The sequence below is a fragment of the Larimichthys crocea genome, chromosome III, assembly GCF_000972845.2.
Source record: "Larimichthys crocea isolate SSNF chromosome III, L_crocea_2.0, whole genome shotgun sequence".
Classification (NCBI taxonomy): domain Eukaryota; kingdom Metazoa; phylum Chordata; class Actinopteri; family Sciaenidae; genus Larimichthys; species Larimichthys crocea.
In genome coordinates, this window is record NC_040013.1 from 3,465,614 (window position 1) to 3,735,783 (window position 270,170).

At 42.7% G+C, this 270,170-nt stretch overlaps 13 protein-coding genes and 2 long non-coding RNA genes across 35 annotated transcripts in view; 5 read left to right on the top strand and 10 right to left on the bottom strand.

The window, feature by feature from the left end:
* Positions 1-760: 760 nt before the first annotated feature.
* LOC104930645 (AP2-associated protein kinase 1) lies at positions 761-21,143 on the bottom strand. 10 transcript variants are annotated; one of them, XM_027277436.1, is made up of 21 exons: positions 20,389-21,143; positions 16,913-17,031; positions 16,167-16,275; positions 15,674-15,816; positions 15,448-15,569; positions 15,283-15,364; positions 15,038-15,170; positions 14,809-14,912; positions 14,296-14,375; positions 14,043-14,206; positions 13,602-13,789; positions 12,403-12,639; positions 11,688-11,875; positions 11,220-11,413; positions 11,058-11,126; positions 9,117-9,221; positions 8,806-8,907; positions 8,137-8,313; positions 7,676-7,765; positions 6,976-7,075; positions 3,326-3,450 (listed from the first exon to the last, which is right to left on the bottom strand). In XM_027277436.1, the coding sequence occupies exons 1-20, from the start codon at positions 20,573-20,575 to the stop codon at positions 6,981-6,983; spliced, it is 2,688 nt and encodes an 895-aa protein (XP_027133237.1). In that variant the 5' UTR covers positions 20,576-21,143; the 3' UTR covers positions 3,326-3,450; positions 6,976-6,980. The 10 variants fall into 10 exon arrangements, with proteins under 10 accessions (XP_027133229.1, XP_027133232.1, XP_027133230.1 ...); XM_027277428.1 differs by lacking the exon at positions 6,976-7,075 and having other exon boundaries at positions 761-3,450; positions 20,389-21,142; XM_027277437.1 differs by lacking the exon at positions 7,676-7,765.
* Positions 21,144-57,280: 36,137 nt separating this feature from the next.
* Positions 57,281-82,702, bottom strand: LOC113745695 (uncharacterized). The gene is made up of 3 exons (XR_003462330.1): positions 82,590-82,702; positions 75,173-75,316; positions 57,281-57,452 (listed from the first exon to the last, which is right to left on the bottom strand). It is a non-coding gene; the product is annotated as an uncharacterized LOC113745695 (long non-coding RNA).
* Positions 61,017-70,020, top strand: adrb3a (adrenoceptor beta 3a). 2 transcript variants are annotated; one of them, XM_027278391.1, is made up of 2 exons: positions 61,017-62,913; positions 68,966-70,020. In XM_027278391.1, coding segments are annotated over exons 1-2 (1,311 nt in total). In that variant the 5' UTR covers positions 61,017-61,603; the 3' UTR covers positions 68,967-70,020. The 2 variants fall into 2 exon arrangements, with proteins under 2 accessions (XP_027134192.1, XP_010743797.2); XM_010745495.3 differs by having other exon boundaries at positions 61,018-62,913; positions 69,050-70,020.
* Positions 73,119-79,307, top strand: got1l1 (glutamic-oxaloacetic transaminase 1 like 1). Of its 2 annotated transcripts, none has more exons than XM_019255387.2 (8): positions 73,119-73,368; positions 74,808-74,989; positions 75,201-75,324; positions 76,577-76,791; positions 76,880-77,030; positions 77,493-77,658; positions 77,862-78,004; positions 79,070-79,307. In XM_019255387.2, the coding sequence occupies exons 1-8, from the start codon at positions 73,194-73,196 to the stop codon at positions 79,207-79,209; spliced, it is 1,296 nt and encodes a 431-aa protein (XP_019110932.2). In that variant the 5' UTR covers positions 73,119-73,193; the 3' UTR covers positions 79,210-79,307. The 2 variants fall into 2 exon arrangements, with proteins under 2 accessions (XP_019110932.2, XP_027134193.1); XM_027278392.1 differs by lacking the exon at positions 79,070-79,307 and adding an exon at positions 78,334-78,607.
* A 3,819-nt stretch (positions 82,703-86,521) lies between the features above and the next one.
* prlhr2a (prolactin releasing hormone receptor 2a) lies at positions 86,522-92,673 on the top strand. 2 transcript variants are annotated; one of them, XM_019255386.2, is made up of 3 exons: positions 86,522-86,945; positions 88,541-89,021; positions 91,656-92,673. In XM_019255386.2, the coding sequence occupies exons 2-3, from the start codon at positions 88,561-88,563 to the stop codon at positions 92,290-92,292; spliced, it is 1,098 nt and encodes a 365-aa protein (XP_019110931.1). In that variant the 5' UTR covers positions 86,522-86,945; positions 88,541-88,560; the 3' UTR covers positions 92,293-92,673. The 2 variants fall into 2 exon arrangements, with proteins under 2 accessions (XP_019110931.1, XP_019119387.2); XM_019263842.2 differs by lacking the exon at positions 86,522-86,945 and having other exon boundaries at positions 88,213-89,021.
* Positions 92,674-93,641: 968 nt separating this feature from the next.
* rab11fip1a (RAB11 family interacting protein 1 (class I) a) lies at positions 93,642-107,538 on the bottom strand. 2 transcript variants are annotated; one of them, XM_019255411.2, is made up of 6 exons: positions 106,696-107,538; positions 99,622-100,058; positions 98,602-99,496; positions 95,890-97,617; positions 95,496-95,601; positions 93,642-95,162 (listed from the first exon to the last, which is right to left on the bottom strand). In XM_019255411.2, exons 1-6 carry the CDS (start codon positions 107,043-107,045, stop codon positions 94,962-94,964), a joined length of 3,717 nt encoding a protein of 1,238 aa, XP_019110956.2. In that variant the 5' UTR covers positions 107,046-107,538; the 3' UTR covers positions 93,642-94,961. The 2 variants fall into 2 exon arrangements, with proteins under 2 accessions (XP_019110956.2, XP_019110957.2); XM_019255412.2 differs by lacking the exon at positions 95,890-97,617 and having other exon boundaries at positions 106,696-107,519.
* Positions 107,539-109,614: 2,076 nt separating this feature from the next.
* Positions 109,615-148,788, bottom strand: adgra2 (adhesion G protein-coupled receptor A2). Its single transcript, XM_027278421.1, has 19 exons — positions 147,742-148,788; positions 129,732-129,803; positions 118,530-118,601; positions 117,384-117,455; positions 117,218-117,289; positions 116,517-116,680; positions 115,887-116,100; positions 115,569-115,733; positions 115,290-115,488; positions 115,052-115,201; positions 114,794-114,955; positions 114,410-114,610; positions 114,121-114,310; positions 113,411-113,619; positions 113,193-113,320; positions 112,965-113,088; positions 112,731-112,879; positions 111,936-112,025; positions 109,615-111,782 (listed from the first exon to the last, which is right to left on the bottom strand). The coding sequence occupies exons 1-19, from the start codon at positions 148,041-148,043 to the stop codon at positions 110,363-110,365; spliced, it is 4,155 nt and encodes a 1,384-aa protein (XP_027134222.1). The 5' UTR covers positions 148,044-148,788; the 3' UTR covers positions 109,615-110,362.
* A 4,143-nt stretch (positions 148,789-152,931) lies between these two features.
* pdlim2 (PDZ and LIM domain 2 (mystique)) lies at positions 152,932-186,726 on the bottom strand. Its single transcript, XM_019255368.2, has 10 exons — positions 186,367-186,726; positions 178,209-178,335; positions 176,183-176,334; positions 172,880-172,949; positions 172,274-172,425; positions 171,143-171,209; positions 159,621-159,739; positions 155,413-155,561; positions 154,497-154,611; positions 152,932-154,125 (listed from the first exon to the last, which is right to left on the bottom strand). The coding sequence occupies exons 2-10, from the start codon at positions 178,299-178,301 to the stop codon at positions 153,933-153,935; spliced, it is 1,110 nt and encodes a 369-aa protein (XP_019110913.1). The 5' UTR covers positions 178,302-178,335; positions 186,367-186,726; the 3' UTR covers positions 152,932-153,932.
* A 1,219-nt stretch (positions 186,727-187,945) lies between these two features.
* On the bottom strand, positions 187,946-209,923 carry sorbs3 (sorbin and SH3 domain containing 3). 7 transcript variants are annotated; one of them, XM_027277787.1, is made up of 22 exons: positions 209,769-209,902; positions 209,478-209,617; positions 201,335-201,401; positions 200,360-200,548; positions 200,105-200,177; positions 199,443-199,576; positions 199,245-199,308; positions 198,618-198,656; positions 198,443-198,530; positions 197,263-197,371; positions 195,734-195,787; positions 195,451-195,558; positions 194,760-194,815; positions 193,325-193,395; positions 192,735-192,796; positions 192,567-192,613; positions 192,259-192,373; positions 192,050-192,175; positions 191,561-191,662; positions 190,875-190,978; positions 190,686-190,792; positions 187,946-189,503 (listed from the first exon to the last, which is right to left on the bottom strand). In XM_027277787.1, the coding sequence occupies exons 3-22, from the start codon at positions 201,344-201,346 to the stop codon at positions 189,442-189,444; spliced, it is 1,722 nt and encodes a 573-aa protein (XP_027133588.1). In that variant the 5' UTR covers positions 201,347-201,401; positions 209,478-209,617; positions 209,769-209,902; the 3' UTR covers positions 187,946-189,441. The 7 variants fall into 7 exon arrangements, with proteins under 7 accessions (XP_027133588.1, XP_027133584.1, XP_027133585.1 ...); XM_027277783.1 differs by having other exon boundaries at positions 191,117-191,662; positions 192,735-192,793; positions 209,769-209,901; XM_027277784.1 differs by having other exon boundaries at positions 187,946-188,835; positions 191,117-191,662; positions 209,769-209,900.
* A 6,518-nt stretch (positions 209,924-216,441) lies between these two features.
* Positions 216,442-219,009, bottom strand: LOC104935316 (E3 ubiquitin-protein ligase NEURL3). The gene is made up of 4 exons (XM_010751136.3): positions 218,700-219,009; positions 217,296-217,808; positions 217,029-217,160; positions 216,442-216,936 (listed from the first exon to the last, which is right to left on the bottom strand). The coding sequence occupies exons 1-4, from the start codon at positions 218,731-218,733 to the stop codon at positions 216,773-216,775; spliced, it is 843 nt and encodes a 280-aa protein (XP_010749438.3). The 5' UTR covers positions 218,734-219,009; the 3' UTR covers positions 216,442-216,772.
* Positions 219,010-220,725: 1,716 nt separating this feature from the next.
* nkx6.3 (NK6 homeobox 3) lies at positions 220,726-223,258 on the top strand. The gene is made up of 3 exons (XM_027277686.1): positions 220,726-221,811; positions 222,286-222,455; positions 222,747-223,258. The coding sequence occupies exons 1-3, from the start codon at positions 221,397-221,399 to the stop codon at positions 222,975-222,977; spliced, it is 816 nt and encodes a 271-aa protein (XP_027133487.1). The 5' UTR covers positions 220,726-221,396; the 3' UTR covers positions 222,978-223,258.
* Positions 223,259-224,742: 1,484 nt separating this feature from the next.
* Positions 224,743-241,177, bottom strand: inpp5l (inositol polyphosphate-5-phosphatase L). Its single transcript, XM_027277685.1, has 16 exons — positions 240,575-241,177; positions 236,860-236,901; positions 236,121-236,221; positions 235,724-235,811; positions 232,177-232,240; positions 231,478-231,581; positions 231,172-231,224; positions 229,162-229,281; positions 228,854-228,938; positions 228,666-228,761; positions 228,500-228,574; positions 228,153-228,226; positions 227,947-228,058; positions 227,411-227,479; positions 227,267-227,326; positions 224,743-226,454 (listed from the first exon to the last, which is right to left on the bottom strand). The coding sequence occupies exons 1-15, from the start codon at positions 240,632-240,634 to the stop codon at positions 227,285-227,287; spliced, it is 1,185 nt and encodes a 394-aa protein (XP_027133486.1). The 5' UTR covers positions 240,635-241,177; the 3' UTR covers positions 224,743-226,454; positions 227,267-227,284.
* A 788-nt stretch (positions 241,178-241,965) lies between these two features.
* Positions 241,966-242,879, top strand: LOC113745620 (uncharacterized). The gene is made up of 3 exons (XR_003462256.1): positions 241,966-242,014; positions 242,096-242,194; positions 242,301-242,879. It is a non-coding gene; the product is annotated as an uncharacterized LOC113745620 (long non-coding RNA).
* A 628-nt stretch (positions 242,880-243,507) lies between these two features.
* Positions 243,508-256,160, bottom strand: LOC104935319 (glycerol-3-phosphate acyltransferase 4). Of its 2 annotated transcripts, XM_010751142.3 has the most exons (13): positions 255,958-256,160; positions 254,712-255,336; positions 252,461-252,530; positions 252,063-252,363; positions 249,894-249,968; positions 249,714-249,803; positions 247,428-247,521; positions 247,196-247,311; positions 246,553-246,608; positions 246,367-246,452; positions 246,118-246,246; positions 245,880-245,959; positions 244,821-244,929 (listed from the first exon to the last, which is right to left on the bottom strand). In XM_010751142.3, exons 2-13 carry the CDS (start codon positions 254,877-254,879, stop codon positions 244,821-244,823), a joined length of 1,374 nt encoding a protein of 457 aa, XP_010749444.1. In that variant the 5' UTR covers positions 254,880-255,336; positions 255,958-256,160. The 2 variants fall into 2 exon arrangements, with proteins under 2 accessions (XP_019110949.1, XP_010749444.1); XM_019255404.2 differs by lacking the exon at positions 255,958-256,160 and having other exon boundaries at positions 243,508-244,929; positions 254,712-254,879.
* Positions 256,161-257,800: 1,640 nt separating this feature from the next.
* The window catches only part of polr3d (polymerase (RNA) III (DNA directed) polypeptide D), a 30,206-nt gene continuing 17,836 nt past the window's right edge, over positions 257,801-270,170 (bottom strand). The window contains exons 2-9 of the mRNA XM_019255397.2: positions 260,197-260,367; positions 259,953-259,996; positions 259,711-259,865; positions 259,495-259,619; positions 259,259-259,418; positions 258,913-259,160; positions 258,364-258,516; positions 257,801-258,268 (exon numbers count right to left, since the gene is read on the bottom strand). Of these exons, the coding sequence (XP_019110942.1) occupies positions 258,152-258,268; positions 258,364-258,516; positions 258,913-259,160; positions 259,259-259,418; positions 259,495-259,619; positions 259,711-259,865; positions 259,953-259,996; positions 260,197-260,361 (1,167 nt within the window). The 5' untranslated portion in view covers positions 260,362-260,367 and the 3' untranslated portion in view covers positions 257,801-258,151. The remainder of the gene's footprint in view (positions 258,269-258,363; positions 258,517-258,912; positions 259,161-259,258; positions 259,419-259,494; positions 259,620-259,710; positions 259,866-259,952; positions 259,997-260,196; positions 260,368-270,170) is intronic.

The following is a 270,170-nucleotide window of genomic DNA, read 5'->3' on the forward strand; positions in this document are numbered from 1 at the left end:
ATGCATTAATGTTTATTCTTAGACAATTTTTATTAATATGAATTAATATTCATTTTTATTTTTAATTGAAACACAATAAAAGACTTACTTACTTATTAAACACTTTTAATTTAGAGAAAAAGGGTCGTTTATTATCCAAATAATACTTTTTTCGGTGATATTGATGCATTAATGTTTATTCTTAGACAATTTCTATACATATTAATTATTATTCATTTTTATTTTTAATTGAGGCACAATAAAAGCCACTTTTAAGTGAGAAAAAAGGTTGTTTGTTTATTATCCAAATAATACTTTTTTAAATGTTTATTCTTAGACTTAACCTGGCAGTAGCTCAGTACATTTTTTATTTTATTATGTTTAACCCGTTTCCTCACTGCAAGAGGACAAGATGTGTGAAGCACTTTGTGTTTCATATTATCTGTGCTATGCAAATAAAGTCAGACTGATTGATTGATACAGCAATTTTAGATTTAGTTATTCAACATGTTATGTTTGATTATAACACAAATAAATTCATAAACTACCGGAAATAATGTTTTTAATCACTACTTATTAATAAATAAATGAAAACACACAAGTATAATCAGCAAAATGCTGATGTTTATTATCCAAATAATACTTTTCTCTCAGTGATATCAATGCATTAATGTTTATTTTTAGACTTCAGCCTTGTTACATGGTGCACGCTCTACCAGCTGAGCTATGGTAAGGTGCATGAGAGTGTGATGATTAAATAACTGCAAAAAACAAAACAAAATTTGATTTACATTCATTTAATAGTATTTTAATGACTTACAACATACTTTTCAAAGGCAGGCTGTGCAGCATAACAAGTATTTCGAGTGCTTTTTTTTTTCTGTTTGTTTGTTTTGTCCAACATGTTGAATCCTCCAAAGACAAAATACTTTTTTTTTTCTTTTTTTTTTACAGCTGTGTTACAATCAAAACACATTCTTAGGGAACCCTGACTCTGTGTCAGTGACTATGTGCAACCTTCATGTATACAAGTTGGGTGAGAAAGGTGAGCATTTATAAAAAAAACAAAAACAAAAGATTGTACACTTCAAAAAGAAAACTGAGGATTTTACATTGCAACAGATGAATACATGAATTAAACTTTGGGTTGAAACAGATTGGATCCCCTTTTTCTTAAAAGTGCCATGGTGGGAACCAAAAAAATGATTTTACAAAGCACAAAGACAATAAAATATTCCCAAATGGTGATGGAAATAAATAAAAAAAGAAGGAATGTCATCAATCAGTCACCATTCAAAATCTCTCTCTTACAAGATATTACTTTTACAATCCCTGACTTGGAACTGCTGCATAAGTGCTGTAGACATCTGTGACTGCAGGAAAGCTTTTTTATTTTTAAGTTTGCAAAGTTTCTCACTTCAGCTGTTCATACAGTGCGAGTCACAGTTAACACACAGTAATAGTGATGTCTACGATAGAGATGCATTTAAAGAGTTGGACGAACGCCTTGGTGCTTTAGCGTACTGCGGACAGCAGGAGGAGGTTGTACATGATTGTTTTTTATTTGGTGGTGAATGCAAGTGCAATAAAATAAAAAAAAAAGATGAATGAATGCAGCAGGGCACAAAAGGCAAAAGTGATTCGTGCCGTCTGATGTGGTCGGAGGGATTCGTGTAAGGCTTCAGAGATATCTTGTAAAGTAAGGAGAAACTAAACGTCTACGTCTAAATAACATAGGAACTACTATAATGCATCTTCTATGCCTAACGTTTATTATACGCTTCGTAAGTTACATGGAACAAACACTGATATTCCATTTTCGTCAGACAGGACAGTGACCACAAACATAACACATGTGAGAAGAATGCAAACATCCTTGAAATGTCCATGAATCATTATCCAGCATCTGCTTTCACGACAAACTGTCGAGCGTAAAGGCCTCGAAACGGCTGACTTTGAGGGCTTCGACTGTAAGGCTGTTCAAAATCTTCTGTTTATTAATGTAACTGCAGACAGTCATGTCACGGAAAACGTCACAATAGTGTCGAGCGTCCGCGGATGCGTTTCACTCGATATACAGTGTCTTCTCCTCTCAAGCTCCTGTGAAGTCATGATCTTTTGATTCGAGCTGAATCTGTGCTTCCCGTGTGACTAATGCAATGGAGGTGGAGTGAGTGAGGCGTTGTCGGATCATAGTTTCACAGTACAGCTCAAATATACAGGAAATGAAACTGCCAAAAAAAGCTGCAGACGATCTACCAAACTCCCTCACCGCGTGGTATTATAGCGCTGACGCAGAAGGTAACTGAGGTAGGCAAGAAAACAATCAAATGCTTGACCAACCGTGTTGACTTTGTGTAGCTGTACGTACCAAAAGGATTTAAGGACTGTCCAGAGAGGTGAAAGGATGTAACGGAGGGAGGAAATAAAAAGGGAATGATGTCAGTTTTCTTACTCTAATGGAGCATTCAAGTGTAAAGATGACCTTAGCACTATCAGGACTAATTGGAGCCAGTTTAAGGATGAGATCCATGCAGGCCTGCAGTCCAGCTGCAGCGCTGGTGACAGCATGCAGTATGCCTGTTATAGTTTGCATAATTCAGTGGCGCCAACACCCGCCGCCCCCCTCCCTGACCTCCCCATGTGTGTCGGTTCAGGGCTTTTCTTGAGGGGCCTTGAGGTGAAAGGGTGCAGAGACGAAAGGGTCTACGGCGCTCACTTCTGAGGTCCATGAGTGAAGGGGTCCAACGGGAACTGACGCCACAGCGGCTTGCCTGCTCACGTTAGACACCACTCTGTGAGCTGCTACTGGCTGCTGGGGCACAGGTCCCTCAAAGTGGCGGGAGTATTTGGCCAGAGCTTGCGGGCGGAACGGCTGTTGGGCAACTTGTCCCAGCGCACCTTGATCGAGGGTTACACTTTGAACTGCAGCTGGATGAGGGTACGGTGTCTTGAGCGGAGTTCCCGTAGCCTCCTTTCTTTTTCCAAAGGGAGCCTGAGAGAACACGTCGAGCTGCTGCTGGGCCGAAAGCGGGGCGCGTGGAAACGGAGCATTGGCGAAGACGTCGCACGAGTCTTCCTGCCCGATCCGAAAGGGGGCTTTGGAGAAAACATCTACAGCGACCTCCGCCCCCTTTGCTGGCTCGTGTGCATGCTGGGAATGATTCTGAGCGAAGGTGCTCGGGGTAGCTTGGTGGAAGGTAGTAGACGGTTGTGTCGGTGCCGAGTGCAGGGCTAACTGAGGTTCTTCTTCATCCTCAGAGTCCATCAGCAGAGGCATGGAGCCGCTGCAGTCGTGGGCCGCTGCATCAATAGCTCCCTCCACCTTCTGATCTTCTTTATTGGCTTCTTTCTCCTCGTCTTCGTCGCTGGAGTGCACACATCCCTCGTTTGTTTGAGGTTCTTCTTGTGGAGGTTCAGTCTCTTGTCCCTCACCGAGCACAGAGTAGCCATTGCTCTCCTCTTGCACATCTGGATTAGAGAACAGAGAGAAAAACATATCAGGAGGTGAACAAAAAAAAATAAATCACAGTATGAATATTTTAACAATAACTTTAGCATCTGAGGTCCAGCTACCCATTTATCTACCAGACCATCGAACCTCAGTCGCACACATGACATACTCTGAGTGTTGGATCATGACCTAACAGTGAGAAACCGGCACAGGACTACAAAAATACAAGACACATTCTACTCTGAACAAGTCACGTAAAGACAGACGAGACTAGCCAACTCTACCATTACAACATCAAGTAACCTTGTTTCCAGCATGAGCATCCCTTGACCTCCAAAAGAACAGTGCTTCGTGTTAAGGGCAAAACGGTGACAGCAGCTTAGCTTTGAGTTAGAACTGAGTTTGTGTTGAGGTAGAGGGGAGTCAGTAGGTCTGTGGAAACAAAGCCTTCACAGGGAAAGTAGAGGTAGTTAGGGGACAGACAGGTTTGCACAGATGAGCACAGACAGATCAGTCTTACCTCAGCGGTGTCGACAGCAGCTGTTAACTGGCAGCTCTTGGGAAGATGTTAGTTGCAGCCATTAAAGGAAAAAAAAAAAAACACCCTGTTTTTGTTTTTAATTTTCTCTTAGCTCTCTCTCATTTGTTCTAAAACTGTCCACAGCTCGTTTCACATGCCGTACTCTTTTCTACATAATTTAAGCCAGAGTTCATCAAACTGAAAAACGATCTACGGGACGTCTCATCTGTCAGAGCTCACGACCAAAACAACAACAAACAGCGAGACTGCTCGTATAATCATGTGGCATGACGGCCAGACTCTGCAGTCCATCTATGGTCAATCTATAAACCGAAAAGGGGCTCAAAGCCCTTTGGACCTCTAGTTTCTGCTCTGAAATCACAATATAAGTCGACCAACAACTAGAGTAGGAACGAAAGCAGCAGGATAGTCCTTTAAAGCTTGAAAGACAGACAAATGATGCTCGTGCTTAGAGGCGCAAACATATCTCAGGCACTAATGATGAGCAGAAAAGGCTTTAGTGGACAGTTCGATTCGATTATCCACAATCTAATTTGCTTCCCAGAAGGAGAAACGATCCGTCTGCTGATTAAAAACAATGAAAATGGAAGAATGAATCTTCAGCCTGTCAATAAAATCAACCGAAGAAAAAAAAAAAAAATCAAATAATGTGACCCAAAGACTTCATTTACATTCACATTAATGAGTTTTATTCTGCGTCTCACTTTTTGAACCTTAATTCATAAAAATAGAAGTACACACACTCCAGAATGGTCCTGCGTTTGACATGTGGACAAATTAAAACATTTTTTTTTTTGGTATAAATCAAAAGTCATATATTTTTTTTTTATACCTGCCAACTATTTCAACCCAACCAGCACAACAAGTACATCGGTTCCACACACGGCAACACAAGTAAAACTCTACGGCCAAGGCGAGAAGAGAAAACTCTACAGGGTACAGCACTGTAGTGTCTGATAAGAACATGAAGCATTATTGTAGGATTGCATAGATTAGCCACAAAAAAAATGCAAATGACTTAACTGAACGACATCAGATGGAAAGAAAAGAAGCATAGTTTTATTTACCCATGCCAGTTCTTACAGTACTGTAACATTTACAATGTGTCATACTGGGAGAAGGAGGAGGCTGAACTTTGAAATGTTTTCTGTATGTACACATCTGAGGTGACCTCGAAAGGAGCCTATGAAATGGACCTTCCTTGGTTTGAGAGAAAGCCAGGATGAAAGGTAATACTTGGTGGGATCTTGACATTAAAAGGTGAAATGCAAAAATCAGTTGCAGTAGTGGATTGTGATACAACTGTTGCATAAGCCTTTCTTATGAAAGAGGGGAAAAAGGTGGAGAAGAGGAGGCGACAGAAATATCGGGAAATAAATTCCGTCATCGGCTCTGTGTTGCTGCCCGTCGGATAAAATCTACCCAGTGATATACGTTAACTTACAAGTAAGTGGTGTTTGTGTAAAGAACTGATAATACGCAGTCAGGTGAGTCATAAGCACTTTGTTTCATGTATCGATGACGACATCTAGCTGAATGCTTGACATGGATGGAGAGGAAAGACAAGAGGGACATTGGACAGAGGAGGACGGGGAGCGGGGGGCGTCAACGTCTTTGCACTCTTAAATACAGCTTCATACACAAATATTTGTTTTATCTATATATACTTAGAAATCTTACATATTTCATAATGGTACATTCATTCTAAAGCACTATCAATAATAGCCACATTTGTTCATGATAAGATGAGATGCTTTTAAATAATAACACACCCTAAAAACCAGATTTTATGTACATATAAAGGAGTTTTTCTGAGTTTCTCCTGTGGCTGAAATAAAATGTCACGTCGGCCTCGACATGTGTGGGTGGATGAGAGAGGGAGGTGTTGCTGTTGAGCACCTCCGTCTCCGTAACATCGCATAATAATGAAGTCTTTCCTTTCAAACTTTGGCATGGCTACGGGTCAAACTGAATTCCCTGTTTTTCTGTTTTTGTTTCTGCTGTGCTTATCTCGACGGCGGGTCAAAGATAGGATGAGTTGGTTTGGCCGACACATGAAAAGATGTTACAAAAATGCACACGTACCATTAACGGTCTTACAAAGTGTTGCTGTGGCAAAAAAATGAATCAGCCGTGTTAACACTGACTTCACCAGTTTACAGGCAGAGTTTTAGGAGAATAATATCCAGAAAGAGGTGACACTACACAGTTAAGCTAAAGCTGCAGCTCTTAATACACACACTATGTCAGCTTAGATAAATAGCGGTTTATACAGGCTACGTGGGAATAGCTGCAGACTGTATGTGTGCGCACCGTGATTGATTCTTTCTCCAGTAAACCACAAACTGTTCGAGAAATCTGCAAAGACCGCCCGAAGCTGTCACTGTTTTTCTTCACAAACTGGTTCAATCAGTGCAAGCGGCTCCCTCAGGGTGCATCTTTGTTTGATCGATAGTTTTCAAGCGTTCACTCTTTTTAAGTCAGACCCCTGACACAAATGAGCGTGGCCCCGAAGGTGGCTTTGTTTAAATAAAGCTTCGACCCTGAACAAGTGCACACAACAAAGTGAGAAAACACAAATGCAGCCGTGATCAAGCGCAGTGCACGCGGTGTGCAATACGATGACAGTCGATCACCGTGGCGGTGCACTCGATGTGGGATATTAATGCAAGTTATGGGGAAAGCATGAGGGAGACCATGGTGTAGCCAGAACAGAAGCAGACGATATGCTCAGGCGTTAATGAAAAGATTGTTTTTTTTACCAGCGTGGGAATGTCAACGGCCAGCAGAGATATATGAAACCAGCTTATCAGGCAACTAGAGATGGAGTTGAGGCCGGGAGGCACGTAAAAAGAAAAGGTTCCACTGAACCCGTCTATGCTGGCTCCTCTGTTTCACTTCATAAGGTGCTACATTAAGTGCCTCTGCTCCCCCCATCTCTATCCCCCACCCTCCCCTCCCTTTGTTTTGGATTGCACACTGCCCCTTCGACCTCTCCCACCCCCTCTAGAGGTCGATGAGCTGATCCACCAGCAGAAGGGAGCGGGCCAAGTTGGGGATGCTGGACTCTGAACTGCCACTGTTGCTGCGCGAGTGACCACCTGAAATGTGCCAGAAAGAGAGAGAGAGAGAAGGAGAGGGACAGAGACAGAGATGGACATGGAAGAGCCGAGAAGGATTGTGAAAAACAAGCATAAAGAATAAGTAATATTAACAGAGGTTGTATGGAGAAATCAAGAGCGAGGAGTTGATGAAGATGAAGGAGGAGGTGGTGATGGCAGAGCAGAGAGATGCATGAACGGGGGCAGAAAGAGAAAGAGAAACAGGCAGAGAGTGAGCTGGGATAATTCTTTATACAGCTGCATCATTACAGGGGGGGAGGAGTAAGGGAATGCCTTTCTAACATGAGGAGACTTTCAAGTGCAACTACAAAGAGCCAAACACCTGCAAGGCGGAGAACCACTGGCAGTGTAACATTAGAAACAAAAAGGGAGAAAGATGACTAATGTGAGAGCTTGATGGGATAAAAAAAAAAATGTGACAAGCACACCCATACAAGCTTTCCCACATCAGCAGTCACAGGAAACTGAATTAGGGGCTAAGTCATTCATCTCTGTGGCTCACTCTCTGGGCTTCAGCAGGTGTGAGTGCTCATCTCGGAGGGCGAGGGGGGGGGGGGGGGGTTCTTCTGTTAACCTTACCTTGATTTGAGTTTTTGGAGATGAGCACAGGAATAGGGTCAAACTCGTCGTCATTGCCCTTCTCCCCACACGACATGAGGAAAGCAGAGTCTGCGGTGGAGGAAGAGGAAGTGGAGGAATGATGGAAGGAGGAGAAGTTAACTCAGCCAAAGAAAAGAGCAAAAAAGAAAGGAGGATGCAAGTCGATTTAAAAATAGATGGAGCCAGGGCAGTCACAGTATTTAAAAAGCCATGCATTTTAGGTGGCTTTTGGCTCTTCTACAAATGAGTCAAGGGTCTGTGAAGCTGTCACTGAATTTCCATATGTGTCACTTGTTGTTTTCTCTGTCTGAACAGGCCCTCCTCTTTTTCTTTTTTTTTGGGAAGGATCTGTAGTCTGTGATGGTTTCACAGGCTGAAACACCCAGCACACATAAGGTTAGCTGAGGCGTGCTGCAAAAAGGGGGTGGGGGAGGTCTTACCAGAAGCTGTCTGACCGGGTGGCAGCTCCTCCAGACAGGATCCAGAGCCGGAGCCAGGAGGAGCAGAGGTGCAGGAGGAGGAGGAAGGGAGAGCAGAAACAGACTGGTTTCCGTGAGGAGAAGTATGAGATAACAGATCGCAACCCAGCAGAGAGTCCTCAGTCCCAGTGAGAGAGTCTGAGACAGGATGAAGCAAAGCCAGAGGGGACAAGGGGAGGGGGGTTACAGTAAAAATCAGATTGTTATCTTACAGCAGAGCAGAGGAAAATGCATTTTGTTAGTAAAGACAGTTCACTGATTCATCTCTGAGAGCATCTCAAAGGCGAGTCTTTGTGGAAATCCCGGAAAACGTGCTACGAAGCGTTTACCACCAATAATCACAGAGGAATGTTGACTATGGGTGGAAGATTACCATTGATGTTCTTATTGAATAGCCCGATTCACACGCTCATGCTCCACATAAGTCACTAAAGTTAGCTCGGATTTAGTTATTTTAGGAATGATGCGGTGATTATCGACGATAAATTAGTTTGTAAAAATCTCTCTCGGGTCGACATGATATAAACAAAAAGGGACCAGGGGGATCGTGACTGGAAACAATTATTCCTCGGTGAGAATGCTGCAGAGAATTACGTGAACATTTCCTAATCTGTGGTCCAGGATGCTAACCTGGCATGCTGGCAGGGACGAGCTCTGGCTGGCCTGAGTGTCGTTGGGCCTGGGGGGCTTCCAAACCAGGAATCAGTGAGTCCACACACACCGCTGTCTTTGCTACAAGGAGACAGCAAGTGGGGAAAAAAAATGTAATACAAGCACATTATTAGTAATTTAAAAGAATATACTTTAGTAGGGGTAAAACTGATGGAGGCCTTCTTTGCTCCTTCCTCCAGCGGCTCTTTTCCAACTCGGTGAAACGTGTGAGTGAAAGAGGAGAAGGCATGCAGAGCAGATGGGAGGGGGCACAAAAACAGAGCTACTACCATTGGTGGAGTTCTCAGCAGAACTATTGAAGGGGTCAGCCAGGGTTAAGAGGTCAGGGAGCAGCAGAGAAGTTTCAGGGGACTTCAGTCCCTCAATCAGCTTCTCTGTGAGCGAGCCGGAGAGAAAAGATGGAGAGAGAGAGAGAGAGAGAGAGAGAAAGGTTGGAGGCAACAGATGGCAAAGACAGAGAAAAGGGCGACGAGGGAGAACTTTGCATACAAATGAAAAAGAAGCAGAAGATCTAGAGAGAAAAGGAACTCAATACAATGTGGAAAGATATAATATCAGGTTACCAACATGTTTTTTAGGGAAAATATATTCAGGAGGATGTAGGAAAGAAAAGAAACGATATCACGTGATCATATTATATTCACATGACTCAAAAATGAGGCTGCTTGCAACGTTACTGAAACAATAACACAATGATAAATGACTGCACACTCCAAGACCGGTAAGCTGACTGAAATCTCATGCTTTCAACGTTAGCAGCAGATTTATGGTGCCAAACAATCACTGCAGAAGAAAACACCGAGAACTTTTCGTACACTCTTCAAGCGCAAAACACCCAAACATTTAATTATAGAAAACAAGCACACGGCACTCAGTGAGTTTCCTCACGGCGGTCATAAATCGCCCTGTTCAACCCTCTCAACTCATATCTGGAGCAGTGAAATGAGCCATTAGGTTAAGATGGAAAACATTGTTATTTTCTTCAAATTATGCAACAAAGAAATGATTTCATTAGGGTGAAATACAGTCCATGCATCAAATTACTGACTTTGCACTGCAGCTCATACTTACAGGAAACTGCTATGGGACAAAATAGGGTGGAGGGCGGAGGGTGGAGGGTGGAGGGGAGGTTGGGGGTCTTAGACAAGGAATGTGTTGGCTCAGAAAATGGCACAGCAGATGTGACCTTTTGCCCCCTTCACTATAGGAAAGAGGCCGACACTGATGAAAAGCTTTTTACGAATCCTCAAATGTCAAGAAGCAAAAATGTGTCTGCTAAAGTCAATAAGAAACATATGGAACATTATTTTTTACCCTCCTTATCCTAAATCTTTGCTTGTGTGCATCCTATTCGAGTGAGCAATGCAGAGAGAGTCAAAGAGACGAGCTTAGGCTGGGTGGAGATTAACCACATCCCGATTATGTAAGAGCCTCAACATTTCTATCCTCTCACTTCAGGCCTTAAAACAGCCTCGAACACAGAGGAGGTTACACAGCTAAAGAAGCATGCACCTCCAAAGAGGGCAAAAGGCTAAACTGAGGTGAACATAAACTGGCTGGGTCATCATTTTAACAAGTCAGCATGCTTAACTTGCTCTTGTTCTGGTAAGCAGGCTCCTCCAGCAGTGAGGCAATCCAATTAACAAAGGGGAATTTGTCCTTCGCGTTGCCGGGCAACAGCGAAAGCACAGCTCTGCAAATGAGATGCGATCTAGCTGTAGCTACAGACTCTATTCATGGAGGCTGACAAGGAGCCACTGTGAGGCTGCTCGCTGTATCAACAAGATGGGACCGTGTGTAAATCCAAAGCACTCATAAACAAACGTCTGGGAAGTGCGATATCCAAGGAAACTACTAAAAATTAATGAATGAAGAATATATTTAACGCCTGAGAGAATCAAAGGCACGGCTCGCTCTGTGTCATGCCGTGACAAGAAAATTACCTGTGGTGTCAGAGAGGGAATTAAAAGGGCCCGTGGACGTCAATGCCGCTGAACCTGCAGATTTTTCAGCTTAATATTTCACAGTGAATAAAGACGGAAGAGAAAGAAATGAAGGAAGGTGAGAGCATGAATACCAGAACAGAGGGAGAGAGTGGGTGGGACATGAGCTAGCTTTTATGTAGAGTCAAAGAGACCGCACCTCTCTCAATATGGAATAGTTGCATGTAGATATCGAGAGAGATGTCCACTTGACTCAAACGGACTTACCTGGAAAAGCATTGAGTCCTGGAATGAGATCTTCACTGGAGCCCATGGACTTCTCTCCTGGTGCAGCAGCTGTGCACGAAGAAGAAGAAGAAGCAAAGAAGTCATTATTTTTTTGAAATCGTACAACTATTTCGCATTGCTGCAGGTGTAAGATGAACTCACTCTCAGATAGCTTTGCAAAGTCTTTGTTAAGCAGCTCCTCTGCCGTTAGCTTGGAGAAGTTATCGTCCCCAAAGGGGTTCCAGCTGGGCTGAGTGCTTGGTGCGGTAAGTGCTGCTTGAGCATCAACTTCACCTGGATGATACACGCTCTGCTGGGACGAGCAGGGGGAGCCAGAAGGAGTAGTGCTGGCTGATCTGCAGAGGCGTAAACACAAATAAGGGTTAGAGTGCGCAGCGAAATTCGATCAAGGGCGTTCAAGCCTGTGGACACTGGCCTACTGATGTATGCAAATAAGAGCGAGTGAACAGAGTTATTTAAAGACTGAATCGAGTGATTCTTCCAAAAGGGATGTAACAAGGGTCGTTTATCCTCCTTTGGGGTTCTGTCATATGAATGGCCTGTCTATTGCCCCGCTCAAAGGACAGTTCATCCTCAGATCACTGAATGGGGGGGGTTAATTCTGCTCACTTGGACTTGTTGAGGCTGGCCTCAGCTGCGGCTGCCTGGAGTAGCTGTGTGGACTTGCTGACCGGCACCCCGAACACGGTGCTGTGAGTGACATCGCTCAGGATGCGTCTGTGGCCGCTCTTAGGGGCCGTCTTTGGCGACGAGGGGGGTGTCAACGAGCCGACTTTGTGAATCCCTCGACCGGTGGTCTATGAGGGGAACACGGAGGGGAAAATATGAGTGAGAATGTTCTGGATGCCAACAGAGAAAACTGTGCGTATAGAGGAAACAAACATCAGACAACCAAACAAGAAAAAAGAAGCAAGAAAGATCCACTGGAAAAAAAAAAGATTCTGGAAAAGAAGATGGGTTATAAATTCCTCAGAACCACAACGAAAAGAGAGAAACTATTATGTTAAGAGACTGCTAAGCCCAAATTTGTAGGAAAATGACATAGTAGGATCATCAAAGTATGAAAATAGAAGCAGGTCGGAGTGACACACTAAATGATTTGGTTACCACATGATTCATACAGTATCTAACGAATGAAGACAGGAAGCGTTTCTAAGCTACAGTGCCCTCACATAGTCAGATATTATGTGAGCATTCCTGTCTTCACTGTGCCCCAGAAGAGGAAAAATAAATCAGACATGATTGGTTAGAGACAAGCTGGTAATCAACTCCCTGTCCCCAAAAAGAGCAGCAGACGGCAGCAGGAGTAGGATGTTACCACAACCTCAGGGTCAGCTGCAGGACCAACGACTGCAGACTCAGGGATGGGGGTCAGATGAGAAACCGCGGTTTCATGGACAGCGACTACATGCTGCTGCTGCTGCTGGTGTTGCATTTGCAGGGCAACAACTGGAGTCTTAGCTTTGGACTGCAGCAGGGTAGCCGCCTGAGACGCTGTTAGCTGCTGCTGGTGTTGGTGTTGCTGGTGTTGGTGATGGTGGAGGCTCTGTACCAGTTGATGCTACACAGGAACACCACACAGCCACAAGCGTGAGGAAGGCCCAGTTTGTCATGATTTATAGCTTCTTTGACAAGTGCAGCAGCCTTTTATAGCAAACTTTTCAGGGTTTATTTTCTACCTTTCTGACAGCACACAATGGAAATCAAAAGAAAATATAGGGCAGAGGGAGGGAGGCTGACGTGGGAGGAGGGAGTGTGAGGAGAGGTTTATTCACAACACACAGTCTGTTGTGCCTGGGAGCCAAGATTCTTCTGTACACCTGCGATGAATAGTATTGTGCGTACGTTACATTTTAACGCACTGCTTTCACGACACTAATTTTAAACCAAGAAGAGGTCGGCTCCATTCATGGACGTTTAAATTAAAATGGACACATAACATAGTCAAAGAAACGTGCGAGCCCACAGCACGTGTTTGTATGTTTAAGATTACTCATTACCTGCTGCTTTGTGTGTTTTGGATCGCATGGATAATGATATTGTGAATTGAGCTGAACACAATGATAATGCAAAGAGCGTCTGCGCCGTGCTAAATTACATCTAATTGATATAAATACATTGGCAACCATGTGCCATGTGCTTTTGTAAATGGTCCATTACACCGATCAACATACAGGGCTGTTCAGCCATGAAGACTTTTCTGGGAACAGGAAGGACTCGTGTACTCTACCGATGAATAATATTAAACAATGACACATCAAGCCATTGCTTTTTATTCTCATCTAATCTGTAATCAGTCTAATGTTTAATGGAAAAACAAGCATGACTGTGCTAAAGAAAGTCTGAATATCCTGCGAATGAGGCGACATTTATTACCCAGCTTTGTTCCAAACGTTTTCCTCTGATACCTGATCCGTGAAAATGTGTCACCACATGCACGCAGCATTGTCACACACACATCTGTTACTGCCCCTGAGGGAGATTAAAACATATTTCACATTATTTTTCTGCCAGCACGCTTACCTGCTGGTTACTCTGTGGACTTAAGAAGGCCTGCTGCTGCTTCATGAGGAGCTGCTGATGCTGCGGTGTAGCCTGTGGCGGCTGCATGTTGGCGGGCTGAGCTGGCTGCGGTGCGGCCTGTGCAGCGGGAGCCTGCTGAGCAGGTTGGACGGCAGCTGCAGCCGGCGGTGGGACACTGATACCAACACCTGGAAGGGAGGAAAATGAGAAGAACGAGAAGAAGATGGATCATTTATCACATGAAAATTTGAATATTTTCAAAATGTAAACACTGAACAACAAAGCGACAGAGCGTCAGAGGCTTGTGGATATCAAAGGACTCGTGAAAACACAATTCTTGAGCAGTTCACTAATGTTGAAATCAATACAAGATGTCAATCCGAGTATAACGTTACCAGGATAACTGGATAGATACTACAGGTATCACAGAGATGCTTATACCTATAGCCTGGGGTGGTCCAGAAGCCACACTGGGTCTCTTGCGTGGGGTGAGGGCTGGCTGGATGGGAAGAATGCCTGATATCGGCTGCGGCTGAGCCTGGCCAGCCTTGGGTCGTTGCCGTGGTGCAATTGAGGTTTCCGTGGTAGGAATGGGGTCTGTGAGCCTGATGGAAAGAAAACAAAACAAAAAAACTTGACGAGGAATGTCGAAGTTCCTTACAATGATTACTCACATGCTTTGCTTTTCACTCACCTGGCTTTGGTTTGACTCTTTTTGGCCACCGCTTCGCTGGCTCTGATGGGCTCAGGAAGTTTTGCAGGAATAGGTGAATTCTAAAACAACAAAAGATAATCAAACCAAAGAGTTCACACTTTTTACATCTGTGAGGTATTATGAAAACATTACACCCTAGTATCGATCTGCAGTTTCCATGAATGCAGCATTATTACCCACTTCAATAATACTGAAGAGGTGAGGTCAGACTTTTGGCTCAATCAGAAGTGCTCAGCTACTTTGTGAATTAGAAAAAAGGGCATGATGAATGGAGGGCAGCCAACTGGCAAAAGCTAGAAAGCATAGCTCCCCTCCAATATAATTATATCCTAGATTACTTTCCCTCGAAAGCCGCAACACAACTCAAACCGCAGTATGTGAGATAAATAAAAACGCCTAAATTATTAGAAAAATAGATCCATCCAAGCTGTTAGTATTTAACACTGACTCTACAACATATTCCCATCGCAAATCCACGCCGTGGTGACTTACATGTACATTTGGGACCGGACACTCTCGTCGAGCAAGTTTAAAGGCGAAATAGGATATTTGGTAGATGTCTGGTCTCTTATCTGGGTCAGGTTCCAGCATGTATCCTGAGAAATCCAGCCAACAGAGGATGTTTAGTTAGAGTCAGACGTGTGAAAATGTACATTCAAACAGGATGTACATGGCGTATGTAGGGCAGCGTATATATATTCTGAGGAACAGGGTTACTCACTGATGAGACAGTGCATGTCCTGGGAGTAGCGGGAGTTGTCTGGGATGGTGAAACTTCCGTCGCAGATGGCCACTTGGCTCTCCCCGAAAGGGAGCGTGAAGTAGCACAGCTTATAGAGCAGACAACCCATGGCCTGTGCAGATGTGAGAATCAACACATTTCATACGTGTAGCAAATCAGTACTTACTAACACACACACGTGTCATTATCATTGTGAATTAATGATATTAAACAGTCCTTCTCACCCAAATGTCCGCCTTTGTTGTGATGATCTTCCCACCATAGAGGTTGACCATCTCTGGAGCACGGTATGACAAAGTAGTGTATCTGGTTTTGAGAGCAGAGCAATGAGCTTCTGGATCTCAATGAGAGAGAGGACAGAAGGCGTAAAGAAAGCTCAGTAAACTCACTTTTTGATTTCTTCCTCCACGACTGGCACCCCCTCTGTTTGAGGGTTTTGGAAATGGTTAGTCGCACTCCCGAAGTCACAGAGCACATAGTGTCCCCGGTCGTGCAGAAGAATATTTTCCACCTAGGTGAGAACAGATGAGTCAAAACAATAAATGACTTCTTATCTGCGTGGACATTAAGCAGCTAGCTTTATGCAACCAGTGGTATGAAATCGATCAGACTCGCCTTGAGATCTCGATGGACGATTGGACTCTTGCACTGGTGGAGACGAGCGACCGCTTCGCACGTGTCACAGAAGATCTGTAACACCTCGGCTTCGGTGAATCCTGTCTGCAACCGCTGGTTCATGAGGTTAACCACCTGCCCACCTACAGAAAACAAACAGGTCACCTAAGAGCCTACGAAATGTCAACACTTTTTTACAGTGCATGTTCATTTAAAATGAAGTCGATACAAAACTCCATTAAGTGCACCTCACAGAGGCTTTAACGGCTGAACATTAATGTTGTAAAATTTGAATCCTCTATAAATAACAGCACTCAGTTACGTATCGACTGAGACAGGAGCTCTATTGACCATGGCAGCTATCAGTTGGACATTTGCCTTCGAACAGAGCAGGATGCTGTGAGGAGCCGAGGGTAATGGAGCTTTGAATTCAACAGAGACAGAAAGGGACGGGAGCTGGTGGTGGGGAGGAGGGGGGTGTTGGCTGATTTACCTCGACAGAAGTCCATTAAGATTAGGACTTCCCACACATCGCCAGCTCCAACCGCAGTTATGCTGGAGTCCAGGAAACCAACTATGTTTTTGTTGCCCACTAGGTCCCTCTGTGTAAACAAACACAGACAAACAGCAGAGTCACATGCAGGTTTCATAGGTTTTTAAGCTCCTGAAACATTTGGCTCAGTAAATCAGAACTAAAATTATAAAAACACATCCAAGTTTGTCACTAAGAAGTCTATTTTTATCTGCAAACAGATGCTCGTTCTCTGCCAAAGGTCTGGAAGTAACGACGATAAGCATCCAGCGATAGTCATGCCACCCAGGGTGTGGCTGCAGCAACTGTTTAGTTTCACTTACAGTAAGGACTCCAGTTGTTGAGGTTTAATTACAACTCAACCACTGAGCTCCCTCCTGTTAACGTCGCTATTTCTGGGTAAAGAGTATTTTCAGGTAATTGCCAGCACTTGTACTTAAAGAATTCAGGGTTAGTCTTACTCAGACCACAAATTATGAAGTGTTTAGTAGTTTAGTCATTGATTCAGTTCAACTTAATTCTAGAAATCATAACAAATGTTATCTCAGTGCACTTTCCAAATAGGGCAGATCTAGACCGTAACCACCCACCTCAGACTAAAAAAAGGTTAACAGTAACACTTTTACAAGACCATCCCCCATCAAAAAAAAAATAAAAAAAAGGACTTTGCTGATCTCAGCAGTGAGTTACGGGACCGTCTTACTCACCATAATCTGTATCTCAAGTTTGCAGACTTGCAGATCATGTTCGTTGTTGACGTACATCCTTTTGAGTGCACAACGTAAGTTTTGATGAGTGCGCACCAAAAAAACGATGGCGAAACCTCCTGCGAACGAGTCGAGAGTTAGTCGAGAAGCAGAGCATCAGATGTGCAGTGATATTCAAAACTGTCCCTCCACAAGTGTAACCGAGAAAGACTCACAAACAAAGTATTGGGTGTCAACATGAGATACCATCGTTTATCTTTTCTGAGAGCCTCTTCAAGCCAAACGTCCCTCAGCTGTTCTCTGACCCTGACATCACACAGAGACGTCCTGGCAGCCAATAAAGGGCCTGATGGAATGGCTGCATGCAAACTATTTATACGTGCACGTATTTCGTGTTATCATAGTGATGAGGTAAGGAAACGGGCACTTAAAAATGGGGATTACTGTGTGATGAGTGCTTGGCTGGCTTGCCGGCACGTTTGGTAAGAGGAGCTTGAAACGGCGTTGCGTGAGTCAGCAGTTGTGCCGAGGGGGAAGGATGCGAGAAGTACATAACACTGACACAAGATACAGGAAGTGAGAGAATTCATCATCATCATCATCATCATCATCCCACCTATGGTCGCAGTGATGCTGACGCACGTGGAAAACCGCAGTATCCATCCATAGCAACCAACAACCACAGAGATGAATAAAATCATATTTCTTTCAATTGATATTTATAAATATACCTGAGTCAAGACACGGTGACGTGAAACTCACGAATCAAGCTGCTGTAAGGTGTTCGGCACTGAACTGTGAACTGCGGGACAGCAGCTTTTAAAGGTTTTGAATTTTGTCGTTACCGCAGCTCTTCCGTTTACAGCTTCTTTTTTTATTTCCTTCTTCCCTTCTCACAGCTTGTGTTAATGCCATGCACTAAGGGCTGACTCATCCAGCTGGCATCAGTAAGTCAAGGACAGCTTCATGTGACTGGCTGGGTGTCATTTGATGAAGCCCGCCTTGGGTAAAGTTACGTGAGCTGTCTCATCAAAGAAATGAATGGGCTGCAGAAAAGTAAAAAAAAAAAAAAAAAAAAAAGACGACAGGAGGTATGAAATGATGTTTTTCAGCGCTGCATCCTGTACGCAGCGGGGTGACGCTGGGTCACAGCGGATGACAATAAATTACAATTTCACTGATGTCGTCAGCTTAAAAAAAAAAATCACAACGAAGTGTGAAAATCTGCACCGAGAGACGTGGCGCTGGCAGAGCACTCGGCGGCATAATTAGATGTTATTAATACGGAGAGAGGCAATGAAAACAATATCAAACTAATTGAAACTCTATCTTGAATTAGAAAAAAAAGAGGACTGGGTGATGGATGTGAACGCCGTCATGCTGGAGTTCAGACAGTTGAACTCGCATGGTCTAATCTGAGATGCCCGTAAGAAATGAGAAGGATTAGCAGCCGTCTTTTAGCAGTGGTCTACAAATCTCAGCAGTCGGTGTGAACAAATAATTGTAAGTACAGCTACAAATAGCCGGCCGCTTGACGTAACTGACTGTCAGGATTATACCACTCCAGCTTATGCATACACGCTAAAGCGAATGCACAGAAAAACACACGTTTGCACGGTGTTTAGTCACAGTTTATCATCAGTATAATGGATATCCAGGTTTAGGATTGCTGCACATCCTCTTGTAAGGTGACATGACAGCAGCCTGAGTTACTGGTGACAAAATGTGTTTTTGCATTAACCAACTGGATGATTTTGATATGTAAATGAAGGGATGACTCATTGAAGCTCTGTGTTGTTGTGTAGGGACACATTTCTCTCCGTTACAATGCAACACGTTGGCTACTTGCATCTCCAGAACGGAGCTAATGTTACCCCGGCAGTAACTCTATATAGACGGAAGAAAACATGTGTTGTTGATAGTAAAGACAGAAAGCTGTGCCTCCAGGAGAAGAAGGGAAATCACAGACATCTGCCCGAAGCCTGAACATCTAAAATAAAAACTACAATAATGCGTGTAGCTTTGGGCTTGAAACTACAAAAGCCAGCCTGTCCCCTCTGACTGCTTTTGTCTGTATATTTCAGCTGAAGGCAACAGACTTCAACAATGACAACAAAGGGAGGAGACAGAGGGGAAAAAAACACCATTTTCAAATGAAGCAACCAGCTACGAGAAGCCCACAATTCAAGCGAAAACACTTAAAATATTGGATGAAATTATTAATTTTTACTGTGCAAAATCCTGTAAGAGAGGCCAGACAGACACTAATCTCAAGCGTCTCTGCATCAAGTCCAAAGTTTTCTTCAAGAACTGATAATATGTCGGACCAAATTCCACTGAAACTTTCCACTGACATTAAGTTAAGATACCTAACCCATTCATAAAGCTGGCCAAAGAGGGGGGGGCAGATATAGTACTGATGAATTAATCAGTCTCCTTTCATCTATTATTTAGTAACAGGCGCTCTTAGCTGACAGAGCATGCCAGACTCTCGTTGCAAAGACAAACGGGGGAACCTGTTTAACCGTGTGCTGCTGGTGAAGACTGTGTTTAATGTTAAGATGCATCTCGATAGAGAGGTCTGCACGTCTGCACCTTTAAACCAGTCTTTGAATCACCTACATTTGTGATTCGTCACTCCCTCTGTAAATATCAAGACAGATGACTCAGCATGGCACTGGACCTTTTTTACGACACCGGTAGAAAATCCAGTTGTACAAGCCTTGAAGGTAAAGAGAGTGTGCACAACTATAACACCATAAAAAAAACACATGACAAGTTTGATTGGGACAAGATTTCAAACATTATAGTGCATGACTGCAGCACGGTGCATTTCCTCATTTCATTGCAGTTAATATTATTTATATTATAATCACTACTCATGCAATAATATGTATTATTTGTATCACAGTCACTTTTTTTTTGCAATATTTCTCACACTATGGTCACTTTACATTACAATACTCTTTTTATATATCATGCCACTTTTATCCTCAGTACCTGGTTGATTGTTTTTCATGTTTATTGTTGCAGGTTATAGATATTTCTGTCTGTTTATTGCCTTTTCTGACTTTCCTCTGCTGCTGTAACATGTAAATACTCTGAATAATCTAATAAATAACAGTATTTTAAAGGCCAACAAACCCTTTAGGCCTTCTGATTAAACTGATATGCATCCTCATAATGATGTGCTGCAGTTTTATATATATTTGATATATAATTCACCTTCAGCCACTTTTATCCTCAGTACCTGGTTGATTGTTTTTCATGTTTATTGTGCAGGTTATAGATATTTCTGTCTGTTTATTGTGTTTTCTGACTTTCCTCTGCTGCTGTAACATGTAAATTCCCTGAATAATCTAATATAATCTAATAAATAACAGGCCAACAAACCCTTTAGGCCCTCTGATTAAACTGATATGCATCCTTATAATGATGTGCTGCAGTTTTATTTATATATTTGATATATAATTCACCTTCAGCCACTATTTCCTCCACGGTCACTTGATACCGTCCGATGCTGAAGACGCGTCCGATGAAGCTGCCTCCGCCGCCGGATCCGGAGCCTCCTCCTCCGCCGCCGCAGCCGCCGCCACCGCCGCCGACTCCAGAGCCAGGCCCGGAGCTCACCAGCTCCCGACGAGAATCAAAAAACTTCTTCATTTCTTCTTTTTCTCTTGGTTTTTTTCCAAATAAATGTTTCAGCTGTTTCTCAGTGTTTGAATGAAACACGGTCAGTTAGCTTCGAGCTAAAAAAAAAAAATTAGCTTCTCCACTTAGCCTCTTGTAAATATGACAAACACGGCGTTAAGAGGAGGATTTAACTCATCGTTTCAAACTGAAAACCGGCTGATATGTTGTTTAGAAAATAACAACACCGACAGCAGCACTTTGCTGGATTAATTAGCCGAGCTGTGACCCCGAAAACACACACACACACACACACTTGTTAGCCGCTAGCTCACCTAGCCCTAAATAAAATAATAGCTCAGGTGCGGTGACAGCTGTCAGCTGATGGACTGGCTGCCAGGTAGATCCTCAGTGTCCAGTGCAGCTTGTTACACATCTCCGCAGGTATATCTGTTAGTTGCTAAAATGACAAAGCCTCCTCCTTACTCCTTCCTCCTCCTCTGGTCGCCTCCTGCAGCCGGCTGTGAGACACAAGGCTGCACGACTAACTCACTGACAGAGGAGCTAACGGAGCTACAAACACAGAGGAGGCTAGTGTGTGTGTGTGTGTGTGTGTGTGTGTGTCTCCTGTTGTGATTGGTCAAATTATCAAAGACTACCTGTCAGTCTAAGTCTCTGAGGTCCTCAATACAAAAAAATAAATAAAAAATAAATGCAGTAATTGTAAGTGTGTGCTTCATGCAGCCTATTATTCATTATATAGAGAAGAAGAAGATATACTTTATTAATCCCTCAATGGGGAAATTATTTTTTTATTTTATTTTACATGCATTTGACAAATATCTTTATTGATTTTTCACTTAATTAGCAAACAGGCACATATGCACAAAAACAAAACAACAGGAACAAAAAGGCACATTAACAGACACAATCATCAGAGACAACAATAGATACAGAATCTCGGACATTAACATTGGTTAGTAAAATAAAAGAGTGACATGAACAAACAAAGGACAATAAGTTACACAGTGTCGGATAGACCTCCTCCTTTCACAAATCCCATAAACGCATCCCAGATCTTAACAAATCTGTTGTATTTCCCCTTGATCAAGTATGTCAATTTCTCCGGTCGGTGCCTTGCTCAGGGGCACCTCGGCAGTGCCCAGGAGGTGAACTGGCACCTCTCCAGCTACCAGTCCACCTTCCATATTTCAGTCCATGTGGGACTTGAGCCGGCCACCCTCCGCTTCCCAAGCCAAGTCCCTATGGAGCTACTGCCGCCCCCTATATATAGTATAAGAGATTAGATTTAGTTTATTACCTCTTCTTCTTCTCCTTTCGGCTTTTCCCTTCAGTTGCCTCCATCTAACCCTGTCTTCTGCATCCTCTTCTCTCACACCAACTACCTTCATGAGTAGCTCAGTCCATAGGGACTTGGGAACCAGGAGAGTGGCTGGTTCAAGTCCCACATGGACCAAAAATATGGAAGGTGGACTGGTAGCTGGAGAGGTGCCAGTTCACCTCCTTGAGCAAGGCACCGGCCCCCGAAACTGCTCACTGGGCGCTGGTCTGCGATCAGACCATCACTCCACCATCTCTCTCCACATTTGCATGTCCATGTGTGTGTCCGGGTTAAAATGCATGTAAGTGAAAAAAGAATTTCCCCATCGAAGGATTAATAAAGTATATCTTCATCTTCATGTACTCTTTCACTGCATCCATAAACCTCCTCTTCTACCAATATATTCACTATCTCTCCTCTGGACATGTCCGAACCATCTCAGTCTGGCCTCTCTCTGACTTTATCTCCAAAACCTTTAACATGTGCTGATGTAACTCATTCCTGATCCTATCCATCTTGGTCACTCCCAAAGAGAACCTCAGCATCTTCATCTCTGCTACCTCCAGCTCTGCCTAATAAAGAGGAGGGATTTGTGTATGAATGCAAAGCAAATCCAAATCAAATCAAATCAAATCAAATGTTATTTGTATAGCCCAAATTCACAAAGTACATTTGCCTCGGAGGGCTTTACAATCTGTGACACCCTCTGTCCTTAGACCCTCGGTTCAAGTGAGGAAAAACTTGCCCACAAAAAACCTTTAACAGGGAAAAACATGTGGAAGAAACCTCAGGAAGAGCCACAGAGGAGGGATCCCTCTCCCAGGGCGGACAGACGTGCAATAGATGTCACGTGTACAGGAACAAATAAACACAAACAGAGCACAGAAAGGCTTAGTGCTGTTCCTCTGTTTGTCCATTTTTAAGGCTTTTGTTCTGTGAATACAAATAATACAATGCAGCATATTTCTTTGTCATATTACACTGTCAAAAACTCAAACAAAGTGCAACAAATCTGAATGATTATAGTGTCATTAACTCACACTGTTCACCTTTTATTTAACATCCGCTGGACTTCTCTTGTTGTGATTGGTCAAATTAACAATGACTACCTGTCAGTCTAACTCTCTGAGGCTCTCTCTGGTCCTCAATACAAAAACAAATGCAGTAATTGTAAGTGTGTGCAGACCAAGACTGCTCAGGTTGATGCATCATGCAGCCTACTAGAGATTAGATTTAGGTTATTACCTCTAAAGTTGTTAATAATAATAAAGAGGGGGGGTTGTGCATGAATGCAGAGCATAAAAAGTCTTGCTCCTCCATTTGTCTTTGTCAAGTCAACTTTATTATCAATGCTGCAATATGTACAGGACATACAGAGAATTGAAATTGTGTTTCCCTCTTATCCCGGTGCAAACAGCAATAAACAATAATAAATATAAAATATAAGTAAAAGATGTTAAAAAATATATATAAAATAAAAATATATACAAGCTAAAAGACATACAAGAAAAGAAAAGAAAAGACGTCTGCGTTGTCACTGATCCATTTTGAGGCTTTTGTTCTGTGAATACAAATAATACAATGCAGCATATTTCTTCTTTGTCATATTACACTGTCAAAAACTCAAACAAAGTGCAACAAATCAGAATGATTTTAGTGGCATTAACTCACACTGTTCACCTTTTATTCAACATCCTCTGGACGACTATGTTTCGTATTCTGCATACTGTGAACATATCCTAAACATTATCCCTAAAACATATTGTACACATATTTATATTGTTTATATGTTTAATACTTTCTTATACTCTTACCTTAATGTATGTCATTCACCAGAAACACAGAGACAAATTCCTTATATGTGAAAACATATTGGCCTACGGCACTTGATTCTGATTCTGACAGGACGGGACGGGATAAGATAAACTTTAATGATCCGGCACTGGGGATATTTGCTTGTTACAGCAGCACATATACACAGGGTGGATAAGAAATGACTCATAAATAAGAAATGTATAAAAAAAAAAAAGAGTCAGCTTGACCTGTGGTAGCGCTCCTTCTTACATGGTGGTAGCAGCAGCGGCTGTGGCATGGTATGTACAGATACAAAGACTTTGACTCCAGCTGTAGGCTGCTCTGAATGTACATACACACAGATATATGCATAAATACAGCTAGGGATAGATAGATACTGCAGCACAAGACTAGGAGTTTTATAGGTCCTTATGTACAGACATCCATCTGAGAAGAAGAGTGAGATGGATGAAATCACGATGTGGCTGAGGTAAGGTTACCACTGAGGACAGTGAAGCCCTGAATGTGGCTGAGGTAAGGTTACCACTGAGGACAGTGAAGCCCTGAACACTGCAGTGTCAGAGACTGAAACTATACTGGAACAATAAATATTGACAGCTCAACCAGGTAATATGTCTTATCTGCAATGATCGCCACTCTTAATAAAACTGATCTAACTTTTAAACAGACACAAAATTCAGTCTCTTTTTCTTACTGTTATCACTGTTATAAGTATGTAGGGTTGGAAATTGTTAAACAAATTCTTCTTTTTCTTGCCTCTATCACATCAAACCTACTGATATCTACTGATTGCATGATTTGCAACCTTGCCGCAGCGTCAGTCTGTTAGGAATGTTCAACTTTATGTGCCACCTGAATGTGCCACAACAGTTTAATCAAACGAATCTCAGTATGAGATTGCCTTATCACGATAAACACACCATATATGAAAACTAAGTTGTGTTTTATTTATATAGCACAATGTCACGATCCCTACAGCATACAAGACACTGATAAAAACTCCTAGTAAAGAACTTGGAAGAAAAATGGAAGAAACTTCAGGAAGAGCAACACAGGACGGATCCCTTTCTCAGGACAGATAGTCATGCAAATGACAGTATGTTGAATGCTGTAGACGCTGTTGTGTACAGAATATATAAATAAAAATAACATTGCAATGGAAAAAATGCAGATATATAGATCGTCTATCATGCATGCACTTCTCCTCATGCTTTATCTACAAGTTTCTCCGTTCTCTCCCTGATCTGTATCAACACTGACTCTGTTGGTCTTTTTTTTTTTGTGGATAAAAATGTAGCAAACAAAATCAGATCATCACTCTTACAGATCTCCTGCCAGCCCACATGGACACGCATGAGATTCAAAGTTGTGAAACTCTGGGTTAAAATAAATGTTCGACCTCTGACATGAATTTGATGTTGCAACAATAATCAAACTTCCCCAAATTTCCACATTTCATTTGTTATATGTTACACAATTAATTATGTACACGATTATGTTATGACATTACACAATTTTTTGGTTTTCCAAATGATGGTTGTCTGCATCTTCAGGACAGTGTGAGAGTTTCTCCTGCAGGGGTCACTGTTTCATCACTAAATAAACGTGCAGATCTTGTTTTTTTTTTTCCTCCTCCACTTTCTACCAACTTTAAAAAGCTTGATTCAAAGATAATACTGCTGATATTCATTCATGATCTCAGTACGACAGTTGGCTGTGTGTGTGTGTATTAGAGGAGATATATAAAGCTCTGGACAAAGAATTTCATCTTTAATGAATCTTATTATTAATTGCTTGACTGCTTAAATACCACAGGAGCCACGTTCCTTACTCATTCCCAAATTCCTGACGACCGGTGCCACCTGAAGTGTTCGCAGCACAGATAATTAATCAAGCACGGAGAACAAGTGTTTGGCATTTCTGCACTGGTTTACATACCTAAAGCATAATGGAGCTATAAAATAAACACTGTTGATTCATATTACGCGCTCATATCTTTCTTTGACAATGTATGTATGCATGATTATTTGTTTGCAGAGTACAGGACATTCATTCCAGCACAGCTAATGCCTTGGAATTAATGTAGCCACACTTTTTAAACATGTGGTGACCATTTTGCTAAAATAATTGAGCCATTAAGCTATTTGAGCTGCAGAGTTGTTAGTGCTTTGGTGATAAATGACAATGCTTTGATGCATTCTTTCCCCAGCGTTCATCCACTATATGCAAGATCTTTGCTGACCCCAAAAGCTGGACATAAACATACTTTGTTCTCATTTTGTGTGGTCCCTTGAGAACCAAAACATCCTTACAATTTGGTGTCTGGGTTTAGATAATGTGAAAAGGTAGTATTACAGTATTACAATACAAAGTCTAATGGTGCCTATGAACTCAGCAGTTACGTCATTAAAGAAGCTGGACCTCTCTAACTTTGATATTAAACTGTTTTTGTGTGTCTTAGTGGATTTGTGCTCCTCCGCCTGACATATCCAAGATTTTAAAACATTAAAATTCTTCTAATCTTTTGAACACATATCCCGAAATGGTAAAACTCTCAGGAAAAAAAAGCTAGTGGAAGATTTTCTTCTTTTCTTTTTTTTTGTCAAAGTGGCAAAAAGTTTACACTCTTTTTCCTCATCAGCGGAGAGCAGTAGGCTGCTCAGACTCATCATCAAAACACCCATATGCACAGCAGGAACTTCTCAAACCTCTCATGAGTCATAATCCACTTGTCTTTTGTCCGCCCGTACACACCTATATACACTGCTCCCACTAGATTCACGCGATAGTGCGAGAAGCTCAGGTGGAGTATCCTTTTAACCGACTGCAGATTTTTCTTCACGCGTGAAATGATCCATTAAATACTTCACCACAAAAGCATCCTCTTAATTCTACCTGAGACGAAAAGGACATGGAAGTGATGTTCTGCTTCTTTGCCCAACTCTTTTCTGCAGTCATTTAGAAAGAAGCAGAAAGAAATGCTTCATTTTACGCTTTTAACTCAGCTTCTCATCAACGTATGCTGCAATGAATTGAAAGAATAATTTTGGTCCCCAAATGAAAGTTTGGGTTGAAACTACCTGAGAAACAGAAACCACTTAATGTTAATGACGCGGCCTGACCTTTATCTTTCCTCAATTCCAGGTCGCCGTTCTCATCAAGATGGCCTTTTTAGGTTGAAATGACCTTTTCATTATCTTACCATTGTTCTTAGGGTAATGTCATACAGTAATTGTCCATTGTCTAACTGTCACAACTGGGTGCTGTAGCCAACCGATGGGAGACTTCAGTAAATATAAACATTATTCACCACAATGGTGATGTGATCTTTTAATGTAAGGAAAATATGGCATGTCCATACTCACTGTGTATAATCAAAGGCACGCCAGCCAGCGTCCGAGTCAAGCCTCTCCTGAAAACAGAACAAAGCAGCGATGTACATCTGTGTATATTAAATCCCAATCAAAGCAGCTGGATTCCAGTCCCTGATCGATGGTAGTTTATTTTTGAAAAACAAATCTCACACGATTGTTAGAAGAGGGACTGTCAGATTCCTTCCTATCTCCTGGCTTGTTTTGGCATCCGCCACTATTTTAGAGTTACTGATTATTAGACTTCTTGGAGTGTGCAAGACATAATATACCCACATGTGCGAACTGGAGTGCCCTTTCACTCCAGTAGCAGACACGCCACACATCTGGATCTCATCCCTCTGTAAGAGGAGGCCAATCATCACATACCTGAGCAAACACTCTTGACTTTCTTGGGATTCAGCAATAGAGAGTTCCAAGCCTTAATTATTGCGTCCATTTGTCAGAAGTGTAAAGATTTTCATAGGTATGGTCCAAACGCTGACATTATATAGAGACTCTGGAAGCCAAGCAGGCACATTCTGAAAGAAATTTGGCTCCACAAAGACGACTGACACTGTGCAGCGAAGTGCATCTTGAGTATCAAAGGGAAAATTCTTAAGATGACGTGCTCGTCATGGTTCACATCACAGATTATTGCTTTTTTAACCTGAACATAATCATTCTCCCCACTTTTTCTTCTTCAGTCTTTCACCCTCTGACCTCCGTCCGAGCCACTCATTTGCCTCAGGTTTCCGCTGGTGCGAAGGCACAGGGTGGAGAACTCTCGGCCCGTTTTAGCATACGCCAGCGAGATCTATATTCTATCTCCCGAGGCATACAAAGCGAGAGCCACAAAGAAAGCCCAGTCCATCTTCGCTGACCCCTGTCACCCTTTCGTTCAGGTTTCCTCCATTTGTCTGCACATATTTGCCAAGATGTAGAACCAAACAGATTTATGAATTAATTTGTCTCTGTCGCTATCAGGCTTTTAAATAACATCATGTAATTCCATGTTTTTTTGGTGTGAATTGTGTTTGTGTTGAGTGGTGTGTGGTTGTATTTCTTCTGGCTGTACAACAAATTGCCCCTCAGGGATAAAAATATTACCTTGACCTTGATGTTCCCAGGCTTCTCTGCCTCCGGTCTCCTTTGTTCTCAAGCTCACCATCCTTCAACACCCTCTTGAGGAGACCTCACAGACCGTTTTATATTCTCAGCAATGGTGTTTTCATGTTAAAGGTTCACTGCATGTTCCCCTGGATCGATACGTGTTCACCAACCTACAGCTCATAGTCGACTGATGTTATGTCTTGAAAGCTGAAGGTTTTAGATATTGATATCTTCATGGTGGCTGAATGGATTTTTACCATTCAAACTGCTTTTGAATATAGCCAGCCTCTTAAAATGTTTCTCTGGGAACATTGGACCCTAGGAACATATGAATGAGCTCATCCCAGGATCATGGATCAAAGCTGGGCCCCCTTAGATGCTCCTCACTTGATTTTCCACTATTTTTCACTTGTGATGTATTGAATTCATTTTAGAAAAGGAAACATGGTTAGTATTATTAAAGTTTGCCTGTGATGCATATACACTTCTTGTGTTGCCTCATTGCCAGCAGACACAGGCTAACTCTTTTTTCATTCCCCTTGAAGTGCTAATTCAATAAATAGTATTTAAAAGCCCCTAAGGACACTTCTTTTCAGTTCTAAATAACAAAATATAAAAAGTACATATTGCCAAGGTCCAAACCAAATCCTTTGCAGTTGCAGGTGATCCGGTTAATACTTACTGCTAGCGGTGCATTCAGTGGTTTTTATCCACTTAGAATCTAATGTGGTTATGCTGGCATCAGGAGTCGTGGGGTTTTAGCCACCTGGGGGAGTTTATATTGTCCAAGTGAAAACATACACGTAAGAGGTATATGTTGAGGTTTATAAGTTGATGCTGGTATATTTTTTTGGACTCACTGTTTTTCAAATATGACAGGTTTCTTAAGCAACATCGTATGACGAGTGCATGCACGGGGTTAGAAAACAAACCAGACTGAGTGAGCACTTAGGACTAGCAGGAGGTCAACATGAGATGTTATTTTAGTGGAATCAGATCAACACGAGATGTTATTTTTGTGCTATAAACTGCATGGATTGCAAGTAATGTATGAAAATGTTTCAATGGGGAACCTACCAAGAAGGAAACATCTGTGTTAGCTCAGTGTGCATCTGCTCAGCGCTCTGAATTTTAACAGGATGGTGGATGGTTTTGCATGCATGAAACACATCTGGCATATATCTAATGCTTTATCTTGTGGTGTATTATATTGATGATTAACAGGGTGTTTATACATGCACCAGAATTGGTCTCTGTGCTCTCGATTTGTGCTGCAGGAATCTCATACATGCTAATGTTACTTTTTTTATGCAAACATATTATTTTTTCATGCTAAGAGTTTGTATTTTTAACCGCACTGCCTGTTGAAGGTCTGAAGCCCACTCAGTTTCCCACCACCTGCAAGAGCTAACTTTATTTTAGCTGCTACTAACACTCATGCCTCACAACGTGGGGCGTTTTTATGACTGGCACAAACACTGAAACATAATAATGGACAGAGAGAGCTGAACAAAGGGTCTGCCTACATATAGCTTCACATTTATCGGACCTATATGGTCTGTAAAAGGGTTTTTTGTGGGCAAGTTTTTCCTCACTCGAACTGAGGGTCTAAGGACAGAGGGTGTCACTCCCTGTACAGATTCTAAAGCTCCTCAGATTTGAATTGATTTGATATCTGAAAAGTTATTTTACTGATTTCCAATGAGTTTCTCTGTTTAGAACTAAAGATGTCGATACACTGTGAGCCAACATGTCCTTCTGGCAAAAGTTTTCTCACAGTATAAAGAATGGACGTCATATCCGTGACGTCAGCCACAGGTTTCTGAAGAGCTATTCTGAAGCTCAGTGTGGTGGCTCTGGCCTCAAATCTAAAAATTGTCAAAGACGTAGATCATTGACGGACCTGAGGTGGGCTGAATGACACCTGGGTGCTCAGACAAGCCGCCGGAAATGACACCATCTGTCGATCAAAGTGTCCACACTGTTAATTGTATATAACGTTAAGCCTTAATATAATGTGAACAGGTGAGTTGTATATAAATTCACCCTCAGTACAGTTGTCATGAACGGGGAAATTAGCTACAGAGACCAAAACTGTTTTTTGTACCAGGCTGTAAACATGTTTATTTCTGCTTTAACATGGGGGCTTATGGAGACTGACTCGTTCTGCAGCCAGCCTCAAGTGGACGTTTGAGGAACTGCAGTTTTTGACACTTCAAAATATACAAAAAATACAAATAAACTGTTGAGTTTGGTTTCTAATAAAAAAAAAGTAATGATCTCATGTTGTGTTCATGTCAGTTGTAAACTTGTACACCTGCCTGACATACAAGGGTCAGCAGGCAGGAAAACACAGCCTTAACAGCAAGACAGATATGTAATCACTGGTTTTCATCAATCCACCTGACATGCATGGATTTAGAGTACACTATGTTGTACCCCTGAGCCGCCGTGATGACGGCTGCACTCTCCAGAATTAAACCTGTGTATGTTTGTGTGTCAGCGACACATTCAACTGCTTTGCAGCGCAGCATTAAATGCTCTTTGAGGTACGTGCAGCTTCTCACAGGTCTGTGGTGACAGGCAGCTATTCTGTCAGACGCAGACAATGCAGCTTTCGGATTAGTCTTCTGATTGCAGTGGCAGCAGGTGTGCTGACTGGGAGTGGACGGTGTTGACGGCCCTGGTGACAAACAGCCGACCTGCCTGGAACAATCACACTATCTGATGGAACTTGTGGCAGCTGCTTTAACAGTATATTTTGAAGCTGGGGGGAAAAAAATCACATCAAATCTGGATGTGTGGAATAAATGTGAGCGTGTGTTCTGACCTAAAACTAGTGCGTGTTGTGCACAAAGACATTTCTATGTGTAATCTCTGATGATATAATATTTTTGTGTTTTAGCAATGTTGCTTATCTGCGTGTGACAAAGTTTCACACCACCAAATGTCAGAGGGTCGCCTCTCCTCATTAGCATCTCTTATCGGCCCACCCAGCCAACGGTAATCAGCGAAGATCAGCGGAGGCAGGAAGAGCGAGGGATGAAGGGAAGAGGCGGCGGGTAAACTTCCTGTGGAAAGGGTGGAGTGCTTCTTACAGACAGAAGAGGGGAGCATTTTACCCTATTTCTTTTTTCAAATGATTCGTGGTCACAATACATTAAGCAAGAATACTTCCCTGTGTTAGTAAACAGAGACTGTCATTTCAAGGAGATAAGGGTTTTTTTTTCCGGGAATGAGGAAATGACCTTGAGACAAAGCCTTGAGAGAGATCCAGGGTACATTTATCTCCTGAAAGGAGTCACCAGTTGGCCACCATGTCAGATGATTCATACGGTTTCAAATGGAGCAGTTCATCATGTATCTCAAATATTCTTGTGGTCAAAGGTTGCCGCCAAGCAGAGCAACAGATCAGTCATGATTAAAGCAAATCTACAATTGCATGTGCAATTAATTCTTGTGTTTCCAAGAAGTCAGAGGAGGATCTTTCTCTTCATTTTAGCGTGACATCCTTGCCATAGGAACTTATTACATAACTGGCATGTGACAGGATCAACTGCTTCAAGGTTGTCACCAAGTGAGTATCAACTAAAAACATAGCAACACGCAACAAAACAAGTTCACAGATAATCTGTCTACTGTAGATTTTAATTAATGATATTGGGCGTTATAATTAAAAGTAGCTTAATTCGAGTATGTATCATAAAAAATGGATGACACTGAAGAATGTAATCAAAAGTTATAACACAGAAATCAACATTATCTCTCTATCTATCTATCCACAAATTATAGATTGATTGAAAAAGTTCAATCGTGTCTGCATCTGTGACTTCAAAGATATCAAAGATATAATGTTTGTTTTGTTTTTGGATGTCTGATTAGGAAGAAACTGACCATCTCTATAGTATTAGATTGTGTCAGAGTTAATATACAGTAAATGACCCTGAGATCATCATCCCAATGGGGAAGCATGTCAAAGCATAGGTCATTTATCTCTATCTGTAGCTGTCACATATATTAAAACGTCAATTTAAGCCATTAAATCATATGAATATGGCTCAATACCACAGTTATTAATAACAGATGCGCGCATATGTGCTGTGGGAAACTGCAATATGTTACATTCAGTGGTTCGGCACCCGTCTTCGGCGGTTTAGGAAATAAAATTTGCACTTTGACAATTCAAATTGACACGGTTTTAATTCTGCTCATTCCTTTTACTTTTATCGTCAAATTATGCGGGTGAACACCATCGGTTCAAGTTAGCTCCAGTAATTCCTTACAGATGACACCAATGCTTTAATTATTTTATATGATGACCCTCCGACGCCCCCCCTAAAAAAAAACAGAAACAGAAAAGCAAGCAGCACTGAAAGCTCAGATGTGGTAAATTTCTCCCGTGGAATGTTCACACTGTATTTAGACACCACTTTCTGTAGATGAAAATAAAGTTGCTTGTTCCCCAGAGCGGAGTGGAACAGATATCCTTACCACTTTTATCCTACCTCTTGGCACAACAGGCTGCATTCATCAAGTGTACAACAAACCCCCTGGTGGATTGTAGCACCACACTAATGAGTAGTCAGTGGAGTCCTTGGGCCTGACCTCAAGTTCCCTGGAGGCAACAGATCAGCGGTAACAACAGCAAAATGGATGTGATGGCACTGCCACAACACATTGTTGCTTTCATTATTTCCATGTGTGACAGAGTTTGGAAAATCAGCTGCTGTAAAATCATCCCTCTGCACAAGACGGTATAATAAGATAAATATGGATATTCTGCATTTGATAATAATGATTCAGTTAATATTTAAACCAATTAAACAAAGCTATTTTACATTATAGTGCATTACTATAAAGCTTTTTATTCACAAAAAATGAGTTACTGTGACATGATTGATCATAGTTTTGAATCTCTTTGTACTGTTATTGTTATAATCGAACCCATTTAAAATTTAGCCATATGTTTTTGTTTTTTTTAATCTCTGTTCGTTCTCTAAATAAATGAATTATTCTGGTTTCTATCAGCGGAAGAAGAAAATTCCTCTGGCACTAAAGAAAAGTGATCTGTGTAAAGTTTCTTTTTCCCTGCAGGAACAACAAGGGACAAAAAAAATCTGATGATAAACAACGTGGCAATTTTCATCAAGAGAAAGTCCAATGAAACATTTTGTAATCATCCACAGAGAGGCAACAGCGCTATAAAAGGAAGGAAACCGTCTCTGATCCAAAATTAGATGATGAAACGCTCTGTGAGATGAGAGAGGACGAGCAAGTCTGTTCTGAGCGACAGGAGACAGGCAGCAATTTTGTTCTGATTTTCATTTTTTATTTATTTATGTAACTGCAGTGCCATAATTATTGTAGGAATTCACTCTCATTTTTATGGATCATTATTATTGAACACTTGCAAACATCAGCTGTAAAAGTAACGTAGTATTAATATGATTGTTAGACCAGAAGTGCAGGACAAAAAAACACCTCAATGACTGCGTTTAATAGATTAATTATTGTTATGATTTGTGCAAAACGAAATGGACATTCTGGAAACACGCTAACATTTGCAGAAGGGGTCATATTGAATACAAATTTCTGCTTTCCCGTCAATACCAGTTAAGAAAAACAGTGACACTTATAAATAGGCGCAAAGGAAGAAAGACTGTGGCATTTTAAAAGAATAAACAAATAAATTATATTTATTTTTACTGTATTACTTTATATTCATTTATGTTTTATTCATTTTGTTGACAGTAAAATAACAACCATTACCTAGTGTACCCTTAGCTCATAGTTATGTTGGTGTTATAGCTGTGAATAAGTTAATCATGTTAAATGTTCTAGAGAATCACTGTTAACTTTTTATTTTCCAGCTCCAGTTTATTTCTCATTTCTTAAAACTTCTTCAGTTGTTACTTCCGTGTTCCCCAAAGTCTTTTTTACTTAAATGAAAATTTTTCATTAAATGAAATCACACTGTAAATTGCAGTCTGTTTAAAATGTTACCAAAAAAGCTCAGAAACAGGTCAGAGATCTATATTTGGTACGCTGTGTTGGACAAGTCGCTTGAAAAATGTAATCAAGCGCTCATCACACATTTAAAAAGTAATACATTACAATAGAAAGCGCAGCATAAAGCAGCCAGTCGACTTTTCTGAGGTTCGTACGTAGTCTTCATGACATCGCCTACAGGTTTCTGAAGAGTCGCTGTAGAGCTCAGAGTGTGATGGCTCTGGCTGCTGCGATCTTTGCAGTCTGAGGCAAGTTGAATGACGCCTGATGGCACCTACCTGTCAATCTAAGAAGCTACCCTGTAAATTATGCATAACTTTGAGCCTGAATGTAATTTGAAGAGGTGAGTTACATAAAAATTCAGCTTCATTGTGTTTATGTGGGCTTATAGATATGAGGAAAGGAAAATGAAATGTTGCATCTTTGCAATAACTGCCACAATAAGCCACACACAAAGCATGATGCATGACAGTACGAAGCTATACCTCAGTGATCAGTGAACATTTGAAGCTCCAGCCTGCATGATAAGAAAAACAACTTGTTCTTGGTGCTGAAGACATCTCTCATTTCAATAAAAACCCAGACATAAAAACAACTTTTTGAGCTTGCTGTCTTTGAAAAAAAACCAACATCTCTGCTTCAGCATTCTTTAAATCCAGACCAGTGTTGGAATAGATCACCATGGGCGAATCATTTCACATATCTAAAATGAAGAAAGAAAGACAAGACAGCTGACAGCTGCTGTACAGACTACTGCAGCTCATACTGCTGCTACCACTTTATGCTACTACTAGGGTGGGCTGCAGCTCCAGCAGCCCATTATTTCCATGCCAATGGCTCCGAATGATGTGTGTTCAACAGATCAAAATATGATCACTAAGGTGTGGATAGGAACGCTTCATAGACTCAAAGGAAACGTGCAAAAATCACCTGAAAACTCCAATGTAGTCTCTTTTAAACAAATTAAAATGTTTTTATTGTCGTCACAAAGTCCAAAAGTTGTTTAAAAGAGAGTGCCTTGGAGATTTTTTGTGATATTAATGACGTTTCACGTGTATTAAATAATTACATCTTAAAGCATTAAGAGTATTAAGAGTTTTTAAGGTCACAGGATGGATGCAAGCCCATCGCCGAACCTTTATTGCGTACGTGCAGATTGGAGTTCCCCAAGAGGAGGTTCAGTCAAAGCCTACTTAATGCTTGGCTGATGAAAAAAGGTTGACAAACATAAGACAAATGATCAGTCACTGTAAAATGAGATGGATGGTGTGAATTGAAGCAGGCATTAAAAGGGTTGTCATACGCATCAGCAATGTTTCCTGTGCCTGACATCTCATCTCTGGTCTCCAAAATAACTTGCAGGTTTCTGGCAGGCGATGCCCTCCAGATTGAAATAACAAACTGAGCCGCGGTAGAAGGATAATGCTTTCTCCTGCTTAGAGCCTGATTTCAGAAACCCTTATATGCCGCTGCACACTTTCACAGCAGATTACCGTAAAGTTGGAAAATAACGTGCATGATTAAACTTTAAATATCCCCAATTGTTACATTTAAGCTGACTACTGTTATACGGAAAAATCACAACTTTTACTCACTGACCATTGCGGAGATCTGGTAATGCAATCTGATCACGGCACTGCTTGTTTTGCTTACCCCGCTCCGTCTGGACTTCATTCGAGCCCCTGGGTTCTCTTCATACATCCCTCTGAGTCCCCAGGTATCAACAATCAGTAAAATTTGGAAAGTAAAATGTTTTCATAACCAAAAGGAATGATGAGCATATAAGTATGAACCCAGACTTGAGCTGAATAAATGAAATAGTTTCAATGCAGCTGTTGTTTTTTGCTGAATAGGATGTATGAGACTGATTTGGAAATGTAAATATTCATACCGATGTAAAACATAACCGATGATATAAAACTGGCACGGTCGTTGGTGCTGCTAACTCGTAGAAGTGCTATACAATTGGCCTGAAAGCCCCCAATAGTCAGAAAAATGCCCACTTGGATTGAAAACCCACTTGTATTTTTGTAAAAATTTGCCTTTGGAGCAGTGAGCTGTTGTTTTATTTGATAACGGGCCATCAGACAAATGAGCTTTCAGTCCAACATTTTTCAGACTGTTGGTGTTTCTGAATAATGGCCCATCAGAAACAGAGAGCGTCCCCCCTCACTGCAACATTTTCTTTTTATATTGATGAAATTTAGTTTTTTAATCTTTCTAAATCTGCAAATCAGATAACTATAGATAACTTTCTACTATGGCTTTTGCAATAGTAGAAAGATAATAGAGTTTTTGATATGCTCGCCTCAAACTATATGCCAGAAAATTGTTTAAAGCAGGATTCTGGAAAATGGATCATATTTGCGTGCATCATTTTCTCTGTAACGAGCTCTGGGAACAGAACGACATTGCAAACATGATTGAATACGTTTTAAACAGAAGTTCAGGTTAGCTTAAAATTATTTACAAGTCAAAGTCCACATAGTTTATACCATGACTCCGTTGTAAATCTTGGCCCTGCCACACTCGGCCTAACAATCACAGTTTTCCTGTGAAGTGGTGGAGCTTAAATAACCTTTGAATAACAGCGTTCAGATGATGTAACGTGTTTGTTTCGAAGCTTTCTCATCAGCTGAAGGTACAATGTCTAACTTTGTTATAATGATGTCGCCGTGACTACTTTGCTTACCATAACTGGTAAAAAAAAACGGTCGCCAACAGCAGCAAGCTTTTTATAATAAACTGAATTTATGCCCCGTAATTGAGAGACAAACAGTAAGTGCCCATTTACAAAGTCCTTTGACCTTGATCACTGTGTCTGAACACAAGCAATTGACTGTGTTCAAAGAATAATAACTTGGTGTATGTTATTGTGGGTAATGTGGGAAACTGATTACCTCAACGTTTGGCTCCGCTGTGTGAACCTGAGTCTCTGGAAGTCAGTGTTTGTCTCCATGTTTTAAAACCATTTTCATCAGCAATACAGATAAGCTGGATCCAGAGGAAATATGGAAGAATACTCATTGGCTTTTATAAAAAGGAGTTGGAAATAACCGTCGGGATTTTGTTTCTGTCTCTGTTAACCCAATTCAATAAATCATTGTCTCCCACCATTAACTACTATTTGATGGAGGGGATGTGTTTGTTTCCTTTAGAAGTCAATAGGCTTCATCAAACTGCATCGAACTGAACCACGCAGAAGCAATTTCCCTGTTTTTTTCCCTGTCTGTGGTGGGTTATAAATCACAGTACCAGATGGGTGGATAAAGTGATGACAATTTGAAGTAGCCTCTCTTCCAATAGATCATTGGTTGTAGGCAGCGTTGGGTTGGGAAAGGATTAATGAAGTATGAGATTGGGCTGAGTGTCCTGAGCCCACAGAAGTGGAAGCAGCAGAAAGTTCACCTCACCTCAAAAGACGCGGCTAATTTCATCCCGCTGTATCTGCTGGCCTCTGACCCGAGAGATCAACACAACACATCATCACATCATTAATGTTACTTACCCGGCTTAAAGCGAAAATTGGCCGCGTTTAGTTTGCGGACAGCACGAAGTGCGCGGTCAGCGTTAGTTTTTCCAGAGCTACACATGCAGCCTTGTACAGGAGCATTTCGGCACCCACAGAACGCAATTTCCCAATCTAATCAGAAACGTCTAATGTGTCCTGTTATCATCCCAGTTATCATGAGGGAAGAGATTGGGACTGTGGCAGCGCGCCAGTATGACACTGCCGATAACAGCTCTGTGGTGAATTCACATCCATTACATGATGTGATTTAAGAGAGAGCCCTCCAGAGATCTGATCATACTTGAATAACCTACCATTAACACGTGTAATGCACACTTTAAATAGCTCTCATGTGAAAAACAGGATAATGTGTGGGGAGAAGTGAAGATGTGAATAATGATGAAATGAGGACTAGATAGATAGATAGATAGATAGATAGATAGATAGATAGATAGCAGTGGAGTACAGTCGAGTGGTGTAAGCTGAGAGATGTCAAAAGCTGACGCCTCAGCTGAAGTCTTACAGCAGTCTGTAATGGTTTAATAGTCAAAACTGATTGCGGAGCAAAGATGATCTGTCACAGCACAGCTGCTCGCACAGGCCGTCATTAATTCTTATATTATGGCACAAGCTGAAAGTACAAAAACACTTTTTTCCTGTTACCCCCCCCCCTCCTAAATGTCTTTCTAATTACCATGAAGTAATGCATTCCTCGTAAGAACTCACTATAAACCGAGGGTAATAAGGAAGATCCTGTTTCTGAGTTGATCAGGAAGGATTCGTTAAGAAATTTCGAGAGAAATAATCACAAAATCAGTTAATTAACTTTGTGTCCAGCAGTCTAAGAAAGTAACAACACCGTTGATTATTTAGTCGCAGCAGTAATTACTAGCTTTTGTCACATCTGTGCTGCAGCTTTAAAGGTCCAGTGTTCACAGGGTTTAGTGGCACCTAGCAGTGAAGTGGCAGACTGCAACCAAACTCTTTCCTTCCAAGCATGGAAACTCCAGCTGGGAAATTCACATGAAAAGCAAAAGGTCGTACGTAGTTCAGAGTTTGGTTTGTCTTTTCTGGGCTACCGGAGACAAATGGTGGTTCAACTCCGTGGAAGAGGACCCGACTCAATCTCACCGCTCGTTTTAAGGCGAGAACGCAACAATTCTTTCAATGAAAACATACTAATTATTATTAGATACTCCTAAATCTTACACACTGGACCTTCAAGCAAAGAAAAACCGTGTTTTAACTTAAAATATGAAAGAGCTTTCGGCATAATCAGAGAGTCTTAGTGGTCTTGGTTGTCATGGAATCAGTCAATGTGCAAGCTCGGGTCTTAAGCTCATGTTTGATTTCTTCAAGAAGGAACAATGCACATCAACATGAGTAGTTGGGTTCATTATATAAATCTTCCAGATTTCCATCTGCAGTTCCGGCAGGTTGATGCCATATAACAAAGGAAACATACAGCAGCACATAAGTACAGACAAATCATAAAACTAATGACATAACCACTAGCCCGGATTGTGACGTTTGATTGTCCAGTAACAACTGTTTTATAGATTTCAGATGTGACGTGCCTTTGTGTTCCAATCCCCTTTGGGATAACTCGCCCGGCAACAGGCAAGAGTGGCAGCGCGATTTCAGATGATTTCATGCGTAGCATTTTAAGGATGTTTTGGAAAAAGCTTAGCAGTGCTAAAACTATTTAATAGCATACTATTTAATTTTCCACAGCAGACTTTTTGACTTGTCATAGTAGGAGAAGCACGAGTGATACTAATAACAGCGAGGATGACACTTGAACGGAACATCCATTAGTCTCAGGAGTCACAGTGTGTCAGCGAGTCAGCATGATTTTATTAGTTATATCTGTACTTTTTCTACCGTGACATGTCAAAATGTCTTTACTTGTTCCAAACACTTTGTTAATATATCATTATAATAAAGACAATCTTGCTCAGCATTGGGCAAATTATTAGAAAACTGAATTAATTACTCAAGAAAATGTGATTACATATCTTTACATCCACCCACATCACACATTCTATATTTAATTAATGTTTAACTAAAAAAAAAAGAGTCATTATGGTTTAACAAGCTGCCACCATATGTGTTGGAGGTGTTTACTGACCATCATTAGCTAACTTGTGACTGCTGCACTTGTCTCCGTGAAGCTGTTGCGGTTCACACCATCGGTGTATTATTAGAACTGGTCACGGCAGCCACAGATGGCACCGATTCAGCCCGGCGAGAATTGAACTGAATGTTGGCTTACCAGTGACTAACTTTGGCACAACTTTAGAGTTACAGGCGGTCGTCTTTCTCTCCTCTTTTGGTGAAGCCAAACTGCTTCGATCCACGACAACTCAAGCCAACATGTCACAGTTCAGCCTGTCCAAGCAAACTGATATCAAGCATCAGTCGGAGACTTAAGACAGCAAACAAGTCAGGCAGCAAATTGTTGAAGTAATGGAGCGTAACTGGGATTAATAACTATAATCTAATTATTGGATTAATCATTACTGTAATGCAAGACTAAGTAATCAAGTTAATAAATAACAGACTGTAATGCAAGACTAAGTAATCAAGTTAATAAATAACAGGCTAATCAAAAAAATAGGGAAAGACATGGAGCGTGGGCGGAGGCTGAATGAAGCCTGGGTGCTCAAACTAGCCACCCGTGATAGCACCAACCTGCCAATCAAAGCATCCAACTCTTTAATTCTGCATAACTTTAAGCCTCAATATATATTGAACAGGTGAGTTCTATAAGAATTCACCCTCAGTACAGTTGTCATGGACAAAATTAGCCAATAATATTTTTTGTACCAGGCTGTGAACATGTTTATTTCTGCTGTGAAGGACATTTCAACATGGGGACTAATGGAGACTGACTTATTTTGCAGCCAGCCTCCAGTGGACGTTCGAATAACCGCAGTTTTGGCACTTCTATGTTGCCTTCTCCTCACAATTGATACTTGACACATGAAAATCAAATTTAATGTAGAAAAAAATTCCCGTTTAGTTTAGACTTTTTGTCTTATTTAGCAACCGTCTCTGAGTCCACACTGCTGGCGTAGCGAGTGAGAAAACTTGAACCGGTTTCAGCTGTTGATGCACTGTGACAGGGACCCACCATGGGATCCCTCTTGACGACCATGTGGAGACCAGTGTGAGGGCCTGAGAACAAGACTGGAATGTCAATGTACCATTTCAAAAGCAACTGTAAACTGCACTGCTGGGCTGAAGACAAACCCCAGAGGCACTATAAATAAATAAATATATATATCCATGTATGCAGCTATCTCTTGTTTTCCTGTTTGGAACATATACCTTGTGGTTCAAAGGAGCTCCTCTTTGAAGAACATAATTGTACAAAGGACTCCCATTGGACTGAGCAAAGTTCCCACAAACTCCCATAGGCCACGTGTCTCTTTGGGCATATATGTGTGTGTGTGTGTGTGTGTGAGATTAACCATGCTGGCGTGAAGAAACCCAGACATTTCCAAGTTCACAATGGTCTCATGTACCCCCACCCTTCACTCCCACAATCCCACTCCAAGTCCTCATTTCCCATTGTCTCCTCCAGTAAAAACAGCCCGTGTTATCTCCTGGATTGCTGATAGTGCTAGTTTCACAAATGCAACACTGTTTGTTCAGCCATTATGGACTAAATTCACCAGAAAAAGCCTCTGTACTTTACAGCCACTATCAGAGTGAAACTTATTACACAGGTCTAAAAACAGATCTGTTCTCCCAGAAAGTCCATCAGTGCCAGCTGTGGAGAGGCTACTGCCACCAGAGTTTCTTAATCACATACATCAGAGTTTCCTCATATTTCTTGAGTTGCATAATTCAAGTATGCAGCGCTGTGGTATGTCATGATGTCCAATCAGCTCGCAGTTTCACTTCCGTCCCTCAAGATAGAAAACAAACAAGGCTGCACGTGGATGTGAGGTTCAGGGCAGAAGGTGAGAGGTGAAGTTCAGGTCTATCTTATCTGGAATGAAAGCCCAAAAGGAATCTGATCATCTGATGTAATGTGTCTGGATTTACAAACGGCGCCTGACTGAAGCGGCATACCATCCCACAGACCCAGGTCACTCCCTAAAGCCCGGGGGAGACAACACACACACAAGGCAACACACAATACAGTGTTTGGAGAGAGAGAGGGAAGAGATGCTTGTTCTCAGACCACACACCAACAACTACAGCTGTTTTTTTTAGTACAGCAGATCAAAGAGTTGCTATTTCTACTCCCTCATACAAGGAGGATCCTTTTACTGCAGCTAGAGTTCGTATGTTATTAGGCAGGCTGACATCATCCAAGAAAGTTGTGCAAAGCACATCAGGCCTTGAGTCACTTCCATCTTTCTAATGTATATGTTACGATGTCCTGTCAAAGCCTTAAGAGTAGCCTGAGGATGGGATTCCCAGGCTGAACAGATTGCCAGCCTCATCACTCATCTACTCTCTCACCAGGACGGCCATGAAAAGTGATACAAGAGCAATGCGGAACAAGTCAAACTCTTTCCCCTCTTAATGCGTCTTTCATGCCGGGGTTGTGATGCTGGTGGTTGGCAGGCTTTAGGGTCAGAGCGTGGTCATTTGCAATCTTGCCATCTGGGCTCTACCTGCTTTAGGAACCACAGATGGAGGTCAAGTTTACACAGCACACACACACACACACACGGCAACAGCATTCATTCAACACGCAGCACTGGAAATTTCCTTTGTACCAGGGTTTAAAAAAAGCTCAGCGGGGGGAAACTTGATTCACAGCGGTTCTGGAAATTGTCAGTGACAAGCCTGAGAGTGTGCACCTGTTATGAATTAACACATAGATTGATACACTGAATGTTCACGCCGTAGTGTTATGTCAACTGTTATGTAGCAGCAAATCACCAAATCACACATTTAACTGTAACGCCATGTCATTTTTCGATGCACCTGCAGAGCAGCTGTTTTCCTACATTGGTGACTGATATGGACAGAGCGTATACTCAGAGGGATAAAATATATCCCTCACCTGTTTAAGGATTTCTTTCTGCTCAAGGTAAAGTCTGAGTAATGATCACCTTTGGCCTGACTCTAATATATTTACCTGGTGGTATAACACTAAGGTCGAGAACAACAATTAAACTTCTTTTACCTAAAAAACACTAACAGGATGTTGTTGGCCCCCGCTGAACTCTCAGTAACACTCCTACACCTCTAAACTTTAGAGTCTAAAGCATCTAACTGCCTTTGGCCTAAGCCTAGACCTGCCCTCCTGGCATCAGGGATCCATCATGGTGGGGGAGGAATAGGGGAATGTTGGAGACAACCAAACAGGCAGCAATCCAGGAAACTCTAACTCGAGAAGGAAGCATGATTTCCCTCTCAGATAAAAGAGGAATTCAATTAGAAGACAGTGTGAGGCATCAGAAAAGAGTGAAAAAGCAGCAGAGTGAGTCAAGAAAGGACAAGAAATTAAATGCTGATGTGCAAAACTGTAACTTTGACGTTGCGGCTATAGATTACCAGTTAACGTGCAGACTCAACAGTGGACGATACCAAAATAGACTGAGGTAACACTAATCCAATCCAATTCAGAGACTCTGCCTCATGAAAGAAAAACTCTGTCGGTTTCCCATGGCTCGATGTAGATGCTGGTATTAACTCTCTCCACACAAGAAGAAAAGCGGGGGTTTGAAAAAAATGCATGGGAAATCACGGCATCATCCAGCGCGCTCTCACAAAAACATTAGTGCACAGGCTTTATCATCCATCCTATTAAGGCTAAGTGGGTCATGACAATAGACGGGCTAATCAGATAACTTTATTTGATTTAAATTACAGACCTGGCAGTACGTGCACCTCTCTGTTCGGTGGGAAGGTCCTCTCTGCAAAATCACACAATTTCAAGATTAGTTACTGAGCTTGACCTCCACCCCCGTGTGTGTGTGTGTCCACATTTCTGGATCCTCGATTGGAAAAGCGGCAAATCATTTCAACACAGCACGGAAAAATGGTCCACAAACAAATATTTCACTTCTTTAGCGTCCTTCATTTAACAGACATGTCTCACTTGGCACAATGTGGGGAAACCATTATTACAAAAATGGTTTGTGCAGTTGGCTTTTTGCACATCAGACACATACGCATACAAAGCCCTGCGAGAATTTGTACAAACACACTCGCGTGCAGAGTGCATAAAATAATGGACAAAACTTCTGTGCATGGATGCGCATGGGATCACGGTCTGCCGCTCAGCTTAATCTTTGACCAGAGGGTACTGCAGAGTGGTGAACGAAGCTGCACGCTCAAGACAAACAACAAGCCTATATTTTTCCTGTTATAATCGCATTTATTCATTACTGTACTTATATTAGTCAAAAAGAAAGTTAATGATATAGCAGTGGGAAAGCTCTGGGTCTGCCCTCTGAAGGCCATTTTACGACCAAAACAAGTTTCTAATGGCATGCAACAAAAAAAACCTCAACAGTAGATCAACAGGAAAACAGGACAAGGTTCAAATCACAGGGGAAAAAAACAGTAATTATTTCTTTCTTGTGTAGCAGGAGAGCAATAGATCACCTAAATATGATGTCCACAGAGACGATAAGCATAAGATACATATAAGGAGTCACAACGAGAGAAGGCAATTGCTTCCATATCACAGCAAACAACTTCCCCTTGGCCATTAAGTGCCCATTTAGCTTGGCTCTGCTATTTAGTGCCATTAAAATAAGATTATAAAGGGGACAATTCTTTGGTTGACTCCAGGTCAAATCTGCCGACATTAGGCTGCAGCGGGTAAAGTGTAGATTTCTGCAGAAGACCCGGTGAAAGACAGAGAAACGCATTTACGAAGGATTAAAGAATAAGGTGAAAGTTGTTGGTTTGGTGGAAACTCTGCATCCAAGTCAAGTTGTGGCTCACGGAGAACTGCTTTTTAATAAAGCCTATAGATATCAAGAGCAGCCAATAAGTTCTAAGTCTCCATAAGCAAATTACAAGTCACAAAGCCAAGTCTTTAGAGCTGTTATTATATGTATATATATGTATATATTCATAATAACAATGGATCAAATGACTGTGAATGTGAAAAGGGTCTCAGATAGTGAACAAACCAGAAACACCCTCAGCTCTACAGAACCTTTTAGCTTCTTTAAGCTTATTATTTTTTGGATTATGAAACTTTATCGCGTACTTACTTCTCTGCAGCGTCATTTCCAAACACAGCTGACGCTCAGTGTTTAAAACAAAACCCACCCTGGTGAACATAGTGGCGCACTTTGCAGCTAAGGAGCCAGATATTTCCCTCTGGAGTTGGTGGAGAAACAGAGGGTGAATAATGGACTAGTCGGTCATAAACACGACTCCAAATAACTATTAATGTTTCTCTGTATCTGCTGGTTGCATAATTAAGTTCACTATAACACCTTAAAAGGTGATAATAATGATCAGCGTGGTGTTTTGCTGCCCCTAAGTGGCTATAAAGTAGTTAGAGCTGAGTTTTTAACGTCGCAAAACTAGCAGTAAAGTCCAAATAAAGCCTGAACTGAAATGTTATTCAAGTCCAGAGCTCTGGGCACATTTATCAAAAGTTCATCTTATCCGAAGAACAAAGCCGCTGCCGCTCGATGTAGATTTTAAAAGATCAGATTTCCATCTCACCCGGTGTCAAACATTAATATCTGATCTGTTTCTCAACGGAGAAACACACAGAGGGGGCACCGAGGTCGCCCTGCCCAGCTGACCACACTGTCATTAGCCTGTTGCTGATAAACTGGTAATTACAGGAGCAATCAAAGTCTCAATGACATGTAATTCCATTAGAAATCTGTCCTACTGTCCTAAACTGTAATCAACACTGCCTTATCTTGGTTTCATTTCCCACTTCACTGCCCTTTGGCTGACCTTGATGACACTGCTCACATGAAAACCAGCTTGACTACCTGGAAATAGGCTGGCAAGAAGAAAAACACACACACACACTATGACTTGCAAATCTATGCTACGAAGAGAAAGGTGGCGAAAATGTACAATCCGCCTGTCACCGTACAAAATCCCAAGGTGTCTAATGGCAGCGCAGGAAGCAAATGTTCTGTATCTTCTGCCAGATTTCCTAAAAAAACGGCATTTAATGCATTCTGGCTCCACGGCATGGCGGTATCTCTAATGACTTTGGGATAACAAGGCATGTTTCTCTAGGCCATGTTGTTTTTTCCCCCCCTACATAATGAGGATTGGTTTCCCCTGAGCGAGGAGATGTCCTGTTTGCATTTTTCGGTTGGTACTCAACTGGCCCTGCCGCAAAGGAAGAACCAAACTCAGGGACCGGCTGTTCTATTTTAGAAGTCAGGGGGAACAGGTCTAAGCTCGTCGACTGCCTACATATACCATTAGCAATGCCAGCAATGTTCCAAAGAGAAAGGAAGCCGGCTGAAGAGATGGTATCACAGGGCGCGCTCTCATGTTTTCATGCCATTCCTGTCCTGTTCAGCCTAAAACCTCTCCTACCTCTCTCCTCCCTTAAGCTTATACCTCTTCCACCCACGTTTTCCGTCAATGCGTCTGCCCGCTCTATCGCTCTCTGTCTCCCCAGCGCAATTCAAGCATAAACCGGCCAGTCAAGATTCTTGCGAAAACATACAGGCCGTGTTGTACTAGAAAGCTGCGTGGAGGTGTGCCTTTCTAATCTTAGTCTGACCAGCATTGAGGAGGTGAGCATGTCAGGGGACTTGCGTGCAGCAAAGGAATTTACGAACAAAGGAAGGCAGATGCCGCCTTCCCCCCACTGGGCTCTTGTCCCTCTATCTCTAAAGCCCCTTAGGATCACCAACAGAGCAATTAGAGATACTGTCATAAAGTTTTCCCAAAGTGATAACACAGACCATAACTGTATTTCAAAAAAAGAATAATTCAGAAAAATATAGTCATATATATATAAATATATGTATATATATATAGCATGTTGTTCTTCTCAATGAGGGATCATTCAGTAGTAGATTACACAACCCAGTTCCCCTTCCTCTACATTTCCTTCTCACAGCTTTATCTTCAATCAGCATGTTAAGCCTTATTACAATATGCTTTACATGGCGCCAGGGGCTGGACCCTCTAACAAAATCTTAAAGGTGCAGTCACACTCGGCACCAAATGGAAATTTGCTTCACTTTCATTCAAAATCAAGTGTGACTTCTTTCAGTTCCCAAAATACTTTTATTCCATTGAACAAAAGCAGAGTTCAGTTTGAATTTGAACAGCCAGGCAGATGGGCAAGTCGACCGTTCAAAGACAAAGTTGCACGGCTCTGAATTTTACATGATCAGGTTCTGGATAACACAACACAGAAATGATTAATGAGCAATAAAAAAACAAAAAATGAAGCAATGGCTTGAAGTGCTGCAAAAACAAATCCAAACATCATAAATTTAAAGATTCTTCTTGCGTGATCAGCAGACACTCAGGTGCTGCACATCAACAGGACCACACAGCAGGAAAAATCAAACGAGCATTGCAGATTCGTTGGCCAGTTAAGAAGTCTGTGCATGTTAAACCTGCAAAAACGGATTATTCAGAAACTTGGAGGAGGCTACACACACTGCAACACTGAAATATAATCTTTTAAGTTGATATAGCAAACAGGTTACACATCCAATATTCATTTGCAGACGTTTTTGACCATCTTGTGAATTTAAATCCAATATCCAGGCTTCTTTTAGCTCTGTTTTGGTCCCTGCCAAGGTGAAATTTCTTGTTCTTTAGCTGTTAAATGCTCCACTATGTCCTCTAACTTGTGTCTGTGTGCAGTTTGGTGTTTCACAGCACCTTTCTCATGCTTTTTTGGCTGAAATCTGCTGCCTGCTGCATCTGAAAATGATGCTGATGAGAGAACCAAAACAGTTCAAGTTGTGGGCCGGAAATATGAAGCGAACTGCAGAGTCAGGTGAAAACTCTAAGTGCGTGCATCCGCGAGCACCTTCATCACCTACATGTAGTCGTGTGTGCCAGTGTTGATATACAAAATATTGATTATAGCTGCTTTAACACTTCTCAGTGTTTAACATAAACGGTAAGTCATGAGCTCAAGGTTTCCAGGTGTTTCTCTACCCAAACAAACAATCTCTTCTCCTGCAACTGACAACAGAGAAAGAACAGAAACAGCTGCAATGTGTCAAACGGAGAAGCCAAAATCTGGACAAAAAAACTTCTTTTCCACATTTAAAATGGAAAAAAGGACAGTGGCTTAATTGAGCGGTAACCTGATAGCAGAAAACCTCACAGCAACAGTGTTGGCTGGTCGGAGCTAGTCAGTTAAACAAACTTTTCGAGGTGAAGCTTTGTGACAAACCTTTCAGTCAACATCCGTCGACACGATGCAGCATTCAAAGGAGACACGTGCAAACGATAAGCATTATCTGAGAGACATCACTCACATTTCATGCAAACGGTACATAACAAGCAAACGAGAAATGGATTCTCTTGTTGAAGAATAATGCGCAACATGGGGAAAATAGGACACTGGTGAGGAAAGAAGAGGTAGACGACCTCCCTCTTTGAAGCTTTGAAAAGGAAAAAATAAACTCGGCTCCGAAACAACCAAATAATGCACAAAATTGGATCCGTGTCAATAGGTTGTCAGCATTGCTGATAATAATAGGGCTCTGTCGTAAGCTTGTGTTGCTTGATGAGACAGAGGGTAAGAGCAAACAGAGTTGAAAAGAATGCCTTAAAAGCATGTGTCGAGGACCTGAAATTAAAGAAGCGAACACACATGATTCAAAATGATTTTTGTATTTTTTTTGTATTATTCTATGTGTGTGTACTGTATGTGTGTGTATGTGAGCTTTGCATGCTCAGCTTTCACTCGATGTCATGACGCACAGAGCTCAGTCTGTCTTTTATCATGACCAGCACAGAAATGTAAATGTTGAAGTTGCAGTCTTGGTAATTAGTCAATATGTGCTGCGAGATAAGGGCCCCTACTACAGCCCCTCCAGTCACTCCTATAGGGGGCTTAGCACAAGAATATGCTTACCAATTTTAGCCAGAGCATAAATATAAAAGTCACACTGATGCTGAGGAACCGATGATGACATTCGGACCAAACAAAAGATAGAATAACAGACAGAGACCGTGGGGAAGAGAGAGGCTCCAAACCCAAATTAAATGTAGATCTGGTGTTAGGTTTTATGCTAAACTGTGTATTCATTTGCATTCATGAAAAGTTGCGACGATGTGTGACGAATGCAATGATTTCATGATCCAATGTTTTGGCATCAGGGGATGTATGATCATTTAAAAGAATAGTAAAATATGATAGTCACCCAAACAACCAATTAATATGTTTTTAAAACTGAACAAAAACCAAAGATGATCCATATTCGTTTCAAACCGTGGCACGCATCCCCGACATTATTTGAACTTGAGCTTAGCTGCAGATCCTCCACGTCTAAACCACAGACTCCAGCAGATTAGTTCTGTGGGGTTATGATATTAAAGAAGGTTGACAGAGACGACCGAGCAAATGGCAGCGAATTGCAGTCTCTCTCTCCACAAACTTGCATCGATTTGTCCGCGTTCAAACCACTCATCAAAGGTCACCTTTTCAGAAGCGCGTGATTAATGCTTCACGGTCATTTAAAGTCACGTAAAGTTCCTGAAAAGCACTCTGTAAATAAAATACATAGTTATTATTATGTTAACTTCCACTCTGCTCAAATTCATGCTCTCATACTGGAAGTAAATTTATCCATCTCTAACAGAATCTGGAAACTTACATAACACTCTGTATGAAAATTATATTGGCAGTCATGGGTGGTGCTGAATATTTATTTATTTATATATTATTATATTAAAAAGAAAAAAAAGGTCCCTCCTATCATTATTGGCATTTACTTTGGCACTTCTCCTCATAACTTGAGGAAATATACTCATGACGAACATAAATGATTGTCTCGAATACAGAGCTGATAAATAAACTGTTACTGAAGATGCCAAATGACTGAACGACTATTTTTCTATCCAATAATTCTTACAAATAAAGCCTGAAATAAGATGAGAATAAAAATCTGCCTGTTATCCCTTTTAACCAAAAGAAAAGATGTTACGGGAATTTTAAATAACAACCCTTAAATAAGGAGGATCGGATTCAAAGCATCAAAGTTTAAGTTGAATTTATTGTTCTTGTACAAGAGGAGCGTTTCACAGTGCAACCCCCTAAAGGGGTTACAGAGAAAAAGGCTCCCAGAGGAGCGTTAACAGTTGGTTTTTATACATTTTCCTGAAGATGGGCTGTCTCAACCCCTGTAAATTGTTAACAGTCAATTTGCATATAATGCCTTTAAACAGCTTATCTCCTAAAGAGTAGTCAGGATGTCCCCAATCTTGATGTCATCTCCCTGACTCATTCTGTTCTCAAATTCCTCTATTTATACGTTAACCTGGACTTTACCTTACCCTGCCAGTCTGAGTAAAACATCAATAAAGGGAAGTGCCCTAAGATAAGTATAAGTTTATACTTATAAGTTTATAAGTTTATACTGTATAAGTTTAAAACATCCAACTAGCTGTGTAACCCTAATTTTTATAACAAAAAGCACATAAACCTCCGGCTAATTCTCTTATTACTTTCATACAGTCCCTCAGGATACATGACCCAGGAGGTCTTTTTACTAGTGGATAGATTTCTTGCAGTGTTAGGCAATCAGACTCTCTGTCACCTCACCCAGAAGTTATATCTCCACAACAGAGACCGCTTCCAAGTAGTTACACTTAATAATTAATAAGAGATACTTTATTAATCCCTCAACGGGGAAATTCTTTTTTTACTCAGTTTTTATTTACATGCACTTTTAACCCAGAACAAACACACACATGCAGTACAAGTACAAAGGCTCATAGACATGCAATGTGGAGAGAGATGGTGGCGTGATGGGCAGCGAGCCAGAGCAGCGCCCTGCGAGCAGTTGGGTTCGGTGCCTTGCTCAAGGGCACCTCGCCACCCTCGGGTTCCCAAGCCAAGTCCCTATGAACTGAGCTACTGCCAACCATGTAACCAAACTACTGCATGATACATGTCACAACATCAGCTATGAAACCCAGATGCATTGATGCATTTGTTATTGCTTGACAGCTCTTATTTTTGTTTGGGTTTATTGTTCTGGAAGTCTGTCTTTGCTTTCTCTAATGTTGGAGCCTGATAGCATTTGACCCAAGTCACTTGGCACGTATCTTATCTCTGTGGTAGCTATATTTTCAAAACAAACAGCATGGCACAGCCCTGCATGGATGCCAAAACCACTTCTACTGGCTTTAAATTGTTTATCGTAATATTAAATCCATGTTCTTGTGTCAACACAACCGATCATATTGTCAGTAAGCAGAAAGACAAGGCAGCCAGTGTGCTCTGGATGAGATTTAATTTGGCACGTTCTTCACTGGCAAAGCGGCGAGTTGGCAGCAGTTACGTGCACGCCGCTCAGCTGAACTTGTCAAAATCTTTGCACAGACTTGTTCATTATTCCCCGGTAGACTGTCACCTGCAACTTGTCAAAAATGTGCTGTGATGAGTTGCAGGCCGCATACTGTTGGTTTACTTCCATTGATTTACCCATTAAATGAACACATCTGGGGCTCTACTCACAAAACATCCCTAAGACTGAAAGCAGCTCCTACCTGGCACCGGAGGAAACCCAGAGAAGAAGACGTGTGTCAGTCCTGAGTCATAGCACTCCTAAGATTTTGGCCTAAAAGTAATTTATGAAGCATTTTTAGCGCTCTGAAGTCTGATAAACGTTAAAAGCAGGACTGCAAAGTCACTAAGACCTGCTTAGAATCAGTCAAAGCTGCAGGTAATATATATTATGACTGGAAAAATACAACAATTAATGGATAAGAGTGCAATCAGATCAACAACAAATCCAAATAATCCAATAACATGACAGTTTGCACAATTCTCCACCCAGGAAAAAAACTGTCTGCTGCCTGAAATATCTCTCAGCTGACTGCGAGAATGTGCCGTCTACTTTTTGACAGTTCGTTAAAGGACCAGTGCGTATAGGATTCACTGTCATCTAGCACCGTAGCTGCTGATTGCAACCTCCTTTCCTACGTGAAGGAGGAACGAGAAAAACTCAAAAGGACACATCGAGACTGTCTGTCCTGGGCTACTGGAGAGACATGATGGTTCAACATGATGCATGGCGTCTGAAGATATAAACAAAAACATAACTATTCCCACTGTCAGCTGATCAGACACTAATAAAAACATAGTTATGAATATTCTTTAAATAGAGCATAGAATATAAACACACTTGACTTTTAAGTGAACTCGTTTAATACTTCTTAAATAAAATACATTAATTAATAAAGTTGATTTCATTAATGGATATCTAGAATAAATGCTTTTGTAATTTGTATTTAACCCAAATTTTGCCTTTAATTTTTTAATTAATTTGATCCAACTAATTTAATTTTATCAGATTAAATTCATTAAGTCATAATGAAAACACATTAAATGTCATTTTCTAAGACTGATTTAACTTAATTCAATTCATTTATTTCGATTAACTTGATTGGATTTTGACAAACAGAAGCATAAATCGAATTACTGTGTGTGCATTCTTTCAACTTGGTAAATGTTTAGTATATTTCTGACAAACATGACACACGTACTGACGGATAGTTTAAAAAATACATTTTGCCACAGGCCTACAAGTCTTGTCAATGTGCGCAGGTTAGTTTGTTCTCCGCCCACGCACCTGAGATATCTGCCACTACTCCATCGACTGTTTTATGATTCTGTTTCCATGGAGGTTTCTCCCTATGTTCCCAGTCACAAAGCATCTACGGGTTTTCCCCTGTGACGGTAATGTATGATGAATATTATCAGAAGAATGTAGTACGTAAGGGTTAGTATAAATATTAAGGTTAGGAGATGAGGGTTCAGGCTCAGGTTAGGAGTTAAGGGATGAAGAGAAGTCACTGTAATGGCCAAACAATTTTCAACAGAACAAGGATGTATGTGTCCTGGAGGGAGTGAGTTCAGCCAGATCCGTGGGCGTGTGCTTGTTTCATGTGTTTTATCGGGTGAATCTCCACATATTAATTGTTCGGGAGAAAGTCTCCGTCAAATGATCTGTGGCCTAACCAGAATTATTCAGAGAGCTTTTTCTTTCTGACCCTTTAAAATACAATAAATGACTTACTGGTCTGTAATGAGGCCACTTAGTATGGGTGGTGTGGCGCAAAACAAAGATACAATGACGTGCCTTGAGACACCGTGGCTGGAGCAGTGTGTACATGACAGGTCGGTGGAAACATTTGGTTACTGCAGTGCGACCGCTAAGGATGCAGAGCAGTCAAAAGGAGCTCTGTGAGCTGAAATAAGGACTGTTTATATCCCTATTACAAAAAAAAACAACATCTTAGGGTTGATTGACGGGCTTCTCATGTCTTAACTATTATACACTGGACTTCATGCAGCCAGAAAATGGGTACACCTTGTTTATTAAGCAAAAGTCCAAACTTCTCACACTGGGCTGGGCTTTGACATTAGTCTGGAAAATGAGCGTATATATCTCCCTCTTTCAGTGTGACTGCACACACTGTGTATTTGGAGCACGTCACTCCAGGTAATGTCTGCACCGTGTCTCATTCCTCACTAATGTTTCAAATATTAGAGCGGAGGCAGTGAGATACAAAAGCATTAGCTCGGAATAATGTAAACGCTTGCCGAGTATACAAATGTGGTATAAATAGACTAAGCTTTTGGTTTTAATTTCACAGGCTGCCACGACATGCAGTCACTTGTATCTCCAGTTTGTGATCATTTGGAGGATAAGGATGACCAGCAAACACGATGACTAGCCGTATCTTACCATCTAGAACATTTTCATAACGTCTGATCTGTCCAAACCTGTCACAGTTTCACAAACAATCGCTCTGTGCTGAGCCGATCATTCAACAACTAACAATATACCAAGTTACAAAACCAGAAGGGGGTGTCCTGAAGTCTCATGGAGCACATTTTAAGGAGCGTGCAAACTGTGGTGTTTCATTCCGGGGCCTAATTTTGTGTCATGAGTCTTTTTTTGTCCCTGTTTTTCAATGTTAACGCATAAAAACGTCTGGTTTTAGAAAATGTACAGATGTTCTGATTATTAGGGAGCACGGTGGCTCGGCGTGCCGCTCCACCTGCAGCTCCTGCAGTTTAAAGACATGCATATCAGGTGATTTGGAAACCTCAAATTGCCGTGTGAGCGGTGTCTGTTTTTTAAAAATTTTCATCAGTGCTGTGATAGACAGGGTGTACCCTGATGGATGGATTTTGACAGTGTGTATTTTGAAATACAAAACAGGAATATGGGAGCCTGGGAGTTTATGATCATTACCTGTATTGTATCTCATATTCGGCACACTGCAAAGTGTGGAGAAAGATAGCACTGTGGCAATTACAGAGAGGGAAAGAACAATGCAGCTTTGCACAATGTAGTAAATGCATTTAGCATATTTTAAAAGTAATATATGCAGACTGAAACTAACTTAATGTACCACAAAACTTTTTTTCAGTAGTCAAAATCTGTCTCCATTATTAAAATGCAGATTTGCAGCATGTCTGACATGCAGCACTATCATAAAAATGTATATATTCATTCTGACATGCTGCAGATGACTGTTTTCGTCTCGCCCACTCTTCAGCCTGCCCTGTTCTTTTCTTGTGTCCCTGTCTCACCTTTCACGCTAAATTAACCGCCTGTTATTTTGTTTCACATCACTCTTTTGTACTCGCAAGACTGTCATCGCCACGGCCATCAAGATATCCCCATGTGGCTAATCTTCATCTGGCGTGTTTTTGCCTGCCACAGGATTTCACCTACCGGTGGATCTCACCTGGACTACCATCAATAATTGAGTGAGATCACAGGTGACGATGAGTGATTATAGTGATTAATGTCAACTAAGCAGAGGGCCAACATGCTGCTGACACTAGCTGTGGTCACTGATCCCGACAGGACCCAGATGAGAGCTGAACCAGAACCTCTCTCTCTGTCTGTGTGTCTCCGTCTCTGGCGCCAGCCACCCTGTGCTCCGGCCTTCCTCGCTCTGACACTGATGCAGAGGATGATCAGAAGCAAAGCCGCTTCTTTTATAAAGATATAAAGCCACTGTCAGCCCCCGACTGAAATTTATTGTTCGGCTTACTAACAGTAATGGCAGACCTTGTGGCTGTATGGATTTTTAATAGCATGTTGTAATGGCTATCGCCAAACAGTCTCACAGATTTACAACCTCCAAACGACCTGCTGCCACCAACCACAGGTTTGTGATGTGGATATCACCAGCAGCGGGACAAAGCAGGTTTATTTTTGCTTCAGTGTTTACCAAACAGAAACACCAGCATGGTTATAATTCATAATGTGTCCCGACGGCTCTTTTCTCTCAAAACTAGCCAAACAAGATACTCCATTTAACTGTCCCGACGCCTGTAAGCATGTTTTCCTGTTTTGAACTAAAGGTAACTCCTGGTCCTGTACGGGTACTCTTAAAGAAAACACAAAGCTGCACGTTGAAGAGTGGACATTCAAATAATAGGTCGCCTATAGGCATGAGGAAATTTCACAGGGAACAGCAACTGGAACTAAATAAAGAAAATAAACCACACAGTCAGAATGATTCCTCTATGGACCAGAACAGGAAAAAGTAGATTTGAAAAATGAACAGATGGATGCACTTCATGGAGCCTGGAGCAGCATTACAGGCTTTTGTTTAATTAATTATGATTTAATTTAAAAAATGAGCCCCATAAGTCCCATAATGTGAGGTCAGGACTGCAGGTAGGTCAGATGACACGCTGTTGTAACATGTGCACGTTGTGGTTTGACGTCGTCTCGCTGGAATAAGCAGGAACGTCCCCGAATGAATGAACTCTGTGCTCTGCTAACAAGATGGTCGTTCTCCTCTTTAGCCCCGCAGGACATGACGTCCATCTGAAACGTGGACTCGTCAGACTTTCAGTCAGTCAGTCCATCTTGCATGAGCTCTGGTCCAGAGGAGTCAGATCACCAACAGGCTCACTCTCTTTGCATGGCAGAGTCTTTACTTGCATTTGTAGATGCAGCAACACACTGTGTATACTGACAGCAGGTTCCTAAGCCCGTGTTGTAAGATACTTTGTACAGTCATGTGTGTTTTTAATGCAGCCTGAGGGACAGAAGGTCTTCGGCCTTGCATGTACAGATCAGAGTTTTTATGTCGTATTGTAGGCGGTGAAATAAAGTCCTTGCGACTGTGCATTGAAAAATGTTTTTCTCAAACTTTTGAGTGTCACACAACTTTCCCAGTGCTTTGTTGCCACTAACCCGATAACATCAGAACATATTGCTGCAATCAAATTCAGAATGAGTGTATGTATAAAACATTTTAAAAAGCCAGCTGAGGTCTGTTTTTTTTTTACCTTTTGTGTCTGTCTAAATCAATAATTAATATTTTATGGGATGATTGTCATAATAGTAAAACACAAAGGTGAACAGTACAATTCTAGCGTATTCATTAAAAATGAATATTATAAAAACATAAAGGATCTATTAAGAATAATGGATACTATGAACAATATTTTATTTTTAGATATTCAATGCTGCCATGATGTTATCCAAACATTATTTATTATTATTACTTTTTACTTCCATTAATAATGTATAGTAGGAGCTAACAAACATATTTCACTGTAACTCTTCTTTTATAAATAATAGAGAGGAAGGAGAAGAAATACAAGTTATTAACTAGTAAAAAATATCACTTAATGGGACTTTAGTGTTTAGACTTTTAACATAAAATAAATGTCCTTCTTCTAAAAAGGATTTTAAATAATTTAGACGGCACATTTCAGGCTCCACAAATACTTGTGTCCGACGTCTAAATGATAAAAACAAAGAAAATGATTATTAAAGGAAAACATTCAGGAAAAACACGCTCATTCGCTTCCTGGCAGAGAGGTAGATGGAGAGTGGTAACAATCTTCCTCATTCCTTACAACCAGACGATAATAATATCTTTATTTTAAAGTGGGTGCACATTTTCCAATCAAATCTAATCACAGAGGCAAATATAAAGAGAAGCAGGAGACGTCTGGGTTATGCAGGAGGCGCTGTCACTGCTGCTATGATAACATTTTATTTCTATTTATTGTATGAACATTAACTTGAGAGCTGAAAGCATCTGCATGTGTTCAGGATGGTTTTCAGAATAAAATTCGAATGGCCCTAAAAATAGCCGGGCTGTTTTCTTGGACATCTCTCCCCGGAGCGTGTGGAGGGACATCGCTGCCATAAACCCTTCAGCATTCCCTGTATGTGGCCCCCAGAAGGGACTCCACAAAATCCCTGCATGTGGTTCCACTCAGAGCATAATGAGTGCGATTTACCCACGACATGATAGTTGCGGAAGGCTGAACAGCTCGGTCTTTAAAGCACCCTGCTCTCACCTCCACACATGGCCTCATACTGTATGCTGGCTGAGGAGCTGGCTTTTGGTTTCCAAACCCCACAGGATGCAAACATAAGGAACAAATATTCTCAGGCCAAATGTCATTTCCGTGATTTATTTTCTTCACATGGTTCCTGTATGTTACAATACGATTTATGCATATTATTCTGTCATACATACAAGACATGGGCAGAGCCGTCATTAGTGTTCTGTGGTTTTTTTGTTTTGCACTTGCAGCCACTCCTTCCTCCTCCTTCCAGTCATGATTAGCTTCTCCAGCTAATGTAGAGTTTCCTGTGCAGAAGGAAAGAAAAAAAAAAAGCTACCAAACAAACTCACAGGAGGCATCTGTAAACATCTGACGTACAGAAAACAATCCAAATTGCGGCAAAGGTGTGGCGTGAAAGAACCGAACTTACGTCCTGATTTAAATCTGGATCGCAGTCCTCAAACATAAAACAGACTGATTAGGAGTGGAGCCTTCTCTAAATCTCTTTTGTGTGGTGTGTTTACGCTCATACCGCCGGCTCCTGTTCTGCTTTTGTTTGACAGGATGAAGACATTAACTGTCTCTCTTGTCTCCTCCTGGAAAAAGCGATTGTCAGCAGATCCAAACAAACATCTTGAGGAGCAAATGGCCTCCGATCAGTCCTGCAGAATATGAGCAAACTCTGATGTCGGCAGGATTTGCACCCTCTGGCATTCTCCGTTGGCAATGAGAGGGAGAGTGACTGCATGGACTTTTCCAAGCATGGGAGTGCTGGCACTGACCAGATGGATTGAAATGTAAGCTTGTGAAGTCCAGATGCCTGCCAAGGCTCGGGCCTTCGCTATATGCTCTTAGTCTTAACAGAGAAATACCAGAAGTTTTTTTTTTTTAAATGCAAGCTGATCTTTAAGGTTTCCATGGAGAGGAGGGAAACATTCCCAGGGTACAGTACATGCAGGGAGTCAGCAGTTAATAAAAAGCCTTTCTAGAGCTTTATGACTGTTCCGATGATTTACAGCCTGTCATCGTGAACTGAGCAAATCCACGACTGTTCTGCACGCTGTAAATCTAAATTTCTTTCGAGGAAGTATGCAGTTGCTGTCACATATATCTCCAGTTACAACTCATCTCACACAAAGCCGAGAACAGCTCAGGGTGTCTTAAACATTTCAGTGACATGCTGCTGAGGTCAAGTGCATCAGAGGACTATGCTAATCTGAAGGATTTGCACATGATTAAACACATGGATGTTGCTGATTTACAGATCAAATATCGTACATTTGGGCAGGGGAATTACATCACGTGCAAGAGATCTACTGTACTATACTATCGCTGTCAGTTGTGCAAAGTTAATCTAAAGTTATTCTAGCAAATGACTTATTATGCCACAGCATAAATCACAGCATGCATGCGCAGTATACCGATATTAACACAGCAGCTTCTTCTGTCATGTGAGAAAGCTATCACGGCTGAATCCCCTATCAACAACTGAGCCTGTGCCAGCTGCCATGCTTGGTTAGACCAGGACCAGGTCCAGATCCACCAATGGCACCTTCTCACGCAAAGACAAATGAGCAGCTGTCAAGTAGTTAGCTAAGCGGGTGACCTTCGCCCACAGAAATGCCGTCAGTTTGGGGCCTCTTGGTCATCAAGTTGAAAAAAGGCGGCGGTGTTTTGCTTTTTTTTCCTTTCGGGAATGCACTCACATCTCCACGACTTCCTCTCGGATGAGTGACAAAGTGAGAAAGAAAGAAAATCCATCTCGACCTAAATGGGGCAAAAGGGAAGGGAGGCATTGTGTTTGTGATGGCAGGGAAAAGTATGCTGCAACGCAATTTGATTAAACATCTATTAGATTCTCTCTTAAGACCGTTTGTTTTAGGACTGACTTTTATTGGCAACAAACAAGTACAGATGCAGACAGCTTTCTATACTGTGGAGATAAAGAACTCAACGAAATGAAGCAAGAATCTCTGGAGTGGAGTCTGTGAAATGTCCAGCGTGTCTGTCAGGATACATTAATGGAAATATGAGGCTATATTTAAAGCACAAATCACTTTAGAAAAACCCTTAGAGGAATAGTTTGACATTTTGGGAAGTGTGCTTGTTCGCTTGTGAGTTAGATGAGGAAACTGAAACAACACTCTGGTGTTCAATAGGAAGCCGGTTGGCTTGGGTTGGCATCGAGAGTGGAAACTGAGAAAGAGCTAGCCTGGCTCCGTCCTTATAGGTAACAAAATCCACCTACGGGCACCTGTAAAGGTAAATCTAGTTTCTTTAGTCTGTACGAAAACAAAGAATATTTGCCAGAATGTAGCTGCTTTGAAAACCCAAAATGCTACATACAAACACGTCTTCTTTTATTTTAACTTAGTGTTGCTTGTAAGACGTCAAAGACACGTTAAACCGGATTTTTTTTGGCCACAAGGGGGCACCGGAAACAAGTTTTTAACATAACATTACCAAACAGTTGCTACAAAGCAACGTAATCATTCATTTTGGACTTGTGTTTCCGGCCACCTGTTAAATGCAAGTCTCTTTTAGCTCCTTTGTGGACTCCTGAGGGAAGTATCCAACTCTTCGACTGCTAAATGTTCACCAGCTAGTCCCTAACTGCATCTGTCAGCTCGGCACAATATACAACGGCCTTTTTTTTGATGGAAACATCTGAAAACGAAGCTCGAGAGCTGCAAGAGTGAACCAAAACAGTTGAGTTGTTGGCCGGACAGGCAGCTAAACAACGAGCTGGGGCTTGCAGCAGATTTGGGTGATTTTCTGCCAATCACTAAGAGCAACATTTTTTTTACTTGATCACATTGTCATCATGTTTTCATCGTGTCAGCTGATACATTTACTGATATCGATTGCAGTGAGTTTTAAAGAAGAAATGGGCAGAAAATCATTTTAAAAGGCCAACAAGTGTGTAAATTATTTTGCGAACTCATGTTTATCTCCTCATTAAGCAGTAAAAGTCAACTGTAAGGTGGGAATAAATGCAGAGCAGTCACAGCTGCACTTGTAGAGCTGATCGAACCAAAGAAGGAACTGCTCGGTGACAGGAGAGCTTGGCTCTGCAGCCGAGCTCTGGATATCTGAAGTGAATCGCATAGAAGGTATTTGCCTGATTGTTCTTTTAGGTGCACCGGCTTGGGTAACAGCGAGATAGCCATCTATTATTTTGTTTTACTGCTTTGAGTCAACGGGAGGGCACTTATTTCCTGCTCTCTGCAGTTGAGGGTGCCTCGTGTCTTGCGGTCTCCAACGTTGACCACAAACTGTCTTACAAATAAACCTTTAGAGTTGTAGTTTTAGAGTCGAGATAGTGAAATATAACCACAGTTAAACAGCTAAAATCGTGCAGTATTTTTATGTTTGCTGCAAATGAAATGACCAGAAAATGTCGTTGAGTGTGTGTTTGACACAATCCAGCATCATTTGACAATGAGAGCAGAAGCCAGCAGTGGAAAAGCCTGTCACATTGTTGACACAGTCAGGTGACAGATACACTTAATGGGTTAAGAAGCTTAGTGCGGCTGCTACATTCAACACAGCATCATTAAAGAATAAAGAGCTGATGGCCATCACATACTTTAAAAACTCGAAAGTGTGTCTCACGTAGATAATGTTGCAGTTTTCTTGCGTTAAACACGTTTTTCACGCTTGTAAATGCAGGATTAGTCATTATGTGTGTCCGCATGTGTGTGTGGCTCTATTAGGGTACTGATCCCTGTATGGCTTTCGGCACACAAGACACACTTTTTCAACTCCTCCCCTCTGCCTTCAGCCAGCGTGTGATTAGAGCCAATACAATCTTGGGCAACCTGCGCTGAGGGAAAGAGAGAGAGAGAGAGAGAGAGAGAGAGAGAGAGAGAGAGAGAGCAAAAGAAAGAGTGGACAGCCACTCTGGTGCACTCTGGTGGTTCCTGCAACAGCGTCACTGTTGCTTGATCTCCAACCGTCCAACTGTGGCATTGTGGCTCCTAGACGATTCAGCGAAAAACACTGAAAACTCCTCCAATCCCAGTGGACGGATTTAAATGGACAAGGCTTGTTTTTGTGTGTGTGTGCATGTGTTTCTTTCAGCTCAGAAAACTTTTTTTCCCACTTAATGTTTCTCTGGATCCATGAAAGAGCTGCAACTCTGTGAACTGATATTGTTTCGGCTTTGTGGACAGTTTGGATACATCTTTTTTTTTTTTTTTTTGAGAACATGTTGCCGTTGCCTACACCAGAAGAACTTCCACAAACAGTCACGTCTTGGGAAACATGGAGAGCCTGATGAAAACAAGGTGTGGAATGTAAGCAGTGAAGACTGACTTTTATGTAGTGTGGATTTCTTTTTCACTTTGAGCAGATTTATGATGCTTGTAAGAAGTGCAGATTCTTTTGTTTTGCTGACTTTGACGTGAAAAACACATCTTCAACTTCCTGTTGTCCCGAGTTGATCCGCTGAATAATGGATGCCAACCTGAGCACTTCACTATCCAACGTGACCAACAGTACAGGACCCTTCTACGATGCGGCGGGACCCTGGAGCCTCATCATACTGGTCATCATCATACTGACCATAGTGGTGGGAAACCTGCTGGTCATCATCGCTGTGGCTCATACATCGCAGCTACAGACGACGACAAACATTTTCATAATGTCCCTGGGGTGTGCAGACCTCATCATGGGGGTCCTTGTGGTGCCTCTTGGGGCTACTATTGTAGTGACGGGTAAATGGCAGCTCAGTGACAGATTCTGTGACTTCTGGACTTCTGTGGACGTCCTGTGCGTGACAGCGAGCATCGAGACGCTCTGCGTTATAGCAGTGGATCGGTATATAGCCATCACGAGGCCGCTGAGGCACAAGGTTCTACTCAATAAGTGGCGTGCCAGGGTAATAGTTTGTTTAGTGTGGGTTGTGTCCTCCCTAATTTCCTTTGTGCCAATTATGCAAGGGCTTTGGCGTGATGACGACCCCACAGCAAAAAAGTGCTACGAAGATCCAGCATGCTGTGACTTTGTGACCAACAGGGCCTTTGCTATAATATCTTCTATAGTCTCTTTTTACATTCCACTGCTCATAATGATATTTGTGTATGCAAAAGTCTTTCTAATAGCCACACGGCAGGTCCAGCTCATAGATAAGCATCGAATGCGTTTCCAGAATGAGGGCCTGGCGTCGCAAATGCAAGTTGGCCCCCACGTCAACAATGTCATGCCAGTGGGGTGTACGGGCTCCAGCAGCTGCAGCAACAACGCTGTGCGGAGAAAGAGCGTCAAGCGGAGGCCGTCCCGGCTGATGCTCGTCAAAGAGCACAAGGCCCTCAAGACTCTGGGCATCATCATGGGGACCTTCACCGTGTGCTGGTTGCCATTCTTCGTCGCCAACATCATCAACGCATTCTACAGAGGCGTTCCCTCAGAGAGGATCTTCCGACTGTTGAATTGGTTGGGTTACATCAACTCCGGCCTCAATCCAATCATCTACTGCAGGAGTCCAGAGTTTCGTACAGCGTTCAAGAACCTGCTGGGCTGCCCGTGGTTGTCCACCTTGCAGCTCAATACTTTCTATAAAGAGCTGCGGACACGCTGCTCTTGCTTTCTGTGGCAGGCTGAGTCGGGCACAGCCGGTAATTTACAAAAGTCTTCAACCAGTAAGACTGAGGGCAGTCTAGCCAGTACACAGGAAAGCAGCAAAAGTGAGGAGGCTTCCCCTGGTACTCTGCAGTCCAACGGCAGCACACAGTTCAGTGACTTATCAGAACCAGAAACCCAATAGTAAGTCTTATCTTTTTTACCCACACAGTCTTTTTTTTTTATGTGATAAATGTTTTAAAAACATCTGAAATCCCTCCATCTCCTCAAACTATGAAACCTTAAAGACAATTAAGTGTGACTAACCACAATGGCAAGATCATCAATTAATTTAAGATAATTAAATAAAACATTTATTATACTACACTATGACATGCAAGCTGATCATTTACACTGTGGAGCAGAAGGCTTACACAGTGAAGAATCAGTGTCAGGGAGAATCAAACAATTTACACGACTAAACACTTTTAGAGATCCGGTTGCAGATGAACAAAGTGTTGCACAATGATGACGGTAAAAAAACACGCCTACGCCTGTGCCAGTTTCAGTTTGATGCATAAAAATAGAATTTAAAAAGTTTAAAGTTCAACAGTTTAAAGTTTCTATTTTACCTTCAGAAATTATAATAAAGTTTGAGTCTATTTACCTCCGCATCCTCTTGTTATTGTTCATACTGTATAAAACTTTAGATTTATAATATGTATAATTAAGTATAAAGACATTAACTAGGCATCCTAGACACTTTTAAACATGTCAGCAACAGTCCAAAGACTGCAAATAAAATGTCTCAGATTCTGAATTCGATAAAAATCTTGTTTTTTTTTACGACCCACTGTGCATTTCCTTAAAGTAGAAACCCATATTTGGACATGTCCTAATACGTCGGTGTGCTGCTGACCAGGAGTGAAATAGATTCTGCAGAAAAATAAATCATTTCTGAAGCTTTGGCTCCGGTTGGGGTGATACAATATTACAAACCTAAATGCGAAACTTAATATTTGGATTTTTATGCATGATTCAATAAACGTTTGAGGACTGTACCTGTATCGGTTACTGCACTGTGTTACCTATAATCAATCTTTGAATCCAGCTTGTACCAATGTGAGGATGTCCTCAGTTTGGCATGGGTAGTATGTTTTTGGCTTGTGTTAATAATTTAATTAATTTTGTGTTTTATAGAAACCTCCATACTGTAAATGCACATTTTCGGGGGGGTTCATTTCATTATCTGGTATCTATACATGCTCCACTAATGATAAAGACGACGACTGCCTCTGTGTGTTGTGTAAAAGGCTGGTTCGGAGAACTGAGGACATTTCTAAATAATTGTGTGGCTCTCTGCCTGTCAGTGGGCCTCAGTGGGCCCAGCCCAACACCCCCTGCAGCAGATAAATCTTTATCACTTCTGCACAAGACTTCCCCCACAACTAGAGAGGCTGTTTACAAGACTGGCAGCCAATGAGGACACCCTCGTTAACACATGTTAACTGCGGTTGGACGGCTCAGTATTTGATTCATCATTATTCAAATGCACCACTACATGTCGACAGCACAGAATACAGAGAAGATGCATGTTACATAATTATGAGTTATGGCATCAGTGGTAGATTCTGGAAGGTTTTGAATCCAGGTTTTTGAATTTAACTCACAATATTTGCCCTTTTAAATTAAGTTAAAATATTTAGTTCCTAGAAAGCTGTTTGTTTGTTGCAGCATCAGTTCCTCGTCACAGCAGGTCGGGCGAGTTTAAAAGGCTGAACAATGACACAAAGGACAAACATTACTTGATAAAAATGATTGTTAGTAATATTAAATCATTATGCCTCCAACATGTGTCATAATTGAAGGTTTAGAGTTGCCGTTTGTGTCTTTAAAACTCCAAAATTCAGATTAAAATTTGATTCCAGTCATGTCCAAAGTGCTTTAACCTCAAAACATAAACTTTAAACTCACAACTCATAATTCAGTTTCATTTCACAAGTGGCAAAGCTCCTACATACACCGCAGGCCTTGCCTCGCTACGTGAATTCCCAGGTTTTTACGACTGAGGGCTGTTTCGTTTAAAATATTTACTCTGCACGCAATATATCATTTTTCCCCTTACTCTTTGCCTCTCAGTGGAATTTTATGGTCATAATCAATAGGCCTGTAAAATGGGAGACATTTAGGAGCATATAAAAGTCTTCCTTAAAAGGAGCCTGGTGTGTTCTGTAGTAAATTACCCCAAGGGGAAGGCTCAGCAGACTCACCCTGCGCTTTGAGCAGGATTACAAATGTAAGTGAGACCAGCCGCTCGAGAATGACTCTGGTGCTCGAAGACAGGTTTCCAGGTAGAGTCCGGACTGTTGAAGTGGTTTGTTACCGCTGATAATGCCACGCTAGACCATCTGCCAGAGACTTTCTATATCTATTCAACTAACAGCACAAAAGAGTGCGCTTCCTTTAAACCCTGGGACAACATGCAACAGCAGGTTTAGTTAAGTTGATGCATCACAGGGCTGATAAAAAAGCACAGGCATGAATGGTTACTAGGGAAAAAGAAGTGGCTTCGCTGCACTGCACAGAACGGCCATTATCAATAGTTACTTTGTTTTCATAGAAATACATGCAGGCATATCACTGCTGCCCTTATCAACATCCACAGCAGCCTTCAGCTTCTGTCACGTATGCGCCTTGTGATATGACAAGCGCAAAGTGCCACGGATTCCCTGCACGACAGCGTTTCTAATTCATCCTTCATGATCAGAGATGTTGAAGCAAATGTGCCGAGCTGTGCAGTCCACATGACTTTTGTTTCCCCCCACCTACAGCAGAGTAGCTGTGTCTTCTTTTTGCTTTTTTGTGTTTGTCGGTCATGTTGCTCTTAAGCTGTGGTGTGGGCCCCACTTGAGTCGCTGCAGGTGTGGCATGAGTGATACTAAATTGAAAGATGTTTTTAGACTTTTATTTCACTAAAATAGAACTTGGATCCTTTTTTTATTTTTATTTTTAGAATGATTGATTCAAAAAAAATGAGTGATATGTGGAAAATTGTTCAGCTTTTGAAGTGCGTGCCAGAAAAAGTTTAAGACAGGCTGCTACTCCATTATTCTTAATATGTGTATTGGAGGTGTTTAAGACAAACCCTTTGTTTTTGAAGGGTATCGCTGTGTGTTATGAGCACAGGCAGTTTGTTAGCACAGTTTATCCATGATTGAACACTAAAATTAAACTAACACAGAGCGGAACATTTGATTTCACAGGGCAGCAGCCAGCTAGGTTGTGCACTAAATTACACTGTGAAAGTAGAGCAAGAGTCTCCATCTGATAGACAACCAGAGCTCTCCTCTTAAGCAATATTTATAATAATACTCCTGCAGAGTTTACAGTCCAGGAGCCACACAGGCACAAAATAATATCACTATTATAGAGCTGACACTCTACAGGAAACGTGTTATGTGCTACAGCTGTGCAGCTGCATCATAATTAAAGTATCAGGAGACACACACGAGGAAACGACTTGTCAACATGTAGCACAGCAGCTCCAACACGAGAAGAGAAAAAAAGAAAGATCAAAAGCAGGCTAAAATATTTTCCGTCATAGATTTAGCTCAAAAATAACCTCGGATGGGTCAGAAGGGCAGCAGACTGTACACACTGCTAGTTTCTCATGACATAAAAAATAAACAAATGTGGAATATGTTTGTTCATATATTTTCAGCTTGAGAAACTCTGAAAACTGCGGCGAGAGCTAAAAAACACAGAAAATAAGCAGACATTACGCAAAGCACCGAGAGTGTATAAATACTGACTCACTCGAGTCACTACAAGTGGCTCATTACTCCAAATGATGGTGTAAATATTACATGATATATTAGTTCACAACTCATAAGGACAAATCTAAAAGGACACTGTGTTTATACCGCTGGCATCTCAGGTTTACAAGTGACTGTGTGTTACTGGAAATAAAAAATAACATTATACTTAAATATGTAAATATAATTGCAATTATTTCTCACACATGCATACTGTATCCTCCCAGAGTTTGTTATTGCAGAGTTGAAAAATAGCGTGCAGTAAATATGGAATATAATTCAAGACCTGCGCAAACAGTTATTTCTAATGTTTCGTGCACTGTGCAGGGGAAGTCATGCATTTAATGGGAATATTAATTGATGACACAGCATGTTGACTCACAAGCTTGAGCTGCTAATGTGTGGCAGGTTACAGCTCCATGTGATTTCAAAGCGACCTGCATGCTCGTGTAATAGTCAGCATATCATTAGGCACACATTAGGGGCGACCTGATGTTTTGATGGCGTTTTCAGGAGGGGCCGGAGAGCACTAATGTGTTTTGTTCCTGTGCACCCTGAACCCTGTAATTCAGAGCTTTTACTTCGCTGCACACTCCCAACTACCACAATATGCATTTGGTTAGGTCAGAGTGAGATCAGGCCCAAGAGAGCATGACACAGCGAGCAGTGTGAAACAAAACATGGTGGTGGTGAACTATGGGAAACCTCTGACGCACTCTCTCAAGTCTGGCTGATATCAGAACCAATCACCCTGCGTCACGCTCTTTAAATGGAGGCATCCGGGAGCTGAGCAAACACTCGGACTAAGTGTTAAAGTTTGCACAGATTAAAAAAAAGCAATAAATTATAACTGGATATTCTTTGTGCCAACAGCTATTGCACGACTGAACCTTTCACCATCAGACTGTGTGTTACACTAATTAATGGACTGTAATAATTTACATACAAATGTTCGTGTTTGATTTCAGAGGTTTGGGCATTGAAGGCATTTGTCTTTTCAAAGCATTGATTCCCTGAATGACACAGTAAGAGTTAACTTCTATAAAGAGGATTTAGACTTTGAAATTCGGTTTATGTTTGCCAGTATGACCAGTTACTCTGGACGTTGGGTATCCGTTCTCAGTATCATTACCAGGGTCCTTGATTTATTGAAAACTTCATTGAGGTTTCAACAATATTGGTTAATAAAATAAATTACTTTATATACTTTTGTTTTTTTGAGGAAAATCGTAAAACCTTGTCGCTGATTCTACTGTCGGTAAAACTTAGGACATTTTAATGACTTAATATTCATTTTAGAGGCTGTAGTCTGAGGTTCTGTTAAGCTGCATTGCATTAGATAGATGTTCCTATCATTTATTCGACTTGAGTGTGTGCACAAATGTTGTGACAAGTTCATTCAACACCTCAGTCACCAACCATGAAGGATTTATTGCAAGACTGACAGACTGTATTAGTTTAAGTCATGTGTACATAATAAAGTGGTAACTGAGTGTATAATCAGATTATGCTACAAACATTTACACACACATAAAAAAGTCAACTTTAATTAACTGTGTGATTACTAATTGAGTCCCTGTTTTGCAGACGGATTCAAAGACAGAAAATACACATGTCACAGATGATGGATTGATTTTCCTCAACTTTGATGAGCTTAGTTCCTTTAACGTGAATGGAGAACACAAAATATGTGCAAGCTGTGCCTGTGGTCGGTGATTTAAAATAATCCAACAACTCGTGCGTGAATGTGAGATTGGGCAGAATGTGTAACATGATATTATTCTGGACTATTTTTCCATTAAATCATCCAAACGTGTCCACCGCTACCAATAAGAAAATCTGGATTTGAATGGAGATGAGAGTTCACCTCGTGAATTGTTTCCTGCATATTTTTTCCCCCGTACGCATTCACATTCTGTGAAGCTTACGGTTCCAGGTAATTTATGTCTTCCTGTGGAGACATGTACAGCGGCGGTGATAGCATCAGAATTCCTGTCTTGTTGGGGTTAAAAAAAAAAGTTTCACAAGAGGTTTCACAAAGGATAAAAAAAGGACGAGGTCAATAGCTGCAGTAACTTTCTGTAATCAGAAAGAAGGACTAAACTAAAACCAACAGGTGCAGCAATGATAGAGGCTGCTTTCCTACATGAAAACAACAACGTGCATTTAAATATCCTGCAAGACAACAAACTGTTGTCGTCTTCCAGCTTTCTTATCTGAAAGAAAGATAGTACAGGGTGTGACCAATGCAGGCCAACAAGTCCTACAGTAAAAAAACAAAACACAAAACACACGTTCGTAGGGTCACATCTCAATGAGACAGTGAGCTGGCCTCTGTGTCTGGTACTTTTCAGCTATACAAGACCAACGAGGTTGAAAAAATTAGACCATGTTGGGTCCTGCCATTGTGGGTAATTTCTACCTTTTATCTTGACTTTCAGAGAGCAAACGTCCCGATCACAAAACACAGCTTCACCCTGATTACAATGACACACTTGACTGCTAATGTGTCCATCTCTTCTCAGCTTCACGTTGCAGGAAAAGGACGGGTGAACTGTAAGATGTGGAACTACTAAAACAAACTGTTCTCCATCTGATAATGTGACTCCCACGAAAAGGCTGAGTCCAAAAGAAGAGGACCAAACCGGCTGGATTGACAGAAGAGAAACTGCTGATTTGGTCTGGACAGGAACTCCAATGGCTGGATGGACGGACTGCTGCAGCTCAGCACTTCACAGACGTTAGGTGACACCAGAGTTGAGCCTCTAATTGTCATCGGAATAATGTTTGCAAAAAAAAAAGACAGACAATACTTAACTGCGAGTTTTGAATGCATTCCAGTAAACCTTTGGACACGATGAATGTGGCCTGTGGTTTCAGAAATGACAGCATAAACTGTGTACAGTATAAAACATATGGTAAGTTATCTATTTATGATACACCGAATCTGTAGCAAAATACAAAAGTTGTCTAACTTAATACTTCTGGCAAAGCCGTCATCACTGCCCAGGTTAAGGAACAGTTGTTGTCGTTGCACAAACTCCTCAGTGTAATATCAGCTGCAAATATTCAATTCTGGTGTCTGTTAACTTCTACATGTTTCCATCCTGGACTCTGCATACGCACAATAGTTATTTTTGCTTAAATCGCATCTACGGAAAATGTTCGTCTCTGATTGGCTGGCTGTTAAAATCCAACATCAGGACAACTCAAAGGTAATTCCTGTCAACAGTTAACCACCAGTGTAAATCAATGTGCAAGGTACAGTATTATAAACTGCAGGTAACCATAGCGAAACACTTCTGCTGCGTGCTATGTTGTCGGTAAACTCTCTACCTATTCTTCTTTGATAAGCGAACATGGCTCGCACTCTGAAATGTCCAAATATGATAAAATAACGTATTTATGTCCGTTATTTTGATATATCGGGACTCTGTGTTGTGCGTTACATAAAATCATCTGTTGCATTGACAAATAAAATATTATAAAACTGTGAGACATTGGTCATGTGTGCTCTGTGCCAAACTCACCACTATGGAAGTAAAGAAAGGCCATAATGACGTCAACAATAAAAACAACTGAACGCATAATGTTGACATGTAAACACCACTCAGTTTATAGCACTGAAATTAGGGCTGTCATATAAGATTTCCACTGCATGAATCATGCTAATGATATAGTCAAAATTATCTTTTAAGGATCACACTCGACTGTAACACTGACAACCAGCGTTAAGGTGCATCAACGCCACCTACTGTGCAAACCACAAAATGAGAGCGGACAGAAACAGAAATGATTTAAGAAGTGCTGGATTACTTATATAATCATACATGTATTATTTATACAATATCAATGTTTTGATATCCCAAATATTGGTATATCGCAACACCCCTAATTGAAACTCATCTATCTGGATTAAAAAAGTGTCAAAAACATCAAAGTGAAAAATTTAAATTCAACATTCAAATTTGATCATTTGGGCCACACTGAATAAGTAATGAAGCCTGAATAGGATCAATAAGACTAATCAGGTTTCGTTCTGTCAGGCAAACATATCTAAAAACAGCGGTTTTCAAAATTTGCATCATCTACCTGTGACCTCTCGTCACAGGTTATGACTTCAGTGTCGAGGTGAGTTGTGATCACCTTGATTAAAGCAGATAGTTCCATCATAGATGTTATTTTTAGAGGCCTACATATGTAGGAAGCATCCAGTATTTTATTTGAATCAGGCTTCTCTTTGCTCAGATTAATCTCAGGAGTCCATGAAGGGTCCTAACCTCCATGTTGGAGAGAGACAGTTCTCATTTAACGTAATCCCACTAAAAACCATCACGTCTGGATCTGCAGGCATCCTGTTATGTCATGAGAGGAATTTACAAGATTTGGGACTTTAGAAAATAAACAAAGATGAACACGTGACATCTGAAAACAAACGACCAACGACCGGCGATAGCTCTGCCGGGCCGGGGATGGAAAAAACACAAAAAAAAAGCCACAACAACTGGGAGTGGAACCATTTATCCCGTCTGAGAGTTAAGCCACATTCTTATCAGCTGATTCCTGTTACAACGTTTTCCACGAGCGGGATTAGATCGAAATCGAATCTAAATATTTGTTGTTTTTTTAGGGAGAAGAAAAGAAAAGCCATCGCTCCAACTGGGACTATTTGATCAGATAAATTAGATTCAGCACAATAAGAAAAAACACGTGTTTCTACTCAGACCACCACATTTAAAGCAGAACATCCAGTGTGATCAAGATTTACAAGGCTCTGTTTACAGAAGATGGCAGATATGGAATATAATATGCATAACTATGTTTTCATTAGTGTATAATCAGCTAAAAAAATAATCATTGTGTTTTTGCTACCTCAGAATGAGCCTTTATCTACAGATGTTGCAAATCCACTACCACACGCAATCCACATCTGATGCTGCTACGTCCTACACACTGGTCCTTTAAAATCTACATAGAAAAACTCAAAGCACCCGGATTGATTACACATTTTTAATCGCAGATCTACTACTCTGAGTGTGCAGTACTTTTTTCCCCCCTCTATCTTGTCTTGATTGCACATGGAAACACTTGATTTTAAATGTGTGTGTGTGTCTGTGCCAGCAAGTTGTCCTGAATCAGTGTTATGGCACGGTTTCCTTCAGGACAGACAAAAATAAAGTCCTTCGACACCAAATTTAGACTTCAGAGCTCACAGTTCGAAGCCTTCAAATCCAATTAAGCGAACAGCACCTTAATTAGATAAAGACGCGGATTCACCCTGGTAACACGGTAGTATGTCTTGTGTTTCTATTGAAAGCCTCAAATAAAAATCCAGAACTGTCTTTCTCTCTGCTAACTATAAGCCTGGAGACAAAGAATCAGCATGTGGCCTCATGAGAGAAATCTGAGCCGTCACTGAGCCTGTTTTACTCTCACACTTTGATTTTTCTCCCTCCCATGGACAACTGGGCAAACACTGATAACATCCCACAGATATTTCTCAACCGCAGCCACAAATTGACTTGATGGTAGGAAAACAAGGCGACAATGTTTTTTCTCTGTCAGTGCCTCCTCCGAATGAAATGAAAGCGACCTTTTATTTCCCACGGCATGACATATAAACAGCCGCACAAGGACGGATCCATCACAGAGATGGCAAAAAATACAAATGTATCTGCAGACAGCTGCCTCGATGTCCCGAGGACACAGGTTACAGAAACCACTGTTAAACACGATAAGCCTGTTTCTTATTCTCTGCTAGCTTCCAACGAGGACTCAACATTAAAATCTGCAGGCCGAGCAGGAGTGTACGTCCTCAATTACCTCCTGGTTTGGTTAATTGATGAGACTAACTGCCATCTACTGCCATCTAGTGCAGTTATTTGTGATTACTGCACTTTGCTAAACTAAACTTTGCTCTCAGATTTTCTCTCCCTTACAAGATGTTTGCTTTGTGTCCGCTCCTTCTTCCACCCACATGAAATGATTCAATTTTCTGTCCAAGAGGAGGAAAAAAGAAAAAAAAACTCAATTTCTAAGATGCCTGATGCACAAGCACTAACCTGAAGAGCATTACACTGTGTGGAAAATGAGTGTCTCCAACCACACGCTGAGTGTTAACTCGGAAGAAAAGCTGGGTCACAAAAGGAAATGTAAGTCTACAATCTAGAGGAAGTTTGAGCTGTCGAAAGAAAAGACGTCGTCTATGGTTTGCTGAAACCAAAAAGAAGAAAGACAAACATCATGTTGCTTTTACATACACTAAGGTGCCTCTTGACTTTCCTACTTAGACATTGTGCCTTAATTGATTTAATGAGGCGACAGGCCTTTTGATGAACCACCAAAACAAATCCTAATGAGCAGCACAGGGATCCCCTTTGAACTGATTTATTGTCAGTGTTGTACATTTGGGTCTCCTCTTCATCAAAACTAAAAAAATAAAAATAAAATAAATGATGCCTTTATTCCCCCGGCTAGCCTATTTGATGATAGCTCACTGCAATGGCGAAAGTAAACTCAGCAGAGCCACAAATTAGCCTGTGACAAACTCATCCATCACCGTTGCCTTGGTGACAGTATCCAAATACGTGCCGTTACCTGGCAACGGTGGCTAAACAAAAAAAAAAAAGGCTCGCTGCGTGCGAGCTGATTTGCCTGGCTGGGTTCAAGATGAGCGAACCCGGCAGCAGCCCTGATGAAAGAGGGGTCAACCAAAATGGAGACCCGGGAGGGAAGCTCTCTGTGTCTGGCAGCACTCACACGCCGGCCGAGAGTCCCGAAACGAGGCTGCTGTCCGCCTTCAAGACAGACGGCCACGCCAGGAAAGTTTACCTGGCGGGGAGAGGTGAGTCCGCTCCACTGCGCTCATTTATCAACCAGGAGACAAGTGCACAGGAAAGGACAGGGCGGCTGTCCTGCAGCGATTTGCATTATGAGTTTAATTTAATTATGACAAATACGTCATCTGTTAGACTTCAACGCACCCAGAGTCTCTCTGCAGGCCTGCAGCATCTATAACCCAGAGCATTCATTGCATTAAATTATTAGATTTAATTACAGACTAATGGACATTTTGCATATAATGACATTTAATGGAGAGCCCACGGTGAAGCAGAAAAACAAAATGCATGGAGCAGCTGCAGGATTTGTGTCCATGTATAATGGAAAATGTCATTTTCAAGTTTTTTTTTTTTTAAAAGGCCGCGTTCAGAAACAATGACTGTTCCTGAAAAAACCTGCAAGGAAACTCAATCCTAAAAATAAAAATAAAAATCACTTTAAACTTAATTATCTTCTCAGGGGTGCAATCATTTTCAAAATCTCAATTCAATAAAGTATCCACAGAGCTGTGTGCCCTTTAAAGGATGTCTGTCACATTTAGTGCGTCTAGTTGTAGAAATGTGGCAGTATTGGAAGATAGATTCATATAGATTTGTCAAAATGAGACCTTTATATCTACAGATGCTGCAGCTCCATGTTGCACTGCCATGTTTCCACGGCAGCCCACAAGGACAAACTACCCACTACGCTCTGGATGCAGCCGTTCGTGTTTTTTGTTCGGCTCATGTTGCTTTTACATTAGCTGCTTCTGACAGTGCCTAAAGCTCGGCTTAAGCTCAGAGAGGATCGAGCTGCACGTTCGACAGGCCTCCTCTCTGTCTCATTTTAAAACCCACCTCATCTCTTTGGCTTTTAACACCATGTAGATGGTTGATTTTATGTGTATACATGCATATTGTTATTTACATATTTATTTTTGTGTTTTATTTATTTTATCGTGTGCGGGTAGTGCTTTTTTATTCATTTTATTTTTATTTTTATTGTTTTCTATCTTTCTATTATCTACTTCATGTGTTTCTATTGTGCTATTTATTGTGTTCTATCTTGTTGTGCAGCACTTTGGAAACCCTGTGTTTGCTAAAATCGTGCTATATAAATAAAGTGGATTGGATTGGATTTTGTTTTAGCCTCGTAGCCACCACAGTTTCTCCTTCACGATGGGGAAACAGAGGGCGAGACGAGGAGGTTTCCATCAGCAACTACACTGCAAGATGCCACTAAAACCACAGTGGCTTAAACTTTTGACCAGATTGTTTCATATTGTTTTTAAATGACATAATAAAAATCACACCTTAAAATGGAAATTCTCATATTTAAAATAGTTTTCTCCCGTTGCGACCTCTCTTTTCCTTTTTCACTTTGATATCTTCAATGATTTTTTTTTGCAGCTTGGTGTAATGTTTTGTTTTATTGGATAAAAACGGCAGTAACTGTCTTTCGCAGAGTATTACAGCGAGGAGGGGAAGACCTTTGAGCTGCGTCTTGTTGGAAAAATTAAACAGCAGCTGAGCTCTGATCCCACTCTTCGTCCGGAGTATCCACCGTCTCTCGGTTTGACAGAATTCACCCGGCGAGCCACCGAGGCTGCTCTGGGGAGGAGCTCTCACGCTGTAATGGAGAACCGGGTAATCTGTACATAAACACTGTGATGCACCTTGTACCACGTCCCTGTTACCCGGCTCCTTATCCAATCAGTCAGCTGCAGCTGTGTCATTACCTCGTGACATTGTGCAGAGTAATCTGTGATTATGCATCCAGCTTCGACACAAATCAATAGACTTAAATGTTCTATCACAGTTGAACTCAACCCTCTGTGTCTCCTGACTTCTGTTGCAGGTATTCGGCGTGCAGACTCCCGGTTTCACGGCTGCCGTGCGTCTTGGAGCTGAACTTTTGAAACACTGCTTTGATGACAGTGCCACTTGGTGTGGGCCGGTCTACCTCTCTTCCCCCTGTGATGGTAAAAAAAATAAAACCTCACTTCAAAGATACAATAACAAGTGTGCTGGCTCCAGAACGCTGGTGCTCTTGAAACATACATAACACACCGTAGCTGTACTACAGCTAATGATCCCAGTGTGGTAATTATGCACTGTACACATCTTACTGTGCATCATATTATCAACAAGAGGGTGACTCATATATACACCACAAACAACCAGTGTTGCATATTACAGTAATATGACTTTCACCGTTAACAAGCAGCGTATCAAAGACATGAAAGTCACTTATTACAGTATTACCTTTGTCACCCACCTACTGATTTGAAATCCAAAAATCTGATCACCTCCCGGGGTTCATTTTTATTTTGTGTGCACGTCACACTTGAAATATTCCCATGACTCTGTTTTGGTCCGGAGGAAAGATGATTCATTGTCGAATATGAATTGTGGTAATGTTACTAATGTGACTCTTTCCACTGCAAAAGCCAAAACAACTTAAAGCTAGCGGACATGCGCTCCAGAGATGACGTCTGCAGCCGTAACCCTGCAAGCGCTGAACAAGACCGGACTTTAAATGTGAACAGGTTACAAGTAACTAAGAATGAAGCTTGTTGCTGACATGACTGACTCACCGTCTTTCAGACAGATTCCTGTGAGAATAACTGACAAAAGTTGTCTGAAAGATTGTGTTTCATCATCGGTTTGAGTTAAGGTGTGCTTTTCATCTGGCCTTCAACTTTTATGAATTCATCCCCTGCAGAAAAAGAACTCATCCAGAGGCAGAGGCACACATGCCAAAGCTGAACTTTGAGGAGAAAGGACACAGTTTATATTGTGAGGTTAAAGGCACCTCAGACAAACAAACATGCACAGCCAACGTGTCAAACATTCACTGAGAGAGGTTTACACCTTCCAGATTCAGTGTGTTCACTCAGTCTTTGCAGATTATGATGATTCAGTGGAGATTTGCAGAAAGAAAAAGTGCCATGCTTCGCTTAATTGTTTCATTCTGCACAGGTGAGAGGTCTGTGAAATGTGTGCATTGCTGTAATTGTCTTTGTACGGTTGAGATGTTGATGTGCATGGTGTGTGTGGATATACAGTATGTGACAGAGACAACTGTAATACTTCAGGTTGTATATATAAAGAAGAAAACACTTCTCTCACAGCGGTGGATCCATTCTGTAATGACATCCCGGGGTTTAAAGAAGCTCCATTGATTCTGAGGAGTTTGTACTGTAATGTTTTTTTTCTTGATCCTCCCTGCAGACTCACTGGCTGGTATCTTTCAGGCAGCTGGGATCCAAGATATCCGTAAGTATTATTACTGGGATGACAGGCGGCGGGGCGTTTGTTTGGAGAAGCTTCTGCAGGATTTGGAGAGGGCTCCGGAGCAAAGTGTTGTTCTGTCAGCGTCTGGCCATTACCCAACCGGAGCGGACCTCTCTCAGCGTCAGTGGTCCGTGATCACACAGCTCATCACGGTAGCTAACGTGTACTTTCATGCCCCTTTTAACACAGGTTCAAATTCTTTTTGACCTACTTATAACCATCATCTCTCTGTTTCGACAGCGGCGCAGGCTTTTCCCTTTCCTTCTGCTGCCTGCTCAGGCGCTTTGCTATGGAGATTTAGAGCGGGATGGCTGGCCTGTACAGTACTGTGCATCCCAGGGGATGGAGCTCCTCTGTGCTCAGTCCTTCTCCCACTGCTTTGGACTATATGGTGAGAGAGTGGGATTAAGAAAATTTCTCCCTTCGAGGATTTCTGTGTCTCTTCTGTGGCCAAAAGAGACGCACAAGTGTGAAAATAAGCTCGTACCACAAATTAAAACACGGTCACAGAATGCAGCCCAGAGCAAAATAAGCAAGTCAATTTCAATTTGAACTCAATTTTCTTTTCTTTTTGTTGCAGTCAGATGTTGTTAGCGCCACATACAACAGAGCAGTCACGCTTTCTATCGCCTTCCAATTTTACTCTCTCTTGAGAGAGAGTGCTTTGTATTAGCATCAGGTAACTCATTGCGAGGCAGATCAGCCAGGTTTCTGCATGGCCTGGTGAATATTCATTGAGTTTTATTTCCCTCTTCAACTTTGAGTTCACTGCCACAAACGTAAGAACGCAGCATCACATCACTAAAGCTGGAACACGACGTGTCTTTACATCTTGTTCTTCCCCCGTCTCCAGGTGAGGCCGTCGGACACCTCCTGTGTGTCTCCAAGCAGAGCTCGCTTCGGTTATCTGTGCAGTCTCAAGCTGACAAAACAGTCAGATCGCTGTGGGCCGAGCCGTCTGCACAGGGAGCGCATGTTGTCGCCACAGTGCTCTGCAACCCGGCCCATCTGGTCGAATGGTGAGTCAAGCTCCACACCTGGTATTTGAAGAATGTGGCTCGTACAGCCATTGTTACCGTATCAGTAGATGTGCATAGAGATGACGAGGCATGCGATGCTTCAGACTGTTCTTTGGTTACACAATGCACCTTTTGCACCCTGGATGTGTCACGCTCTGCAGATATTTATTTCTTCCAAATGTTGTCATGCATGTGTTTGCCAGGGAGGGAGACGTGAAGCACATTGTGGAGAGATGCATGCTGATCAGATTCATCCTGAAAGAAAGGCTGAGGCTTTTGGGAACTCCAGGGTGCTGGGACCACCTGACGCAGCAGCGTGGACTTTACTGTTGTACGGGCTTGAATGGTGAGTAACAGACAGCGATGTTTCTGCCATGTCGGACTTTTATAGGGCTGATATTCACAATTCATTTTCTCTTGCTTCTTTGTAAAACTCTTTAAAACAGATAAATGGGATGGGAAGACTTTATAGTGATGAAATACATTTGCCTTTCTATGTCTGTAAAACTGCAGGCCTTAATCTCAATCAGTGTTCATTTAAAAGCAATTAATATTCATGATTTCGGAGCCATCATAAAGGACTCTCAGGGAATATTTTTCATGAAACTTTGTCTGTGGGATTGTTTAACAATGGAGATGATTGTAAATGATATTAATTCATGTGTCCCCCGGCAGTCCAAGCCTGTAGCAGCATAACTAAAGGGATGGCTCAGGAGTGATCGAGCTCTAACAATAAGCTTAAGCCCACTCTTTAAAAATGTGGAGAGGGTGCCTGCCTCCTGAACCCAAAACCTGGAGCTGGTCCCACGGGGAGGGGAGCTTAATAGTTGAAGTGTCTGGCTCTCATTCTACTTTTTGAGACCTCGATTAACCCTGCAGTCTGGCGGCACAGCGTTCTGTCGGTGGTAATAGGGCACTATGAGCTCTTTAAAAGATAAAGAGCTTCGTAGGTAAGAGGAGAAGGATTTTCGTTTTTGTTATTCTGGATTTCACAGGGAGCCGGAGCAGAGAAGTCTGGATCATCTTCAGAATCTTAAGGGACTTACTGGAGCAGTCTGATAAGGAACTGCAATAATCCAGAGTAGAAACAGTTTTTCTGCATCTGTTTGAGATCAGGCCTGGTTGTTGTGATGTTACATAGGTCAAAAAAATCAGTTTGCAGTCAATACAATACATTGAGATTTAAGTTAAAGGACCTGTGCTGATCAAAGGTAACTCAGATTCCTTATGATGCTGCTGGAGGCCAGGGTGATCCCATCTAGAGTAACTGTATCTTTAGATAATGTGTTTCAGAAGTGCAGCCAGAATGCTTTTCCAGATTAATATTTAGTTTGAATGCTATTAATATTCTACAAGAAATCAAAGCCCATGTTACCGTCATGATCGCTGATGTGTTTTCATGTCTTTTTAGGTCAACAGGTAGAATTTCTGTCAACATGGAGACACATTTATCTGCTCCCCGGCGGCTGTCTAAACATCAGTGCAATCAACGGTCGTAACTTGGACTATATCACCGAGTCCATGCATCTGGCTCTGACCACTTCTCTCTGACCATGTGGCTTTTGATCAAGCTCTGAAATCAGAGTCGGGCTCTTCAGTCTGATTGAACCTTTCATATATTTCACGTCACATTAAATGTCTGATTTGCAGGTCCAGCTTTTGCAAAGTAAACACTGTTAAACATACAGAAAGAATGTAGAGGAAAAACATGATTGCTTTTTGGACTACCGCTGACTTTTTGATGATAGAGGTCCAATTATTACTGACAGGCTGTGATGGCCCTTCAGGTGGGAAGACATGAGTATGGGATGGGTTCTTGTGTCCTGCATTTGCTAGCAGCCATATTCAGTGGTGAAATAAGTTTTTACTTAAAGGACCAGTGTGTAGGATTCAGAGGCATCTAGCAGCATAGCTGAGGATTGTAACCAACTCCAACCGTTCCAAGCGTGAAGGAGAAAGTGCAGAAAACATAGTTATGAATATTATATTGCCATACTCTGTAGATAAAGTCACCAAAATCCGACGTACTGGATCTTAAAAAGGTAAAAAGGCAATAACACAGAACAAGACTTGATTACTTTATGGGCTATAGCTGGGTGGTCCTTCAACATCCCACTGGGGATCCATAGTTTCAACTGTACTGTATGTATCCTACATCCTCATTGTAATTTGATTATATTTTTTAATATTCATCCTCATCTGCAAAGTATAAAAAGTTATAAATGTAGAGCACAAAGTATAATATCTGCATATTGAGGAAGTATAAAGCAGCAGAAAATGGAAATATTCAAGTACCTCAAAGTTTAGAACTTTATTTTAGGAGTTTTTAGAACATAGTCCCATATTGGTACCTCACAGTTGTATTTAAGTACAGAAATGTACTTTATAACTTTCCACCACTGGCTATATTAGGTGCACTGATATGACAGTACTGTTCAGGAGCTTTTGTTCAAGTTTTGTGTAGAGTAAACCACTGCCAGTCATCCATTTATATTTATATATATTTATACTTTTTATATTGTTTAGTAGTCTGCCAAAGTGTGGGGAAAATCTCAAAGTCAAAGGCTAAAGCTAATGTGACTTTTGTTTTGTTTCATTTGTACAGAAAGAAGTGTAAAGATTGATCAGTTTGTAGTTTTACGATGGGTTATGTGTGGGACTATTTCTTGGCCTGTTAATTCAGCTTTAGGGGTGTTGGTAGGCAGATTTTGTTTTGGACAGAGCCAGGCTAGATGCTTCCCCACCTTTGTCTTTGTTTGGTTTAATGGTTGAGCGTTTTACTGTGTCATCAGACAGGAAACTAAAGTATTTATATCCGTACTCTCCTCAAAGCGACCCGCCTCTGTAATTTTCACAGTACCAGGTGAGTCACGTAAAGGTCAAAGTAAAAGACGCTTTCTTGCTTCAAGAATTGCTTTCAGTTGCCTTGAACATCAATCAGAAAAATAAATCCCCGTATTGAACGCACGCTTTGTTCACAGCAGATCTCGACCGCATCCATAATTCAGCTTGTTTTTTCGGAATAAACCTCGACTTCGAAAATGGATTCAAACGTCTGTGCTTCTTTTATGCGAGCCTGATGCTTTCTTGTGTATACCGAACGACATAATAGACATCATTTTACAGGTTATCGTGACAAATCTCATTAAGGTTCATGTCTCACTGCAGAACTGTGCGTTCCATAACTAAAATTAAGTCTGAAGGACTAAGAAACCAAAAGATTTTTATTTAAATCATGTTTCAAAATGTATTATTTCTGCTGCAGGTTTAAGAGGCCGGGTGCTTCCCAACCTTTCTTCAGAAAAGAGTTGTATTTGTGTTATTTTTCTTGTCACGTGGTCCAAATGTTTATTAGCAGTGTTTCTGTTCCAAAGAACTGAAAGTGAATGTGTTATACAGCAAATAATTGTTCAGGAAACATCAGTGAGTCATCCATTTGCATCTCTCTGTGATGGGAAATACAAAAATGTGCATTATTTCCTTATTTTGTTAGAGAAAAACACAGAGCTTTTATCTAACTTCGTATCCTCTGGAAAGCTCTCTTCATTTGTGATGTGCCATTATTGTCGCTGGATGCTGTTCAGTTCAGAGAAACAGGTTGCGACAAGGTATTTAATGGAGACAGCATGCACACTCTTTTCATTTCAGTGACCTCCGGTGAACGATGAGAATAATCAACATCCACCATCACACAAGGTCTGAGCCATTAGCCGCTGTCTGGAGCCCTTTGATTTGCATCTGAGCATGTTTACATGGACAGTGTTGCAGGTACTCCTTCAGCTCACAGGTTTAAAAGTTGTTTACATGCATCTTAATATTCCATGTGCAGTCATCCCAGCATATATGAATAAAAAAGAGCTTTCTTAAAAACAAATATTACCATGGAAACTGAATTTAGAAAGCCTGCAAAGAGTTGATAAAGGTTTCCTTCCAGTGAATATCATTTCACTGAAATCATATTCAGATTTCTAACAAACAAGACTGGACTGAATTTAATACTCTAAGTTGTAAATTAATATAAATATGAATCATGGACGGAGTGTTCCAAATATCAAAAATTCAAACACTACAGACATCACTGTGACGACCAAACTATGGACCCAAAATGCACAACTCTCAGACAAAATATCACTCGACAGAGGAAAAACTCTACACTAATCTAAGAAATTAAAACTCACTCGACAAAAGTTAGACTAAGAAAGAACATACAAACAAAGAGAAAATCACTCTTATGCAAACAAAGTAACAAAACCACAAGACCGGACAACGGCAAGGATAAAGCGCTGGACAAAGGGAGACACAGGCTATATATATATATATATATATAACAATAATAATGGAAACAATCAGGGCGGAGACAGGTAATCCCAAGAGCGGGAAAACAGACAAAAGGGAGAAAGTAAAACAGGTGACAATAGACACAGACGGGAAGTGGAGCCAAAATAAATCACAAGGTGACATAGACATGAGACAAAGCTGAATTAAATAACTTAAAGTTTCCTGGACATGACAATCAACCAAGACATTTGCAGGTACCATTTTCTAATAGGCCTAGATTATAAATGATAAGTAAATTGTCTTGGAAATGTTTTATAGATCAGCCATTATTATGAAAACATTTGGGGTAAAATACACTTACAATTCAATTCAAACTAATAAAAAAAAGTTTCTTCATAAACTAGTGAAAGCCATTCTGGTCGATCATATCTAGTCTATGAAACATAACATAACATAACGGATATCAAGGCCAAGACTCCCTCTGCAGTCCGCTTAAGACACATTGTTCTCCACATACACACACAACACAAAGCAACTCAAACACAGTTAGTCGATACTATTTGGACTACAAATAGAAACCAGGACTCGAGGAAAGGCCCAAGTGCAGACACAGTGCGTGGGTACAAAAACAATAATAATAACACAAAACTTACAGGGCGGTGATGAAGGCAAAGGTCCCAAAGCAGAAGGACTGAACAGGGCTGAACACTTGACACTGAAACCAGGATTCACACAGGTGACAGGTAAGACTAATCAGAGTATTTTCCCTCCAAAACTCCAGAACTGGAGGGAAACAAAGGCAGGAAGTAAAGTGAGGGAAGAATTACAAAATAAAACAGGAAACACGTAAACCAAAACCATGACAGGTGCCTACGGTCTCAAAATCTTGATACCTTGCCTCTAGATATCTACATTCATATGCAGATATCTGTTTATAGAGATTAATAATAATGAGTTACAACTAGTAAACTTTCAACAGAGAGCAAAGCCTCATGTGTTCAGATCAGACCATTTATTTTAGACACATTTTTGGGCATTTGGATATTAATCAGTCCAATAATTTGGTTTTCATTATGCAAAACTGATAACGTGCCCATCAATCTCAGCTGTACCTTTTGTTTGGTGATAATTAGCTTTGAAATTGAGTTGGCGAACAGGGTAAACTTGCTAAATATCAGCATGATATTGCCTCCTTGCCTGTTGGTCTCTGGTAATCCAAGCACACAGTGATGACCCAGATGTTCATTGAACAAATTAAGGGGATGCAGAGTACGGAAGCCCTAAAAGGCCATACATACTACATATTTTATTCCACCCGTTTTCCCGTGATAACGAGATAATTAATTTGAGATCTCCAGAAAACAAAACGATAGTCTAGTGTATTAAATGAAGTGCGCCCGTATTACAGAATGTATGGCAAATGCATGTAGTCCATGATACGGAGCGAGAAAACCTATTACTCCACTGTAAAATCCCTTTGAACCATAATTTCTGACAAAGGTTGATACATTTGATCTCAGGACTGGAGTGAGGATTAGCCAAAGTGTATCAACCTTTGTCAGAAATTATAGATCAAACTGATTTTACAGTAGAGTAAATATTGCACATAATGCCCTTTTCAATTCAAAATAATGAACTTTGAGGCTAAAATGCTCAAAAATGATACAGTAAGTATGCTTTATACCGAGTGAGTGAAAAGTCAGGGTGGTCCTGAGATCAAATGTATCAACCTTTGTCAGAAATTATGGATCAAAGGGATTTTACAGTGGAGTAATAGGTTTGCTCGCTCTGTATCATGGACTACATGCATTTGCCATACATTCTGTAATACGGGCGCACTTGATTTAATATATTAGACTATCGTTTTGTTTTCTCCAGAATTAATTATCTCGTTATCACGGGAAAACGGGTGGAATAAAATGTATGTATGTATGGCTTTTTAGGGCTTCCGTAGCAGAGCATCCTTTCATTACAGTAAATTATTTCAGGTGTTCATCTGCTGGCCTCGTCCCCTATGGAGTGCTATCGACGTCAAATAAAACAAGCCTATAATATACCATCTAAATGACACTTCGTACAAAAATGAATCCCCGAAAAACATAATAATTAATTTCAAGTGGTGTAAGAATAACACTGGAATCGTCTGAATCGTGTCATTCTCTGCCATAATAGTCGGCTAATTATGGTGCTTCACTGGCGCTTTGGACTAAACTATGGAAATGACAGGGCATGCTTTACAAAAGAGCCTCTTCTCATTCAGGGATATGATGTCTTGAATCTTTAATGAAGAAACATTAAGACTGAGCCTCCAGTTCTAATTTGAAATATCTTTGTTCTCAATTCTATTTATCGAGCGTCGTCGTCATATCAACATACCCAAACTTCTCCTGTAAAAAACTACCCCCCCCCATCAGTAGTTCCCAGCTGTCCACAGGCTTTGCAGGTTGATTTATTAACCCACAATGATGACTCAGCAGATGTTCTTCTTTATTATTGCTCAGCGTTTGACGTTTCGTCCCTCTGACTGCGTGTTTAGCCTTGAAAAACAAAACAAGCTCTCTCAGTGCTGTCACTGAGTAGCATATGGTAGAAAGCCAAGCGTTAATAGGAGGAATTATAGTTTGTGTGATTCACCTGTGTCGGCTCTTTTTGAAATTGTTCATAACCTCGTTTAAAGTTTAATACTTTGCTCGTCAGGCAAAGTAGCACGGACAAAGAGGGAATCAGCATCAACCTCAGCAAGTGACAGAAAATCTGCATAAAGCTGCAAAACCAATCTGAGGAGCTGGAAGTCTTGAAGTCTTGAAGAACGAGTAAAAGATTTCTCTGTGTTTTCTTCCCTTTGTACAAAACTATTGCTTGTACTGTAAATCCTACTTTGATGAATGTATAGGGAAAAACATGTGGTGAGTGCGTTTACCAATAAAGAAAATAAGGGTATAATGTCAAACCAGATGACTACAGCTGTACATGACGTGCAATCCAAAGCCTGAAATCCGTAAACACTTCACACAGAGGAACAAGAGCAATTATTTGCTGTACATTGTAAGACCTTTTTCTCACATAAACCATATTACCAGTGATCCTTGTTTCTACAGCGAATCTTTGGTTGTGTTGAGCCCAAAGGCTCGATCGCTGTAAAACACAGTAAACCCTCCAAGTCTAAGAAATGTCAGACAAATGTCAGGACCAGCAGCAATAAAAGAGCAACCTGTTTTGAAATGCTACCCTCAGATTTCGTCTCACGGCTTTAAGTGTCTGCCTGTCGACTTAACAAGAGGAGAAAATCCAGCTCGCCTCTGGTCTTTGCAACAATTAGAACGTAGAGGGGAGCAGAGTCTCCATAATTGCAGAAGGAGGAGAAAGGAGAAAGAAATTCCTCTTTTTAATTTGGTATTTAGTCTTAAATTGGTTATTTCTAAAACCCCCTTTATACTTCAAAATATTTGACAACTTCCACAGTGAGTGTAAGATCTTATATCTGAATAAAAATACTTTAAACAAACTGAAATAATAACAAAACCAGCGTGTAGGATCAAAATAAAACTAAACATGGGTAATATAGAAGTTTATCTTACCTTTACATGTGCATTTATTATTTATCAAAACATAAATAGCATTTCCTATATATGTATAGTCTTACAAGCTCTGATTATTCAGTCATCTTCATCTTTTTGTAAAAGATTTGCTCTGAATATTTTTCATTTATAATTTTCATCTCATCTTTTTCACTGTATTCTCAGGATTCTCAGCACCTCAGCATAGGTTAGATGGGGTAGAGTGGCAAAAACCTTTTCTGTCTGGATAATATGATTCTCACAAAGTTTCGAAAAGACGTCCTTGGTTTGGAGGAACAAGAGATCAACTCCATAGTCTCCAGTTGCCAGTTCTCTTGAAAGACATTTGACTTTAATGCTGCTTCTTTTTAAACTGTTTTGTTGTTCTGCACTTCTTCCAAAAAAAAAAACCTCAAGGATAACTTCAGGCTTTCTTCTACCCCCTGCCTGCTGACAGGGGACTGAGCTGTGATTGACTGCATGCAGGAAGGAGAGTGCGGAGAGTTAACTTCTATTGATCGCAATCAAAGTCTTGTAGCTTTAAATGAATGCTCTGAAGCCAGAGTCACACTAAGTACAACTTCTGCTGTGATCATCACACCGGGGTCTCTTACATCAAGCGTGATTTTCGTATTGATCCACTAATGCCAGCGTACACCCATGATTGTTTTGTCTCTGCCCTGGCTTGTTTAGGGAGAAACTAGCAGTCAGTTTGCACAATTACAGCCAGTGTGGCCACAGAGCTCCATCTCTGGCTGTCTTCCTCACAAACACTCAGACATTACCTCAGCTCCTTATCAGCCTGGCCCTGGGTCCCTTTTACAAATATTTGCGACCAGTGAAGGATGACAATTCAAACATTGGAGACACTGTGTCAGTGACCTCCGCTGCATTAATCCAGACAGCAGTTTGACCTTTTGGGCATGCATGAAAAGGTGCTTATCTCCCCATAACTGATACTCCAAATAATGAGCAGCTTATAGGAGATAACTAATGCAGAAATAGACCAAACTTTAGCTCCTCTTTATCATAAAGAAATCATCTTTTTTGTTGTTGTAACTGCCCTGCAGGAGTGTCATGTCTTATTTTTCCTTGAGGCAATGCATACTGAACTCTCTTCCACTGAGACAACAGACTTGTCTTGTCTTTCTGTCATCACAGCTGTCACTCAAGTTTAAAGGCAGATATAAAGGGCGAGTCATCTCCCTCCCTGCACCTGTTGATCGCCCAGCAACCCACTCCTAAACGCTAACATACGAAATTAGTATGCAAAGCAGTGCTGCCACCTGAGGTGCGTATGCTCAGAGACGCACATATGCGCGCATCTGTGTGAGAAGAGTGCGCATCTGTGTGAGAAGAGTGCGCGTCTCTCTCTCCAGAGGCGCACTGGAGGCTCCGCGCTGCATCTCTCTGTCCTGCACTCGTATTCCGTATCTCAGACGTCCACACACGGTGAGTGCGATACTTTTTCTTCCAATTTGCTGCGAGATCGGCGTATTGTGTTTAAATGTAGGTTAGGTTTAGGTTAGTTAAGCGTTGAAAAGATGCACATCTGGATCACTGCGATTCAAAAAGGATTTTCTCTGTAAATAAATCGTTAAAGTTATTTATTTTAAAAAGTGTTCATGATGTGTGTGTGTTTGTTCCATTCATATTTCTATATGTGCACAGTTTCCTTTATTGCATCGCAGTATTCCGAGGCTGCATGTCTTCTTAGAGACAGATAGAAGAAAGAAATATCTCTCATATCCGAATGTTTCTGCCACTATTTCACCATGCCATTATTCATGCAGCAGTGTCAAACCTAATTTTACAAAAACTGGCAGGAGAAGATGAGTTTGGATCCAAAACAAATCAAATATTTTCCGTCTTCAAATATTCTGTTTACTTACAAATAAAGACAGTGTGTGGATCAAATGTTACAGTTCCATCTGTCGGACTATGCTCATTGGATTATTCATATTATATTGATCAATTATTAATTATTGTTATATCATAATATTGTTATAGTTGCGTCAGTTCTGCTGCTGACCATCCTGCAGAGGTTTGACATGCTGCTGTCTGAGAGAACTGAATGATACAGAATACAGAGATAATAGTTTGAAGATGAATTGACTGTAATTAAGTCATGACTTTATTTTTACAGGCCAATATTTGCTTCAAGGGGTTTTACAATCTGTCCACCATAAGAACACACCCTTAAATTGTGGCTATACTGTAAGAATTTAAGTATTGATAATGGATTTAGTGATATTTTTCTTTGAGAGACTTTATTCCAGTGTTTCCTCTGGCAGCTAAAAAGGTTTTGATCAGCTGCCATTTGGAAAATTACGGATGTTTTGGGGCAATTTGGGCAAATCCGAGGCAGAAACCCTCCCTCTGTTTTTCTAGAACATGAATGTGTTTGTTGTTTGTTTTGTCCCTGATTTCTGTATCTAATTCACACTTGCCACAGAGATAAATATTTCCAGTCAATTCATATTTCCTACAAGAACTCCAGCCAGGAGCAAATCTAAAGTAAGTGAAGTTAGTGCTTACCATCTGTGTCAGTGTAACTGTCACAACACGTCCTTCACATGTCCACATTTGGTCTAAATATAGTTGGATATTGGCAGCACGTGCATGTAGATAACAGCTTGAGTCACGCAGCAGCATTTTGTTTTTCAGCGTTTCTATTGAAAATGTGATGAATTGAACGATTCACAAACAAATCAAGAGGAATACATCTCTGAAATAGTTTTGATTAGTCACGAGAAACTTTTATGCTTTGACAAAAAAAGGAAACTGGCTGGAAACGTGCTCTCACAAGAGCAGTCATTATAATTGGACAGAGGAACCTGCTTATTAAATATCTGCTGCACGAGTTTACACAGGGTTATAATAAAAGAGAACATTTCCACTGAATGCAAATTAATGCCACAAACTGTAAAAATATGCCAACACTTGTGGGGAATTCATATCCATTAGTCAATCAGCATATTTGCAGCTTGGCAGTATTTAATATGCATGCTGTTAAATGCATATTAATCATAATTTCACGTCCCCAGGTTCATATCAACCTCTTGGGATGGAGACCACAGACAGTGGCTGGGCGGCTGAGCTCACCCCACCATGTGTGCTGCACGAGGTGAACGAGAGTGACACGGGTCAGGTCTTTGAGGTGGCCCTGCAGAACGGCTCCTCCAAACGCAGCCCTCAGTTTGTGGGCGTAGAGCTGCTGCAGTCATTCAAGCTTCTCATCATTCCCTGCTACACTCTGGTGGCCCTGGTGGGCGTCTTCGGCAATTACCTGCTCCTCTATGTCATCTGCCGCACGCGCAAGATGCACAACGTCACCAACTTCTTCATCGGAAATCTGGCCTTCTCTGACATGCTCATGTGTGCCACGTGTGTCCCCTTCACGCTGGCCTACGCCTTCAACCCACACGGCTGGGTGTTTGGCCGCTTCATGTGCTACCTGGTGTATCTCATCCAGCCAGTGACGGTGTATGTGTCAGTCTTCACTCTCACTGCCATTGGCGTGGACAGGTAAGTTACACAGAGACACAGGTCTGCAGACAGACTATAAATAAACCTCTAATGGAATTCTCATTCACATGCATCCTCCATTTCACTAATATGTCCAACAATACAATGTGTCATTAGCTGAGTGAAGCGAGGCAACAAAGTGGCTGTCACTTACAGCTGCTTAGTCATCCTGTAAATACAAGTTAATATAAAAATAATATGTCGCGTCTGTGCGGTGTAATTTATCACAATCAATGTCACAATTTCTTGAAGGAAATTGCACAAAATTGCAGTTGCACATGGAAATGTAAAAACCTGGACGTGGTGAATTTTCCACGCCAGCATAACTAAAAAAATAACTAAGCTGAGTGTCTAGGAAGTGAACAAATTCAAGCATATATTACAATAACTCAGAGGCCAAGTCTTCATTGAATGATCGAATACAAGGACAGTTTTCAAGTTTAATTCATCTTCAAGGGCTTTTCTCGCTCTGCACCACGAAACGTTTAACACAGGCCATTCAAAAGGTTAGAATTCTTGGCTTTGTAAAAGAGGATTCAAAAAAATAAAACAGTATTTCATAAATAGCTGCTCACATACATACTGCACTAAATATCTTCTATATAGGCTAGTGACCAACTGTCAAAAAGGGCTTTAGTTTTGGAGACACCCTTACCGGAGGTGAAAGAGACATAGCATGACATGTCTAAACATGTGTATGAAAATACAGAATCTGAAGGATCTGTATGTTATTTTTCCTATTTACTAGTTTCTTGAATTATGGAGAATGTCTTACAGACTTTGGATATTTGTATCATCTGTGGGAAACATTTGGAAAAAGGCAAGAAAAAACTTACCCCTGATGATGATGTCCATAATACCCTGGCTCCATACACAGATAACATACTTTCCTCCAAAATAATAGTATCATGTATCATGTAGAGCAAACTACTGCCTTAAGACAAAAGTCAGTGAGCAGGAGAGTGAGACTGAGTAGGGCTGACACAACAACATTTAACATACGGAGAGATTGTTTCATTTGTCGGAAGGCCAGTACTAGACCAGAACCTCTGATAGCTATTACGACTGGTACAGGTGCGAGCACCAGAGATAAGGTCCTTCATGCAGCTTCTGAAAGGCCTGATGAAGAGGTACATCTTCATACCCTGATCTCTTTGCATATGATGCCTTATATCATAGAAGCTGCCTTGGACACTACATCTCTGAACGGAATATATAACAGACCGATGTCTATGATAAAGCCTTTTTTAAGCTCACTGATAAAACAGTATTGTCTAGGACTCTAAACTCTTTGACTGATAGTTATAATGACATACTGAAGACCCTTTCTGAGGAAGAAGACGACACAGTGATCCAACACAAGAAATATACATCCTGGAAACTAAAGGAGAAGCTTACAAATTTTTTCCATGTCCTGGAAAGTCAGATCTGGTGTGCTCTGAGAAAAGGACCCGGTGTGCAGACATCAGCTGGAGTTCACGTGGTTCACGTGGACTCAGATCTGCTCTTTTGAAGGTTACGTGCCGTCTCCAAACAAAGAGAGGTGTCCATGGAGACTGTGATGTCTCAGGAACTCGCCGCTGTCCTGCCCTTTTTCTTTTATGATGATGAAAGCATGAGGAAGACGACAAAAGCTGACCTTGCTAAGAATCTGGAGTCTGTCTTTGAACGGACACAGCAGCTGCCCAGTGTTAAAGAACCATCAGCATATCTCGCTGATGGCATGGCTCTTCTGCAGAGTCTCCATGATTCAGGCTTTCAGACATTCAATGACCTGGGTGAGTGTATCTGGAATAAGATCACAATGTTAATGGAAAAGGAAGGCATCAGCTGTGTTGTTTGTCAGATATGACCATCAACACTCAGTCAAAGACCATGAAAGGCAAAGAAGAGGCACCATCCAAACCAGCAGCCATCATATGTGTTTCTGACAATCCCTGGCCAAGCAACTAAAACGTAAATGAGAACATTCTGCATAGATATTCTTTTTTTTGCATGTCTGTTTATTTTAGGCAAGTGTTTATAGGTCTCTATATCAAGATATTGACATCCAGTTTTTTTAATAGGTAAAGACACTTCCTGACCACAATTATGTCAAGTTTCAAAGCTGTCAGAGCGTGTGTTATTAATCTACATGAGTTTATGTCTTGACTCCCATACAGCCAGGCTATATTTTTGTTCTTTTTAACAATATGTATCAATTTAACAATGTTTAAGAATCCATTTCATATATGGGAGATGATGGGAGATGAGGAAAACCACTGTTAGATTTTGTTCTACCCCTGGTAAGTGTATCTCAAATTTTTGGGGGGCATTGTCACTAGTCTATATAGTTACAAGCAGATATTGCTGTCCTTTGGACAGGAAAGGACTTATCAGACTGTAATGCTGTTCCTCATTACTCACAACTCAGAGGTTTTGTGCTTCTTACATCAAGCTGTGTGCCAGAAGCTTTGTGTGCAGACCTTGGATACAGTGCAGTGATGAATTGACTAGATTTGTGAAAACAGGATTTTTCATTTGGTTGTTGTTGTTGATGGAAATGGTCGCTTCTGCATTGGCTGCATCTTGAGGTATAGTAGATGGCTCAAATCCAATCTAATTAAAGCCGAGGCTATCTCTGCTTCTTCACAGATACTACGCCACAGTTCATCCACTGAAGAAGCGGATCTCAGTCTTGGCGTGCACCTACCTTCTGTCCGGGATTTGGCTGCTGTCTTGTGGTCTAGTGGCTCCAGCAGTGGCTCACACCTACCACGTGGAGTTTAAGAACGAGGGCTTCACCATCTGCGAGGAGTTCTGGATGGGCCAGGAGGGGGAGCGTCTGGCTTATGCTTACAGCACTCTGTTCATCACCTACGTCCTGCCTCTGTCGGCTCTCTGCATCTCCTACCTGTGCATCTCCGTCAAATTGCGGAACTGTGTCGTACCCGGCCACCACACCCAGAGCCAGGCAGAGGCTCAGCGGATGCGCAAACGCAAGACCTTCCGGCTGGTGAGCCTGGTGGTGGCGGCCTTCGGCGTCTGCTGGATGCCCATCAGTGTGTTCAACGTGCTGCGCGACATTGACATTGACCTCATCGACAAGCGCTACTTTCTGCTCATCCAGCTGCTCTGTCACCTGTGCGCGATGAGCTCATCCTGCTGCAACCCCTTCCTCTACGCCTGGCTGCATGACCGCTTCCGCGCCGAGCTCCGCAAAATGTTCACGTGCCGCCGTCGCATCGGCATCTCGGCCAACAACTGCGCCACGGCTAGTGTGGTTTTGTGAAGCGCCTTGTGTTTTAGGCTACTGTTTGCTTCTCTGGACAGTAGAGGGTGCTCATCTCATTCTGGTGGTGCAGAATTACACAGGTGTAAATAGTCTGTACGGTGATCCAGCTTTGTTTACCAATTCAGCATTACATGCCTATGACGTTGGCTCATGATGGACTGTTTCAACCCACAATTCATCTTGACTGCCAGCAGTTCAGCCGGAGGTTTAGGTGTGGTAGTGTGTTAGTGGGAGGGGCTAATGTAGGAGTGAGGAGTGGCTAAAGACTCCACGCCCCCAGATTTCAAATTCAGCCTCAACCGAAGTGACATCACTCGAGGCAGCTTGTCAGATTTAGGTCGCTCTAGAGGTTTTATAGCTTGCCACTTTAAGTCCCCCTTTAAGCCCTGACGAAGGAAGATAGACTATCAGCCTGCCTTTTTATTAATTATAAGATTTAACTTTTAACTCTCTATTTTTGCAAATAAGGCATTTATTGGCTTCTTGTATGAACTATTTTGGTGTGTGGACCATGAAACAACACTGACTTAGATATTGATAGGCTCATAAAATTCTCTATTTTTATTTTTGTCGACAGTTCTCATGGAAAAACTTGAACCAGCAGCATGTTGTTGCATCAACTCGTGTCTAATTAAGGTATGAAACTTTAAAAATGGCTCCTAAATACACCTACTACTAACAATTTTAAAAGAAAAAAGACTAGATCATTTTAAAAAAACAGCTGGGGATTGTTCAGCAAACACTCAGCTGGGAGTAAACAGTGGTTCACTAGTATTCACGGCAGCAGGATGTTGTGCGATTGACTGAAAATAAGCTACAGTGTGCATTACGTTACTCAGTGCGAGGCTCATTGATGTGTTTTTTAATAGTTTTGGGGCCTTCATGGCACAGAGGAGTAATCTGTATCATATATTTTGTGCATTCACCAATCACAAATGTACATTATTATAACATTACTGCATTTGTATTTCAAGTTTTTTTTTCTTCGAGAGGTTGGCCTCAGTATTGACTGAATATTTGTACATTTTACAAAGAGGATCTACAAATGTAACACCAGTCTAATAAAACTGTTAGAAAATACAAAGCGCACTTTGCCTTGGCCTGAATGCTCCATGCTACTGTGTATGATAAAACATGCTGTATGTATGTTTCCATGGCAACATCCATTTCACACTCTTGTTGGACATTATTTATAGTATATACAATACTAGACACTAAATTATTTACTTAACTGGAGTTAAGGATGCGACATGTTTACCGTACACTTACACATGGAGGTTATGTTTGTTTTAAAATGTACATAAATTATAATATATTAATAATAAGAAGAAAAAGACAAAACAAAATCTGGTGAAATATCTAGTGTCTTTATTTCAAATAAAACCACATTTTCGCCCAGCGTTACTTCTTCTCTCGGAAGTTTTACACGGACTGTAGTATCATCATGTCAAACACTTGATGCATCAGGCTGCACAGAGAGGTCATGAAAAAGGTTTTGAAGGCACGAGTCTGTACATTCTGAAGAGTAATATTGCTATCGTATCTGCCAAGACATAAAATAATATTTTGTCATATAAAGGTGCAGATGCAGGTTTCATTCATTAGTGTAGTTCAAATACAAAGACAAGGCTGGTTGGTTATTACTGATAGAGTCTATTACTGCTCCTCCCATAATTGCTTTACTGATTATCATTATTTATAAATACAAACACAGTTTGATTGATTGTGTACGGTTACTTGCATAATATTTCAAACTATGTGCACAGGCGTAATTACATCCACATTAAAGAAAAACAGCTACAACTACCGAGTCATTCAAACTATACGTACGGTTCATAATAGCTGCTTGCTTTTAATTATTGCTGGTTTTTCTAAATAACACCTCTTTGAAGCAAAAATAGGCACAGTATCTTTTTTTTTTTTAAGGCCTGGATGATCAGCTGACATTCAACTGTGGTGAGTAAAACAAAAGGAGGAATGTTGCGAGATGTACGGTTCATCATTAGGACCAACAAAGAAAAAAAGAAAGAAGAAATAAGACGTGCAGAGGAGGGAAAAAAAAGTCGTTACATAAACAATCTGAACCTTTCATTCGACTTGTGAAGACACGATCTGCTGAAATGCAGTGAATGAATTATTGCAAATATATTTAAATGAGATAAACATTACAGTTTTACCTCATCAGGATGAAGGTGATTATTCATCACGGAGCAATAAGCTACGCCCAGTGGAAAGAGTAAAAAAAAAAAAGGCCAGATAATAGTTTTAAAAAATCAATTATTATTAGTATATTAAATAAAGCTCAAGCCAAATCTCATCAAGTATGGTAATATTAATTATTTTTTTTGCAACATGGTTTTTAAAGCAAACTCCAGTACCTTAGTGTCAAAACAAATACATTCAGGATTTTTTTTCTTTGCTCGTTATTAAAATAATCGAAAAAATGTTTATTACTTCAGAGACGATTTTCCAGCATTCTCAAACAAAGCTGACTCTGAAACTTAAAAAAAGTGCATATGCTCCAAGACCTTCGTAGAGATCGTGTTTCTGAGTACACAGTGACGCCAGTACACGCACACACACATGCGCGCGCACACACACACAAACACAAACACACACCACACACACACACACACACACACACACACACACACACACACGACGCCTCACACCGGCTTGGAGTTGAGAGAATGCAGGATGGTGGGTTTCTCCTCTATGACCCGGACCAGCAGATTGTCGATGTACTCCTCGAGCTCGACGATCTTAGCGTCCTTCCTCGACAGGTCGGTTTGCTGTTTCACCACAAGCGTGATCAGCTCCTCTTGTGTCAGCTGAGTGTAGGGTCCACTTCCCACCGAGTCTGGCACCTGAGAGGGGTGAGGGGAGTGAGGAATACAGTATTAAAACTCCATCTTGTGGTGTGGTGTGGAGTGGAAAAACAAAGTGAGTGTTTTTTTTAGTGTTATTTTCCATGTCAAACATGAACCTTCAAGCTTAATATTTTACAATGTTTACAGGGGCGGCTGCCAGAAGATATGAAAAATCATTCACGTTGTAGCTGCCAGTCGTAATAGACATTGTTTTTCATGAAGCCAATAATTCAGCTCCAGGAATGTCTTAAGATTAACTCAGACTGGAGATTATTTTAAATTCCTCCTGCAGGACAATCTCATCAACAACGCGCATCAACATGACAGTACCTGAAACTTCCCCGGTGTGCTGTCACGGACCTTCATCTCTTTCACAGCAGGAGTGCTGATGGGATGCTGGTTCTCAACTGAGCTCATTGGCTTCACGGGATGAGGCCTGGAAAGGAAGTGCATATCTTATTATTAGAAAGCTGTGACAAACCTCACAAGTGAATACAACAATGTTTTAAAAACTATTTTACAATGGAGAAAAAGATGAAACAAGTCAATCAAGTGTTCTGCAAATGCTCAAGATCTTTCCACTGTGATCAAATATCCAAAAATAAACTCAAAAGGAGGGAAAGGTGCCAAGAAATCAGTCTTTCCAAGCAGTCACACCCAAAGGTTAAACAACAACAGCTGGCAGACGCCGTATGCAGAAATCAAACTGCCTGTTCAATCTCACCTGCGTGCAGTTAAGGCTAGCCCACCTCCACTGCTATTCTGAGCACTGACAGGCTGAACCTCAGATGGTGACACCCAGGCCCTCAAAGGCGTCTTTCCACCAGACAAAGCTCCCGCCTGAGGCTCTGGTTCCTCCAAAACTACCTGCAGAGGCTCCGAGGACAAGGAGGACGTTGCAGTGAACGGTTCTGCTCCGAACGGATCCTTTCTCTCTCCGTACAAACGGCTCTGTGTTTTCACATCAGCTTCAAGCTTTGGTGTGACAGACTCATTTGTGACACCCCATGCAGAGAAGCCTTGATCAGATTTGGGGATGGTTGTTTCTTCCTCATGTCGAGGCTTATTATCTGAGTGAGTTGCGGATGGTAGACTCTGGTTCCGTTTCTGCGAGTTCCTTCTTTGGAAAGTGGGACTGGCTTGCTTCGAAATGTCATCTTTGTCCTTGTGCTCGCTGTGTTTGTTTGAAATGCTGCCATTAAAACTAGCAAATGGATCTATTGTTCTCTCTTGACCAAAAATGTTATCGAGATCGTCTGGTGTCATTCCCAGGTCTTCGAACTTCACTGCTTCCTTCTGCTTCACCTGTGCCCATGGGTCTTTGGGAAGAAGATCACTGGTGGGGAATGGATCAAACTCTACAAAGTTATCTTTTATCTGCCTGCCTTTTCGGTCCACGCTGCTCATATTTGGACTAGATGTGTGAATGTTACTATTCAGAGAGGTAACTGGTGTCACAGCAGAATCTTGCTGCACTGGCTCTTTGCCGCTAACTCTCTGCCTGGGTTTGGCTGTGGGTACCTCTTTGTTCACGTGGACTGGTGTTTTTCTTTGATCATCTGTGGGTGCAGTGTCCCTCTCCATTGGGCTACTTGGTCTGGGTTGAGCTGGCGGTTGCAACGCCTTCCTTGCTCCATCCCTGGACCTCGTTGAGAGACTTTCTCTGCTTGGAATATCAGTGTTTATAGGTCCTGGGACTGGAGATGGATTAGGTTTCATGAGAGGTTGGCGGGCAATATTCGGACTCGGACTTTGACTGGAATTTGCTACTGGTTGACTGTGCAGAGCGGAGACATATTTAGGGGGAGCTGGGGCTGGTGCTTTTTTTGATGACACGGGTTTGGGCTCCTGTGGTTGTGTCTGATGATGCTTCGCGGCAGGACTCTCCTGTGGGAGTGAAGACCTAAGACTGTGTCTGTGCTGGTCCACTGGGCCATCCACACTCATCTCTGGACCCAGATGTTCAGGTTCAGTGTCCCTCTTTCTCTGAGTGACCTCAGCGATTATGTGGTCCCATCGAGTCTGCCCTTGCACTCCATGTCTCTTTTGAGGAAACAGTGTTTCATAATCAGGAAGTGGTATAGACATTCTTTTGCCTTGCTGCGATCCATCCACCTCTATGTACGCAGGATTATTAATCTCTCTGACAGGTGCAAGACTTCCTCCAGTTTGCGTTCCTTGTACTGGGTGCGGTGGCAGTAGGGCTCTTTTCTTCCAATCCGCCATGGTGGGTGAAGACCCCACAGAGGACAAATTCTCTACGCTGCCACGAGGGGAACCAAGCGGGCTCTGACTTAAGTTTGGTGGAGCCAGGGATAAGTGGAGGTCGGAGAAAGTTTCAGGGGACTCGGACGGGACGCTAGACAGGGTAGACTCAGAGATGGTTGGGGAAGAACACAGCTGACTGGGGGTCTGGCAGTCAGCAGGTTCAGACTCCAGAGATTGAGTAAATCTGCCAAGAAGTGAAAACAAAGGCCTACAGGTCAGTGTGACCATCACATCACCGAAAGTCATTTCCACCAATGTACAACCCGTCACCAAACACTAGTATCTCACATGTCAACACGTCTTTCAACAAAAAATATGAAATTCCCATCTACAACCTCTCATAATTTAGCCCTTAAGATAGTTGAATGTTTACTCTATCTATCACTAGACAAGGCTTACATCAGTTGTTGTTGGTGCAATCTGAACGTCTTGCAGTTTCTATTTTTAGCTGCGACATGCTCGTGTTGAGGAACGACTGTCCGACAGTAAAAAAAACTACAATGTGACATTTAAAGTTCAAGATTATCTCGCTGAGATTATCCTAAATTATCCAATAAGTCATCAAAATGTAACAAAATGTCAAATCTAAAACATACCAACAACTTTAAAATCTAGAAAACAAAACCGCTGTAACAACAGTCGAGAAAACACAAGCCTCTTACCATGGTGGTTCCAAATCAATCCAGTCAAACAAACTACAACAAAAATCTAAAAACACAATAAAACCATCCAAAGATCTCCTGAAAAGAAGATAACACTGTGGCTCCGTCACTCTTTATGAGCTTTGTTCAGGTCCACTACCTGTTCCACAACGTCCTCATCAACACAAGCCACACCCATAGACTTATCTGCACAGAGACCAAACTGGTCAAACAGGCCCATCAGCCGCTGCGAGGAATTCTTAGTTTTGGTAATTCAAGACAAAGGTAAATCAACATGAGCAGAGACAGGAGAGAAAGTTGGGAAATTCCCTGGTTTCAGTATTGACGGTCAGGGAGGGCGAAACTTCAGAATGAGAAAGTTTTTTGGTCACTTTTTCTATGTTTTACAAAACACAAAAAGGGCAACAGCATGTGCACTCTCACCTGTCAGCCTATTGATGGCAGTAACACTCACATAACAGTAACATTGTTACATAACACTGGTGCAGACTGAGAAGAAGGCATACCTGGGTTTGACTGCAGACACTTTAGCGGTGCGGTTGAGGAAGTGCATGACGGAGATGGGTTCAGGGTTGCGGCTGGATTTCTGATGATCAGCTGGGCTTTCGTTGCTGCTGACTGGAAGATCTGAGCTGAGCGGGATCTCCTCAAACGGGTTGGTGGAGATCGGTTGATCGGGTTCTCTGGAGTCCCTGCGAGGAGCCGGTGTGGGCGCCTCTTCTTTCTTCTCCTCCTTCTTTCTGATCATTCCGAACAGAGACGTCAGCCTGTCGCTCATGGACGCCTCCTCCTGTCGTTTCTGCTCCTCTGCTTTGCGACGCTCCTCCTCAAGCCTTTGGTTTTCTGCCGCTTCCAGCATCCTGCGTTCTTCCTCTTGCTTCCTCCGCTCCTCCTCCTCCTCCCTCTGTTTCTTCCTCTTTGCTTCGTCCTCGAGGTAGCGTCTCTTCCTCTCCTGCTCCTCTTGGTGTCTGCGCTCCTCTTCCTCCTGCAGTCTTTTGGCCTCTGCCCTGTATTTCTCCTCTTCCTCCAGCCTCTTGGCCTCTGCCCTGCGTCTTTCTTCGGCCTGCCTTCTCTCCTCCTCCTCTTGATGGCGCTGTTGCTCCAGTATTTCTTTGTTGGACTCTATCTGTATGGAAGGGACAGGCACACTTATGAAGGAATCTGCATCAGAGGTGTGTTTGCGGACATCCTCCACAGATCCTTGGCCCGAGCTGTTCAGGCTGAGAGTAGATCCACTCTTGGACTCCTCTTCTGCGTACACGTGGCTGCCGTTGATGCACAGGTTGTTCAGGTCGCTGTTGCTTTGCTTGGAGCGACCCAGGAGGGAGAAAGGACCTTGGGACACCTTGCTGTCAGAGCTGCCGGTTCGCTTGTGTCCCAGGAATTTGAATTTCTTTTTAACTGCGGGAGGAGAGAGAGAGCAAAACATGACGTCATTGTTGACATGCAAAACACCATTATTTACTTTGCACTGTGGAGCAGAGAGGAGTCAGAACACTGTGTACAGACTGAGTATGTAAGAATACCTTCAGGAGAGTCTACATTGAGGCCAGATGAGCGGCTGCCACTGAGAGATGAATTCTTCTCGGGAAGAGTTCCCAGTGTGGACATGGACTGTGAGATGTTACGCTGCAAGTTTGATTTAGGAGCAAAGAGTGTTTTGAGCTTCGTTTTCTTCTTCACTCCTGGAGTCTGGTTGAGCGACTGTGCATCGGCCTCGGCCTCGCTGTCTGTGAGGACCTGGCTGACGGAGGGCACGATAGCTGAGGCAGAGTCGGAGAAGCCGTCCTTTTTCTTCCCGCGGACTTTGTCCTTCAGCTTAGAGATGCGGGAGCGAGGTTTGTCCTGCATGGAAAGGTCAAACATGCTAGCCGACATGTTGTTCCTCATGAACTGGATATCGAGCAGCACCTCCCCTCGCGGCTTGTCCTCTTTGTTGCTCTTGTCCACCAGCTTGAACCAACTGCAAACAACAGACACAATTCATTAGATGTTTTTTGCAAGATCAGAGGAATTTCCTGAGGATAAATGACTGTAATAAACACTGTAATAAACCCATATACACTGAGCGAAAATATAAACGGAACACTTTTGTTTCATGAGATGAACTCAAAGATATAAAACATTTTCTATATACACAAAATAACCATTTCTCTCAAATATTGTGAGCACTTCTCCTTTGCCGAGATAATCCATCCCACCTCACAGGTGTGGCATATCAAGATGCTGATTAGACAGCATGAATATTGCACAGGTGTGCCTTAGGCTGGCCACAATAAGCAAGAGTGGCCTTTTATTGTGGCCAGCCTAAAGCACACCTGTGCAATATTCATGCTGTACATGACTCTAAAACTGTACCTGTGACAAGATCATCTGTACAGGAACTAGCTGAAATAATTACTGATATTTCTTCAGATTTTTGTTGTGCTGACATTTTTAGAGTAAGTGACTAATCTTTGCATGCATGTAAAACAATCGCCTGCAATCGTTTCATTCCAAACAAGTTAATCAATTAATTAGGTGTGTAACTGGAGAACATGGAGAAACTGGTTAGAAAGTAATAGACTAAATAAGCCTGCCTCCTTGTGCTTCAATTCTTCAATAGAGGTGAGACAATTAATAGATAATGGAAGGATCACAGATAATAAAGAAAGTTAAGCAGCAACAATTCTGATAATTGAAGTCACTTAAATGGGAAATTGAGAATGCTTTGTACTAGTAGATGCTTGCAATCGAAAAACTCCATTATTAATCAGACAAAGGAGCAAAAGTCTCTTTATAAACTCAACAATTAGACAAAACATTCACAGTTTAATCATCCATCGAAATAATCATTAGTTGCTGACCTACACAGCAAGTGTTCGTCCCTATAAATGTTCAACTGTGTTATTAGTGTTAAAACACACCCAGGGTGCCGTGCCTTCAAAAATCTTCCTCCTTTATGCTGTCATTTCATTTTGAATTGACCCTGAGAAACAAACAGCATATAGACTCATTTAAAGTGGGATTAAATGAGCTTTAAATGCAACACCCTTAAAATAAAATCGCCAACATAAACGCCCTGGGTTTCCTAATATCTCTGACCTTAAATGCTTCAATTCTGTCCGCGTTAGTCCGGCCGGGTCTTGTTAGACCTGAGATTGATAAGTGTCATTAACTAGCGTACAGCTTGTTCCAGTTCCTGTTGGGAGCACCATGCCAACCACAGATAAAGCCTACAGCCGACAATTACCGCTTTGTTCGGGACTCCCCTCCCTCCCTCATGCCCGCTCTGTTGTACAGGATCAGCTCTTATTGTCTAAAAGGGAAAGGTAGGAGTGTTCTGGAGAGCCCTTTCTAACCCCGTGCCCAAACAGGCAATTAGTGCCATTAGATACCGACATGTTGTATAATTACGGCTTGGCTATTATTAGATGCATCAACACTGTAGCAGAAGTGCCCATTATGGCACACCTTTCCCCTTTTGACCTCTTTTGTTCCACACCCGAGGCCTCGAACACATTTCTCTACGCCCAGTTCACTTTTTTTTTTCCCCTAACACCGTTCAGACACTTCTCTTTTTCTATATACGTGCAGCTCTCGTATTCAAAATGCACTCGAACGAAACCCAAACACTTCATTCACACACACACACACAGCTCAGGTTCAACTCTCGCACCAAAACACTGACAACTGCTGTTTCAACATTTGTCTCGTTACACGATAAAACAAGTAGGAATGGGTAGAATTACAAAGTATCATGTATTTTTTTTAATATATTCATCATAAAGCGAGATTCCTTTACAACAAAAAGGAGGACTGTGCTACTTTACAGTCACGGGATCAATCAGAAATGCTGCAAACAAACAAAGCTCGACTAGGCACACACACTTTCCTAAACTAAAGTACTTCCAGTAATGCAATTCGAAAACTACAGTATCGTTTTCATCGATGTCACACCTCACGCTCTTGCAGAACACCTGGGAAAAAAAAGTCTGATCCATCCCAGACATCCAGCGTTCATTGCATCCAGGAGGGACACCTGATCATGTGGTTGGTGGTCATAAACTTTCCACCTCTGTGAGGAATATAATCCCTCTGTGGAGCCGAGGCACGCAGAGTAAAGTGGAGTGAGTAAGTGACACCACCCTGGGATGAGCTGTACACCACCCCTGTGCCTGGAGGACGCCACACTGACTCACACACAAACATAAAACTTTCATTAGGAGGTAACCAAGGAATGAAAATAGACACAATTAGGCCTTTTTATTTTGTTCTAGATGCAGCCTAATTTACAGTCATTTTGTGGTTTTAGGCACAAAAGGTCACAGTTGGGTTACAGGATGGTCTGTAAATAAACAGCTCTGGTCGCGTTTGAGTGAGAACAGTTCCTGAATTTTGTGTCAAAGCGATGACATCTGCAGTGTAGTCCACGTTGATCTCTATAAACACATATCTACATATGAATGCAGCATCTGTGGGCAAGGAACTGAAATCCTGGCACCGGAAAGCTGGTTTTGAGTTTTGCAAATCACGTTTAAAGCAGCAGTCTACGTGGAGGACATAAACAAGCTTTTTGTCAGCAAGTTATCTGCATTCATACGCAAATATGGGTGGCTGGGTCCTGAGATTATTTCTGCTGTGCTGACTGTGTTTGAAAAAAAATGACCAACTATTTAAAAGATAAAAGCTGTGAAAGGTCACGGTATGATTTCCTCAATGAGACCTATTAAAGTTCAAGAGAGAGATAAACTGCAGTGCAGTGAAGATCTGAAGCATGATGTGGAGTTAACCAGACAAGTTATCTGTCAGATCATGGGGAGCATTCATTACAGTGTCACCTACTGAACTGTAGCAGACACCCAGATAGGCTCCTCTGATGATAGCAGCCAGGAAACAAGTATGGGAGTGAACCAACATTCCTCAAACACTCTCCGACATGCAGGGAAAACCCTGTGCGGTACGTGTTGTAATGAAAGTTACACTAAGCCCAATTCAAACATCCCTTATTTCCCACCCTAAGCCGAGCACGCCAAGACAAACAATCTCTAACTCAGAGCGAGGACAGGGAGCGAGACCATGTTTTTCAAGAAAGTGCTGGGTGTTCTGGTCTGTGGATTACAGCAGAGAATGTGCTGTGATTGTGCAGAAACAATGCATTGTTGTGGTTGTTTACAGGCTGACAAGGGTGTACATGTTCTGTTCTGCTGACACTGAACTGAAGAACCGTGCCCGATGCACGCACGCACTCGCCCGCCCTGCTGGGCAGGTTCCCTCGGTTAACTTAACCGTCAAGGGCACTTCTCATGTCTTGGGTTTAATGATTAACTGTCTGAGTCGAAACCAGGATGAAGTCAGCCACTAAAATAAAAGGCTATCAATACTAGAACATATAGATAAGATTCATGCAAACATATTGGTTCACTGACTGTAATAAACCCATAAAAAGTTAACCAGGTAATAACATCTCTTTAAAAAGAAGCTTCTTGAATCCACTGCAGGAAAGTTCACGAGATCAGACTTTGTTTGAATCCTCTGGCGGTGATTCTCACGTTTTGGCTGAATAAAAATAAACTGTACGTCAGAAAGGCAGATATTTTTAGTTTCCATGTTTGCAGAATAAACTCTGAACGGCGGCTAGGGCGTCAGAACAAATGGCGCTGACTCCAGAGAACCGGCTCTGCAACAACCGGGATTATTCCCGGTCCAGTGTAATTCAATAGCTACTCTGTTAATGGATTTATTGTTTGTTTTTCAAGAAAGGACAGTAGAAGGGGTTCTCACATATTTCCATGGACAAAATCAGTCTGGCAGTCTGAGAGAAAACAGAGCTGAATGTAATATCAGTGTATTATGAATGCATTTAATCCTAAACCAATTTCTTGATGCAAATCTGCAAAAAAAACCTGCAGGATGTTATTTTAAAAACACTTGAAGCTAAGATGCACTTGTAACACTCGAGACGAAGTCTTTTCAAACATCAGGACAAGCTGAACTCGTTCTATCAGTGTATTGTCAATCCATTTGATCATAAAAACAAACAAAAAAAAATGCATGGATTGGATAGGCGATCTCTCACTGCCTCTTTCATCCCTCATGTCGCTCATTTTCTTGTTCAGTTTGTCATCGGATAGTCGTGAAGTTTTAAAATGTACGCACGCCTGACATCATTCAAACATCAGACTCAAACTCATCATGACAATAAACACAACACTGTAACACATCAGTGCATGTTACAGCCACAGAAAAGAAATCTGCTGATATGTTACGTAACATGATGTGGAAAGCTGACCACAGAAAGATTGCTGTAACAAAACTCTGAAGGATTTCACTAACTCAACTACTCCAGGCCTTGAAAACAACAAACCCTGTGCTGTTTCCAGGTTTTCCATGACCGTGGGAACCCTGCTGATAACTGAATATCTCTGATGTAACACTGTCACCTTGGTCTTGAGGATATTGTGACTGGAACAAATGTCATTTTGTACAATTTTCAGCCGTTTTTCAGACTGAATAAAATAATCCTACACTGGCAAGACTTCAAAGAATCTCATGTTTGTAAAATATGAGCTTTAAATCCTTCATAAAAACTGTAACATTTTATTATTATTACTAATTCAAATAGTAACCAAGTTGTTTATCTGTGTCTGATGATTTGTGACGGTTATTGGCCGTCATGCAGGCTCAGATATATGGCCCTATAACCTCATTTCATTGAATACACTCTATTGTATGAGAGGCGACGGCAGAGTTTCCTTTCAGCAGCACAACAAAGTCCTCAATGTCACAGCACGTATCAGCACCGCGGAGAAGCAGGTCAGTAATCGAACACCACACGCTTCAAGGCGAAAACACCAACATCCAATACCCGGGGCCTGCACACAGAGAGAGACTTAAAGGAGACGGAGGGAGGAAGCCGGGACGAGGAGAGCGAAGGAGTTCAGACGAGGAGTGAACTTTGCTGTTAAAGACGCAAACACAAGATAACATTTCAGATACGAGGGTACAATAATCGACTGAGTGATGTCATACTGGCTTCGTATCACGGCTGCCCTTGATGGGGTGATTACGAAGAGTTTGGACTTTTCCAAAAAGGTCATTTTTAAAAAATGAAAAGGCCACATATGGAAAGGTTGACGAGTCTCACAGAGTCTATATTAAAACTTCTTTATTTTTAAAGTTCCTCTTACATAAGAGGGAGTGTGTGTGTGTGTCCATTCAACACGAACGCAGTGTTTTATTTGTGACTCCCGTCACACCCACGGTGCGTCAAACCCACAGAAGTCATCCCTGACTCATGTAACAGATCAGGGCGTGAGCAGACGCACTGAATGTGAGAATGTGATGGATTATCGGGCAGCAATGTGAGAAAATCATTTCCAGTTAGACTTGCATCGCGAAGCTCGGCTTCACGCCAGCTGCATGAATTCAAAACGTCAGCCAAACATTCGTGGAGGCAGGAGACGGTCTCTGCTTCTCCTCAAACCCTGATAAGAAAGCAAAGAATCCATCAGCATGTTTGTGTCCTCTAAGACGGATAGCCAACTGTTAAACATGTGTACACACACAAACACACACGTCACAGAAAGACTGAATCATTTATTTGTGTTTCCACTTGTCCATGACGGTGACATAACCCGACTGGATGTACAAACCTGCTAACTCAAAGATCGATTGATGATTTACAGCTTAAGCTTCATAGAGGAAGGTGTGATGATGTTTGTGTTAAAGAAATAAATAAAAATCATGACCTCCATGTGAAATTAAAGCTACAACAGCTTTGTTAACGCTTCAGGTAACTCGTAATGTTAGATCGTATCCAAGTATTAAAGGAAAAGCATAAATTAAATACATAAATAAAGAAGTGTGGAAGAAATATTGGTCAGTAAGTTGATTATTTTTCCAGCTTTGAGTCACTTTTTTATTCATGCTCGTGAATATTTTCTGGCTTCGATGACAGTAAACTGAATATCTTTGGGTTGAGGACATCGCCACAGACTTTAGGAAACATTTGATGGACCAAACAACTGAAAAAATCAACGAGAGATAAATAATAATAATACACATCCGTGACTGTACTGACCTGCCCACCTTCAAATCTCTAACAAAAACACACCTTTTTAAAATTGCTTTTAATGTTTAATGTCTAATGTGTTTTTAGTGGTACTATCTTATTGTTTTGATGATTTAATGTTCTTCTCTGTAAAGTGTCTTTGAGTACCCTGAAAAGCGCTTCCAAATAAAATGTATTATTATTATTATTATTATTATTATTATTATTATTATTATTAATAAAAATAATACCTATAAAACTCATGAAGGAGGAGGCCATGTGACATTTGTTTACCCTAACAGCTAAAAAGTCAGAATTTACAATCAGTTACTATTGCTATTTTGATATTTTATTATGTATAGTTTGTTCTTTATATTTTTATTCTTATGTTGGCACTGTAATGTCCCATCTATCTTATTTATTACAGCTATTATATTATTATTTAAGTTGATTAAAGTGCTTTAAATCATGGATTATAGTCAGAATTATTGCAGTGATCCCTCTGTAAAGTCTGCAGAGACTTCCACAGGTGATGCTTCACCTGTAAACACCATGAGCTGTCACTCACTCTGTCTTCTTGCGGGTGTTGTTGTCGTGGAGGTCCAGCAGGTTCACCACAGCCTGACCCAGGAACTTGTCGAGCCCGACCTGAGCCCGGTGCATCACGACGACATACAGCGTGCAGCGCTCGGCGTTGCCCGGGTGGAAGAGCGGCAGGTCGAAGGACGCCTCCTCCTTCCACACCGGGGCGACGCTCCTCTCGGCCACCGAGGTGGAGAACTTGTCCTTGGCCACCTGGATGATGGCGTAGGAGTCGTTGGTGCCGTTCTTGCCCTTCACCCGCAGGCTCCGAGCCTGGTGCACCGTTACCTGCACGCTCGTAGGGAACCATTGCTGGCTCTGCTCGGCCAGAGACATCGCCAGCAGAAGTTAATCCGGAGTTCTGGTTCTGGTCGACCTGCTCCTGGACTAATTCACCTTCTGCGTCCTCTGCTCAGCTTTAGCTTCACTCCAGGAAGCTTCAGTGTGATGTCGTAATACTCTTCCTAACGTTATATCTCAACACTCCAGCTGAGTTAACACCCGGTTAACGAACCTAAAGCTCGGCCTGGCCTGTGTAACCGAACCGAGCCATCCCTGCGGAGCCACCAACACCTTAAAGACGCTTTCATGAAAACAAACAACTCACTTCCCTGATGTTACCACCGTGCCCACCCATACTCTACACAGCGCCGCCCGGATTGGCTGACATTCCTGTCAGTTTTTTAAATCCCGCGCGTTGATTGGACAGGCTTGAGGAAGGAGGCGGGCGTGTTCGCACACAAGTGGACCGTTAAGTAAGCGTCGTCAAACTGATCAGGGGTCAGTTTAGCCTCGCTTAAAGTCACAGAGGAGCTTAATGAGACAACAATTAACGCTGAACTGAGTCCAGTGATGTTAATTTAGCACCTAGAAGACCAATTCTGGCTTTATTCAAATCTATTTTTTTTAAAATTTGAGTTATGAGTGAGGTTTCTTGACAAAATATATTACTGAAGTAAAGAGAGATTTCAGAAATATTAATATACAGAAATATAAATATACATATACTCATAATTTCTCCTTTCTTACTTTGCACTAAATCAACACTGCCAAACTGCTGTATATACTTTTGTACAATATATTTTTATTTACTATTTCTATTTTGATATTTTATTATGTATAGTTTGTTGTTGTTGTTTTTTTAAGTTTATGTTCTACCTTAGTACTTTTTGTAAATCTGCACATTCTTAAATCTGCACATTCTACTTTAGTACTTTTTGTAAATATGTACACTTGTGTTTTCCCTCCTTGATTCTATTTTTCGCTGCTGTAAACAAGTGAATTTCCCCGTTGTGGGATAAATAAAGTATTATCTAATCTAATCTAATCTAATCTAATCTAATCTAATCTAATCTAATCTAATCTAATCTAATCTTGTTTATATTTTTATTCTTATGTTGCCTATCGTACTGTAATTTCCTAGCTTGGGATAAATAAAGTATATCTATCTATCTATCTATCTATCTATCTATCTATCTATCTATCTATCTATCTATCTATCTATCTATCTATCTATCTATCTAGCAGCTATATATGGATGATTTACTGCTTAAGTTTTTATAGTGTAAGCAGACATGCGAATAGAGGAATGCTCTTGGAGGTCTGATGATGTTTGTGTTAAAGAAATTGATTACTATGTCAATAAAAATCAAGCCTCGCTTAAAGTCACAGAGGAGCTTAATGAGACAACAATTAACGCTGAACCAAGTAATTAATTTAGCAGCCAGAAAGATCAATTCTGGCTTTATTTTTGGATCTAAAATTTTAAAAAAAACTTGAGTTATGAGTGAGGTTTCTTGACAAAATATATTACTAAAGTAAAGAGAGATTTCATAAAAATTCATATAGACACTTATAATATACAAATAAGCTATATATCTCCCTTATTCTTATTAAGAGGGACGCTTTGGCACAGCATCACTGATAAGATGTCATGATCTGACTGACAAAACTGTAAAATGTGAGTTGTTTAAATGCAAATTTAAACATCACTTTAATTCCCCTTTAGTTGTTGATCACTACTCACCCTACCACATTTCCATCGGGGTTTTTGAAAGCTTGTGTAATATGCAAAATAGAGTACACGCCACAGACTAAACCGCAGTGAGGGAAGAAGGCTGAAAAAAGAAAGCTGGTGCTCAATTCTTCAGCAAATAGCAGGCATGGTGATTATTATTTATGATAAGTTACTGATACAGAGGCAAATAGAGTCAAGATTATAAAAGTCAGCTGTGGCCATGAAAGAAGGTGTTTAGAGATAACAGTATTTATGCCAGATGCCTTAACGCGATGGCATTGAAGTGAACCATGAACACCATGAGTCTATCGTCATGTTTATATTTGTCTTCCATGAGAGGTTCAGTATTAGTCATGATGAGTCATGAAGCTTTACATCCTGCTTTGAGCTGATCCAAAAACCCCATACTGCACACAGCATATACAATAGTGTGAACGACAGCACCTAAACAGCAAAATACAATATGTGACACTCTGGATTTCACGAAGACTTCCTCCTAAGAACAATAGGGGAAAAAGAAGTGACAATGAGCTGCGTAGTAGAAACACTATTTCCTGATAATGTCATTTCCTGTATTGCAAATGTATCAAATTGTGTAAAAACAGAAGGCCTTTGTGTGTGAAGGCGGCACTCTGATTGAATTCATTTAAAGAAAAGCTCATGATGATCTGCATGCAGTGATGTTTCCTGCTCCCTGATACGTGAAAAGTATTTTGTAGATACCAACTTTGAGAAATGTTTCAGTTATATCACACAAACCTGCCCGACTTGAACACGTTTCTAATCCCTGACAATGACTGAGAAGTTTCTCTCCCCAGCCAGGAGGGGGCGGTCATTCATGTACTAGAGCAGAAAAAGTGACTGGGTAAGAGAAAGCCAATTATTTCCTCCCTTTTCTTTCAGGATTTATTAGATAAGGAGGAAATGTGTCAGTGCTGATGGGAGTACATGGAGATAAAAAAAAAGGAAACATCTTCATCATATATTCAAAAGTCTCGCATAGCTTTTTTTTTTAATTCACTCTGAGATTCTGTACAGCCACATTCATGCGATTACTCTCCTATTGTATGTGCATACACACATGCACACACACACACACATACATATACACATTTGCACACACACACACACTCACGCAGGACACATTCGAAAGCATACATGAGCACACACAAACAATTACTTGAAGCAAACATGTCTCGAGGGTGAAAAGTTGTCCACAGATTAAATGCATATTGGAAATGGATCATCGTCTGCGTTCCATTTCATGCTATAGTTGATATGCATAGAAAAATCACAACTAAAAACATTAAAGCTTTCATTAGACATCCAAAATCAACATCACATGTCAATATCAGAGATATTTTATACATTTTTTTTGTGAAATGAATAAAATAAGTGAGTATCTTATGTTTGAAAATGACAATTAAAAAACAAACCTGCCTTATTATTTTTTACCATTTCACAGCAAACTCTTACAATGCTACCGAGGCAAAAGTACCAGTTTAGGGTCCTTCATGCCTTCATGATTTTATATCTTAAATTATATAATTATTATAATCAAGAGACCATTAAAACATAACCCAACCATTTAAGAGTCCATTAAGGTCATGCATAGAAGTTCACATATAAGTATAGGTTACACTGTGGTTTCGCTTTTCCACAAACCACTCTTCATTCCGACGGAGCTCTGGGAATGATCTGTGCCACTCATGTCCTGCTCCAGCTCGAACACTGAGTTTTTGAGGGTGCCATTTGGGGCAGCGGCCCCAGGCACTGTGGTGGTGACACTGTTCAAAGGGTAGGAGCAGCGCTTAGTATCTCGCTCTGCAGCAGCTGCCAGTTTTAAATTGTCCCTACTGGCACATCGTCTCTGAGCGCCGTGCATGGCCGCTCTGCTGGCCATGGAAGGCAGCAAGGGGAAGGGTTTGCGGCTCCCGCTGCTGCCTCCGTCGCTTCCCTCTGAGGGGCTGGTTGCCACTGACTCTCCAACACGCTTCCCATTGGTAAGCGGGCTGGCTTGGTTCTCTGAAAGGCTGTGGTGGATGCTGCCATTCTCACTCGTGGCCTGTTTGTAAACTGCATGTGAAGCACTGAGGTGCTCTAAACCACTGGGACCTAAAGCTCCCAGGCTGCCACCACCTGCAGCAGTCCTTAGAGCTTTGAGACGATAGTGTCCTCTGCCCTCACCTCGATGGTGATACTGGCTGCTCCCTTGTTTAGTTCTGCTACTCACTTTCCTTCTCTGGGGATGCACTGGGGCTGCAGAGTTAATGGTTGGCAGAACATTGTTTGCTGGCTTGGTGATGTTGTCAGTACTGGTGCTGGTGTTGTTGCCTGCAGGGGCCCGTGAAGTGTTATTTGGATTGTCTTGAGCCACCTGCAACAGATTGGTGAGCTTGCAGGGCCCGGGGCCCATGCTGCTAATTCCACTCGGCGTGGATGACGATCGAGCTGATGAGGAGTTGTGAGAGTCACCAGGTGGATGGCAGTTGATGAATAGTTGTGATCCCTGCTCAGAGGTCTGCACTCCACTCCCTGTAGTGCAGGTGTGCGTGTAAGTAGACATGGGATGGGAACGCCGATAGCCAGGGCAACACGCCAGCCATGAGGCCTGCACATCCAGACGTTGGAAGCAGTGGTGCACTACCAGAAACACCCCCAAGACTATGGCAGCCATCCCATAAAGACAGCTAAACAACAAGCTAGTGTGCCCCGTCAGCCACATTGCCATGGCTCCACAACACCACAGAACCACAAACAGGAAGTGGGTTGCCACCAGCACCAAGAACTGTGTCTTCAGTGAATACTGGTCCTCAGGCGCCACAACAGGGTTTATAGGTCCCACCACTGAGTCTGTGGAGAGGAGGCTGGTGCTTCCTGCCAGTGCAGGCTGGCTCTCAGTCACGGGAGAGGACAGGGTGGTTCCGGTGCATTCTTTGGCCTCACGATGCCTCAGGCGAAACACAGTGCACAGGAAATAGATCCAGGTCACCAACACCACTAGGCCAGCGGGGACAAAGAAAGACCCCAGGCTGGGGCGCCACACCAGCCAGCAGCTGCAAGAGGCAGAAAAGATGTCAGGAGGGTCAGTACAAAACAAGGGCATGTCTGTGTGTGCAACATATCACAGAATTATGGTCTTCAGCACCAAACAAAATAACACAAAGTCAAGGGTCACATAGCTGAGGGATAAAAAGAGAACTACTTACTAAGGGCTGTTGTCTCCATAGTTATTGACATTGACAGCTGCAGTGATCCCACAAATGATAAGAGGAACTCCACCAGCTATCAAATAGAACCTTGAATAATAGAGGAAAACATATCAAACACAAAGTTCACAGCTGCAGTTTAAGATATAAAGAGCAGGTCTTGTTTGTGCCACAGGATGCTGTCCGACCTCTGGCTACTACAATGTTTTTAAAGTGTGCATGTCAGTGTCATTTTCATTTTTGTGTTTTTAATCTCTCCGGCTGTCTTTAATCTGAATAGAGCTGTGTGATCCTTCACTCTCCTTAGTGGGCAGACTGTTACAGGGGTCAGTACAGGCTCCAGAAGTCTGTGATTTATTGTGGCATGATCCCATGTGGCCGAGTGGGCAACAAAGAGGTGGTGGGGGGGAGCAGTAGGGTCAGTGTATGATCGCAGCTTCGGGATCACAGTGGCAAGGGGAGGAGTGATAGAAAGGAATATTTGGAAAGACAGTGCACCCCCTTCCTCTGATTTATGATGACCCCCTCTGCTTCTGTTGTGTTGGTTTCATACATTTCCTCCCTCCCCCTCTCTGAGTTCAGAGTGTCTTACAGCGATACTCTGTTATGTCCCTCCAAGGTTTCCTTACAAACAGAGGGACTTTGCTTGGTTGAGCACAATGACCCACTTTTATGGTGCACGGTCTGGGTGGCCATGCACCAGAACTCCTGCGTTTGTCTAAAACATAAACCGTACTGACAGCAAACAACAATCTCATGGTACAAGCAGTGGGTGAAGGCGGCTTGCTCGCTGACCTGAGCATAGGTCGCTGAGTAGGTGGGGTAGGAGACTCTCCCTCGGGCTGCCGCGGCATTCTCCACACCGCTTCTTTGTAGATGACTCTGGCGCTGACTCCGATCCACAGCAGGGTCGACAGCGAGGAGTAGTGCAGGGTGATGCCCACCTGTAACAGATTACAGCCAGGTAAAACATAAAGCTTACATGCCACTAGCTCAAAATGAGGAGAGTGCGTTAAATTCAGGACTTACCGCTTGACAAACCACTGGGTAGCTGGTCAAGCTTATGCCCCCTGCGTAGACGGCTGTTGTCATGGCAATGTGGAAGCAGGTATTCAATAATGTGTGCCAGCTTTTTCTTGATATGTGAATAGAGCTGTAAGGGCGCAGAGTATAATGATGAGGAGATGGAGCAATTAACAAATAGCAGTGAAAAGCCAGTTTATGCACACACACAAACACACACACACACATGCATACCTGTGGTGTAGTATGTGTGTGATGATGATGGTAAAGAGGCAAAGGAGGAGCACTGCAGTGCAGGCGTAGACCACAGGGTGGAGCACCCTTACAGAGATAGGTGTGGAGTTGGGGAAGTCAGGCACCTCCTGGAAAGAGATCACACACAACTGAAGGCTCAGTTCAACCTCAGGACGCTGGATGATGGGCGATGAACTGAACGCTCGAGGCTATCTTACCTGCAGCACGGCGTAGTTGCTAAGCAGGGAGCAACGCATCGTGGAGGTGCTGCTGTCACTGTGGACCAGCTGACAGCCTTCCTGACTCCAGCTTCCATGTTTCTCCAGCGCTTTCAGGCTCCACTGGGCTGCCACAGCATCAGTACCAGGGGACAAGTGGCGCAGCGAAACCCAGATGGGCTCTGAGTGGTTCCACATGCTGCAGCCATCTGTCAGAGAAAAAAAGGGGAAAATTACCAATACAAAACTGTGCTGTAATGACTGAACCCTTTATTGGGTATTGAACCGAAAAATCTGGCATTTATACTTTTATTAGACAAGTCAGTTTGTAATGCCTATTCTACATTCCCTCAGTCTTTGTCATTTCCTACTACTGGCAGGTTGACGCTAAATGTCTCCCAGAGCTTGGGACTAACGTTGCACTTTATATGGAGGCTGGAAAGAGCTGAAATAATAACAAAGCCGTGCAAAGCACTACTCTCGACAAAAAGTGAGAGTAGTGCTGTGGTTTATCAGGCCTTGTAGCTCAGATACAGATTATTCCATCACGACAGAGCTGCAAAAATGCAATCAAAGCTAATGTTGCAAAAGATTTTCTTGTTAATGTTAAAGAAAGTCCAGAAATGCTATGTGTCTATCAGTGTTTTAGGATTCACCGTTCCTTTGAATGTGAGAAAACAAAAGTGGTTTAGGTTGACAAGGTTCCTCACCGAGGCCAACAAAGATGACAGGGGTGTTGACGCTACGTCGGCGAGAGTGCTCCCCACTGCCGCTTGAGTTCCCAGACAGCGGGAAAAACCTGCCAGTTCTGAAAGCTACAAATTGAAGCTTACAGTCTGCAGGAGCATCAGGAGGAAACAGAGTAGCTGGGAGTGTCACAGACGCCAGGGCTACTGAATTCTGAAAATAAAACACATAAGACACGTGTAAATATTACATTTAATGTTAAAATCACTGCAGACACAGATGCACACAGATGTTTGGGTGCTCGTGCCTCACCTTCCGGGCAGAATTGTTGAGGGAGGTGTTATGGGAGCCAGTGCTGCAGTGAAAACGAAGCTGCTGCTCGTGAGCGGACTCTGCCATTTCCATTCCCACGCTGCCCGTCGAGACCTCAGGGCGCTGATACACAGTGCAGGTTATACCAGTGAAGTGGGCTGGTCGAATTAAGTGGGCCTCCATCACGATGTTCCTGGACGCCTGTAGGGATCAAAGAATAAAAATGGTAAAGATTGTTTCTATATAATATCATTTATTTATCAGCCATCCAAATAAGTATAAGATAAATCAGCACCTACACATTGCAGCTGCAAATTTCATAAACTACACATTGCTTGTCATCATCAACTATAAACCCCAAGAAAATAAGTCCATAGTTCCTACCATGGAGAAGTCCTGAGCATGGCTGTGCAGCTGAGGCCAGGCCAACGTCTCAAGAGAGTAGACTATGGAGCTGCAGGCTCTCTTCTCTCTCTGTGCGAGAGCGAGGATCTGATCATCCACCTGCATCAGGTTGCTCCCCATCTCGACCAACACCTCTGACAACTGGAACAAACACAGACAGAAACTTTAAAGTAAAAGGGGCAAATATATATCAGAAGAAAACGTAAAACACACAAACACGCATTGTTTCTTTCTCACCTCTCGCAGCTGTCTGACATATTCCATAAACTTCTCCATCATCTGCGCCACGTACAACACGTCCACGGAGTCGGTGAAGCCTGCAGCCTCCAGGGTGTATGTGCGCACCTGATGTGCCAAAGTGACGGCATTGGAGGCGTTGATGGGTCTCTGTAAAACCAGAGCAAAGATAGAACAAGGCGTTATCTCATGAAAATAAATCTCCATAGTAAACTTTGCTCCTAAAAGCACTACTGACCAGGATGAAGGTATGCAGGACACGGGTGATGCCGTTGGTGTAGTGACAATCTGAATAGTCACCCTCCTGCCACTTTCCAGTACGGTCACAGTATCGAGAGGCTTTTTTCTGCTCGATGCCTCCTTCCACAGACAGGGAGGGGTAACGCAGCTGCAGGCAGTACTGATGAGAGGTGATCCCTGCCAGAGTTCTGGGCCACCTGGAGGGATTAAAACCATAGAAGAATGAGAACACTGACTCTTAAGTTACGTAATAATAATCATTGTAACTGTAACTAACCTGAACTCTCCACGGTTGTTGATAACTTTATCCTCTGGACAGAAGGAGGCACTGTTCTCCAGCACCACTATTTCAACACTGCGAGAGGTATTGCCCCGCCCAGTAGAAACCACACACTCCCACTCTCCCCTGGCCTCCACATGTACGTTGAACAGAATAAGCTCACTGGATAAAAAGAGCAGAGACAGCTCATTATAACACATTACATCCTGCAGACTTTAATCTGTGTCCAAACTAGTTAAACATTAAAGTTTATTCATTCACTCAAGCACAAGAAAAAATGTTTTGAATACAGACAGCATCTTCAGACTTAAGTACCTGGTGATGAAGGTGCAGTCATGCAGCACACTGTTTTCAAGCTGGACACCCATCTCTGGGTCAGAGGTCACCAGCTGACCATTGTGTCGCCAGTGCAAGGTGGTGATCTTATCCACCAAGGCGGCAGTGCAGTGGAACGGCAGCCGGTCACCTTTGAAGACCACCTGACGTTGGGACGGCAGCAGGGACAGGGTGTGCAGCTCCAGAGGACCATCTGAGCAAAAAAAAAAAAAAAAAAAAAAAAAAAAAGGGTGGGAAAAGAGGACAGTTGTAACCGTTACACATCGCTCCGAATTATTTCTGCTGGTCTCTCATTACTAAACCTCAGCTAAATGTTTCCACAGAAGCTATTATGAGTCTGCTGTTATACAGTAGATTGGATGCAGGCAGCAGCAATTCGTAAATGCAACCCACAGGATTAGTTGTCAACACAGCTCACTGATACTTTTAGAAATATGTCTCCGCTGAGTTGCTGGGATAGATCTCTTTCCACCCTTTTGGTCTGTTAATTCTTAGAAATACTGGGACGATCTCATGTGTGCACTGTCATTGTCATCCACAAGCCAATGTTCTCTTCAACAAAGCGGTGAACCACCTCATTCATATGCCTCGTTCTAGCCAGGCTCTCACCACAGCTCAGCTGGCTTTCCCTTAGTCCACGCAGGGGCTTTCCCTTCAGGCTTCTGGGGTAGGCACACAGGGTTTCGTCCCCCAAACGGGCTGAACTGCCGCGAAAGAAGCCCGGCACCCAACGCAACCCGCAGTCACAGGACAGGTAGTCTGAGTTGAAGTTGCTGGTAAGAGAGAAAACGATGATCATTTATCACGGGAGAGTTTTCACTTTTTACTCCATCTGGCTCAGACACGGCGTTATCGTAATCATTAGCATACCTGTACATGACAGAAAAATGCTTGGATGTGCTTGATGCATATTTGTTGATTTATAGCCACCGTGTCTGTTGTATATTAAAGATTTATTATCGTCACTCTTAAATCAGTTGACTGTTTTATGCAAGAGCTGGCAGTGCTGCACAGAAAGAGCAAGCAAATGTTTGTTCAGATTTGAAATAGATGGGAGACAGGCTTATCATCTGATTTATGGACGTTCAAATATGTTTTTTTTTTATTAGCTCCAAATAATAAACGGATAAAAATATCCAAATTAAAATATTTGCACGTCAAACGGTCATTGCGTATTTGAGTTTCTCCACAGTCACTGTAAAACACAGTTAGAAAACCCTCGAAAAATAAATCACATCAACTGAAATAATAAATGTTATCGTACTCAGATATGATGGTATGCTGTGAGAGCGAACGTGTTGAATACTCACACTTGCTTAAGGGACGGCAGCTCCTGAAACACTCCTGGATCCATGGTTGATATGATGTTTCCAGAGAGGTTCCTATCATAGCAGTCACGTATGAACAAGTTAACTTGATAGCCTATCCCACCACAAAGTATAATGTTTTTACAGAATCAATTTATACGTCTCTTACAGTTTAGTGAGGTTGGCCAATCCCTGGAACATGTCTGCAGTCAGGCAGCCAATACGGTTGTTGGATAGGTCGCTAGAAGTGCGGTAAAAAAAACAACAACAAAGGAATGTGATGAATCTTTGAATCGAGAGGACTCGTCTCAGTCACTCAGTCAGAGATTGCGATATCTCGACTCTTTCAATACCCCGTGTTGTTTTACTGATATCACATCAAACGCTACATACTGAGCATACAAGTAAAAACAGTGCACCTCCTTCCAGGTCTCATGTATAATAAAATAAATAGTGATGAAGGATTTTCTTTGCCTCTCTTATTTCCCACAACTAGAAGACTTAGAAAGTTCAACATCTTTATAAGCATGCTCACATTCCCTGCCACTTTCCCTTATCTCTACTCCATGGGACCCCAAGCAGAGGTTTATCAGTAATGGGGTAAAAGCAGGGCCCCTGTGCTACGGTCCACCTCTGAGTGTGATGTATAGCCACAGCCAGAGAGGGATCTGCTCTGTTGCACCTCTGACACTACCCAGCAGAGAGCTGTCCAGAGCATGTGTTTATCTCCCCCTGTTTGTTTTGAGAAGCCCCAGACCTTGCAGGGAAAACACAAGTAGGGGGAGGAGGGAAGGGGAGTCACACGGTGCAGCACAGGCAACCAGCTCCGAGCCCGCGCCGCAACCAGATTCTCTCGGTGTCCAAAAACACAATGAGCGAGCAGCAAGTGGCTGCAAACAGCCGCCTTGTCACATCCAATGACGTGTGAGAAGGGCCCTGAGGTTTCCACAGCGGTGGAGTCGGGCACCAGAGATGACATCGCAGGGCCCCCACTAGGATCGACAGAAACACTTGATGAAGGAGGCCATTATTGTCGCACTAACACCAGGAGCTCAATGTAACCCGTCTGCCATGAGCTGCCAAAACAGAACCCACTCATGATGGATGTGAAGGAATATGTGGGCCCCTCTTTCCACAACTACTATGTAGTTGGCAAACAATGCTGCTTATGTCATTAAAAACAACCCTGACTCCTTCATTTGTCTCATACCAAACAATTGAATTCAACATTTCCATGCCTGCATTTATGATTTCTGTTAATGTGTTTTCTGCCCTGAAGCCGAAAGGAATGTGAATCATGTTAATGTCTACTTACAGTTTCCGAAGCTCAGACAGGCCTTGGAAGGCTCCCGGCATGATGGTGCTGATTAAGTTGTGCTTGAGGTCCCTGGGGAAAGAGAACATATTGGGTCAATGAGAAAATGCATGCAGGGGTGATGTTGACAAAATGAATAGTTCTACATTTAGAGAAATATGCTAGTTTGCTTCCTCTGAGAATTAGATGAGAATACCACTCTCATGTCTGTACGGTAATTTGTAGCTGGAGCCAGCAGCTTAGCTTTACATAAAGACTGGAAACAGGGAAGGAAACTCGCCTGGTTCTGTTCCTAAAACACATCTAAAGCTCACCGATGAAGATGTTGTATTTCGTTTATTTAATCTGTACAAAAAAATGAAGAGTAATGATGACAGCTGCAGTGTTACGACGGGTAATTGCCAGACTATTTCTTGGTTTGGAGACTCCAAAAAAGTTCCCACTCAGAGCCAAGAAGTAGTCCGGTGCATAACTCCCCTGTAAAATGGTGAATCAATGTTTTTACACTTTGGTTTTTATACGGATTAAACATACAAGATAAAAATGTGTGCTGGCTGGCAGATAGTGTTATCTTCATGCAGAGCCAGACTACCGTGTTTTCACTCTCTATGCTAAGCTGCTGGCTGTAGCGCCACACTTAACGGACAGACATGGGAGTGGTACAAAAGTTTGAACTATTTTAACTTCCAAGGGAAAGCTTCTTTAAGTTTAAAATGAAGGGGAGTGGAGACACATTTCCTAAACCTGGCCGTTCCAGCAGGACACAGCAGGGTATTTCTGCACACGGATAGGAAATCTTATCCCATCTGCCACCTGGGTTTGAGGATAGCAAGATGCAGATACTCAACCAAATAAAATATTAGTGAAATCTAAAACTGCTAGCAAGGGGTTCTGTCATTCTTCTGCTTGTTTCAAAATGACTCTTCCCATGATAAACTTGGCCATTGCGGACTATAAATATTAATCCCTTTAACTGCCTTTGAGGATCTAATTTCATATTATCCGCTGCACTTTCCTCCACCCTCTTCCCATTCCGTACCCACACCCAATGCGTTCAACTATTCAGCCAGATGCCTCTCTCCATCATCTCAACCTGCATTAGTTCAATCTATTGGCCAGGCGGGAATAGCGAGGTCAGAGCGGGTCAGGAGATGGATGGTTATCGGCAGGACACGGCCGATGTGCGTTGGAATGTGATCCATGTTCCTACAGCATGGAAAAACGCTTTCCCCCGTCAAAGGAGGATTTCCTTACAGGAGCTCAAAAGCATCACCGCTGCATGGCTGCATTTTTGTCTATTCCACTTCGACCCAAGATGCCACTGCGGTAGGCAAGACCTCAGGGGACTTTCTGGTCCCTTTTTTTTTTTCTATCCACAGAGATTATCTGTCATCACCGTTCTCGACCGCACTGCCTCACACCATGTACAACCTCAGGCATCTCTTAACCATTGTGTTGTCCGCTTTCCAAGAGATGAGTTATTTTGATCAAACTAGGGCAGGAAAATTGTTTCAGAAAATGGCTTCCCATAAAGAATTAGAACGTGCGGTATGGCTGGGATAGAGTCAGAGATCAGGAGTTTTGCTGCTGGTCCAAGCTCTCGCTGAGCCATCGCTCATATCTGGATTATAGATGGGAGACAGGTTATAATGATGGAGCAAAAGCCTCCTGGCCTCAGACCAAAAAGCTGAGGTCTGTTGTGTTTGTCTCATAGCAGACAGCCTTGGACAGCTCAGCCCAGCTCTTTGAGTGCGTGCCAGCTTGTCAAACAGAACACTTTGCAAAAATCTTCACAAGTTTATGAAAAAAAAAAAAAAAATGGAGACATTTCCACCTCTGAGATTCAAGAAGTTACAAAAAAAATCTGCTCGGTTTTATATAAATGTTACTCATCAAATCAAAGAGGATTGAATGTTTGACAAGAATACACTCCAGTATGGCTGTGTGTGTGTGTGTGTGTGGCCTGGTGGGCCTGTTACATTGTATGTGGTAATCTGTATGTGCCTATGTGACCCGCTCTGAATGTACATGTGTTCCTGTGTGTCAGTAGCTGTGTAGGATTTGTTGATCAGGGCAGGGGGGAGAACAATACTGCTGTTTCTAGTCTGTGTGTCCTGGGGCTCATTAGTGCAGCGATGAAAGACGAGGCACTGCCCACTATTTCCTCTCTCTTCCATCTCTCCCCGTCTGTCCTTTTCACTCTCGCGCACACACTGTGTAACACTGACCCGCATGTATACGCACTCAAACATTTGCAATGTGATGCAGACAACCCCACAAGTGCACGAGAACTGGGTTACTGGAAAGCCTGATGTCTCCGAAAATAAAGATTAAAATGTGATTCTTGGAATAAAGCATGTTTCTCTTGTCATGTTGTATATAGAGATATCCATATATAGTGCTTAGGTGCATTAAGCACTCCTCATCTCGCTCTAAAAAAGCTGCACTTTATTTCAGGAGATAAAGATCCTCATTAATAACTAGAAGATTAAGTATTATCCTTTTATTTTAAAACTTTTCCTGGACCAGAAATTGGATCTTCAACCAGATCTCAAGAAGAATAAGTTGTATAATCTTCTCTGTGGCTTCAGATGGAGCTGTGCAAAGCCTCATAAATTACCTCAAGTGTTGAATCTGCGTTATTTGGAGCTGAAAACTACAAATTTAAAAATAAAAGAGTCTGGGTGATTGATGTCAGAAAGACGTGAGGTTACCAGATCTCTGTAGTCTGTTCCTCATCTCTGCTTGAGGCTAGCAGCTCGAGGTTTCATCAACCACTACCAGTCGAACATGTCCAAATCTGCAGTGGATCTGTTGGCGGATGTGTTGCGTTATGGGTAACGTAGGCAAGATGCCGGAAGGAGAGTGGAATAAAACAATTCTCCGAGACCACCACGGTGGCTGAAATTTAAGCGTTTAATGATGGAAGTATGTAGAGATTTCTGTGATGCTGTTCCTGTCGGTATGTCTTATAACTCAAAGGAAAAAAAAAATGATGCTGCAACACATCTGTAAAATACAAAATGTATTGTTCAGACAATAAATAATAATGTAATATAGTCACACAATGCATCAATGAATGCATGGATACTTGATACGGGACTAACTGCGAACATATGCTTTGTGTCTGCACAAACAGACGTGGAGTAAATGTAGGCTTAGCACACAGGCAAACACACAGACATTGCAATTTTGCTATTCTTAGAATCTCCTGCATTGGGTTACGATCTTTGCCTGGAGACTTACAGTAACTTAAAGCATACACGCATGACCCTAACTGATCCACACAGATTTAAAATGAAAACAGTCACTGAGAGACACACATTGGTGCATGACACTAATAGTGTGCATTGCATCAGCACCTCAAGCTTCCTGAAGAACAACCTTTTGCCCGCTGCGATAAAAGCGGCTATCATCCACTGGAAATAGAAAAAAACAAGTATCACACATCAGACACCTGAATTTCCTCCGGTCTCTACTCTTTTACACCCAGCTTCAGAGGGCACGGTGTTGAGTGTGCGTTGAGTATCAGCAGTCCACTACTTCTGATACACTCTCTTATCACCAGGCTGGGGAATGTGGAGGAGCTCACCAGAGTCAACAGGACTCGAAAGCAGTAGCCAAGCGCTGTAGCCTGAATGTCAGCTCTTGTTCACCATCATAATCCAGGGTAAATCTCTGCTGTAGCCCCTCGCCACTCGCCCACACATGCTCCTATTTCCAACTTTAGCTCAAACCTGCAGCACAGCACAAAGTGCAGCTCCGGCAGGCCTCATACTCAGGCGATGACTTGTCTGCGTGCCCCTTCTGTAGTAGACAGCGTCCTCCCTGACAACAGCTTCACAGCTCAGTGGCCTTGACACTGATGACAACAGCTGTCACCAAGCAAGAGGATCACAGCGGAGACACGAAATACTTCAAAGCCTCGTGCCTGCCGAGCATGAAAATATAGTTAAGAAGGTTAGGAGTTGCAACTTGTAGCTATTACTTTTTCATTATCTTCAGTAGCAGCATGTGCTTTCTCAAAAAGCTACATGATTGGTGGTGACACGTTATTGTTATGACTATGGTCTTCCTCTTTGAGTTATGCTTTATAACCTTGGGAGTGCAGTGCTTTATCCCCTTCACCACATGTGGCCTGTGTGATTGGGGCTGTGACAGACTCAAGCTCACTCCCAGCCCAGAAGGGGCCATTGTCTGCTGCCGCTGGGCCTAACACCAGCGGCTGCCATTAAGAATGTCCCCCCCCCTCCTTACAAACTCCTCCTGATCAATGGTGCTGGTGCTCTGCCATTCTGAAGAGTCATTTCTCTGTGGGTATATGGGATGAGCACCTGGGCCCCCATGCAGGCTGGAGGGGAGCGACGTGCTTGTAGGGCAGCGAGAGGGTAATAATGAAGACATGGTCTGTAAAGCGCTCCAGACGTTGGAGTGCTCCATTATCAGGAGCACAGCGGCAGGGACTGGAGTGCTCCACTGACATTGTTTAGGCCCTGGCCCCGGAGGGAGCTAGGAAAATGACTAAAGCCAGGGAATGGCCACTCATTATCGCCAGACTGGAATCAAGAATTTCCTGTTCCTGGAATTTTTTTAAGGGAAAGACATGGCATTACAGGGCCAATTTCTACACTCTGATTGTATTTATCTCCTGATGCACGGCAATACAAGCAACCGCCTGGAGACAGAAATAAATATACTGTACGTCTACGGACGGATTAAAGATATGCTGGAAAAAAAGGGGGGGGGGGGATACCGGGCACCTTGGTTCCTGACAGAGGTCAGTGGAGACCATTTTTGTGCCGCGTGTCATTTCCTGTCTGGTTGGCGTGTCTAGCAGAGGCCCTTGCTCGTTTATTTTTACAGTTTCCTTTTTCTCCTTTTTTTTTTTTTTACTAGCTAGCTTTCCCCTGTAGGGAGGGGCAGGTGGGTTAGGGGATTCAGTACAGAGCAAAATCGTCCCTGTGTATGGCCCCGCAGACCCCACCTCCCTACTCCTCAACACACTTGCTCACAATGGGGGCTCTGTAACACAGGCCCCAAACGTACTCCTGCCTTCCCCCCAAAACAGGAAACCGGGATCTGCCGAGCTCTTGTTTTTCTACTAATTTCCTGCTTTGCTGCCCCTTCCCCAGATTATTTTCTTTATTTTTTTCTGGTTCCTTTCAGATTGGATATACCTAATCAACGTTTTGTCAGTGCTCACTGATTGCTTTGGTGTAGCCACGAAGCTAAAGGAGCAAAGATAGACCTTTTCTATTATACTTAAACTAAATCTGCTGTCATCACCATGGGAGACATACTTGATGTATTTACAATACTACAACAATGAAATCACCATCTGACCATCCACTGTATAGCCCTGAGCTCAGCTCATGATTGACAGTAACGTAAACCGTGGATCCAAGTGCAGGACGTACAGAAATAGCAATATACACTTTTTATTTGAAGTGTAAAATTTCCTAACTTGATTATATGTTTCTATAGTCTGCAGCGAGAGGAGCTGGAGATTATTCTGCCAAGGAAAACTCTGGAACCACGGGCTGTTATTGACTTCAGTTCTGGCTTTTAAAGCGGCCCGGGAGAAGGGGGCGATGCCTGTTTTGGCAGCTCTGTTAATTTTCATGAGATCGACCAGCATGCACAGCAGTCAGAAACAATGAAAGCCAGTTTATGGTTTCATTGGGACATACAGTCGATCATAATATTTGTCTGTCAGATTAATGATCTGCTTCTCGGGGTCACTGTTGACAGTTTTCTGACGAGAGAAACGGCAGTGAAATGCTATTGTTCATCTGTTTTTTTTCCCCAGTGGATCATAATAGTATTTATGAAGCGATTATCACTTTGTTATTTTGTCATTCATTCTGAAAGTCCACATCTTTACCAATAAGTTAATAGACACAGAGCTGAAACAATGCACTCTTAACAGCTTGGAAGGAAACAGGAACAAACGCCTTTCATTCAAATTATCAATGAAACAAGAGATTCATGTTTTGCGAGTGAATTTTCAGCCAGTAGGTGGACTACAGCATGTAGAGAGTGGGAAGGGGGAGGAACACGAGAGACCCAGTGAGCTGGGAGAGGGGAGATGCAAAAATAAAGCAGAAAAGGAACATAAACGGAAGTGGGGGGAAGTAAGTCCAGAGAAAGCTCAAGTTCCTCTGGAGGAAAATGCCATTGAAACCATATCAAGTTTGCCGAATGTGTGTGTGAGAGAGAGTTACTGGCATATAAAGCGTACAATTTGGTAATGGGCTTATGAAGGGGGCTCGCTCGCTGTTTCAATAAACCCCCAGAGCCATGACTGAGCTAGGCTTGCAATACAAACACACCCCGTTCCTTCAGTTTATCTGAAAGACACATCTGGAGTCTATCAACTCCAGCAGCACCCCCCTTTCTGTTTCCACTCTCCAGCACGCTTAACCCCTTCCTCACCCGCTCCACCCCTCAATGTCATGCACTCTCATTAGGTGACCGTTGTCTAACCGGGGGCCACTCGATGGCGTGTGTGGGTGAACACACCAACGCAAATGTTCATTTTTCCTGTGAGGAAGGAATGAGGCTCCCATGTGCAGCAGCAGCCTCCACAGCTGGACTTAGCTCTAATTCAGAGTGGTGGGCTGGTACAATCTGAACCTTGTCTTACCCAGACTGGTCTAGACAGAAGGGCTCCTTGCCATGTCCGCACATTCTCCACTGTTTTTACATGCTATACTGCTGCCCACCTCTGCTTTGTTCCCACTCATTAAGGTAATTTGCTTAGCCTGTGTGGAAATAATGTTAATCTCCCACGAAGAAAAACAACCTCAGCTTTATATAAGACAAACTGCAGGAGTGTGCTTTCCTTCATTCCCTCCCTCCGGCTTCCTCCCTTTCCCTCTCTCTCTCTCTCTCTCTCTCTCTCTCAAGCCACCATACCATCTTTAGCCATCTCGGCTCCACTTCCCCTGTGTCAGATGGTAAAGTTGTTTAAGTTGGACTACTTCCTAACCCCAGCTGCTCAGAATGGCAGAGGCGATTTCAAGGTCGGTTTCAGAGAGGCTCAGGCAAAGACCGAGTGGCCCGTCTCCCCTTTTTATAAAACAGATACTATCGACTCTAAAAGTAATGAATTGGCCTGAGCATTCATAACCGTAATGTGATAATAGTGTATACGTTTTCTATCATGCAGACATTTTCCTAAACATAGCCAGCATCTGCACATTCTCATGCACTGTGTGACTTATTGGTCACAGGTTTCAGTGCAAACTTCCCTTAATTCTTGTTGCTCTGCAAGCATAAATCACAAGCAGCTCCTTATTTCCTGCTCTTGAACGAAGTTATTATAAGTTAACAGGAAGTTTTTTAATAATCTTGCATGATATTTCCTGTGCAAACTCTTGTACGCGGTGCAACAAAAAGTAAAAGTAAAGTCTTGTCAGGTACTGCAGGGATAATCACAGGCTCTCTTGTTGAAAAAGTCGATCATGCTGCCAACACCTTGAGCCTCTAACCAGTCCTAACCACAAGCCTCACTCCAGCCTTGCAGACCTGTCCACTGCGAGCGCCCTGCTGCTCCCTCATCAATCATCATCGCTGCCCTCTGCTCTCCCTCTCTGCTCCCTGCTCCCGCTCTCCCTGTTGGGTGAACAGACCTGGTAATGAGGGCCCCTTGTGCCTTGCCTGCCTGTCCTGTGTCCCATGGTGCAGTGGGGCCCAGTTGGACAAGAGCCAGACTGCCTCGGCCCTCTTTGCTCATTATTCTCATTACCTCGCCTCAAATCAGTGCCGCTGGGATCTGTCCGCAACTCATAAAGGTCCTGCCTCGTTAGTGGAGCTGCCAGCATCAGCTCCTATCAGAGAGGTGGAGGTACTCAAATAGGTACACAAGTACAGTATCAAAGGCCTGACAGTGTCCATGAATGTGACTTATTTTGCACATAGCAAGCACCGCCACTGAAGCCAGGTATGATTCAACTGGTGTCCCAAAAAGCTGGAAAAAAACGAGGGATTCCAAGATCCAAATGTAGCTGTTGGATGGCAAGCCTATTTAAAAGAGCTACAAAAACACAGTAGTCCAGTAAGAGGGCAAAAACAAACAAGGCTAAATTGCTCCTCTGCACTTGGGTGGTTTGGCAGGTTATGAAGGCAATAGTGGCTTTGAGGAGGTTTGTCCCAATGAAAGGGCTAACTGTGTAGATTGCTGCACTGTCTGGCCCAGGCCTGGAGGAGGGTGGCCTGCCCTGGAGCTGTATTCTCCAGCTAACAACAGCAGATCAGACTGCATTCAACTCTGAATAAAAGTCTGGTGTGAGTGTGTGGGCGTGAGTGTGCGTCTGCTGAGAGAGTTACCAGACCCATCTGAAATGACTGGATAAGAAGTGACGGTGCCCATACTTGGAAACACACTCAGAATTACAGTACACACTCTGGAGTCAGGACAACAGAGATGGGCCGAGAGTGAGAGTGTGTGTGTGTGTGTGTGTGTGTGTGTGTGTGTGTGTGTGTGTGTGTGTGTGTGTGTGTGTGCAGTCAGGGAGCAGACTGTGTTTATCCTTGTCACGTAGGGGAAGAGATGCAGTGTAATTCCCTGATGTGTGTTTACTCAGCCCTAGTGGGCTGGCCTTTGATTACAGCACTGACCACATAATATGAGTAACTGTTCACTACTGCTCTAAATGACAAGCACATGTAGACGACATACTGGAAACAATGAGGAGACCTGAAGAGCGATGGCGGGCTGAAGAGACAAAACAGAAACTGAAATCTCAGAGTAGGAACGCGCAGCGAACGGAGACAAAACACTCCAAACTCCAAACCCTTCCACCACGCAACGGCGAAATTTTCAATATGGCATTTTTCACATCAGACAGCAATTTTACCATGAGCTCAGATGTAATTATAAGCTGTGCAGGGCTCAATTAAAGGTTGAAGACGTCAGAGTGAGTGAGCAGACCTCCACCGCTGTGTGTCAGAGAGCCAGCGGAGGTTGAGGCAGAGGAGTGAAATGAGGCCTGCATGATTTACGTTATGTCCTCTCCTTACACCAAACGCCCACATCTTTCTAAGTATGTGTGTGTGTGTGTGTGTTAGTTTGTCTGCCTGCTCTGTGTCTTTCTCCCAGATCTTTGGTTATGAGCCTCCAGGAACGCTCCACCCTGCTGCCCCCTGCTAGTTTTATCACCGCTCCAGCTACAAGGGCCAGTTAGTGGGGGAGCTCAGGTTACCCGACCCACCGACCCCACGGCGCTTCAGGGATCCTTGTCCGCATTTACAAAAACAAGCAACATCGGCTCATTTTACGTTAAACACTTTAAGCTACAGATCTACCTTGGCTTCACTTTACTATTAATTATTCTCCCAAGTAGTATTAGTCTCAGGATCTTGGTTTACTGTGTTCCTGTCAACAGCTTTATCAGTGTTGTTGGCACAAGACAATTGAGGTGAAAGCTGAGAACTTGGCCTTGGAACCATTCACCGTTGGTGTTCACATGCCAGACATAAAAACAGCAATTCAGCAAAACCGGCTTTTGTTCTCGACTGGCACGTCTGGTGTGAGCTCCAGCAGGTAGGCACTAACAAGGTAACAACTGCAGCAAATTACCATATTTTTCTTTCTTTAGACATTTCTGAGAAGCCTGTGAGCTTCATGGGTGGCAGCTCGCAGTAGCATGTGGAACTAATATCCCTTCAACATACCCATCCCCACCACCTAAGCCAGACTACAGTATCCAGACTGATGTTGTCGCTCCATGTGTTTTGTTAGCTACCAGGGCGCTGTAAAGATTTACTGGGATGCTCTGTAAAACAGCACACCTTCTGGTGGGAAAGACATACTATAGGTGTGATTCATATGAGAGTGTCCACCTCGACTGGGATGAACAAAATACACTGCCAGCTGTCTCCTATTGTTTGAATCTAACATGTCAAATGTCACTAAGATACTGTCGCCTCTGAGCAACTTCCTTTGTTTCTCACCTGTAACATTGGCACGCAAACAATGACAACATACACAGTTTGTCCAGGATTGTCCAAGTTTCAAGCTGGGTCTCCAGCGTAGTGGAAAACACTTAAAATGTCCCGATTATCAACATTCACTACTAAATAGTGTCAGTTTCCACCAAAATTATACTTGTTTTCAGCACTTACATGCATGTTTTTCATGGGTTAGGGTCCCACTCATTATTACCTAACTCAATATGAAAACATAAACAAAGCAGTAGCACCACACGTCTGAATTCAACACTAATTTGTCTGTATGTGTGTTAGATATTCAGTGTGTTGTTGTCAAGGCTGTTGCTAGACTCTGAGTCATAGGCAGGTGGCAGGCTTCATAGACTATGACACTTCCAACTCCCTGTACACTAACAAATCTAGTCATAAACTAAAGAAATGGACAAATCATACTAAACCGTATCCTGCGGCGTGTGCTAGATCCAAAAGTTAGTCATCCTCTGGGAACCATGAATATCCGAACCAAACTCCAAGACAATCCATCTAATAGTTGTTGAGACACTTCACTGAAAACCCAAAATGTCAACCTCAAAGTGGCGCTGAAGAAAAAAGTTAAGGGATCACCGAAGTCATTGGGATTCATCATCTGGGGATCATGGATGTCTGTGCAAGAATTCATGGCAATCCGTCCAATAGTTGCTGAGATATTACAGTTTCAACCAGCCAACCACCCACGCCCCCAGGAGCTACTTGCACCAGTTCTGGCTAGTTGAATGGAATGGTTCCTTTTCTGTTTGGCACCAGGGTTGTCATTAATTTATATTTCCCAAGAATTATCCTGTCTATCAGCTGTCTCACACCCCATTCAGGGAGATTAGATGCTACTAAGGAGGGCTAGACTGCTGCCAGCACGCACCTCCTCCCAGAGATCTCCCTTATCTTGTCCTGTGCGAGTGGGACTTACCTGATAATGAAGGACTGAAGTGTAATTATGTGAACTTTTCATCATAACTAAACTCTGTGATAGCCGGTCTGAGTGTATCATCCTCCCTGTTGGACAGAAGCCCATAATTGGATAGAGAGAGAGAGCTCGACAGAGTTCCTCAGATCTCACTGATACTCCGTCTGTAATTCTCTACAAAGGCCCGGAGGCAAACTGAAATAACAGCTCACACATGATGTATACGCCATATCTCATGTAAACAGTAAACATGACACTGTAGCGGCTGCAGAAGTGAAATATTCATAGATAAACAGTAGGCTACTCACAGTTTCTCCAAAGCATAAAATCCAAAGAAGGATCCATTTCTCAGAACTCGGATTTTGTTGTGGCTCAGTATCCTGTAAAAAAAAAAAAAAGAAAGAAAGAAACATTTATTGTTAGAAATATTCCACCGAGAATAAAAATGATTTAGCATTATTATGCTAAGATGCTAAATTATTATCTTGGACATCAAGCTTCGCAGCTAAGGGAGAGTTCAGGTTTAACCAAACACACAGTCAACGGGTCACAGGAGAAGGACGAGAGCCAACACACACGAGATTAGCCTGACTAGAGACATGAGCTTAAGATGTTTCCAATTAATGCTAAAGACGGAATAGAACATCAAGATTAGGAGGGAAGCTGTAATCTTGATAATCATTTCGCATACATTTTTACATCAAAAGGATGTCTCTCCACATCAAACGAACGGTGGCACAGGCTTTGTTAATTAGCTCTTTCCCTACTGGCGAAACACTCGGCTTATCGGACCAGAGGGCACAGGTCCACGGGACACACTGGAAGTGAGTTTGGGATTGTTTTCTCCAACAGGGAATGATGGGAAATGGATATTTACTGTAATGCAAAAGCCAATTAGGATATACCTTTGCATGAAGGCATAGTTTGACTTTGTTGCTCAGCACGAAGACTGAAAGTAGCAGTGCAACTCAAACTGATATATTAAAGAGTAACTCAACACTCTGGTCTTTGCTGACTCTTCTCACCTTGCCGCAGTGATGTAGAAGTGTACTCAAGGTCTCTGTGACATCACTGCTAGGTGTGGTCAGAGGTGAAACTCTCAGAGAGAGAGAGAGGGTAGTAAAACTCCACCTTTGAGGCTGGTGTTACGTTACTCTTTAACAATCTCTGCTCTGCCTTTTCACGGCTACCCAAGCCTCACCGGTAAGAAAAATAGCATCCATCCCCGGCGTTATGTTTGAATCCAATCTGCCATAAAACCTATTTATACTGTATCTGATTTGCTTTGCCAAAATACCTCGATTATGTTCATTGGCAACGTTTTTTTTCAAGCTCAGGAAGTGTGACACTTTATAGTGCACAGAGGTTCTAAAAGAGCGGGTTGCTAAGCACAAAACTTTGGCACCATAAACTAAGGTTTGCATTGTATATCACATGTGTTGTCAATTTTAGGCCGCTAAAGCACTCGGGAAAGGTGCGGGGAATACTGTGGTTTCGCTTACATATTAAAAAAAGCCAATGCATCCTGTCTCAAGCTTCAAGTCAGTGTTGACTTTTTCAATATTCAACCAAGATCTGTTTTTTTTTCACTATTGCTACTGCCCGCGTCCCCTCAGCAGGAGCTCAGCTCAGGGTACAGCAGGGGCCCCGGCTCTGGCGACAGCCCGCCATCATTAACACACCCTTCAGTTTCACATCATCTTCGCCCCTGCCACATGGTGCTTAACGGGCTGTTTGCGACATTAAGTGTGTTCTTAATCGAGAGAGTGGAGCTGTGTGAGCGCCTTTAAAAGTGGGAGCGGACTGCGAACAGTCTGCGAGATTTACAGATTCAGCAGCAGCAGCAGCAGTCGCCCCTCCAAACCCCCCCCCCTCTGTTTCCTGCCACATCAATAAAAACACTGCCTTCAGCTCTACACCTTCCAACTCAGTTAATGGCCAGATTTAATCATCCGGCGTTGGTGTACAGGGAGAGACCGGCATGACTCACTTCTCCACTTGGGTAATTTTACTAACAGCCAAAATACCAGGACGATTTGAAGGCAGAAAATATATCACTCCGAAGAGCGCACAAAAGGAGAGAGAGCCAGCACGGAAAAGTCATCTCCTGCTCCAGTTATCCCGGTCACCTCACTCAATATCTTCCTACAATTATCGACCAAAAAGAGAACCGGAGACGTGTATTTTTAAAACTGAGCTGCAATCAAGAGACGAGAGCTGCTCCACTGATAATGACTATAATACTGAAACCGAGGCCTCGCTCACTGTTTTTCTTTGCATTCAAGCCAAAATTATCTTTGTTTTAGGTTTTGCTGTGAAAATGTGCCACATCAGTCGAGTTATTATCACGAAATCCACGTTCATTTTCAAAGCTAGAGCCTCAGAAACCGACATCACCCCAAATTAGAACTCAGCGTCAACTCGTGTTCACAAATCCACACTCCATCGTTGAAATAAATCACAATTATTAAGTCAAGATTTCTTTTTCTTTCTTTCTTTTTTTTTTTTAGCATGGATGTTAGACGAGAGCAGAGGCGGTCCTCTTGTGGCGTAGCCTGCATTTGAACCTATGACTCCTGAACCTTTAAGGTCTCTCGCTTGACTTTGGGCACAGTATCTCTCCTATAACTGGATGCAGGCCTGAGATGAAAGCTACAGAAGATCCGGAACTGCCTGAATAATTCAATACAGATAGGAGAGGAGAAAGTCACATCTGGCAAAGAAGCAAGCCATTTAATTCAACACAGACAGTTTAGATGCAGATAGTTCCTTTTTGACTAAGTTTATTATGCGGAAAAAAACTACTAGTCAGAGGGCAGGGTATATATTTGGATTTTAGCGTGCTGATATCAGTGGATCTATGAGGACGAAATTATGATCTGATTTGCAACGTTTCCTTCTCAAAGATCTCTGCACAGATGTGTTTATTTCTCTGCTGCGTCCGTGCATGTTTGGAAAAAGATGAATTTCACATGTGGCATCCTATCACAATAACCCTCATTTGTCTCCACTTAGGACGTTTCAACACACAATATTCCAATCAACTTGCTACTCTGTGCACCAGGACTTGAAAGCTGACTTTCACAAATAAACAAAGGGCTCAAAATGATCTAAATGAAACCCTCCCACAGACAACAAAAGACTTCCAGGAACGCAGGGGAGATGCAAAAGGCTGGTCACTACTGTATAACCCCCACCCCCACCCCCTTAAATCCTGATGTTTGGAGCGCAGTTGTAGAGGAGGACATTGTTCTTTCATAAACAATACAGAGAGTACAACTCTGAGAAAGAGAGAGAGGCAGAACTCTGTAAACAGACAGAAATAGTCAGCATTCCCATCAGGCTAAACAGGAAACCCAGCCAATTAGCTGTTTATTCAGAACCCGGTTTCAGAGGGTCAGGGGTTGTGGAGAGAGCACTTCCTGGACAGCCAACAGACAGATGGAGCAGTGTCCGGAGGCAGGTGACAGTTGAGGCTTATGCGAGTGCATCGCGTCCATCACCGGAGTACACAAAGGTTAACAGAGCTTTACAAGCAAAGAAGATGAGTAGCTTCTTAATCATACGAGTCCGCGCTCCTCGCAGGCCGAACGTCTGCTCAGCTACTGAGGCCTCCACTGTGCTTCCCTCGGCGTAAAGCGACAGATCAGATGGCAGATTGAGTTAATCTGCTTTCAAGAGCAATAAGCTGTATGGTACATGGTACGACAGTGTGATAACTCAGTCCAGACTACGGATGGTATCTCTCATTCACTTAACCCTTTCAGACCACAAAGGCCTCTGAGAAATCAGACAGGCTAATTGAATCCATCTAATCTGCGTACAGGAAAAAAGAAAGGGCCACATGTCGGGGGCTCCAGGATCCCATTCACCCATTTCATCTAATTCATTTACTTTGGAGATGAAAAGGCAGGAGGTCGTATGAAAAGAGCCAGGTCAAACAGAAGCACAGACATCAGAACTGCTCGCGTGTGGTGTGGTGTACTCACAGCGGAGGGGTTAAACAGGGTCAGTCGACACAGCACCACCTCTTTTAATGTTCTGATATGTTTTCTATTACCTGCAGGTCTTAAATGAAGACATGTGAATTTCACATAACCGAGGTTAAAAACAAAAGGCTGCTGAGGGGAGTGATGAGAAACGTGATGCTGGAAGTCTGTCAGAGTTTGTCTATTTAATATACACAACATGCCAAAACAACAACACACTGCATATAAAAGCAGCCACAGCACTAACACTGAAATAATGCATGAAACTATAACATATCATATAAGACACCTGTCACTGTTTCCAGCTATAGATGGAGAATCAAGGCCAGCAGAGTACAGGTGCAAGCTCTATTTACTGGATATATTTAAATACATAGATCTACAACCCAATCAACCATACATCCTGTTACACTAATAACCTATATACACGACATATATGTCACTGTACATGCAGTTACCTGATGAACTCTAGCTGTCATGTGTCCTGACGTCTTTGATTCAGTGACACTCTAAACTCCCTAAAATCACTTCAATGTGCTCACAGGTGACAGATCCAACCTGTTTTGCCTTAATTGGGGTTGGAAATAAGGTTGTTATAGTATTATAGACATATTGTCAATAAACAAAAAATAAAAGGAAGTCAAACGTCTACCACAAATACTAGTGCAGAACGCATATACATTAAATCCCAGTAAAAAAAGACAACATACATTTAATAGATTTAATCAGAGGTTGCTGTAAAATCGACATCTTGTGGTTGAAAGTCATTCTGAGCTCTAAGAAACTTGTGCTGTGTCTTTGCAGGGTGCTGGATGGAGAAGACCACTGTCCATTTTAGGTTTCTGGTTTATATTTTTGCACAAACAACTTCATAACTTAGTTAGCTGGCCCCAAACAAGCAGCTGGCCCCAAATATTTCAAAAGCTTGATTGTACTAATTATGGCCCACACATAATTAGTTGACATTCAGTTAATTGCCTCGAGCCCTGCAGGACATTTCGGAATAAATTCTGGTCTCTGTAGAAAAAAAAAACTGATCAGGAGAGCCATGGAAAAGATTTAAAAACTTTAAAAACCCTCAGTCAATCAGGTCAGCTGTAACCGTCAGATGACTGCAGGTAATCCGGTACAGTGATGAGGTCAGGACAGGAAAATCTTTGGAAATTTTGAGGTAGAATTGCAACCACAAAAAAAAAAAACTTCCCCGGATCACCTTAACCCAGATGTTGGCAGAGATCTATCCAAACAAACGCACTGTTGTCAAAGCAAACTTTAAGTAAGCCCGTCTGAATTTATAGAAACATATTGTAATGTTTCTCTGTGGTCACTTTCAATTCATTATTTACAAAATAAAAAGTATGAGTGCTACCACGAGGGGTGCGCTGTGATGTTTTAGTCGCGAGTGCCACGGCTCAGTGTTAGCTCAGGCTCGACCGAGTGTGAAAAAGCGAAAGCCGTACAAAGAGTCTTGTCTAGTAAACCACAGCAGCTCCTCCCTGCACCGTGCCACTCACTTTGTTGGTTTGCTCAATTTGCTTCTTAAAGCCACAAAGCCTTTGAGGGCCACACAGGGGCATGACAGCACGTCGAAAATCCTATTTGCTCACTGATTTACTTCCGCTCTCCCGCTTGACTCCTGACTGGAAGGCAGTCTCTGTGTGACACACTGCCTCAGGTCTGTGGAGGGAAAGCCTGATGTGTGTGTGTGTGTACCTGTGTGTACTGTAAACTGTAACTGTCTGTCAAAGGCAGCATGCTTCTTACAGCTGCTTTTGGTTTTTTGGGTCACTGTCAACCAATCATTTCACTGAGGAATCATCTCTGTGGTGGAGCTTGGGAAAGCTTGCTGTGTGGTGTGCGGCACCGACACAGGGAGCAGCTGAACAGAGCTCTTTCAGGCTTTCCACATCGCAACCTGGTGCAGAGGGACAGCGAGGGAAAACACATCCTTCTATCTCCTGTCCTAACCACAGCTTGAATGCTACAAAACCCAAAACTCAACAGGAAGTCCTGTTTGCAGGCAGTTACCACCGAAGGTTTGGTGTCAATATCTTTCCATCCTTCATGCTGTCTCCCCACTAGAAACACTTAAAAACTTGTGTTTCGAGGCAGGAAATGCTCCATCCTGGTTTGGCATTTAGTCCCGGACATGAATGAGATGCATTTGAGTAAAAAGCGCTGATTCCAGCTGGCCCCTGTTGCCCTCTAAATATTTAAACATGCTGGATTCAGCGAGCACAGTGAGCTCTATGTAGCTGCAGGCCTCTGTAGCAAACCACAAACACAATAAGAGTCTTAAGTGGGGATTTATGTTTAATGAGAATTTATCTGCAGGCTAAGCCGCCTGCACTCATTAACTCTGTATTATTCCATACAGCCTCTGAATGTCGTGTCACTGAGCACAGAGCACTTCTGCATCGTCGCCGGCGAAACACCTGGAGCTGCTGCAGTGCGTGACTCGCCGATGAGACGGCAACGTTCTGATCAGACGCCTCCCATCCCACCCCGAGTGTTCATTTAGCACTCCGAGGCCAACGGAGACAAAGAGACGAAGCTTCAACGCCAATAAAAGGGAGTCAAAACAACCCAACGGGGGCCACTGTGTAAACATCATTTAACTTTGGATAGGTCTCTTACCCTCGAGGACCACACGCGAGGTGAAAGACAAGAACCCTTGAAAGAGATTGGTAACGTGCCATAAATCCAGTTCTAATTCAGAGACCAATGGGAGCCAGATAATGAGAGTGATTTTCAGCGAGAGTCTCAGAGCGTCATTATTGAATTAAGCCCAGTTTAATTAGCATGCTGACTTGATAATACACACACTGGCCTGGGTCACAGCAGTACTTAAGTTCATATAAATAAAATAATAATAATAATTTAGCCTTGAGGGAATTTTCCTTGGAGGTAATTAAATTCTGCCGAACCACTTTTACACTAACAGCACGGCATTGTGTGTGAGCTCTTTAACTGTGTATGTTACAGCTGTGAACATTCTATACAAAACCATCAGTGGTTTTTTAACTGCATTTTCCCTCTTTGCTTTCCATTCGAGGGGCTTCTCTGCTTGCCAGAGTTGCATTTCAAGTATATTGGCAGTTCACGGAGGGGAACTAAGTGGACATGGCAGCATTTCTCTTTATATACACATCACACACGTTGCGCTCAGAGTAATGAGGACAGACGTAGTGGATCAACAAAATATTGTGGTTGAACCAAAATATGGATTAAAAACATGTATTACTTAATTTGGCTGTTACAAGGTTTTCCGAGGCGGCTCGCTCCGTCCAAATGCCAGGTCCAATAGATCAAACGCCGTCACAAACGTTACGCTGAAGTTTTTAAGCTCGTGGGCGAAGAGCCGGAGTCTCATTTCAGACTCAGCTATGACATCAGCGAGTAGAGATAATATGATTATACCTGTGTTACATGACGACCTGTTTTATTTGAATTAAGGGAATAGTTTCATTCCTTTCGCATCAGAGTTATCGGGCCCTTAAATCTGAGAGTGCAGCCAGCAGCTGGGTCGTGTAGTTTAAACAGTCTCACACATGAACCCTCATAAAAAACACATAATGTTTTTACAGTTTTTGCACAAACAAATGAGATACAACATGTTAATTAATGAGCTGTAGAGGTGCTGGTGGGTTTTCCTGGACACAGTCAGACTTGCAGTTTCCCTGTTTCTGGTCTTTATGCTAAGCTAAACTAACCTGCTGCTGGCTGCAGCTTTGTATTTATATTGGACAGACAAGAGAGTGGTATCAGTCTTCTTCTCCGAGTCTCAGCAAGGAGGCAAGTAAACATACTTGCAGTACTAATGCTTTAACAACCAGGATTTTCTGCATTAAGGCAACTCAGGTAAATATTCAGTCTGCCAGGAGAATTATTTAAAATTATATTAGGTTTTTCTTTTTTCACAGTCTTGATTAGGTTGAGTTGTTCAGCTGGAAAAAGTCAGAGTTGGTTCAAGTGAACTGATTTTTGATTATTATGAGTATTCATGCTTTTTCTCCTTTTCGGGCATTAATCTTTTATTTTTGCGTATTAAAAAAACAGTTGTGCTTAATCTTATTTTGTCTTTATTTCGTTCATATGTGATGCATTCGACATATTTTGAAGTCTCGAAGTAAAAACAGTTTCCAAATTAGAGAACTAATTAGTGTATCCTGCCTTATAAAAACTCCTTTGAAGGTTTCAATGATACACAGCAGTCTAACACTTACACACACACACATGCAACCCCTCGCTGAGTTGGGGATCCTGTGGCGACAAACCTGCAGCAATAATTGGTGTGGACCTTCATTAGTGGCTGAAAATTCTGGGTCATGGCATGTCACAGGAAGTGTGTGTGTGTGTGTCACTGGTACTACAGTATTAAGCCTTTTTGACTCATCATAGTAGTTAAATGTGTTACTGATAATATTAACAATGGCTCAGTTATAGTTTCTCAGTAAGTCATGACAGCATTACAATGAGGCAATATGAAACGTACCAGGACCTTGAAACTGGAGGTAATTCAGCTGTCATTGATTTTATTGTTTACACCTGTACTTTCCCTTTCCCTTCTATGTCAAAACATTTTCTGAAAAATCTCCGAGAAGCCAAAAAGACGTAATGCAAACTCGTGTTTTCATACGGAAAGCATCCTGTTTTGGACTACTTGAAGAACTGTGTTGGTGGTCTGTGTAAACACCAGGCACAACGGTGGAAATAAGTCCAAGACTTTATGGTTCAATACCCTGACAAACTCTCATATGTCGTCGTTGTTGTTGTATTGTTGTCAATGAGCCAAAACCACTCAGTCACTTTCACACTTACAGAAGGATATAATCATGGCAAGTTGTTTCTGAGATTGTCAAATCTGAAGAAATGATGTTTCTGCTCTGAAATTGCCTGTGTCCTGATTCATGACAGACATTTTTCATTTATTTCAGTGGTGTTTCTGTATTTGGCAGCTTGTGCACGTCGTCCACAGGCAAGAAGTAATCTGCAGTTTAATTTAGATGGAAGATAACATGTTTTGAATAAAGTGTTTAATTTAGTCTCCAATGTCTGAGGTTTGGCTGGACTAAGTGTGGCTTCTTCTTCTTCTTTTTTTTTGGTGTGTTTATAGTTTTGGGGAAAGTAAATTGTCATTTCAGGAAATGTGAGTAAGTGTGGAAAAAAATAAAACTGTAAAAAATTTCATATTGACCCAAGTGTGTGTCACCCAAACCCATAAAAAGAACAGGGTGCAGACGGTTTGATTGTATATTAAAGATTTGTTACCATGCTGGCGTGTGTGCATGATGTGATAAACTAGAATTACTATGATCCATTTTATGGCATGAAAATGATCCAGAACAATCAGACATTTACGGCGACTGGTCACACATGCAGCCCTTGAAAAACCTGCATCAGTCCTCGTCTCTCAGCCTCTCTGTCTCTCTCTCTTGCTAATGGACACTTTTGCAGAGACAAGAACAGAAAGGTTGGAGGAGGAATGAAAGACAACATAAGCAGAGAGATCTCTTAGACTGGGAGGTGGCTGTGTCATCTTTGTTACAAGAAGTACTTTATAAGAGGCCTCCAGACTCTGCTGACTATTCAGCACTTGGATCCGTCCAAATAGCTTAACCCTTTAGTCTAAGCCAGCGGTTCTGCGGAGCCCCCTCGCAGCCTTTAGCCCATCTTCTGAGAGTCACGCCACTGAATGTAACAGAGAGACTAAATGCCCTCGAGCACAACAGGCACTTTTAGCAGCAAATGCATGTCAAGATGTGAATGTGGCCATTGTGCCATGACCCACCAGAGGGGCTTGTAGCAGCCACAAAGGGCACGGTGCCAAGCTACAAGCCGTGTTTTACTGCCTGTCATGAAAAAGAGCATCCGTGTAATTGCATGCAAAATATTTTTTGTGAAATCCTTTTTAGCGAGGCCCTGATTGAGTAATTCAGTCATCAAACAGGGGGGAGAGAGGAGGGCGAGAGAAGCCACATTATGGGGTGGAACAGATTCCTCTCAGACATGTTCGAGTGAGAAATAAACGAGTTGGATGATCTGTAGTATGTAGAGAATCTTACGTGACTTATCTTCATATCATACTTTCCTTCCTTGAGGGGAGTGAGCTCCTGCATTTGATATGTGCAACCACTTATTATAGAGTACACTGCATTGTGCTTGGGTTACCAGGCTGAACCAGGGAGTAAGGCTTTGTGGCTTGTGGCTGTGTGTGTGTGTGTGTGTGCAGATTTAGATGCACAAGTGTGTGACCTATCAGATTTATTTATATGGAAAGTGTGTATGTTTAACTCAATGTGTGTATGTGTGTGTGTGTGTGTGTGTGTGTATGTGTGTGTGTGCATAAGTGGTCCAAAAGCTACTAGTCTAAAATTAAAATCTGGGTTTTTGAAATGTCTCTAATTAGAGAGGGGAGGACGAAGCCTATTTTGAGAGCTGTGGCCATGCACGCCCTTCCCATATGTGTGTGCACTGGCATACAGACTCAACGCACACACACACACACTCACACACACACACAATACCCACTTTGGAGAGGAAGGTCCCCCACTTGGAGCTCGTCTTATTAGACAATTCATCGAGTTTCGCTAACAGGAACCGTCCACTGAGCGTGTTTCTTGTGTCGTCTGTACACAGTTTACTGAAGCTTGACAACCAGCGAACTTTAAAGACGTAAACAAGTAGCTGTTATGAATATTAACAGCCAGAGAACACGAGTTGAAATGCCGCCGCCTTACTGTAAGGCTGCAATAAATTACTGCAATATTTAGAGTCAAAGACAAGTCAAGACAAACCAAACTGCAAAAGTTTATGGCTGCAGAGCAGGAACACAATAGTCAGTTTAATCACTGTCTAAAGTGTTTTTACACTTTTAATGAGGCAATTTAGTGAATTTAGCCTTTTCAGAGCGAGTGGAATGCGCTGTATGCCTGGTTAACATTGTCTCATTGTTCTGTCTCATAACCAGCCTCTGTTTTCTGCTCCTGAGCAAAGACTGCTGGGAAATCAGGGCTGCTTTTACAAAAAAAAGGGTCCGCTAAAATCTTTCTGCCCCAGTTACTCTCACGGTGTCTTTAGAGGCATCTGTGAGATCGTCGTGTATGTGTTTCTGTTTTTTTCCTGTGTGACTGCAGAGAATCACGCCACGCTAATCCTAATTACAGCACATCAACCAGTTTGAACCGAGCAAGAATTTATTAAATAATAGGACTATCTATCATGAAAAAATATGGTCGACCAACACGATTTCCAAACAATGATTTCAGCTCGAGGGATACGCATTCCATCAGTTTACTCCATCAACAACCATTTTAATAAAGCTTATTACTGTTTCACAACCGGCTCTGTCCTCTTTGATTCGGGCTGTAAACACACTCATATTCACAGCAGGAACGATGGATTGAAGACGTCGAGTGACAGATTTTTAATATCTTGTGGTTCCATGTTACAGTAAGAGCATACTCAACATTAAAATGTTGGTCGGAATGATGATAGAGAAGTTATGAAGATGAGTTGTTGTTGGTCTGTTTACATGTGATCAGATTTTTTAGACTTATTAACTCAAACTGGACATGTGAGGACTTTTAAGTTATTATATTATGAGTCATATAACATTTCTTGTCTGTATCTAAAGATCTGTGTCATTGACTTTTTCGTCGTTCCTTTTTCATCCATTGACGGCTTTAGAGAAAGTTGTTAATATCGTTATCCCTGCTATACTCAATTGTAATTCACTATACTCCTACGTAGTCCCTCATTTTGGGAAATTCCCTGTCTTTCCAAGAGATAGATGAGCGATAGATGAAGTCTCTCCAAGTATAAAACTAGAACCAGCAGACGATAAGCTTAGCATGCAGACTGGAAACAGTCAAGGGAGGGAAACAACTAGCCTGGATCTGTCCAAAGATAAAAATACATCTCCCATCACCTCTTTTTTCCCCCCCCTTAGTAACATGTTGTGAATCCTTTGCACACAAACCAAAATGTCATGGTTTCATGTGGATTTACCATTGGATAGGGCTGTTTCCAGTCTTTAAGCTAAGCTAACTGCTCACATTTGGCTTTTATTGGAGTGGAATTGATGTTCCAACTCTTGAAAATAAAACATATTTCCCGAAATATCAATATCCTAAAAAAGAGCCAGAGTGAAACCGAATCGTCCAGGTTCTGTCCTAGAAATAGAAAACCTCATTCAAAAAACATTTTCTTTTGTAATAAAATAACTATAACAATAACAACCCAACCTTGGTAGAGAGGTTCACTCCGTATGTTAAAGAAAAAGCAATCTAAACACCATTACCCATAAGCCAACCAGCTTGGGTTGAACTTCATTGCACTGCTAGCGCAGACATGTCTATAAAAACAGCGGGACAGGACAGTGTAGACGTATTCAGACAGCCGAGATTTCAGCTAAGAAATTCCTTAACAATGACGTTAATGCCTAATTGCTACGCTGGTGAATTTCATGGGAGTTGTAGTTTTTTTGTACGGTGATAAATCCATTCTGGTTCAACTAAATCTTGAAGGTTTAAAAGTTTAAAAGCATGTGCTAACTAGTCTTAAAATATGGATACCAAACTCCAGAAACACACGTCATTTATGCAGAAAGACCAATAAAAGAAATCTGTCATGACTTTAGCTCTAAATTTCTGTACCAACACCCAAACTGACCCAAACTGACCCAAACTGACGACCAGGCATTTGTCTTCAGAGTTTCAAAACTCTCAACAGTTCGGTTACAGCTCATTTAAATGTCTTTTTTAAAGATTTATTCTTATAAAAAAAAAAAAAAGACCGTTTATCAGCATTATTATACTTGGAGTACATCTGTTTTAAATCAAGAGTAATCAAAAAGTAATTAACCGTACTTAGATTACATTATTTAGTTCTTTGACTGCACTATTGTCACGGATTAATTCTCAAGAGAAATCATATCAGGAGACTAACACACACACACACACTGCAGCCACAGGCATTCCCACTATAGACACCCATTATCTCCGTCATGTGCTGTCGACCCAGAGCAGGAACTTTGGGGGCTGCTGTGGTCGGACACAGGGAGAGGGAAGTTAGCGCTGGCAAAGAAAAGTCAAAGTCAGGCATTTTTTGGAGTAAGATAAGAAGAGAGCGGCGTGAAAGGAAAAACTAAAATAACAAAAAGCCACTCGGGAGTACGAGATTACTATGACAACACATCGCTCTGTTTTTGCCAGTTTTGGAAATATCTCGGCCTTTTAATCAACAAACAAAACAAGGTGATAAGTGAAATACACATTCATCATCCAAACAGGCGGGCAGATACAGCTCGGCACAGTAGGTGTGCGGAGATGTCCCGCCGCAGTCGTGTTACCTTGACCCGTGAGGGCACAATAAAACCCGGAGGCTTGTGTGGCATTGGCAGGTGCTGCAGCTGAGTGTAAAGCTCAGAGTATCCAGTGTCATGCCTTTGTTTGCTTTTTTGATTTATGGCTGACCACTGCCCCACCTCACATGTGCAGAGGAGAGCCCGCTCCCCCTCCTCTCAACACCTTTCCTCATATAAATAAACCCTATCGCTGCAGGAATGCCTCTCCCTGTTATTGGAATTCTCCCCGCTGATAAGATGACTGTTTAGGATGCCTCATCGACATACTCCCGTCTCAACACATACTGACACACAGACCCAACATAAACCACCAACACATCTGCTGGCCCTTTGGTTTCCGTCCACACATGGGCCACAAGTAAGAGGCCGACGATGTGACTCAGAAGAGAAAATGGTGATTAAAGGGACGCGGCTTTTATACTATAGCCAATCGATGATACTGTTGAGGTGAGCTGACTTTGAGTGAATAGAGACAGACGACTCATCAAATGCAGTAAACGATAACAGATTGTGTGACGGTCGGTTAAATGGAACCAAAATTGAAGACAGAGAAACCAGACAAGTGCGGGTTAAGTGTAAAAACAAGGCCGTCCTCTCCATGCAAAGCTTCTGTTGGGATGCTTTAAATATGCACACTGAACCTCCAAATCTTTCCAGGTGCAGATCGGAAAAACTTTGGTGCGTGGTTTATTTCATTGGTTTAATCTGTGCAAAAAAAAAAAAAAAAACGGCACAAAGGGTCGGGAGCAGTCTGTAGCTGAAGCGGTGGCAAGTATTTCACAAAATGTCGAGTGATTGTTTTAATTAAGTAACCCAGCTTCACCCTGTGGAAAAGAAAACCTTAATAAAATAATTAACAGCGAATGATTCTGTGCAGAAAAGCGTTGTTGCGCTGCTGAGTTATTGAATTGTGGTCTAACCATCACAACAACCATTTAAATCTGCAGTGGGCAATATAACAGGGGTTGTTGGGGCTTTTAAACTGCCTCTCACATAACATCAATTCTTAGCTGCCCAAGTCGACACTGAAAGCTCTAAAAAGGGCACGTTTGAGCTCGGATCATTTGCCTTCACAGTTTTTCTTTTTTAATTTTTTTAAGTTCAAGCTTTCAAGATCAGGACAGGGTTACGGGGATAGTTTGAAATTTTACGAAATAATCCTCTTCCTTGCTAAGAGTTCAGAGGTCCTGGCTGAAATAATAAGAATAATATTATACTTGCACTGCTCTTACAGAGACATTTATCATTTTCTTTTCCGCTCATTATGGCCTAACCCAACATACAAATCATGCACAATAATGCACGACACATCTGAATCCAAAACTGATCAATCAAGTCTGAGGCTGTTGTTTGCATATGTGACCGTGGCTCTTTCTGATTTGAACACTTAGTTTCAGTCTGTCTTCTCCGAAGAGCTCCAGGAGAATTACTCCATCCTCTGCAAAAGTACCTGGCAACTAAAACGCTGCACTCGTGGTGTCCGTGATGTTGAGAAGTGTGCTAAGCTCTGAAATAAAACGCCTATGTGGCTGCATAAGTGTACCACAGGCATTTTATCATGCATTTTTTCAGCATGTTGTACACTGAAGCTGCAGGTACAGGTAGCTGCTTCCTGTTGTTTCCAGTTTTAATGCTGAGCTAATCTAACTGGCTGCTAGTTGTTGGTTTGTACCAGGTGTAGACATGAGAATGGTGCCAATCTGGTGTCGTCTGACCGCAGACATGAAAGCAAATAGGCCCTATTAACAGAGCTAAAAAGGTCATGACATTGTTCAGCAACAACCTCCTCCTCCTCTCACAACTGTGACCCCCCAGCTGATAAAAATATTACTGCCCTGGTTAGAATATTTTTATCCTAAGCCCCTGACATACTGGACTCAAGTGCAACCACGCAAGGAGCAACTGTCTCGCAGCTGTCTTGGGTGAGGGGGGCATCGGGCCAAGGGCAGGGCATGCTTGACCCCCCCCCTACCCCCAACCCCAACCCCGAGCATCTGTGCCCACTCATTTCAGGCTGGCACCCGCAGAGCCCGAGAAGCCATCAGTCACCGACAACGATGACAACAAAATACGCCAAGGGAGGAGTCGGGTTTTGACTTGGGTAAAAACCGCAAGCTGCGAGACACCAGCGCGTTCACACACAGACTGCCACTGTACGTTCCCTTCATTTGTCTGTTATCCATTAAAACATTAAAACAAACACAGCTGCCAACGCGCAGAGCTGAAAAAGGAGTTATTGCTCCGCATGTTTTCGGGGCCATATAGGCTGAATGTGAGCGATATGTAACCATCGGCAGACACAGATTGTTTTTTTTTTTATTGCTGAAATAACAAAAGTTCCTCTTTCACACAGAAAAGACTGATAATAATAGAGACATGGAGCAATTCTTTGTGAAATAAAGCTATGCTGTTGCACTGATTAGCCCTGCCTCCTCCTCCTCCTCCTCCTCCTCCTCCTCCTCCTCCTCCCTCTCACCCCAGTGTCGAAGATCTGTTAAGTCAGGGGCTGGGGAGTTTTCAGTCTCCAGGGGCACATCCCTCTGAACCGCCTGCCAAGCTTCTCCTCTCCCTCCTCCATCCTCTCTCTTGCTCTGCTCTCTTTCTTTGTTCCCCTTCTTGGTTCTCTCTTCCCACTTCTTCAACTCCTCATGTTCAACTCTCTCCTCGACACTTCAGCCTCTTTTCTAACTTCCGTCATTTACTCCCCGCTATCCCCTCCCCAAAAGAAAACGGCACTTTTTTTCCGCTTTCACACTCTTATCTGTTTTCCCCCTTTCTCTACCCTTCCGCTCCTCTTCCTCTCCCAGTGATCCGGCTCCTTTGCAGCCGTACATAATTAGGCCTAAACACAAGCCTGCGCAGGCTCACATCTGGAAGGAGTTTAGACATGGCAGTTTCCTACCAGGACGACTAAATATTTAGGTTGAGAGTTACTGCGTGTGGATGAACTCATGATAGAGGGGGTGGGAAGGGAAGAGAAATGGGGAGCTGGAGATAAAGCAAAAGAGGGAAAGTGGGGCAGGAGAGTGGAGCTCATGGTGGACGGCTGAGGATAGCGTGATGCATCATTAAACTGGTGATAAGTGTGAGTTTATAGAAATGGTGCAGTATATAATCTGCAATCAAAGTGCAGCACTCAGCATTGACGATGCAGAGGAGGAGGTGATGAAATTGGGGCGACTGGTTGCTCCTTTATAGCTGGCAGGAACAACAAACAGCCAACTAATAGTTTTAATAAACAAATCCCCGTTGGGATTTCCCATGAGGCTGAGGGGCCTCAGCTGGAATGTTCACAGGGGCCAGCTGTTGTGCATTAGACGTAGCAGCCGGCCCCGGAAGCCCTGTGCCTGGTGTCCTCCAGCCCCTTGCCTAGCTCAGCATGGAGGAGAGCATTCCTCCAGGCTGCCCCAGGAGAAGAGGGGCTGGCTGTCAGGCCATCCCATGTGGGGAGGGACCCGAGGTGGCGTAGGGCACGGGGAAAGCTCCCCTGCTGCACCTGGGATACAGTCTGCAGTCTCTGAGCTGGGCTGAGGAATGTCAGGAATAACACGAATATCAACACAACTTCTCACATTCCACATCTGGAGCTAATGTCATGAGCAACGATGGAAGCATGGACGCTTCAGGAACTCACTGGAAGTTCGGGGGGGAAAATTAACTTTCCAGACATCCAGAGTTCCCGGCGGGAAAAAAAAGGTAAAGGTAAAATGGCGGGGCGACGTGGAATCGTTTGCTCCTCCGTACGCAGCCTTTGTAAAAATGTCACCAAATGCTAGACATCTGTACGAAAACAACTCGACCAAAATTAGTAGACGCCGGGGTGGAAGATTATCTTCAATCACCTCAACCACTGCCACCCAAGCCTCTTTTTTTTTTTTTCCTCTGGTTTCCAGCAATGTGTTCCCCAGATGTTTATTCTGCCTTTATTAAGCAAGAAACATAAGGCCCTATAAATGGACTGCTGGCTGGCTTTAGTTCTCCTGGGGCATAAATCCCCCTTACTTTACCTCATATGCTCGCTGCAGTGGGGCAGTTGAACATGTTTTTTTTTTTTACTTTGCCCATGTGCAGCTAGCATTTCTCCCACTGGGTCAAAGTACGCAGACAGTAACATACTGTGGGAACGAGCAGTGTCTCGGCAGCTGTGAAGAAAGTGCTGTTTTTACAACACCACCCAAAAAAATGTGTCACTGACTTATTGGTAGTCCATCCATCATGGGAGATAGTGTGTTTTGGCCCATGATGCGTCCCTTTCAAGTTCTGTCCAAATAAACCAAACGAATAATTGCTTCATAATTAAAAAATATATCAAACTAAGCCCAGAATCATTGCTGTCCAGTTCTCACCAAATTTTTCATATGCATATATATAAAATACTCAATGTGTTTCTATTTATCTTAGTTTTGCAAGGCCAAGCCCGCTGGACCATGTGCACATGCTGGTGGTTGGAGAGAAAGCTGAACTCAGATCTGCCTGGCTGGGTCAGAGTCAGATTTAAAGTGACAGAGTTGTGTCAAAGAGGCAGGGCCAGATGATGGCTACAGTCAGCCTGCCCTCTCACTGATCTTCTTAATGTTTTACAGAGAGGCGACTCACCGCCCTGCGCTCCAGAGCTAAACTAGATCAAGATGTAAACTTCTGACCTAATAAGCCTTATTACTGCAACAAGTCCTCAATACAGTTAAATCTCAGGTCATGGGTTCAGAGTCATGGGTGTGTGGGCCTGATGGGAACACTGTACCCTCGCCTTGTCTGTCCATATGCATGGATTTCATGTAAACCCTATAACAGGACATGGAAACAGTGTCCACAATTATTGTGGCCGAAGCTTGAAATGAAGTTTTTCTTACAAAAAGATCAGCGTGTGATCTCACCACCCAGCCTGCAGCACAGGCCACAGCAGGGTGGCCATATAATACATCATTAGTTCACAGTAAACTTGTCAGACTGTTCCACACTCACAGAGTAACGGTCCTGTTGGGCAGCAGGCTGGCGTCCGGAGGTTCACTCAGCTCCTCCTTGCTGCAGCTGACCCTTCTGCCCACAGTCTGGACGCCGTGCGCTTTGGACCTCTCGTCCGTGCAGCTGCATCCGCTGGTGGAGGCGAGTAACCCGGGACAAGCCTGGGAGAACCTCGGCTCCGAGGCGGACAGCAGGAGCAGCATCAGTACCAGACGCCCCGGCAGCAGAGGGATGCCAACGCCGGGCGCAAACATTGTCCTTCGGCTGGATCTCACCTCAGCTGCACCCCCGCCTCCAGTCATCCCATATCTCCACCATGAAGCTCTCAAGGGGTGTTAAAGAGTTTGAGAGGAAGCGAAATGAATCTTTCAAGTCTTGAATGAATGGTAAAAGTTGCAGAGCTCAACAGTGAACACTCATCATCCGGTCATTTCACAAATATTCAGCACTGGTTTTCCAAGAGTGTGCCGTTATGTCATGGCAGCCAGGGCGCACAACTCCGCTTTGGTCCAAATGGTTAATAAATTGAAGGGATGTGTGAGTCCATCCAAACGTGTCCAACACTGAAAAACAGCCGCAGTAATCTGTCTTTAAAAAAAGATGTCTGTCTTATTAATTACTTTAAGAGATTTACATCATATTTAGGAGACTTGGGAGTGTCCGCTTTACCGTTATCTCCCTCTCTAAAAGTTAATCCAGAGGTTGATGAGATTCCCGGCTGAGCAGCCGCCGTCATCTGTGTGAAGAAGTCAAGAAAAAAGTATATTCTCAAAGTTTTGTCAGTTGTTTCGCTGCTCCTAAAAGTTTTCCTCCGTCTTTTTTTCCTCCGATCCTGGATCCTGCGCGCAGACTTCCCCACTTCCCCAACTTAAAAAAAAAAGAATTTAAAACACAGAGAGGAAAAAAAAAAAATATTTCGCAGAAAGAAATGAGCTGCTCTTGATCGGCTCCTGTGTAATTCCCCCAAAATCTAGCGGTTTTTGCCTGCTTGCCTCTGTCACACTCAAACTCACTTAGTTACTACCCCAAGTGCGCCCGTTCTGTCTCTGCGTCTGCGCTCTGGTCCCCGCGGTCCTAGCGCATCCAGCCAAGCCAAGCCAAGCCAAGCCAAGACAAACCAAGCCAAGACAGAGAGAGAGAGAGACATGAGAGGACATGTGACCACCTGAGCTCACTTCACACACCTTCACCAGACTTCATGACACACTTCAGAAGGCTACTTTATGCAAAACCATGCAAAATCTCAGTGTTCAAACATGTTATTTTTTATTATTGGGGCTTCAATTTTACATTTAAATATTAATAGGAATCATCATCATGTATCCCTATAAGGTCTTCTAAGAGAAAGGCTTGCAATATAGCATACTCGTTTGTTTATTATATATGTTTTTGTTGACAATAATCAATTCTTGGTCAGGTTGTATTGCAGGTGGCATGACCTTAAACACCCAAACTCTATACTGTCATAAACTGAACACATTATGGTGCAAAGAAGAAGATTATGGAGCTGTTTGATGCAGTTTATGGCATGGTAAATGCCACATTTCTGTTGTTGTGCTGCTTTACGAGCGTGTTGTAGAAGACAGGAAGGTCTCGATTGCAAACTAAAGTTATGAATGAGCGCTGCAGGTCTGTTGTGTATTGTGTGTTTTTAGCAGATCAAAGGCTTTTCATTCAATCAGCGGGAAGGAGGAGGAAGTTAAGACTTTTATAGATACACTTCAGTGAATTCTATAGCAGAAAGAGCGATGGCAGCACGGAACAATTTGATCTTGAAAATAAAAAAGGAGTCTGAGCTGTTATATTGTAGATGTTAACTTTATGATAGGAGCCAGTGCCATGTTTCTCTGTTCCAGAAACAATTATTTTCATGTCCAACTTGGAGGCCATTGGCAAGAGCGAGATACCCATAAAACAGTGCAATAGATAGGTTTTTATGTGGGGATGGCCACAGTCGGATGGGGGTGGAACTGAATGCAAACCAACCTGCTGAATGTGACACCCAAGCTGTTCTGTGCATGTCATGTGACGTTCTTGCATGTTCATACATCTTAGATTCAGAGATAAACAAATATTCCAAAAACTCAAAACTTCTGTTTGAAGAATGTTTTTAAAAAAGAGAGAGAGAAAGAAGCACACTGAATCCAAAAACTACAGAGATTCATAAACTTCCTCAAAGTCTCCTTTTCACTTAATTTTTTTTGCCTGTGTGTATGGAAAGTTCCCAAAATACAGCCCGGGACTCCATGGATTTCTGTTTTAAAAATACTTTTTGATATACGAGAGGCCCTTGAGACCGTAGCGATTCAAATCTGGAGAACATTTCAAAATATGAGAAGGTGAACGGGGAAAGCTTTTGAAAAGGGACTTAATGCAATTGGGCTTGACATGTATTCACTGACATATCCAAACTGCAGGCACCTCAGTCGTGCAAGCATGCCCAGCAGTATAATGGTGCACTGTGCTCTGACCCGCACAGTGGACCCCGGGTTTGTTATTCCTGTATATGATACTGTACACTGGAGCAGGCTCAGAAAGCCAGCATGATTATTGAAAGAGTGGATGGGCGACTGCTCAGCAACGAAACAGAGGGCTGTTTATCCAAGCTGTTAAATAAGGCTTCAAGTACAACACCCCCCTCCAACTCCACAAGGCCCAAATCTCTCTCATCTGGAGAGCACAGTTTCCATTTAAAATGTCACGTCCCGAACTGCACATTACATCAAATTGTACTTAATGGCATCCAGACAAACTTTAATGTCGTTCCAACATTTTCTCTCTATGCACCCACAGCCCCCCTTGCTCCTTATAGCCAAGCAAGCAATCTCTCCTTCTCCCTGCTCCACATCTGGACTCCATTCCAGGTGGGGTATTGAGAAAGGGGAGAAAGTCGGGGAAGGAAAGGTGGAACGCAGAGAAGCTTGGAGGCTTTAGAAAAGTAGAAGTGAGATAATGTCTTGGGGAAGGTTTTTGGTGGAAGTTACGCAAGCTTTTGGGATGTCAGACAGACGATACGTGAGATTTGCAGTTGATTTCTCTTGGGCACGTTCCCGTTGTCCAAATCGCACGTTAGGGCAGAAATATCTTTAAACAATGAGGTTTTAAGCACAATGAGAGATGTGAACCAGACCAAGTGACTGCTGAGATCGAGGCATAGCTCGGCCGAGTGTTTCTGCCAAAGGATAAACAAAAGAAAACTTCCAGCAGGGAAGCAAACGTCAAGCCCTCTGCAAGGCCTTGGGGCTGTTGCTGAGTCTTTCCTGATGAGGCCATGACATCTAGTGGTGTGATCAGCAGCACACACAGAGCGCCCACCCCTCTCCTCTGAGCTGCTCTGCCAGTCAGTCCTGCAGTCATGAGCATTTCCTGGACGGATGGTTTTAATTAAGGATTTATGGAGACATTAAACCCACCGCTCCCGCAATTTACAGGGTTATCAAATCATAATGTGGTGCCATATTTTGCAGCACTGAATACCTTTGTCGACCGCTGGAAATAAATGTTAGCAGCAGCAGTGGTCACCCTGATGTCAGTAGCATTTAATCCAGTATAGTATATTTATAGATTATCAAATCATACTGTGGTGCTATATTTTGAAGCATCTTTAACAATGAATATTAACAGCAGTTGCATACAAATTGTATTATTATGAAGATATGTTTGAATATTCCTGTTTAAGCGCGTAAACTATGGAATATTTTGTAAATCATACAAACTCTCAGTGCTGCAACAACTGAGTAAATCCATCTATGCATACACAGATAAATGCATGCTTAGCTGTATGTTTACATAAACCAGCTCTAATTCTTATTATCACCTTTCTGCACAGATGATTAAATCAGCCTTTTATGTAAACATTAATTGTATTTGTCCATAAAATACTCAGTAATGCTGCAGGAGAGTTAGTGATACATATGAGCTACAGTTGGTTCACACAAACTGTAGTAATGTTGCCCTCTGCTGGTTATCAGAGTGAATTATATCAATATTGATTGAAAGGATTTTTGCACATTATGATTCAAGTTAAAGGCAAAGAAAAGCAGGTAAACAGAGTCACGTCCATCCCTTTTTCAAAGACTGGTGGAACACCCGGAGATTTCTGTTTGTTACCTTCAGTTCAAGTTTGAACTCACTCTGCAAACACGCTGCATAACTTGAGGCCTCTCCTGTCAGATGTGGGTGACACCCTACTTGTCAAACCTGTCCTTTTAGAACAAGGATGTGGCTGATTTTTTATTTTGCACGACTCCATCCAGCATGTCATTCACATGGTTCAGACTGAGCCTGAACAACAGTCCCACAGTCCTCGTACTTAATAGAATGTATAAATGTGTGGTGAAACTGAGGTCATCGGTGTTCCTTTACACTGGTGTTGCCAAAACACACACGAGGACAGTGTCAACAGAACAACTTCTTTTCATGGTGTTTGTTATGTAATCTGTCTATGAAACTATGATTGATTTGCATGTGTATTTTTATCCCAAGTGGAGATATAAAGTCTGATATGAAGTCATGTTTAATATCTATTTTCAGATTTAAACAGATGACGTAAGAGAGAAGGTTAATGATTTATTGTAACAAGGCCATTTTCACAGCAGACATGTTGACATAGATAACTGTTTATTTGGATAGTCCTCGGACAGAAATTTTGGTAACTGTTTGCCAAATAAAAGGTTTGGTTTGGTTTCTTGGTGGTGAAACAGTCGAAATTTAAGAAAAATACACCACAGGTCTGTAGGGGGAATATCTAAATGAAGTGTTACCTAAAAAAGAAAAGCACAGATGTAACTAATAAGGTGAATAATGGCTCTTGTTGTGCACGCTGGCTTACTGAAACATCCAACAAAGCAGTCATTAATGTAATTACTTACACGTGTGTTTTACTGCCAAGACAGGACAAAGTGTCAGCTGTGAAAGACAAAACCTCTCATTAGATAAAGCATCATCACACATTATTTTGTTTATTTATCCATCACGTGTGCCTTTAATTAGGAGTTGAATATTTCTCATACCTCTGTGGCAAAGAGACAAAAACTTCCTTGACCTTGAGCTGCTGATGAACGCGTACTCGTGTCATGTGAAAGTCTTAAAGACGGGGCAGATGTCATCAGAAAGTGATTAAAACATTAATAATGGAGGAAGACGTTTAACCTCCTCTTACTCCAACACAGTCATGACCACTGAAGAAGCTTCGGGTTGTGTGATTTTATTAAGTGCCACATGAAATGCGAACATTATAGTGTATCTCTGAGTACTGCTGTTAAGTGTATCATCATCATCAATTCTTTCCACACTAAATGTCCTGTGCATACGTTATGCATTTAAATGGTCTATATCATAGAATACAGTTCAATCACAAAAACATCAAAATATTTGTATATTGAATTAATCTATAGTCCCTCATAAGCAACAAAACAGCAAAACAAGTCAGCATATATGTATTTTTGTCATTTTTTTTCTACTCGGATACAAAAGAAATAGAAAAACTCAAAGGCTTTCGGCCCGACTTTAGCACAAAATTCACATACTCTCTCTATCTGTAACAACTTTGACCTCCTTTCTCTTCACTTGTGTCATGCACACGCACACACACAGTCACACTCACTCTTACACACACACACAGATGTAGGAAAGGCATGCAGAAGCCACCACACTTCTACATGTGAAAGCATGCACTCATACACACCCACATAGCACTGTCTGTGTGCAGTGCATGGTTATAATGGCATGCAGTGTAGGTGAGATTTTGGTCCCTTTGTGGCAGCAGGAGATTCAAATGATCAATCCGGATCGTCAGAGTCAGAGAGCCAGTCCTGTTGAGTTTGTCTAAAGCGTTGGTTTTATGTAAGTCTGGCCTTAGTACAATGTGATGTGGCTTGAGTCCACAGCAGCTGTGCATCATTCGAGCTAAGAATAACCTAAAAAGAATGTGAAGGCAGAGCCATATGAAAAACAAAGACCTGGTTCTCATACAATTATAAGAAAGGCAAAAAAAAAAGTGAATCATAATATTGCAAATATGGTTAAATGTGATCAGAAAAGAACATCCTGTGCCATGTCGTTGACCAGCGTCCACCTCCACGCCCCGTCCCAAGGTCTATAACTGAGTCCGATGAGGTGGAGCTTCGGGCAGCGGGGCAGCACTCCACGTCCAGAGCAGGTGGGGGGGGGGCAGGTGTGAGGCGGCGTACTCAGTGGCGAGGCGACACGGTGGCGTGAGGGTTGCTACTTAGGCCTTGGTGCCTCTCTTTGGCGTGCTTCTCACAGTACATCACGTCTCCGACCCAAAAGTGACCTCTCATCTTGAGGTTAAGGCCGCAATCTGTGCAGGTGTAGCACTCCGAGTGGCGGTAGTGGTCGTCCGTGATGCGCACAGCCACTGTGCTGTGGGGAGAGATGAATGCAGTCAGACACCTGATGACTGAATCATTTACCTCATTTCCAATGCAAACAACTTGAGAGCGGCAAACTTGACGTAGATAAACATCACTTCATTTGGATCTTAAAGAAAAAGTGACACCAGTGACAGAGATTAGACTACAAATATCAAGATTATCACCTAAATAAAGGAAACTAATTTGATCTGCAGTGAAAGGAAAATCTGTTTTAACTTGATTCAGCTGAAATGATCAGTAATCAGATCTGACCGTCAGCCTAATAACTGGTTGTTTCTTCGGACACATTCTGAAAGTTTAATTATTCACACAGCGTCGGTGTTCCAGTGAACATGCAGCTGCAGGTGAGAGCACACTTACAAAATGCTGGTGCCACACTTCTCACAGGTGTGGGTTTTTTTGACTCCTCCTACTGATGATGTCATTGGTTTGGGGACGTTGGGCGAGAGCTTCCCTGGGAACCTCAGGGCCGCCTCTGGAAGACACACACGAAAACACACGGATGAACACAGCTGCTGATACGGATGTTCAGACAAGCACTAGTCTCTCGCTTCATCACGTCAACGCTCTGTTTGCCTTCACTGGCCTCTGTCAGTGCAGCTTGTTTTTGCGTTTCCCCGCTCGTCATCACCAGCTCAGCACCCACGGGACGCGCTTCGTGAAATAGGTTTCCACACATTGGTCATTATCACGTCATGAAAGAATGTTATTGCTATCTGGATTTATTTGCGCCGCCATTCATCAAAGCAGGAGGGGTGAGGGAGGACAGATGCATTCCGTGATGTGCTGTTCACAATATAAACTGCACACAGGAGAGCTCTTCTCCACATCCTCCGCAGGTGATGGCCATATGGAAGTCCAAGAAACACAAACTGGCTTGTTCTGCGTGATGGGCTTTTAACAAATGTAGGAGATGATATAAATTATGTTGCATTTGACATAATAGCTGAATCCTGACGCTATGAAGGAGTTATTGAGATACACCGTCAGTCCAAATCTAAAAAAAAAGGATGCTCCTATGTGCAAAAACACGTGTTCCAGGGGTAGCTCCTCTGATAGTAACTCCATGTACCGAGGCTGACTCGGGTTTGATTCTAACACACGGCCCTGTGCTGCATGTCATCCTCACTCCCCTGTTTCCTGCATCTTAAGCTGTCACCATCTAATAAAAAGCTAAATTTTCTATACTTGCTCATCTTGTTCAGGGTCAAAGGAGCACAACATCATTTCCACATATTTCTCATGAATGAACAAATGAACACAGAGTGCTTCTAACCTTTCTCGTCGGCCTCCAGGACCTCCTGCAGCATTTTAAAGGTGTTCGATTGACGGGGCGCCGTGCGTGACTCCTTATTCTCCTGGATCATCTTGTACACCTCCGACTCCTTGTCGAACCTCTGCATGGCAAAGTCGGAGCTCGTGCTGCTGTAAGAGAGAGACACAGAAATGTATCGCCGGTCACAGGTTATCACTTTCACTTAAATCACATGTTGAGCTCTCGGTGATGTGTTCGGGAGAAAATGTACGTTCATGAAAGACTTGTGAGTCATGTTTAACCGAATCCAGAGGAAATGAAGGAAGAGGCAGCAGCTGGATTTGAGACTTTCTAGCATGAAGTCTAGATTGCAGACATTTGGCGGGAGGCCGAGCTCATACACGCAACAGGACCCCGTCATATCCCGTTACCAGAGGCGCTGTTTCTAACCCTGAACACAGCCTCAAGGCAAAAGACTGACAGTGGAAGCTACAGCAACAGTGTGCATGAATTAGAAAGTCTAAGAAAATAACAGACATGAGGTGTGTACCTCGTACTAAAACCAAGAAACAACATAAACTACTCTTAACTTTGCTCTGAGGGCGTTTCCAGCTGCAGGAGGATGCAGGCGAGGAGAGCGAGCTTTCACCTTCTGCTAGTTTACGCTGTCGAGTCATTAGGAAATTAGACGAGAGAACAGTGGCTCACTTTACGAGCAAATTCTTAACCCCTGCTGCGGTGGGGTTTTTTTTTACTGCTCCTTCCACACTTAGTGTGTGCTTGAATACCAATCCCTCCTTACCCCTGCTAAAGAAACACATGCACTGAACTCTCAGGTGACGTATTAGCGAGTGAAAGGAAACACAGAGACGCAAAGTGAGTTCTCGTGTCAGTCGGATTTGGAGGGAGGCTGCTGAGTGTTAGCTGTCAGCAGGAACTGGTTGGCCGGGTACGCGAGTCAGGCCAGGTGTGGTTTGATTCCTTCCACCTGCAGCCAACTTGTCATTGTTGGTTCACTTAACTTGACTGACGGTCCCATCTGTCGTCGCATACAACAAATCTGCCAAAACATTTTCTCATTGACTTGACACCTGTGTTGTGAAGAATCTGCTCGGAGACATTCATCGAAAAATTCAACCGTGCCTTGTATTCAGCTGTGCACGGGCAAAATGACAGTCCATAAGTAGTTGGACAGTGACAGATGAACTGTAGCTGCGTTTGCTCTGTACTCCTGCACACTGGATTTGAAATAAAACAATGATTATGAGGTTATAATGCCAAGTCGGAGCTTTAGTTTGAGGTGTTTGCTGTTTTTAGGCAAACCTCCAATTTACAGGAATTAGTATGAGACCCTTTGTAGTCAGACATCAGCAAATACTTGACATCTTCCCCGGTGATGCTTCGCCAGGTCTGTACTCAGCAATCTTCACTTCTTGCCTTCAGCGTGAGAAACACATGCTCAGTTGGACTGAGTTAAGGTCATGGACTTTTTTGGCCAGATAAAAATAAAAAATAAAAATCCCTGGTTACTTCGGTTTAGGTCCAGAAATCTCGGAACTGAAACTCAAAAGAAAGCTTTTAAAAACATAGCGGACTCCATGAAAGTGGACCTGTGGCATCTGTAGACATAGGCTCATTTTAAGGTAACAAAAACACAATGATTCTTATTTTCGGGTGATTATACACCAATAAAAACGTAGTTATGCATATTATATTTCATTTCTGCCATATTCTGTAAACAGAGCCCCTGAAAGTCTGCACTTTAATTCAGCATGAGCATGATTTCATTTTAATTCCAATATGCAAAAACCTTGTTGCATATAAAACTACATCTCATATAGGGGTTTTATACACATAAATTTTGTTCCTACCTGGATTTGAGCTTTAGGATTCCCGCTAAATGAACATAGCTCAAACAGGGTTGACAGAAATGTGCGGGCAAAGGTAATGCTCAGACCCTTTCCTCGGCATCACCAAGCGTGTTTCAAATTGAAAACAGACCTCTAAAGAACAACCTCCAAGTTCTCCACATGCTCAGCTCCACCCTCAGTCCGTTTCCCCCTTTTCGTTTCCCCTCACCATCCCTTCTGAAATTGCAATCTCAAAACAACTGGAAAGTTTAGGTCAAACGGGAGGAAAACAAGAAGTGAGAGGCATGTGGACATGAAGCCGAGTGTGCGCAGATTTGCAGTGGAAGCAGATTTTTTTTGCTAAAGTACCAGACAGCTTTATATTAGTTTGTCATCTGGGAATTGTGGTTTCAAATGTTCTCACATCAATACAATGTCTGCATCTGAGAGGAATGTGTTGCTGGTTTCCAAACTCAGCCTTGGAGCAGACCAACAATGATAACGATCTAGTCATAGCACATGTATGTAGCCACAACATATTCTAACCACATTACTCAAGCTGTTCAGTACAACGCTTAGAAACAAAGTCGGTACATCCTGACAAACGAAATCCAAATGACAAAACTCAAAATGACAAAACTCACCTCAGAAAGAAAAGAGAGAAAGAAAGAGGGAACAAAGAAGAGCTCAGGGATTCTTCCTTCTTTCTCTGTATTTCTAACACTTCTGCAGCAAGTCAGAGCACACGAGAGTAAAAACAATAGCACACGCACACAGATGCCGAAACACACACACCTCTATCTAAACCAGACGAGACAGAAAAACAAGAGTCTGACTGAAAGGTGTGCCTCTGGCCTGAAACTCATTGGTCATGCGACATGAAGGGGTGGGTAAATGGGTGTCACTGAGCCTGCGATTGGCTGTGGAGGAGCAGGGAGAGGCTTGGTGTGCAGGCTGGGGGCTCCAAACTGGGGGCCAATCAGGGGGGGAGAAGTACAATCAGATTTCTTTTGGAAATGTGGGGTGTTTGGATATAACTGCAGTTGCTGACACGTCATATCACTAGCCATGGTTACCCAAGAGGGAAGCAGGGCCAAAGTCAACCATCCTGCACTGTGAAAACACACACAGCAGTCTCTCCAGCTGAGAGAGTGGGCACAAAGGATTACATGACACACTCAAAGACCATTTTCATTTCTGCAGGGACAAAAAAACAAACCGGTGAGTCTAAGTGAATCCAAACAAAATGTTCAGAGGGCAGCACCTGCATGCTATGAGTCAAATTGCAGCTACATCACTTCATTAGAGTGGGCGAAGAAGGAAGAAGCAAACTGCAGTGCAGGTGTTGGTCACAGTGTAGTGTTTCCCAAACAGCTGAAAATTCATTTGTAGCTGTCGACTCGGAGCGCAGCTGCAAGCGGCTCTCAGCGCCAAGAGTCAGCTGCAAACAGCAGTGAATTCACAAGCTGCCTAACAGTGAACGAATGCACCGACAGACTTTGCTCTTTCGAATGCCTTAATAACAAAAAATATACAAAGGAATGCTTCAGGCACAAACCGGCTGCCCACATAAATACTGCATTATCATGAATCTGTGGGTGTGTAAGTGCTGCCGGCCTATAGATGGCGCTGACTGCCTGCACATGACACACACACTTGTCAGAAATCTTCCATCTAACTTTAATATGTGGACATTTGAAGATGAGCTGTAAGCTTCAGTCTCTGAAGAAGAACTTAGACTAATATAGAAATGTCATTTTTATAGTGTTAGTCGGGGGGTTCGTGTTGTAAATCTATCGAAATGAGATTCTGATTTTTAAATATCAAAATGAAAAGCAGGATTAACGCTTCAGTGTTGTACCCTTCTGCCATCTAGTGACTCTTCTTTTTGTTTTGTTTTGTGTTTAACAGTTTGTTCTCCATAGTTTGTTGTTATTTGAATAAATTGCATTATATACGCACATATGGCCAGGTATATAACGGGTAGCTTATCTTATTAAATAAGGATTAGAAGTTTCACAGTTGTTTGGGGAATAAAACTAATGAACTTTGGATCTTTACCAATCAAGACTCGATAGTTTAACAATGGTGAAGACGACTTTGACGGAAAAAGTTTAAATTGAATCTTGAATTTGATCAATCGTAACACCCCTATTCATTTTAGTAGAGTATAAAATAGGGAGCTTTGACTCTCACATTACATTGGCGTAAACTTTATTGGCAGCAAACCTCCGACTGTTCATATTCAAATGTTTAAATAAAGTACAGTGCGTCTTTTTTCCACTTTTCAAACAGATATGAAAGATATGATTGCTGGTTTGCAGTGAACTATGATGTTTTAACATCATTTATTGATCTGTGATGTGCGTTGTCTTTTACCTGCGACGAGGGGACATGGGTACGTCCCGATCAATGGGGCTGTGGGGTGAGTAGCATGCTGGCGGGGTCGGGGTTCTGCTGGACACAGAGTTATTTCTGTAGTCTGAAGGGGAGAACTCCTGTGGAGGAAGAGAGAAACGACAAACGAAAGCAAGAAAGAGTGAGTAAGCATGAAAGTCAAACTTCCTGCAGCAAACCAACTTGAGCTGAGAGTTGAGGAATCTTTTGAGAGTGCTTAGACCATGATGCAATGTTACTGTAAAAGAGCTATGTTCAGTGTGGAGGCTGGAATTCAGCAGCAGTATTTAAGGATTTCTGCCTCACCAAGCTCTGAACAAATGTAGTGTCCTTGTTTCAGGAAGCTCTAAATCTGAGCAGACTGTACTGTATGACAACGTGGAATAAAACAAAGTCCAACACACCATCATGTGGGATATATCCAGTCAGGATCAACACAGGAAAGATTTATCTGTAGATCAAATGAGACCCACATGAAGAAACACCACACGCAGAACACTAGAGATCGTTCTTTCTTCTTCATCGTGACTGAAACCTGACGTCCTTTGGTTTCGGGTACAGAATAAACAGCACGCCAAACACACACACTTTGCCATTGTTTGATTGTATTTAGTGCCCTGTGCGCACAAATAAAAGTCTCTACGGCATGAGTCACGCCCCAACATTCCTCCACCGCGGGCCGATCAGTCTCGACGATCACAGCAGCCCACATCAACATTTTTTAATCTTGATTACCATTTCTATCAGAGCCCCTCAGCTGATAGATGATAGATTGTGTGGCAACAGATGTTTGGCACAACTCCACCGCTGGTCTGATGGGAAAGACAGAGCCAGCGTGTACTTCAATAGGTTCCAGATGCAGGGGCGAATTATTCATGGTACTTATAAACAGTGTCCTTCGTCATGGAAGGAGAGAAGACATTCCACGTGGTGAGAATCTCATTTGTTTACTGTACAAACAACAGTGTTATTCAAGGAAGAAACTGGCAGCAAAGTTTGAGTTATGTGAACTTTTGACAGAAGAGGGCGCTACACGTCCGCTGAACACATGTAGCAGTTCTTAGTTCCAGCAGCACACAGTTACAACATTATGGCAAAGGTTGATTTATGCAAGTTTAATTATGTCACGATTAGCCGCTAGTGAAACTGACCTCAGGCACATGTTCCCATTAAACACTCTGCACACCTGGACCGAGTCTGCACAGGACATAACTCAAGTCAGACACTTTTACTGTCAGGAATCCCAACAAACTAATTGTTTCTAACCACAACACTGTCTGGAAACTCACCACCTGTGATACTGACCACTTACTGATACAGGAAGCACACTCATGCACTGCTGTGTTACGCAAAACTAACAGAATGACTTTGTTTAAAACAAGAAAAGAAAAAAAAGGCGTCCAAACTGTTTCACAACTTTCAGTTTACCGGGGAAACAAAGCTATTACTTTATTTCAAGTCTGTGCACGGTCCAGGAAAACTTTGACTGCGACTCAAACAGCCCACAGAGAACTCAAGAGTACAGCTTTTACAACAAAGCTCACCAAGTTTTTCTCCCTCAGCCATCATCAGCTGGCATCAGCGTCACACAGACTCGGTCCAAAAGGGGAGAAATGTCTCCACCCGGCTCTTTGAACCGGTACACGTCTGGTCTGAGACTCAAGTTGAAGCTGATGCTCAGTGCTGGGTGCTCACACAGTGGCACTGATGGAGTCGTAGATTTGTGCGTTCAATGCCAGCACCCGCTTCCAATTCAGCAACTCTTTGAACAATGTCTCTGTTCTCAATTGAGTCCAATTTTCCTCTTCTTTTTCCGTAGCGAGTGGGCAGATTAGTGGTGCGTGCCAGGAAGCCTTTACCAGAAATGATCATTGGGACGTCTCCCTGCAATTCCTCCCAGGATAAACCCAGTATAATAACGGCGGGCTCATAAGATCACATATTCCATATAATCAGAGTACAAGAATAGAGACATCCATGTCCCCTCCTGCTGTGAAACAATCTCATAGGCATATACCTATATAGACATACATGCTTTAGGGACTGTCTCCGGAAGACCTAGTGAAGCCGGGCACTATGTGCACACTAATGCAAAGCAAGCCTATGTTATATAAGTGTCTGGCTACTGAATGTAGATCTTCATGCTCTCCAAGAGCAGAAGAATTACGGATAAAATCGCAGCTCTGATCTATAAGACTCAAGAGGAATGCAATGAAGTAAAGAAAAACAAAAGGAAGAGGGAGAGAGAGAAAAAACAAGCGCTCCACTGTGACAGGGAGTCTGCAGCTGTGATTGAGCTTGACCTTGGAAAGTAAAAAAAAACAAAACTTTGTCTGCACCACCAGAGCAGTTCTCCAATCACAAACATCCATTCTGCCGTCTCCGATGCCAGCCTTTTATAGCAGTAACCATGGCATTGCTGGCAGCGGCCTTAAACTGGGCTCCCTGAAACATCTTTGTTCCCAAATCACACCATTACACACGGCTGATCTCAGAGCTACAATGCAATCGGTAAAACCTCAGCGTGGCGGTGCCAACAATGTTGGTGTCTCATGCACCAACAAACTTAGGGAGGGGCACAGACGAGCTGAGGAAAGCCTATTATTTTGTCTTGGATGGGAGAGTGGTTCATAGATGGGAGAGACCACTGGAGAAAAATCAGCCAATTCTTCCTGGTTCCTGCGGCTGGTGAGAGGAGGAAGCTCTGATTAAATCTGCACTGAACTGTAATCAGGAGCTCACAGTCCACATACCCGAGATCATTAGGGCAAGTCACTGGTATGCTGCGCTGGTCTTGAGCTGCATATATAATAACATATCTAAACTAGGAGTCTTCCACTAGTTCGTGTGAGAAAATGTGAGTTTAACACCAAAGCACAATCTCAGAGCTCAATCTTTACTTATGAAATCAGAGTTTATTTCGACCAAAGCAGAGTTGGTGAGTGTTGGAACAGTGAAAGACAGTAAAAGATACTGTAGGGATCTTTTCCAAAAGGTTGTCAGACACTTACAAGAACAATATGAGTCTGTCAGCGACAAAAACAAGCAGACATGCAACAGTCAAGCAATACTTTGCAGGGCTAATTTGTCCCCGACAGCTACACGACTTGACAAGACTTGTAATAAACTACCGTTTGTTGGAATCATGAAAAAACTAACCTGTCCAGTTCGAAGTGTGTCTAACGATTATCTCGGAGGTAAAACTACTGGTTTTGTCAATGGAGCACCCAGTTGTTTTTGGTCTGCAATGCTGTGATCTATAACCTTTAAAAAAGGCCCAGAAAACCTATTTTCTCAATTAGTTTCACTATTTGCTGCCAACGTTGGTTAGAAAAAGCTCATGTGAACCATTCACTGATCGAAGCTGTACAACATTAAATCAAGTTTTAATGTTGAATTCTTTCATTTTCTGCAGAACATAACCCTCTGCAGTGGCACGACATCTGCAGCCAAGATGGCAGACTAGTTATGGAAGATTGTGTTGAAGCTGTTTATTTGAATCATCCATCCACCCATCCATTTTCTCTACCCGCTTTATCCCTGGCAGGGGAAAAGGGGGCTGGAGCGTATCTCAGCATGCATTGGGAGAAAGAGAGCGAGAGAGAATGTCAGCAGAAATTTGACATTAATGGGATTCAGCTTGATCTCAACATGTAAAAATCCAAACATGAAATGTGGCTTGCCATATTCCGAACGCACTTTGTGACCTGACAAGCCACATTTCTCAAAGCAGAAAATCAACCATATTAATTGTGTCAATTCATGCATTTAAAAATCACTCTACAGCGTTAAATGGTAACGTATTGATTCAAGACTACTGGGGAAACGTTTTTGGATTCACTTAAATGTTATGATCTCACCAAATGAATGAATGTGGATTGGCTTATGGTCAAAGAAAAGGCTGAGTACTGGAGGCAGATAAACTGTCAGAAATGTGAGCGAATCGCTCTGAAACGAAAACAAGCCTCTGGTCTGCGATTGGCCACTTCAAGACACAAACAAACAGGATATGGTGAACTGAAGTGAGGGCAGCTGTTTCAGATCAAGGCCCATGGGAGAAGTTGGGGACAGTGCCAGTGGAGGAGCCTTCAGTCTGGCTCCAAGCAAGCCACTCTGCATCATCATCATTACCACCCTGCAGCTTCAATTACAGGGCATGGGCCAGCAGCACACAGGAGCGATGCCTAGGGGAGGGCTTTTATTTTGGGAAGCTTGGTGCTGCTGTAAGAAAGTGCTATAACTGCTCATTCACTGTCTCCACCACAGACATGACTGCTGTACTACAATGAGGCGGGGGACACCAGACATCCTGGGCTGGGTAATAATCAGAGCTCTGTACAGTGTTTCCTATCCAACAGCGTTGCATTGGTGGAGGTCCTGAGCAAAGACCTGAGGCTGACGGTAACCTACTCGTTATCCACTGTCACTGATGGACCCTGCCTTGTAATTATGTCTGAGCGATGGTGCGTTACACATTCTGTAACAAATAAAACACGGGACATCATTTTATATCAAAATTCATTAACATTCTTGGACCTTCTTTACTGCCTGATATGTTGTTTTATGGAAGGTATAGAACTGATTAGAATAATAATATGGCTCGACCAGTGGGCTGATAAAAGCTGTAGCCAGGTTGCGCCCATGTGATGAGCCCATTTCCTCCCATGTAATATAAACAAGCTGTACACAGAGGATCTAGGTTTCTTGCCTCAGGCCATGCTTATTTAAACTTTTTTTCAAAGCAGGGATGTGAAACTCGTCATATTCAGTCCCCAGTCCATAAAGCAGTACATGGACTGAGCTTTTAAAGTCAACCTCAATCTTCTCAATCCTCTACATAAAATTCCTTGGCCCGGGCTTACACTGTGCAGCGTTCAATAACATGGAATAAAGTGACAGATCTTCGTGATGCCAGTGCTAATACCTCCCCCTCTCTCCATTCGTTCTACGTGGCCACACACCATCAGACTGCTGCAGATATAAACCATATGTACAAGATTAGAGGCCAAATGAACAGCAGAGAGATGAAGACAACAGGATGACAGTGAGTGTACTGTGCAGTAATTCTCTCCGGGCACCGTCGCCACTGTCGAGCCAAATCGAGCTGCGCTTCGTTCAACTTTCTGCCAAGGAGACTGTAGTTTCCTTTTATTAATCTCAACTCAAACGTTGGCGCAGAAAGACGCACTGATGACGCAGTTCACAAGTGGAAACGACATCATTAAAAGATTTTCTGCGCTGTAGCGTTCAGGATTCATGACGCTCACGTGGACGAACCTGATCGTGAACGGTAATGGCACAGTAAATGCTTGGGAGACCTTTGAGACAAGCCAAAGCCATCTCATGTGATCGAAGTGTAGGTGGTCTGAGAGAGGCACTCACCCACACTGCCACCAGAGAGTCAGAGACACAATGAGGAATGAACACAATTCTGAGGGTTTATTTATCCACGAAGGGTGCTACAACCAACACATTTTTCATCCCTATTAAATTCCCCACAAGGCTCCGACTGAAGCAGCATATCAAGCCCATTAGACATCTGGAGTTCATTATGGTTGGACTAAAAATCGCTGGACTTCATGATGCTTTTAATTTATGGTCGCTCGGATGCCTCTTTTCATATGCATCAGAAAAAACACAATAACAAATCGAAAGACGCTGAATTTAAACTGAAGTGCTGATTAAAACGGTCGTAACGAGCTGGAAGGTCTCGAGATAGCGCCACTTTTAAACAGCTCATCAGTGGAAATCCCTCCGTAAATGTAATCTTTAAATGCTTAATGATGACTGCGGTAATTGGACGGAAAACATCTGGTGGGTCTTCTACTCTTGTTTCACGCAGAGGTACAGTAACTCTCCTATATAACACAGGAGTATGACTTCTAATGCAATACAACATGATGGAGTACAGCCTTTGCACACTCATATTTCGACAGGAATTTCCGTGAATGGCTAAAACATAAATCTAAAGATGTCAGCAGGACATGCATTTGTGGTGCCTCAGTGCAGCAGAGTTATTCTACAGCGTTAACTGCAGTGGCCATTTTACCAGCTCAACAATTATGATTTATGACCAACATATGCAGCCATGGCAACCGTTAGCCTTAAACGTAGGTGTTGTCCGGTGTTAAACTAGTGGAATATATGCTGACAGTTCTGTTTTTGCTGGCACGAATACACTGAGGGGCAGTTATACACGTCGTTCCCTTGACAACAACTTTTGGAATGTTGACACACCGCTCAACCGCCTTCGTAAACAACACCAACTAGTAAAAAAAAGGCACATCTCTCCCGGCCAACGTTCCCCCGTAAAACTCGCAGGGCCCAGTGTCCCCACGAGTGCGCCAGGGGGCCTCGAAAGCACGGGGAATCAAAAGTGCCCCAGTTTGCTTTTCCACTCCGGGGGAAAGAAAAACAGGCACGCTGATCAATCAGTGGGGATGAGGAGAGGCATGCCGCCCGTGCAGCGGCCACAATGGACCCCGGGGCTTAACGGCTACGGGTCCACGTGAAAAGACCTCACACTGTCCAGTCACAGAGCTCACTGTGCGGAGGAGAAGAAGAAGAAAACATCCCTTTGCCGTGGCCGCAGCCAGCGCCGCTCCCTCGACACTAGCTTGGCTTAGCACAGCACCGACCTGCCAAACCAAACAACAGCCCCACTCATGTCAGACCTGAAATAGTGCATAATTCCAAACCATCGTCGTCAAGTAAAAGATATGCACGTCTGTATTTAGAGGGGAAGCCACTGCAGGTGAGGTGCATTTACCTCTCACACAAGTCTTGAAGATAAAGACTTCTACATATTGACTCCACTTAAAAAACAAACTGCGTTCTATTCCTGCACGCCAAGTCACCATTTCTGGTCCAAAGCGAGAACCACAGCTTTGCACTCCATTCCACCACAACCTCCAGAATGCAGCAGGACAAAGCCAGTCGCTGGCGTGCAGGCTGGGCTGCTATGAAGAGAATGATGGACAGAGCAATGTATAGGATGGAGGAAGTATGGATGGATACTTTCCTTGCCGTCTCCGGATAAAGAGCTTAGTGACACATGTCATACAGCCAAGGCCACTCTACCCAATTTAGCATAAAGAGGGAAAAATTGGTCTGCACAGGGCCCAAACTGAGTGTCACCCTGCAGGATCTGGCTATCCTACACTAGAGAGTTATATTTATAAAGCAACCACCCTATCCCAGCACAGGATTCTGCAGCCCACTAAGGGAACCCTCAGGAACCTCAAAGTGCAGCAACTACAAACCCAGACATGGAGCCTGGTCCTAATGGCCCAGTGACGGGTCAAAGCAGTTGGGTTTTGGCACTGCGCATCGCAACAGAGATCCTGTTGTGGTCATTTCTTGATGATATAAACAGATGCTCTGATTCATGACAGTGGCCGACCAGTTACAGATACAATCTCATGCCCAGCTTCAAGGGAGCTGGGATGCCTTTGCTCTCTTTGTCATGGTGGTGAGCCAGAAGATATTAAAGTCCACGAACACCGCCGCTCATATCAAGGCATGACAAAACAAAAAATACAGGGTACAAAGGCAACACCTAAAAAAGAATTCATAAATGCCAACGATACATTGGTTTAAAACATACATTTATAGCAATGCATCTTGAATTTCTACAGTTGTCTTTGCATTTTATCCTCTAGTGAAGATCAAAGGTCACCGTGAGCCGGTAGCTACTTGGGACTTCAGGACGCTTCGGCAGGATGAATGCTTCCTGCAAAGAAAAGGACCACACCTTCTCATTAAAAGGTCATTTAAGTAGCTCCTTCAACACACTACCCTTTTACAACTTGATCCGAATGTCCTGGATAGATTTCCTGCAAAACAAGGCAATGCAGACATTCTTGGCCCAAGGGAACATTGTTTTACAGTCAAGTTTAAAAGGAAACAAAGTATAGAAGCACTGACCACAAATGTAAAATCAAAATGAATCACATATATACACACTACAAAAAAATGTGCATAAGATTCATCAATGAGGAGGAAGTGCATTCAAGTTAAGAGCTTTTGTAAGTGTAAGTAAAGAACTGCATTGTCCATCTTTCATTGTGCAGCCAATCTTTGCTCATTATCATACATGTGTTCTGTGTTTTGCTGCAGGCAGTTTGCACTAAAGCACAAAGGACTTTGCTGTGTTAGAGCGGCCTCTGGGCTGAGCAGAGTGGTGTGATGGCTTAAGTACAGTTTGGGAATGTCAGCAGGCTCCCTGGTGTCCACCCCGACCCCCATCTCTTCCAGCTCCCATCACACAACGACGGGCCTTGTGACGCGAGGGGAAAAAGCAGCACCAGCCTTCCACTGCCTCTGCCATCACAGCCACTATTGTACACAGGCTTTTTCTCAGGATATCCAACACCCTGGAAAATGGGGGATCCTGTTGCGCATCCCACTCTCCTCACTCAGGGAGCCAAAACAGGGGTGGAAAAGCCTTTTAGGGGCTTTTCAGAGAGGCTGATCACCTGATACAGCAGCACTCTGCACCTCTAAAGCAGGACAGAGGCCCCTGTCATGGACGCTCCACATCTTAGTGCTCACTGGGCTGCTGTGTTCCTGCCAGCCCGAGCAGCATAATACACAGTGTGCCTATGGCAGGCCTCTTCCCAGCCATTTCCCCACCGAGCGCTCTGAAAGAACTCCACTCACTAATCACAGCGCTGCGGCGGGAGGCTCGTCACCACTTTAAAACCAGGGTAGACGTCCCTTGGAGGAAGGGGTCAGCCAAAACCCCAAACTCTCATCCAATAGGCTCGATGATGGTAAACACTGAGGCTGTCAGGCATAGATGGCAGAGCATGCAATCCAAATCAATTTTAAAGACCAGAAAAAGGTAGAAGTGGCGGACATAGCGATGACTAAAACACCTCAAATTGCAGCCTTCTGAAAACATGTAGCTTGATATTAATTCGAAAAAGACACTGAATGAACAGTTAATAAAAAAAAAGCCAAAAAAGGCCAAGTTGATATTGGAAAAGCAGGAGATTGGAGGAATGTAATGTCTCCCAGAGGATACAAGACGATGGAGATTCCAACATGGGAAAAAATGCAAGAAAAAAGGTTGAATTTAAAAATGGTAAGGAGAACGGGTGAACGGACGACTCCATAAATACCACAAACATGCGATGGCGTCCCTGATGGACAGCTATGACAGGAGCACGTTCATTCCTAAAGAGCTCGCTGATGGAGCTCTCCACCACAACACAGCTCCTAATGTGTTTCTTGGTAGGCCAATACGGAAGTTTGCTCCGCCATGGTTTTGCTGGCCGCAGCCTCGCTATGACTCCACAGTGGGTTGTTGAATGCGGTTTTTGGATTGATGCGGAAAACATCAACATCTGTATTTAACAGAGGCTTACAATGCCTTCTGTGAGAACTAATACAATGATAAAATGGAATATCAACATGTTAAACTGAACACAAGTGCTTCGACTACGTAGAGCGGATGTGAGAAACCCACTGCAGCATAAACTAAAGAATTTTTAAGACCCGTTTTAAAAGCTATATTTAAAGTAGCACTGCAGCAATTTAACACTGTATCACTGGGCGAGACAGGTTTTTATTTTTAGTTTTATAGGCTGAAATATTCTGGCTTTGAATTCTTTCTCTGAGACGAGCTCCAAAAACATTGAATCCTGCATTGCTCTTTCCTCTCTGTCCGATAAATCCTCATATCAAAACATGAACCCCAAGTTTGGAATTTGAAATGGTTAATCTGTAATTACTTTTTAGTCAAGGGGATCAGTAGCACAGAAAGGTTAATTCACTTCCAAGCGTGAAGGACTAGACGACTTCATCATCTCCCGGCCAGCCTGCTGTCTGCCCGAGGCGTCAGTCGTCCAAACGAGCATCACATATCACGCTCGTGTCAGTTGAATCTGCCCGAAAAACGAGGCCGTCAGTGAGCTGATTCATGTCTGCACACACAGACAGACACCCTACACACCCCTCCCTGCCCTAAAACAACTTGGAAGGAGACAACATGCCGTGCGGCTTTGCAGTCGCATCACATTAGTTATTAAGAGTGACTCTGCTCATGCATTCCTAAAAGGCTATATTTTTGCTAGGACTAGATTTAATGATGTTCATTTTATTTCGATAAAGACTGGGCAAAAAAAAAGCAATGACAGCATCCTCAAAAAGAGCCACTTGGACCGCAGTTACATCACGGCTAGACCGGTTCATCTTCCTCCCAGTGCGAAGAGAGATGAAAACTGCATTGACGTAAGCCTGATGTCTCACAGACGGGACACCGCTGTGAGTGACAGTACATCTGAATCCCATTTGACGTGTAAACAACACAAAGAATCCCAAACTCGAGGGGAAGTTTTTAAAAAAAGCTCCTTCCCAGTCAGAGGTCTCGTAGAAGGAACGCATGAATGTTTTCAAGTTCAACCCTCTGCATATTTATCTAACTTTATGTAATGTCCAGAGTTCTGAAACATGGCTGGAATTCCTCGTGCCATTACAAAAGGTCTCGCATGTTTTTTCCTGTTCTGTCATCTCACATGTGATATCTTCAGTGGGACCCATGCCTGAGACTGAGCATGTAGGCATAGCTGAAATAGCTCGTGATGAACTTTCCCACAACATTTTCTCTCTTTAACTCACTGAAGTCTCTCCAGACGCCCGAGTCCCCCCTCTTGGTTTTGTTGTTGGAATGGTACAGAAGCACAGCAGAGTTTTTGCTGCAGCCTTATGATAACCTCAAGTCTGTATCTTACTCACTTCCCATATTTTACCTCTCACAGGGACTAATGAGTCTGCATTCAGGCAACTAAAGGTTAAGGCCATTGTTTTGACGGTAAGTAATAATTTTTTTCCCTCCTTGGAGCGGGATCGCTCTGAATGAAACAGCTCCAGACTTTTTGTTCAGCTTAATGTCAGGTATTTCTGAAAGGCTGACCTTTGAAGTTTACACCCTCCCTGATATAAAAATGTCAAACCCTCTCTGCATCCTGCCTTTACTGTACAATCCACAGACAGTGCACAAACCTTTTGTAGGGCATCTTCTGTGGAATCAGAAGGTAACAATTCAGGAGGAAATGCTAAGAATTCAAACATGTTATTCTTAGAGCCTGGGATAGTGAAAACAAATATAGTCACACAGACGAAAGGATAAAATCATCCAGCTGTTCTGACTGAGAGAGCTGCAGCTATGGCTGAATTAAAGTTGGACAAATCTAAAAAACCTGCATGCATTTGTCCCGTATATTGTGCTATTCCTAGATCCCAAACCTGTCAATCTGCCACAACACCCATGAAAATCAAAAAGTGAAGTGGCGAGCGCAGACAGCACAGAGACAGGACTACAAACTCCTCCCTCGTTTCTGGTTGGTGGAGACTGTAATTTCACGCTTACTAAGAACCAATTGTCCTCATCTAATTAAAGACATTTTGTAGTTGGAATTCAGCTGCTTTTTCTCTTAGCACAGCGGACAGTTATTGAAATGGAGGATTAGGCAGGTTTACAGAAAGGACAGAAAACCAACCTGTGACAGCGGTCTGGACAGTCTGTGGACGCTCTTCTCCTCTGGAGACCATGGACGCAGCTGGACACTGTGACAAAGACAAGAGAGGGTCAGGGATACATATGTATGTGGGTTGTTTATGTGGTACAATAATAATTTATTTCTCTGAATATATACTGGGTTATTGTGGATGTCTGTTTATTTAATCTACTAACTGACTTTCCAAATGTAGCATATTCATGAGATACTGCACATTAAAGATGACGGTGTTATAAAAATGACCAAAATATCTCATGATACAGGATTTTATTGCCATGTTCAGGCATTTTTGTGGGTTCTCCATGGGAATATGCACAGATGTAACCGTAAACTTGTTTATTTTGAAGATCCGCTGTAGTTTCAAAATGAAATTAAACCACAATTGGGAAGCTTCTTCAGTCCAGATGGGAGAACGCTGTTTACACTGTGGCCTATTAAGAGCTGTCCAGTCAACTAACGGCCACGCTCGCAGAGCTCGTGGGGAACGTTCCACATTCTGCCTTTTGTTAACGTGAATGCAAACGCTGGAATGTGATATCCTGTGCATATCCTTTGTTACTACAGTACAATCCCATGGCTTCCCTTTCTGTCTGTTATTACCATACCTATTGACTCTGGGCCTGTTGTGGAGTCAAGAGAGCACTTGTTGTAAAGCCTGTTTAAGCAGTGAATGGACAGGTCTCTGAAATGTTGAGCTCTAAAATGTCCAAGACTTTATCTCAGACCCTCTTCATGCTGAAAGAATTTCTTCTTTAATCTAATCTTTCAGGCTGATTGTTCGACTGTAATTTACAAGTAACCAAATCGCATGTGTGTGTGACTTCAGACGCTTTAATCCTTTGCTTTAGTTACAGCATCGGTAAGAACAATGCAGGAGTGGGCACGCTGGCTGAGGCTTCAGTATCTGTCCAACAACTACAAATGCTGCACGGCAAGTTATTATTAAAGTTCCACCAAAGCTTTATTTGTAGTAATTCTTTAATGTGTGGCTGGAGGTTCACATTAAAGGCCGAGGGAGGCATAAGAAACCTTCTGGTAATAAAGCCCATATTTGATCTGCATGCTTGAACACTGCAGCACTAATTTCCCCATACAGCAGATCAAGTGAGCTACCTCTTGTTGGTGGTCGGTGTCAGCCTCTCCCTCTTCCCGTCGGGGCTGGCAGGAGGATCTGGTGAATAAGGTCCAGGGGACAGAGACGCGGGGCTGGAGATGGTGTACTCTCTGTAATTCTGATTCTCATCTCGACTCACGATTACCGCCTCCTACGAAAAACATGTTGTTGTATTAGTATCTGCTGAGCGTAACGCGATTGCTACGAGTGCATTTTTGTCATAGTTGAAGGCTTAATTGAGAAACACAATGGACACCTGTGGGAATGTCACAACACACACAAGTAAATAATGTATCCTCAGGACTGCAGATCGTATTCGATATCACCATGTGTTGTAGGTGGTGCTTTGGGATCTCAATAAAACACAGGAACAAGCACTAAATCACTACAAGGTCTTGTATTGCTTCCATCTCGAGGATTGGGAAATAAGCAGATATGCAATAAACAGATGTATGATACAAGCATAACACGATATGAGGCAGCATGCCTTATGTAGTTAAAGCAACACATTACTACACACACTTATGAGCAATGCCTTGAACCAAAGAGATATTAAGAACACAGCTCTGAGCTGCAGACAGCTCCTGTGGAGCTGCAGCACTGACCTGGAAACGTCCGGTGAGCTGCTCAGGGGTGGTGATGCCGTTCGTCTGTCCGGGACTGGGAGGTTCAGGTCTTGAAAGGGAGAAAACTTCAAATCAATCGACTTGTCAACACTCATAATGTCTCTGTCTTAGAATACGGAATAAAGTCTGAGCGCAAAGCAGTGAGGAAGTTCATGTTAAATAAACAAGCGTGCTACGCGTCTAAGTAATAGATTCAAGAACTTGCAAATGTCGAGTGAAGGAAAATAATTGACTTCCTAAAAAAAAGGTCCATAAATCTGAGTTTACTGTTTTGAACACTTCTGGACATCCTTTTGCTAATGTGCTGGCGAACATCTATCAGTATGTTCCCATCAATCTTAGAGATTACTGCCGAAGACGAGTACAGCAGGCTCTGTCCTTCATTTGAAAATATTCTCCCACCGGACATCGCCGTTCCAACTAGTCACTTTTGTTTTACTTTCTCAAATAGAAAACACACTCTGTAAGCAGTTCCATCATTGAATTTGGAAGGGGGTGGGAATATGGGCAGTATATGCGCCAATGCAAACACACAGTGCCCCCCTGGCTACAGGGCCAGAGGCTGACTGGCTTTTGGTTTGAGCCCGGGGTAATGAGGGACACAGGAAGGCCTGAATGCCTGTGGTAAATCGCCCAGAAACACACCTCTCGTGGCCTGGGCTCCGAATACTGTTTACAAGAAAGATGGCAAGAAGACGAAAACTGATACAGCAGCCTTAAGACATTTCTTCCCGTAGGAGAGATATTAATGCGGCAGGCCTGAAAAACTCATTGCTTTGAACTGGGAACATGCTCACCTTGAGCTTAAACTTTCCACCATGTACATGAGAACACAAAGGAAGTTTTCGTCTGCAGACAATGAGACGTATTTTAGGTCAGCGATCGGTGTCTAGTCTAGTCTGCGACCTCTGGTTACAGTTCTCCTTTACAGGAGAAGAATTTGCTCCTGGTAAAAATGCTGACTTTATACCACAGGGACGCAAAAAAACTGGCATAAATCAACATCTGAAACCCTTTGCTGATACTTGCTGTTCACAGCTGTCACAGAGGAGACCTGGAGTTAACATGCCTGAGGCAGATTCTTCTTTAAATGTGTGCATTGTAAGAATACCTCTCCACTCTGACAACTCAAATATTAAAAACACTGACCAGAGTTCAAGAAGATTCAAATCCATAAAAAGCAAGAAAAGGTTTCAGTAACGTGAGACTTTTTTTTCCCCAATAATCTCTATTATGAATTTTTCTACAAATTTCTTTGTTCATTTGACAAAATAATCCAAAACTTTCTCATGTGTTCACTGATATCCAAACACACGCGGAAACACAAGAAGTCTGCCTAATTGAAACTGTCAAAATGTTGATATCAGGAATTTTTATGATCAAAGAATGTTTTTAAAAATCTATAAACCCAGAAACTCGATACAAACGTTTGCTGCTACAACACGTTTTTGTGATTTTTGGCAATATAAATAAAACTCACCTTACCTGACTGTCCCTTTGAGGTTTGCTCCCATGCCCTGATGCTGTACTGTATACTTTAAGATAATGATTTTCACTAGCTGCAACATGCACATCACAGCTTCTCAGTAAGTGTGTTGTAGCGTAACAAGCATAGCCGTCGGAATAACTCACGGGTATGGCTGAATCATTAGAGAGAGAATAACAAACGTGACATCATCTGCAAGGCATCAATGAACAATGATGTCCAAACGAGAAGCTGCAGACAAAGACTAAACGCTCTGAGGGTCAATGACAAGACAGCGATGGTGTGGTTGCTTCGTCGTGTACAAATAAACACAGTAAGCAGAGCCGGGGGGTGAACATGATGTTGGATTCACCAACAATAAAACCACCGCTGCCTCCGGATTCAGCAGACACGCCTAAAAGAAAACAACTCGTCCGCTCGGATTGGCTGGTGCCAGCTTCTTCCAGTGGGCAACACCATCTGTGTGATGATGGCCAGTGCCCACATCACTGCTCTGCTGACTGGAGGAGAATAAACTGCCAGATGTTGAGCTGGAAAAAAGGGAGTGCTCTCATCTAGGCGCAGAATAAATGAAACATTACAGAGTTGTGCTACTCAATTACAAACCTCTTATGGGCTTTGTTTGAATGAAATTCAAACAGGTAATGAGTTGGTTGATGAGTGGCATTGAGACAGGAGCCTGTGAGGCACATAAGAGTCAGTTAACAGAGTGAGATTAAAGACATGGCAGGACTACACAGTGGCATTGTCCTGGGGAGGCAAGGAGTAATGGTGTTGATTCTGGCTCGGTGGGAGACATGAGGTCAGTGGGGAAAAATTCACTCACATGGACGTAGGACATCCAGAGAGGAGGTGTGTGAAAGCGCACGTGCATGAGTGTGTGTGTGTGTTTTGGAGGGCAATAAGACTAAGAAAGAGTGTGACGAGGGGCAACAGTGACAAGAAATGAGAAGTGAGGCTGGACCTTTAATCAAAACGCCGGCCAAAAACAGTCCTGACTCGGGAGGAAAACCTTTTAAGTAGCCAGCTCCCTGTCATCCAAACACGGTCTTGGCAAATCTCAAAACAGAGTTTATTAAGAAGGACCAGGGAAGGGAACGGCGTGGCTCTCATACACGGCTGGCATTTCCCCTGATTACAATCACTTGTTTTGTTTGTACAGCGCTCGCATGATAAAGTTAAAAACAGTGTAAAAAGGAAGATGAAGCTGGGGTGATGCTGGTCTTGGCACAAACACAGAAAATTAGGGACATTAGGGAGCGCTGCATGGCACCGCGTTTCGTGTTTAGAAATTCCAACGTATAAACTCAGCAAATAGAAACGCAACACTTTTGTTTTTGCTCCCATTTGTCATGAGAAGTTGAAGCAGAACACCATCAGGCATGTTTGGGGAAGCTCTGGATCCGGCGTGCTCCGATGTCCTGCCAATATCCAGAAACTTCGTGCAGCCATTGAAGAGGAGCGGGCCAACATTTCACAAAGCCACAATAAACAACCTCATCAGCTCTATGTAAAGGAGATGTGTCGCCATGCATAAGGCAAAATGTGGTCACGACAGAGACGGGCTGTTATTTTGTCGGACTGTACTTTTTTTCTTCAACATCTTGATACACCACACCCGTCAGGTGCATGGATTGTCTTGGCCTCACTAAATGGATTTTAACAAACTTTGTGCACAGAAGAAGTCTGTTGCTTCAACTCTGCTTCAAAACTAGACCATTGTAATTATATATATGCACAACATATAGTAGATTGTGAATATTTGTTCCTATAAGTAGATCTGTATGCCGACATACCTCTGCACCACCAGCTGCAGCTGGGTCTTGGAGTTCTTGATCTTGTTCTGGGCCTCCACGTTCAGCATGTCGCCCGTGTTTTCCCCGTTGATCTCCAAGATAATGTCACCGGGTTGCAGGTCTGCTTGATCTGCCTTGCTGCCCCCGTTGACCTGTTCAAAACACAGAAGAATGAGCTCCAGTTCGAACTCCTACTTGCCCCAGGTACTGCTCTGTACATAACACTTTATGGATGCTGTCCATCTGGCAAGCATAGACAGCGCTGAATCCTATGGCAGTGTGGACAATTAATCAGAGGCTGACATTTAGCCGACGACAAATGAGTAAATGAGAAGAGGTGTTGACGAGTTGCTCCACACTTTTGCCACACTCTTAATAACCGTCTCGCTCTGCAACTCACAACCCTCACAGTAAATACCAACAGACGCCACAGCGTTCCGCACACATGGAATGAGGCAGTGCCGGTCAACAGCCGACAGATTCATGACACCCTCGGGGAGAAGTCATTAGTGTGACACTACTTGATGGTTTGACTGGGCCTGACCTTTGCAACCGGCCTCACCGCATGTCAAAGCCAATGTTATACCACTACATCAGAGGGAATTCCACACTGATGGGCCGAAACACAACATCATGGCCAACACTTTCAGCTTGGTCCTGCACACCCGGACACACGCAGGCAAAACATGTCGGTGGATGCTGCAACTGCTTGAAGTATGACATGGAGAGGCCAATAAAACAAACGATGTCAGCCAAAATAAACAGAGAACCAATCGCAGAGGATCAAAAATAGATGCAAAGAGAGCGCCAGTCAACAGGCTGTTTGTCAGTTTAGCTGAGCACGAGGGCAGAGGTGCCATGTCTGTGGGCCCACTCCAGAGGCAATTAAGCGTTGCTGTGGTGACCCACAATGGTGCGTGCCTTTTCCGATCAGGACACGCCTGGTTTCACAAAAACTAAGAGCAGTCGGGGGTTCTTGTCCAGAGTCTGTGCCCGAGTGAATCGGGGGTAAGCTATCTTTCAGGCAAAACAAGAAAAAGAGGGCATCCATGTTGTTTTTTCTGTGCCAAGCGCCAAACACTTCAGATGGTCCAACCCTCCAACTGCTGGAAGGGTGGGGGCGAGACAAGCCGCTTCTCAAACGGGGCTTTGCAGACTCATTTCAGCGATGAAGCTTCTCCCTCAGCAGGAATTCCTGTCACTTCAAGCACCCGTTTGATATCTGAGACGAACAAACATGCTGGTGTTGTTTATTAGATGGCAGTGAAAAAAAATAAGACTTAAAGCCCATTATTCATCCACTCTGTTTTTCTAGCCCGAGTTGTCAAGAAGTGCAAACAATAAATGCTTTTGAAGTCAAGAGTCTGTGTGAAGCGCTGGTTCCCTGCCATGGTTTTGCCATAATTTATCCTTTATAGTCTGAGGAGCTACTGGGGGAAGTCTCGCTGGAAAAATCCAGCCTGAGGTGATGTAACATCAGGATGTGCAGTGGGCAGAACTGGGTCTGTGGCATGCAGAGGTTTGTCTGAGTCGGAGTTTCCTGGTCGTGTTTACTGTGCGCTGTCTGCTTACGGCAGTAAAGGTTTCCGCTTGTTCTCTTCCATCTTCCCTTTTTTAAAAACAGTGACTGGTAAGACATGCTCAGTAAAAACACGTGCTTTAGTACAAATGCACAGACACACGTGGTCATGCACGCACGGTATAGGACAGAAACATAAACTCACATTGCACCCTGGGATCAGGAACCCCTCACCTCCACCCTCCCACCTCAGCTTCCACTGTAACTGTAATCAGTGGTTTCCTTCTAATGTAATCTACTTCCATTCCATTCTAACGGGCTCAGCAGTCAAGGAAATAGGTACGAAACAGCCCCAGCGAACACAAACAAAGACAAGAAAAGAGTCGTAGCGAGGAGGAAGTTGACTTTGCATGACATGCCATTACAGGCTGTGCTTTGACAAAAACAGAGGATATGGTTAGATAAGGTGTGACGAGGTTCAGCAACATGGCGGCTGTTGACACGTACCTTCGAGACGGTTATGGCCTTCTTGAAGTCTCTCCCTCCGTATATTCTGAAGCCCCATGGTGAGGGGCCAATGAGGTTCACTGTCAGCGCCATTTAGCGATCAGGTCAGCACACACTCGTCGAAACCCTGAAGAAAAAAAAAATAAAGGGCCACAGTGAACATGAGATTGAGTGTGTGACAAACTGAATGTTTTCATCAGAAACACGTGTTTCTGCTAGCCAGGCTTAATATCAGACCACCAGGTGAAGACATTAAACATTTGCATAAGCCGACTTTCATCTCAAGCGACTCCTCGCTTTCAACTGGCCCTAAGTCCCCTTGACACGAATTGTGTAACCACATCAAATAGGTATGGGAAGAATCTGAAACCAAAGACACATGACTAACATTGCTAAAGTGCCTGCGAAGCAAAAGAGTTTCATTAAATCCAAATGCTCTTTTGAGACAAGCGGGAAAAAAAAAAAAAGAAAAATGTCGTGCAAGCACAGGGTACAAGGAGCTAGACGCTTCGCTGTGTTGGCCATTGTGTTTAATGTATGTGTCTATAGTATACAGTGGTGTAGCATGATATATGGCTACAGTATAGAAGCCCTTTAAGAAGTGTTTATGAGAATGGGCTCCATAAATAAACGTGTCTCACGGTTGTTTTGTAAATCTGTAGTTTCATAGTGGATATTTAAAATTTGCATGGTTAGCGTTTGCACGGAAATGTACAGATTCGACTTTCCACAAAGTCTGTTGTGAATAGAAAACTGTAAATCAATTCATTGGGGACGCCAAGATATAGTGAAACCATGTGAGGAGGTTTGATTGTTCTTTTCTCTGACAGAACTTTTCCTGGAATAATGAAACATTAAGAAAACATCATCTACAGGAATGTTAGCTTCCTAATATGGGACAGATCACTTCATCTGAATAACACTTTGGAGTTGTCAGGCACGTACTGAGGCTCAAGATTATGTCTTTGTTAATTATTTTTTTACCCCGTCACAAAGCTACACAGCTACATGACAGTACAGACAAGGAACAGATGTAGATCTTTAATTACTGGTGACGGGTGAGCTTTCAAAATATTGCACGTTGCAGAATTATAATTGCCGATGACAGTGTGGTGTGCGCTACTGTCTGTGGCATGTTGATTTTCTCCGCAGCCTCTGAAACCTCCTGCATGAGCTCATCTGTGCAGGAGTCCAAAGAAAGGAGAAGTTATCTCTGTTGACCTGCCAATGATTAAAGGCTTCATGTCGCTCCTTGTTGGGCATTCCAACGAGTCAGTGTCAACAGTGACCACGCCGATAACTCGAGAAGAATTTGATACCAACAGCATGATAATGATGATACTGTGTGTATCAGTGAGGTGCTAAAAAGTGAACTAACTCTGTGCAAACCTTTTAAATAAACCTTGAAATGCTTATGAAGGGGTGACCCAGATAATACACTTTTTAAAGTCATTCAAATGATGCTGATGTTCTTCTCAACTTGAGGAGAACTTGTGACTGAACTGCCATGTGGAGACGGAGCTCTGCAGTGTACAGTGATGACGGGATGAGCACTCACAGGTTCATAAACACATCAACACATGCACAATGCAAACACACACACACACACATGAAATCATCCTCACACTTGGAAGGAAGATTCCTATTCAGGAATTTAGAAACTGGAAGTCGACTTTGGATCCATGCAGGCATCCTGGATTATGTAATCGCAAAACATTACACTGAAGCAAATCACGGCTCGCTCTCTTCATTTAAATCCTGTGCGCTTCAGATGTTCTGAAGAAACTGGCCCAGAGGGAAATGTTTTGGCTATGCATGCTCAACACTGTGACACCAGATGGACTTCAGTTTGAAACTTTTTTTTTTTTTTTGGGTTAGGGGCTGTTTGTAATTTTCTGAAACCCACAAACTATGAATGCGACCACTGATCCGCTTATAGATGTAGGATCATCCTCAGCATTATCCTATTATGGAAAATGAACAGGGCCTTTATTGTCATCTCCAAGATGCATTAGTTTAGTAAATAGTGAAGCAATGATGGATGGGAACAGTGTTTTATCTATAACCAGAGAATAAATAATATGCTGTTTATCGTCTCTGTGCTGAAATGCAGAAAAGTGTTTTTAGTTGCCATATCTGTGACTGAAAAGGTGCATTCATTTTAACTGAACTCATTAGTGCAACAGGTAATACATGGGTGCACACTTAGACAATGACTTAAGCCATTTTAAGTATACACTGCTTCTCAGCCATCGTCTGTTGCTTCACTCACAGCACAAACAAAGAGCGCTCTTGCATCAACGTTTGAAAGTAAATGCAGAACTTACACCTAGCAATCGACTGCTCTTATCCGCAGAGACACAATACCATGCTGGATTTGTTTTCCAGATGATCAAGAATAAAGGTTGGAGTATGGCCATAATCATCGCTTTGTTCAGATGTTTATTTAACCGAAAAGTAAAGTCCTACAGAAGCATGTAAACGTTTAGCAGATCACATGGTGTGTAAAGACGCTGTCTGACCTGCTAAACACACACACAAAAAAAAACACTGTTTGTGTTGTGAGATAAGTAACAGATGATGTAAGTCTTAGCCCAATTTCAACATCTCCCTGTGCAAGATGCAAGACGAATCTGAGCCCAAAATATAGAGCTGTCGTTAAAGCAGACATAACCTACTGCTAAACAAACGCTCGGCCGCTCGGCAGGACAGAGGGACTCCCTGTAGCTGGTCATTTTTGTGATGCCTGGCCCGACACTGGATTGTCAAACTGTCCCTGACTCGTCCTAAAATAAGTCTTGAACTGACCATCATCCATGCAAAGCTCCCGAACCAGGACTCTGGGTTATACTTAGGTTATATTACTCTGGCAGGACTCAGCCAGACATTTCTCAGAGTATATTTAACCATAGTACAAGAATGTGGTGACAAAATGCATTTTGCAGTTTCACATTGACAGTGTTTCCCCCACACAGACTTCATATTATGAACAGCCGCCATTGTATACACAGTCTACTGAGAATCGTACACGCTCTGCAGAAAACACAAAGAGAGTAGACACAGGCACGGAGGATACTTTACAAGAGCGGACGAGGTGAAGCACACCTGGCTGGTGCTGATGTCATTCAGTATCACAATGGTTTAGATTGTTTCAGCAGGCAACAAGCCTCCTCCACGAACGGACAGAAAACGAAGCTGAGCAGACTAACACTGTCGAGAATTAAGAACTAAAACGGTGAAATAAGAAATAGATGACTAAAAAATGAATTGAAACTGAATACCTTTCCAAGAAACGAGTAACTAAATAGTTGAGTCTTTGGATCGAGGCCTAATGACTCAATAACATATCACACTTCAAAGTTCAGGTATCTCCAAAGCATATCAAACAGTGCAGACAGACTTATGTACTATGGCCAACAGTGGAATGATAATTACAGTCTTAAACAATGTCCATAAATATAGCAATAAAAGCCTGTCAATGATCACAGACATTGCCTAATACAGATCAAGGTTTCATAAAATATGAGGAGTAAAGCGGGAAGCTCACAGTGAAGTGGATCTAGGACGTGAGCCACGCTGCTCCCCTAAAATCTGGCCTAAATTGCACATTCCACAAGTGTTTGGGACACACAGTGCAGACTCAGTTAGTTATTACCAGCCTGGGCCAATTAGCAGGGTTACTGGGCTCACCATCATTAGGGTCTCTTAATTGCTGTGGCCTCCAGAAAATCAGCGCAGTTGTGATAATGACAGGGAGCAGCCGGCTCAAAGTTTCCCAGCCTTTGGGGGTTTCAATTAGTTCCATGAGCTTCTGCAGCATCTCCTTATAAAGCGCCCATTATCGAGCAAGCACCCTGCTAATTCTCTGCGTAAACATTCACTCTCAGCGTCATAAAAAAAAAAAAAGCGTGAGTGGTGGATAATGCCAAAGTGAAAGGATGGTGAAAGAATGCAGCAGAGCGGACAAACAACAAATAGTGGTTGCGGGGATAAGTGGCACGCTTAATTGGCCGCTGATGAGGTTTTACGACTGTGCTGCTGCTGACATAAAGCAAACCTGATGAAGCCTCGCCATCACACAAAACAAGCTGCTGCTGGGCAGCTGCCAACACACATAAAAGGTGAATTCTGTTCTGGTGACATCTCGCCGTGTTTGCTGCCACGCCAGTTTAGCATCACAGTTCAACACAATGAGAGGAATTCTAGTCATGAAGTCATTTCTATGGCTTGCAGCTGAGAACGAGTCACACGGCGGGGGGTCAGCATGAGGAGAATGGAAACTGGTACAGTAAGTGTAGTGAAATACTCTCGCTTCCGACGAACACAATGTAGGTTTATGTCCTACCTGCATTCCTGCATACCGACAAACAGCGAGGTGTTGAGTTTGACAGACGTCCAGAGGTGGAATGCGAATTTTATAGACAGGTTTATCCGTCGGTACCAAAGGCACGCCTAAGCTAAAACGAATGTGATCTAACACAGCAGCACTGCAATAAATCCGACACCCTGTGATCAGTTTTGGTTACAGATGTCAACTTTACAGTAAACTTCAGAGACTCTAGAAGACACCACCAAGTTTGCTGTCGGTATATTTCAACACCCTTCCAAATGTGAAGGAGGAACTAGGTGCTGAAAAACATAGGCTGACTCCAGAACCCGACCCTGAGTGCTGCCACTCTGCATATGAAACACCTTTTTCCGGCAGGATTGATGAGATGTTCAAAACATAAACAACGCTGTAAGGAGCTCTGGCATCAGACCGCATTTCAGTTAGTCATCGGGATATTTTTCACTCTCTGGGTGAAGTTTAAGCCTGTCATGTACGTACTCTATAAGCTGAAAGGCCTTTTTTTAAAAGGCGTTTGTCACATGTATGAGAGGTTGTCCCTACAGGCAAAAGAGATAAGAGGTTATGAAGGTGAAGAACAGGATTTTTCCGAATGTTGGATTCGAGACTCGTTGCTCCAACATGCAATCAGCCTCGAGGCCTTCATTTCCAATAACACATTTGGTGCTCAAGGTGAAAACTAAAGGATCAATTAAAAAGGGCAGAGAAATATACTGACTGACTTTCTCTCAGCTTTGGTGAACAAAAAACAGCAGCAGAACTTCTTCTGTTACGCATAAATACACATGTAGCGTAGGTATTTTTGTCTTTGACTAGAAATGAGAAATCACGTGACGCACGCCTCAGTATAACTCCTTGGTGGTCAAGGGCAGTGAGCCTAAGTATCATTTAGGCTGAGGCTCGTAGACACACAATAACACCTAACTTGACGTGCAATCTTCAATTTGGCGTGTTTACGGTAACATGGAGTTATGGGTAGTTTGAGCCGATTGAGTGAAACCTGCGAAAACAAGTCTGAAAGCGTGTGTGTGTAATTTAGTGTAGCAAAGAAAAAGAAAATTATGATGACTCACTCACTGATGAGTCATTAACTTTAATCAGCGTGTCACCACAACACAGCTATGGGAACCGGCAGTCAGGTTGACCCTGGTTATATTAATATTGAATATTGAAAAAGAAATGCATTAGGGAGTCAAACTGGCGACCAATAAATACGTGCACCGCAGGAAACCATTATGTTTAACAAAGCTAATCCTACGAATTAACACCTCATTTATCCCAAGGAATTAAACGTTTGGAAAATCAAGTTGTTTCCATATGTACTGGGGCAATCATACATTCATGAAAACAGAATAGCAGTATATTAACAAGGCAGATAGCTCGATAATAAAACGTCTGGCCACCTACATCAACTTTTCACCTCCGCACTGAATCACTGGAGTTTTTAAACTGAGGCTGTTTTCCTTCTCCTTGAAGTCTGGGCCAAGATACACTGGATGGAAACGAACAAGCACTGGCACTCCAGCAAGCTAATACCGAAAGAATGGCTGATGAACATAGCAGACACAATGTCTTCAACTTGAGAGCTTTGGCTGAGTTTTGATGCGCCTTCTCTCGTTCTCTTGCTTAGATGAACCACTGTGGCTTCGGGGGAATGTTCCTGGCATGAATCACACTTGTCAAAGCTCTCGCTGGTGGCCGTACACCAGTGTGAACTTTCCACAGCCCTCGTCAGCGACGCGGTGTACTGTTGACTTTGCCCTGTGTGTCATGCAGTACCCTGGCAGGTCGTCACTACCTGGACAACACACCCGCCCGCTGAATAAAAAACAGAATAATGCAATAGCAAGACTCTCCCTGGGACTGAGTGAAATAACATTCTAGGCATCCTAAGAAAATCACACCCATTCAGATATAGCTGCAGTCACTAGGGAGATGAGAAAATATCAAACAATAACAAATGATGTCGGAAAAAAAGGGTGTTGGTTGATGAGTTTTTGTATCGTTATATATAACGTTAATTGTGCATGTGTCATCAGAAGAATTACAGATGGAGTCATACCTGTCATTTTTGTGGGTTACTCCCTTTTCGCTAAGAGAACATTTAAGGGTGCACGTTCCCGTGCTGTAACGTAATCTTCATTTTATCTGCTGCGGTGCACAATCACCCCTTCACCACTTTTGTGCAGCGCTGCTACAGAGGACTGGATTGTGTCCACTGTGATGTATAGTTCACGAAGAGACAAGGACACTGTGATACTGGCTCCACTTATCTGGCGCTGCATCATCATCTGGTGATCACGTTACGGCTGTTCACACTGAACGCGCTTCCACACTCTGCTGCTCAGCAATCAGTTCAGTTCACCACATCCTCTGCACGCACCATTAGGTCCTGCTTACGAAATGACAAACCAAACCACCCCTTTGTTCCCATGCACGCTCTTAAAAATAAATACACCTCAGCTCATTCAGATGCATGTTCGATGCTTTGGTAGTTGGAGACATCCTGTGCCTCAGAAACTTTTCTAAAGTGTGGTGCAGTGTGAAAGAAGGAACCATCCTGCTAAAAGCAGCCGCCAAAAAAACACTTTCATTATTCTAGACTAGACTACCAACTTCCTGCATACCAGTGCACATGTTCATCACACAGAAAAGCTTTTTTTAATCTAGCTCAAGGCCTGAACTAAATAAAAAACACAACACACACGACACAGCACTATTTGGCAAAACTAGCAGACAAAAATGTTCTTCTGCTTCAGTGAAAACCTCAAAGCAAACTGTAAAACAAACAAAAAAATATCTTCCCTTGAATTAGAAGGTAACGAGTTGGCTTTTGCCCTGTTTTCTTGAAAAGCCACCGCTTCGCTCTGTCCAAAATTACAGTGGTCTGTTTTTGGTTCTTTGATGGCTTCAGCCCTGTCCTATCTGAGCAACAGCTCTCTCTCTCTCTCTGTCTGAAAAAGCAAAGCCATCAGGAAACAAACACAATATAAAGTGAGAGGAGGGTAAGGTACACATGAAAGGCACAATCACAATGTGGGGAAAGGTACACAAACAGCAGGCGGAGGTAGGTGGTGTGGGGGTTTCGGGAATATGAGGTTTCACCGGGACTGTTCTGGATTACACATGAACACGCCGAGAAACACCTTCAAGTGTTTTCCCACCTGCTGGGCTCAGATGTTCATCACTCAACGTGTGCTTAAGTGGACAGGAGGAACAGGACACCTTTGGAAAAGGGAAGAGGACGGAAAGGGGGGATTACACAGTGGAGCTCCTAATTCAGAGTTATCACCCTCAACAGGCCACTTTAGGAGGAGGAGGAGATAGATAACAGTTTCACCAAGTGAACTAATGTGACATAAGTACAGACTTTAAAGTGTCCTGAGGTTGCACCTGGTCCAGCCCCTCCACAAATCACACTGACACAGCGTTGCTCTCCTGGATGGAAGCTCTCCAGGACTAACCAGCTCTCTGTGTGGGCTCGGCTTGTTCTGCTCATTTAGACTGACTTGCAATTTCCACTTCTATCATGCACCATTAAGCCAAAAGAGCTTCTATGTGGGCACCGAGCACATAACTTGGCATCAGTCAGAATTCAGCAATGCTTCACTGTGTTCTCTGGAGGTTCCCACATCAGGAGCAGATTCGAGTCTTTCAGGTTTAATTACTATCAATAAAAGCATAATAAAAATAAAAACAACAGCACAACATGAGCATGAGCCCAGCAGAGCAGAGGCAAGGGAAGGTTTGTTTTTTAAATATTTTTTGGGATGTTTCATGGACGTTCAAACACTTTAAATGTTTACTCACCAAAGGTAAGTGCAGCGGGACTTCAGGTGCAGTCTCCACCTGTGAAACCTCTGCGTACCGGTCAAACCAGCTGCGTCCAAAACGCAAAACCGAACCGAGCTTAAAGAGTTCCAGTCAGTGATGAAGCGCTGGTAGTCCGCCTGTCTCTGTGTCTCTGTGTCTCTGTGTGTTTCAGATGTGAAGGTGGCACGCATGAACACCACCTGTGGCTGCGCGCGCAGTGTTATCACTGGGGACGAGCTGCGCGCGGTGCCATGTGCTTACCAAAATAAAAGCTTTGACACAGGAGGCAGCCAGGGGCGTGTCGAGGAGGAGAGGAGGAGAGGAGAGGAGGAGAGGGAGGAGAGGAGGAGAGGGAGGCTGCTGCGGTGATAATTGAGTCATTTATCCGAAAAAAAAAAAAAAACACACCGTGGCTGCGTTTGGTGTTCGCGCGCCACCTGCTGACGACAAGCAGCAGAGCAGCACGCGCTCCAATTAACCAATGAGCTGCCTGTCCTCACGGTTTGTTAATTAAAGGTAACGCTTTCAGCTGGTGGCACAGGTGTGAGCTGACTTCTATTAATTAAATGTGCTGAATACTGTAATGCAGCGAAGCGCAACACCGCTACTAATTAAAACGTTAATTATTATTTCCTTTAAATCTCATTTGCCTTGGGTTATTTATTACATGTGTAAGTGGAAGGGAGCTGCTCAATCTTTAAAATCAACATAGAATTAATTAAAAAATGACATTTACTCAACTTTATAGCTACACCAATGAGATTATTAACAATTACTCCCCTTTAATTAAAATTTCTGATTATTTTCCACTGCAGCATGAAGCAAACTGCAGCCAAGCTTGTGTGTTATATAATATGTTGACACAGCAGTGTTTATTGCTGAATTAGTGTCACCTTTATGAGGTAAACCTGTACCATCTGATGAAATACAAACTATCCTGCCATAAAGGCTACTTTTATGATTTGGATAGAGGTGTCACTGAGTTCATAGTTTAGAGTGGTGTTAGATATTTTCTGCTCCACTCATGTATGTAAACTGGAAGCTCTACAATAGACCTTTTTTTCACAGCAGCCACTTTCTGACATTAAACTGGGTCAGCACAGACGTTTCCAACCACACTAATTAAGGTTCAGTTCCATTTATTGCAGCAGAGACTTTCCAGTGACCCAGCATGCAGCACAGCAGCACCCTGACTCTCTGTAATAATTAGTAGGACTTAATTAGTGTGATTGCAAACACCTGCGTTTACCTCAGAACGGCTACTGTGGAAAAAGGTGATCAATAACAGCTGTCGCAGGGTTTTTCTATTGGACTGCGTTAGATTGGGCATGATTCAGACAAGTATGATCAATAATGTCTCTCCAGGTAAAGAAACAGTTAATGCAGAGGGTTTTATAAGAAGGAAAAACACTGTCAGACTGTTTAATATATTTAATATTTGCAAGATTTAGTACAAATGCCTGTATGCTGAAAATATGAAGGTTAAATATCCTTGATCCCGGCCAATCAGCTCCATACTTACCTGTTGATTTGACAGAAAAGCACTGAACGAAATGATCACATGAACACGAGCTGCTGTCAGTATCACTCTGTAATGTTTAATTGCTTTTAAAAAATTGCGTACCATACACATGAGATACATTGTTTTATAGGCAAATATATATTATACTTTCAATCTGATAAAAGGTTACAGTCTGTACAATCATTTTCTGTGGCTACTAAATATGATTCATCTTTTTTATTTGTTTTTTTTTTTTTTAATTACAGTAAAATCATGAATATATCATATAAAATTGCAAAATGACTTCATGATAAGGATTTTCTAATTAGGCTTAGAAAGGCCACATTTGTCACAGGTTGCAATGATACGGACATACAGTGAGTGTTTCTTTTTGAAATACTGTCAGAGTGAGAGCGTTAACCCCGTACGCAGAGAAAACATTACAGAAGCAGAGCTGGGATTGTTCAGTGGTTTGAATTCATTTAAAAGGGAAATGTGACGGTTAGATTTGGCACATACAGCATTACTTCAAATACTTTTAAAAGATCATTCAGAACTTGTTTGCCGTGGAGCAATTGTCGACGTTTAACTTATTTAGCTGATCTTATACAACTTGCAGATGTATGAATTTCTAATTTCAGAGCAAAGCAGCTTCTTTTACAGCACAGAACAGAACATGATCTATCTTTTTACTGTCACCTTTGGCATCCCACTCCATGGCTTAAGAGGAACAAACATCATCCTTAAAAAATAAAAAAAAGCCAAATATTCTCTAATGATCAACTTACTCAAAATACCAGTACATGCATCACTTATATTTGCTCTTCTGCATAGCCTAGTGAAGGGCTGTAAACTTATCTTGACATATCCGAGCCCCTACTTCTCTTTACTTTAGTCACACTACAGACGTTCACGTTGCCTCCTCAAATTTCTCGGGGAGTATTTTCAGAGATCGAGAGCAAAATCTGAGGAAGATATTTGAAAGAAACATTAATCCATTGAAATGCCAGAAGACGAGTAAAAAAAAAAAAAAAAAAAAAATGTGCCACCCTTATTCAAAATTCTCTGCAGTGGTTTGTGATGGCACTGTGGTGACAAGAAGCTGAATGCGGCATCATACTGTATCAGGATCCCAGAAGGAACAGTGTTGTTCAGTGGGAAGGAATGCAAATTTCCTGCAGCTGCAAATAGTTGTGGAACAAAAAAGTCCTTTCTTTGCATCTGAAACAGTATCATCAGCATTCATTCTTTCCTCTCAAGTGGTGTGTGTGAAAACACTGCCGGTGTCTCAGTGGAACACACACACACACACACACACACACACACAGACATGCACTCATGCAGGGAGGTGAGGTGAGAAACCACTCAATGTCCCTGCCTTCACCTCTGTTCTGGGAAACTGAAGGGGAACATGCAGGTCTGACTAAGCCAGATGTAGGAGTGTGGTGAGTAAATGTGATGGAGAAACGCTGGGGTGTCAAAGCGGGATCTGTTGGAGTGACTTTTAAGTGATCGCTTGGGCTCTTATGAGTCCTGCTTGGATGGATGTGGGCAAGCAAGAGGTGGGGAGGTCAAACCGGTGCCACGTAATTCCCAGGAAAAGTCCCAAAAGCACGAGTCCGTTCTGACGTACCTACAAAGAAAAGAGCGTACGCTGTGATAGATACAGATACATTTCTGAATATATTCTCAAACTAAAGCAATGTGCAGATGAAGTTAATTATATCTGCAATGTTTCATAATGTCCACAAGAGGGCGAGCCGACACTGCTGAATGTTTTTAGTGGTTAGTCGCCTCAAATAGTTGCATGTTATTTATTTATTCATATTTTGAATTTTTTTTAGGCTGCAGAGATGCAATGAAAGACGATGCCACTTCTTCACTTCACAATCTAGCCCCACAACAACACGCAGACCTGGGTCCAGATTAACAAGAGCTTTCTCTAGAGGGGACTGTTATGTTAAAATTTCACTTTTGGACAGAACTGTCACCGTCAGTTAAGGCGGCAGGGATTAGTATCAGAGGGTGCAGTACTTTTAAACATTTAAAATTTCAGTTGAAAACACGGTTGAAGGACAATCAGTTGTTTGTTAATTTCTTGTACTGATGAGCTGTCTGTTTTTAATGGTATGAGGCTGGAATTGTTCTCCTGCTGTTTGTTTCAGGCTGGTTGGTTTTGTTTCTTAGTTTGCATATGATGCCGAACGCTGAAAGAGTCTATCAGACTAGAGTGTAAGGTTTGATATATGACTACTCATCATTTATCTCTGTAACATGCACATCACTGGTGGCCTGTGTGCAGGGACAATACATGTTTTATCTTTAATGAATCCCTGATGAGGTATCAGTAGATGCTCCATCAGAGATCACAGGTTGTTTTTACTACTATTTCTATTACTATTTGTTGTACTACTTTTATTATAATTACTATTTGCTTCTATAGAAGAGACAAACTCAAGGAAATTCCTGCAAAGCAACAATGCAAATGCTTCATACAGGACTCGAGAAGTCACAAAATGTTTTGATGACTGTATAAAATATGTGAATCTTAGCCCTGAAAGTCACCTGATCCTAATACAAACACCATTATATATATATATTTGTTGGTCTAACTTGGGAATATCTTTTAGAAGATCTGTCCCTTCACTGGAGGCATTGAATCTGTTTGTGAGGCTTGTGGCCTACAAACCAACCATGTTGTTGTTGTTTTATCTGGTTTGTCACCATCTTTACGTACATCTTTCCTGCTTCACTATAATGTTTCCACAGGAAATCTATAGAGGGGGTCACATGCAGTGAAAATGACATTCCTTACCTACAAACCAGCCATCGTCACATTTCTCCATCACTTGTACAATGTCTCCTTCTCTGAGCTCCAACTCATCTGAATTCTGTGGCTTGTAGTTGTAAACAGCTTTGTATCTAAAATAGAAAAACAGACAGACACTGTAACACTTTGCCCTCCACTGCAGCAATGTGAACAAATACAAATCCGGAGACGTACGGTTGGCGTTGTCCCACAGTCGAACCGGGGATGTTTGGCACTTGTGTGTGCGGCAGGGAGTTCACATGTGGATTAGACGGCGCAGCTTGGTTTGGTATTGCAGCCTGAAAGAAGTAACAAAAAACAAAAAAAACATGTCATGCATAACTAAAGAATGACTAACAACATTCTTGTCAACACAAAAAGTAACACCACGGGTGTGGACATGCAGTGGCTTTCTCAGGGAGGCAGTGAGAGCGGACCTGTACGGGGTCAGTGTATCTGGGAGTGCTCGCTGTGGTTGCTCCTGCTCTGTTGTGCACAGACGCTGATGACTGAGCGGACGGTGAAACAGCTCTAGTCATGGGGCTCTGGTTAGCTGAGTGTGTCCCAACCCAGTGGCTGTTCTGGTTGGTGGGTGAGGCAGTTTTGGAGGTGCTGTGGGGCCACCGATTGGTCATTTCTTTGGATACGGGTGTCTGGGCGGGGGAGCGTGACTGTGAAGCTGGGCTGCTGTAAGGCACAGGTGAGGACGGCTGCAGGGGGGAGTGCTCAGGTTTGGGGCTGAGGGAAGTGGGGGTGAATGGGGACCGCGGGCAGGGTGAGTGGAGTGGACGTCCTGGACTCTGGGGTCCAGAGGAGACGGGAGACATGGGGCCAGGTGAGTAGTCGTCCGTGGAGAATTTGGTGCGGGGCATCTTGTTGACCTGGACATAATTGGCTGGGAAGATGCCGCTCCGGCTGGTCCCTGAGATCCTCCCCTCTAACCACTTATCGTCGACACGTCGAGTTATATCGATCACCTCGCCCTGAGGAAGAGAGAGTTAAAGAATTTTGGAGAAAAATAAAACATCCTGTGAGAATTGAATACAAATGTTTCTTTAACATTTTGGCCGCATCATTATCTTCTCATGCAGATGTTTTTTTTAAAGCTGAACTAAGGAGCGCTTCACTTCGGCTGCCAGAGAAAGCGATGATGGAAAACATTTTGACAGATCGAAGGACTTCATTACTCAGATTTCAGATGATGAATGACTGTTCCACTGCTGTAGATGGACGCAAGACAACCACAACAAGTCATTTTTATACTTAAGTTTGCACAGATTAAACAAACAACATATATCAAGTTAACTGGAGAAGTTTGTTAAAGAGCCAGGCTGTCTCCAGTATTTCTTCCTCTCGACTGTTATACTCACTTTACGAAAAGAAAGTTCAACAGGTAGGTCAGCGTTGAAGTTAAACAGAGCTATAGCTTCCCCGTAGTCCAACACCTGTAAAGTTGGAGACCTTATAGGCGTTGGCTTCTCTGAAGGGGCCAAAATCTGTGAAGGACAGAAGAAAGAGATTTGAGAGCGTAGCGCAGGGTCATAGATAATCAGCACAGAGATCAAATGAAGAAGTTTACCTCCACATAAGATGTGGGGAAAATACCAGCTCTGCCATGATGTTCTCCTTCAAACCAGTTGGCATCAACCTGCCTGTGGATGTAAACAATGTCGCCTTTTTGCAGCATGAGCTCCCTGAAGAAAAGGAATAATGATGATGAGACACGCGACAGGAAAACCCACAAGACTGCAGTTTACGGATCGAAATGTTTGTTTCAAATGTACAATATGAAGAGAATTCAGACTGCAGATCTGATCCAGATCTTTACATCTGATTTTGCTATAACATAATGGCATATTTATTATATCAGCTCACACTGGGACTCACTTGGGTGACTGAGCCTGGAAATTGAACTTGGCTCGCGCTGCTTTCATCTGGAAGAACAAGAGTGTTTAGGTAAGATCTGTACAGATGCAGTTATTATGTAACTGCATTTAACATTTGTTAAGATGTTTCCAGCCTTTAACGTAACAAGAAAGTCATAAAGAAACATACCTTTTTTTCCTCTTTCTTAGGTGGCAGCGCCATGATTTCATTCGCGGGGGAAAGACGTTCTACTGTGGAACAAAGTCAAGGCAAAACGGTGTGAGTGGAGTCCGAAACGTGCACTCACGCATTGTTCGGGAAATGTTGTTTTTGGAAGGTGTTGTTATGTAAAAGCAGTTGTAGCTTTAAAAGGATCCTAACACATATTCAGGCTGGCTCCCTCTCCGCAAAAAACAATTGGATAAAGCTAATCTTTAATCAGGTCTTCCGAGTTCCACTTCCTATGTTTGTGGGCTTCCTCCCCACCCATCTACAGTACCTTTTGAATCCATAGGAGAAAAAAAAAAGCTGCACAAGCTTTCCATGCTCATACCAGCTTAATCTAAAATACTAGAGCAGAAAACATGGCAATGGAAGAGAATCATGGGACCCTCAGACTGTATTAGATTACTAAAAGCTTTCATCAAATATATGCAGTCTGATTAAATGAGAGGTCTGCTCACCAGGAGTACACATGTCTCTTGGTGAGTCAGTGGGTTTAAGGAACAGGAAGGATGGACATTACTGTGAGCACAGACTGGAAGAAAATCTGTGTTTACCATATGTGGGAGCGGAGGTCGCCGGTGTGCCAAAAGAGCGATGGACGGGCTGCTTCAGCGGTGGTGAATTGCTGAAAAAGTGAATAAAATATATGAGCTTTTTTTATGTTTACATTAGTGTCACTGCATCTCCCAATCTGGGGGGAGGGTTTCTAATGACATCAACGCACAGTCAAACACACACACACTCATTTTGCTGGGAGGCGGTGTGTGTGTGTTCCTGCAGATTTACTGTACAACACATCTGGTCGCAGCCGCTGGTTTTCGTACAGCAGCCAGGGATGAGACAAACAATCAGACCGGCTAAAGAGGTCATGCAGATGATGGCGTGTGAGTCATATTGTTCATCCTTGAAGTGAAAATCTGGTTCAGATGAAGTTCAGAGCTTTAATTATCTTTACCGCCCTGAAACTACACTCACGATCAGAACCACTAATCTGGTTGTTTCTGGGTTAAGGATTAATCCAAATCTTCCTCTCCGGCTTCCACTAAACTCATTTGCATATTTCCACTGAGTGCTGTTTTGTATTCCAGTATTTGCAGCTGTTTGCACACAACAACGTCTCTGACTAACAGGAAACTGTAAAAAAAACTGACACATTCTCGCTGCTGTATGGTCGACTTTCACACGTCCTTAGCAACAGGCTCTTTTTTTTTGAAAAGCAGCCCCCTCATCCTTCTAAGCCAGAAAAGGTCAAACCCTATGAACTCAACTTAGCAAACAACAGCGAGAATCCTCCCAGAGTGCATTACACACATGGTGAGAAATGTGGAATGCTGCCTGCTGTTTGAAGTAACAAGCACTGTACTTGAAGTTGTTAAAGTTCAACAGCTTTTCTTAGCTGAATCCAGCACAGAGTCACCTGATCAACAGGACAGGTACCCCCGCAGAGTATTAATGTTTACGCCGTCCAATCACGGCGCTGGGTTTCTTAAAACAGCAGGTACCAATGGGAGGTTACTCCCACTCGATGAAGCAATATCAAAGTGGATTAAGAGCTCAGGAGGTCTGCTGTGTGGAGACTGACCCAGGAATCTTCATTAACCTGCCTCTAGAATACAGTCCACACAATGAAACTAACATCAGTTTAAGACCTGCTAAACATCACCGTCAGCCTGATATATATGTCTATCTATGGACTGTACAAGTTGCATCACTACAGGAGAAAACAGGTTTGTACATAATGATTAAAAAGCAAAGAAAAAGTGCCAAGACGCACATTATTCATAGCCTGTACAAAAAGCCTTGAATCCACCTTGTCGTGCAATGCAACATAAGTATAAATGACACTATAATGCTGAAAAAAACACTTAAAGTTACTCTTTTGGTGTAATCTGTTGCAGAAAATACTAAAAATGTGGTTAAAAGTTTGGTAAAAATGTCTTCTAAGCTGCTAAATATCATGCACAGCGTATCAGTGATGTTGTCACTGACCTGTAGTTTGTAGTCGCAGTCTTTGGAGCAGGTCCTGGATCTTTGCCCCTGGCCTCCTGAAAGCAGAGTGAGCGTTAAACACAGTTTGTTCCCTGCAGCTTACTGTATCTCACAGCTCAGAGGAAATCTCAGCAACAACTCAGACAAAGTAGAGGTGCTGACCACTCCCAAAGGAGCAAGAAATCCCCTGGGTCCTATCCTCCTCGGACTAAAAAAGAAAAACATCACCACTCATGATCTGTCTGAGCTGTCTGTGATTTCAGATCAAATCACAGCCCATGAAGATGTTAAATTTAATCACACAGGAATCAGGAGCGGTATGAGAATCAACAACATTTTTTGGCACGGTCACATCCAAGTCGCTGTCTACAACAAGCACTGTGGGATCGCAGAAGTAAGCTCTAAAAGATGCTATCAAAATAAAAATAAAAGTGATTTAAGGGATATTGATTTCTTCATTTTTGGCAGCCAGATTTGCATTTGGGTGGAGGGGGTGGGGACTTGCAGGCAGGTGATTAACATAGCAGATCAATCCAAGTGCAAGGCAGGCAGGTGATTCCAGGGCTGAAAGCAAGGAGGAGAGGGGGGTTTCTCTGAGACACATGGCCTTCATTTAGAGAGAGGGAGAGCAAAAGGTGAGGGGTGGAGGAGGGATGCTTCAGCAGAGAGAGTCAGGAGGGGGGCTCAGTACCTCACCCCGGCCTCGACGCTGCTTCTTCTGGGAAAGTCTCCTCTCCAGGCCCTGGATCTCCGAGTCCAGCTCAGCCTCAAATCGACTCAGCTCAGAGACCAGACTGGCCTGAGCCCCGAGAGCCGTGATGGGAGTAGTTGGGAAGGGTAACAAATTAAAACACTAACACAGTGTACTAAAACAGTGGGGACTTTTCGGAGCTTACGGCGTCCCCTTTTGAATGATTTATAAGGTGAAACCTTAGAGTGAAGGTTGCAGGGGAAAGGAAAGGCCGTCAGCTCACCTCAATAGAAGGGGACTTCGGTTTCTCAGGCTGCTTCTTCGGAGATAAACGAGCCTAAAGAAAAAGAAACAAGGAAACATTGACACGAAACCAACTGATCTTGTTCTTGGCCACATATCAAGTGTTTGTATTTAACCTGTTAACTTTAGTTTCAGGACCTCAATTAGTTACGTTTATGACGTGCATCTTTCTAAATAAAACAGCATGTTTAGGAATTAAGAGTGATTTAGGACCCGCGACACAAAGATTTTGACCAGCATGTCATCATATTTAGAGGGTTTGGACAGGTTTCAGTTGAATATGAGATAGATATTTTTGAGAAACTGGATCTGCTAGTCAAATACTTCAATATTTTCAAAATGGAGGGAAGTCAACACACTAATTAGAGCTTGTCAAACCACATTTGGTATGAGAAAAGGAAAGAGAAGTTGATTTAACGGGTTAGCCAAGCGCCTCTTTCTTTACAGACTCAACACCAAGAGAGCGGCTCATTCTATCAGGCATTACTTTAAAAGGCTCTGCTGGCGAGAACCACAGACCCCCTGCTCCATTTTCAGGTTGTTTTTTTTCTATAAAACTTTGGCTGAATGTGTCTGTTCGAACGCCAAGACCTTCCCCCCTCAGCTGGGAGCCATCCTCGCTACGATCACAGACTGTAATGTCACTGCGAGGCAGCACAACACCTGATATGGTCTGTGCGCTCCTTTTCTAAACGCCGTCCGGGGGATAGAACATAGGCCCGCTGTCATAAAAAGGAAATGAAATAAGTCTCCATGCTGTGAGCTATTATACACCACAAGAGGTTAACACCATAATACGGATCACAAGACACCTCAGCTCCCGTGGGGGAGTGGAAACAAAGATTCCTTTTCTTTACCAGCGCAGACACAAGGCACAATATGCACCAGATCTGGGACATTGTTGCGGGAGCCATTCAAGAGGAAAACTTTAGAGACACCGCTCTATAACTCACCGGGGATTTTTAAACACAGAGACACATACAAACGGCTGCACACTCATTTGTAACAGCTCCTGGACAGCGCACATTACACAAGGCAATAAATTACAACCCCAGAGGCAATTAAACATAAGTGCCACTGACTTTCAGTGCAGTACCTGATAGAGACACAGCGTACACACTGGAATCATGTCTTATCTTGTCTGAAAAGGCTTAATGAATGGAAGCTAGAGCCCTATTGGGTCCTCTAAATAAAAGTGCACATCTGGTGGCGAGCATCAGGCACACTGTGGAATGACCACACTCAAGCCACACAAGTTACCTCGCGTGAGAAGATGAAATATGAGGACTTAGACTGTAATCCTTAAAGAAAAGGAGCCCATCCTCAAACCTGTTCCTGAGCCCCACACTGGGAAAACAGTGCTACACAAAGAATTCCTGTGATTAGAGCCAACAACAATGCTGGATACATCTAGAGGTTAAAGAACCGCATAAGAAACATCATTTTCAGCTGGGATCCAGAGTGATATCACGGCCTAATTTTAAACTATGACTGCATGTGAGGTCGTACCTGGCTGTGGCTTTCTGAGGCGGCGCTCTTTCCAGGCTCAAAGTCGAAAATGCTCCTCGGTTGAGGGTGCTGCTTTCCCGGGTCTGACAGCTTATCTACATCCTCACTCCTGAAACATAACACCACAACACACACACACACACACACACACACCATGGACAGCAACTTAATCATGGCTTCATTGTGAGCGCCTGTAGCAACAAATCCAAACTTGTCTGTCTCCTACGCTTTTCCCTCCACTGCTCTAAGGCCCGAGCTCTGGTTGGTATTCACATAAGACGTCACCTGCAGTGTTTATCTGATGGGAGGAATAAACTCATGTTGGGGCAGTTGAGAAAAGAAAGGACGTAGGTAAACACTAGTATGCACATTCATTTAGTTTCCTGCAGCTTAAAGTAGTAGTAGTTCAATATTTTGGGAATGCTTATTCGCTTTCTTGGCAAGAGTTGAATGAAAAAACTGAATCGCTGTCTCCTGAAGACTGAAGACTAGGAGAAACTTGACAAAAACCACCTACAAGAACCTCTAAAGCTCACAAATTAACACTTTATATCCTGCTTATTTAATGATTTTTGTCACCATGAGGTTGCAATATGCAAAGCCAGAGGTGAGAATGTGTCTCTGTATCCGTCTTGGCTCATTATTCCCAAAACAAAAGCAACTTCTCCTAAGAAATACACACTTTCCCTTAATATCTTTGAGTATTTAGGTGTGGAGGAAAGGACAAAGTCACGTGACCTCCATTGTCATAGTAACAATATAAAATCTGGTTAATGACGTTGTGAAATGGTTGCAGTTAGGTTAGAGTTGGGCATCTAAAATACTCGTTTAAGTACATTAGTTAAGTCAGTATAAGCTGGTGCTACCATAGTTTGTGTTTTTGAGAACAACAGGAAAAATGTTGGAACTATTCCTTTAAGTTTGATTCCCGCCTCTGGGCCTTCCTGTGTTCATGTTCTGGCTGTGGACCCCTGACTTTAATTTTCCTAAGACATGCAGCTCAGGTTGTCTCAAGACTTTATTAAATTGCCCAGAGGTGTGAAGGTGAATGATCGTCAGGCTGTCTGTATGTGTCATGTGATGGACTGGCTGCTTGCCTACTGTTTTCTTGCTGTGTGTGATACATTTAACCCACTCTTTGACCCCGAAGCGTTTATATACCAAACCGGGATAAACTCACCAATCTGGGAGAGCTCCGTAAGGTGTTAGTCTGAAGAGATTCTTGTCTGCTTCATCGCTTTTTTCTGTGTTGGCAGACAACTGGAGCCCTGCAGATCAGCGCAGATCAGTCTTAAGTAAAAAGTGATTACGTAACTGGACGGGACAACAATGTGGACTTTAGTGGGTTCACTTACGTTCGGCTGACCACCGCTCTGAATCCTCCAGCTCAGGTTCTGGTAAACAAGTAACAACAAAGATACTCTCTTTACACCTAAAAACACTGCAGTACTTAGAGATAAATCCTTTACAACAAGCAGCATAAAAGTGTCACCATGATTTATGAGCTGATCATTCTAAAGAACTTTCTCTCGGGGAGGGGTAGAAATCATCAGGAGCACCTTATTGAGTTGCACTGAGGCAGTGCTCCTCCAGTTTTGTTTAAGAAGATAATTCACTTGCAGAGCAATCCAGAAAATCCACCTCAGTGCTGCGACGGTGCCGCTAACTCCACAAATAACAGGGAATGTGTTTCTATTACGCAACACGTAATAGTGTAGACAAATGAACGGCTGGATCGAGGAAGGGCGAGAGATAAAAAGCTGGATTGTTGTCAGAGCTAATAAGCAGGAGGAATGACATCAGACTTTAGGGCTCTTTCATCGTGTCTTATTTCGCCTCTGCAATAATCTGTTTGCTGGATTGCCTCTGTAATGCCTGACACTGACAGAGAGGAATTCTGTCTGGCGTTGTGTGTGAAGGAAGAGGCGGAGGAGGAGGTGGAGGAGGAGGTGGAGGAGGAGGTGGAGGAGGAGCACCCTTACCCTCTGGCTTTCTGTGAATCTGTCTGAACATGCTCTTGTACCAGTCTCTGGGCTTGTTCACACTCTGGTGTAAGAAAGGAAGGGAGGGTGCAGAAGGTAAACAAATCCGGCAAATTAGACTTTGAGTAATAAGAAGAACATTAAAAAACACACCGCTCCAATGATTATCAAACAGTACATTCTGTGTCTTGGTCTTACTGATCTTGAGGCAATGGGCATCCCGGTTTCATCCACTGGACCGATTCCTGAGAACTTGATAAGCCTCTCCTCCCTGGTGGGAGTCCAGCTGCGCGGTAAAGTGGCAGCGCTCTGGACGCCATTGGACAGTCCGCCTGGGTTACAGTGACGACAATGAGATCTCGCCGATTCATTTCATTCATTCATTTCAGGTGAACAGCACCTCTTCTCTACAGATGACACAGGTTACACTTCAACTGATATTTCTTACTTTTTGACTAACGTTTGGGTTCGACTGACACTTCAAATCCTCTCATTTCTCAGGTCCTCACCTCCTTCTAACTCCCACAAGCCTCCACTGTTCATACATGGTTTTACCAAAAGTGCCTTAAGTGCTTAGACGTCAGCTGACACCTTCAGTTTATACACTTGAACTGACACTGACCTCTTTCAGGACACTTTCACAATTCATCAAACACGGATCAGAAGATTGACATTTCGACTCCTCTCAGCGCTGATGTTACAATTTATAAGCCCCTTACACTTAAATTAACACTTTAGTTTCATTCAACTACAACTTTCACATGCAACGTTACGCCCTGATGATCCGTCTGAATTCATATTTATTCCCTGAGAACTTATTTTGACGTGCACAGACAAAAAAAAAAAAAACATAACCTTACCGTGTGTTTGTGAGGGGCCATAGTAAGATCCAAAGCTGAGAGTTGTTGGTCCACTTCCATTCACTTCTGACACCTTGAGGAGGCCAGAATAATACATGTACATCAGTAATACAAGCAGTTAGATACAATCATGTCCAGTGTCTGAATGTATAGGCTGTGATGCATCATTTTTCCACAGGGAGGAGCACTTGTTTGCTGAATTATTGGACTCAGCATTGTTATTAGCCTCACCCTCTTGGACGTTACTGTGCATACCTTAACCTCTCCAGATGGAAGCCTTGCGGAGCGAAAAGGGCTCAGAGGAGGTGTGGGGAGTCCGGGGGAGATGACCACCTCGTGGGTCAGCTCTGGGGAAGTGAGGATGTGCTGACCTGAGGAACCTCCAGGCTCCCTGGAGAAGATAATCCGGGAGCCATTTGGACCGCCGACCACTTCCGCACGTTGCTAAACACACACAGAGGAAATGAGAAATATGAATTAAAAAAAAACAATGCATGAACTTTGCTCCTGCCATGTCCTGTCGTGTTGGCTCTGGGTAAACACACTCACTATGGGAGGTCATGTGAACTTGTTAGCAGCCCAACTATTCTCCAGAGAATAACTGGGCCCTGTGGGGGAGCCATTGATGAAAAGGCCCCTAATTTATTTAAAGCAGGACCAGTGGGAAGTGGTGTTCCACCCACTTCATCATCTCTCTTGCCACGACTGCAGAAAGGCCTCATTCAAGGTGCAGAGTGGGGGCACTGAAACAGGAGAGGACCATTATGAGCCCATTAACTCCCTATTCACCAGGCCTCCCTATTCTCCAGACCAGGGGGTGGAGCCGGGGCCAGAGAGGTTGGGAAGGGGCCGCCGATGTCAACCTCAAAGTCCAGCAGGGCTTGCGGTGGTCTTGTGGTCGCCATAGTGATCGTTTTCCTCCCCCTCCCCTCACCCATGATGGCCAGTCTAGCTCTCCTGCTAATGTCTTTGAATCAGGTGCTTTGGTCCTCTCTGTGTGGTTGCCGGGGGTCATGGGAAAGCCCCTGTGCCTCGTGGTAACGCTAGAAGTGTTATCTGCATCAAAGGCATGTTGTTGTGACAGTGGGACTGACTTGTGTGACACCCGTGAGTGTTTCTCCTGGATTTTCTTTGAACTGTGCTTATTCAACACAATAGCATTTAGTTGGAACAGTTGGAAATATATATATTTATATAATATTTAGCATGATTAAATTAAAATATCATTACCTGAGACTGCATGAGATCTGTTTCGGTCCTTGTGACAGATATCAAGTTCTTGCGCTCAGCATCAAATCTGCAAAGATATACAAGAGGTGAACATTTGTCAGTTTCTTTCATTTTCATTTGCCAGAGGAGCTGCATTGTCCCGATTAAGAATAAAGAATAAAGTTTATTTTATCAGGTGTGCAGTCAGATCTAAACTTTTATTGCCACTTGCTCTACCTTGGGAATAAAATGTTGGAAATCTGATTGTTTCCTCAAAGGAAACCTTTTAGATTTTTAACGGATAAATACTTCCCCAGTTGATTACTTACATTAAAACAATAGTTTTTTTGTTTGTGTCAGATATTTGATGTTTAAATATGCAAACGAGCCATTATCTACTTAAGAATGTGCCATAATTTTCTGGCACAGATATCCGAGCATTGGATGAAGCCACGTTCAAAAATTCTTGTTTCATTTTGTTGACATATTTGAGTCAAATGTTTTTACACAGAGGAATTTGGGATATCTGGTTTTTACCACACCATGAGTCTGCCAAATACTGTCGACAACCATAAAAATATATTTTGTGTCTCTGTAAATACCTTCAGATTTTTTTTGTTTGGTTTTACTGAAGTGAAGATTTCCGGCTCGGAGTCTGAGACAAGTATTGTGAAACGTAAACATTTTGCAGGAAACTACAGCTGAATGGGGTTCAAATGTTGAACTTTACATAATGCAAATGAGGCATTATCTAATGCTAACTTTTTGCTCAAATCTACAGACAGTAAAATAATCTAAAAGAAAACACGTGATGGAGCACATGAATGTGTTTTGCTTTGGGTCTGTTGGAAAAAGGTGATGTCATGTATTTCCATGCCGCAATCAGGATTTAACAGTATCTGAGTCAGAGTGTGATGACATCTGCGGGACGGAGGGTTTGTTGTTGTTGTTATTTAACTTTAATTCCTCCTCATTTAGTCGTTAATGTTTCATTTTATATTGAAACAGAGTATATAAAGTACAGCACAGACAGATAAATTCATCTGAAATAACTTAAATTGTTCTAATTTAGGCTGATGAGATAAGCGTAAATATATAAAGAGATAAGCATAACAGCATAAAGAGGGCCTTGTTATCCAATCTATGCTTGTGAAAATCATCAGAAGATTTTAAGATTAAACCTCTTAAATTTTCATTATAGATCTCACAGCTTGCCCTTTTTAACCCTTCGAGTCATTAGTTGCGTGTCTTTTCACAAAGCCTCTCTGTCATAAATCACATTTTACATCCCGGCGGCCCTGACAACTGTTCCATTATCCCATCCCCAGCAGTTCTCCAAAGAAGGAAAGTTAGCGTCACCCACTTTTGCCCGTTTCTAAGGAAAAAAACCCATCCAAAAACAATGAGTGTGACTCACATGCCCGCCTCACTTTTCCCAGTCATACAATGCCGTAATAGGCCGGAATTGAGCAGCTGGATGATGGAGAAGCTCGGCTACTGAAAGCAGAGACCGGCTCCTAATCAGTTGCACCTCAGAAGAACAGATTAGGCCTGCTGTTTCGACATCAAAGGCATTGGGAGAAAACTGGGGGGGTGGTGAGAGGCCATTTCCGATCCTGTACCTCTCATCTACAGTGGCTAAATGGCCCATAATAACAGCGGTGGCATAGAAACCACAGCCACCGTACAGCAAGTTGGAAGTTTCGTGTTTTATCTTGCATGCAAATAACAGAGTTAATATAAGGATTCTGCGTTTTTTTTCCTGTTCTTGTGCAAACTATGGTTTTGTAGCTTGGCAAGAAAATACAGACCAAGTGAGGGCAAAGCTACTACAGGCTGAGAGCTGCCCAACACAGTTTTCACTGATGAGTTTTCCATGTGGCATTTGCAGCTGAGCATTAGAGTCTATAATCACTGTGGTTGAGACCGAGAAAACTAAGCACACTCTATGTCTCTGTGCACAAGGTTCGGGAGAGCAGCGATAGAATCGATGCTCCAGTTTCCAGACAGCGATGTCACACTCTATCTGAGTCATCATCTCCCAGTAAACTGAGTTACATAATAGGAAAAATATGGGAACCGGAGGATTGTGTCTGCATTAATACCATTACAGCTCAGGCATGACAGATGACCCATCATGGCCTAAAGCAATCACAGCTGATTATCCGCCTAACAATAGGTAACACAGCAAACAAGCCACATTCACAAATAATGGCTTAGAGTAATCCCGTTTACAATGTGTTTGACATGCTGGTTCTTATTTACACCAGACCTTCACTCAACAGGCTGCCATTTACTTTAAAAGCCCCATCGCACTGATGAACAAATAACTAGATGAGTAATCGTTGGAGTGTTCATCCGTTTCCGCACAGAAATCCACAACGAGCAAACAAAGGAGCTTCTTTTTTTCACCTCCACACGGCATCAACAGCTTGTTTTCTATATTCAATTTAAAAAGGGGCGCCACAACGTTAAGCGCATTTCAATAATGTTGGAGTTGAAGCAGCACAGACTAAGATATTCTTAGACTTTTTAGTCTCTAGTATGGGTCAAGCTCCAAAAGCACAAGGATCCTACAGTTCCCATAATGCAAATCAACAGCATATCTTAATAATTAGACCTTCAGTTCCTCCTAAATATCCACTCCTACATACAAGCTTGTTGTTATGTTTGATGGAATCATCATAATTAAACCCGCTGAGTCATGCTCATAGAGATGGGTTTAATTAACTTGTGTAAAATCGGTGGAGTGTCCCTTTAAAAGTCCAGAGTGTCAGATTTGGTGGTGCAGATTGCAACCAACTGAATACTGCTTGCCTCACGCTCCCGTTCCAGTTGTGTAGGAAAACCAACAGTGGCTGCAAAACTCACAAAAGGCCCAACGAGACCCAATGTCTAGTTTGTCCGTTCTGAGCTGCTGTAGGTTCAACATGACCTGCTTCCTCTGTAGATACAAAGTGTTAATTCTAAGGAATATTCTAATGAAAGCATAAATCTGAATATTACATTTAATTCCTGCTATATTCTGTAGATAGAGACCCCTAAATCTTAGAGACTAGACCTTTATATGTGTTATTTATTAGTAGGGATGCGTGCAACAACATTTTGAAAACAAGAATCTGACATTTGTTATCCCTCCTGTGGGACTAAATTGTATTCTCGTGTAAATAAGCCAATAAATATCAAATTATTCGTCCACTTCATTGTTAGAAAGCTGACATGACATGACGTTCCCTCCAAAAACAGAAAACCCTTCCTTCATCAATGCAGCATCCTGATGAGTAAGCCCATGTCATAACAGTGTGTCTGTGTCTCATTTCTCTGGGGGAGATAAAACCCACAGACAAATCCTCCAGCAGCGCACGCATTCCCCCCTTCGAGAGCACCAAACACAATCATACCTAATAAGGAAAAATCAAGCGTCGATATCTAGCAAGAAAATCCCTGTCCAGAAGTCTGGCTCGCCCTCGGTTTGGTCTGAACGCCCAGCGCATTCTTATGTAATTACTGAAATTCAACAGTGGAGGAAGCTCCAAGCTTTCATATGGAGAGATGGAGAGGAGCTGGTTCCTTGATGCTATCTTTATGAAATATAAGCCTGCTGGGTGAGAGGTTCATTATCAGCACAGGGTCAGTTTTGAGGATGGAAAAACAGAGCCGTAAAAAGGTCCACTCCCATCCCAGCTGAAGATGATGTCCTGCTTTTAAAACAGCAGCATTTTAGATTTCCAGCTCGCTGAGAGTTGGCAGCGTTTCTTCTTGTTACATTGCTTTACATTCAAACCATCACGGGGTAACCGAGGACATCCAGAATGAGAATCAGGGGACTTTGGTATGGAATTTTCTGCCTCTGTCCCCAGGAAACTCATCCGGTCTCTTCAAGCACAGGGCCAGATGTTAAACTCTGTAAACTGATCCATGAAACAGAAATCTGAACAGTTCCCTCAACATCATCAGATTACTAAAAAAGAAACTTGCATTAGTGAAGCATAAGCTTGTTTCTTCTTCTCCTTTTTTTTTATCCATAAGGAACCAGAGTGTTATCTAAAGCTGCTGAGCCAGTCAGCAGCCACAAGGTCAGTGAACTTCACCACCACACCCCTGTGATTCCTGAGAATCACAAGGGGAGGGTTCAAAGCTGGGAACAGCAAAAAAAAACATTATTGCAAAAAGGAAACTGGCCAAATGTGTAAATCTGTCTCATCCAGTAGCACAGAAAGGTCAGCTGATGAGCTCACACACTTCCCTCTTCCATAGAAGGATGTGATCAGGTCTTTCTTGGAAGACCACGACCTACGGTGACACGTTGTTCTCACTAAGAACTAAGGCCACAAGGTGTGACCACATACACCCGAATGAATAACTGTCACACTGTTGACCCATGAACTTCTGTGATCTGTTGGTGCACCCGTCAGGAAAGTAATGATTTGTGGTCAGACTGAGAATCACGTCATCCATAAATCATCTATACAAGCCAGTGACGGCGGAGAATGTGTCAGTAACGAGCGACGACGATGACTGAAAGTCCTGAAACAAATAAAGCTGCCACTTGTGAACCGCGCGCCATTCATTGGCACAAGTGTTGTTCTCTGCTTCCGTGTGCAAGGTGGTGAGAAGAGACGGAGTTAATCATTGACTCTGCACACAGTCTGGTGAAGGGATCCAGGACTTAAACACATACATGAAGGACAACCGAGCAAAAACATGAGCTCAGTATTTGTCTAAGGTGTTCTGGCCTCCGTTAGATTTGACCTTAAATGCGTGTACAACCTCCAGAGAGTCCAAACAGACTCTGATCTCCCTGATGAGGTTTTATTTCCTGGATATTAACTCTGACACGACAGGCAGAAGGGTAAAGTCTTATCATCTCTTTGCGTGTACACACAATGTTACTGCTGACTAACAAGTTACATAACAGGGTCATAAACCTGAAGAAATCCTGCCTTAAAAAGTAGTGGGGAGGTAATTACAAGCACATTTGGTGAATAAATAAAGGGGGCATTTATTTCTAAACACACTAAATGAGTCACTCTGCAGTTATGTGAGAGATGTTAGAGGTCCTGTGAGGTTGATCACACACAACCATGCTTCCCCCTTTCTGCAACCAAGCAGATGTGCGGATGCAGCCCATACAAGGTCCTGGAGCCGCAAGTTTATGATATGCGGTTATTGGGGGATACACACATTTATCAGGAGGGAAGTATTTCACCTCCTTGTATGGTGCTCCTCCCGTCTGGGGAACAGGAGGAGTCGCTCTGTGTGCTTCTTGTCAATGGAGAGGCGATGTGTTCCCACAAGGAGCTGATACATCGAAGCCCTCTCTGTCTCTCCGAGGAGATCCAGAGCGCTGTACGCTTTCATCAACGACACTTCACATCAGTCGAGATTTGTGAAAGTACAAGTGTAATGTGATGTGTCAGGCACAGCATGGGAACACTCAGATCACAGTGACTGCAGGGGGAAATCTCACAGATCCTCATGCCCCGTCATTTTGCATCTTAAAAAGCCGAGTGCAGCTTGTGGATATGAGCGCTGGCAGCTCAGACCCCTCCGTAATATCACAAAGGGAATCAGAGCCGGCTGTGGAAATCACTCTGACAGTAAGGGGAGCCACCGGTGATGACTGGACCGTCCTGATTTCAGGTCATTACAGAGTCTGCGGCAGGATGGGAGAGGTAGTCTGACAGAACCACTGATTTCCTCTCTGGATCTCAGCTGGCAGTGCACACATACATAGTTTGAATGAAACACAAGTGCCCTTTCTCTCTCTCTCTCTCTCTGTACACTGCAGCTGCCCTCACCTCCACCTGCTCCCACAGGTCTGTTTTCAACATCGAAACCGAGCTAAGATCACACACGGGTCAACCTGTTTTCATGTGCATCCCTCCTTTACAACACAAAGTGCCAGTGGTGGGTAGGTCTGCAGCACTAATCCTGTGTCCTAATGCCCTGAGCAGTCAGACAGGTTACTCCACCTTAAAAAAAAAAAAAGCAACCAAGCAAGACGCAAGTTTCTACAGTCCTTTAAGATCATTACCTGTGATTTAAATCAGTGCTGGGAAAGGAAAGAGCGTACTCACCTTCGAAGTGGCACCAACAAAGTGAACTCACACCTCCCTTCAGCCTGGCTGCACATAAACCACGCTGCTGCTCTCTGTCGCACATGAAACTATCCAGGACACACAATCTCTCTCTCTTTTTCTCTCTCTCTCTCTCTCCTATTCCCAGCCCTCGCTCTGCCTGCCTCCATGAAGGACTTCCCGGTTGACAGGCATCGCCATAGTAACCTCACTTTGCCTCCCCCCTACCACCACCACCAAAAAAAAAAGACACCCAGCTCTCGGCTTGTCAGTTCGGGGGGGAACCTCCTTCAGTGAAACAGCCCTATTGTTGTGATAAGGTGATATTTCACAGCGCAGAGGTTAACCAAAGGGGAATGCAAATAGTTCATCACCTTCACCTCCCAGACACTGCCCAGTGACTCCATGACACCCACCCCCCTCTTAACTTTATCTCTCCCTCGCCTCCCTCTGCTTTTGTGTGTGTGTGTGTGTGTGAGGGAAGGTCTGCAAAGGTTGTTTCTGTCCCAGTAGCTCTGGAAGTGTTTCATTACTTTACACCACACAAGTCCTTGCTTTTTCCTCCACACACACACAAGGTTGAGACTGAAGGATGTTCAAATTATTCAAAGCAGGAGACGATAACATGTGCACAGATAAGTCAGCCGGGGCATTCAAATGTCCAGCAGGATGGTTGTTGATGCCGCAGAGGCGACGGCAGTCACAGAAATCCCACGGCTAAAAACTTGCCCAAATAAAAACCAGGATTTCCAGTTTGTCCGCGGTCCCCTGCCAGTGAAGGCGAACCTGATTTCTAACATGCTGACAGGTTTGTTTTGGCACACGGTCTTCAGCAGGTGGACTGAGTTACAAGGTTCACAATGCAGGTGAGAGATTCAGTCACCTGCTAACAAGTGCAATCAGCTTCCTTATGCATGTGTGCTGCTGAAGACAGGGCAAAGAATAAAGTTTAACAGGGTTTAGTCAATAGTCTACCCATTTGTTTAAAAAAGTGTGTGTGTGTGTGTGCTGGCCCAGTCCAACTTGAAATTGAAGGACTCAGCTCTTTTTTAATAATTCAGTGGTCTGGCTTGGTAGAGTGAAACTCAGGGCAGATATCTGAGCCTGTACTCCTAACAGGGTTGTTTTTGCCAAACAGTTGAGCCGCCGAACTTGAGGGGGGCAAAGCTGGGCAGAGCGGGCTTCAGGCGGAGGAGGAGGAGGAGGAGGAGGAGGCCCCCGCCTGCCCCATCCACATTCGTAATCTTCGTGTCTCGCTGGAGCAGACTTTCACCCCTGCTGTGACCACATCTGACACCCTGTCACTCTGCAGCTAAATGAGGTAATCACGCAAGAGGCGATTGCAGCTTTGGCCCGGGGACATGACACCTCTCTCCAACCACACTGGATCCTTGTTCACTTTGTCTCATCGCTAAACAAACACGATGCCAGCTCCACTTTTCTTTTCTTTTTTATGACAGAGAAACATTGTCAGGAGGGGATGAAAGAGGCACGATGTTTTACCTCGGTCCCTCTGAGATGGATGGATTCCACCTTTACTGCACCGTGAAGGCCGACCACTGTCCTTTCACACAGAGTAACAGTAGCTCGTTAATAAAAAAAAAAAAGCCTGACAGCCAACGAGTCCAACAAGTGCATAATCCATGACATAAATCTGTTACATAATCAAACCTACATCACTTGGTGACTACACCTCAGGGCTTCTGACAAAACAAGAGGCTGCACGTCTGTAGGAATCACAAGATATAGCTCATGACAAAACAGAGACACACAAGTCTCACAGGTAAACCATTGTGGTTATGACAGACGAGGAGCTCTGGACATCATACAAAGCGGTGTGTGTCATTCATGCCACAGGTTGATCTCTGAGGGAACGCCTGTGGAATGTCTCCGAGGACAAACACGAAAGCATCGGGGTTTATTTTAGCGGTAAACAACATCACTCACTGCTGCGAGCGTCCCAGGACCCCGAACACAAACAATCGCTGGTATATGCTCATAAATCCCCACGAGGGCTTTGCAGCTCTTAGGGTTGCTTATTTTGAGAGGCCTTGCCCAAGAAGAAAGATGAAATATTCACGTACTTAACAGCAACTAAAGACACAACAGGAGGCAGCCTTTGGACAGAGTTCTGATGATAACCATCTCCTGAACCACAGACTGTAAAAGATTGGCATCTACTGCTGTAAAGTCCTCCTCCTCCATATAACTGCTGCTCAACACACTGAGAGAAAAGAAAAACAGATAACTGTCACAACAATGGCAAACAGCCTTATCCTCTCTGACAGCTGTCATGATGCTCGGATCTGCGTCAGAGGCACAAACTAAAAAAATTATGAGCATGACAATGACGTGAAAAGCCGTACAGTACTTACAGGCGAGTGCAGGCTGAGCGGTGAGGTCTCCTCAGTGCAGAGGGAGAGAGGAAGTGAATGAAAAAGAAGGAGGGAACCACCGCTGCTCCTCTCCTCTCCCTCTCTCTCTCTCCCCTCCCTCTTTCTCTTTCTCTTTCTCAGGCCAACAGGGTGTCTTTTATCTCTGGTGAATGATTCAGCGTGGGTCTGAATGTTTGACTTGAGCGTCCGTAGGCGTGTGTGTATGTGTGTGTGTGCATGCTCATCAGGGAGAAGGCACTCAGTAATAGTTTCCATCCACAGCTGGAAATAATAGAGATTCTTATAGAGGCACAGGCTCAGTGGCACCGCCCTCCAGTGTTTTACGTGGAATGGGAAGAGGAGGTGATTTCCATAGCCGTCTCGATAAATAGGAACGACACACACATCATAATAGCTGGGTCTATTCACTGTCTCAGGGCCTTCAGATGTTCTGTGTGTCACATTCAAAAGGCAGTTTCTATGATTACTCCATCTTCTTCACCTACATTCAGGAAAGAGAGACTTTTGAACACACGTGTGCTATGGCCCACACCACAGAGGCCTCAGGGGAGTCTCAGTATTTCCATGTTCTGTTCCAGTACCAGGCCCGACTCACTCACCCAGCATGAGGAAACCTCTCGCAGCGAAGCCAAAGAGGAGTCGTGCTACTCCTACAAAAGTCCACGGTGTCAATTCATCGCAGCAGATGAGCTGTACTTCTCTAACTGTCTGTAAAGTGAGTGTGAAACTTCTGTTAAGCTTCCCGAGAGGTTTATCTGTCAGTTCCCACCCCTCCATATTTCCTCGTCCTGAGACATTAGTCTGCAGACGCCTGCAGGATTCCTGCACACTGAATCCAAAAGCGTCCCTCAGCTCTGCCATCCAAGATAAATATTTAACAGGTTGGCTGTGAGATCAGCAGCCAAAGGTCACATCTCTCTCTCTCTCTCTCTTTCTTTCTCTGGAGTCCATCTTCTTGTTAAACCTGGGAGATGATGACACACGGCTCCACAGTGACGCCTTGAGTTATTTTCAGTTGGGATCACAATCCGGATGAGAAATAAGCTGTTACAGAACAGATGTGGACAGAGATGTTCAGTTTATGACTCACTCTGCAGCTGAACAATCAGTAGTTTTTATTCCAACACTGGTCTAATAATGTATCTGTAACGTGAGCAAATGTCAACTGGTTAGAAAATTCCTCTTAGCTCCCTTTCACAGACTTTGTTTTGCAGTGGAGGTTCACGATAAGCTGTGGCACACTGCCTCTTAGTGGTTCTGCAAAGAACTGTGTGGTGTGTTCACAAGAACACAGGCAGATGTCGCCAGAATCACAAACACGTCACCATCACTCTGTGGAAACAGATTCAAAGCACAAAAACTCAGAAAACACTAAATCAGAATATGAAGTTTTTGCTCCACAATAATCCCAGTCCCCAAGAAATCCACCAGCACAGGACTGAATGACTACAGGCCCTCACATCTGTAGTCATTAAGTTCTTTGAGAGACTGGTGTTGTCGCACCTGAAGGACTTCACAGACCTCCTGCTGGATCTCCCTGCAGTTTGCCTACCGGGCAAACAGGTCAGCGGATGATTACATCCTGAAACACCTGGACTCTGCAGGCAGGTACGCCAGGATCCTGTTTGTGGACTTCAGTTCAGCGTTCAACACCATCGTTCCAGACATCCTCCAGACCAAACTCACCCAGCTCACTGTCCTAACCTTCACCTGTCAGTAGATTACAAACTTCCTGACTGACAGGAAGCAGCAGGTGACATCCAGCACCCGGACTATCAGCACTGGCGCCCCCCAGGGCTGTGTGCTCTCCACACTGCTCTTCTCCCTTTACACCAACGACTGCAGACGGTCATCGACCTCATCCAGGACGGTGACGAGTGTGCATACAGACGGGAGGTTGAGCGGCTGGTCTGCTGGTGCGGTCAGAACAATCTGGATCCTCCTCTGCCATCATTCAGTCTGTTCTCTGCTCTACAATCTCTGTTTGGTTTGGATCGGTCACCAAACAGGACAAGAACAGACTGCAACGGAGAATAAGGTCTGCAGAGAAAATTATTGGTATCAGCCTGCCCTCCATCCAGGACCTGTACCTGTCCAGAGTCAGTAAATGGGCAGGTGACATCTCTGCAGACCCAACACACACCTGCTCACAAACTGTTTAAACTTCTCCCCTCTGGGAGGCACTACAGAGCTCTGTACGCCAAAACAACCAGACACAAGAACAGTTTTCTCCCTCACAGCTGTCTCTGTGATGAACAGCTAAAAGCGTCAGCTGTATAATATCTGTAAATTATAAATGATCTATCTGCACTCAGACTGTCCTACTGGGCACACTGTATATTTATATTTATTATTTCATCTTTGCACTATGTCACCATTGCACCGAAAAGAAATCTTCCTTGTCTATACACACACAGATATTTATGTAAATATATATATTTACCTTTTTACATGTACATAGTCTTTGTTTGATGTCTGTACCAAGACAGCAAAGTGTGTGTGTTCACATACCTGATGTATATGTCACTGGAATGCATATTCCAAGAGTGCAATCACTCTGTGGGAACAGATTCAAAGCACCAAAACTCAGAAAACATTCAATCAGAATATGAATTTTTGCTTTTTTCTGCTTCAGATTCACCATGACATTATTTATCACTAATATTTAATGTTGTAACAGTGTGATTCATTGTTTCGTAGCTGAAATAAATAAGTAGAACAGGATAAAAGTGACTGCACAGCATGCAGGAAATAGATCTTGACACGTATAGATAATGTCAGCGCAGTGATAGCTATCGAAGTGGGTCGCTGAGTTCAACCCCTGTTATGAGTTTGACCTGCTCTTGTTTGACATGCATATGTCACTGGAATGCAAATTCTAAAAACACATGAGGGTTACGATTTAGGACAAAGATTTTTTTTCCTTCCTATCAGGAAGATGAAATCAGTCAGACAGAACATGACATGTAGCACAGGGTGTAAACATATCAAGTTGACCTACTCATGTTTCACTGGGTATTTTCCCTTTGAAATCCCCTCTGATGAGCATCACTCAGTTTCTTTCTTTGGCTAAGGCATGACAGCTTTCATGAGTGGCTGGAGTCAGGGATGCAGCATGGTGTATTGCAGTTGTCTTACTCATGTGTGTGTGTCAGTATTTGTTGCAAAACCTTGAAATCAAGGTGCAAATACTGCTAACACAGGGTGATCATCCCTTTGCTGGACATGATAATTTATAAGAAAGAGCTGGAGCAGACACACCACAACACCTCTGCATCCAACGTCAGTGTCCTGAACAAATCAGCCGACGACAAATGAACCATTAACACACGAAGCTCTTTGAATACTGGATAAAAAAGTAGAGAACGTGTGACTGAGTGACACATTTGGTGCTGACGATGTTCATTTCTTGCACCATCAGCCACATTTGATCCTCAGTGTTGAACTACTGTACAACGACCTTGTCTGTATTTTGGTTTACCTTTGTTAATCATTGCGGCAGTTCATTTTCATCTCGCAATAAAATGATTATAACAGATTATAACTCATTCATACATAATGAAACCAGCTGAGTGTTGCTCTCTGCTAATTCCTCGCAGAGGAGACACTTACTTTAAACCCAACCTGTATTTTAGCTTATAATCAACTCTGTTAATCATTAGCTTTGCTGCTATGATACAGATCATTTCGATAGTCATTTGACAGCAATAAGAACCGTTATAAATCTAAAAAAACAAGTAATAATGAAACTACCTGGTCACATGTGAAGAACAATCAAAGTCTCTTTTAATAAATGTTAACAAATTAACTTTATGAGCTCACGGGAACAGACGTTTTAGGCATCGCACACAAAAAAAAGTCAAATTTAACAAAAGCAAGTCGCTAAATGTTTCTAACAAGTGAGTGCAAGATGAAAAACAAGAAACTTTGTTAATCATTGGCTTTTACAGCAACAAAAACATTATAAATGTAAAAAGAAACAACAAAAAACTCTGAAACCAGCTTCTTGTTGCTCTCACATTTAAACAAGCCTCTGAAGACATGCTGCATAATATACATAAATATAATAATACTGTTGATTAACTCGTATTTTAAGGCTCCTGGTGCAACCTGAGCAAAGATGTGTCGTGTGCACGTGGAACTGCAAAGACCTTGCCTGTATTTGGTTTATAATAAGATTTGATAAGTCATCCGCTACACTTACAATTGTAAACAGTGAGCAATAACGAAACTAGCCGACTTTGCTTTCACATTTGAAGAGCCCTCTGCAGACGCCCTATGTTATGATAGGATATGATCTGGTGGGATGTCTACTGCCAGACTACACATGTTTTTCTCTTCTGCCCTTCCTCAACTCGAATACAAACTTTCATCATTTTGTGATGTACAATTATTTTGTTTTTAGGCCAACGAACGAGAAGAACAGAAGAAAAGTACAGAAAGCATCGTCTACATCATGTTTGTGCATCGATATCACGACTCTCAGAGGGCGGCTGAGGTCGACCCCTGATATTAGTTTGTTGTTTAGATGACAAATTAAGGCATGAAGCGTCCGTATTTTGCTTTATGGTCAGCTTAAATAAAGATTAAAGTTCACAGCTACAGTTCAAATTGTAAACAAGTGAGTCAGAATGAAACTAGCTACATTAACATACATAAATATCATAATAAATACTGTTTCCATGTTAAATTAGTATTTCAGTGTTAAGGCTCCTGGTGCAACATGAGCAATAGTGACTATTTGTCGTGTGCATACATCTTTACTTCTGTTTTTGAACCTCGTGAAGAGCTGCTGACAAAACACTCTATTTTAATAAATGTTATCAAGGAATTGACATTAACTTTTATAAGCTAACAGGAACAGGCGTTTTAGGAATTTGCAACACACGCACACACACACACACACACACACACACACACACACACACACACACACACACACACACAGAAAGACACAGGAAGAATCATCATCAGCGCGTCAATGTGCAAGATGCAAAACAAGCAAGTCGCTCTGCATATTGAACATTTTCTCTTTGATATTTGAGGATTCCAGGTGACATTGATTGTGATCTGTTGGCATTTCCTCTGCCAGAACAAGGTGTGTCTCATCAAAACTTCCTCAACTTCAGTACAAGCTGTCATCATGCTGTCATCGTTGATTGAGCTTTGATAACACGTGAGATATCAGGGCAACATATCCACATAAAGTCTGTGCATATACATCAGGACTGTCAGCGGGAGGCTGAGGTCAACGCCTGTTTTTAGCGCGATCTGCTGCGGTTTGTTGGCGAATCAGCAGGCGACAAATAAGAAGCTGTGAAAGTGTGTGTACATAACAAATCTGGTGCTGCCGATGCTAATCTCTGTCATCATTACGAAGACTTGTGAACAAGTGAGTCGTACTGAAACTAGCTGAGTGTGGCATTCACAATAAATGTTTCTATGTGCAAGATGCAAAAGAAAAACTTTTTGACATTTGATTCTTCTGTATGACATCTGGCGGCATTTCCACTGCCAGAACAAGGTGTGTTTTTCTTTCCCCGTCTTGAGCACATGTACTTGAGTTCTCATTTTGTACTTTTTGGGGTTTTCCAGCCAATAAATGAGAAGAACTAGAAAAAACAAAGAGCCTGAACAACATACAGAAAACAAATTATAATGCCTAAACCTATCCCGTTAACAGTCTTCATCGTGTCTGTGCATATATATCAGAACAGGTTTACACATTAACACATGAAGCTCGTTCAATAGGGGATTGAAGAGTTGTCAAAGTCTGAGTATGTGACACGTTTGGTGCTGATGATGCTAATTCCTCACAGAGAAGACACTTACTTTAAACCCAACCTGTATTTTAGCTTATAATCAACTCTGGTAATCATTAGCTTTGCTGTTATGATACAGATCATTTCGATAGTCATTTGACAGCAATAAGAAGTTATAAATCTAAAAAACAAGTAATAATGAAACTACCTGGTTGTTACTTTCACATGTGAAGAACAATCAAAGTCTCTTTTAATAAATGTTAACAAATTAACTTTATGAGCTCACGGGAACAGACGTTTTAGGCATTTGCATCGCACACACAAAAAGTCAAATTTAACAAAAGCAAGTCGCTAAATGTTTCTAACAAGTGAGTGCAGGATGAAAAACAAGAAACTTTGTTAATCATTGGCTTTAACAGCAACAAAAACATTATAAATGTAAAAAGAAAGTCATAATGAAACCAGCTTCTTGTTGCTCTCACATTTAAAGAAGCCTCTGAAGACATGCTGCATAATATACATAAATAAAAAACTAACTAGATGAACTAATATTTGAATCTTTGTGGGCACATCTTTGCTTCTGTTTGCATAGATTCATTTGTCATGCGACAGTATTTTATCTATATGAATCGTTCTTTGCTAAGTTTCTATTTCCAAACTCCGTAAGTCTCTTTTAATGAATGCTGTGAATGAATTGATGTTATCTGTACAAGCCTGCAGGAACAAACTCTATGAGTGACACGCTCTGTTTATTCTTGACCTTGTAAAATAATCACTTGCGGATCACCGTACAAGTGAGTAAGTAAACACCGAATGCTTTTTGAGTTGTGAAATATAAGGAATATGTATCACACACACACAAATTAAGAACAACAGAAAAGAGAATCTCGTGACAGATATCATAGCATTTATTTATTTTCACAGTCAGATAATATAAAAACACAAAAATAGCTTCACAAAAGTTTTGACTCATTTAATATTTACAACATCAGAGATGTACAGTGGAAAAATAAATTAGTTATCTTCATCGATTATCTGTTCAATCACAGTTTCACATATTATTGCACATGATCAGAAAACAGTTTCTTCAGCAGTTCGTATCTTACATGAGCTGTACAACATTCACATATTTAAGGAAGACACATGTGGCAGGGACGCTGTAGCTACATGGCACCACCTCACCACCAACCGGCCTCCTGGGACACATTAAGCAGGTGATAGTCATAGTGACGGTTCTCTGATGTCATGCCGACACAGAGGGCAGCTGCCAAACTGCTGGACGACTCTGCGGACGCAGCCGGCACACAGACACCGGTGGCCGCAGGGCAGAGTGACTGTGGCCTCTCTTCCCATGCACACCACACAGTCCTGTCCACTGTGGTTATCTGTGATCAGAGCAGAGAAATCACCATGATAAGACTGTCGTCAGAGAGAACCGTAGTTTGATTCGTCACATCAGATTTGGACTCTGTCTTACCTGCTTTCATGTCAAGACAGGAAATGCAGTCATCAGAAATCAAATTGCAGTGGTTGTCATGTTGAGGTGAGGTGAAGTATTCAGGTGTAGGACAAGACCGTCTTGTGTAAAAAGTCACGCTTTTCTCTGAGCCTGCAACAAAGAAAAGAAGGATGTGATCTAATTATAACAGCCAGTAACTCGGTGCTGTTGTTGTCAGTGCATGTGAATTAAGAAACAAGAAAAACAGGCAGCTCCGCACCACAAATAGTTTATAAGTAAACTTACCCAGGAGAAAAATGGAGCACGTCTGGCCGTAGATGTCTATCATGGCCCACAGCGGCTGGCTGAGGTCCACTCCCGTAAACAGCTTGTGCGGCCTGCCGTTGTTGCTTCTGGCGAACAGGCTGCCTCCGTGAGAAACCCAAAACTGCAGCACTGAACCTGCTTGGCAGAGGGATTCGGGCAAAGGAGCCGCCCAGTGCCCAGGTGTCTTAGTGAGGTCGGGGATGGCCATCATGGGCAGAGGCAGAGATCTGGATGAGGGCGACACGTTGGTGAAGCCCACTCGCAGAGCTCCGTGCCAGTTAAACTGATCCTTCTCCACCCTCAGACGGATCTTCTCCTGGACCCTCACCGTGCGGCTGCTGAACACCAGGCCGTTCTTGAACGTGCACCCCGACCTCTCTGCAAGAAGACCCCCCTGGCTCAGACGGACCTTATCTCCCACAGCCTGAGTGTGGAAGGTCAGAGGGCCGAGGCAGCACAGGCCACAGCGGTGTGAATTCATTGACTCGACAACTGTAAAGGAATGAAAACACACTTATCAGTGACGATGCGTAATGCATGTTTGCATACAGTGAATTCTTTTTCAGTAGATTACATCTGCATAAGAAATGTGTCACAAACAACAACAACAAGAAGCCGGGAAATTTCAACATGATGCAGTGTAGTAAACAATAAGGTGCTGAACGGTGGAAGTGAATAAAAACATTATTTCATTATTAAATGATATGAAATCATAGATAATAACAATTCTAATAAATTCAAGCTGTTTAAAATAAGTGACACATCATAAACTCATATCTTGATCCTCAAGGTCACATTATGCCATTATAACCATCAGTGTTATCTGAACCGGATGCTATAATGTCTTGTTTTACTGCAGCAATAAAGGTTTTTACAACTGCAACTGCGAGTAATTCTGAAATTGAAGTTCTGGAAGAAGAACAAACAAAGGTGCGACATTCATGCAAAGACAATATGAGCATCATCCGGCGTTTGTTAATTCCACTGAATGATTAATCGCCTAAAAGCGTTCATGTTGCAGATGTGACTCACACATGAAGCAACTCTCTCTCTCATCTCATCACTGACATGTTCTGGCAATGTTTTCTTTTTCAAAGTTACGTGCCCCACTCCAGGTACTTCAAAAACCCTCAATTCCTCCTGTTTATTATATTGATACTACATGTCTACTACAGTCTCCTGCCTTATTTGCTAATATTTTGCTTTATTGCACCTAGAAGCGATAAGAAATTATGTTTTTAAACTAAAAAAAACTAAATTTGTGTCACTAAAAGGTCAAATTGTATCTATTTTCAGTATTAGTATTTAGTTTAGCAGCAGCATAAAAACTCAAATTTCATGTTAAATTGGTAAATTCCATATCAAGTTGTTTGAAGATCTCACCAGAGTTCTCGATCACGTCACCCTCCTTCACCATCCTGTAGAAAAAGTTTCTTTTCTTCGCGTCTTGAGAGAGGATGTGCTCACATCTATATCTCGGTTGAAGTGTTGTGAAGTGGGAAGTGTTGGCTTCTTTTTAAAGCGGCGCACGTGTTCCATGAAAACACAAACATTCCTGCAGCACATGAAGGGAAGTGAAAGTGGGAGGGGACCGAGGGAGGGACCAAACTTTGGAAATTTACCCAGGGAGCACAGGAGCACAGGAGAACGCAGAACACAATCTGTTTTAGATGTTTTTACATCCTATTATTTATTAAGTAACTTCTTTTTTTAATCAATGACCTTAAAAATAGCAAGACAAACATAAAACTTCAAAATAAAGTGCTGGACTGTGTGATGTTTTGTGTAAGTTTAGTTCCACTTTCAGTATTTGTCATTTTCCTGTGATTGTTTTATGTTTCAAAGCAAAGGTCACACAAACACGTGCATGCACATTTCTGTGCACAAAAAAATGCTGATTAAATAAAATATATATATATATATATATAAAATATCTCAAAATATATTTGGGACAGTGATATAAATACACAGCTTGATGGTCTTTCTCACAACATCATCACCCTGATTTCAGTTCATGTTGTGTTTTCTGTTTTTGTTATCACCCTGATTTCAGTTCATGTTGTGTTTTCTGTTTTTGTTGTTTAAGATAATAAGTTGTATTTTCAGCCTGTGTGTGACCCTTTACAGTTCAAAGTCGCTCTTCTTTTGGAAAATCACTGTAAAAGTCACCTGATTCAACAGATCATGGAAAATACCTAAAAAACCATGGATAGGATTTCCTTGAAATGATCCTAGCTCAGGGAATGTGGGCGGAAAAGAGGATCGTGTGTTAAACTGATAGGAATGCCCAAATTTCCTCGGATAATCCGTTATCACACACCGCAGAGTGTATGCCGAGCTTTGCCGCCCTCTAAAGGACACACACTATATCATTTCTTTATTCCTGATTGGTTGACATTCCCTAACATGTGACTTGACTGGATGTTCAAAATGACATCACCCCCTCTTGGAAAGTTACTAGCTTCTCTGTTACTATGAGTAAAAATCACGAGTCTCCTCCCCAAAGAAATCCCACTGTACTGTCACATGACAGGCCACTCCTGAATCATATCCCGGAGACCTTATGTGAACTTTACATGTGGTGATGACGCTCTTTCCATAGAAAAGAAATATTCTCTGTTCATGATGCAACTGCAAAACTACAAAAACGTACTGATGTATCCACCCTGTATTCAAAAAGAATAACAGATCACATAATATTAACATTTATATGAATATATTTGTTCATAAAGGTGGATCTGTGCATCAGATTCTTTAGTTTATTACAAAATGTTCTTCAGGTAAATGCAAATATTTCTTTACAGTCTCAGGTATGTGGACTTATAGGAAGCTCGTCTGTGGTTTACAGGAAAGAGAGGAAGGATGACAACATATGATGAAACAGAAAGTCAACATGTGTCATAAACACAGAAGCAGTTCGAGGTCATAAAGGGTTTGAGACTTTCTACAGCTGCTGCTCGAAGGTCAAACCTTCGAATTACAATCATTCGTTTCTTCTTAATAATAATAATAATAGAGGATATATATATTTGTAAAACTGTTAAATTAAATATTTTATTTAAAATACTTTCATGTTTTTAATGCAAAACATTAATATAATTAGATTTATAATACTCATATTACAGATTCACACATGTGGTGTGAGCGTCTGTGAATATTATGAACTGAACGAGGTTACAGATTTAGATCTGATTGAGGATTTAATTGCTTGATTGCTTTAATTAAATATATTTTTGGCAACATCTGTGCATTTTCTGAAATATGCATGTCCTTCCAAAGCATGGAATAAGATATAATCACCATCTAACTGTGAGCTGGAGCAGATATACAATGTTTAGACTTTGCATAAATGTATATTTTGTTGTGTACAATGATATTTGTTTCAAAACTACATTTCTCCATCATTAAAGCAGGAAACAGCAACACTTCTTCTCCTCCTCCTCTTTGCACTCCAGGCTCAGCTGCCTCCGCTCCACCACACTTGGTCAGACGTGGCAGGCCATCAAAAAATCAACTTGTTCCCACTCCACCTGTTCAAAACACTATTAATCTGCTGCCTTCCAATAAAAGGCTTGGCTTTCAGAGCGGGGGCCAATAGGAAGGCATTAAAGCCGTGAGACCCAGGCCAATCCCAGGCTGCATTCTAATGTGGCCTATCTTTATCAAGGTGCCACTCCATTTCCAGATACTGCTTATTTATGATATCTGAGGAGAGAGCTGGCAGGAGGCGCACGTCTTTGGGAGAACACTGAAATCTGTGTCCAGGGGGCTCGCCACCAGACTTCAGATATGGGATTATCAGAGACCACACTGTGGTTGAGAAGCGGTGAAGGGCGAGAGTGAGTTTATCAGCTGCTACACCGTTCCTGATGTGGTAACAACTTTGGCAAACACCGGGACTTTGATAAAATTGCAATTAGTGGTTAATTATTTGCATATCTGGGGACGGTGGGTGTGATCCCAGATCCAGTCATCGCCCGAGGGTGACAGAACTCCTTGTGGGCCCATCAGAGGTCTTTTCCTGCCTGGATCTTATTGGATGTGTTACTGAGACCTGGAGGCAGAGTTACAGTACTCCCCATGGATCCAAACATCCAGGGGTCTTTCCTGTTCAACAACAGCCTGAACCAGTTCCCCTCGGACCTCAAGGCACCAGTGTGCCAGTACTCAGTGCCCAACTCTTTCTACAAGCTCAACCCGGCCCTCAACAGCCAGCTGCAGGCGGGGACTCCTCACGGCATCAGCGACATCCTAAGCCGCTCCATGATGGGGATGGGATCCACGGGCACCACCACCCTGCTGTCCGGATACTCCACCATGGGAGGGTTCGGGCCCTCCGTCACCGGTTCGTCCATGTACTACAACCGAGACTACAACTCCAACCTGGGCGGCTTCTCCAAGCCCGGCGCTGAGTGCCCCATGAAGGGTCGCAGTGTGAGCTGCTGGGCGGAGAGCGGATGTGACTGGAGAGGAGGGAGGCAGCAGTGCACCAACAGTGAGTCTAAATACTGCAGACTGGACTCAGCATCCAGACCACGAGCACATCAAAAACTCCCCCACTCACGTCTGTCTCTGAGGACTGGACAAAGAGTGGAAATGTCCTTTTTGTCTTCAGTAAAAAAGACAAATCGAATGATACAGAAACAAGTTAAATGTCTGTTTTGACCAAAATATTGAGCTTGCATTGTTCCGAAAAACTAAAGTAATTATTTAAGATAGTATATAACATGTTTTTAATGTTCTAGATGAGTGTAAATGAACATTTTAAGGGCATAACCTGAAAGAAATACAAAAGCAAGAACGTAAGGGTGTGAGTCTACGTGGCATTTAAAACGTCCAATCAAACATTCATAAATTAATAAGTCTTTTTGTTTTATTTTTCTGCTGATGCAGACGAATATTGTCCTACCTTTTTTTTGTACAAACTGAATCTAAATTTTATGTAAAAATCATGTTTTGATGTTTTCAGGCAGCGGTCCTCTCGGAGAGATGTCAGGAAGGAAGAAACACACCAGACCAACGTTTAGTGGACACCAGATATTCGCTCTGGAGAAAACGTTCGAGCAGACAAAATACTTGGCCGGGCCCGAGAGAGCAAGACTGGCTTATTCTCTGGGCATGACCGAATCACAGGTCAAGGTAAAGATAGCAGCGTGTTTACACCATTAAAGATGGATTTCATGTGAGGTGCTTAAGAAATCATACAGTGACTTTATAGATCATAACTCCACTGGTTTTGTTTTATTCTTTTTTGATTGTATTTTATGGTTGGTGAGATGGGAGAGGGGCAGGGAGGTCAACAAGTTATGTCACACACACACATATCTTCATACCATCATGCAAAAATGGTGTCAGGGATGCTTCGCATACCTTCCCATGTCCCTTGATCAAGATTCATCCGTCACTCACCTCCACCCTGTCGTGTTTCAGGTGTGGTTTCAGAACCGACGCACCAAGTGGAGGAAGAAGAGCGCATCCGAGCCGACCTCCACGCAGACCAGCCACGCGGGGCAGAGCGGGGAGGCCTCGGAGAACGAGGTGGAGGACGAGGAGTACAACAAGCCTCTGGATCCGGACTCTGACGACGACAAGATCCGACTGCTGCTGCGCAAACACCGCAGGGCTTTCTCCGTGCTGCGCCTCGGGCCACACCATGTCTGACCTCCACACACACACACACACACACACTTCTCAGCAGACCTGCATGCTGTAATAAAAGTTTTGAATACAAAATTTAATGAATGAGCATTTAAGCATGTTCAGGAGAGGTCATTAACGTGTTCAATAGATGACACAGGCTGTAAAAATGAAGCTGAAAAGACGTTTACTTTTATAAGTTACTGTAAGAACTGATCTCCGGCCTGTTTGGTGTTACACTCACATGTGGAGGGGGGTTGTGTCACACACGGTTTTGTAAAAACAAGAAAATTATGTAAAAAAAACAACAACAAAAATGAATGATGCTGTTGATAATATTATAAATAAAAAATAAAAAAAAGAAAGCGACCTGACGTCATGTGTTTCTCCTTTTGAACAGTTGGGGATGAGTTTAATTTCAAAATAAAACTCATATGGTTAAAAAAAATTATTAATGCATCAATAAAGCCCATATACATGCAAATATTTAGGTAAAACAAATGCATCAATAAAGCCCATATACATGCAAATATTTAGGTAAAACAAAAGTTTTACTGGTTTATGAGAAGATAGGTCTGTAGATAAAGTAAGAATTTGGTTTTAAATAATAAAATTTGTGTTGCAGGCATTGTAAATTATGTTTATGTGCTGATGAACTGCAAAATTAAATCAGAGCAGAGTGAGGACGAAACTTTACAATTTACAATTTGTAATTCTTAAATTAAACGCTGACGGCTTTGTTTTTTTATTATTGTGTACTTGCTTTAGAAATACCAACATTAAGGAAAGAACACCCGACACTTTGCACAATGCTGATTTTTGTGAATCATTTATTAAATTTGCCGCTAAATGAAACATCAACCTTAAACAAACATTAGTTGGCTGCAGTTCTGTCACTCAAAAAAAGCCTTAAACACGCTGAAGAGAAGCACAGAGGTCAAAGGTCAAATCGTGTGTGATTTACCAGTGTGGTAGGTCTTAATTGAAGTCAACATGAAATCAATAGCAACAGACCAGCTCACACAGCATTTACACTTCAGACAGGCTGACAGGAAGCCGGATGATTCTGTCAAAGGAGAAACCGAAGGAGACAATTCAGCTTTGATTACTCACGTCAAAGAAGTGTGCTCATTGTTAGTTTCATTTATTGTCATTGTGCTATGATAATGCAAATGTTCAAGCTTTATGAACTCGTCGTGATTTTTTCCAGCCTGCTCCTCCTACCTGCGATTTTTCAATTGAAGAAACACAAAAATAAAACGCTTCAAATCACTCTCTCCATTTGTTCAAAGCGTCTTAAATGGCGCGGCCCGTTCCAGCTTTAGAGGGCAGGTTTAATGCCTCCTCTGTTTTAGATGTCATTTTTCTTCTCGTGACACAAAATGAGCACAACTCACCCCACGGCTCGACACTACAACTGTGGAAACTAATGTAATGTACATGCTGGGTTCAGTCAGTGCAGGGTCAATGTCCATTTTGCACAACTCTGGTTTACTCAAAAGTCAACAGTAGCATGACTTTCCTTGAAACTAAATATAATCTTTTTAATTTATGTGTTGGGACTTTTCCCGGTAACCGCTAAAACCTGACTGACAGCAGTGTTCACAGCAGAAGGAAGCTGTGACTAACCTTTCAGGTTTATCAGCATTACGAGATGTAGTTTATCATCACATCTTAGGATTTCTACAAACAAGTTCCTATGTAATGACTGTGTCTACATGTGTCACAACATTCAAGGTATGTACTCAGTGCTCGCATGCATACACAATAATAATAATAATGCAACATATTTACGAGGGTAATATTTTATTTACAAAAGTGAAATATCACAATGATGTAGTGTTTGACCAGAATTTATCTAAAAAGGTAATACTGGCCTGCAATGAACTTCACTCTATGACTGGTCAATACACAGACATTTGCATCACTTGTATTGTGGCGAGGCTTCAGTCCAACTGTACAAACACGACCGACAGTCCAAACTTGATTTGAATATTGGCGGATTTATGCATGAAGTTGTTCTGTATGAACGCAGGGAGCGTGTAATGCAGCCGAGCTGTGCAAGACGAAAAAAAGAGTTTCACAAAAGCAGTTAGCAGGACAGAACCGGGTAGAGCTGACGGACAGACGGATGAACAGATTTTAAATTCTTTCAGTTCAATTAGACATCATTAAAGCCAGAACAAACAAATCATAATTCACGCATCAAAAACAGGAGTGGTGCTACGGGATGAGACTATGACTCAACAATACAAAATCCAAAAGCAAACGGTGTCTTCTGTGCACACACACACTCACACGTGTATAAACTGTATATATAGTTCAAGTGAAACCATGCGATGGAAACATCCACACTCTTTTACTACAGTTAGAAGTAAACATGTGAGGCCTACAGTAAAAATCTTTTGGCAATGAAAAGAAAAGGAACAGAACAGATTTCTGTGCAGACAAACTGTAAAGATCGAAACAAAGCACTTGGTATTAATGTACAGTTGGTGTTAAAACAGTAAAATAATGCTACTTATTAATTCCTGCTGGAGTCGCTTTGTTGCCGCTTTAAAATGATGCCTTCTTTTTGTAACACCGTCTAGTGTCATTTCTACATAACTTCATTATTAAAAAATCATCATACACGTTTACCAATTCTGAATTTCTGTGTTAATCAAGAGCCAAAGCTGCGGTGAGGAAGAAGCTACATGAAGAACAAAAACACGTCAACGAAAAAAATTCTTCGTAAATGATGTCTTATCTCGAGAGGACATCGCCACCGCCGCGGCGACGGGAAACTGAGATAGCAGCATTCCTCTAACTGTGCTACAGTGACAGTAAACTACTTTAAAAAAGTAAACACCTGAACTAAAAATGACAAACACCCGAAATAAAAGCATGCACACAAACAGAGTCAGTCGGCCTGCCTCGATATTTGATTAATAAAAGAGCCTGTATATTCTAGATTTTGCACTGACATTAGTAACACTAATCTTTATAATGTTTAGCTAAAAAAAAATATTTACACAGGAGTTTCACAATACTGGATTCTGATTGGCTCAATTTAACTGCTAATTAAATCCCTACTGAACCCACTTGAGTGGCTGCAAAGAGGCTGATTGCAGAGGTTTGATAAATTATTTAGGGCCGATGAGAAATAAGTGAATTTGTGATGTTTGGCTGGGACACTGCCTGTAAAAAGAAAAAAAGATTAAAAATGCAAAAACTGCAAATCAAAAATCTTGCATGTTTTGCATATGCATGTACACATCCGTGTAAAGAAAGAGGTCTGGTCCACAGTCTGTATTGTAGAAGTGTCCTCAGGATGTGAGAGTGAGCTGAGGATCAGCTTCAAAAATAAAAAAAAATCCTGCTGATCTGTGCTCATGCCAGTGGGATCAGTTGTGAGACACCGGTGGTGGGCTCCCTGTGTTGGGACCCACAGTTGGTTGATGGGTGGGTTGTGGCATGCCGTTTACCCTCGGGTACTGAGACTGTGGTACGATTATAGACCTGCGGCACACACACACACACACAGATCATACATCATGTGTCAACAGAAACAAAAGCCCAGGAATGATAAAGTGGGTGCGGACACAGTATCTTGTTGACAAGGATCATAATTACTTCTGCCCTAATTTCTGACACCACTTAGACAAAGTCAGAGCACATTGGAAGACATTCAAAGAAAACAAGAACACCTGGCTTTAGACAGAGGGCCAACTGACTATAAAATAATCTGCTAATGCGGGAAAGAAAATGCAGCAGAGTTGCTGATGTCCTGGAATGAACTTGCTCTGTGTCTCAAACGTCAAACTCTAAAGAAAAAGCGAGCATCTTTTAAGCCCCTCCACTGTGTGGATCTCATCATTTCGCAGGCCCGTGAAGAAGGACCCTCATCAAACTGCCGTCCATCCTCGAGAAAATAAATTTAAAACGGCAGCAAAACAAAATCATGGCCGTAAAAATGCCAATACGCTGTCTGGCACAATGCATGTCTCTCCAGCCGACCATCCAGATGGTAATTAATGAAAAGCGGCCCCAGCGATGCACTTAGTGTGTAGCCACAGCGACACAGTGGAGAGGATTCAATAGACATAGATCAGTGAAAGGTGCTGATCGCCTGTGGTCCTACTACGCTGGACACAAAGGAGCGCATGTGTCCCGCAGGCACTTCATCTTAGTTCATATCCCGTCTCCAATGGGCCAGCCTGGGTTATGGCTCTCTGGGGAGCGGGGCAAGATTACTGTGATCGCTCTCACACACTGAATCCCCCCCCAACATGCAGCACAGTACTCAAACACACACTGGCACATGGTCTTACCGTTCACAAGGATCAGAGTCAATGGTCATTTGTCTTCAGCGAGAAGAACAAGAACACCGGCTACAAGAAGAAGACACCGGAGTTACTCTACATGGCTGCTTTGTTCGACTGAACAAGATGCATACATCATATTTAAACCGTTACCTTATGGTCGCCCATACAGATGTTAGGACCCATTGTGTTGTAAACAACGTTCTTCTCACCGTCCTCTCTCTGAAAAGAGACAAAGACAAGTTTAAAGCGACTTCTTTTAGTCCAAAAGTTCTTATTAAACTGTCATCTGCATCCGATACATATTATTTCAGCCAAATAATGAAGCTACCGCTTAATTAAACAGCTGATAAAGTTTCTCAGCCAATAAAAATATAGAAATATAAAAAAAAAAACATTGATGTCCACCTCTGTCTGAAAACCAAGCATTTAGTTAAAAATTACTAACACCTTTAAGTGGTAAATTACTGTTCTTACTTGTCAGGTGTAGCTCAAAAACAAGCAAAGTAAGAGAAACTGTTCAAAGGTATTAATATTCAAGGGATTTAAATATGTTAATGAATTTGAACAGGTAATGCACTACAAGTAAATGAACCTTCAGTTACCTTGTTAAAGTTAATTAGACTCACTTTGTAATAAACTCTCGAGTCATGTGGGTATTGCATATCATGAAGTAAGCACTGACTGACCTTCTGGATGATTTCTTGGGCAGTGTGTGACATGAGGATCCGATCACACCAGGCGGGGCAGCGAGTGTTCATGTACTGGGTCGGTTTAGTGTCGTCTTCACTGTAGGGGTAGCTGAGACAGAGACGGTGCATGGTGCATTTAAGGGATAAACACAGAGTTTATATTCAGTGTTTTTCACAGCAGGCAGCTCAGTTCGAAGTCTTACCTGGGTGGAAATGTGATGTCTTCTTCTCTAATAACATCATGAAAGGCTGCGGCTTCTTTGTCGTATTTCAGAAGCTGAGGGAGAGAGGCCATTACTGACTACAGGAAGTCTCAACACATTAAAAACAGCCGTGATGTGAGTGAGTAAGCGCGGGCGATCTTATCGCGGTTCTGTTTACCTCCGAACTTTTGTATTTACTGCCGATAGGATCTAATCTAAAATCTGTGACGACATGTCAGATTGTTGCTAAGCAGCCTGTCGTAGACAGTTATAGTGACAGCACAGAGCTTTTCTGCGGAGTAGCTGATGGGTATCAGTGTGGGTGAAAGGTGAGGTTGTGCACTCACCGCCTTGCCGCTGTCCTCCCTGAAAACCGCCTGGTGCAGGTAAGTAAACAGCTTCTCCTCGATGTGGAGCAGCACCTGTCGGCCAAGTGAAGGCAGGTAAAGTGAAAGCGGCGCTATAAAAGATCAGATATGAGCTGCTGTCTTAGCCCGAAACGGTTTTAATCACCTGGTGGTCGTTGTCTTTTTCTTCGCAGATGATCTTCTGCACTTCGTTACTGCTGTCCTTCTTCACTGTCTGCACATCGGCTGACGTGGACAGATGCTGCTCGCAGAAGAAAAAAAACACAAGGGTGTAAAAGTGTGAAGCTGATACACATCCTCACCAGCTGAGCTTTAGGAAAAATGAAAAGTTACCTGGACCAGACTTTGCGTGTCCAGACGGAAGTTAAAGTCCCCAAACAGGAAGAAAGGCATAGGAGTGTAGCAGCTGTCTGATATCCTGCAAGGACAGAGCAATGTCAGGAATCACATCAGCGTTTAGGTGTTTATTTTCTGTTGAGGTTTACTTTGAGGGATTTTCAGTGTCCGATTCAAAAGGTCAGAGTTCATGTAAATCCATGATATAAAAGGCTTTATGACAGCAGATAGAATTAGCTCTGTGTGTGTGTGTTTTTGCTGTTACACTCATGTTTTTCACAGTTGGGTGCAGCTGGATATCTGACCTGCTGATGACATATCTGAGAGCATTTTTGCGGTTGGCTGAGTAAATGGAAGGACTGGAGTTGCAGGCAATGAGGTTGGAGGCATCGTGGAACAGGTGAACATTGACCAGGTCCAGACCTCTGTGAAGAACACACACACACACACATAGAGGCAAAAATATGGTGATGTGTGCAGGTGGAGATTAGAAACAATCTGATAACACTGGAGCCTGACATCTTATAGGTGTGAGCGTGTGTTTGCCAACACGGGTGTCACTCACGAGGAGCTTTCTTATCAATGAGTGCGCTCGCGTTAATGCTGAGTCCACAAACAAGCACATTTGTCTTCTGTCTTTTCTGTGGCTGTCACTGGAAAACAATTAATGTGCATCCAACCCACGAGCTGCGTTGACTCACAGCGTGATGTTGTGGCTCCTTTTGTTATGACCCCCAGGTAGCAACACAGCAGAGTAAATAGTGACCAAAGTTCTCTGAAAACACAGGCTGGTTGTCGCAGGCTCGTTTCAGGACGTCAATTCAATACATAGAATATAAGTAAATAATCTTATTAAATTAAAGTGTGCTCACCGCCCTGTAACCATGCTGCATTGACAATAAAATCATTTTTAATTGCACAGTTTAGTCACCAAACTAAAGGAATCATTTCAATGTTTTTGCCTAAACATCCACAGAGGCCAGCTGAGAAGAAAATCATGAGTGGGAGTGGATGAGAAAGCAGAAGGTGTGTGTTTGAGCCACTGCAGCAGCAGTGAGTAATCCTCTCTGAGCGTGGTGAACTCCGGAGGAGGGCTGGGTGTCGTACCGCAATGTTTGTTTTGCACCAACCCACATGTGAAATCTGTCCGGTATCGAAAGCGGGGGCATAAAAAGTGTGGTTAGATTTTTACTGACTGCATCAGATTTTTGTTTGTGTTTAGAGGTTTGAACTTTTAAACCTGCACTGACTGATGGAAACAAAAACAAGTTAAAATGATACGGTGAAGTAAAAGCTGCTTATCTGTACATCGACCAGATATGATGCAGCATTGGCTTCATTTGTTGTTGTGGTTCTACTATTCCTGTCAGCTCTGTTTAGGTCTCTAACAACTCCACAGTGAAGTACCGGTTTAGCTGCTAAATGCCTGCCTGCTGTGTTTGAAGACATCACTGATGAGAGCAGTTAAAGTGAAAATGTATTCTGCGATACTTCCTTTTCTGGATGAAAACTGAATTACAAAAAAAAAGGAAACCAAAAGAGTAAAATCGCGGGTCACAAGGGAAGAAGCTGAAAAGATGTGGAGAGCAGAATCTGTGGATTTGTCAATAAATCAACCAGACTGCAATGTAAAGCAGCGTGTCATCAGCATAACTGGAAACGCATGCCGTGTCTCCTGATGAAGGTTAACAAGTGGTTGCATGTAAAAGGTTGGCACCTAAAATAGGAGTTCATAAAATCATTAAAACGGATTAAAAACAAGCTAAACTTTTACTTAAAAGTGGCAGATTTGATGCTGGTCTGTAATCTCGAGGTTAGTCTGAAGAGAATCGTTGACAGTGCTAGATAACTGTTCCTCTAAACTGTTTTAAAAAGGATCTAAGAAGCAGGATGTGGGTTTCGATTAGGAAAATACTTTTCCAAACATGTTTTCTAACCCGTCATGTGATCCACTGTTAATGCAAAAAAATAATAATAAAATGCTTTAAATCTGAAGCAAGGTGTCAAAAAGTACACTTCTTATTACTATAGGCTAAACATTTTAAACTCCTCTGAGCTGTTGTCAGAGCAGGAAACAGAAAGGGAAAACAGACTGTCCCTTGTTTGATGACGGATAAATCATTCATGGTTTCCTTTCTTTGCCAGATATTCAACCAAACATGCTTCTTTGTATTTAAGCATCGAGAGCTCTTAGCAGGTGAACACACTGGCTGTTTGACAGAGGCCGTTTTTAGTTAGTAGTAGTTAGTGAAAGCGTGAGTTATCACTCATTTCAGGAAAGACTATTTAAAGTGAGGCGAGTGTACAGTACGTACTGGTTGTGTATGATCCAGCGGGTCCTCATGAAGCCCTTTCTGGACCACTTGAACTGCAACAGAGACAAATTAGAGCGAGTCACTAAACAGCAGTGAGCCGTGTCTTCGAAGGGCCAAACTGATAATTATTGATTCTTTCACATAATTTGTCTCATCTCCCTGTCAGGGCCTGCAGACAGCCCCTACAGCCCCCGTAGACTCATTTGTCCCAACATCTCCCTTTGGCCCTCGTGTACCCCTCCCCACACCTGCACACACACACACACACAAATGTAGGCAGATGCACACTCATGCATGTATACTCACATCGGGCCAGAAATTCTTTGGGAATTTTTCTTTCTCCACTGTGCTGACCCCGTCCAGAGAGCCCATGTGCTTCTTCTGTCCTGACACTGCTTTAAAATCTTTAACTGTGAGAGGGCGAGAGTGAGAGAGGGGAGAGAGGTGACGTGTAAAAGAGTGAGAAAACATGCAAACAGCAATCAATAAACTGGTGTTAACCTCATCAGAGCGGCATACGTGATGAGGGGATCTATAAGCGAGCCATTAGACTGTGTTTGGTGTACAACAATCGGTTTGGGTTCGCACAGCGAGTGGCAGCTGAGGGATGTTTATGGTTCTTCCATAAGCTTTTCGGAGGAGCTTTTTCACGCCTAACGTGACTGGACTATGCAGCAGGAAAATAACAGCTCCACTTTAAATTCAGGTTCTTTGCAAATATCTGGCCAGGAGGAGTGGCCATCAAACTGTCATTATACACGGAGAAATGTCCTGAAATGTTCTAATACCCCCTATATTTAAAAAAAAAAAAATGACAAGAATCTGGCCAATCATATGCAACATTGCTCTTAAGAGGCATTTATGAGCATTGCCAAAACAGGACGGGATGCAAGAGGAGTGGTTTATGCTGAGAACTAAAGTGATCGCATTATGAATCCATCAGCAGCTGACAAACGATGAGAAAAATCGATGCAAACATTATGCATAAGGAGTTTAAAGTTTTACCGTTAAAATCATACTGATAGATGTTTTTCAGTGTCTTGTGGATGAAGTAGATGCTCCCCAACGCCTGCGGAGAGAGAGAGAGAGAGAGTAATAACAATATCTGTAAATGCACGAGGGAACGGCACAAACACAAGTTAAATAATACGGAAAATATGTAAAAATCGGTTTCAGTTTTAAAACCCCGAAATGCCAAATGACTTTGCAGCTGTGATGCAAAGCTGTGAAACTCGTGGAAATTTCACTTTTAATGTAGGTTTGCTTTAGTTTCAGACACTTGCTATTAAAAAGACACAAAAAAGACGTGGGTACGTTACAGCTTTCCTTTTTCAATACTGCAAATTTTTAAAATTTGAGCTCTGTCTGACACATTTAGAGTGTTTTCACGACACGAGCAAACCTAAACATCTAAAACACGCCGACAAAAACAGTAGAAATCATCTTTAACTCTTCACGCCTGAGATGATGAAGTGAATTGTTCATTTCCCCATCATGTGAGCCTCGTATTGAACGCCGCAGTATATTGTTACTCTCCCAAAGACACATGAAACTTTAAAGAATAGAGACGTGAAGAAGAAGTGTGAACACGTAACTGCACAACACGTCCACACGCTGCCTCTCGTACACACACACACACACTTCAGCACCCAATCATCCCTGACATGGGGCTGACAATTTTTAATGTACTAACTGCCTGCTCCACTGATCTGATTAATCATGCCCTGTGAGATCAATAAAGACAGAAAATTAAAACAATTTAAAAGGTATTAAGCAGTAGGCCTGCTGTCTGCCAACGCCGCCGCTGTGACTGGGGGGCCGAAGAAAAATCAGCCAGCGCTCAGAGGGCTCGGGGCGTGACGGACCGATGTGCAAACCCCCGACACACACACACACACACACACTACACACACACACTCAGCCTGGAGCATGAGAGATCTCTCCCTGAAGAGATCATTTATCATTAGTGCCAAAGTCATCCTCATTTAATAAAATGGAAGTGTCTCCGTGGTCGGCTCCAGTGAGCGGCAATTAGCGGCCAACTTGTCCAAACTAGGAAGCTATTCGAGCCGGTTGGGTTTTTAACTTCACGTTAAATCTAAAAAAAAAGGTTTAAAACTGCAGAAGGTTGTGAGTTCAGAAATATTTATTTTGTAATTTTAGACAACAATTACAGCAAAATGATGATTCTTGTGTGGGAAACTTTTCTAAATTTGGCCTAGTTTATGTTGGACCACGACATCTAAACAGTGCAGCAAAGAAAACATGCACACACACACACACACACACACTCAAACACAGATACACATTCTCCTCCACATACTCTGCCAAACACCTATCTTCATCAATCAGGTTTGTGCACAGTTTAATAAAAAAATATTGACTTACAAGTGATTTTTTATCAAAACACCATTTGTACTGGGAATGCATGCAAGTCTGCCCCCTCTACTCCTGCAGCCCCTCTGAAAGGAGAACCCCCCAAACTCTCTCTTGGCCATATAACTGATGATCCGCAGCCAAGGGGAAACAAATTGAAAATCAATGCAGGTGGCACACACGAAATGAGAATGAGGCATTAGGAGGGTTGAGGGAGGGAGGCAGGGGAGGGGGCTGCAACCCTCTCAGGGCAAACAGTAGAGGGTGCGAACACTCGAGCGCTGGGGAAACTTAGTCCCAGCTGTCTCCCACCCCCCCTCACACACTTTATTTATCGTGCACAAATGGGCTGGGATCAATAGTTTTAATCTAGAGTTAAATGTATTGACTTTGGCCCGTCTCCCCCACACCTGGCCATTGACTTTCCCCTTTTTACTTCACACACCTTCAGTCTACAGATGCAGCCATTGACCCCTACTGTCAGACGTCCAGTGTGAGGGCATCACTTGGGGAGGAGTAAGGGTTAATAGTTTAAGAAATACCCAGCCACTTTTCTCAACCCGGGGAGGTGTTACTCTCAACCGGGGCAGATTTCCAGACAAACCTGTTGTGAACATCTACGAACGCAGCTTCAGTTCCAGGAAAAAAGACAGAGGACTTGTGTTGAAAGCCTGTGCTGTGTGAGGGTCACTAAAAAAAGAAGTTAAAAAGCAAAGAATGGCTTTCACGACAGGAGTGGAGATTGAGGCTGAGCCCATGACCCGAGCAGCGGAGAAGAGCGCTGGCTCAGGCTTCAGCCTTCGAGTCAGACTCTGGGTTCAACGATAGATGAAAATACGAGATGCGAGTAGTGGCATGGGTGACTTAACAAACCGTACTTTAAGAGCATCTCCTCTGTCTGTGCCCATACTGTGTAAAGCTACTACAACATTGTTTCATACTACATCTTTGAGATCTATGTCACTACACCAGCCCGTGGTTTCGCATGTCTAGACTGTTCAGTGAACCTTGATATATGAAACCCAACCTAAAAACTAGCACGCACACACACACACACACACACACACACACACACACAGGAATTTAGATTACAGTAAGTAGCAAAAAATTTGCACACCTATTATAGTTCTGATGGTGTAAGATTTCAACAGCTTTTTTCAGTTCCTGGTCTTCAAAAGGAATGGAAAATTTTCAAAATTACACATACAGTCTCTGTTTAAACAAATAATTCCTTAAAAAAAAACGTGTTCAACTTGTTTGGAATCAACATTATACAGTCAGATTAGCTTTGTGGTGAAATTTAACTCACATCTAACAGATTTTTGGTGATATTTTTCACGTTTTTATGCTCTTATTTTGAAAAAAAAACCTATTAATATACAACAGCTTATAAATTATAGGCATGTGCATATTGGATTCATCTTAATCAACCTCCTTTTGTATCAGCAAGCTCTACTCTGTCCATATTTTTCCACAGTGAAACCAAATCAACCTTCAAATTGATGAAATACACACGTATAAACAGAACCAAGAGTGTGATTACTAATGCAATAAAAAGGTGACTTCATATCATTTGACATGGTCCAGAAATGCTGTCACGTGGTGGCTGTTTTCCCGTCCATACTTTCATTCTTTTCTACAAACTCTGGCTTTCAGCAGCCGAACACCTGAGCCTTACCTCTGAACACTAACATGGAGGAGGACGCCATCTAGTGGAATAACATGCGAACTACTACTACCGACTGTGCTATAAAAAAATAGGATTTATACTGAGGTTCAGATGTTTTAACTCATATAATGTGTGTTTCTTGTTTTTTGCATGTCTCGTGCACTTCCCTTATTTGGACTGTGTTTTGCAGATAATAATTGTAGATCAGTAGTTCAAGGACAGGAGAGATAAGAACGTGAGAAACAGGCCTGGGAAGTGTCATTTTGATACATAATGTTCATTGCTGAGCAGACTCATCAGTGAGGGAGATGCCCATTTTAAGAAATGTATAAGAACCAACTGTTAGAGCCTTTTCTCTGTAACCCCTTTGGTGTTGCACTGTTAAACACTCCTTACAAGTACAAGCATAATAAATTCAACTTAAACTTTCATACTTTAAATCCAGTCTTCCTTATTCAAGGGTTTTTCTTTTAAAAATTCCCGTAACAGACTGAGTGTGTTTCTTACCGTGAAGCTGTCTTCTGCTTGGAACTGGTTGTCCACGTAGGTGCAGACCCTGTCAAAGTCTTTCATTTCCTCACTGGACTCAATATTTCTGGAGCACAACAGAGACATCATTAGGCAAAAGAGCCAAACAGAATTGATTAGTCGATGGACAGAATAATAATAATTGGCAACTAAACTGGTTCTATCCTCTCAAATGTGAAAGCTTGTTGTTTTTTCTTAATCTTCTTTGATTGTAATCTGAATATTTTAAGGTTTGGGAATGCTTGATGTGTCAACGTGGGCTTAGAAGAAACCACATTAGGCATTTGGCATCATACAGCCCTACTTGTATGAAAAGTTTATGACAATATCAAACACATGGTGATTAATTGGGCAACAGGCAGCACATTATTCCTACTCGAAGAAGTCTTTAGCGTGGCACATGTTGTCCGTGTAGTCCTTCCCTCCCACCTCCTGGAAGTGCAGGGCGATGAACTTGGGCTTGTAGCTGCGGATGGTCTGTAAGGAAGCGGCACAGACAGGCTTCAGTCCTACAGAGAACTTGTTGTCGAACTTTTTTTTCCACCTCAGAAACGGATTTTTATGCAACAACAATAATAGAGGAAGCAACTAATAAAAAGGATCCAAAGTGAAATCCAGTGAAGCATTAAAAACTTGTTTATTTCCTCAACATACGTCATATTCATTCAACTTAATCGCTCCATATTTTCCACTGGTCATTGCCACACCTGCAATGGCAGCATATGCCCCATCAGAGGGGCCCGTGCCACAGTTTGAGAACCACCGGATTACAGATTTTACATTACAGAGTAATGAGAAGTGAAGAGGGTCAACACTGTGTTACATAATGAAGTTAACTATCCAGTAGGGGTCATGTGGAGTTTTTCTGTTATTGAATTTCTGTCTAGGCCTTTTGTGGCTATGTACAGTTTTCCAGAGAAACATGGAGCTGTTGCGTTTGGCAGGATGTCACTGACATAATGATGCCAGCAGCCCACATAAGAGGGCGAAACCAAACATGCAACGCAGTTTTATTTGCCTGTACTTGACCAGACTGTTGACACAATGTGAGAGAAACATATGTGACAAAGGCAGCTGTGAATTATTAATGAAAGAGCCAGCAGGCTTAAACTTACCTTATACAACTCTTGTAACCATCCGTTTTGAATTTTATCCATCTGTAAACAAAGACAAAGAGAAAAATCATCAGAGGAAAGAATCTTTCTGGAAGGAAAGGTGGAAATTTTAAACACTAAACCTGGATTGATTTATGTATTTGTGGCCACCTGGGGGCAGTGCAACATATTAATCACATTATTAAGATTAAACATCAACATCAGCATTCATATGTTTTCTCATTTCTGCTGATCTGACCTTCGATCTACTTCATTGTTTTATACTTTTTGGTACTGGCACGCAATTATCTATTGCCCCCACATAACATTTCTTTTCATCAGTGAAGCGATTAAGCGACTCTGGTTACTGAGCCTCTGTGAAAACACTGACACCAGCCGTTATACACAATGTTAATAATTCATACTGTGCTGTCTACTGCTGCCGCACCACTGCATAAACTCTTGTAACAGTAGCTTAAGCTGACAGTTTAGCTGAAAAGCCAACAAAGGTAGTCAGCCTGTGCTGCTTTGAAGATCACAGACAGCGTTCTTCTATCCTCATAAGATTATCTTCTGCTTTGAGTGCACGTCTCTTGTCTTCATCGAGGACTATTTCCTTATTGATGTAGTCACTTATGCCTGTTGCATCAATCATTTAATCTGTTTAGAGAAGCTTCATTGAAGTCTCACTCCTAATACAAAACAATGAGCCAGTTTTAGAGGCATATAACATGCGAACCATAAAAGCTAGACATCCAAAGAAGAATTTATTAATTTATAGCTTCTGTCTTTAAAGTTAAACTGCCAGCTAACAGACAAACAAACGGAAGTAAGGGAGTCTTTAATCGCGGAGAGGAAATACTCTGAGCTAATATTAACTCTGAGCAGGTTAAAACAAACAATAAAGATGGAATATATCTGGAAATATTATCCTGTGTGTTTCCATTACAGTGTTCCAGGATGTAGCTGCACCTGTAAGAATCTGGCCAGCGTCCACACATCGTCCCTGAAGATGAGTTTGATACCGCACGGCCACTTGACAGCTGAGTATACTCGTTTAAAGCATGCATGAGGAAAGCAGGCGGATTAACCTTACACACAGAAATCTGTGAAACAAGGTTGAAGCTGGCTAAGAAGGCAAATCTTAGATTATTTCTTGTTTTATCCGTCACCTCCTTTACCGTGACGTCTTGTGCAGCTGTAAATAAATGAATCGACTGAATTGTGATTTAAGATTGGAATATAAACGCTCACTGTGTCTGCTCTCATACCAAAACAAAACTGTTTTCTCTTCACCAACTCCTTCCTAGCGTGAAGGAGAAACTATGGTGGCCATGAAACACGCACTAAAAGTAGAAGGCACTATCTAGAGCCAGAGGTCAGATAGTGCCTGCTGTTCGAAGCTCATTGTAAGGTAACAAAAACACAACTGTTCATATTTTCAGGTGATGACACACTCAGAAAAACAAGATTATATTCAACCTCGGCCTTTAAATCATACAACGCCGGATCTTTAAAACAAACAAGGGTATCTGAACATGTCATTTCTTACATGTTGTCACACAACAGTTGTAATGTACAATCCGCCGTGATGCCAGGTGTATTCATTGCGGCTTTGCATAGTGTATTTGCATGGCGGCGTGACAGAGCTGACTGCAGATCAGCCTTTGTGGCCTGAAGGACTCTCACATCATCCTGGTTATACACAGTCGGCCTGCGTAGTGCTGTTCCAAAGAAACTGTTGATCGATGATCGAGTTAATGCTTCGTTGTTCCAACCTGAACAAATATTTGTTAATAATCATTTATTCCCTCTTGTAAGGCTCGTACAGATTCTCATTTGTCTGATGATTCAAAGGAAACACAAGCTCGGGAGAATTAATAGACATAATCTCCAGGATGCTGCTATGGTGGGCACAGAGTCTCGCTGGATAAACTGCTCTGACGGGACACTCTGCTAGTCCTGCACTGTAAAGCAAGAGGATTTATCCCTGTGATGTGCTTAAGGTCTTGCTTTTATCCCGGAGGCCGGGTGAACGTTTAGGAGCGTTTGTTTATAGAAATAGGGGGGAGGGGGTCGAGTACGTAGGAAAGCTAATGTCCCCCAGGGAAGATATTCATCTGTTTACATATCTCCCACAATGGGATCCAACATGTTTTCACTGGAGCCAGATCTGGAAACCGGAAACATGGTCCTGAGCCAAATTTCCATGAGCGCAAGAGCCCTCCTCCCTGCAAAGTTTTGTCCACCCAGAATGAATCTAAAAGAAACATACAGCCGTGAGTTTAGTATAGCTCAGCAGCTTTCTGATCTCTGGAATCGCTTAGAAAAACGTCTAAAGATCAACTCAGAAACTCCAGATTACATAACATTATAGAAATACAGTGATAACCTTGGAGTGGCTGACGCAAATGCCATACAGTATGATAAGGCCACTATAAACTGAGCATTGAGTAACACAGACCCTCCCTGTACTAACATTATAAACAGTGATTTTACACTGGGATTGATTGCACATTGTGCAGTTGTCAACTGCAGGAAGTGATTGTAATTATGGGGGGGCCAAACATGGAGAGGGTCAACTGATTTATATACATAATAATAGGAGGGGGAGGGCGTATACTGATTTTTTAAGGTCTGGCAGAGCACTGCAGTGGAACATGTACCTAAACACTGAATGGTATGAGATGTGATGGATGTTTAGGGGACTAGAACAAACTTATGATCAATCCACTGAGTCCAAATGTGTTGTAGTCAACATGTGAGGTCAGATTATCTGTGGGTTAAACATGGATTTAACCCAAAATAGCCACAAACACCATATAAAAAGAACATAAAGAAGATAAATACAAAATATGTGTTACAGATTTCAGTTCTACAAAACAAACAAACAAAAGTAAGATTCAAATGAAATATTATCTTAAAAGACACAGTCACACGCTCTGTTTAACTAAATAACCTAACCAAATTTTATCACCACTGTTTAGGGAGACAAACCTTTGAGGTGAGCACAGTCTGCATGTGTTGTAGTCAACAGGTTAAACCTTTATTTAACCGCAAAATCCCTGGTTAAGACATGCAGCATCAACCAACTTAAAGGAGATACATGTAAAATATATGTTACAGATTTAAGTACGATAAAAATCACACTCTAATGAGCTAATTACAACTAGTTTTGACCTATTTCTCTCTCATACTATCAAAATAAACTTCCTTTAATATAGCCTGTATGTAAAACCCTCAAAAAACATTTTTAAAACGTTGTATATAGGTTCTCCCTGGGGATAGTTAAACTTTACAGCCGTATAGTCTCATAGCTGACCTATCAGAAGAAATATTAAATATGTTGTATATGTAAAATTATTAAAATCATATTTTTCTGACTACACTCACACTCTAATTAACTTATGAGTTGTTCATACTTTCAAAATAAAACTTCCTTCAATATAGCCTGTATGCAAAAACATTTTTAAAACGTTGTATATAGGTTTTTCTTGGCTCAGCTTGACCTTTGAGGGGGGGTCACAGATTCTGAGGGGTCACAGATTTCGGCGTAACACCTGTGCGGGGTCACGTGAGGCGATAAACTTCTGTTTGTTTTTGAATTAATGAGCGCGTGCTCATGACAGCTGTCACGCAGACACCGTGACATCCTCACGGCAGCGCGAGGCTCATTCAAGGCAAAACTTTAAAAACCTCCTGCACGCGACCCCCCCGCGCTCACCTGTGCACTCACCTGGTCAAACAGTGAGCCGAGGTTGGCGGTGACGAGCAGCACGTCACCGATCGTTTCCATGTTGACGGTGCACCTTGACGAAAACAGCTCGAGGAAACTCCGGAATGAGGCGCGCGCGCGCAGGCAGGCCCTGAAAACGCTCTCGAGGAGCTTATGAAGAGCTTAAACCGTGTCTGAGAATAACGAGACTATCTAACACACAGCAGCATCTCTCTGATGAAGATGATGATGATGATGATACCGTGTCGCTCCGGGTCCAACTTCTTCACTGACAGCCGCTCGGATCAGGAGGTCGTCATCACACGCGCTCATATCCATCGCCGGAGTTTAAGTTTAATGGCAAAAACACGCGCGTGGGTTTCCGCCTCCTGCCTCTTAATTGGACTAAGTCTCCTCTTAGTGGACTTAAACCAGCCTGGACGGCGCATCTGCCGCCGCCGCCTTCACAACCCGCTCTGACAGGCGCACTGCTCGCAGTTATACAGTCAGTGTTGGGTAACAAACTCCGGCGCTCCGCCTCAATTACAGCCTTCCTCATGTGAAGCCTATCACCGCACAATCAGAGGAGCAGCACAGCTCACCTCCTCATGTGGAGAGAAACCCAGAACATTTCAATCCCATGGTTAGTGCAGCTTGTCTAAATAACACATTTGTATCAGAATCTCCTGTATTATGTTAAATACTATCACAATAACTTGTGTTTTTATAAAATGCACATTTGAAAAAAACAGCTGAGAGGACTAAACTCACCACTCAACATACCACAGGCTCATTCTGTGAAGTCTCAACAGGAAGTCAGTCATTTTCTTTCTCTCTTCTTTCAATGAAACACCCTCACACTGCTTTCACTGACTTTTACAGCTCCAAAATGTATGTATGCATATATATATTCTATTTTTTCTATTTTATATTACTTTCTAACACACACACACTTGCACGTAAATTATGTGTGTGTATATATAGATAGATAGATATACTATATATTATATATATTATATATCTATATATATATCTATTATAGCTGTGATAGTAGATTTTGATTACGGATGTGGATTTGGAAGGTCAAGGGTTGCGTGGTCCCCGTGGTAGTGGGGGCACTTGGGGCAGTAACCCCCAAACTGGGAGAGTGGCTCCAGCCATGGGCGGACTGGGACACATTGCCCATCGCTAAGCCCCATAGTGTGTTTGGGATGTGTGACCTACTCGTTAAATATATATATCGGGACTTGTCGGCCCAAATAGCACGTCGGCCCACCGGGCAAATGTACGCTATGCCAGATTGCCAGTCCGTCCCTGGCTCCAGCAAATCCCAGGAACAACATCTGAGGCCTCAGTCCAGAAGAGTGCAGTCCTAGGAACATCGAAGATACTGCGCAGAACCCTCAAACTCCCAGGCCTCTGGTAGAGGACCCGAGTTTGAGGATGACACGGATACCATCGGTGAGAAGGAGAATATATATATTTATATATATGTGAAGCAGGGAAGTGTGGGAGTCTTATCTTTATGTGTCTCTCCCATAGGCGTGTGCTACACTGCAACAAGCTCCATGTGCTGCTCTTGTGTAACGTCCTGCACCAGCAGAAGCTCCCAGCCAGCGTTTGGTTTTTTCATGACTTACAGTTTAGTCATTTTTCTCCCCTTCCTCCCACACCCTCCAGTCATCACAACAGCTTCAGTAACCACAGTATTTTACAACGCCGCTTACAGTACGCTTTCTCTCTCCAGCTGCTGAACCATGGAGCTGTAAAACTCTTTATGTGGAGTGCATGGATCTGTGCCGTCCACCAGTCTCTCCATAGTGCCGCTGGTGAGCTGTTCAACCATGGCATGGTTTACACAGCCAAGCTTTTGAGGTCCCTGCTTCCTCTTACTCCTCCCCCTCTGAGCGCTGTGTGCTTTATTCACCAACGTCAACACAATCCATTTGAAACTATTGCAACAGAGATGCAAAAGAATGCTGCCATGTCCATCACCGGTTTGGAAACAAAGACGGTTCAAAGGGAAACCCTGTGTGAAAGGGGACCGTGGCCTGTTTTACTGCAGCCAAACGGAGAGCAGGCCTGGCTTTTTAGATGAAGCAGCTGCAGAGGAATCAAGAATAAAACATTTCAGACTTGATCATGAGTGCACACAGTCAGCTAGGGAATAAATACAAAATAGATAATGTTCAAAATAAATCTCTTAATCCTCATGCCAGACTGTGTATAGTGGCCTGGTGCCCACTGGACAATAAATCAGGAAATGTTACCAGAGGGGCCCGACGAGCTCGCCTGCCAAGAATAGCACAGAAAAGAAACAGCTAATTAAAGGAGGCACTGTTTGGAACTGTAAAACTTTTAAATAAACGGTTTAAGGAAAATATTTGCTCATAAAAGGGAACTCAAAACAAACTCTAATGAAATACTCGGGCAGTAAACACTAAAGGGGACATATTTGGTGTGATTTAAAGAACATTGGACTCGAAGGCCAAATATTTAGCATCTATCGCTGCTTTTTTAAAGACTCGTACTTTTAAAACAATTTCTTTAAATGTATCTAAACTGCATCCAGACAAACGTTTTTCCAAATGTGAATATTTTCTGGTTTTCCTCTTTGGACAGTAAACTGAATATATTTGGGTTGTGGACAAAACAGTGATCGACATTTTTCAACATTTTTTGGGCCTAACAATTAAATCGATCTATTAAGAAAACAGATCAACAGATTAAATCAATAATGAAAATAATCATTAGTCGTATGGATGTGGTGGACAATGATGCAGTTCTCCCTTGTTCGACCAAAGCAATGAAATGCTTGCTGCTTGTGACGGTGCAATAGAGATATGCAGCATATACTCTCAAGTTTATCTAAAATATTGTCTCGTGCTTCTGTAAGTACAAGTTTGTAACCCGTTTCTGCAGCAGAGGAAGCACAAAAAGCCAAAGAGTCAAAGTTAGAGTCACATTCTTGAACATTTATTTCGATGAACATGTTTGACACGGTCTCAACGACTATCCCTGATAACAGCAAACTAGAGGGATGCGAGCCACTGGGAGAAACCTCCACTGTAAGGGCCGACCGCCATGTTCCTCAACTCCAGCCTCGTGGTGGAGTCCAAACTACGGCTGTAACCCTGCCTCTCCTTGAAAACCTCCTTTTAAAAAGAGGCTGCCAAGTTGGAGAAATAATGAACAATCGATGAAAGGAGGGGAGGGAAATAAAGACAATAGCTTTTAAAGTTCACTTCAAATAAATTAGGCAGAATGGTCACTGCACAAGCAGGAAGCCAATGAAAACATGATGCCTGTTAGGAAGGGTATTAGTGCGGATGTGTCATAACTAGACCAATCGTTATGATCATGATCCTACGATCGCTAACGGTGCCTTAAAAAAAGCATCCCAAATAAACTCTTAATGAATGGACTATAAAACCCTTTTCCTCCAGTTATGCTGCAGTATTAGCTGGAACGAGAACATCTGACTCAAACCTCCGTCAGAGCGACTGTGGACGCACCGTGTTCCACTTCATAATGTGAGGATTTACACATTCCATGGAAGGAAACGCAGAAACAGACGACATATCAAGAGCTCACCTGCAATGTAATTCCTATAGTGACCACATGTGTTGTTGATACAAGTCTTAATGTAAAACACAAAGCTTAAAATACAAGTTGTTGTTTTTTCTCTCTTGGAAAAAAGCCCATAAAAATATCTGAAATGTAACAAAATCTGGCCTTTTTTTTTTGAGCCAGTCATGCAAAACCCCAACTCAGTCCCAGGTTTTTAGCTTTAGAACAAACTAGTTTTTTATCTACAATAACTCTCTTCTACATCCCAGGTTTAAATCAGGTCTGTAACTTTAAAAACACAATGTGATACAAACGCAACAGTCAAATGAAAATTAAAAAGTTGAAACTATCAAACAGAAGACGTGAACTCAATGATATATAATAATACAAGTTTTCCTTTAAAAGACTGCCACCGAGGAAGACGATGCTCCTGTACTGTGCGCACGTTGCTTTCAGTCGAGCTTTTTCCCGACAAAAGGGCAGCAGACTCAGAATGACCCGTAACAGCGACGCAAACTGAACATGCCAAGCTGAGGCAGTGACCGAGGAAGCCAAATGGAGTACTTTTTGACATCAGAGAGGGAATTTTCCAGTCCGGGAGCTCCGACAAAGAGGAAGTGAGCCCTGCTTGACTGCCTTGTTCAGTCAAAAGGCGCCCAAGTGAGTTTTTGAGCCAGTCCACCTCCACACAGGTTCTTCAGGAACGACTGCGGTCCTCTTGGGTGCCCACGAGCATTTTACTGTACAGCTTCTGCTGCTCTTCTTTGAAGGTATCTTTTACCTTCCCTCGCTTCAATCCTCCATCCCTGCAGAAGAGTTTGAAATGAGTGACAACAAGCACTGATTAGAGCTACGACAAATAACTAAACTAAACAGAATATCTTTGAGTTGTGGACAAAACATCTTGGGCTCATTCTTTACTATTTTATGGACCAAACAAACAATCAATAAAGAAAACGACAGACAAACTAACCAACGCTAACTTCTTAGTCACAAATTGTAGTCCACGTCGTGTAATTTCAGACGTTGTTGATGGTGGAGTTGTTTGTTTTTAACTTGTTACTGCAGGAAAAGGTCACAGGTGTGACTGATGATCTTAATGACGACGCTCATTAATTGCGGTGCCAGCACGTTAAAAATAGCAACGCGGTCATAATTAATCTTGTTGGATACAGCTGTGACGAGTCAGTGAGGCACCAAATGCTGCTAAAATATGGAAGTTGCTGGAAGATTAAGCTTCACTCACCAAGCCGAAAAAAGGAAAAGTTAATTTTGCACCATGAAATTATATTAAATTATAGCTGCGGACTGAATTTTCTATATTACCGATTAGAAACATGGCAGGACTTATTCTGCTCTTAACGAGCCAGCCACTTTCTCTAAAAGAAATCCAGCTCCAGCGTAACGACTGCAGTGAACATCTCTTCTCTGAATTAGAAACTGGTTTATTTCGAGCAGGGTGTTGACTTTTTCACAGCGGGTAAACACGGGCATTAAGAATAATACTAATTCAGGTTCTGTTACATTCAAGTCAAACAGAGTCAGGGTGCTGCTGTGACGCTTCCTCAGCATGGGTGTAACCAATAATATTCACAATGGCTCTGTAGCGAGCCAAGGTCATTTCACTGGAACCCGGTCATTATTAATATCACTGACTCCAACTGTGCTTTTATTGTGATGACGTGGCAAAATATCTGATAGAGTTTTAAGTGACTTTGTGGTCAGAACGCATCGAGCTGAATGGAAATGATCTTACCACAGGAGGTCGACCAGTCCACCTTGCCTGGCTATGGCGGCCTTTACGCGATTGGCAAACTGTACGGCATCCTCACCCTCCTGTTAGAGAAGAGCGACACGAATATAAAACAACTGGTCAGAGCAGTTATTACTATAAATTTGAGCAGTCTCATTCAAACTCTTGTTGTTTAACGCAGCAAAACGATCGTTTCATTCATCAAAGACAAAAAGATTTCGAGTTGACCATGACGTCTCACCTCTCTGGACATGGGAGGAAGGTACCACACGCTGCAGACGATGGCCCAGCTGCTCATCATACGTAACAGGTAGTTGACCATTCCGAACTTGCTGCTGTTCCAGAAGGCGTCTCCGAATCGGGGGTCGTACTGTGCGGATCAAACACACCAGAATGAATAATTAACACGTGTTATTTCTGTTCTGTTGTTGTTGATAATAATAAAAGTCAACAATGGTTAAAATGACATGTCACGAAGGCTCACTCTCACCTTAATGGCCACAGGGTAGACTGTGGCACCGATCTCAAAGCTGCCCTTCTTAAACATCATAACGGACGTGTTGTTAATGCAGGTGCCTGTGGAATTAAGAGTCAATTTAGAGTCTTGTGGGGCTAAAAAATAATAAAATAAAGAATAAAGTCTTCTCATCTGTACCACATGATTAAACGAGCTCACCTTCTGGGAAAATGAGAATGGGCAGTTTAGATTTATCTTCGACGTGGTCACTCAATCTGCAACACAAGACGTATGAAGTCAACAGACTGACACTTCGATTCAGTTTAAAAGTTTTACTGTGCAACAAGGCTTCGTTCAGACTGCAGGCACGTCGCATTTGCTTCTCAAATCAGATCTTTAAGTCGGACTATCCACGTTGTTATTTGCAAGCGATCAGGTCGGGATTTGTCCAGACGTGGACAAACTATCTGCATGTGTTGCTGCGGTAACAGCCAGTAACTACATTCTCTGGCGACACGGGAAGCAGCTTTGTCTGCGCAGAGGCCTCCCCACCCAAAGTGCCAGCAGACATTCATTATTTCAATGTCTGGCCACAGGCTGTTGTCCTCTGTGTCCCCCACACTGCTCTGCTCGTAGCAGCTCGGCCTCGCTCTGATACACACTCTGTGTTTTTTGCGAATGACGCTTTGAAATCCTAACGAGCTTCCAGACGGAGACGAATCTGTACAAATTTAATTGGAATCGCATTTCAAACCACCGGCAAATGTGGCATGGATCGCTGAAACTGAAAGTCTGAACAAGGCCTTGTAGATTAAGTGTAAAAAAACTATAGAATAACAAAAAACAGGGGTCGTAGTACTACCTTTTGGCCACCAGATGTCTGTCTTTGACTTCGGAGCGTTCAAACCAAACATGTGGGCAGGCCTTGACCATGGATCTCTGAATGACCCCCATCAAGCCGCCGTGAATTTGTCCAACCTGACACAACAAAACATGCAAATATCAGCAAATGTGTTTCCGGGAAGAAGTGTCATCTCAACAGAGACACGGCCACAGAAAAATGTGACCGCAGTGTGTTCTTGTTGTATAGTTACCATGGCATAGCAGCCGTCACTTGCCAGGATGATGACATCGATGGGCGAGGTGTGGTTTGCGACACAGATTCCTCCGTTCTTGGGTTTATTTTCACTGGGAAAGTGGAGACAGAGAAACTGTCAATCTATCTGACATGAATGCACTTCCTGGAGAGTTCATCGTCGACAACGGAAACTCTGTTGAGCGTGATACCAGGTGTCAAAATACTCTTTGATACATTCTTCATGGAAACGTGGGTGCACTTTAGTTCACCGCCTCGCTCACTCTTCTTTTGAGAAACAAAGCAGCCCATGGCGGGTCTGTAACGGGGTTTGACCCCCAGAGCATGCAGGACCCGAACGTACGGATGAGTCCACATTCTAAAAGATAGAGTTACAATCTTAAATAGAGAGAGAGAGAGGAAGACTTCCTATGACACTTGTGTATTTTTAGAGAGGAATACATGTTACAACAGGCCGGGCCTCGACGGCAGACGTTCAGAAAGACACGAGAACAAACACAAACTTTTAAGATTTCAGGAGTTTAATCTCAAATTCAGCCGAGGCTGCACTGCTGCTGAACGAAAACACCACCTGCTGTTATAGATTACGACTGATGGGCAAACGACTGAGCATCAACTTCCTCCTTCACATCCTGTTGCATGTGCCACCCACTGTATAAAACTTGATATATACTTTCATGTTCCTCTTATGCTCTTGTTCTCGATATATAAATGAAAATTAAGCCTCACCGCTTGGATCATCGCACAGTTTTTGGATCCGATGCAGGAGTGTGAAGCTCCAAGCGGTGTGTTTTATGTTGAAAATATGCTTGATGAAGCATGCCTCAGCTTTTATGTATGAGAAAGTGTTCACTCTGGCTCACAGGCCTGCTGTAATATATAGTCTGCATACGCATAGAGTCTCGCCGCAGGCACCGTCCCCTTTCATGCTTACACTCTGGGTTCTCACGTTGCAACTGCCAACACAGCCTGGTTTCTGTTCTGCACAGATAACTCATCTGACATTATGTAATCTCACAAAGACCCCCCCCCCTCCCCTCCGCTCCTGTCACAGCAAGAGGTCTGCGACCGTGTGAACAAGATGAGCAGTGTTTGAGTGCTCTGGGTTTTTCCATGTTAAATACTTCTGGATTCAAATGTGTGATGATTTTACGTCAAACAACAAATTGTTCTCATCTGTTCTGTTTAATTCCATTGTATTCAGAAAGAAGAAATTACAATAGACTATTGTGTGACTTGCTTTTGTTTCTAACTTGTGTGGGTGTGATCTTGTTCATCAGGTGTTGTGGGAAGTGTGTAAGTGGAGAGTGCCCGCATGTTACTGTGGCCACATGCTTTTTGTTGAAACAAGACATCTCTTCAAACGTTCTCTTGAAATGCCTTCACACTCGTACGATTGTGTACAGTTATTTGATGCACGTCAGTTTTATGCTTTGCCAAATGACAGTCAACAAATGCAGAGCTCTGACTACATAACATCTAAATTAAGTGTTGAGTAAATAACCAAGTGGCTTCATCGCCAGAGGTGTGGCCATACGCAGTAACCTGTTACACAATAGGAAATCATGTGAAATATATCAGATTTATCAATATCTTCAGTGGGAACTTGTCGTTTTTAAAAAGGCACAGCAGAAAAAAAACATTGAGAAATTGACCAAGAGGGAAGTTCAGAAGCAGCGTGAAGACACGGTGGCAACACGTTGTTAAAAATAGAGACGCAATCAAGCAGAAGCACAAATCGAATTTAAAGACTGACCTAAAAAAACAAAGTGGCGATGACAAAGAGCCAACGCTCCAAATAACAAAGGTGAAAAATGAATGGGTCTTGTAGGAAAAACCTTCATGTAAGGAGGCAAAAAGTTACCTGTTTTATACCAAAATGAGTGTATATTTACAATATTTGCTTCAAATATACACGTGGCCTTCAGATCGCCTGCAGCATTCACACGTTTTCCTTCAATATTCCATATTTAGTTTTTGTCCGAGTCCACTTGTTGCTCTGAGCAGCACTGCGTTGATTGAAAAACTGGTCCGGCTGCTTTGAGTTCTTTTATAGATTATTGTTTTGTTTCCATTATTTCCATCTGACCTAATGAGACTACACCCGAGTGTTTGCATACACTCTTTTCAGAACTAACTCCCTTTCATGCATCCCGTCTTTATCTGATGAGGACGGTTGAATTTTTCCAGGAAGTCTAATATTACTCTGTGAACAGTTTAGTGTTCCACCGGTTAAAGACTGTCCATGCACAATTAAAGTTACATAACTTTAAATTTAATTTACCTGTCGTGGTAGGTTATAATGGCAGTCAGAGCTCGGACACATATTCTGTAGCACATCAAATGGACTTTCTTGCTCAGAAAGTTTTTAATCCTGCGAGAAAAACAGCGAGATTTATTTAGTTAGTTGTCAAAAACTTTTAGAGATCTGAGCTGATATTTTCGAGCTTCTTGTCGGTCTTACTTTCCGTTCGGCAGCAGCCCGACGACAGAGGTGAGGAATACGAGGAGGCCTACACCGGTGAAGGCAAGTGTTACCCTGAAAGAGAGAGAGAGAGATATGTTTCACATAAATCTTCAACAGAAAGCACTCGTGTCAAACACAGAAAGATGGACTCCACGTTTCCAGTCTTTTCTCTGGTATTTATGTGTAATAATCCGATCCTCAGCCGTAAAACTTTCCTTCTGTGTGACAAACTTTCACTCAGGTAACGAGTAAAGGTCATGAGTAATGTTACCCAGGGTTCCTGCTGTCACTTAAAAGTATCATGCTCTCCTCTGCTCCTCACTGTCTTAACCTGGAGAAGGGGCATATTAGGTTCGAGATGGCAAACAGGTCGACGTAATCTGGATGAACCGATCATCCGCGGGTTGGAGAAGGTGCTGATTAAATTGGGCGAGGATTAAGAGAAACAGAGAGAGGTGAAGGTGTCGGGGCGTTAAACACGGACAAGTACTGAATGAAAGAATCTATTAGCTGGATGAGAGACTACAGCGATGTCTGTCTGTGTCGCGGTGGCCTGATTCGTCTCCTCATTGGCAGTTGGACACGAGCCAGCCGGGCTTAGCACTGAGTCACTGTCCCCGTGCCTGTCTAAGCTGACCCTGAGCGAGGATCTCCCTCTTTAACTCGCCGTGTCGCTTTCTTTAATTTGGTGTCATTTGTTTTGTTCAAGGAAGAATAGGTCATGTTATTACACATAAGGATGTTTTAATGCAGAGAAAAAGTCATATCCAGTTTATCTGTTTTGTGCTTTTGTCCTCTCCATGGAAGAGAAAAACACAATGATTCTTATACACAGCTGATTATACACATTACTGCAAAGAAATACTATAAAAAGCTGTTGACCTGTCACAAGATCAAAAGTAAATTAATGGTAATCAACCTTTTTGAGACTTCTACGAATGAATTTCTGACATGAAGGCTGCACACAGTGTTATTTGGGGCTGCAACTAATGATTATTTTCATTATCGATTCATTCTAAATTAAATCGATAAGTTGTTTGGTCCATAAAAAGTCAGAAAATGGTGGAAAATCTTTGACGTCCTCAAAGATATTCAGTTTACTGTCATAGAGGACTAAATAAACAAGAAAATATTCACATCTAAGAAGCTAAAATCAAAGAATTTGGATGTTTTTCTTTGCTGATTAATTGAATAGTATTAATCGACTAATCGTTGCAGCTCTGGCGTTTTTTTTGAAAGGACAGTTTAAGCCCTTGATTTCAGGTGAAGGGGGCACACTGTGCCTCACTGGGTGCCGCTGTCCCATCACATCACATCAGGAAGGTCCTGGATTGACCCTGCCGGCCGAGCTTGGACTAATTTCTTCAAAAACATTCTTGCTTGGTGGGTTGGAAAGTAAAATTAACCACAAAGGTGAACATGCTGCCCAAGTGTGTATGCGTTAGTCTACCTGCTCCTCGTCTAAAGCCCTCGTATTTGTACTCCAGCCAGTCTAGCCGCTGCTAATCCTCCAAACTCCCAGGCGTCTTAAGACTCAAACCGTGCACAGTTGGCACCGTTTCCTACTTCAGCTAACTCGTCATACAGAGTCACACCACCTCGCTGGGTGGATTTGTGTTTGCTGGACACAAAGATACTTGCCAATGTGAATATTTTGTAACACTGGGCACTAAGCACCAAACACCCTCCCCCTCTCTACTCTGCCGCTTTGAACTCCGCTTGGTCGCGCGTAAAGCCGTCCACCGTGAGCCAGGTTCTGCCTCTTAAAGAAAGCTTTTCCTGGGAACTGTTGGGTCTCTGTAAGCAATATTATAAAGAGTAGAGTGTGGAGCTGCTCTATATGGAAAGTGTCGTGAGTTAACTCAATTAAACTGGTAAATATTTCAGGTTTTAGCACTTGGACTTGTATCAGATACCCTACAGGTGTTAATCTTCAAGTTTGTTATTTAAATCCAAAAGAAAATTGTTGTTAAACGCAAATGAATGGCACAAATTGTTCAGAAGAACATGCATTTTCTGTGTCAGTGTCAGTCACGTTATGATATTACATATTCTGGTGGTCGTTTGTGCAGTGGGGGCTAAATTTCCTTTCCAGGCTCTGTCTCAATATGTTGTGTTTTCCTCAAAAGCATGTGTGGAACGAGTTACTCTAGGTGCAGCTAATACCTGAGAGGCAGCAGGAAGCCGTAGCGGATCAGCAGGCCCAGCCCCCAGAGGACGGTCAGCCTCAGGCTGATGTAGTGGAAGTTGTTGTTGCTGCGGGTCAGCAGATTCCAGGACTCCAACTCCTCGGCGGAGAACCGCTTGGTCACCTCGTCGTCCATGATGCTCTCCACTCCGCGCCGCGCGAAATAGAAGATGTCGGACATCTCGAACTCCGAGGCCGAGTCCAGGTCTCTGTTGCTGCCGCTCCGCCGGATCTCCTTGATCTCCTCCTCCAAAGAGGTGGGCTCCTTGGCAATGATAGCTGGGGCAGTCAAGAGAGACAGGGTGTCAGGGATTCCTCGCCTCCACAAACAAACAAACAAACGAGGAAAAAACAGAGTGACAGCAGCACGTCTTACCATTGGAGTAGGGTTTGTACAAGTGGTGATTCTTCTCTTTCGCTCCTCTCTCTATCCTGAGTGTGGCCCACTACAAAAAACACAGCAGAGGTATTCATGTTACTTCATCAAACATTAAACAGTTTGTTTATTGCGAGGCTGAAACACACGGCCATAAAACTTCTAAACCCAGACGACATGCAAACTACTGAAACGTCCCGCGGTGTTCGTTGTTGTGCTTGTTCACAAAGTTGGGGGAAACACTCTGGGCTTATCTGTGACCACAGCCTCGTACTAAGAAACAAAGCCCACTCCTCGTGCGTCAGTGCGCTCGCGTGTGCTCTGCATGCTCAGGCAGGAGGCAGGCGGCTCGCGTCCAGAGAGGGGCAGGAAAAGTACACAGTGTTCCAGCTGCGAGACAAGTGGGGAGAAGATCTGGAAATGATCGGACTGGATGTGTTTGACTTTAGCCAACAGTCTCAGGCTACAGGACGCGACCACTCCTCGGTTTGTCAATAACAGGGACTCAACTGACAGTCCAACACAGCTGATTGTAGATACACTCATGGAGATACAGCGCTGGTATGGAGTGGACACAGAGATGCTGCCCGAGGCTATGATGATTTCCATACTGCTACTCATTTACATGTTTTATGACTTCAGGCAAACTGAAACCCTTTCCCACTAAGAAATACGTGACAGCTAACATCAAGATAAAAGACATTTTACAAACTTTTTAAACAAGCAAACTTCAGATATTTGAACCCTGAAGGCTGCGATGATTGATCTCTGCCAGTCAAACAGAATAGGCACGCTCATCACCAGATGATCTGGCATTCCTTTTGCAGCTACCTTTTTTCGATCGTGTCCCGACAGGTTGCATTACTGAGTCGACACACCGAAATGCAGACAGTTCTTTGAGTGCAGAGAGGAGCACACATGCTGACATGTGACAGACCGGTTTGCACTTATTTACCCCGTATGGGGGTGTCGCAGGTGTGGGATTACGGCACTAATATCTTAAGTGAGCAGGAAATAGTGATTTTTGTGACGCTGGTGGAAAAACAGCAACATGAACTCTACTTGAACTGGTAGACTCAGGTTCTATTCACGCCCCTTCTTTAACGAATCGAGCCTGTGAATAAAGACAAACAGTAGAAATAGAAAACATCCCTCCGGCTCCTGCACTCCATCCGTCCTTTGACCTTTCCTCTAAAAAAATCGCCACTGGAATCATGAGCTAAGAACATCTCTCGTGTCTCCCACTGGTGCGTTTATTTCTGGCACGAGATCCGCTCTCAAAGGTACGTAGCTGGAACATGATGACAGCTTTACTCGTGAAGATCCGAAAGACCCCGAGACAGCAGCAGCAGCAGCAGGAGAGAAACTGGATAACTGAGTCAAATAAGGGGAAGGAGACCATTAAATGGCAAATACTGCCATGTTGAACGATGAAGGCAGGTGATTCAAACTTTTTTTTTTGTAGGAAGTAAAAAACTGCAAACCAGCGAGCAACACGGCTGACAGTTACTGACACGCTCTGCACTAGAGCCCTACCGAGACGGATACCAATTTTAGCGGGGAATAATTCGCTGATCTGCTGACCGATGAAATGAAAATAGACCTGTGTCAGCTGTGCACCGATATGACTAAGCAAAAGGCACTGAGAGTGTTGCTTTATTCATCAAATACTAAAGGAGACATGTTTGAGAGCTGCTTCGCCTCTTTTTGGTCTCTGCACAGTATCATGAACTCCAGAGCACTCTGCTAGAGAAAGGTTGGAGGGAACATATTTACACAGCGACGCAATACATTGGATAATGTTTACACTGGTATTGATACATCTGCGATGGGCCAATACAGGCCGATTATATCGGTCTGGCTCTAAGTCTGTACCACCAGTTACATAACGAGGGAAAAATGTGGCAGTGATGTTAATCTGACTCAGCCAGTGAACACAGCAGCAGCGGCGGCTGATTGGATGCTGGAGACGAGCACGAAGCCTGCATCTGATCAGCCTCCTGAGATGTGCATGTTAAAAAAGATTTGTGTAGATCTAAAGGGCGGGAAAAAAAGAAGTGCAACAGCTCGAGCAAACACAGGCCGTCCTTGAGGAACGGTGCCAACAACTTTTTTTTTAAACTATAGTTTGTTCAATAACAGGATGTCTGGCGAGAGCAGGAGACAATTAACTGAAGTGGGAGGGTAAGAACTTCACGTCGGGCGTGTACATCATCTTAAACACCGCACAAACATTCAAACAGTTTCTTACCTCAAAGATCTTCAACAGGGTTTTCATGTAAAGACGCCGGATGCCGAAGGACACCCCGAAGATGGCAGGCACGATGATGAAGACCAGCAGCAGGGTGAACCAGACGGTGAAGGAGATGCCGAGGAGGATACACACCAAGTTGTCGAAGGGGTTGAAGAAGAGCTCCATGTTGGGAAGTCGGGAGGGCGATGAACTCGTTAATAAATAGTCGAGGAGGGAGGGAGGGAAGGAAGGGGGGAGGCAGAGAAGATGGTAGGATGGTGGAGGTGTGGGACCTCCACCCTTTTGGCCCTAAGCGGCCCTTTATCTTTTGTCAGAAAAAGGCCTTCATGAAGATAACTTAGGGGATGGAGCTTCTCCTCACACTGGACAGACAATCAGTACAAGTGAGCATGGTGAGGTTGCCCTTTTGGGCAAGAGCATTGTCCATTATGTTCAGCATCAATCCAGGAAAAAGTAGTCCTTGGATGAATAGATGGATGGATGGATGGATGGCTTTCTTTTTTTCTGTGTGTGTGTGTGTGCTGCAGATGTCCTGAACAAATCCTCCAGCTGGTGACAGAGATGTAAACAATGAGACAAAAACAACTGGGAGCACAGCAGGTGGCTCAGGGAGGGCTCAGATCTGCAGAGATGTACAAACAAACACCAAGTCACGACACAATACACACCCTGTGTGACCCACAGCAGCACATGTGGGCTTTAATTTAATTATTAATAATGCAAGGATTTTAAAAACGTATTAAAAAACACTGGTTTGGACACAGAGTTGTGCGTAGAGGAGTAACCTGTAATGTTTTTGGAAAACATCCATGATCCACACATTCACACACTACCAGAGAGCCCGTGCAGAGGCCCTGCTCATCCCGGCTGATGATGCAGCAGGAGCGGCTAACGAAGCGGCTCCATCCCGGTGTGTGTGTGTGTGTGTGTGGATCTACTTTAACCGCCACAAATTCACTTAAATAAAAAACAAAAAGCGAAGCTAGAAATAAGACTGAACGCTGGCTTTGAGCCACACGGTGGTTTTTATTTATTTATTTATATTTATATTCATTTATATAAAAGTGTAAAGTTAGCTCGTGGCCTCCGAAGCTAACCGTTATGCCTCGCGCAGCTAGCTCTCGCGCAGAGTAACCGTCAGCCCGGGTGTTGATGAAACGCGGAGCCGCCTCTCTGCGGCTGAAGCTCCGATAAACTTCTCCCGAACAACCGTTAACGTGTTAATACACCGCAAAAAACCAACCTTTTTTAGCCGCACGTTGTTACGTCCACCGTCCGGTACAGTATAAAAGAGGCGGCGGAGGAGGAGGAGGAGGAGGAGGAGGTGGGGGGTTCTCCGGTCATCAGTTGTCTTTGTCTTGCGGACTCGCACTGTAACTCCACCGGCGGACGACACGGAACGACACGGGCGGCTCGACTACGTATCCGAGACGGCCAACCCTCAGCCGGACACAGCACGGCAACACACGCTGCTGCAACACCGACACCTGTGGTCAAGCGAGGCACTGCACCGATTGTTACATTATTTATGCTCTTTGGCCACTATAAAATAATAATTTATAAAATAATAATAATAATTATATATTCTATATAATTTATCTCTATATATATATATATATCATATTATATATATATATATATATATACTATTATCTAAATATATCTATATATATATATAGAGAGAGAGAGATATATATATATATATATATCAAATGCTATAATAATATACAATAAATAAATAAATTATATTTTTTTCATGCCAGAGTACACGGGGTGTGATTAATATATATATCTATATATACTATATAATATGATCCACCAAAAAAGCCCACTCATGTATACCAATCCAATGTTATAATGTCTTATGTGTCTGTGATTTTTTTTTTTGTTTTTTTTTTGTGTTTGTTTTTTTTTTTTTTTGCCTGTAATGCACTTTTTTTTTCCTTTCTTAACATGGTTTTGGTTGGCCCGAAGGCCAAATGGCGCAGCCGTAACCGCATTTTCCCTTTTAGGGACCATATAAAGAGTTACCTATCTATCCTATCCTATCTATCCTATATATATATCTATCTATAATATTATATATATATATATATATATATATATATCATATATATAATATATATATTATTTAAAAAAACCACTGTTTTACTGTTACTGCTTTTACTTAACTGTTATTTATTTCAAACTAAATTCTTCATAAGGTTTTAGATTTACATATTGCATAGTTCACTGTTACTTGGTTTTTATTTAACTGTTACTGGTTTTATTTAACTGTTATTTATACCTGTGTGTATATAGTGTTAAAATAGGATATCTTATAGGTGTATAGGGTTAAAGTTTTGTTTTCTTGCTATCACTTACTATCTCACTTACCGTTTGGGAGCTGCTGTAACGAAAACAATTTCCCTGCAGGGATTAATAAAGTATGTCTGATTCGTTTTGTTTGTTTTTTTTACCTCTTTTACTTATATTTTATATTTCATGTTTATTGCTGTTTGCACTGGGATAAGAGAGAAACAATTTTAATTATCTGTATGTCCTGTACATATGGCAGCATTGATAGATAATAAAGTTGACTTGAACTTGAAATATGTGTTTTAATATTTACATTTTAAAAGAACAAAAACTAAACAGTGAACAGTGAGAATAAATGATTTAGAACTTACAGGTTATTGCACAGGTAACTGTTGTGTTTAGTTGTTTTGGCGTACAGTACAGTGTTGTGATGGATCTGCAGTGATGTTTCCTGCCCGGTGTAGTCTGTTTCTGTCCCGTTTGGTGGCAAACCGAACCAAACAGTGATTGATGAGCACAGAACGGACTGAATTGGATCAGCAGTTCCTCAGGCAGGTTGAGCTTCCTGAGCTGGCACAGGAAGTACATCCTCCGCTCTCCTGGAAGATTGTGGATCCCAGAAATCTTTCTGTGTTGTCGGTTACGGTGACGGGCCGCAGGGTTGGGCTGTTCCTCCCGAGGTCCAACAAAAAGGTATTACACCTGCATTGTATTTAAGATGCAGCAAATAAAACCAAATATGTAACTGCAGAGCCAGCAGAGGTAAATGAAACAATGAGACACCAACATACTGGAATAACAAAAGCTATTTTTTATTCACACATTTACATACATGTACAGTTTTGTCAAGTAATTTCAGATCTTGAGAAAAGAAAACATACTGAAATATGGCACACCACTCAACCTTTGTACCCTGAATTAATATGCCTATTCCCGCAGGAGGAAAACTGTGTTTCATATTTATAGATAGTGTACTTCGATATGTTATTAGAGCAACTCTGAAAACAAAGTAAGCACAATCATCAGCCATTGGATGTGAGGTTCCAGGCACAGGGATGATCCATAGTGACCCACCACGAAGTGCATCGACCAGTCAGACTCGAGGAGGCGCGTGTTGTCCTCCACTGCTCTGGTGAGAATTATGCATTACTCTCCAGCAGAGCTTCAAAATCTGGTGAGCAAACCATTTTGTGTTTGATGTTCCCCAATACAGACAAGTCACCCGTTCTTCCCTCTGTACCAATAGAGACCAGCTCCTGAGAACGGAGAGTAAAGCACGTCAGAAATGTTCAATTCAAATAGAAAAGTTATAGACACAAACACAGACACTTTAATGAATACACCATCATACCTGAAGGAAAGCGCACGATGCTCCAAGAGACACATCAAGCGTCACGTGTCCCAGTATGAGCTGTACACGGCCGGACTTCCTCACCAGCATCTTTCCCACGAGACCCTCCCGCAGGTCTTTCAGATTGCAGGTGCTCTCTTCAGCTTCCTCTTCCTGTTAAACATCAAAACACTGTTTACCATCAGCCATAACATTATGACCACTGACAGGTCAAGTTAATACTTAATAACACTGATTATCTTGTTATCCTGTCAGTGGGCGGGATATATGAGGTGACATTGACGAGGACTGTGATGGTGGAGGCAGTTTGATGCTTTGGGAAATGTTCTGCTGGGAAACTTTGGGTTCTGCCATTCATGTGGGTGTTACATTAACATGTAGGTCTGATCCATGGAGGTCCCAGGACTTAAAGGATCTGCTGCTAACAGCTTTTGCCAGATACCATAGAACACCTCAGAGGTCTAGTGGAGTCCTGGCAAAAGGGGGACCTACACAACATTAGGCAGGTGGTCATAACGTTATGAATGATCGATTAAAAGCTATATCTACCTGAGACTCTGTTTTCAGTAGCACAGACTGTCCGTCCTCTGACTGAACCTCCGTTTTCACCGGTCTGTGCTCTGTGGTCGGGGGCTGGCCGGGCAGCGAGTCGGGCAGCTGCATGAAGAACAGCTCTTCGCCTTTGCCCAGACTCCACCTGTGCAGCAGATCAGGCAGAACTTCAGGCTCGGGGAGAGGAGGAGGCTTGTAGGTTGACTCCATCTTCTTTATTTCAGTTTCCACCGGTTCTTGTTTCACTGAAAAGCACATGCACGAAAATGTGTATTTTTAGAGGGAGCTCGGATCTTTTAGTTTCATCTCATTGCAAGATATTCACAGAAATGATGCAAGATACCTTCAACTGTAGCCTCCATGGGCTCAGCATCCTCCTCTACCTTCTCAATTTTAACATCGGAGGTGCTAAATTCCTCCTTGAATCCCCATCCCGACACGGCGAGGGGAAGCTGGACAGGGCAGCTCCTCTGTTCACTCCTCAGGTAGGGATCGTCTATAAACTGCATATAGGAGAGGAAAGTTAAAACAACAAATAAAACTACTTAATAAAAGACGACTGACAATAACTGGACTCACATTATCTCTCTCCAGACTGCGGAGAATCTCTTTGGTCTCCTCTTCGGTCTCTCGCTTTTCCTTTTTAATGTTGATGATGGGTGAGGGTCCCACGCTCGGAGCCTCTTTCTCACTCTCGTAGATACCTGTGTGTGACACAGAGATCCACTCAAACCTAAATCAGACACAGTTCTGCTCGTGTGATGATGAAAAGCGATTACCCAGCTGAGCTCCTACCTTTCTTTTTAACCATCATCTCTGCAGGTCCCTGTTCGAAAATAGAGTGAGACTGGATGATCTCTCCACGGCCCCGGCCTCGGCCTCTCTCTCCACGACCTCGACCTCGTTCTCCATCCTTCCTCTCTCTCCTCGGCCCGCTCTCAACTTTTGTTCTGTTATGACAAAGAAGTCACTAGTCAGTCAGGTAAATCTATTTTTTTCTGACATAATTTGTCTCTCAAAGTCAGTTATGAACTCACTCTTCTTTGGCTTTTCGGCCGATAATGTTGGGCGTGAATGTTTTCTGAAAAACAAAAACAAAAAACAGCGAATAAGTGCATGAATAATTAGAAAATTAGGGCAATAATTAGAAACCGTATCACAAATCATTCACTGAATATCTTCTCCAGATCACATTAGTGTTTTTTCACGGAGGAATTACTGAGCAGCTGGTCGTGAATAATTTCCTCTAACACTTCGCGGCGGTGCGAAACAGCAGATTACCTTCTTCACTCCTCCCAGGGTGAGGTCTCTGGATCGCATCGAGGGGAGACGGCCGGGAGAGATGGCGGATGATGATCCTCGGCGGCCAATCATCAGTCCTCTCCCACTGCCTCCGGGGGTTGGCACACGTTGACCGCTGGGGTCAGATGAGCCTGAATCTGCCATCCTAAACTGAAGACACACAGCAAAAGGAATAATAAATATGTTTAAATGCACCAAGAAGAACATTTTTAACGCAGAAAACGTCGTTTAAATCTATTAACCATGTTCTATGTATAGTTTTTTTTAATAATCATGAATTCCCAGGGAAGATTTAGTGGTTTGATGTCATTTTGGACAGTAAAAAACATCAGGTCGCAGACTGTGAGCATGACTGCACACACCGTCGGACTTAAGAACAGTTTTTTACCTGTCTAACTTAAAGTGTAACCGGAGTGCACTCTGCAAAATACGCACCACCAACCATGACTGCTACACAACCTATTCACCTTTATACAGTGTGTAGTACACTTACACATATTTTTCTTGGTCTATTTTGTTAGATTTTATTGATATCACTCCACTTCTTTACTTTAAATTGTATTGTATTTTATTTAAGAGCAGCACGGTGGTGCAGTGGTTTGCACTTTCGCCTCACAGCAAGAAGAGTTACAGGCACCTAATCAGTGAATTGGTGACTCTAAATAGCCCTGATGAATGTGAGTGTGAATGATTGTCTCTGTGTGACCCCGCGACGAGCTGGCGACTTGTCCAGCAGTGATGTGTCGTTCTCGAACGAGCCGGTTCTAAGAGCCGACAAGTGAACGACAAGAACCGACTCCCGTCGGGAAAGAGCCAAATCTTAAGCTGCTCCTGCTCAGAATCCATGCAGGCAGGTTATTTTGATGGACACACCATGGAGCCGATTGCAAGCAAGGACACACTAGGATCATACCATTATGTGAAAGGAGGACAGGGCCTGTGGGCGTAGTGGTAGAGGAGTAAAGAAATGAGAAAAAAAAGAAGCATCATCTGGCTGCATTTCAATGATTTTGGAGACTGCAAGTGAGTGCAGAATTTGTAAAAATGAAAATATCTGTCAGAGCCAGAGACAAAAAAAACAATCTTGCACACTTAATAGCACACAAATCATTCACAATTGCGAAATTAATGAAGAGCCATTTGAGAGCCGGCTCTTCCAAGCCAAAAGAGCCGAATCTTTGAAAAGAGCTGAACTTCCCATCACTACTGTCCAAGGCGTACCCCGCCTCTCGCCCTAAGTCAGCTGGGATAGGCTCCAGCTCCACAAGCGGTTACAGAAAATGGATTTTATTTCTATAGCTTATTTATTTATTTTTAGCGCTGTCGTAGCAGTGTGTAGAGTCCAGGGAGTCTATCCAATACTGTCAAGACTAACTGAAACCAAAAACTGTCAAACTCGTGAAGGTAAGGGTAAAGTCAGAGAAAGTCCTTAGGCGTCATCTGTTCTCACTGGTCTGGGTGTGTGGGCGACTGGATTTGCTTGAGCTAAATTCATAAGGAAACATCGTGTATAAATACATGTTTGTACAGCTAGAGATGCAGAACTGAAGTAGCGGTTGCTAATGCAGTACAGAAACATCTCCACCCACTGCCTGGGATAATGGTCCCGGACAAATAATATTTATTTTTTAAAAACATAAAGATAAAGCATTAAATTGCTGCCTTATGTCTGCGGTTATTAAATTTGTTGTTAACATAAAAACTGCTCTGTGCCCGATGAATTTGCCAGTTTCCAACAGTGTCCAACTTTAATAGAAATAGGCATAATGAGTCACTGGCCTGGGAGCTGATTGACTACAACACATTTTCCTTTTTTGCATGTACTGGAATGCGAAAGGGTGCAACTGTTGCAGATTAATGCAGAATATCATAAGGCAGCGAGACCCATCTCTTAACCCGACTAGACCTCAATAACACGCCTTTTTCCTTCCTCTGTCAGGCCTGGAGCACCAGTCCTATGCTGCAAATTGATTGGTATAAATCTGAATATGAACACAGACAGGCACAGCAGGAGACACATTGATGGGATGGACACCGGGAAAGGATGGAGGAACGTCAGACCCTGTGTTTAAAAGCGGTTGGGGTCCTTGGCTGTCTTTGCGGCTACAGGCGATGAAGAAGTGCGTGGCTCTGGGCGTGTCCCTCTGGGGTCATATCCCCACGCGATGCGGAAGGAGTCCAGGGTCACCTCGCAATCTGATGTTGCAGGGTCGAGAGAGGGCTTTCATTTCTGTCATCTGCCATAAATCGAGAGATAAAGAGTTGGAGCGTTGGAGTGTAATCTAGGAGTGTAATTCCAGGCTGGGCAACAATCTGCTAAAGAGATTAAAATTGTACGACAAAGAGCTATAAAGTGCACTTCAGAAACGCCGCAGCCGAACACCCTCACACAATCCAATTAACCTTTCTTTAGGGATCTGGTCCAAGTTTAGATTCACTGTCCTGCTCTTTCTCCACCTCCTCTCTCCTCCGTGTCGTTGCCCTTAAAGGACATTTCCCATCATTACACAACTCAATAACGCTCCCAGCTGAGCGACTGGCCCTCGCCCCCCCCCCCCACACCCCCATGCATTTCATAATCCACCTACAGCAGTCCTCCCAGCAACCACACGTCCACAGCCTCCCTCAGACTTCTCTTGTAATACTCAAGGAAGGGTCACAACAACACACAAAAAAAAAAACCACCATGGCTGCACCTGGTCCTCACAATTTAACTAAAGTAAACTTTTTTTGTACCCCTTTAAACACTTGAAGTGTCGTGCCATTTTCAAAAACAGCTGAGCAAGTGAACTGCTTGCAGCTCGAGGGGAATCTTGCAGCAGCCTTTATATTTGTTGGGGCAAAATAAAGGGAGGTGTGAGTGCAAGGTGGATGAATGATCAATTTGTCCTCTGTTGCCCATCAGCGGTTCGATCCAGGCTGCTGGCACATGCCCTGATTGCCGGGCTGAGGGCAATCTGTTGGTCAGCCGTGTTGTGTTGTGATTACTGTCACCTCCCCGTCATAAACTGATGATGTGAGTGTCTGAAAGCGTCATCAGCCTTTTCACTCTGAGGCTTAATGCACCCTGTTCCTCTATAGTCTGGCCTGTAATTTCATCCATCCTTAAATTGCTTAATGCAATCATCTCCTCCGGTATCACTCCAGCGATCGCAGTAAAAGCTCTTTTACGTCTCTGCATTCAAACAGCAGCAGCAGCAGCAGCAGCAGCATCTTCCCCCATTTTATAAATCCCTCTCACACTGAGCATATGCTAAATCACAGATGTGCCTAAATAGCAGTTATATGTAACAAACAATCACTACAATGCTCAGTTGCTGTGTGTTTTTTTTTGATCGTACAGCGCCCGCTTTGTCTTCATTGTCTACAGAGTGGGTCTGCTGAGGTGTTCTCCAGTCAGTGTGAGAGACAGCTGGCAGCAGCCTCATTAAAGCCTGTGAACTGTGAATGTGCGTAGCTCGATCAGGCGTGGGGCGGCCAGCAGAGAAGAAGAAGAGAGAGCCTTGCTCACCACAGTGTGTTCCACATCGTTTGTCTTTCCACTGCTGTTCCATTCTTCCAGTTCTACCGTCTTTTTTTCTGAGATAGAAACGGGGCAATAGAGAGAGAGAGGAAGATCCTCACGGACAAAGTCATCAAAGCCCGTTTTCTGTCGTGTGTGTTTCAACTTTTGGTTCGAACACGTGTGAACACAGTTCAAAGCAGGTTTCCAGTACCATTCACACAATCCCATCGTCCTGATTTACACCGCTGCAGCATGTAAAACATCTTGAGCCAATTTATCTCTGCTGCAGAACCAGCTCTGATCAGTCCCAATTAGGGTTTTACTAATAATCTTCTACATAGTTGTGCAGACGGGGCTTGGGTTACACTACAGAGATGTTTTTTCTCTGGGTGACAGCAGCATGAAAGAGATGCTGCTGCCTTCATGCAATAGAATATGGCACAGAAAACAGCTCGCGCGTCCAATCTTTTTTATTTTTCTTTCCGGGAGAAGACTTTAACTTTCGACGGCTGCACCAGGGAGGAGAGAGATGCCAATTTCCTCAGTACATTTTTCAAACTGTGTTCATCACACAGTGTGAAACGCTGAGAAAATACTGTCAAAGTTACAAAACACAAACATCAGAGGATTGTGTGACTAATAATCGTTTCATGCGTCACCCACCTCTGCCACAATTAATGAATGTAATTGAGGGAAAATGAGCAACGGTGGAGTTACAACGAATCTATCAGAGCTCGGTCGTCGGTGAAATGGCATGTGGGAGGGATGTGATAAGCCCCTGAGTTGGCACTGATGTCCTCACACATCACACACTGTGCAGATCAACAGAATAACATGCAAATCAGAGTCGTGTCTCACAACCTCCAACTCCGCTCATCATGGTGCACGCAAATAAAACATTCTGATTGTCCACATTTCATATGTCTTCTAATGAGAATTCCTTACTTGTGTGAGGCGTCAGATGATTGTACTGTCTCTCTCTGCTTCTTCTTCTTCTTCTTCCGCTTCCACTTTCCTCCTCTGACCGCAGTTGAGATAGATCCCACAGGAAAACTGATTAGGAGGTGAGATGAAACACACAGACTCCTCTCTGTCCTCTCCTCTCCTTCTGTTTCCCTCGCACTCTCCGTGTCACACAAAACACTCTAACCTCCCTCCCTACCCTCTCTCCTCCACCTCCCCTCCCCGTCTCTTATCGCTCTGGCTCTGAGGATGATTTTACTTGACTCACGCAGCCACACAGGATGAATTTTTTTTTTTGTAAAGCTAAAAGAAAAACAAAAAAAAAAAATTCAATTTTTCCAGCTAAGTGTGAACACAGTGAGATACTCAGTCAACCTCGCAATCACGCACAACACATCACTCGCCATTTAGTTCCAGCCCCGGAGGCAACAACTCCACACACAGGCTCACACTCTCTAATACAGAGTGAACATTAGCTTGCTTGCATAAATGTCAACTCTCAGATGGGAGACAGTAATGGACACGAGAGCGGAGAAAAAAATTGATTTTATTTACACGCTCGGCTGCCTAAAGAGATATGCTTGATGTGGTCCCCAGTAAATTACATAGAGCACCAGCAAGACCCTCAAAAAATAACAATGCCAACTGTTATGCCATGGACTAACTGCTGCACCACGTCCCTCCAGCCCATCCGCAGGCGAGGGATGCCACTATTAAGTCCGAGTAAGCAGATTCCACTGCATTCATTCAGAGGGATGTTTATGTATTGTTTCAACCTGATACTGACTTCATTAGAGATTAATGTCCATAATCTGCTGCTAAAACATGCTCTGTTGTTGCATAGAATAAAACAACAAGGGATGAGCTGATAGCAAAGCGACCGTCCTCTCACAGACACTTCATATTTGTGTTTGAAAAATGACAAAGATATATCGCCGTATTCCACGGCTGTGTGCGGTATTGAAAGCTTCATTTCTTTCCACCCAGCCACAGATAAGTGATACCTCAGAGTGTAATTAAACTGAAATCATCCATCATTAGTCAGTGCCTCTGTCCAATAACCCTCGTCGGCTCCAGAGGTGGCTGGTTTGTTAGAGAAGGTCTGTCTGGTTGTTGAGGGGAGAATTTGACGGCATTACATAACTGTTTGTGACGTCCCAAATGAAAGGGACGATATCGCTTCCACTTCAAGGATGACTGAGCATATGTTAACTTTTTTTTTTTTACATAAAATTGTATGGATTTATTCATCACCTCTGCAATATCAGCAACCAAACCCCAAGGTCCCGCACTAGATCAGCAGACCAGAGCGCGCCAGGTTGGAATGGGATGTCTGGCCTACAGGCGCCGAATTGTCAGAAGCAGCGCGGCGCTGGGATTCTATTTCTCCTTCTCTTCCTTTGGCGGAGACGCACGAGGGTTCCCAGAAAAAGCAGACAAACAGACATTTGACAGGTGTTTTCAGTTTATGGGTAACAACAATTATGTGACTTGTCAATCAATTGTGATGAAATATGTCTGCAGTAAATTATTCGATGTTGTGACATGAACTAGATATTGTCTTTTATCTGTTGTCCTCATGATGAAGCAGGAATGTTTTGTAATAATGACCGCTATATTCTGATATTATTTGGCTTTTCCACCTAGAGAAGTGAAATAGTGAGAGCTCTGCTGTTGGTCATGTAAAAAGTTTCTTTCAGTATACTAGGTCGGTCTTTTTGAAAGAATCAATAGATCTGCTCCAAAAAAAGATTTCTATGGTATTTTTGAGATATATTTAAAAAGACTGCTGTAGTTCAGTCAGTTGGCCTCGATCGTCAGTCGACTTACTTGTGGTGCACTTTTCATCTAAACCAAAAGTAACACAAAGTGCTTCACAAATGAAACAGCACCACTTGACGACTGGTGATAAAAAAAAGGACGCCTCACTTTAGGGTGTTACTAAGGCCACCTATAAAGGACCCGAGGGTTACAGAGTATCAAAGGTGAAAAGCAATCTGATAATTGGGTCAGACCAGACATTTAGAGCTTATAGACCATTGAAAGGAAACTAAAACTGACCGTGAAGCAGACAGGTAGCCAGTGCAGAGACTTTAAAATAGGTCTGACGTGTGCAGCTGAGTTTTGGGAGTAACGTAATTGAGCTGTGTTCTCCTGAGAGTCGGAGCATTACAATAGTAAATCAGCATGTAATAAAGGTGTGCATTCGTTTCTTGTTCGCTGGGTTTATTGCCAGTGCTTGTTTTGCATTCACTGGCTTCGAACCAAAAAAAAACAAAGAGCTGCTTAATAGTCTCTGCCATCCATAACTGCTCTAAACTCTAAAATGCAATTAAGAGCGTCGACTTGCCCTGAAAAATACAAGTAAACCTGTAGAAACAATGCAAGGTTACTCTGTTGATAGCTAAATTATAGACGAATTGCACAGTGTGCTTTATACATTAATCGGCACCATGTAGGCTATAATATTGTAGATTATTTTTATCAGTTGGCACTCAAAGCGGCCACTTGGTTAATTCTGCTAACTTTAACCCTATATAATTTTGAACAGGTTAGTTATATAACGATTCTGCCTCAGTACAGTTGTCATGAACGGGGAAATTAGCTACAGAGACAAACTGGTTTTTTTTGTACCAGGCTGTAAACATGTTTATTTCTGCTGAGGAAGTTGGACATTTAACGTAGGGGCTTATTCCCGCGTATTCAGACAGGAACGGGGAAACCGGCAACTGGTGTGTGGGACTGAGGGGAGCTGAGGAAATAACTTTATTTCAGCTTTACAAGAGGCCGGTGCTCGCTCTCTGGTTATGGAATACGCTATTCCTCTACCAAGCCCGCTCCTTTCTTTCTCTCTTTCGAAGTCAGAGTTTAGTCTGTGAATCCACCTGGATAGTCCTCTGCTTCAAGACATTTCAGACTGTCTGTGTGTCTCTAAGTGTCTGATTGGCTGGTGCAGCGTGACGTGGAGCTCCGGTTTTCCCAAAGTTGAATCTGGCCAACCGGTTTCCCTGTTCTGTGTGAACGTGGCCTTATGCAGACTGACTCACTTCCTGGAGCAGCCTCGAGTGGACGTTTGAGGAACTGCAGATTTTTGGCCTTCACACCACAGAGTCTGCCTGCTTGATATTCAGTAGCTGCTGCTTAGAGGTATAATACAAGAGTTTATCCTGTATATTAAATAATGTCAACTAGTGTAACTATGCACACTGATTTCTTTATATATGTGGATTTTTTTATGCAACATTATTATTTTTTGTGAATTACACCTGTAACATGCACATGTACAGCCTAGATGATGCTGTGTCCATCCATAGAGAATTTTAGATTATTTTTAAATTTGGTGCCTTGTTTATAAAATGTTCATGGTTTAGCCTTTCTCCACTACGTGACTTTGTGTATACTCGCTCAGTCAGAGCTCATTAGAGTCCTCCAGAATATCCGCTGTACCAGATTGTACCATAGCTCGTCACTTGCATTTGGGCATTCACCTCGTGACGATATAAAGAGCTGCAGCTCACGTAACATTTAAAAGTCTGCTAAGGATACTCAGCTCTGTAGCCACTGACATTTAGTGAGTGTGTTTTATGTGCTAGTTGTGTGTAACTTTGTATTTTGTATTTGTGGTCCTGGGTGGGTTTTTTTTGCAAGACCTTACAACTCCTAGCTCAGTATGGCTGTGTCTCTAGGGAGTTAACTGGTTTGTATAACTTCATATTGTGTATCAAAAGCATACTGGCAGGTTGTAAATCCCGGGTAGGTCTTGACAAGTGTGTCCTTTTCCATCTTTCAAAGAATGGGTGTTTTTTTTAAACGGGATGGATGAACTGCTGCAGCTCTGCGGCAGTTTTCTCTCTACATCTCACCTGCAGGTTTTTTTTTTACATTTTGTTTTTTTTTGTTTTGTTTACATCTTGCTCCTCTCCTGTCCCCACCTTGTTCAGTTGAAATCTAACATTGAAATCATACTTTGCACTGTTGTGTTATTGGCTGTAATGTGTTTTAAATTGTGTCTGCAGATGGAGACTGACTCACTTCTGGAGCCAGCCCGCGAGTGGGACGTTGAGGAAACTGCAAGATTGTTGGCACTGGCTGCAATTGATATGCAGGTAGCTGCTGCTTCGAGTATAATACAGAGTTTTATCCTGTACATAAATAATTGCACTAGTGTAACTAATGCATACAAATCTCACATTATTTCTTAATATGAGGAAGTTTTTCATGCACATTATTATTGTTTTGTAATGAACCTGTAACGTGCACATGCACCGCATAGAAATCATACTTTGCACTGTTTGTTATTGTGCTGTAATGTGTTTTAAATTGTGTCCCTGCCGAAGGGACTGCAGATAGAACAGAATAGATCTTTATTGTATTGTCATGTGTCACAGGTACAAACGAGATTGAAAGGCTTCTAGTCAGTCAGTGCACATAAATAAAATCATAGCGGTAAAGTGACTAGAAAGTGTTAAAATAACTAAATATAATAGAATAAAGATCCTGAGACATTAAAAGTACATAAATATAAAATTAAACATGCTCAAAACAAAATTAGATACTAAATTTGCTAAAAGGAGCATACACCCATTACGTAAAACATTAAAACATTGTGTTTTTGGCAGCATTCACAGTGACTATTGCATTTGGATTTAGATGAAAAGTAGCTGCAGTACATCAAAGTAACCCTTTATGTTTAATTCTGTGCACGGTCCCATTAAAAAATGACAACAAACGAGGATGAACATGCGCGTGGCTCCCTGCGCAGCTCTGATGCGCGTGAAACACACCGGCTGCTGACGCTGCGTAGTGTCATGGCGGTGCCGTGGTCAGAGACCAGCACCGATACTTCATGTGAATGGTGACACGAGTCTGGGATCAACATCTACCGAGACACCCGAGCGATCAACACGGAGTGTGTGTGTGTGTGTGTGTGTCGGTGCGAGCGCGCCCGCGTTACCGGCACGGCACGTCGTTGTTCAACGCGTGTTTTTCGTGTTTGGACTCGGCCACGTGGTTGCTGGATTGCTGCTGTGTTGTTGACGAGAAATCCTAAAATATTAAAAAAAGAAGTCACGGTGAATAAAACAGAAAGTGTCGCCAGCTGTTTGACTGCATGTTTAAACCCAGAGCCTGTCACACAGAGCAATAACATTAAAAAGTTTTTTCTGTCTACTCGTCTAAATGACGCAAATTAGAATGACTGATAAAACAGTCACGTGTTCAAAATCGTTTAAATGACGTAAAAACCATGGACATCACGTGCTGTGCTCATTAAAACAGCATTAAAGGTCCAGTGTGTGACATTTACAAGATATAATTCATAATCTTGTTTTCCACGTGTGCATATCACCTGAACGTGTTATATAACTTCAGACACTGCGGGTCCTCTCACATGGAGTCCGGCAGTTTCTACAGTAGCCCAGAATGGACAAACTTAAACAGGATGAGGGTTTGCAACCGAGCAACGACACGTGATAGATGTAACGAA

What these genes read in the sequence shown, in the direction of transcription:
- inpp5l (XM_027277685.1), bottom strand. Translation starts at nt 240,634, where the DNA reads ATGGAAACGATCGGTGACGTGCTGCTCGTCACCGCCAACCTCGGCTCA. An exon ending in CGCTGGATCATACACAACCA is followed by an intron (nt 229,282 to 231,171) that starts GTACGTACTGTA and finishes TGTTCTTCACAG; the next exon opens with AGGTCTGGACCTGGTCAATG. An exon ending in AAAAAGACAACGACCACCAG is followed by an intron (nt 228,575 to 228,665) that starts GTGATTAAAACC and finishes CTTGGCCGACAG; the next exon opens with GTGCTGCTCCACATCGAGGA.
- rab11fip1a (XM_019255411.2), bottom strand. Translation starts at nt 107,045, where the DNA reads ATGTCTCTGGCCGAGCAGAGCCAGCAATGGTTCCCTACGAGCGTGCAG. An exon ending in AACACCCGCAAGAAGACAGA is followed by an intron (nt 100,059 to 106,695) that starts GTGAGTGACAGC and finishes TGTTGTTTGCAG; the next exon opens with TTGGTTCAAGCTGGTGGACA. An exon ending in CAATGTAGACTCTCCTGAAG is followed by an intron (nt 99,497 to 99,621) that starts GTATTCTTACAT and finishes CTCCTCCCGCAG; the next exon opens with TTAAAAAGAAATTCAAATTC.
- sorbs3 (XM_027277786.1), bottom strand. Translation starts at nt 207,449, where the DNA reads ATGTGCAGCCAGGCTGAAGGGAGGTGTGAGTTCACTTTGTTGGTGCCA. An exon ending in TTCCATCTGGAGAGGTTAAG is followed by an intron (nt 200,178 to 200,359) that starts GTATGCACAGTA and finishes GGCCTCCTCAAG; the next exon opens with GTGTCAGAAGTGAATGGAAG. An exon ending in TTGAACTTTCTTTTCGTAAA is followed by an intron (nt 191,663 to 192,049) that starts GTGAGTATAACA and finishes TCTCTTCCTCAG; the next exon opens with GGCGAGGTGATCGATATAAC.
- LOC104930645 (XM_027277428.1), bottom strand. Translation starts at nt 20,575, where the DNA reads ATGAAGAAGTTTTTTGATTCTCGTCGGGAGCTGGTGAGCTCCGGGCCT. An exon ending in TGGACCACCCCAGGCTATAG is followed by an intron (nt 13,790 to 14,042) that starts GTATAAGCATCT and finishes CCTCCCTTCCAG; the next exon opens with GTGTTGGTATCAGTGTCCCA. An exon ending in CTTTGCAAAGCTATCTGAGA is followed by an intron (nt 11,127 to 11,219) that starts GTGAGTTCATCT and finishes CTTCGTGCACAG; the next exon opens with CTGCTGCACCAGGAGAGAAG.
- prlhr2a (XM_019263842.2), top strand. Translation starts at nt 88,510, where the DNA reads ATGCATATTAATCATAATTTCACGTCCCCAGGTTCATATCAACCTCTT. An exon ending in ACTGCCATTGGCGTGGACAG is followed by an intron (nt 89,022 to 91,655) that starts GTAAGTTACACA and finishes GCTTCTTCACAG; the next exon opens with ATACTACGCCACAGTTCATC.
- adgra2 (XM_027278421.1), bottom strand. Translation starts at nt 148,043, where the DNA reads ATGACTGGAGGCGGGGGTGCAGCTGAGGTGAGATCCAGCCGAAGGACA. An exon ending in CTGTCTGAGCTTCGGAAACT is followed by an intron (nt 117,456 to 118,529) that starts GTAAGTAGACAT and finishes CCGCACTTCTAG; the next exon opens with CGACCTATCCAACAACCGTA. An exon ending in ACTCAGCGACCTATGCTCAG is followed by an intron (nt 112,026 to 112,730) that starts GTCAGCGAGCAA and finishes CTATTATTCAAG; the next exon opens with GTTCTATTTGATAGCTGGTG.
- nkx6.3 (XM_027277686.1), top strand. Translation starts at nt 221,397, where the DNA reads ATGGATCCAAACATCCAGGGGTCTTTCCTGTTCAACAACAGCCTGAAC. An exon ending in GAGGCAGCAGTGCACCAACA is followed by an intron (nt 221,812 to 222,285) that starts GTGAGTCTAAAT and finishes TGATGTTTTCAG; the next exon opens with GCAGCGGTCCTCTCGGAGAG. An exon ending in TGACCGAATCACAGGTCAAG is followed by an intron (nt 222,456 to 222,746) that starts GTAAAGATAGCA and finishes GTCGTGTTTCAG; the next exon opens with GTGTGGTTTCAGAACCGACG.
- adrb3a (XM_010745495.3), top strand. Translation starts at nt 61,604, where the DNA reads ATGGATGCCAACCTGAGCACTTCACTATCCAACGTGACCAACAGTACA. An exon ending in TCAGAACCAGAAACCCAATA is followed by an intron (nt 62,914 to 69,049) that starts GTAAGTCTTATC and finishes ATCTCTTCTCAG; the next exon opens with CTTCACGTTGCAGGAAAAGG.
- pdlim2 (XM_019255368.2), bottom strand. Translation starts at nt 178,301, where the DNA reads ATGGCGCTGACAGTGAACCTCATTGGCCCCTCACCATGGGGCTTCAGA. An exon ending in AGCTCACCGGACGTTTCCAG is followed by an intron (nt 172,426 to 172,879) that starts GTCAGTGCTGCA and finishes TGTTTTTCGTAG; the next exon opens with GAGGCGGTAATCGTGAGTCG. An exon ending in ACACCGACCACCAACAAGAG is followed by an intron (nt 171,210 to 172,273) that starts GTAGCTCACTTG and finishes TCTTTGTCACAG; the next exon opens with TGTCCAGCTGCGTCCATGGT.
- LOC104935319 (XM_019255404.2), bottom strand. Translation starts at nt 254,879, where the DNA reads ATGGAGCTCTTCTTCAACCCCTTCGACAACTTGGTGTGTATCCTCCTC. An exon ending in GGCTTCCTGCTGCCTCTCAG is followed by an intron (nt 249,969 to 252,062) that starts GTATTAGCTGCA and finishes TCTCTCTTTCAG; the next exon opens with GGTAACACTTGCCTTCACCG. An exon ending in GTGACGGCTGCTATGCCATG is followed by an intron (nt 247,312 to 247,427) that starts GTAACTATACAA and finishes TTGTTGTGTCAG; the next exon opens with GTTGGACAAATTCACGGCGG.
- LOC104935316 (XM_010751136.3), bottom strand. Translation starts at nt 218,733, where the DNA reads ATGGTGAAGGAGGGTGACGTGATCGAGAACTCTG. An exon ending in TGACGTGATCGAGAACTCTG is followed by an intron (nt 217,809 to 218,699) that starts GTGAGATCTTCA and finishes ATTCCTTTACAG; the next exon opens with TTGTCGAGTCAATGAATTCA. An exon ending in CTGTCTTGACATGAAAGCAG is followed by an intron (nt 216,937 to 217,028) that starts GTAAGACAGAGT and finishes CTCTGATCACAG; the next exon opens with ATAACCACAGTGGACAGGAC.
- got1l1 (XM_019255387.2), top strand. Translation starts at nt 73,194, where the DNA reads ATGAGCGAACCCGGCAGCAGCCCTGATGAAAGAGGGGTCAACCAAAAT. An exon ending in ACGCTGTAATGGAGAACCGG is followed by an intron (nt 74,990 to 75,200) that starts GTAATCTGTACA and finishes CTTCTGTTGCAG; the next exon opens with GTATTCGGCGTGCAGACTCC. An exon ending in CCACTGCTTTGGACTATATG is followed by an intron (nt 77,031 to 77,492) that starts GTGAGAGAGTGG and finishes CCCCGTCTCCAG; the next exon opens with GTGAGGCCGTCGGACACCTC.